The following is a 288,358-nucleotide window of genomic DNA, read 5'->3' as shown; positions in this document are numbered from 1 at the left end:
CAATGAGACACATGGACCAAGGATTCTAACATGTATGCGAGTTGGTGGGTGGCAAGCCCATGGAGGTGCAAGTAACTTGACAGGTGGGATCCCCCTCATCATGAGGTGCACCATCGACGACTGACCATGATCTCTTGTGAAAGGTTTAAGTAGTAGGAGCGTACCTCCTAGGACTTAAAAATGGTGAACTATGCGTGAGCGAGGTGAAGCTAGAGGAAACTTTGGTGGAGGCTCGTAGCGATATTAATCTGCAAGTGTTTGTCAGACTTAGCTATAGGGGTGAAAGACTAATGGAACCATCTAGTAGCTGGTTCCCTCTGAAGTCTCCCTTAGGATAGCTGGAGCTTCTCACAATTGTATTGGGTAAAGTGAATAATTAGAGGCATCAGGGGTGAAACAACCTTGACCTATTCTCAAAATTTAAATAGGTAAGCATCCAAGGTTGCTCTGTTGAACCCTGGTGGTGTGGAATGGGAGCTCCAAGTGGGCCATTTTTGGTAAGCATCACTGGCAATGCGGGATGAATCAAAAGCCGAGTCACGGTGCCAAACTGTGCGCTAACCTAGATTCCACAAAGGGTGTTGATTTATTAAGACAACAAGACGGTGGTCATCATCATGAAAGTCAAAATCCGCTATAAGGAGTGTGTAACAACCCACCTGCCAAATCAACTATCCCAAAAAATGGATGGTTAAAGAACAGGAGAGCAATGGAGGTATGCCCATCTTGTTATCTGTTATGTTGTTTTGTTATGGTTTAATTTTGTGTGAGTTATTATGTTTTCTTTTCTATTTTTACCATCTTATTGTTCTAAATGTGATTAAGTCATGTGTGAAATAGAAGATAATAGTTGAGTTTTCTGAGTTATTTATGTGCTATTTGGATTGTTATTACTGATTTTCTGAGTGCAACAAGTGTATGAAATATAATTGTTGATTAATAGTATTGATTTAGTTTTGGAAACAAGAGAGTAAAAGAATCAAAGAACAAGAGAGCAATGGAGGTATGTCCATCTTGTTATCTTTTATGTTGTTTTGTTATGGTTTAATATTGGCTGAGTTATTTTGTTTTCTTTTCTATTTTGACCATCTTATTGTTCTAAATTTGATTTAGTCATGTGTAAAATAGAAGATAATAGTTGAGTTTAAGGATGCTATTTTTGTGTTATTTAGATTGTTAGTGATTTCTTGAGTGAAACAAGTGTGTGAAACATAATTATTCATTAATAGTTATGATTTAGTTTTAGGATATATTGAAGTCTATATGTTATGTTCAGTAATTTTATTTCAGTGTTATTTGGGTGAAACAAGTATGTTATTTTGATTACAAGTTATGATTTAGTTCTATATTATATTGAAGTTATATCTGGTTAAAGTTGTGTTCAATAATGTTATTTCTGGTTAAATTTTTGAGTTGTACAAATGTATAAAAGCTACTTTTTTGTTAATAGTTGTATTTTGTCCAGAGCTAATTTTTGGTTAATAGTTGTGATTTGTTTAAATGCTAATTTTAGGATGCATGCCAGAAAAAGAAGAGAGAAATTCACTTCCAATTGGAGGCCGAGTAGCACCGCTAGATAAGAGAACGACAACAAGTAAAAAGGAACTAGAGATAATGCAACAAGAAAGAAATGCAGGGAAAAAACATGTCGATCTTTGGATTGAGAGGTGTATTTATCCACCCGATCCAATTACCCAAACACCTCCACAATTTAGTGGGCTTACATCTTTCATTATGTAAGTGAAGGTAATGTAGGGTAATTGTTTTGGGATACACTAGGAGGCTAGCAATGCTTCCTCATAGTGTTTACACATCTGTTCAACGCACCATGATGGGCATGGATGCAAGGATTAAGGAGCTCACAAAGTCACTACGTGAAAAGGAGAGAGAAACTTATCAGAGTCTGCAAGATCTGATGCACGTTATGGAAAATGTGGTGCATGTTGTCGAGGTAGACAATGGAGAACTACATTGCAAAATGATGGGTTTGGAGAAGGACAACAAAAAGATGGCAGCAATGCTTTTAAAGATTGTTGTTGCTGCTGGACCCTCAATGACAAAAAAACAAGCACGTGAGCATGTGAGGCTACTCAAACCACTTCATGAGTTGACTAGAGGGAGTGGGCAATATAATCGGCAGGTCTATGCACAATGTGAAAACATGAAGAATATGTTTTTGAACCCAAGTGAAGAGGTTGATGATGCAATGTCAAAGGTCTTAAGCAAAAGTATGGTGAAGTATATATTGAAAAACCCCAAAAGTATGCTGAAGTATACATTGAAAAACCCCAAATTCAAAACCATTGGTGATGATGTTGCAAGAGTACACTTGAAGGAGGTAAGCAATACCTTCATAGTTACATATGCTAAAGGCATATGTGACAAGGTAGGGATTAGCTCCAAATCCTATGCTATGATTTGTAAGAAATTGGATGTAGGGTTTAAGGCTATTCTTAACAAGAGATGGGTGGTGCCCATCCCTAAACCGTTCCATGTAAAGCAGGTACGAAAAGATCTCAATGCAAAAGTCTTAGACACAAATGGTGAGCTAATACATTTGGAACATACACAGATGCTTAAGTCTGGATATAAAGGAAGTGCCCTTAAAATTACATGTAGATAATAACTTTGTATTGAATGTATGCAAGCTACAAGCAGCAATGGTAAAGTTTTACAACATGTTTATCGAAGAGTGCAGAGGTAATCTTCAATTTGTTTTGAAGCTTGATGAGAGTGAAGTCCTTAAGGGCCAAAAGCTTGAACGTGTTAGCTTGACACTAATGAATACGGCGTTGGATCCCAACATCAATTCAAAACATCTAAAATATTTCAGTGTGCAATCGAAGAATGAAATATGGTGGCTTGCTGCATTTGAGGTACCAAAGGAGGACCATGAAGTACTTAAGATTTTTTTAACTTAACAGAGATACCAAATATTGTACGATGGCAAAACAATGGTGAAGTTTTACTTGTCAATGGATTTGGTGAATACAAGGTAGAATGGCATCTTGCTAGCGATTTGAAAACATTGAAATGTATGTTTGGTGTTTCAAATTCAGCATCAGCTGAGTTCCCTTGCTTATATTGCATGCAATCTAGAAAGAAAGGCAACGATGGGAAGAAACAATGGATTGTAAGGACACGACAACGTGGTGCTCCAACACGTGACCATTGTGTTCAAAGGAATGGAATGTTGATGCCATTAGATCCTAAGTGGGATCCTATTTTAGAAATACCCTTAACAAGGGTCCACTTTTGCACCTTGCATTGCATAGTAAGGATAATAGAGATGTTGGTGTTTAAGTACGTGTGTTTTGCCTACAATCTGTAGCCTGCTTCAAATGCTGATGCAACATGCAAAAAGGTAGAACAAGTCTTATCTGATGTTGGATTGCACTAGGGGCCAAGTAGAAATAAAAGAGGACGAGAAAAGTCAGGAAAGAGTGTAAAATGCAAGAAAAGTGATGAGCTATGGTGGATCAAATGCAAGAACCAACATCATTAAAACAAGTGATTAGATGATGATTAAGATGAGATTAGTGGGTAATTAATTGATAGCTTAATGTATGCATGGATACTAAAAAACCAGCAAAAATCTCATTAGGCCAATGCCTTAATTTATACAAGTTTGTCCATGATCTGCTCCAGTGATTTGTTCCTTGATTTGTGCCACCTCCCCTACATCTAGGGGGACACCTCATCCTTGATTCACTCCACCTCTAAAAGTAACACTTTTGATATAAAAATTTATCCATTATGTATACTTCTATGCATGAAATAAAAATGATAAAAGTAACACTTTTGATATAAAAATTTATCCTTTATGTATACTTCTATGCATGAAAATAAAAATAATAAAAGTAACACTTTTGATATAAAAATTTATCCATTATGCATACTTCTATGCATGAAAATAAAAATAATAAAAGTAACACTTTTAATATAAAAATTTAAGCATTATGCATACTTCTATGCATGAAATAAAAATGGTAAAAATAACACTTTTGATATAAAAACTTATCCTTTATGCATGATAAAAATTCAATTTCTCTATGATTATAATGAAATTCTTTCAATTAATCTAGGATGATAATTCCTAGAATATGGTAGGAAGTCCTCTTTTTATGCTTTGAATGAGATTATTTTATGCATAATTTTTATAAAAATTTTGCCATAGCTCCGCTGCTATGACTGATAAATCTCAAATTTTCTAAGGGATAATGCTTATCATTAAGGAAATAATTAAAATAATCTCTAATTGGATTATTAATCCATAATGGATTGAATCATTAATATACATAAACTAAAAGCATAGAAAAAAGCCATTAATTTGGCCTCAAGCATAGCTTAATCTTGGGTTAAGGAAAAGCTTTATGAAAAGCTTGATTTGGATTGAGAACGGGTCATGAGTATGACCATTTCTTGAGTGAGAGAGAGAATTTACATAAAAATCATTAGAATTTAAACATAAATGAAAATTAACTTCAATAGCATTATGTAACTCTTCACTACTATTCAAACTTCAATAGCATTTAAAAAAAACCATACCAATTAAACTTCTCAAGCTTGAGAGGGGTTGAGAAGAGAGAAACATTGAGAATTTATAGAAAGATCAATATTCACTAATTACCTTACAACTTGCTTGATTCTTTGTTCACGGTAGAGGCCCCCAACCAATCAATTGGTTAAGTATGTTGATGGAGCCACTAATGGAGATTGAAGAAAGAGGGAAGCTCCAAAAACTAGTGAATTATTAAATGAATTCACAGTTCTTGGCTTAGGTGGAGTAGAGTAACGATGCATAAACACTAACTATTTTTCAACAAGGGGGAGGCTTCTATTTATAGGAAAAATTGAGCTCCTAACCAAACAAACTGATTCTAGAATTTTCTAAATCAGTTTGGTCAATATTTGACCATTTTTAGGTCAGTTAAGCTAACTTTTTGGAACTAGACTTGAATGAGGAGAGAGGAGAGATGAAATATCTTAATTTTTATGAGTTTAAAACTCATTCAAGCATGTGAAATATGCACCTCCTTTAAAGAACTCCCCTTCCTTACATATGTGTCATAATGGAATCATTTTAATATTGCTCATAGTTTTTTTTTACTAATAAACCTTGTACATTTTCAACTCTTCATCTTATGTGAAATATGCACCTCCTTTAAAGAATTCCCCTTCCTTACATATGTGTCATAATGGAATCATTTTAATATTGCTCATAGTTTTTTACTAATAAACCTTGTACATTTTCAACTCTTCATCTTATGTGAAATATGCACCTCCTTTAAAGAATTCCCCTTCCTTACATATGTGTCATAATGGCATCATTTTAATATTGCTCATAGTTTTTTACTAATAAACCTTGTACATTTTCAACTCTTCATCTTATGTGAGCATTTAGTCATTTTTGGATACCCAAAATATCTCATATTTTTAATATTGCTCATAGTTTTTTACTAATAAACCTTGTACATTTTTAACTCTTCACCTTATGTGAGCATTTACTCATTTTTGGGTATCTTCTTTTTACAAATATGGATTTATCTCTTCCCTACACATGGATTGATGCTATTGGCCCATAGGAACCTTAATTGGACCATAGTCTAAAGATTTCTGAAAATCTAGACCCTTAGACTAAGGTTCTTTATACCTATTTCCATATAATTCCAATTGCACATTGGAAAATTCTTTTTGAATTTCTGTTTCAGGGGAACTCATCTGAATTATAAGAGATATTTTTCTATCCAAAAATATTCAAAATCTGAATATTCTCTCTCTAGAATAATTTTTCTCTCTCTAGGCTAAAATAGTTAGCAACAGGGTCTTTATATTTCTGAAGAGGGTTGATTACAGGGGAAGATACTAGACATCAAAAAGGGGTTGGGGGAGGAATCTTACATTCTACCCCACTTAAAAAATGCGAGATGTCCTCATCTCGCAACTTGTGATAATTTCGCAAGATTCACGAATATGAGACTTAGAGAAAAATTTTAATCAAGATTAACCACCAAGATAAGTCTTAAAGAGAGCAAGATTCAAAATACGAACAAGATTTAAACTTTATTCATTCTCGGAACTTATACAGTAAAGATAGAGGAACTCTTTACACTTCCATAAGCCCGTCCATCATATGGTCACAAAAGCAGTCCTCACAAGCTGCACAAGTATAAGGTAACTCATCTATGGGAATGATTCTGTGGGTTATTGCTACGCCTATCTCAGTGGTATGAGGTGTTCTAACAAAAGGACCTCTGAGAGGCAAGCCAAAAACGGGGTAAAGGCATATCTTCTCATGAGGAAGAAAACACGCCAGTAAGAAGACCCGCTCAGAAAACCCAGGATGCCTTGATCTCATGACGCAGTAGTATCGGGGACCCAAACCCAAAGCTTCAATAACCATGGCCAAGCGGACATTATTACGAAAATGTTGTTGACCCCAGGGTGTTACCCTAGTTATGTCTTGATAGGTCCGCCATTTGGTCTGCGCTACAGAAGTTCCCAAGTGAGGAAAAAGTGAGCGCTCATACTGTTCTATAAAATCCTTCTTCACAGACTCACTTGCGTCTTGAAGGTGAGGAATCATTATGGATAAAACTAGTTCTTGTTGCCAAGCCATGAAGGAGATTAAGAAAGAAAGGAGATCGATGGAAGTAAGATTACTGTGAGCGACAAGTAAAAGTTACGACTTATATAAAGGAAGGAGCTAGCGTAACTTAGAAGCCAACGGTATCTTGCCACTGAAGCTTTACCGTCTTTCCATGATTTGGATTTGGCACATATTTCTATGAAATACATTAAGAACTTTGAGATGAGGAGGTAAAAGAAGCTTGTAGGCTAAGTCATCTGCTTTCATTGAATTCAGATATAAGGCTCACAATATCTGGGGGATAAGTTCTTATACTCCACAAGAGATAAAGAACTTCTTTTGGGCCGTACTCGAATGAAAACCAAAACCTTGGTATCCAAAACACCAATTTTCACTTCTGAACTCATTGTTCTGAATCCTTAAAACAGCGTGACTCCTGAGAAGTATTCTAGGGAAAGGGTCTTCCTTTTTTTAAACAGAATCTTTCTTTTATTTTTGAGAGGGAATAATTATAAGATCAAAAAGGGAGATTCTTACTCCTGTATACCTCGAAGGCTGGGGAGGAATCTTACATTCTACCCCACTTAAAAAAGTGCGAGATGTCCTCATCTCGCCAAGTAGAGGACAACTCTTTTTCTTAAGATCCAATTTATTCTAGGGTTCCTTATATTCTGGTCAACCCAACAGAATACGGGGATAAATATCCCTTATATAGAACTCATCATTAAATAACAATTCATTTCAGATCATATCATTCATATCTTTAACACGATAATGGTCCATCAGATCGAAAATTTTTCTTTCTGAACATTCCTCCACGGGAATTTCAGTCAAGCAAGTTTTCAATTTGTCATCCCTTAACTTGATATACCGAGTCAAGTGTTAACAGTAGCACTTTGACAGCATAATCCACTAATCTCATAGTGATTTGCTGAAATCATTATCATCATTTATCATTACAGGGACTCGTCCCATTCATCCTCATTGTGGTTTTGCTCAGGTTATTATATTTCAACTAAATTTCAAAAATCATCATTTTTCAATCAGAATCCCAATCAATTCATCAGTTCCCAAACAGAATTAAAAATCATATCAACCACATTTGAATTCATCAACTGGATAGCATTAATGCTTATAATTTCAAGTCTTAGATTTACTCGTATATACTGTCAGTAAAGAGCTGCAGTTATACTCTCGGTATATACGGATAGTCACGGCCCTTGGAATTATAAGGTAAATACCATCATGTCTAGGCCTCAAGCAAGTCAGGGATTCTGTATAATTGCGGTACTTCCATCTGAAGACCCAATTACCAAATTACGAATTTCAGTTTAAATATTAAATTGTATGAATTATATCACACAATTACAACCCTTTTTTGGGCTTCCTGATAAATTTTTGACATATTTGGTTTCTCAGTTGATCTTTATTAGCCAAATGCTCTGATACCAACTGTGAGATCCCTGTTCCCACCGAGCAACGGATTCAGGGTACTAGCAGCGGAAGTAGCACTTCTCGCGCGGGACAGGGGTCCCACACTCGGGGCCTCGCCCACGGATATCCGGACAAGAGACTAATCCGTCGGTTTGTCCAAAACCGAAACCGGAAAAACTTCCTTTACCCGGAAAGCACGGCGATTCCACCAGGATAACTCTTTACTCTAACGTAGTCAAGATCATTACTGATCAAACTGATCTGACTGCACCTTTAACGGTACTTGGTCAAATCAAGGAAGAAGTTGCACTTGGATCATTGGGATCAACGCTTTTTTCCCCATCAAGAGGCACAGCCGTTGATTCCTATTCATAGAACAATTTCTATCCGGGATTTACTTCATCTATCGTAATAATAGAAATTAAATCTCGATTTACGGATCCATCAGTCCAGCCTAACCCCATCCGATCCCATGGGTTAGCCAACCGCCCAACCACTGTAGTGATGGGATCCAATTTGGAATTTGGTTAGGTTTTGTCTCGGGTACCAAGGAAAAGAGTTCCAAGGCCCCCTAGCCGGAAGTTCATGCAAACATAAAACTAGCCACACCACTTACACACCCAATATGAAATTGCCTTTTTCTTAGCATCAGCTAACTTTAAAACAATCCTTTAATGAAACCATAGTACCACTGATCACAATCTTCCAATTTATCCGGTTGATTCATAATTTCCCATCATTCCTTCATCAGAGTATCTATGGCATCATTGGCAACTAGAACGCTCACCACCTGTCCACACAGGGGCCTTTTCAATAGTTCCTAGCCCATAATACTCGGCAATGTAATCACTTATAAAAATCAAGATGGACTCTCGTTGAAGATCAGCAAGATCAACCAACAGATCCATATAAAGAGCCATGGACTCATCCATTGAAGACCAGCAAGGTCAATCAACCAGATCCATGCCCGGTTTCACAAAAACAACTCTTACTCCTTGTTCCAATATCTTCCTCGACGCACGCGTGGGTATCCTAGGCGACCCAGAGCCCGAGCACCGTATGGTCAGCACCCTCTAGGATCCTTCGCAGGTGACCTAGCGCTTCACTCATAGGCCGCTTCCTTGGTCCCTCATCCACCGTACCGGAAGCTCACTATTTTAATCGAACCGAGGCTGGTCAAGACCTCGGCCGACCTTGCTACGCGAGACGTCCTCCATTGACTCTCCGTCAGCAGTTGCAACTTTATCAGATAGGTCTCCACGACCTTAATCACAAGACGGTCAAAATGCTTTCCCAGCATTCTTGACATAAAACAGCCATTTACAAACAGCATTTACAAACAGTTTACAAATACAATTTCTATATTAACTCTCATTTTTCCACATTATCCCTCATACAATCCACATTACTTATTCCACATTTCATTTATATGTGTACTCATCCAATCACATCATTTTCCATCTCTTCACTTCAGATTCCTTCACATCACATATCATATATTCACATCCATATCCACATCCATACATCCACATCCACATCCACATTCACATCCATACATCCACATCTACATGCTTATCTCCATTTTCACATCCTCATTTATACATCCACATCCCATATCCACATTCATACATACACATCCATATCCACATCCATATCCGCATTCATACATACACATCCATATCCACATCCACATGCATACATTCATTATCACGTCCTCATTCATACATCCACATCCACATACATACATACATCCACATCCACATTCCCATTCACATCTATACATCCACATCTACATCCACATTCACATACATCCACATCCACATTCCCATTCACATCTATACATCCACATCTACATCCACATACATACATACATACATCCACATCCACATTCCCATTCACATCTATTCATCCACATCTACATCCACATTCACATCCACATTCCCATTCACATCTATACATCCACATCTACATCCACATTCACATCCATACATCCACATTCACATCCATACATCCATATCCACATTCCCATTCACATCTATACATCCACATTCACATCCACATTCCCATTCACATCTATACATCCACATCTACATCCACATTCACATCTATGCATATACATCTTCATGTATACACATCTATTTTCATATTCATACATCCATACTCCCATCTCCACATCCACACATCCATATACATACATCCATTTCCACATTCCCATTCATATAACCCCATATGCCTTCACATCTAATCTTTTACATCACATCCATTCTTGCCCTATCACAACCCATATACATCTTATCCTATCACATACACTTCTTACCTCATCCCATACACATCTTATCACATCTTAATTCATCTTATCACCTCTTATCACCTCTTATACACCTCTTATCACATCCTATCACATCTAAATTCATCTTATCACCTCTTATACACCTCTTATCACATCCTATCACATCTCATATCTATTTATAGAATACAAGAGAATTCTTATATTTGATATAAGATTTCTTTACACATTTACTTATCCATAAATTCTATTTAAGGAGATTAATACTTCCGAAGTAAAATCAATCTTTTATGCATCTTCCTATGCATAAATTCATTTTAAATGAAAATGACACTTTTGAATTAAAATTCAATCTTTTATGCATCTTCCTATGCATAAATTCAATTTAGATGAGAATGACACTTTTGAATTAAAAATCAATTTTTTTTTATGCATCTTCTTATGCATAAATTCAATTTAGTAGGAATTACACTTTTAGAATAAAAGAATTTCTCTTATGCATCTAAGTTATGCATAAAATCCATTTATGAGGAAAATCACACTTTTAGTATAAAAAGAATATCTTTTATGCATACCTCTATGCATGAAATCCAATATGATAAAAGTAACACCCTTACAATAAAATAATCAACTTTTTATGCATACCTCTATGCATGAAATTCAAATTTGATAAAAGTAACACTTTTGATATAAAAATTTATCCATTATGTATACTTCTATGCATGAAATAAAAATGATAAAAGTAACACTTTTGATATAAAAATTTATCCTTTATGTATACTTCTATGCATGAAAATAAAAATAATAAAAGTAACACTTTTGATATAAAAATTTATCCATTATGCATACTTCTATGCATGAAAATAAAAATAATAAAAGTAACACTTTTAATATAAAAATTTAAGCATTATGCATACTTCTATGCATGAAATAAAAATGGTAAAAATAACACTTTTGATATAAAAACTTATCCTTTATACATGATAAAAATTCAATTTCTCTATGATTATAATGAAATTCTTTCAATTAATCTAGGATGATAATTCCTAGAATATGGTAGGAAGTCCTCTTTTTATGCTTTGAATGAGATTATTTTATGCATAATTTTTATAAAAATTTTACCATAGCTCCGCTGCTATGACTGATAAATCTCAAATTTTCTAAGGGATAATGCTTATCATTAAGGAAATAATTAAAATAATCTCTAATTGGATTATTAATCCATAATGGATTGAATCATTAATATACATAAACTAAAAGCATAGAAAAAAGCCATTAATTTGGCCTCAAGCATAGCTTAATCTTGGGTTAAGGAAAAGCTTTATGAAAAGCTTGATTTGGATTGAGAACGGGTCATGAGTATGACCATTTCTTGAGTGAGAGAGAGAATTTACATAAAAATCATTAGAATTTAAACATAAATGAAAATTAACTTCAATAGCATTATGTAACTCTTCACTACTATTCAAACTTCAATAGCATTTAAAAAAAACCATACCAATTAAACTTCTCAAGCTTGAGAGGGGTTGAGAAGAGAGAAACATTGAGAATTTATAGAAAGATCAATATTCACTAATTACCTTACAACTTGCTTGATTCTTTGTTCACGGTAGAGGCCCCCAACCAATCAATTGGTTAAGTATGTTGATGGAGCCACTAATGGAGATTGAAGAAAGAGGGAAGCTCCAAAAACTAGTGAATTATTAAATGAATTCACAGTTCTTGGCTTAGGTGGAGTAGAGTAACGATGCATAAACACTAACTATTTTTCAACAAGGGGGAGGCTTCTATTTATAGGAAAAATTGAGCTCCTAACCAAACAAACTGATTCTAGAATTTTCTAAATCAGTTTGGTCAATATTTGACCATTTTTAGGTCAGTTAAGCTAACTTTTTGGAACTAGACTTGAATGAGGAGAGAGGAGAGATGAAATATCTTAATTTTTATGAGTTTAAAACTCGTTCAAGTATGTGAAATATGCACCTCCTTTAAAGAACTCCCCTTCCTTACATATGTGTCATAATGGAATCATTTTAATATTGCTCATAGTTTTTTTTTACTAATAAACCTTGTACATTTTCAACTCTTCATCTTATGTGAAATATGCACCTCCTTTAAAGAATTCCCCTTCCTTACATATGTGTCATAATGGAATCATTTTAATATTGTTCATAGTTTTTTACTAATAAACCTTGTACATTTTCAACTCTTCATCTTATGTGAAATATGCACCTCCTTTAAAGAATTCCCCTTCCTTACATATGTGTCATAATGGCATCATTTTAATATTGCTCATAGTTTTTTACTAATAAACCTTGTACATTTTCAACTCTTCATCTTATGTGAGCATTTACTCATTTTTGGATACCCAAAATATCTCATATTTTTAATATTGCTCATAGTTTTTTACTAATAAACCTTGTACATTTTTAACTCTTCACCTTATGTGAGCATTTACTCATTTTTGGGTATCTTCTTTTTACAAATATGGATTTATCTCTTCCCTACACATGGATTGATGCTATTGGCCCATAGGAACCTTAATTGGACCATAGTCTAAAGATTTCTGAAAATCTAGACCCTTAGACTAAGGTTCTTTATACCTATTTCCATATAATTCCAATTGCACATTGGAAAATTCTTTTTGAATTTCTGTTTCAGGGGAACTCATCTGAATTATAAGAGATATTTTTCTATCCAAAAATATTCAAAATCTGAATATTCTCTCTCTAGAATAATTTTTCTCTCTCTAGGCTAAAATAGTTAGCAACAGGGTCTTTATATTTCTGAAGAGGGTTGATTACAGGGGAAGATACTAGACATCAAAAAGGGGTTGGGGGAGGAATCTTACATTGGGTTTGTTGAGCAGTCTCTTGCCATGTCCTGGCTTCCCATAGTTTTTAAACAAGTGAAGGTCCTTCCTCCTTCCCTGCCTCTTCCTCATCCTTGTCCTCATGAGAATCCTCCTTGGGTGTAGAATGCTTTTTCCTCTCTAGTTATTGGGTCCACCCCTTTCTTCTCCTTGACCTTGGTCCTCTTGTTCAAGTAGAGCTCCTTCTATCTTATGTAGCTTTAATTCTGGTACATTCTTTAAGGTTGCCACCACAATGTTTTCATATTCTACTTTGTCCACACTCTTCAGAAGCACTGCAAGTGCCTCATCATCCTCTACGTTCTTACCAATGGCTGCCAGTTAATGTTTTTATATTTGTTCAAGTGTGTGGTTAGAGGTTAACTTTCCTTCATGTCAAGTTTGTAGAATTGTATTAGCAGATTTATCTTTGAATTTTTTGCTTGAGTGCCAAATAATTTATTTTCATCCCATGCATCTTTTTCCCATTGTATCCCTATGATGTGGTGAATGATTTCATCATTTAAAGTGAGTTCAATAAGTCCTAATGCTTTCTCATTCCTTCTCTTCCACTCATTCTCCCTAATCACCTTTAGGCATTCATCTCTTCCCTCAACTACCCCCTATACAGAGTTTTCCTCATGAGAAAATACATGGTCTTTATTTTCCATATATGAAACTGCTCCCCATTAAATTTTCTCCACCACGAGATGAAGATGATACGTGGATAGAAAAGGAAAATGTGTGAATTGTGCTTGATAAATTGGCACCACTTTTACAAAAGATGACATTCAATTCTGAATGATGCCAATGCATTTAAAGAGGCAGTTGTAAACTTTCATAACTCAATGATAGAGGCATGGACTTCAAATTGCATTACACACTATATGGTAAGAGTGGTCTCCATTTCATTTTTAGGATTAAATTGTGAATGTAATATTTTTAGTTTAATTGTGGATCCTGTGTTTTTGAATGCAGCACATACTTGAGGCTCATGGTCCATACTTTGCTAAAAAAGGAAGTTTGATGAGATGGTCCACACAAGGCATGGAGCGATCTCATTGGCAAGCTCGATGATGTGGATTCTCAAAACCAATGGCACATGGAGGTGGAATCAATGATTCCAATTCTATGAGACAATTACTCTAATGGTGGTATAGGAGAATAGAGATAAGATATGAGGACAAATTAATAAAGTCCAAATCCAATGATACAAAAGCTATTCGCAGGCAATATACAAAGTGAGGAAAGAAAGATATGAAAATAGCATGGCTAAAGAACATCATGCAGAATGATTGACAACCCAAGAGAGAGTTGGTAGCAAATGAAAATATTGATAGAATTATAATTATGAATTAACATTTTATGTTTATGAGAGTATTGGAGCAATCCAATGTTTTAAAGAAATAGGTGTTTGCTAAAGTCAACATGGATAACTTTTTCAAAATAAGTGTTACTAAAGTCAACATGGATAACTTTTGGATAGTGTTTACTAAAGTCAACATGGATAACGTTTTTGATAGTGTTGATATTTTTTAAAAGTAAGTGTCAATAGCTGATAGTAAGTTCCATTTATAAGTAAAGGCACTTCTTTCATTTCTCTCCATTCCTTCTAGCTTGTGAGTATGGCGCGTACTAAGCAAAGAGAAAACAAGATTCCTTCCAAGACACTAGCTCATTCATCTGGATCTAGTGAACATACTAATAGCGACAATGATGAAGGTTAAGATCCCCCCGCTGCTCCAACTATAAAAGCTACTTCCGCTCCTCCAGCTAGAAATACTCATCCACCCACACATAAGAAGAGAAGATGGAGACCAGGCACTGCTGCTCTTTGTGAAATTCGGAGGTTCTAGAAGAGTCCTAAGTTGATTATACCGAATGTGCCTTTCTTGAGGTTGGTGCGAGAAATACTGCAAGATCTACAAAGGGAAAATCACCACAAGTACTTTTCAAGAGATTAATCATATAATGTGGAGTGATAGTGTTGCTTGCTCTTCATGGCTGAAAGTGACTTGGTGGATCTCATGCATGATGGTTAGCTATTAGCCATCCATGCCTGGCACATCACACTTAAGCCCTTCAGATCTCACTCTTGTACATAGGATTTGTTAACAATAGTGATGCATTTAACCTTAACCATGACATAGTTTGAAGAGCTGTGTAAATGCTCGTGTATCGTTTTGTGTTTTCACGTTTTCCTTCAGTGCTACACTCAACTAGTTGTACTTTATGTGATGTACCGGATTTGTATATTTTAAGTTTCCTTGTTTCCAATGTGTAGTACTGGACTTGCTCATTGATTTGAATATTTTGAGTTTTCTTCATTTCTAATGTTAGTGTATATTCTTATATTTTCGTGGAATTTTTTTTTCAAGTGCATGTGTATGTGTAGGTGCTTTTTTATTTGTGCATATGTAGGAAACATTGACGCATGGTGTGCATAGATCATAATGGGCTAAAATTTATTCTATGCATAGATCATGTGGCTTACATCATGAACATGCATGTGCATGTGCAAGCAAGTCCCTGTGCATGCGCAAGTGCTGTTTTATACGATGATATTTGTTTTCCTAGAAAAAATTGATGCATGGTGTGTAGTGATCAGAATGGGTTGAAATTTATTATGTGCATAGATCATAAAGTTTACATGCCTTAGATAAAATATCAACCCTATCTAAGGCCTCTAGGGACCTTGTCCAAAGGCTCGCGTGTGTAGATGCCTTCTTTCTTTAATACCAGGTCTATACCACGCGAGCCTTTGGACAAGGGCCCTACAGACCTCTGATGGGGTTGATATTTTATCTAGGAGGTGTTCTGTGATGATACTTATATGTACACATAACATTGGAGCTCATTTTGGTAAGGAAAAATAATTTTAAAATTAAAAATTATCAAATTTATGTATTGAGCTAATTTAGAAAATATATAAATTTTCATCTATAAGTATGGAAGTTACCCTCATTTCACCTCATTTCTCATCTTTAATTTCTCTCTCTCACCTCCAAGAGCATGGCTCGCACCAAGAAAAATTCTAGGAGATTTTGGCCCCCCAAGGTGGGACATGGAGTACCCCTCGTCCAACCACCACAGCAGCAACATCGCAAGCATAGGTGGAAGACTGGATTTGCAAGACCGTCGTGATAGGAGGTTATGGGTTCACACAGCATCAAGCCCACTACCTATACACAGTGGACAGCCAAAGCTTTGGAGGCACTCCAGGAGGCCGCGCGGAGACATACGCAGTGGATATTTTTGGTGACATGGTGTTTCCAATCGTCCATGCGAAGAGGGTGCCCATCAGTGAAAAGACATGCAGTTGGTGTGACGCATGCGACACTGGAGAGATCCTCTGGGGGCTAGGATCTTTGGTTTTATTTTTATATATCTCGCATGATTATAATTCTCAAAAGCTTTGTAAAGCTTGATGTATATTTTAATTATGTTGCAAATAAGTCTCTTTTAATTTGAGTTTATATAATTTGTTGATTTATATGGGTCTTTGAATGGATACAATTTTTATTTGAGTTACATGTGGAATTTGAATTTATTTGCTTGAGTCAACTAATAAAATACAATACAAGACATGTATCAAACAAAAAACTGTGTAACCCAAATTTCCATTCATAGAATAAAAAAATACATGGTCATTAAAACATAGTCATCAAAGTTACATAATCATCATAGCTCTATCCTAGGCTTCTTACTACTAGGCTCTCTAGACTTTGAAGCCGCCTTCACGTGGCTGGAATCAAAACATGGAACCCTTCAAGCTTTGCCCTGATGATGGTGGGATCTTGTACTCCTGCAAACATACCATGGGCCACCACAAAATGTAAAGGCCCTGACCTTTGAGTCGAGTAAAGTAAAGTAACTTTGAGCATTGAAGTAGAACAACTTTTTCCAAACTTGATTTAGTCGGAATAACTTTGAATGCAACACACTTTATACGTACTTTAATCTTCAAAACGTTTGCTGTATACCCTTGAGAGCAAGTCTTGTGTAAGACTATCACATCATTGGCAAGTTTGCCAATGTACTCCTTGAGTCCTGAACCCTTCCTTGGACCCTAGATCTTCCACTTTGCCTCGATGCAAATTGTAAGATTCCTCCCTCCAGCTTTTGAGGTGTGCAGGTGTAAGAACCTCCCCTTCTGATCTTATAACTATTTCCCTCTCTGAAATAAAAGAAAGATCCTGTTTTACCCTATTTTGGCCTGGAGAGAGAAAATATCTAGAGGGAGGTAATTCAAAATTGAGATATTTTAGGATATAAAAATAAATCCTCCTAGTGTCTAAAATGATTTCCTCTGAAACAGAAATTCAAACAAAACTTTCCAATGTGCAATTGGAATGCATTGAAAATCGGTATAAAGGACCTTAGCCTAAGGGTTCAGATTTTCAAAAAAATTTAGATTGTGGTCCAATTAAGGTTCTTATGGACCAATAAGATTAATCCAAGTGTAGGGAGGAGACAAATTGAAGAATAAAAGAAAAACCCCCCAAAAATGAGTAAATGCTCACATATGATGAAGAGTGGACTAAGGACCAAAAAAAGAATTAAAAAACTGAATTTTGACACCTCAGTGTGGGGATCCCCTCTCATGAAGTAGGCACCTTTTTCTCATCATTACCCCCAATTTTTAATCAATAAAATTAGTTATTTTCATCTCTCCTCTCTCCTATTTCAAAACTAGATCCAAAAAGTAGACTGAATTGACCCAAAATGGTCAAAAATTGACCAAACTGATCTGGAAAATTTCAGAATCAGTTTGCTTAGTTAGAGGCTCACTTTTTCCTATAAATAGAAGCCTCCCCCTTTGTAAAAGCTTAATGGTGTTTATGCACTGTTACTCTGCTCCTGTCCTAAGCCATCTACATTGAATTTTTTAATAATTCAATTGTTTTGGGCCTAATCCTCTCCAAAGTGAATTGGTGGCCACTCTTGCTTCAAACAAGAGTAGAACCCTCAATAGGAGAGCTTACAAGCTCCATGCAAGCTAATTTTCTTACTTGTTTAATGAAGAATCTATGGTTTTCTTAATTTTTATGTTTTGCAGATGTTGAATTAAATTCAAATGCTATGTCGTAAAAAGGCCATCCCCTTCTCCTCTTTACATTCCAACCTTTCTCAATCCTAGAAAGATTAGCTAAAGAATTAAATAAACTCTTTTTATTGTTTACTCTCTTGAATTTAGAAAATTATGTAGATTAGAGTTCTATAAATCTAATTTGGGTTAATTTAAGTTAAATAAAGGATGATAAAATGAGAAATGGTCAGTCATATAAAGGAGGTTATGGTAAAATTTTTTAGAACTTTGTGGAAAAGAAAGTTTGTTTTTACGTTATTCTAAAAGGGTAATTCCCACCATTTTTGCATCCAAAAGAAATATTCTAATTACTCAATGTACATATTCACCTATGAATATGAATGGATATCACTCATATTAATTATTAAAATTGATTTTTATGCATAGAAAGTTGCATAAAGAAATTTTTTTAATTACAAAACTGTTATTCTCATTAAATTTGATTTTTATTCATAGAAAGACGCATAAAGAAATTTGTTTTATTACAAAAGTGTTATTCTCATTAAATTTGATTTTTATGCATAGAAAGATACATAAAGAATTTTTTTATTACAAAAGTGTTATTCTCATTAAATTTTATTTTTATGCATAGAAAGATGCATAAAAGAATTTTTTTAATTACAAAAGTGTTATTCTCATTAAATTTGATTTTTATGCATAGAAAGATGCATAAAGGAATTTGTTTTATTACAAAAATGTTATTCTCATTAAATTTGACTTTTATGCTTAGAAAGATGCATAAAAAGAAAAAAATTTTATTACAAAAGTGTTATTCTCATTCAATTTGATTTTTATGCATAGAAAGATGCATAAAGGATTTTTTTTTAAATTACAAGTGTTATTCTCATTAAATTTAATTTTAATGCATAGAAAGATGCATAAAGGATTTTTTTATTACAAAAGTGTTATTCTCATTGAATTTGATTTTTATGCATAGAAACATGCATAAAGGAATTTTTTAATTACAAAAGTGTTATTCTCATTAAATTTGATTTTTATGCATAGAAAGATGCATAAAAGAATTTCTTTTATTACAAAAGTGTTATTCTCATTAAATTTGATTTTTATGCATAGAAAGATGCATAAAAGAATTTCTTTTATTATAAAAGTGTTATTCTCATTAAATTTGATTTTTATGCATAGAAAGATGCATAAAGGAATTTTTTTATTATAAAAGCGTTATTTTTATAAAAATTTATTTTTATGCATAAATAGATGCATAAAGAACATCTTTTTATTTTAAAAGTGTTATTCTTATTAAATTTGATTCTATGCATAAATAGATGCATAAAAGGAATTTTTTCATAAAAGAGTTATTCCCACTGAAGTTGATTTTTATGCATAAATAGATGCATAAAGAATTTTTATATCAAAATTAGAACTCTCTTAAATTCTATGTTTAAATTCTATGAGTATTTGATAAATGAATTATTAAATAGTCTAAGAGAGAAATTTCTATCGTTTTATATTCACACGGATTGTAAAAAGAGAATTCAAAAAATCTATCGAGATCGAAATATTCAGATAAATGATTAATCTATTTCCTCACATTAGAATTCGTAACTAATTTAGTAATGAGTTAAGTGAACATTCAAAGGAAGAAATTCAGTAAAATAGTAATTGAATTATCAAACCTTTTCGAGAAAGATAGATGAGGAAAAATCTTATCCAACTCGAACCTTGAATTAGACTATGACCAAGACCAAACTCTTTCGTCAGTTTTGCGAAAAGAAGGTGTGACCAGTTTTGAAAAATACACTCAAAACTCTCGCCAAATCTAAAACTAAGTTTGAAACCCTTCGAATTGATCTGTAGGTTAAGGTTATAAATTCAAGGAATTTTGGTATGAAATTTAGAACTCCGATCAAGAAGTTTTGGGGATACTGATTCCAGAAATACTCGTATTCAAAACAAAATCAAACTGAAAACTTGCATAGAATAGATGTAATGAGATGCGATGTGAATGAGATAGATGTGAATGAATGGATGGATGTAATGTGTTGTGAATAGATGCGATGAGATGTGATGTGAATAGATGTGATGAGATGTGATGTGAAGCAGATAGATGTGAATGAATGGATGGATGTGGATGTGTATGTGATGAAAATGGATGTGAATGTGTATGTGAAGAATGGATGTGGATGTGTATGTGATGAAAATGGATGTGAATGTGTATGTGAAGAATGGATGTGGATGTGTATGTGAAGAATGGATGTGAATGTGTATATGAAGAATGGATATGGATGTGTATGTGAAGAATGGATGTGAATGTGTATGTGAAGAATGGATTCAAACTCTTCATTTGTGATCTCATATTGAGGAGCTATATCCTCAATCTATTTTTGGATGGCAATGATAGCAGAGATATCATCTACACTACTTTCATCATATCGCCCTACCTTTTCAACATGTGGTAGGGCTTTTTGGTAATCAAAGTGGAGGAAATCATATCACTGGCATCTCGCACAAGTATACTATGTAGTTCCTCCTCCCTCAAGTCTAAGAGCTCCAACACATCCTGCACGAGGAGGTACTCCACCCCTTCGATGGTGATGGCACTCAATGAAGCTAGTTGTGCGTCGTGACTTTGGGTTTCATCACACTAGATGGATGCAAGCGCCATGTGAGAGCTCTCTATGATGGCCTCAATGATAGGGTCTAGAGTGGTCTCCTCTAGCTTTCTAGATCCTGGATTTCATCATCCTCTGGCTCTTGAACATCAAAGTTCAAGATGTAAATAGCAAAAGCAATATCCTGCTCAATGAGATCGAGTGAGATGTGCTCTTCATAGGAGATTGGGATAGCGATAGTGCGAAAATCTTGTCCAACATGAGCTAGAGCTCTATTCACCGCCTTCTTGTGGTTGGATCCACTCTTCATGGTGAAGAGGAACTCCATTGCAAAATGCAGCTACCAAGATGGATTTTGGGTCTAAGGTGAAGATAACAGCCTCGAGGTCTAAACTCTTGTAAAACCTAGGGTAGATGTACTCCCCAAGGTGAGTATAGCGAGTGCTGCTAATCCACGTGGTGAAAGCAGGGGAGGCGGTCATGATGGGCAGTGGGGAGAGCTAGCACACAAAGGGAGGGCTAGAGAATAGATAGTATAAATGAGTTTGATCTATAAAGTCAATATTAGGTAATTTGGGAAAAATCTCACATTTTGGGAATCAATTACTCCATATAGTTTTAAACATATCTTAAACATACTAACTCCAAATTTGTCCGAGATCATAGATTTAGATTCTACTCTTCAAGATCTTTCCGATGATATGTCACATGAGGGGGTTTTGACAAACTTTTGGACAAGTTCACCATGCTCCCATTTTTCAAATGGGAATGGGATTTTTCCCAAATTATCTAATATGGTGTTTATAACTTATACTCATATTTATACTTACACTTAAATTTATAATATTTTTAATAAATTTATACTTGTGTTTATTATATTACTTACAAATATCTATAAACTTATATTTATTTTTATACCTTATGTCTATACTCTAGTAAATAAAGGACACTTCATTAAAGTATAATAAAAAATAAATCATACTTCTATTTCACGCTACATTATATTATTATTATTATTATTATTATATTTAAATAATTACTTATATTATTATTTATACTTAAATATATACTTAAAGTTATATTTATTTTTAAACTTATATCTATAGACTTAAAAATTAATGACACTTCATTAAAATATAACAAATCATAAAATCATATTTATATTTCTAGCATAATTAATTATATTATTATTTTCACTTAAATATATACTTATATTTATATTTATGTTTGTACTTACTTATACTTATCATTATTTTCTTACATATTAAAGGGTTTTAAACACACTAGACTTTAAAAACCACAACACTTTATGAAAATGAAGAAAAATTAATTTTACAACACTTTTAGAGAAACAACATCTTACATTCACCTGTACTACTACGAATAAGAATTACATTGACTCCACAATCTCAAGGATGTGTGGAGAAACACACTGCTTGCATGTTTTGCAATGTTCACTTTGACTCCCAACCTTCCTACCATCCAGCTTAAAATAGAAATTATAAGGGAGATTATTGGATATAGGTTAGATATCTTGCCTCGGAAAACTAAGAGTCTAATGACTCTCTATATTAACGCTAAAAGGTTCATGACCCTCCCAAAGAATAATCACATCAATGAGTGTTGAATGCGTGCCATCTCGCATGTCTTAGTCCAAGCTGAGCCACTCCCCTCGTAGAAGTCACCACCTCCTATACTTGAAGCGAATGCACAAAGTTTGTCTTGCAAATGAAGTACCTATCATAGAAAACAAGCAATAACCAACATAAAAACATAGAATCAACAATCAACATTCAATAATCAATAATCAATAATCAACAATCAGTGTCTTGCAATGAAGTACTTATGAATAAAAACCATCAACAATTAACAGAAGTGCAATCATACCTAAAGGTAACATCTGACACACTAATTCTGCACTCAATGATATCATTCTGGTGAGTTTTCTTGAGATGCCATGACTCACCCAGTAATTGATTCATCCAATCCTTAGATGGGCACTTGCATTGATAAGTAATCTTAGTTTTCTTAACTACTTCACAAGATCCAAACAAATGTGCAAACAAACCAAATGGTACAAACCAACTTAGATGCACATCTCTAGAGCCTGTGGATGGTTTCATGGTAGCATGAACATCAGTTTTTATCTTTACCCTACATGCTTCTGACATGTCTAAGCTAGAATTATACCATTCCTAGAGCTAGACAACCGTGGTAGTAAAATATACTCCAAACTATGTCTCTCCACATCATACACTGAATCATAAAAGTAAACATTATGAGATGTGAATTCTCTTGCACTCTTGTTGTCATAGATCAAGGCACCTATCTCTACATGTAAAACATTTTTTATTTCAAGCAACTATAAAACAAGTTGCACTCTTGTTGTCATAGATCAAGGCACCTATCTCTACATGTAAAACATTTTTTATTTCAAGCAACTATAAAACATTTTTTAATTCAAGCAACTACAAAACAAGAAAATCAAGAAAACCATAGATTTAAAAAATTTAAAAAAGTAAGAAAATTTAGCTTACATGGAGTTGTAAGCTTTCCTTTGGCTTTAGGGATTGAGGGTTCTACTCTTGTTTGAAGCAAGAGTGGCCACCAATTTCTTTGGAGAGGATTAGGCCAAAAACAATTGAATTATAATGAAATTCAATGTTGAATGGCTCAGGAGACAGGAGCAGAGTAACAATGCATAAACACCATTAAGCTTTTACAAAGGGGAGGCTTCTATTTATAGGAAAACGTGCGTCTCTAACCAAGCAAATTGATTCTGGAATTTTTGAGATCAGTTTGGTCAATTTTTGACCAATTTTAGGTCAATTTAGTTTACTTTTTGAATCTAGTTGAAACAGAAGAGAGGAGAGATGAAAATATCTCATTATTTTTTTGTTTAAAACTCCTCCACACATGTGAAATAGTCGCCTCGATTCTTTTTGAAAGTCACATTGGAAAGTTCTTTTTGAGTTTTTGTTTTAGGGGAAACTATTTTAGACACTAGGAGGATTTTTATATCAAAAAAGATCTCAATTTTGAATTACCTCCCTCTAGACATTTTCTCTCTGTAGGCCAAAATAGATAGAAACAAGATCTGTTATTATTCTGAAAAGGGGATTGATTACAGGGGAGAGAAACTGCACATCTTGAGGGGCTGGGGAGGAATCTTACATCCTACCCCACTTCAAAAAATGTGAGATGTCCTCATATTGCACGTGGAGTATGATCTCTTTTATCTTCTTCTTCCTCTTCAATCACTTCTAGCATTACTGCCTTGGAAGTGAACGGTCGATTTGGGAACATCGCTCATTGACTTTCCCTATTCTGAGGCGGAGGTCTTGCATTATTTTGGATTGAAATTGCGGGTTGGTTAGAGGGTCTACCTTTGGGATAATTTCCTTGATTTTGGCGGAAAGAAACCTGGTTACTCTGGAAGGAAGGAGCTGGAGTCTAGAATCTTGATCCCCGATTTCCCTACCTCGAAAACCTTGATCCAAAAGGAGTTGGACAATCCATACTGTGATGTCCAAATCCTTGATAGTTATAGCATTTCACTCTCTTGTTGAAGGGTGGAACTTCTGAAGTTGAATTCCAGGGCATTGAGTTTGGGAAAAGGACATTTCTTCCATTCTGGAACTTCCCATATCCTGGGCTTGACCCTGATATCTTTTACGTGGTGGAAGGTTGGAATCACTGTAAGATTCCTCCCCCAGCCCCTCAAGATGTCGAGTTTCTCCCTCTGTAATAATCAATTCCCTTTTCAGAATAATAACAGATCTTGTTTCTATATGTTTTGGCTTAGAGAGAGAAAATGTTCTAGAGAGAGGTAATTCAGTTTCTAGATATCTTTGGATGGAAAACTATCCCTTCTTATTAAAATTATTTCCCCTGAAACAAAAAATCAAAAAGAAATTTCCACTAGTGTGCAATTGGAATAAATTAAAAATAGGTAAAAAGGACCTTAGCCTGAGGGTCCAAATTTTCTTCAAATTTTGGTTTAAGGTTCCTATGGACCAATAAGATTAATCAAAATGTACATGCATAAATTTAATTTTAAGAAAAATAACACTTTTAATAAAAAATAAATCCTTTATGCATCTTTCTATAAATCAATTTTAATGAAAGTAGCACTTTTGGAATAAAAAAAAAATCCCGTATGCATCTTTCTATGCATAAAATCAAAATTAATGAGAATAATTTTTGAGAGAAAAATAAATTCCCTTACACATATTTCTATGCATAAAATCAAAATTATTGAGAGTAACTCTTTTGAAATAGAAATAAATTTCCTTATGCATCTTTCTATGCATAAAATCAAATTTAATGAGAATAACTCTTTTGAAATAAAAATAAATTCCCTTATGCATCTTTCTATGCATAAAATCAAAATTAATGAGAATAACTCTTTTGAAATAAAAATAAACTCCCTTATGCATCTTTCTATGCATAAAATGAAAATTAATGAGAATAACTCTTTTGAAATAAAAATAAATTCCCTTATGCATCTTTCTATGCATAATAATCAAAATTAATAAGAATAACTCTTTTGAAATTAAAAAAATTAATCTTTTATGCATCTTTCATTTTTAATGGGAATAACACTTTTGAAATAAAAATAAATCTTTTAGAATGCACAAACGGAAGGAATTACTCTTTTAGAATAACCTAATGGATAAACTTTAGTTCCAAGAAATTTAAACTTTAGTTCCACAAACTTTTAGAATAACCTAATGATAAACTTTAGCTCCATAAAATTTAAGAAAATTTTGTTATAACCTCCTTTGTATGACTGACCGTTTCTCAATTTTAACATTCAATTTATGACTTGAATTAATCCAATTTGAATTCTAATATCTCTAATCTACTCCATTTCCCAAAAATCAAGAGAGTAAACAATGAAAAGAGTTTAATCCATCTTTTAATAATTAAACTTTCTAGGATTAAGAAGGGCTAAATTGTAAAGAAGAGAAGGGGGTGGCCTTTCCATCAAGGCATAGCATCAGATTTTAATTCAAACATTTACAAAGTATAAAATTTAAGAAAACCATATATTTAAAATTCACAATAAGTAAGAATTAAGCTTACATAGAACTTGTAAGCTTTCCTCTGGCTTGAGGGATTGAGGTTTCTACTCTTGTTTGCAACAAGAGTGGCCACTAGTTCTTTTGGAGAGGATTTAGTAAAAAACAATTGAATTATCAATTGAATTCAATGTATTTGACTCTAGGGAGGAGTAGAGTAATAGTGCATAAACACTATTAAATTTTTACAAAGGGGGAGGCTTCTATTTATAGGAAAAAATAAGCATCTTACCAAGCAAACTGATTCTAGAATTTTTTAGATCAGTTTGGTCAATTTTTGACCATTTTTGGATCATTTTAGCTCACTTTTTGGATCTAGTTGAAATAGGAGAGAGGAGAGATGAAAATATCTCATTATTTGTGAGTTTAAAACTCATCCACACATGTGAAATATGTGCCTCCTTCATGAGGGGAATTCCCCACACTGAGGTGTCAAAAATGCATCATTTCCTCAAAATCTCTTCTTTTTTTAACTAATAAAACTTGTCTTTAGTATTTACTCATTTTTTAGGAATTTTTCTTTTATTCTTCAATTTATTAAAGTATTTTGTTAAAAAGTGTTATTCTCACTGAAGTTGATTTTATGCATAAATAAATGCGTAAAGCATCTTTATATCAAAAATTAGAAATTCTTTTAAATTCTATGTTTAAACGAATGTGATGAGAATCAGATAGATGTGAATGAATGGATGGATGGATGTAATATGAATAGAAGTGATGAGAATGTGATGTGGATAGATGTGACGAGATGCAATGTGAATTAGATAAATGTGAATGAATGGATGAGATGTGATGTCATGTGAATCCGAATGTAAATGAATGATATGGGATATGAGTGAATGTATGTGATGATAATGGATGTGAATGTGTATGAGAATAATGGATGTGAATGAGTACGTGAAAGAATGGACAAGGATGTGTAAGAGAAGAATGGATGTGAATGTGTATGTGAAGAATGGATGTGAATGAGTATGTGAAAGAATGGATGTGGATGTATATGAAAGAACGGATATAGATGTGTATGTGAAATAATATATGTGGCTTTGAATGTGATGGATATGAATTGAATGTGATGTGATGGATGTGAATGAATGGAGGTGATGTGATGTAAAATGGATAGATGTGAATGGATGTGATGTTATGTGAATCGGGGTGTGAATGAATGATATGGGATGTGAATGAAAGTGATGTCATGTGAATCGGGATGTGAATGAATGATATGAGATGTGAATGGATGTGATGTCATGTGAATCGGGATGTGAATGAATGATATGGGATGTGAATGGATGTGATGTCATGTGAATCGGGATGTGAATGAATGATATGGGATAAGAATGGATGAGATGTCATGTGAATCGGGATGTGAATGAATGATATGGGATGAGAATGGATGTGATGTCATGTGAATCGAGATGTGATGAATGTGATGTGATGTGATGTGAATCGAGTAAATATGAATGGATGAGATGTGAATGAATATGATGTGATGAGATGTGGATCTAGACGGTTTGTCCTACAGTGGTTTCTCCATGCCACTCTATCTGTTTCTACTATCTTCAGCCTTGCAAGAGCCATTTTGCTCTTCTCATTGTACCCTTCCATTGCTTAAATCCACTTCTCCACAGCCTCGCCCAAGTTTTCACCTTCACCCTTGAAAGGTCCAGGCTGCGATCTATGAAGAGTTTTACAAACATCCAAGTCGAGCTCTTCCTCATCGAGTTGGGGGTTATCATTTCTACCACGACAACCTCGATCCATGTTCCTATCAATACGAAAATTCTTGTTAAGTCCCTTTATTTATGATTCAAATCCGATTTTAGATTCAACTGATTCTGGGGTTCTTTAGATTGGTCAGCTCCTCACAGAATCATGGGATAAAGATATTCATATAGAACTCATTATTAGATAACAATTCATTCAGAACATATCATTCATATCTCTAACACAATAATGGTCCATTAGACCAAAATTTCCATCTGAACAATCCTCCATGGAAATTTCACTTATACAGATTTTTAATTTGTCATTCCTTAACTTGATCCACTGGATCAAGTGTTAACACTAGCAATTTGTCAGCACAATCCACTAATCTCATAGTGATTTGCTGAAGTCATTATCGTCATTCCAGTTACGAACGGACTCATCCCATTCATCCTCACATTGTGGTTTTGCTCAGCTTATCGCTTTTCAACCAAAATTTAGGAATCATCATTTTTCAATCGGAATCCAAATCAACTCATCAGTTCTCAACCACAATTTTAAAATCATATCAACCACATTCAAATTCATCATCTGGATAGCATTTTTGCTTATAATTTCAAGATCTTGGATTTACTCGTGTATATAGTGCCAGTAAAGAGTTGTAGTTATACCCTCGGTATATACGGGTAGTCACGGTCCTTGGAACTATAAGGTAAATACCATCATGTCTAGGCCTCAAGCAAGTCACGGATTCCATATAATTGCAGTACTTCCATCTGAAGACCCAATTACCAATTTATGAATTTCAGCCTGAATAACAATTTGTATGAATTTTATCACACAATTACAACCTTTTACTGCTACTTCATACATTTTTGACATTTTTGGCTTCTCGATTGATCCACATTAGCCTATTTGCTCTGCTACCAGCTGAAAGATCCCTATCCCCTCCTCGCAACAACCAATTCAGGGCAGGGTACTAGCGGAAGTAGCACTTCTTGCATGGGGCAGGGTCCCTCACTTGGGGCCTCGCACACAGATATCCAAACAAGAGACTAATCACTTGGTTCTTTCAAAATTGAACCCAAAAAAAACTTCCCTCAATTGGAAAGCACAGGCGATTCCTCCATGATATTTTTACTCTAACATAGTCAAAAGCCTTAACTAATTGAACTGATCTGACCAAACCTGTAAGTCCCATAGTCAGATCAAGGAAAAGATTTCACTTGGATCATAGAGACCAATGCTTTTTTCCTCATTGAGAGGCACAACCGTTGATTCTTTTCCATAGAACTTTTTTTATCTGGGATTTACTTCATCTATTGTACCATAATAGAATTGAGTCTCATTTTAGGGATCCATCAGTTCCAGTCCCGTGGGTTAGCCAACTGCCCAACCACTGTAGTGATGGGATCCAATTAGAAATTTGGTTAGGTTTTATCCCCGGTACCAAGGAAAAGAGTTCCTAGGCCCCCTAGCCGGATATTCATGCAAACTTAAAACTAGTCACACCACTTACACACCGAATATGAAATTTCCTTTTTCACAGATTCAGCTATCTTTAACACAATCATTTAATGAAATCATAGTATCACAGATCATAATCCTCAAAATCTGTGGTTGAATCCTTATTTCCAATCATTCCTTCATCGGTGTACCTATGGCATCATTGGCAACCAGAACGCTCACCACCTGTCTAGTCAGGGGCCTTTTTGATGGTTCCTAGCTCATAGTACTCGGTAATATATTCACATGTCAAAATAGAATCTCTCTTGAAGATCAGCAAGATCAACGAACGGATACATATAAAAGAGCCATGGACTCATCCGCTGAGGACCAACAAGGTCAATCAACCAGATCCATGCCCAAATTCAGAAAACAACTCTTACTCCTTGTTCCAATATCTTCCATGACGCACGTGTGGGTATCTTTGGTGACCCAGAGTCCAAGCATCGTATGGTCAGCACCCTCTAGGATCCTTCGTAGGTCACCTAGTGCTTCACTCATAGTCCATCCTTGTTCCCTCATCCACCATACCGGAAGCTCACCATTTAAATTGAACCGAGGCTGGTCAAGACCTCGGCCAACCTTGCTACGCGAGACGTCCTCCATTGACTCTCCGTCAGCTGTTGCAACTTTATCAGATTAGGTCTCCACGACCTCATTCACAAGACAGTCAAAATGCTTTTGTAGCATGACATAAAACAGTCATTTAAAAACAGGTCATATAAATACAATTTCTATAACGAACTCTCGTCTTTTCACATTGTTCCACATCAATCCACATTATTTAAATCACATCCATTTCATATGTATTCCCATTCTCATCTAATCACATCATTTTCACCTCATCATATCTTTCCCCATTTATCCTCATTAGATCTCATCCACTTGCATATACCCATCTCCACATCTCAATTCACATGACATCACATCTCATTTATTCACATTACATTCATTCATATCCATCACATTCATTTTCCTCACCATCCCATCACATACATTCTATCCACATAACATCTAATCACATCTATCCACATCATATCTCATTCATACACATCTCATCCCATTCATCCACATCCATCCAATCATTCACCTGTACGACTACCCACATCTATTCATACATTCATATCTAGCACTTCACATCCACATATATTCATGTCACATCAAATCTCTTTTGATCACATCACATTCTTTCACATACATATCCACATCACATTCTTTTACATACATCCACATCCATCCCATATCATTCATTTACATCTCATCACATCTATTCGCCTCACATCTCATCACCTCCATTCACATCTATTTCATAGAATTTAAGAGAATTCTAATTTTGATATAAAGATTCTTTACGCATCTATTTATGCATAAAAATCAACTTCAGTGAGAATAACACTTTTATAAAAATCTTTTTATGCATCTATTTATGCATAAAAATCAACTTTAATGAGAATAACACTTTTGAAACAAAAAATAATTCTTTTTTGCATCTTTCTATGCATAAAATCAAATTTAATGAAAATAACACTTCTGAAATAAAAATAAATCCTGTATGCATCTTTCTATGCATAAAATCAATTTTAATGAAAATAACACTTTTGAAATAAAAACATATCTTTTATGCATCTTTCTAATGCATAAAATGAATTTTAATGAGAATAACATTTTTGAAATAAAAATAAATCCTTTATGCATCTTTTTATGCATAAAATGAATTTTAATGAGAATAACACTCTTGAAATAAAAATAAATCCTTTATGCGTCTTTCTATGCATAAAATCAAATTTAATGAGAATAACACTTTTGAAATAAAAATAAATCCTTTATGCGTCTTTCTATGCATAAAATCAAATTTAATGAAAATAACACTTTTGAAATTAAAATAAATCCTTTATGCATCTTTCTATGCATAAAATCAATTTTAATGAGAATAACACTTTTGAAATAAAAATAAATCCTTTATGCGCCTTTCTATGCATAAAATCAAATTTAATGAAAATAACACTTTTATAATAAAAAAATTTTCATTATGCATCTTTCTTTGCATAGAAATTAAATTTAATGAAAATAACACTTTTATAATAAAAAAGTTTCCATTATGCATCTTTCTATGCATAGAAATTAAATTTAATGAAAATAACACTTTTATAATAAAACAATTTCCATTATGCATCTTTCTATGCATAGAAATCAATGCTAATAATTAATATTAGTGATATCCATGCATATTCATAGGTGAATACGTACATGGAGTAATTGGAATATGTCTTTGAGAATGCACAAACGGTGGGAATTACTCTCTTGAACAACATAAAAACAAACTTTCTTTTCCACAAAATTCTAAAAATTTTACCATAACCTCCTTTGTATGGCTAACCATTTCTCATTTTATCATTCTAATTTCAACTTAAACTAACCCAATCTAGCTGTATAGCACTCTAATCTACTCAATTTTCATAATTCAAGAGAGTAAACAACAAGAAAATTTTAATTAATCATTTAACTAATCTTTCTAGGATTAAGAAAGGCTGAATTGTAAAGAAGAGAAGGGGGTGGCCTTTTCCTCAAAAGGCATAGCATTTGAATTTAAATCAAGCAACTATAAAACAAGAAAATCAAGAAAACCATAGATTTAAAATTTAAAAAAGTGAGAAAATTTAGCTTACATGGAGTTGTAAGCTTTCCTATGGCTTGAGGGGTTGAGGGTTCTACTCTTGTTTGAAGCAAGAGTAGCCACCAATTTCTTTGGAGAGGATTAGGCTAAAAACAATTGAATTTATAAGAAATTCAATGTTAAATGGCTCAAGACAGGAGCAGACACACTAATGAAACCCTAAATTTGGAGAAAAGAGAAAGAAAACTTAAAAACCCTAACTAGCCAAGAAAGTAACCCTTATCACTTAAGCTAATGGGAGAGCCTCACCCTATTAATTATGCATGATTAATAGGACTAATAAAAGGTGGATGCAGCCTTGAAAGACCATGTTTTGTTGAAACAGGGGATGACATTGCTTATCCAATTGCCCATGTTAGAGATGTGTCATTGTCTATGTAGGATATGGTAAGGTGGAGTACCTTGTAGATGAACTTCATGTTCTGAACATTACAAAGAATCTGGTTTCTATTGGCCAGATGATTGAGTAGGGTGTGCAGGTCCGATTTAACCCTGATGGATGTTATGTAGAAGACTTTAAAGATAAATGCAGGTTGATTTCAAAAGGCAATAGAGTGGGCAAAATGTTTACATTGAATGTAAATATGCCTGAAGTGAGTGCTGCAATGTTTGTAAATGGTTGAGGCGCTGTTGTTGCAGATATAGACATTTGGCATAAGAGAATTGGTATGTAAATGTGAAAGTCTATGGATACTAAAGAAATTGTTATAGGACTGCCTAAGTTTAAAGTTGAAGGTATGCAGAAAGTTTGACAAGCATGTAAATTTGGAAAGAAAAGAAAACATGTATTTCTACATGACAAAAATGTGAGCACGAATGTACTAGATTTTGTGCATTCAGATGTATGGAGTCTTACAAAGACTGTGTCTATGGGTGGCTGCAAGTACTATGTAACATTCATTGATGACCACATAAGGAAAGTATGGGTGTACTTAATGAAGGAGAAGAGTGAAGTATTCATGTATTTTAAGAATTTCAGAGTGCCTGAAAAACAGACAGGAAAGTGTGTGAAGTGCCTAAGGTCAGATGGAGGAGGCGAATACTTCTCCAATGAGTTCTCTGAATTCTTGCAAAATAATGGCATTCAGAGACAAAGTACATGTAGATACACTATGCATAGCAAAATGGAGTTGTTAAGTGGAAAAACTGGCACATTACAGAGATAGCATGAGCATTGATGGCACAGAAGAATGTTCCATATAGGTGTTGGGTTAAGGCTGTGTCTATAGCAGTTTATATTATGAATAAGACTCCTATTGCAGCCATACATGATGTAACACTCGAGGAGAGGTTTACTAGCAAGAAACCCGATTTGTCTCACTTTAAAGTTTTTGGATGTATTGCATATGTGCATGTGCCATATGAGTTGTGTACCAAGCTGGATCCAAAGGTAGAAAAATGTGTGTTTATTGGGTAAAAGGGATATAGATGTTATAATCCTGCTACACGTGAATTGAGAGCAGGGATTTCATTAACGTCTTCACAATTTCGTGATCATGTTAACAAAACCTGTTATTAACATATTAAAACTTGTGATCACATTGTATATTCACATGACTTGAGCAATGACCTGTCAAAACCTACTAGTCCCATAACCCCGCCGGGGTTCTTTTGTTTTCCTGGCAGGCCCACCGGGAAAACAAAAGAAGCCCGGTGGGGTTCTGTCATGTTTATAAACATTGCCCGACACCCATCATGCAACTTTTGGGGAGATAGTCCTTGTTTTGGGGGCGTGATATCTCTCTTCAAAGTACTTGTAGAGCTCTCGAGTTGCTAGAAGTGTCCTCTTGGGAAGAACGTCCTTATCTTATGGGCTGTCGTCTTTCCTTGTAGGAACTCCTAAGGCTATTGAGCCACTCGTCCTTAGTTCTTTGAATTGGGGGCAGGGTGTGGTTCGTAGCTAATACTTGCGGTTCCTTGTAGGCACTTCTAAGGCTATTGAGCCACTCGTCCTTAGTTCTTTGAATTGGGGCCAGGGTGTGGTTCGTAGCTAATACTTGCGGAGATTTAGGGACAAAGTTGGAGTCATTCAGCTTTGCATTTGAGCTATGTAGGTAATCTACCTCATTCTGCTTTATGAATGGTTTGATGGAGCCAAGAGTCCTGCTTATAGGCTTGTAGTGGTTCTTGATACTTGATATAGTTTAGAGTAGACAAGGGTCTATTGTCCTATACTAGAGTATTGAGCAAGCATAGATCTTTGATTTTCTTTGTGAATGTTAGAGAAGGTCTATTGTCCTATACTAGAGTATTGGGCAAGCATAGATCTTTGATTGTATAAAGTATCCTTAATTGGGTACAAAAGGCATCCTTCATTGGGGGTGCAATGTGCATTGTATGCATGCTATCAATTATATGTATCTTAATCTTAGAACACACATTTATGCATTCGTCTTGTCGTGATGCTAAAGGTTTAGCAAAGATTAATATTTATGGTTATGTAAGTATCCAAATAAAATAATTCATGGTCTAAAAACTTTCAGTCATCCTTTGCATTTAGCATGAATCGTCATGGATACCTTTATTTTCTCAAGTTAAACAATAAACTACGTACATGATGATCATCATTCATTGGGGGTGCAATGTGCATTGTATGCATGCTATCAATTATATATATCTTCATCTTAGAGCACATATTCATGCATTCGTCTTGTCGTGATGCTAAAGGTTTAGCAAGGATTAATATTTATGGTTATGTAAGTATCCAAATAAAATAATTCATGGTTTAAAAACTTTCAGTCATCCTTTGCATTTAGCATGAATCGTCATGGATATCTTTATTTTCTAAAGTTAAAACAATAAACTACGTATATGATGATCATCCTTCATTGGGGGTGCAATGTGCATTGTATGCATGCTATCAATTATATGTATCTTAATCTTAGAACACACATTCATGCATTCGTCTTGTCGTGATGCTAAAGGTTTAGCAAGGATTAATATTTATGGTTATGTAAGTATCCTAATAAAATAATTCATGGTTTAAAAACTTTCAGTCATCCTTTGCATTTAGCATGAAACATCATGGATATCTTTATTTTCTAAAGTTAAAACAATAAACTACGTATATGATGATCTTTTGAGTTTGTGAACACGTTAATGAAATCCTTTCTCATTGTAAAAATTGATTGTACAAATTACCCTACATATTAGAACTGTGGATGAAATTCTCCATATACGAATGCTGACATCGGAAATAACAACAGTTCTGGTAATGTCCGAAACCAGAGTGTATGAAAGATCACGCTCGATGAAGCTGTAGAGACGTCAAATTGGTCTAGACAGTAGAACTGTGGGTGCAATCTCTGAGAAGGTAGACAGAATGAGCATGTCAAATCTTGGTCCTACGGAGCTTAATGGTGTTGGCACATTTTCTCCTTTCACCTCCACTGGTATGTTCTCGTAAGCATCAAAGTGGACGACGTGCATATCTACTGCATCTGCTTTGACCGCAATATCTGGCTCACTAGGATTTAGAATTAACATGCTGATTCTGCCCATTGCCCAACTTGGGCCGTGACCTTCATACAAACTCTAATTGTGGGCATTACCATAGTTGTTATTTTCAATGTTAGCATTCATAGATGGAGAGTTTCGTCCATAGTTATGATTGCAAGCCTCATTGTTTTTGTAGTCAGACCTTGCAAAGTAGTTTTGTGTTATGTGATGATCTTTTGTGTTTGTCAAGATAGTTTCGAAGTAGATTGTCTGCTGATGTACGTTTTGTAATACGTGAGTGGCTTTTTTGTCTTTTCATTTGTGTATTCATTGTTATATGCTTGCTTGAATAGGTTATTTGAGATGGAGGACAATGTTGGATCCAGTGATACCTCCAATAGAGTCCAAATTCCAAATACTAGGAAAAAAAAGGCACCTGGGATAGAGTGGCATTATGCAATTAATATTGGAATATGGATTTGATGTCCAACGTTGAGGTGGATCAAGATTTTTATAAAGTGGTAAACACTTTTTATAATAATGTTGATGATCGTGTAAAGTGCATAAAGGAGATGACCTCATTTCGATTGAAAGAGGGTTTATTTTCCAACTCCCTTGTTCAACAAATGGCTAAAGAGCAGCCTGCATGGAAGTGGTGGATGATGAATGGTGGTGAGCACTATGCTTTATTGCACAACCTTGCGGCGAGGAAGGCTCTAAGTCAGTGCTCTTCAAACTCAGGCTTAGAAAGAAACTAGAGCATGTACAAATATATTCATAGTACTATTCACAATCAACTTCTTGCAGATTGCAGATCGAGTAAATAAACTTGTTTACATGTATTGCAATGAAAAGATCTTGCAAGACATTGAAAGCGAAGAGTATGAAGAAGATATGCCTAGATGGATGTACGATTGTGATGATGTAGTAGACGAGAACTTTGATGTTGGACGTACATCGTGCACTAGCCTTAGATAGAAGACAATTTGAACATTGACTTAGATGAGCTTAATTTAGTAGACGAGAGGGTAAACGGTGAAAGAATTTTGGAGCAAGATACTGACATAGAGGAAGAAGCCATTTCATTAATTTCATAAAAAATACTTGTACAAATGATTGTATTTGGCAAAATTATCAATACAAAAGTAGGATTTATGTCTTTCTTAGCTTTCATCTTGAAATAAATTTTGCGAATTGCACTAGGAGTTGCATCTAAAGGTCCTGGTGGTTTATATTCGCTAGCCATGCCAAACATTGTATAAATACCTTGATTTATTGGGACACTGCACAATGCACATGTGGAAATACTTAGCATGTGCCTCACTAAACATATTAAGTGGTAGTAGTGTCCACAGGGTAGTATATACTGTCCACTCCACCCATCGAATACTTTGTAACATACAGGACATTGGGGGGTGGAGGAACTAGTAGCCTCAGCAGAAACTCCCACAAGATCAGGATGTACCAAAAAATGAGAGGTGGTTCCCTTGGCGCACAGGAGCTAAGAGAGGTTCTGTACATCTTTGGCTGATCTTTGTGAGCTACTCTTGAATCCCTCTATTGGCCAGGGGAGGAGTTGATGCTTGAGATAATCGTACAGCTTCTTTCTCCTTCTCTGCTAACTGTGTCCCTATGCTTTCTTTGACCTTGTTTAACTCCAATCCAGCGCCCTCCACCATGAGAGCAAGTTCCTCCCTTGTGAATGTCATTGTCTCTTCACGTATGTCATGGGTGTTGACAATGGCCTCTCTGGAGGCAAAGTCCACTGGAGTTTCTAGGATAAATTGTGCATATAGCATCTTAGTAAAATAGAGTGGAGCGTCGGCGTTATGGAGAGGACGACCGTACACCTCTAAGAAAATGCGCTCGGCATTAATTTTGATATCATTATGAGTGCAACGCGAAACCTTCCATCTTCCCTTCTTAATCTCGCCATCTGGACATGGCCATATTTCCTTGATCATCTCTTTGGTTACACGTTTATTTATGTCTTTCCATTGGACATAAGTAGGATTTGTCCTTTTCGACAATCTGCATGCTGTTCTCGTAGCTTCACCGGCTCTCAGTATCCACAACTCTTCTGCCAAAAGTTATATAAAATTTGTATTAAATACCCTAAAGCAAAAACATCAGATGCAGGAGTGTATGCATCTGCCAAAAACGGATCAAAAATTTTTGGGGCTATCCACGGCCGTTTATTTCACTCTCTGTCTGCGTAGGAAACCGCCTCTGCCACCTTCTGAGGGTTCTTGTCTACTTCAAATACAAAATTGAGAGACATCCATTTTTTGGGCACTCTCAGTAGTAACCCCCAATCGATAATACCTACGTATCGCTTCAACTCTTTTGTAAAATCCAACACTACATTGAATGGATGTAGGTCGGTATGTACAATTCCTGCCAAATGTGCTGCCGCTAGGCCTTCCACCAGGGCATGCATAATATGTGGCATGGTTATTACTATTTGTTTTATTTTTGAAAGTTCTAGATGACTTAAAGGAATATTATCGGATGGGGGTTTTCTCCATCCTCGATCCAAACGAAAAATTGCTCTGGTGAACTCATTGAATCTGAAGGGGACCTTCAAAAGAGTATCACCAAGCGAGCCGCCATTATAGTATGGGAATATAGTGATCCAAGGAGATTCTTTTGTGAAGGCAATACACCTGACAATTGATGGGTGTAGAACCTGCATGCCCTGCTCTGCCTGGAAGCTCTCAAACTTGGCGCTGCCTTCTCCTTTGTAGTGCTTTCCACAAAAAGTAATGTGCTCTGGCAAAAATGATATACCTCTAACTGTATACTCTTTAACTGTGCCAAAAACACCAGAGCCTATTGTTTGCCCTTCGACCAGAGCCTCGTGCGGGATGCCAGTGAGGTGTGTGCACATAGAATTGTAGATTGTGTGATTAATGGCACCCGTCCCACTTGCATGTGGCTGGTTGGACGTTGCAGTGATGTCTTGGGCAATGCGTACTCTTTTGGGGAGTGACTCTACATCCAGTGCCTTCATGCGCTTGCTCTTGGCTCTTTGCTCGCTCCATATAGCATCCCATAACTGTAGACGTTGCATATTAGCTTCAGGCGGGGTAGCATCTCTAAGATCATTGCATGCTCGCCAAAATAGTTCGTGTTATATGTTGATGGTTGAAGTTTGCTATCTTTTGTCTATCAAGCAACTCGGTGTTGCCTCCGCTTTACATCACGATATGAGTGATTCTTTAGGTTGACCCTTGTGATGACAGAATCATGTCGGAGGTACAAATAATTGTATCCCCAATCCTGAATCATTTGAGATTGTCGCATGAATGGTCTACCCAATATCACTTCATAGTTTGGATGCTTTCCAAAATCCACTACTGCAAATGTGTGCTCATATTCAATCCCACATGTGGTGCCAATATGTTCTCTAGCAGCCCAATGGGATGTTCTAAGCTTCCATCTGCTAGCTGCAAGCGCATCCTTGTACTCCTAATAGCTGGTTTGCCCCACTTTTCCCAAATGGACCTTGTCACAATGCCCACTCCTGCACCACTATCAAGTATTGCAGTTGAAGCTACTTTTCGCACTTCTAATGGGAGGGTAGAATTTCCCTGATCGTCCTCACAAAATTTTCCTACTTTGTTGATAGGAACTGGCATAACATGCTTTGTCTCAGGGTGTATAGTACATTGATGGTGACCCTTTTGTAGCAATACCTGCTCTGACAAACATGTGGCAATATCATTCCACAACTCTGGTCGAAGCTTTATCAAATCAAGCAAAGGTAAGGTACAAGCCACTGGTGCTGACAAAATAGCTTGCACGATACCCATATCCATCTCCTTTGTCAACCTTCTATGCATGGAGGGTATCCTTTAGGTTTGAGAACAGTTCTCATATTCTTCCAAATAAGATGGTAAGGTTTTCATTGTATGCTTACTTCTAGGAGAAACAATTGTTTGAACTTCCTCTTGGATGCTTGGGCATCTAAAGTTGTTTTCTGTGCCCCTGGTAAAATCCACTTCAGAGAATGGAGGTGAAATAATAGAGGACATATTCTCATTAACTTTCTCATGAACTGCTGCCCACATCTCATTTGCCATGTCCTCTTAGCATCAATAACTTCATCATTGCATGGGAAGGCAAGACTAGGTGGTGGAAGAATGCCTTCTTTCAATGGGGTGTCAATTGGTGCAGACTTCTCACTATGAGTTTGTGAGATCAGCTCACTTTTCATTTCCCAACTTGATGACACTTCCGGTATGGTTTCTAATGTTGGCTTAAGAGAGGTTGCGCCCCGAGGGATAGGTGGAGGTGGGCCCTCAAGTATTGATTGAGCTTCCCTAATGAGTTGCTGATGTACAGCTAGATTGATCTTCTCCTCTCACGAGGGTTTGGGTATTCTTGAAGCTTCTTGGGTAGCTCAGATAAAGCTGCAATGCGACTTCTATGAGCATCAATGATGGAATCTAGAGTCTCGTTCACCTTATCCACAAAAATAGAACCCCCAGAACTATCCTCGGTTGTACTAGCCTCATCTTGTTTAGCACTAGGCCCAGGTTGAGGTTGATGCTCCTCATGCACTTCGTGGGATATAAAAGCTTGATCCTTCATGTTTTGTTTAGAAACTTTTTGAGAACTAGTGGATGCACTCTTAGTTTGCTTATTGCGGTTCTTTTTCCTCCTAGTGGTCCTTTTTCTATTGGAATGTAGGGTCTTGTCCACTAATTTTGCCTTTGCATCCCTAGTTCGAGGTGTCTCATCAATCTGCATTTCGGCATTTCGTGTGTCTGTGATCTAGTCATGACTCTAAGTGGCACGTGCGATATCCTCATTCTCTGATGAAGGTGGCGATGGAACTGCCTCTACAAAGTTGAGTGAGACCTTTGGTTGAGAGGTGCCTTCCTCATGTGGTTTCAGCAAACAATCCTTTGGAAAGTGTTCTACACAACACCCTAGACAATATCTTTCAATTGGTGGAAACTGTGGTACTGTTGTATTGGATCGAGCTGCTTGCCTTGGGTGATGTGGACAATCACGAGCCCAATGGGGTTCTCCGCACTCATAACAGGGGCCCATTAGTTTGGCTTCTACTTTCCTTTACTGCCATTGACCTGAGGGGCCTGGAGTTCTAGGTTGGTAGCCGCCTAGCAACATCAAAGAATTTTGTTCACCTGGTTGAAGCCTCTCTCTTTCGCTCACAAATTGAAATTGGCAGGTTTAGTGCCTACCTTCAATCCTTCCCGTGTGTTGAATCCTTGTCCTGACCTCAAGGGAGAAGCGTAGCTAGCCAATCGCACTCAAATTACAAGACAAATAAAGAGAATTTAACAACAGATTAGTCTTAAATAAGTACCAAAATTAGTCCCAAAGCCTGCTCTCCTATTCAACAGTTTGCAACCGATTGGAGCTTAACAAGGAGTGGTAGTGTGTGTATGGTGTTGAACTAATGTAGGCACTCGCTCCCCGACAGCGGCGCCATTGTAGAGCGGTCCTCTCTACCGTGCAATATAGTGCTCATAGAGTACTACCGATCAACAAATGTATTGAGAAACACAATGTCAATCCGAGGACTCGACCCGATTAGTGCATGAAGGCTTATCCCTTGCGGGAGAGCTCACATACACGAACCACCACTTGACGATTCAACCATTCAACACCTCAATCAATCTCTCAATCCCTTAAATCCACTACACGTCTAATCACGAAAACAAGCAATGCATGGCAATCTGTTAATCCCATTCAAACATTGATTAAATCTTAGCTTTCCCTAATGCAAGCAAACCCATAAGCGTGCATCTACTAACCCACAAGCTTAAGCAAGCATAGAATGTAACATTCACAAACCCACAAGCTCATAGAGAGAGTCTATCCATGAATAACTCATTGCCAATGAAGTGGGCAATAGCTTGCATCAATGGAGACTACACACACACACACTACAAGCATGCAGTATACACAAGAGAAAGAAACAAGCATTCAACTAATCATAGATTAATCTACTTCAATGATGCTAAAACAGATTAAGAGAATGAAGTGGAGCTATACTCATTGGAGCTTGATGCTCATTAGAGTACAATAGAGAGAGAGTTAGAGAGTTGCCATAGCTTGAGAGCTCAAGAGCTTCACTCAATAGCTTATGAGAATGGCCAAAAACGTCCCCTTTCTTTAGCTAACATCTCTTTTATAAAGATGTCACTAACCCTAACCCTAGGCCTCTTTCACACATGGGCGGACAACCCCATAAGTGAGCCTTGCTTAATACACTTAGAACTCTCATTTAGAACCCACATTGGCCTAAAACAATTTACATTGCACTTCGGCACAAAAGTATGGAAAAATTATGTGCGTCTTTATGTTCCCGTGGCTACAATCCCGCTCTCTCGCATTAATTGCTTTCGGCCTCCTTCCATAATCCGTGCTCCCCTGAGAGTGTTCCCGTGGAGCAGTACCTCGGGTGTACATATCCTTCTGGCTGTGCCATATAAACTTCCTCTCGTAAATCACCATTTAGAAATGCATTTTTCACATATAAACTTCCTCTCGTAAATCACCATTTAGAAATGCATTTTTCACATCCATTTGGTGCATTTCTTAACCATTTGTTGCTGCTGCCATAGCAATGACTGCTCTCAGTTCTCCCATCTTTGCAACTGGACTAAATGTTTCATTATAGTCCAAGCCTAGGGTTTGTACATAACCCTTAGCTACCACCTGCACTTTATGGCGCTTAATGGAACCATTTGATTCCCATTTCACCTTATAGACCCATTTGCAACCAATGAGATTCTTGCCTTGTGGGGTGAGGCAACCAAATCCCAAGTTTCATTATGGACCAATGCATCCATCTCAACATCCATTGCCTTCTCCCATACATGCTTCCCAATAGCTTCTGCATAGCATGTAGGTTCCACATGCTTCACCAAAGAGGTCATATATGCAAAATGCATAGCAAAGTCACAATATGTCAACCTATCAAGTGGATACCTGACCCTTTGAGATCTCCACAATGCATGCGGATCACTCTGAACCCCTCTCACTCTAGCATGTAGAGGCACATATCTATCCTGCCTTGCACCTGGTGTGTGTAAAACTGGTATGCCAAGTTCCTCATCCAAACTTTCTAAACTTGACGACTCATAACCTACAATGCCAATTCCTTCAACCTTCTTTTTACCTTTATCCATAGTACTACTCCCAGTGCTCACACTCTCATGTCTCAAGAATCCCGACCATTGACGTATAGTGCTACTCTCAAACTCTACTGGCCCAGACATAGAAATAGAACTTGTTTGTTGCAAGTTCACATGCACATAAGTATCAATGGAATCAATGAAACCCTCATCCTTTGCCTTGTACCAACTAGCAAGTTCATCAAATAACACATCTCGTGTGTAAGATTCCTCCCCAGCATCTCAAGATGTCCAGTATCTTCCCTTGTAATCAAATCCCTCTTCAGATATATAAAAGATCTTGTTTCTACCTATTTTGGCCTACAGAGAGAGAATGTTCTAGAGAGAGGTTATTGAGATTTTAGATATTTTTGGATGGAAAAATCTCTTCTTATTAAAATAAATTTCCCCGAAATAGAAGTTCAAAAGGATTTTTAGAAGGTGCATTAGAAATCAATTATAATCTGTTCAAAAGGCCTTGTCCTAGGGGTCCAGATTTTTTAAAAATTTTAAATTAAGGTTTTGAGGGGCCAATCAGATTCATCCAAATGTGTGGAGGAGATAAATAGAAGAAATAAAGAAAACCCCAAAAATGAGTAAATACTCACATAAGATGAAGAGTGGACTGAGGACCAAAGAAAATGCTAAAAAAAAGATTTTTTGGCACCTCAGAGTGGGGATTCCCCCTCATGAAGGAGGCACCTATTTCACATGTGTGGTGGAGTTTTAAACTCCCAAAAATTGAGATATTTCATCTCTCCTCTCTCCTAATTCAATTCTAGTTCCAAAAAGTAAGCTAAACTGACCCAAAAATGGTCAAAATTTAACCAAACTGATCTCGAAAATTCTAGAATTAGTTTGCTTGGTTAGAAGCTCACTTTTTTCTATAAATAGAAGCCTCCCCCTTTGTTGAAGCTTTATAGTGTTTTATTCACTGTTACTCTACTCCTCCCCAGAGCCAAAAACTATGAATTTCTTAATAATTCTTTAGTTTTTGACCATTCCCTCTTTTAAAGAATTGGTGGCCACTCTTGTTGCAAACAAGAGTAGATCCCTCAAACCATCAAGCCAAAGGAAAGCTCCCAGAAATTCATGTAAGTTAGAAATCCTACTTTTTCTTTATTCTTTTAATGGTTTTCTAATTTTTGTTATCTTTAAAGTGATAAATTGATGCTATGCCTTGTTGGAAAGACTTTTTTCCTCTCTCATTCTTAAATTTAGCCTTTCTTTATCCTAAATAAGTAATCTAAATGTTGGAATTAAACTTCTCCTATTGTTTCTCTTTTAAAAGTGGAATTTGATTAGTTTAGAGTGCTTTCAACCATGTGAGGATAATTTTTAAGTAATTTAAGGTTAGGAGAATTTAAAAAATGGTCAGGCATACAAAGGAGGTTATGGCAAAGTTTTCTTAAATTTTATGAAATAAGTTTTATCTTTTATTATTCAAAAAGAGTAATCCCCATCGTTTGTGTATTCTAAAAGTGTTATTTTCATTCTAGGCATAGAAAAATGCATAGTAGAAATATTTTTATTATAAAAGTGTTATTTCCATTAAAATTAAATTCTATGCATAGAAAGATGGTGCCTAGAAAATTGCAAAAATCAGTAGCTCTACATGGTGGTTTGATGATTTGTCTTGATGGGCTGAAGCTTGGGGAGTGTAGCTAGGTGTGGTTAGAAGGTTGAAGCCTATTGTTAAGGCTGGATGGAGAGGGAGCTCATTCAAGTTAATCTCAGGGAGATTATATCGTCAGGGTAATGATGGAGTGTTGCGGCTTATAGCTAACCCTGAGCAATATGAGGACATCTTGGAATGGGCACATGAGTGTATTGATGGAATCCATGCATCTACTACTACTTGTGTGCTACGTATAACTCAGGATGGGCAATGGTGGCCTACCATGCATGCGGATGCTGAGAAATTTGTTCGTAACTGTGCTTCATGTCAAATTCAACAACCAATTCATAATGTCACATTATTCCAAATTTCAACTACACCAAGTTGGAGTAAGTATATTGTGGACTATCTTCAGCATGGTCATACTGATCGAACAATTCCTAAATATCGAAAGCATGCTATTGAAGTTGAAGCGACCAACTATATGCTGATAGAGGGCCAACTCTACAAGAGGGGCAAGGATGGCAACTTGCACATGTGTGTATGTGAAGCTGACTACTTGAAAATCTTGACTCGTGCACATGCAAGTGTTGGGGGTGGACACTTTTCGGGCAATACCACAGCTAAGTTGATAAGGTGGTCTGGGCTTTGGTGGCCAACCTTACAAATGGATGCCGAAGAATATGTGAAACGTTGTGATGATTGTCAAAGGACCAAACCTCCCATCACAAAGGACAATATGCCATTGCGGCCTATGTTAAGCACACGTGCGTTTGCCAAATGGGGTATTGATTTTGTCGGTTCCATTAAACCTCCAGCTCATCACATGCATGCCGAATATATTAGAGTCGCAACTGACTATTTGACCAAATGGGTAGAAGCAAAGGCTACAGTCAAAAATGATGCCAGGACCACAGCCAAGTTCTTGTATGAGTACGTGTTTACACGCTATGGCTTACCTATTGAAATCGTTAGAGTGATCAAGGTGTGCACTTTGTGAATGAGGTAATAGAGTTTTTACTTCAAGAATTTATGGTAATTCACAAGCATTCTGCACCCTATCATCCCCAAACCAATGGTCAAGCTGAGAGTACTAACAAGATTCTCTCCACAGCATCACAAAGATTGTTGAGGGACATAGGACTGATTGGGAGCAAAAGTTGCACTCAGTTCTTTGGGCATATAGAACAGCCTATAAAACATCTGTGGGCACAACCCCATTTGAGCTTGCTTCTGGGCTAGATGCAATTCTTCCCATTGAATTTCTTGTACCTACTCTACGAGTTGCTAAATAATTGGACTGGACTGGTCATGAGCTTTCTCAACGCATTGATGAATATGAAAAGCTTGATGAGACCCGCTTATTGGCGGTAATGGGGATGTATGCTGAGAAGAGGAGACAAAAGAAATGGTATGATCAAAATGTAACAACTAGCCGATTCAAAAAAGGGGACCTTGTGCTCTTGTACACACTTAAGAAGCATAAGCGAAAGCTCAAAACCATCAACTTGTGTACCTAAGACAAATCCAACTTTACATGAGTCTCCTTTGTGCATAGATTCTAGCACTTCACTGCCTAAATCCTCTTATCTTGCTCAAATTCCTCGACAATTGCTATCCTTCCCACCTCTTAAGAAGGACATACCCAAAACCAAAGGTAAGGCATTAACACTATAATTAAAGCTCTTTGGTAGATCAGTGTTTGAATAGTCTCACTTTTACTAATGTGGTTCCTTCTACCATTACAAGATTGTGTTCTTTTTGAGATGATCTTATCTACATTATTTTTTATAGAAATTGTAATGATGGATATGAGTGTATAAAGTTTGAAGTTTCTAAATTTCATTGTTCTATGCCTAGATACCTCCTGATGGATACTTGGCGAGATACATGTCCACCATGCATTGACCCTGATAGTACTCAACCTGAACATTGCGGGGGTTATAGTGCTCCTCCTTTTCAAACTCATTTTAGGTACTTCTATGCTCCCTTAGGTGAAAATTGTTGTGGGCATCACTTTGTCACTTTATTCTATCAACAACATCATCCATTTCCACATTGTCAAGAGTGTACACGACTCGTATTAGGAGAAGCTTCACACATTTACTGGCTATGTCGCTCTTACTTTCGATGATATGGCACGAGCTTAATGAAACAAATTGTAGGAATTACACCCCAATGCCATAACCTTCTTGATGTGAGAGTACCAGATCGAGGACCAAATCAACATAGATTATTTGAGGAGGTTCAAGCACAACAATGGAGGGATACATGCATAAATGACCTGCAACCACCTATCTTGCAAGCCCTTCCTCCCCCAGCCTCAACATGTCAATTTTGGATCACTATGAGCACTTATATTAGGCAATTCCAAAATCGGAATTGTCTGCTTAACCTTCCCATAGAACCAATGCCATATTTTAGCGAGGAAGCACTCCTTCGTCTACCACCTTCTCCAGAGGCCAGCTTTTGTACAGGGTTGTCCTTGCATCCTGAAGTGATTGATACAATCTTTCCAGCAGATGTGGACACGGATCCACCGCCAGTGCAAGGGTAAGCTCATCAACACCACAATAAGATCAACAAGTCAGGGCACTTTTCTCCCACTGGGTTTTTTCCCTCGGCTATATTCGGTGATTGGCACCAATAACAAATTTTATTCTTTTCTTTTCTTGTTTGTTAATAAGACATTTTACAAAGATCTCAGTTAAACAAGAGCATACAAACACACCCCAATAGTCCACCTACCATGCACACAAATTAGGAAGGGGGGAGACATGCAATGCCTACAAAGAGCAAAGAGAAGCAATCTGCACATCAGCAATGCATCAAGACAAATGCACAACATCCACAAGCACTATAACAGGTGTATTCAAATCATAATCTTTTGTTCTTTATGTGCTTTTCACTTTTGCATATATTGTTTGCATGTTCACACACAGTTGGCTGGTTTGAGTTTTAAATTAGTTGTTACTATGTGGGGAGTGATTTCTAGATTCTTAGAGGACTTAGTAGAAGGTATTTCTATTTGAAGACGGTGTAAGACATATACCAACGGAGTATGCCAAGTTCTTATGCTCTAGAAGTATATTAGTTATTCCTAGTGGTAGATACCTCTTAGGTATGGGCTAGGTGCTACGATTAATAAAAAAATTTACGAAACACATGCCCTAAAAAATATATAGCAGTGACTTGAGACATGATGTGTCTACGGCCATGTGGAATGCTTGGTAGGCCCTTGGGTTGTTTTAGCACCTTGGGGTCGATGCCTTGGTTTCCATGGGGTGAACACTGACGTCTAAAAGATTAAGAAGAAGACCTACAAGGACTCTATCGCCTTGATAGATGCTGGTAGGAATCTTGGGTACATTATGGGTCCTTTTACCGATGCCCTCATCTTCATGGGATACTCCTTATGTCAAAAAGAAAGAAAAGGATCTGTCGCCCTTGAGATACTTAGCGGCCTTTAGATTCTCTTGGCGGAGGTCTCTTGGCCATTGCTTGGGTCTTATTGGGATGGAACCTTCCTCTTTATCAAGCTAAAAATTATAATTCTCTTTAATCTTCTGCTCTTTACACACCCAAAAAAAACAACAAACAAAAAAGAGGAAAAAGAAAGAAAGAAAGAAAGAAAGGTCCAATCACCATGGCTTATATTTAGGAGTAGGGTTGCCACTTAGGAATATCTTAAACACTTGTAGGACATTCAAACTACAATCATAATTGTGGTGTACAAACACACTTGCCTTTGCATAGCACTATCTTACCACTTAGTCTCACTCTGACTAGTCTTTACTCGCTTATTTTAGCACTCTTTAAAACTCTAATCAGCCTTTCACTTGCATGCTCACGTGTGAGATTGTCATTTCTGGTTTTTTTTCAGTAAAAGGCTTTACTTGTCTTCCATTGTTTTTGCAGCTTTTGTTTCTACCGTGCGCAAGGACGTTGTGTGGCTAAAAATAGAGGCTGATAATGAGTGCAAACGTGTGCATGGCGTGTGTGAAGGTTTTACTTTTGAGGGTGTTGCCAGGTGTTCAGTGTGGATGGATTTGGTTTTGGGCTGGTTGCAGGCCTGTTTGTTGAGAGGTTTGCTGGGCTGATTAAAGCTGTTCGACCGCTTGATGTGAGTGGGCACGTCCAAGTGAGTGGGCACTCAAGGTTGCATTTGAGGTATGTGGACATGGAGCATGAAAAAAAGGTAATGGAGGGCTTGTCTTGGACATGGTGTGAAAAGAAATAACATCATGGCCATTTTTATAATGAATAAAAGAATGGACGTGGCCTTATTTTGGAAACGGGCGTGGAGGTATGAAGGGGCCGTCAGCTGGGGTGCTTCTGGAAGCCGGTGTGCAGCTGGAAGGCGGGAGAGGATATAGCAGCAGTGGGGGGGTCTCGTTGGAGTGCGAGGACAGAAGAGCCCCATGTGTGCGAAGACAGTGGTAGCTGGGGAGCGCCGCGTGTGAGGGCTGCAGAAAGAGCAGCGAGGTCGGCGCAGCTGGACGAAGAGAGGAGGAGCCCGGTGTTAGCTGTAGCTGCGGGCAACGACTGGAGAGCGCCGATTGTCTGACGTGGAGTGGTGCTGACGTAGAAGGTTGTCGCCTCTGAGGAAAGGTGGTGGCACTGGCGAAGGCAGAATAATGGAATGGCTTTAATTGGTTTGACGCTAGCAGTAGCTGAAGCAAGCGAAGGAGAGTACTAGAGCTGAAAGCGCAAGATGGAAGCTTGAAGCTGGGAGCAGACGGGGAGAAGGGGCCGCTTGTAGAATAGCAGAGAGGTAGGCGGTCTTGTTTGAGGATGCTTTGGGGTGTGGAACCAGGCGCAGAGAAGTGGGTGATTCTGCAGAGGAGCTGGGCGAGAGGTTGAGTTGGTGTGGCTTTTGGAGGTGGGTAGCTACAAGCACAGAAGAGGAGCTACAAACGGTGTGAACAGCTGGGAGTGCAGAGAAGGTTGCTGCGACTGGCGTGAAGGTAAAGGAACCGTGTGGAGGCTAATGGAAGGTGGCCGCCAATGATATGAGAAGGCCTGGCTGGAGATAAAATGATGAGCACAGTTGGTAAGTGGGCTGACGGGCTGCAACAGGGTAAGTGATGAAGTGTAAGAAAGCAATGGGCTGGTGGACAGCGTGAAAGGAGGATCGTCCTTGTGAAGTGAAAGGGTTTGAAGCATGTTCTCTTGCTTGGTCTGGATTATGGGCCGGTTGTCAGGTTGGTGATAAAGAGGGAGGTTGCAGTGGTCTTGCTTTGGGAGACAGACAGAGTGCTGGTAGGAGAGAGAGATCTTCAGCTAAGGTGCAGAGCAGAGAGTGCAGAGGGCTGCTGCAGAGAAGCAAGAGCAAAAGGATTTCGGAGCGACCAGGAGCTGGAGCAGGCAGATTGCGAGCGGGTGCTGGGTGTAGCCGGTGTCTGGGATATCTTGGGATATCCGACTCTGTAAAGGTCAAGGTCTGTTTTGAAATATGAGTCTTGTTCATGCTCTCTGGTCTGGTGTTCTGGTGTGTTTGCATGCGTGTGTGGAAGTGTGGCACGCTATAAGGGCGTAGACAGCTCTACCGCTTCCGTGCCATCACTTTTTGGTGCCTCCACAGAGGAACAGATTTCCTCTGGATTGTGAAAGAAGATAGGGGCTGTGTGAAGCAAGATTTGGAAAAATGGCTCAAGATTTTCCGGAGTATTGGGGATTGCCGCAGGAGAATGCAACCAGGTTTCTGGAGAAGATGGAATTTACAGCTTTGATGAAGGACAGGGCAACCCCGGAGATCCTTTCTCGGATTTTGGCTTATTGCTTGCAGGGTGATGCAAAAGTATGGCTGCAGATGTTCGTGACTGCACACAGGAATGTTCATCGACAGGATCCTGAGTATCGTGTAGTCAAAGCTGCATTTTTGGCAAAGTTTGTTCGTGTGAAGAGTCCAAATGAAGTGTGGAAGGAGTTGTGCAACATTCAGCAGAAGGATGGTCAGGATGTGGATCAGTATCTGTTTGAGTTTGGTAGACTGTGGAGTCTATGGTGTGAGGCTCTGATTCCTGAAGTACCCCCGCAGATGATAAAGAGGGAGAGGTTTGTGGCTGGTTTGGAGCCAACGATGTCGTGCTGTGGCACGTCCATGCAATGAAAGCATGCTTAGAGACTATTTTAAATGGATTGAGATGCGTGGACATGAAAACAGTGAAGTACATGTGTGTATATGCTTTAAAATGCAAGCCTGTGTGGGTAATAGAGGAGGACAGGGAGCCATTTTGGAGGCAAAATATCAGGAGCAGGGAGTGCCTGATGAAGATGCTACGAATTGGAGAAATATAGTCAAACATATTGGGAATAACTTTGTAGAAGGAAGTTTTTGCAAAGGAGCTATGGTTTGAGATATTTTTAGCCTCGAATGTGGGTACTTTTCATCCGGAGCAGTTGTTGCAGATGATAAATGGTCAGCTTGATGCAAGTGCTGAAGCCATCAATCTTATGATGGCTTTGTGTTCATGGGATCCTAGTCAGCGACCAACAGCCATTGAAGCGCTTCAGCATCCTTTTTTTTCCCGGTTGGCTCATATACCCCACCATGCACCTACTATTTTGGCAGAAGGGGAAAGTTTCCCTCTCCCTTTTCAGAAAAAGCGACCTTGGCCAGACGGAATGGAGGGGAACAAAAAAAAATCATATTCAATAAGGACAATACGGGGGGGGGAAATTCTGGATATCCAAGGGGGCGTGCTATTCTGAGAAAACATATTGGAGAGGGGGGGAAGCTCCCGCCCCGGCAAAGGGGGCAGCTCTCTCTCTCTCTCTCTCTCTCTCTCTCTCTCTCTCTCTGTGTGCAGGCGTGTGTGTTTTCAAACACAAAGCTTTTGGATGACTTGGACCAGGATGCAGACACCACGAATACCCGACTAAAGGCTGTGCAGAGGCGGCTAGGCTTCTTAAGCAAAAAGGCAAGCAGTGGCTGCTCGGTTATGCGCCTTATACTCTTGCTGGTTGTGATTGTGATCCTCGTGTTGGTCATATTTGCCCTTGTTAGATATTTGTAAGGCTTTTCTCATTGGTGGCATACGCACGACTCCTCTACATCTCCACTATGCTTTCAGTGGCGTGATCAAGGTTTCTTTCGTGTGACAAATTTGTGTTTCAGTCAAAGTCACTGTTACCCTGTATGTCAGCATTTAGGTTTCAATCAACAATAAGTCATCAATGCTTGAAACCATTGTAAAATGTCTATTTGTAGTACCTCTGGTATGGATTACGTTCACCACATCGTGTTTGCCTTTTGGAAATGATTGAGACTGAGGAATTTGCATAACCAACTTGCAGCAATTGGAGAGACTATGGACCTAAATGTATTGGCTACAATAGTTTTGACTTGAGGGCTTGGTGTTAAGGCTCTCCCTTTGATGTTGAGCTCATGTGGGCATATTGACGGGCTGTTGGTCAGTATAGTGGGCTGCTATGGTCAAGTTTTTGGTTACAAATGGTTTTTATCAAAAGTATATTGATGCCTTTGTGGGTTGTGGACCTTGATGCATTCCATGGCTATGTTGATGATTATGATGTTGATGGAAACGCATAAGAAGTGATAGGCTGATGCAGAGCTACTGGGAGGCTCATAGAGGCTAAAATACCATAGGTGTTGTGTTTTGGTGACTTATGTGCACTACTTGTCTCTGTTCTTCACAAAACTCTTTTCCAAAATAATATACTACATGATTGCATTGATGAGGCTATGTGTTGATGACCTGCTCTCACAGCCAGACACCCAGTGTGTTCCCGGCTAGACCGCACACGTCATGACAACTTTGGTGAACCCGACGTGAACTTGCTGGGGTGAGAGTGTGGTGAAATCCCCGTGAACTATGTATGTGATGATTTCAGCATATGTATGAGGCAGAAAACCTTGATGGCCTATGATCTAGAGGGTATTCCTTAAGGGTACAGGCAGCAGAGCCTGTATGATTTGTTGGTATCATTTGACCCAGGTGGATTAGGGAAGAAGAAGGATTACAAGGGCTTATGACACTTGTTCACCTCGAGAGAAGGGGGTAACAAGGAGCTTGTATAGACTTGTAGTTCTCTCTTAGGACTGTAGAATGGGCAACAAGGGCTTGTGACACTCATCCTTCTCGACAGCTGAGGAAGGAGAGGAGCTTGCAATGACTTGATCCATTCTTGCCACTTCAAGGGCCTATGACACTCATCTATTCCAATAACCAAGGATAGAGAGGAGCTTGTAGTGACTTGAAGCTAACCCTTTGTCTCAAGGGCTTACGACACTCGACCTTTCTGATAGCTGAGGAAGGTGAGGAGCTTGTATTGACTTGAGGTCTTCCCTACAAGTTGCAAAACAGATAGAATGCTCAAGAACTCATGAATGCCGGAAAGGTGGACACTTCTTTGTACTCTGATTGTCAGGATATCTGAAAGAAACTCTTTGAAAAACAGGGCTAAATGTATGCAATGATAATCTGAATGAATGGTTCGACATAGAGAAAGCCCAAAACATCAGAAGGATAAAAGGAATGCCAATGCAGAATGCCGTAGAATTGAGTGTATGAACATGGAGATTAAAGCTCTCTTCGTTGTTCAAAACATGTGTTACTGCTTTAGCTGTCGGTGTTCGACACTTTGAGCTGGGTTGTCTGAGAAGCTTACAGATGATCCCCGCCCGCCGCCAGTTGAGTTGGAGGACCATCAGTTCTGGTGTGAGAAGAAGGTTGGGCGTAACCCGCCACTATCATGTCATGTAGTCACGTTACATCCATATGTAGACCAAAGATGGATGTCAAGCAGGCATGGTTTGCCAATTTAGGTTGATATATTCTGTAGCCTGCAGGGCAACATCATAAAAAACTGCATGGGTTTAGATGTATCATATGGTGGCTTGGAGGGCCGCAGAAGCAAACACGCTGAAACATTTCACACATGAAGAGCGGCATCAACATGCCATAGCTACAAGAGCAAAATCATGCACAAAATGGCAGGGTATTCTTTCTGTGTTAAAAAAAAATGTGTTACCCTTTCCGAGGGCAAACGCCTCCATTCACACATCAGAAGATTGGGGCTAGAGCAAGATACCTTCCTGGCCAACCTTCTTGTCAGTATGTACGGCAAGCTCAGGGCATTAGATGATGCCCGCCATGTCTTCAATGGTCTGAGACATCGTGATGTCGTCTCTTGGAATGCCATCATTACGGCTTATGTACGGCAGGGTTATCACAAGCAAGCTCTCCAACTTTTCATGACTATGCAGCTGGAAAATGTCATACCAAACAGGGTCACGTACTTAAGTGCTCTCAGTGCATGTGGAAACACAGAAGTCCTGAGGAAGGGCAAGGAGATCCATGTAGGCCTAATCAGTAACAGCCTTGAATTAGATGTAGCCGTTGGGACTGCCATTGTCAGCATGTATGGTAAGCTAGGAGATGGGATGCCGCTTCAACCTAATGCCTTTGTATTGATGGGGTTACTCAGTGCATGTAGAATGCACGGTGATATGAAGCGTGGAAAGTCTGTCACCAAATGTGCTATTGATTTGGATCCACAATATACAGCACCTTATGTGATACTTTCAAGCATGTATGCTGCAGAGGGAAGGTGGGATGATGCAGTCAGTATTGGAAATCAAATGATAAGGAGTTTTTCAAGAGAGAAGCTGCCAAATAGCTCGCCTGATGTTGGGAATATGGTGCATCAATCTTCTGGAAAGTTTGAGTCAGGGTGGACTTCAATTGCATTGTATGCAGATATGGAGGAGGTCGTTTAACACAATCAAGTTTTGCTTCATGGGTTTTATGGCAGTGCAGCTTCATGACTCCATTACCACCATCCTTGAAGCATTTGAGAGTGCACAATGGTCTTTCCACCTTAATGGAGCATTGAGAACAAGGCGCTTTGTTGCCTTTGTATGAAGGGGAAATGGGGTCAGGAACACAGTCTACAACTTGAACAACTATCCCTTCTCCTTTTCACACACTACTTCAGACACTCAACAGTTTGTTAGAACTCACGGCTCCACCTGCAGGTGATTCAACATGCTCAGTTGTATGTAAGGCAAACCTTATGAGGAGAATCCATCCAAGAAACCACAATGAAGGAATGACTTTCAGATGCTTATAGCAGCTGGTAGAGAGACTCAATTGTGGCCAGCCAGCTTAGCATACAGGGATTCAGCATGGGAGGGGTGAGGAGACTCTCCATCTTTTTGAGCAAATGCTGCGGGAAGGGATGGAGCCAAAGGATACCATTTTTGTTAGTGCTTTTGAAGAAGATTAGCCTACATAGCAACTTGGTGGCACATACCGGAGGATGTGCAGGTTTAGAGGGGGTCGATGTCGTGCTGTGGCACGTCCATGCAATGAAAGCATGCTTAGAGACTATTTTAAATGGATTGAGATGCGTGGACATGAAAACAGTGAAGTACATGTGTGTATATGCTTTAAAATACAAGCCTGTGTGGGTAATAGAGGAGGACAGGGAGCCATTTTGGAGGCAAAATATCAGGAGCAGGGAGTGCCTGATGAAGATGCTACGAATTGGAGAAATATAGTCAAACATATTGGGAATAACTTTGTAGAAGGAAGTTTTTGCAAAGGAGCTATGGTTTGAGATATTTTTAGCCTCGAATGTGGGTACTTTTCATCCGGAGCAGTTGCAGATGATAAATGGTCAGCTTGATGCAAGTGCTGAAGCCATCAATCTTATGATGGCTTTGTGTTCATGGGATCCTAGTCAGCGACCAACAGCCATTGAAGCGCTTCAGCATCCTTTTTTTTCCCGGTTGGCTCATATACCCCACCATGCACCTACTATTTTGGCAGAAGGGGAAAGTTTCCCTCTCCCTTTTCAGAAAAAGCGACCTTGGCCAGACGGAATGGAGGGGAACAAAAAAAAATCATATTCAATAAGGACAATACGGGGGGGGGGAAATTCTGGATATCCAAGGGGGCGTGCTATTCTGAGAAAACATATTGGAGAGGGGGGGAAGCTCCCGCCCCGGCAAAGGGGGCAGCTCTCTCTCTCTCTCTCTCTCTCTCTCTCTCTCTCTGTGCAGGCGTGTGTGTTTTCAAACACAAAGCTTTTGGATGACTTGGACCAGGATGCAGACACCACGAATACCCGACTAAAGGCTGTGCAGAGGCGGCTAGGCTTCTTAAGCAAAAAGGCAAGCAGTGGCTGCTCGGTTATGCGCCTTATACTCTTGCTGGTTGTGATTGTGATCCTCGTGTTGGTCATATTTGCCCTTGTTAGATATTTGTAAGGCTTTTCTCATTGGTGGCATACGCACGACTCCTCTACATCTCCACTATGCTTTCAGTGGCGTGATCAAGGTTTCTTTCGTGTGACAAATTTGTGTTTCAGTCAAAGTCACTGTTACCCTGTATGTCAGCATTTAGGTTTCAATCAACAATAAGTCATCAATGCTTGAAACCATTGTAAAATGTCTATTTGTAGTACCTCTGGTATGGATTACGTTCACCACATCGTGTTTGCCTTTTGGAAATGATTGAGACTGAGGAATTTGCATAACCAACTTGCAGCAATTGGAGAGACTATGGACCTAAATGTATTGGCTACAATAGTTTTGACTTGAGGGCTTGGTGTTAAGGCTCTCCCTTTGATGTTGAGCTCATGTGGGCATATTGACGGGCTGTTGGTCAGTATAGTGGGCTGCTATGGTCAAGTTTTTGGTTACGAATGGTTTTTATCAAAAGTATATTGATGCCTTTGTGGGTTGTGGACCTTGATGCATTCCATGGCTATGTTGATGATTATGATGTTGATGGAAACGCATAAGAAGTGATAGGCTGATGCAGAGCTACTGGGAGGCTCATAGAGGCTAAAATACCATAGGTGTTGTGTTTTGGTGACTTATGTGCACTACTTGTCTCTGTTCTTCACAAAACTCTTTTCCAAAATAATATACTACATGATTGCATTGATGAGGCTATGTGTTGATGACCTGCTCTCACAGCCAGACACCCAGTGTGTTCCCGGCTAGACCGCACACGTCATGACAACGATTCGTCTGAAGGTGGAGCTGAAGAACCTGGATAGCTTTGAGGGGGCTGTCAGAGTTGCTCGTGAGAAGGAGTGGAAGGTGAAACGTCTCAGGCAGATGGGAATGCGGGAAGAGCCGAAGAGGTTTGTGAAGGTGCCACAGATTGAGAGTATGCATCCTGGAAGAAAAACTGCTGTTGTTCCTAAACAGGTGGATTCTTTGAAGAGGGAGGTTCATGAAGCAGTGGAGCTCATGAAGACTTTAAGCGTGAATTGGATAGAGTCTACAGGAAGAGGACGAAGCATAGGTGATATGGGAAGGAAGCCTGATGCATCATCTGGTTTTGGAGGAAATTCAGCAGATATTGGAAGAGGGAAAGGGTATCTGTGTGATGTGCAATGCCGGAATTGTGGTGAGTGGGGTCATATGAGTCCACAATGTGAGAGACCAGCCAAAGCTAATGGTGGAATATATCAATTGTCTATGGGAATGAGTGATAGGGTGAGTGGCAATAATGTGCAAGTGAAGGAGGCAATTCAGCCCAGTGTTTGTGAGGTCCATGAGGTCACATTTGGAGAGCAGGATATGGGACAGGTTAGCCTGTTGTTGGGAATGCAGAAGGATAAGGTTTCTGGAATCAGCCCTGAAGAGCTTTCAGAAGGCGAGGAGAAGAAGGATGGGAGTATTGATGATGTTGTGGATTGTGAGCAGGTGCCAGTACTTCAGCCAGTCAAGGTGGAGTGTGATGATCAAGGTGTTACTAATGAAGATGCTATGGATGGAGTGCATGTGGATGATCCGGGTGATGAGTTGGATATTGCAGCCTGTGGTGAGAGTGTGGATGGTGAGCTGGACAGTGTACTTGATAGTGCACTGGATGATCTGTTGGAGTTGGCTTCCTTGGAGAAGATTACTTGCATGCCAGTTGTGCAGCAGGAAGAGAGTGATGGTGTGACTGATGGTGAGCTGGATGCTCCTTTGGTTGATGGTGCGATAGATTTCGCAGGTGTGGATGCTGAACATAAGGTGTGTGTTCCTTGTCATGCCCAAGAGGATGAGGTGGTTGTGAGTGGTGAGGATGCATGTGAGGCTATTGTTGTTGGTCAGGGGGACCAAGATGCTTTGCCTGGGAGTTTGGGGAGCTTAGACTTGGTAGGGATGCCTGTGCAAGATGTGGAGAATCTTGCAGGATCGCCAATGGTCTTGAAGCTGGAGAAACTGCAGGAAAGCGACAATGATGAGTCTACAGTGCACGAGGTTACTGTGTGTGATGTTGATGGGCTGAAGGGAAGTGAGTGTATGGTGGACACACCGCATGTGGATGCTCAGCATATGGATGAGCAGTTTGGTTATAGTTTGGGTCTGGCAGGTTGCCCAGAGGAAGGGTTGGAAGCCAGTGATGTGGGCTGCAAGTTGGATTGCGACCATGAGATGGAAGTTGAAGATGAGATGAGTGTTATTTCGGTACATGATTATGGGTGGCAGTCAGATGTGTCAGAGGAGAGTAGAGATGAGGAGTGGTGGTCTCCACCACAAGGTTATGAGAGCTGGTCTGGAGGAGGAAGTGTGACAGTGGATGGTGATGAGGCCATATTTGAAGAACCAAGGGGGTTGCTGAAAATGGAAGGCTATGACAGGGTATATCAATGGTTGTTTGATGGAAGGGAATGCATGAAGGACTGGAGGGAAGATGCACCGAGGTTTTTGTTTGATCCAGGGGGATAAGTGGTTTCTGATTGTGCAGCTGCTGGACATAAATGTCTCAGCAGAAGAAAGGGGGTTGCTAAATATGTGTGGCTAAAAATAGAGGCTGATAATGAGTGCAAACGTGTGCATGGCGTGTGTGAAGGTTTTACTTTTGAGGGTGTTGCCAGGTGTTCAGTGTGGATGGATTTGGTTTTGGGCTGGTTGCAGGCCTGTTCATTGAGAGGTTTGCTGGGCTGATTAAAGCTGTTCGACCGCTTGATGTGAGTGGGCACGTCCAACATCATGGCCATTTTTATAATGAATAAAAGAATGGACGTGGCCTTATTTTGGAAACGGGCGTGGAGGTATGAAGGGGCCGTCAGCTGGGGTGCTTCTGGAAGCCGGTGTGCAGCTGGAAGGCGGGAGAGGATATAGCAGCAGTGGGGGGGTCTCGTTGGAGTGCGAGGACAGAAGAGCCCCATGTGTGCGAAGACAGTGGTAGCTGGGGAGCGCCGCGTGTGAGGGCTGCAGAAAGAGCAGCGAGGTCGGCGCAGCTGGACGAAGAGAGGAGGAGCCCGGTGTTAGCTGTAGCTGCGGGCAACGACTGGAGAGCGCCGATTGTCTGACGTGGAGTGGTGCTGACGTAGAAGGTTGTCGCCTCTGAGGAAAGGTGGTGGCACTGGCGAAGGCAGAATAATGGAATGGCTTTAATTGGTTTGACGCTAGCAGTAGCTGAAGCAAGCGAAGGAGAGTACTAGAGCTGAAAGCGCAAGATGGAAGCTTGAAGCTGGGAGCAGACGGGGAGAAGGGGCCGCTTGTAGAATAGCAGAGAGGTAGGCGGTCTTGTTTGAGGATGCTTTGGGGTGTGGAACCAGGCGCAGAGAAGTGGGTGATTCTGCAGAGGAGCTGGGCGAGAGGTTGAGTTGGTGTGGCTTTTGGAGGTGGGTAGCTACAAGCACAGAAGAGGAGCTACAAACGGTGTGAACAGCTGGGAGTGCAGAGAAGGTTGCTGCGACTGGCGTGAAGGTAAAGGAACCGTGTGGAGGCTAATGGAAGGTGGCCGCCAATGATATGAGAAGGCCTGGCTGGAGATAAAATGATGAGCACAGTTGGTAAGTGGGCTGACGGGCTGCAACAGGGTAAGTGATGAAGTGTAAGAAAGCAATGGGCTGGTGGACAGCGTGAAAGGAGGATCGTCCTTGTGAAGTGAAAGGGTTTGAAGCATGTTCTCTTGCTTGGTCTGGATTATGGGCCGGTTGTCAGGTTGGTGATAAAGAGGGAGGTTGCAGTGGTCTTGCTTTGGGAGACAGACAGAGTGCTGGTAGGAGAGAGAGATCTTCAGCTAAGGTGCAGAGCAGAGAGTGCAGAGGGCTGCTGCAGAGAAGCAAGAGCAAAAGGATTTCGGAGCGACCAGGAGCTGGAGCAGGCAGATTGCGAGCGGGTGCTGGGTGTAGCCGGTGTCTGGGATATCTTGGGATATCCGACTCTGTAAAGGTCAAGGTCTGTTTTGAAATATGAGTCTTGTTCATGCTCTCTGGTCTGGTGTTCTGGTGTGTTTGCATGCGTGTGTGGAAGTGTGGCATGCTATAAGGGCGTAGACAGCTCTACCGCTTCCGTGCCATCAACGTGCGCGATTTAGGAAGGGGGGAATGTTCCACGGGAACACTCACGGGAGCACGGATTATGGAAGGAGGCCAGAAGCAATTAATGCGAGAAAGCGGGATTGTAGCCATAGGAACATAAAGACGCACATAATTTTTCCATATTTTTGTACCGAAGTGCAATGTAAATCGTTTTAGGCCAATGTGGGGTTCTAAATGAGAGTTCTAAGTGCATTAAGCAAGGCTCACTTATGGGGTTTTCCGCCCATGTGTGAAAGAGGCCTAGGGTTAGGGTTAGTGACATCTTTATAAAAGAGATGTTAGCTAAAGAAAGGGGACGTTTTTTGCCATTCTCATAAGCTATTAAGTGAAGCTCTTGAGCTCTCAAGCTATGGCAACTCTCTAACTCTCTCTCTATTGTACTCTAATGAGCATCAAGCTCCCATGAGTATAGCTCCACTTCATTCTCTTAATCTGTTTTAGCATCATTGTAGTAGATTAATCTATGATTAGTTGAATGCTTCTTTCTTTCTCTTGTGTATGTTCCATGCTTGTAGTGTGTGTGTGTGTATAGTCTCCATTGATGCAAGCTCTTGCCCACTTCATTGGCAATGAGTTATTCATGGATAGACTCTCTTTATGAGCTTGTGGGTTTGTGAATATTACATTCTATGCTTGCTTAAGCTTGTGGGTTAGAGATGCACGCTTATGGGTTTGCTGGCATTAGGGAAAGCTAAGATTTAATCAATGTTTGAATGGGATTAAGAGATTTCTATGCATTGCTTGTTCTCTTGATTAGTGTAGTGGATTTAAGGGATTGAGAGATTGATTGAGGTGTTGAATGGTTGAATCGTCACAAGTGGTGGTTCATGTATGTGAGCTCTCCCGCAAGAGATAAGCCTTCATGCACTAATCGGGTCGAGTCCTCGGATTGACATTGTGTTTCTCAATACATTTGTTGATCGGTAGTACTCTATGAGCACTATATTGCATGGTAGAGAGAACCACTCTACAGGTACCCCACTCATGTATGCAGGTTAAAGAAAGCATTATATGGTTTGAAGTAAGCACCTGGTACTTGGAATGATAAAGATAAGCTAATATCTTATCTCCATTGGATTCCAGATTTCTTAGATTCTTCACTCTATGTGAAGAAAATAGATCATGGGATCGTCTTGCTTGTAGTCCATGTGGATGACTTGATTGTCACAGGAGATCATGCTACAAATGTTATGCATGTCAAGAAGGCATTGAGTGGGCAGTTTGATATGAAAGACCTAGGTGAATTGAGATATTTTCTTAGGATTGAAGTGATCAAAGACCATGTAGGAACATGCATCTAGGAACATGGTTAGTGCAACGCCAATATGCATTGGATATGTTGGTAAAATATGGGGGATGATAGGGTGTAAGCCAATGAGTACATCTTTGGAGCAGAATTTGAAGCTATGGACTGATTTTGGTGGAGTTGGATGATCCATCTATGTATAGAAAGATGGTTGGCAGTCTTATTTACATGACTATCACATGACTGGATCTCAGTTATGTTGTGGGGCTCGTAAGCCAATTTATGCAAAGCCCTAGAAAACCTCATTCGGATGCAGTGAGACACATTATGTGCTTTGTAAATACCACTGCACATTATGGTCCTCTTTATGAGCATGGTAAAGGCTTGGATGTACAAGGCTACACAGACGTAGATTAGGCAGGTAGCTCATATGATAGTAGGTCTACTAGTGGTTATGCCTTTACATTTGGAAGTGCAGTGGTGAGTTCAAGCAGTAAAGAAGCAACCTTACATACAACCATAGCTGCATGTGAAGGTGCACGGTATAAGAATCTCTTGGCTGATTTGGGTGAGCCTATTGATGGCAAGGTTGTCATGACAACATGAGCAGCATACAGTTGGCCAGGAATCCAGTCTTTCATGCACGGACCAAACATATAGAGTTTCGCTATCATTTTGTCAGAGAGAAAGTGTTGGATGGTACAGTGGATTTGCAGTATGTGAAGACTAAAGAGCAAGTGGCCGACATCTTTACAAAGCCACTTAGCAGGGAGAAGTTTGAGTACTTCTGTACTATGTTGGGAGTACATGGGATGAGCTTAAGGGGGAGTGTTGAGAGCTTTGATAACCCAAGCTCATCTACATCTTCATCTATGGCAGTACATCATGAGCTTGAAAGCGACTGTTGAGATTCAAGCTCGATGTCAGCTTGTACCAGTTGTACTATGTGCTGGCGTGTTAGGTAGTAACATGTGTGAGACATCATAAATGACTGCGTCCAGCTGGTCATAGTTATGTGGACAGTAGCTAGGGCTAGCTGTGTGTGGACACAACACAAGTAGTGTGTTGTAGCTTGTGCCAGTTGTACTATGTGCTGCGTGTTAGGTAGTAACATGTGTGAGACGTAAATGACTGCGTCCAGCTTCATAGTTATGTGGACAGTAGCTAGGGCTAGCTGTGTGTGGACACAACACAAGTAGTGTGTTGTAGCTTTTGGGATTATGGCTTTATGCATTGTGTGAGATGGGACATGGCTTCCCTCTATGGCTAGGACTTGACTAATACATTAGGGTTTGCTTCTGTGTGTGTGTCTCCTCTCGCTCTACCTATTTTTCATCAAAAACATGTGTGACATAAATGATCGCGTTCAGCTGGTCATAGTTGTGTGGACAGCAGCACAAGTAGTGTGTTGTAGCTTTTGGGATTATGGCTTTATGCATTGTGTGAGATGGGACATGGCTTCCCTCTATGGCTAGGGTTTGACTAATACATTAGGGTTTTCTCATGTGTGTGTGTCTCCTCTCCCTCTACCTATTTTCATCATGGTATCAGAGCCTGGTGCTTTCTATTAGGGTTTATGATGAGTGAGTGAGAGAAGAGAGAGAAGAAGCTATAAAGAAAAGCTGTGGAGCTTGCCATTGGAGCTGTGAAGCTTGGAGCACACTGATTTTCACCAAATCCGAGAGCTTGACCTACTGGGTAAGGAAAATTAAACATCCTTGAGAGGAATGCACGTGCAAAATCACAAACAATATCAGATTTGAGTTGCCCAAAGCAAAGAAAAATTTCTATTTTGCAAGCTCTCCATTGAAGCTTGATAGTGGTGAATGTATGATGTAAATGGTTGCAAATGTAGCAAAGATTCATGTATCTGGCAAGGGGATGTGTTGGCAACTCATGTGCAAGCCCTAGAGTGATTTGGGAGCAAGTGTGATGCATTGAAGTGATTGGAAAAATTCTATTTTGAAGCCCTCACAAAAACATTGAATAGAGGCTCATTTTTTATGCATTTACTAGCGATGATGGTCATGGCAAGAATTAGGCTTTCTATTCATCACAAAGGGGATTTAGAGGCAGGGGGAGATTTGCATCACGAGGTCATGGTGTTGGTCGTGGATGGCACGATAGGTGACTACAATAGAATTTTCAGCCTTCATATGGTGCTAGAGGTGGTCGTGGATATACACCTCAAAGAGGTAGAGGTAATCCTCGTGGAAGAGGACGGCAAGGCCAACAAGCATCTATGCAAAATGTGGAATGCCATTACTGTGGAAAGTTTGGTCATATGGCACGTGACTGTTACCGCAAGCAAAATGATTTAAGAGGGGGTAGAGTACAACATGGTGGAAATTATGCAAATAGTGAAAATTTTGGAGCACAACACGGTGGAAACTATGAAATGGTTGAAATTTTGCATCAAGCAGTCATGATGGTAGTGCAAATCCCTTGTTTGCCATGACACATATCAAGGGATCTATGATGACACATGGTCACAGTGATGACACTTGGTATATGGACTTTGGAGCATCAAACCACCATAAGACTTGTCATGGGCGAATGGTTTGAACATATGAAGCCAATGGATGTGAAAGGCTATGTGGAGACAGGTGATGATTCTTAGCATGCTATCACTCATGTTGGGAGTGTGCCATTGGTGATGCACAATGGTAAAATGAAGTCTATGTCAGACGTCTTATATGTGCCTTCTATCACACAAAGAGTTTGGCCTCGGTTGGTCAAATGATTGAGCAAGGTTTACAGGTTCGTTCTCAACGAGCATGGCCGCTTCATTGAGGATTTCAAAAATGGATGTAGAGTCATATGCATGTGTGTGATGCTTGCCAGTTTTGGAAAGCAAGCAAGGTTGCCATTTCCTAAAGAAGGCAACATGAGTAGCACGCCACTTGAGATTGTTTATAGTGAGGTATCTGGTCCTGCAAAAAACCCATCCATTAAAGGCAGCATGTATTATGTGACATTCATTGACGATTTTAGCAAAATGACTTGGATTTACTTTCTCAAAGAGAAGAGTGAAGTGTTGGGAAAGTTTATGGACTTCAAAGATTTTGCAGAGAAGCAGTATGGCTATTAGATAAAATGTTTGAGGACAGATGGAGGTGGTGAATACACCTCACATGCTTTTGAGAACTTCTTGAGAAGGAATGGCATAAGAAGGTAGCTAACTTGCAGGTACACACCTCAGCAAGATCGTATTGTTGAGAGGAAAAATAGAGTCATTGGTGATGTGGCTAGGGCAATGCTCAATGAAAAGAGCGTGCCAGACTATTATTGGGCAGAAGCGTGTGCCTTAGTGGTGTATGTACTTAATAAGACATCCATAGCTACCATACATTGAAGTACGCCAGAGATGCATCTTACAGGTTTTAGGTCGGACATTGGACACCTCAAACTGCTTCGTAGCATAGCTTATGTGCATGTGCCAAATGAGAGAAGGAAGAAGCTAGATCCTAAGGCAGAAAAGTGCACTTTTGTTGGGTATGCACAGGATCGCAAGGCATATAAATGTTACAATCTACATACTAGGCAAGCTTTTATTTCACCAGATGTGGTGTTTGATGAACTTTCTAGTTGGTTTAAGGCAAAGGATGAGGATTTCATTGATTCCATTGATACTTATTTGCATGTGAACTTGCCACAAACAAGTTATATTTTTATGTCTGGGCAGAGTCTGAGAGTAGCACTATACGTCCATGGTCGAGATGCTTGAGACATGAGAGTGTGAGCACTCGGAATAGTGCTATGGATAAAGGGAAAAAGAAGGTTGAAGGAATTGGCATTACAGGTTATGAGTCGTCAAGTTCAGAAAGTTTGGATGAGAAACTTGGCATACCAGTTTTACGCACACTAGGTGCAAGGCAAGATATATATGTTCCTCCACATGCTAGAGTGACAGGTGTTCAGAGTGATCCGCATCATGAATTGCGGAGATTCCACAGGGTCAGGTATCCAATTTTGACAGTTTGACATATCGTGACTTTGCTATTCATTACGCATATATAACCTCTTTGGTGAAGCATGTGGAACCTACATGCTATGAAAAAGCTATTGGGAAGCATGTATGGGAGAAGGCAATGGATGTTGAGATGGATGCATTGGTCCATAATGAAACTTGGGATTTGGTTGCCTTACCACAAGGCAAGAATCTCATTGGTTGCAAATGGGTTTATAAGGTGAAATGCAAATCAAATGGTTCCATTGAGCACCATAAAGTGCGGCAGGTAGCTAAGGGTTATGCACAAACCCAAGTCTTGGACTATGATGAAACATTTAGTCTAGTTGCAAAGATTGGAACAGTGAGAGCAGTCATTGCTATGGTTACAGCAGCAAATGGTTGGGAAATGCATCAATTGTGTGAGCAGTCATTGCTATGGTTACAACAGCAAATGGTTGGGAAATGCATCAATTGTGTGAGATTCCTCCCTCCAACTTTTGAGGAGTAAAGGTGTAAGGACCTCCCCTTCTATTCTTGTAATTATTCCCCTTTCTCAAATAAAAGAAAGATCTTGTTTTACCCTAGAGAGAGAAAGAAAATGTCTCGAGAGAGAGATAATCCAAAATTGAGATATCTTTGGATATAAAAAACCTCCTAGTGTCTAAAATGGTTTCCTCTGAAACAGAAGTTCAAAACGAATTTTCCAATGTGCATAAGGAATCAATTAAAAATGATATAAGGGTCTAGATTTTTAAAAATTTCTCGATTATTGTCCAATTAAGGTTCCTATGGGCCAATAGGATTAATCCAAGTATTGGGATGAGATAAATCCAAAGAATAAAAGAAAATATCCAAAAATGAGTAAATGCTCACATAAGATGAAGAGTTGACTAAGTACAAGGTTTATTAGTTAAAAACTATGAGATATTACTAAAAAAATGAGATGTTTTAGAATAATGATGCATTTTTACACCTTGGTGTAAGGAGAGGGGGACTCTTGAGGTAGACACCTCATTCACACATGTGGATGAGTTTTTAATTCAAAAAAGTTGTGATATTTTTATCCCTCCTCTCTCTTGGATCAAACTAAATAAAAAAGGAAGCCAAATTGATCCAAATCTTGTCCAAATTGAGTCAAACTAAACCTGGAAATTTCTAAAACCCAATTGGGCTTGGTTAGTGGCCTCCCTCACCTATAAATAGATCCTTAGTCTTTTGTAAAAAAATCTGTGAACTATACCATGCCAGTATTACATTAAAATACTCATATTTTTTATTATCCTTTAAAAATCCTCTACTTTTGGAGAGATTGGAGCTTCTCTCTCTCTTCAACAACTCTTGGAGCTTTCTTCTCAACATACTAAGCTAATTGATTGGTTGGGGGATTCATTCTAAGATAAAGAAGCAAGCCAAATCTAGAAGTAAGAAGTAATTTCATGGTTTTTATTAATATTCTCAAAAGATTTCACTTCTCAACCCCTCTCAAGTTTGAGAAGTTTCAAATTAATTGTTTTCAATGTAAATCAAGCTTTCTATAAGAATTTTAATTTTTAATTACAAAAAAGTTAATCTTTATGCTTAATTAGGATGCTTTTTATGTATATCTCTCTCTCCCCAAAAGAATAGTCATTCCTATGACTAATTCTTAAGCAAATGAATGCTTCTCATTGGATAAATTCTTAATTCAAAATCAATCTCTAAGCTTGTTAAGCTAGAGGTTAAGAAAATAGCTTTTATGTTAATAAAATTATGTAAATTTGTGATTTAACTCCATAAATTGGATTTAACTTCAAAGATAGTTCTTCTATCCTAATTGTATTACAAAGTCTTAATCTTTTTAGAAAAATTGAAAATTATCAGCAGTAATAGCAGCGAAGCTATGGTAAAAATTTTAGAAAATAATACATATCTTATTTTTATGCATAATGCTAAAAGAGGACTTCCTACCATATTCTAGGACTGGACATCCTATGCTAAAAGAATGATTTTCATCAAATTCATGGGGAATTAATTTTTAGTATTTATGCATAAATAATTGATTAAGAAAAGAGAAATTTTTTGTAATTTTATTTTTATGCAAAAAGAGGAATTCCCATGATAATGGAGATCCATGTAATTAAATGGAAAAAGAGCATTGTCGTAGCCACATCACCAAACGACTCTATTTTTCCTCTCAGCAACAGCATTTTGCTGAGGTGTGTACCTACAAGTTAGCTGCCTTCTTATGCCATTCTTTCTCAAGAAGTTCTCAAAAGCATGTGAGATGTATTCACCACCTCCATCTGTCCTCAAACATTTTATCCAACAGCCATATTGCTTCTTTGCAGAAGCTTTGAAGTCCATAAACTTTCCCAACACTTCACTCTTCTCTTTGAGAAAGTGAATCCAAGTCATTCTACTGAAATCATCAATGAATGTCACATAATACATGTTGCCTTTAATGGATAGGTTTTGTGCAGGCCTCATACATCACTATGAACAATCTCAAGTGGCCTGCTACTTATGTTGCCTTCTTTAGGAAATGGCAACCTTGCTTGCTTTCCAAACTGGCAAGCATCACATACATGCATATTCCTATCGTACTTGAATCTAGGCAGTCCACCAACAATGCCTCTTGCCTGCACATGTCCAATCCTTTTATGCCACATTTCAATATCTTGTACCACATTTTGGCTTTTAGAGAGAACATAGCCGATTTCAACTCAGGAATCGCAGCATCCAATTTAAATAACCTGCCTTCTTTTTTGCATTTGGCAATGACTCTACATCCATTTTTTAAATCCTCAACAAAGCAGCCATGCTCGTTGAAATGAACCTATAAACCTTGCTCAACCATTTGACCAACAAACTCTTTGTGATAGAAGGCACATATAAGACGTCTCACATAGAATTCATTTCACCATTATGCATCACCAATGGCACACTCCCAACATGAATGATAGCATGATGAGAATCATCACTTGTCTCCACATAGCCTTTCGCATCCATTGGCTTCATATGTTAAAACCACTTGCCATGACAAGTCATATGGTTTGATGCTCGAGAGTTCATATACCAAGTGTCATCAACTGTCACCATATGTCATCATAGATCCCACAACATGTTTCATGGCAAACAAGTGATTTACACTACCATCATGACTATTTGATGCAAAATTTCCACCATTTGCAAAATTTTCACCATGTTGTGCTCTAAAATTTCTACTAGTTGCATAATTTCCACCATGTTGTGCTCTACCCCCTCTCAAATCATTTTGTTTGCAGTAACAATCACATGCCATACAACCAAACTTTTCACAGTAATGGCATTCCACATTTTGCATAGATTGTTGTTGGCCTTGCCGATGTCCTCTTCCACGAGGATTACCTCTAACTCTTGTGTTGTTTCCACACATAGCTAACCCTAGATACTGTCCAAACAACTATGACTAGCTTGACGCGGTCATGTATGTCTCACACATGCTACTACCAAACACGCCAGCACATAGTGCAACTAGCACAAGCTGACATCGAGCTTGAATCTCAATAAGAGAGATGGATAGCTATACTTTATTGTATTCTCTTCTCATCTCTACCACTATAAACTAAAGAGATAAGAGTAAATACTATAAGGGAAAGTACTCTCCTATTATAACCTACAAAGGATGGTCCATAATGTGAACCCTACTACTACATAAGCTAGCACTATTATAACTATGTCACTCATAACTCTAGTACACCAAAGTGGTTGTCATACAGCCTTTAATTATCTGGCAGCATATTACCCATAATCTCACCAACCCACACATGGCATAAGTATAAAAGCTATCACCCAGGCGGGTCATCAATGTCCATAGAAATATTTGAGCTTGATATCTTAACAGGATTCACATTGCGCTAGCTTGAAAAAGAATAGATTAGATTTTCTTCATTGAGATGTTATTTTTTTCAAATTAGATTCCAAAAAGGAAAAAATTTATGATATTAACTTCTTTTAAGATAGTTTGTTTAATAAACCTTATATAATTATAATAAGTTAAAAGAGTTATAAAAATCCACTTTTATGATAAAAATATACCATACGTAAGTCGACTTTTATGTATGTGGATATTTTAGAAAATGGTCCACATTATGCTATAGAGGAGGACTACTATGCTAATTATAAGTACCAATAAAAGTATGTTTTGTTGCACAACTAAGACTTATGACTCTTGTGAGATTGTGCACCAAACCTGCAACTCGAGCCCAAGATTGAGACATGCATGTTAAAAGAAAGAACTACTTTAAAAGGAAGTACACTCTCTCAACCTAATATTTTCTTGTGCTTGATAGATAAATTATGTTTTGAGATGTGATTATACATGTAATTTCCTTTTTATGATTAGAAACATGATTCTTTTATTCTCATAGCTTTATGAGAAAGATGAATAGAGATTGATATACATATACATATACATACATACATACATATACATACATATATATGTATATATATATGTATATATATAACCTATTTCTCCTTAAGTAAAATGTGTTTGAGATCTAAATCATGTCTCAGATAAAGATTGATTTGCTCATATGATACGAGTGTTAGTGAGACTTAGATAAAGATAAAGAAGGAGATAAAGGTCAAGATCTAGATCGAGACAAATATTATTCTTAGTTATATTATTTTTCTTATGATTATGATTGTACCTTGGCTAGGGAGGGGGATTGATTTAAATCTTTAGGAGGGCTAGAATGTGCTGAATTGTTATGTTTTTCTGTAGAGACGTGAGTGTGAGTAAGATTGCACATGCAAGTAGAGTGTGTAAAACCTCTTTGAACGGTAAGATTGATTATCTATGGAGATTATAATTGTGATAAATCTTCTTTGTAGGTTGCAATATATCTTCAAAGATGTAAGTGTGAGGAGAGTGTGATTAATTCTCTATGGAGGTTGAAAGAGTCTTTGCAAACTGGCCTACTAGGAGTTATAGATCAAGACTCATCTAGTCTTTTATGTACAAACATGAGTATAATTTGTTTCCTAACCTTAGACTTATGACTACTGCAAGACTATGCTCCAAACCTCCAATTGAAACTCAAGACTGAGACACCTTGGAAAAAAGAAAGGACACGTTTGAAAAGAAAGTACACTCTCTCAACTTATTATTTTCTTATATGCATGCTTGATAGATATATTATGTTTTGAGATGTGATTTTACATGTAATTTCTTTTTCATAGTAGAAGTGTGGTCTTTTCTTTTCATATTTTTATGAGAAAGAGAAATAGATGTTAATAAGAGAGTGAGAGAGAGTGATGTATATAACGTGTGTTCCTTATGAGTTTATAGGTGATTGGGATCTAGATTGTGATTGAGATCAAGATTGATTCGCTCATGTGATATGAGTGCGAGTAAGACTTAGAAAATGATGAAGAAGGAGATCGAGATCGAGACTTTTTAAAATGCAAGCAAAGTGATAAGCTATGGTGGATCAAATGCAAGAATCAACATCATTAACAAAGTGATTAGATGATGATTAAGATGAGATTAGTGAGCAATCAACTGATAGTTTAATGTAGGCATGGATACTAAAAAACCAACCAATTCTCATTAGGCCACTACCTCAATTTATAGAGTTTACATCCACAAGATGCCAAGCATCTAATCCCACTGATCTCTCTTCTCAAATGACTAAAGGCACATGCTTCTTGATCGTAAATAATTTCTATTGTTCCCTATTCTTGTATATTTGATTTATGTGATTGTGAATGATATGCTATCTTTTTTATATATTTTTTATTCGTTTATAAACGAGGAGCATTTGAAAAACCATGCCTTTATTTTCCTCATGACAAATAGATACGTGTCAAGATTTATACCGCAAATTAAAGAGTGTAAATATAAACTTCACAAAAACATTTAATATAACATTCACATTTGTTTAACTCTTTTGTATCCTTTTTGTTTACTAATCAAAACAAAAATATACACGTATGGATGCTAATGTATTAATAGAGGGTGTGACATTTTTATTCTTTTTAAAAAGACCGTTGTAAACTTGTGCTCCAATGTGGTTTGTGATACAAATGTAAATGTCTATGATTTTAGGAATAATGGGTTATTTTGGTTACACGCAACTAGTTTGTGGTATTGTTATGATCTTGATATTAGTTTGAGGTTGTAATCATAATTTAAAAACATCAATCAAGGTATTCTAATGTTTGGTTAGTTATTGAAAGCCTTATCAAATTTACAAGTTAAGGAACCATATTCTACCATTGTAGCTACGTTAATACGAACCTATGTACATATGTGTCTCACTTAGGAGCTTGTTCATACTTTTATTTTTTAATTTTGAAAATTTAAGAATGCTTTCATGAATCAATAATCCCTCAAAAGTGAGTTTATGATGACTTGTAGTAGTAGAAGGACAAAGAGTGGGTTGAAAGGCTTTTTAAAATTTTTAAGGGTAAATTTTTTGGTGCCATTATGTGAAGGGTTAAGAGGGAGTTAGTGGAAAGTCTTCAAAACCGAGGGTTACTTAACATTGGACACTTGTTCTAGCGGTTGATGGGCGTGGCTTGTAACCTGAAGGTACTAGGTTCGATCTTTGGGTGGACACTTGATAGTTACCTTACCCTCACTTTGTAGAGAATACTAGCGATCCTCATGAAGTGCTTTGTTCCCTTCTAATAGTGGCCAATATAAAAGAAACTCAGGGCTGCCTAACGTTTCTATGATTGATGATCTTTTGCCTAAGGGAACACATTAAGGTATGTAAGACCAATAATAAAGCAGACACATCAATAGGCATGTACATTGTACGCCTCATAACAATCTTAAAGGCGGAAGAACGGAGTACAAATGGGGTGAACGTCTACCTATAGCCTTACAAACACTTAAGGCCGAAGGCGACAATGAACTTATCTTGGATCTTGATAATGGAGGCACGCGGTGTGGTCCTCTAGCAATGTAAAAAATATTGAAAAAAGGGGGGGGGGGGGGCGTACAAGAGACATGAATGGTGGTACTGGGGGACCGGGGTGGGTAGAACGGGAAAGTGAAGCAAAAGAAAAAAGAAAAGCTTCAGGTTTCGTTTTCAGGCGGTACTGTTCCCATCCATGATCCCATTTTCCATTATTATTTTCAATTTATAAATAATGGAAAATGGGATCATGGATGCAATTTCCAAGTAAAGAAGCGTTCTTTAATTTTGTTATAATAAAAAAAGAAACGGTGCTGCAATAATGCGCGAGGCTTAATTTGTTTTCCCTGTGGAGATGTGTGGAGATCGTTCCTGGCTTGTTAGGTTTCTCCCTGTGGAGATCATCTTCTAAAGTAGATTAGAAGCTTGGCGTTGAATAGGAAACATAGCCTTGATGTGTGGAAATCGTTCCTGGCTTCTTAGGTTTCTTCTCCTCATCTTCTAAGTATAAGTCGATTAGAAGCATAGGAAACATAAGTAGATTAGAAGCCTGTATCTTCTCGGGATATAATTTCTCCCTGTGCACGTTACAGCTAAGAAGAATGGCAGCCGGTCAAGCTCCAGCTGAAGATGCCCACGCAACAGTTTCTCAAGCAGTGCAAGCACAAGAGCGCGATCACGCGGAGACCCAGTACACACACCACGACAACGACGACGGTTGCCTGGACCTGCTGCAGCATAAGATTAATATGCCTGCCCCAGCTCCTGCTGCTGTCGGCCCTCGTGGCAAGATCCAGATCAGACGAATCCAGAACACCACCAGGCGCCAGGTCACCTTCTGCAAGCGTAGGAATGGGCTCCTCAAGAAAGCCTACGAGCTGTCTGTTCTTTGCGATTCCGAAATCGGCCTCATCATCTTCTCCGCCACCGGCAAACTCTTCGAATACGCAAGCTCCAGGTACAATTTCTCCAAATTGAAGCTTCTCATATATTCTTGAAGGCGTCTCACTGCGCTCTTAGGGCGACCCTGAATGTATAGGAGGCTATTTGCTGAAGTTTTCAGCGGTGCGTAATCGTCATATGTGTGTGGAAGCATCCACGCACACCTGCACATCCCATGCGTATACATGTATATATGCTCGATTTTTCATTGATATATGTGTCTGACCTCTTAAAATTTTCCATTTGTGGACGTACAAAAGATGTACGGAGGAAGACAAACCAATCGTTAGCTAGTTCTCGAGATCATCCTTCCTGTCATGATTTGTTTCAAGAAGTACAATATACGCTACCTTATACCTTACCTTCATGTGCTTTGCTAGGGATTGATTTAAAAACTGGCCGTTTTCTCCCACCTTCTTGGTTGTAGTCATCTTTGTTTCAAGAAGTATCTCCACTACAGACATGGCTCTAAAGTTGCCTTTCTCTTTACCTATGTAAGGATCAAAGAGCTACCTTGCCCTTGTGTAAGATTACAAATTTACCTTTTTCAACAAACAAGATTCATATGTTTAGGAGCACTGTAACTTTGATATTTTAAGGAGCTAGAGTAAAAAACACTTTCAAGAGTCTAAGGTATTTTGGATAAAACTTACATTTTAAAAAGAATTTTAGATACTCTTCAAACACTTAATTCTTTTCAATAACTACTTTGGCATGTGTGTAGTGTCCATGCATTCACACACCCACATCTACATGCATACATATACACATGGAGATGCGTTAAAACTCAAGTTTGGTAAGATGTGTGGCTAGCCATGGCTCCTAACACAAAAAGTCATGGTTTAGCTTTGCAGAATGTTTTAAAGAAAATATGAATATGCTATTTAACTAGCCTTTTTTCTTGTGATAATTCTATATGGATCATGAAGAAGCTTGAAGGCTAAGTGATAAGGAAACAAAAGAGCACACTTTGATTGTGAACTTGATATTTGTTGTGGTGTTGTTGCAAATTGTGACCCATGTCGGTGTGCACAGCTCTTGGCGATGGCCATATCGATGATGATCTTATTGATTTCATTGTAACACATATTGATTCCGAAGAAAGACCCTTTGTGAAAGCTTAATCAGTTGTGAATAACACACTTCCTTTTACTCCGCATGTAAACAACCCTTTGCTTAACACCTTTGTAATCGCCTCTTCTAATGGCGATGGCAGAAACTTCTCTCCTACTGAGAATGGCAGCCGCGCTCCCTCTTGTTTGCAGGACTAACTGCTTTCTCCAAGACAACCGTGTTGTGTTTCTATTAGTGATGTAATCTACACTCGAGGAGGCCGCTAGCTTCTGGATGCCGGTTTGTGATGTTTTTTTTTGTTACTGTTCTTGATGTGTTTTTTGTAAAATCTCAAGCTCTCCTTGGTTACTACTGCCCGCCCCACTGATGCTGCCATCAGTGATCTTTTTGGCTACAACTATATTGTTGTTGTGTGGTGCTATTACAGCTCTGCTTGTGCGACATGTTGTGTGCCGGGAGTTTGCCCGCCAGCTGCTCTAGATGTCACGGGCATCTATTACTCTAGCCGTTTGTGCTGCACTAGCGAGACCATATGCTACTCTACCTGCCCAATTGTCTACTGCTCATTGTGCGTCTATTGTGATGCTAGAGGTCCCCGACTGCTCTAGATGTCACGGGCATCTATTACTCTAGCCGTTTGTGCTGCATTAGCGAGACCATATGCTACTCTAGCTGCCCAACTGTCTACTGCTCATTGTGGGTCTATTGTCATGCTAGAGGTGCTGACTGTCTACTGCTCGTTGTGCTTGTTGTGCACACGTAGGGATTTAATATTTACGTGATCACAAAATTTTTTTTGTTAATAACATGTGTTAACATGTTATTAACATGTTCACATGTTAACATGTTCTCAAAAAAGCCGGTGGCAAGCGACCTGGTAACCGGGAAAAATCCCGCCGGGCTTTTACTATACCCGACGGGCCCACCGGGGTAAAGCAAAGCTCGGCGGGTCCCTGCGGGGTCGTCAAATAGCCCGGCGGGGTACAATTTTCTATATATATGGGCCCGGGGGGTCCTTTGGGATTTCATTGCTGACAGCATACACAGGTAATGAAAACTTGTGTGTGTGTGTATATGTGGGTGTGTTCGTGCGGGCAGCCGCCCACTGTCGCAATGCGCGGCAGGATGTGGGTGGTCTGCCACACGAGGGATGTGTGTGTGGGTGAGTTCGTGTGGGCAGCCGCCCATTGTCGCAATGCACGGCAGGATTTGGGTGGCCCGCCACACGACTGGTGTGTGTGTAAGGCCATTCTTCGGAATGGTGCTTACCCTGGGGCACTTAGTCGGTAACGCGGCTAGTTTGTGTCCTATGGTAAGTATGGCACGCCGTAGCAGTACTAGTCAGTAATGCGGCAAGCATAGTATCGTTATGGCGATGTCACCTTCCCTTCCCTTCCCTTTGTCAAATGCGGACATATGGTCGGTAACGCGGCCAGTGTATGTTCGTATCCTATTGGTATTCCCATAGAGTCGGGCGGCATTTTGTAGTTAACGCGGCAAGTTGGTGTCGTCCGCTAGTGCATAAAATGTTTTTTGCATATTGCGGCATTTGATCGTTAATGCGGTCGAAAAAGTGTCGTAAATTTGCTTGCGTATTTCGGCATATAATCGTTAACGCGGTCGAATAAATGTCGTAAATTTGTTTGATTTGACTTGTATTGTTTTTATTGTGTTTGATCCATGCGATACTTGGTTGCTAACGCGGCATGAGTATTTCATGGATCAAAGTTTAAATCATATTGTCTAAACGTTTTATTTTTTAATATCTTGATTCGTAACTCGAAAAATATGAATCTCTCTCTTCTTACCCCCCTCTCTCTCTCATGATACACTTCACAACTCTTTCTCTATCTCTCTCATAATTCACTTCACAACATGATAGATGTGTAGATAATGATTTTTTTTTATTTCTCTTAAAATATACATAATTCTTAATAAATTTTTTTCTCCTTCTATTTACTTAAAAATTAAAACAATACATTATTTTTCTCTTTAAGAACTCACAAAAACATTAAAAATGTCATCTAATGTTTCTTCTCTCTATCTGTCACAACTCTCTCTTCCTCTCCTCTCTCTCTCTCTCTCTCATGATACACTTCACAATTCTCTCTCTCTCTCTCTTTCATGATACACTTCACAATTCTCTCTCTCTCTCTCGTAATGATACACTTCACAACTCTCTCTCTCTCTCTCATGATACACTTCACATCTCTCTCTCTATCACGATAGGTATGTAGATGAGGAGTGCTTTAGGATTACAAAACATTATTTTTCTCTCTTTAGGAACTTACAAAACTATAAAAAATGTCATTTAATTTTTTCTCTCTCTATCTGTCACACCTCTCTCTCAAGGGAGTTGGAAAATAAACCCTCTTTCAACCGAAATGAGGTCATCTCCTTTATGCACTGTACACGATCATCATCATTATTATAGAAAGTGTTTACCACTTTATAAAAATCTTGCACCACCTCAACGTTGGACATCAAATCCATATTTCAATATTCAGGATCTAACATGTAAGCAGCACTGTGCAGTGGTGAATGCGCTCCAATCCATCTAGCATGAAAGTACTTCAACAGAACTTTTCTTTGTCTATTGGAGAATGGTACACGCCATTGCTTTTCCACCACTGAATGCTCTAATTTCTCAGGACACTCCAAACTCCGCTATTTGAAAAAACTCCGCTCTAATCGATCACCAACGTTAATTGCATATTGCCACTCTATTCCAGGTGCCTTTTTTTTCCTGCTATTTGAAATTTGGACTCTATTGGAGGTATCACTGGATCCAACATTGTCCTCCATCTCAACAAATAACCTATTCAACCAAGCATATAACAATGAATACACAAATGAAAAAACAACATATCACTCACGTATAACAAAACATACATCTGCAGACAAAGTACTTCGAAACTATCTTGACAAATACAAAAGATCATCACATAACACAAAACTACTTCAAACTATCTTGCAAGGTCTTACTACAAAACTACTTCGAAACTATCATGCACATTGCACCCCCAATGAAGGATGCCTTTTGTACCCAATTAAGGATACTTTACACAATCAAAGATCTATGCTTGCCCAATACTCTAGTATAGGACAATAGACCTTCTCTAACATTCACAAAAAAAATCAAAGATCTATGCTTGCCCAATACTCTAGTATAGGACAATAGACTCTTGTTTACTCTAAACTATATCAAGTATCAAGAACCAATACAAGCCCCTAAGCAGGACTCTTGGCTCCATCAAACCATTCATAAAGCAGAATGAGGTAGATTACGTACGTGGCTCAAATGCAAAGCTGAATGACTCGAAATTTGTCCCTAAATCTCCGCAAGTATTAGCTACGAACCACACCCTGCCCCCAGTTCAAAGAACTAAGGACGAGTGGCTCAATAGCCTTAGGAGTGCCTACAAGGAAAGACGACAGCCCCTAAAATAAGGACGTTCTTCCCAAGAGGACACTTCTAGCAACTCGAGAGCTCTACAAGTACTTTGAGGAGAGATATCACGCCCCCAAAACAAGGACTATCTTCCCAAAAGTTGTACGATGGGTGTCGGGCAGTGTTTATATACAGAATAATACCCCGCCGGTCTTCCTTATTTTTCCCGGCGGGCCCGTCGGGCTTTTATCTTTCCCGACGGGCCCGTCGGGAAAATTACATATCCCGGCGGGCCCGCCGGGAAAGGTAAAAGCTCGGAGGTGTTACTGGACTAGTGGGTTCCGGCAGGTCATTTCTCAGGTCATGTGAATATACATTGTGATCACAAGTTTTAATATGTTAACACTAGGTTTTGTTAACGTGATCACGAAATTGTGAAGACGTTAATGAAATCCCTGTGCACACGTCACAGCACCACCCACGGCACCTTGACCACCTCTACTATTGTAGTAGATGTGTTGCTTGCTTTCGAACTGCACGTTGCTAAGATGTGCAGCACATCTTCTATTGGCGCTTCCCTTCGATGCCTTGCTTCTCTGGTGTGCACTGCTCCACTGTGTGTTTTTCATTAAATTTCATATCAGCTTCCTCACAAAGAGGTTTTCTTCCCAAGTTTCTCCTTGCTAGAGGAGAGTTGAGCAGGCAGCTTGTGTTGGATTCGAAAAATGCAAAGTTCTCTCTCTATTGAATAGGAAAACACACTCTAAACCTAATTTGAATGGGGGAACACAATGGTAATCACTCCCTAATGATGTGAGAAATCCTTAACCACATACTAAGCCTCCTAAACCTATGCTGCTCAGACGAGCGCTTTGATACCATGTTAAAAATGTGATCTAAGGAGGTTTAAAGCAAGTGATTAAGTCCATGATGAAAGAATAAAAAAATGTTAATACGAGATTAAGATAAGGTTAATCAATGATACAATGATTAAAACACAAATTCCATAATCTCATTAGTACATTCTTACATAGCTTTCATAGAGCTCCCAACTCACAAGATGTGTGTACCCTAGTGCCAAACATGTGTCCATAAATGCTCACACTACATGTGCTCCCTTGCACTTTCCATGTGCTACCTTTTTGACTTTTGACTTTACCTTTTATAAATGACCATACAAATCAAACTTTGCCAATGTACCATTAGTCTATTCCTCTTTCTAATGTGCATGCTCCTTCTCTTGCTCATGTGACTCACTCCCTACCTTGCTTGTAGTCCATGGCACCATATTTCTCCACACTACATGCGCTCCCTTGCACTTTCAATGTGCTACCTTTTTGTCCTTTGACTTCACCTTTTACAAATGACCATGAAGATCAACCTTTGCCAATTTACCCTTAATGTATTCCTCTTTCTAATATATACAATTCTTCTCTTGCTCATGTGACTCACTCTTTTCCTTGTACTCCATGGTACCACATTTCTCAACAATCATGCTACTAGCTGGATTGTCAATATCTACAGATCATATTTTTGAATGATTTTCTCCACATCCACCCTCAAACAGTGATAATAGATCTAAATTTTTCTTCAAGATCTGCTCCTCTTTATCATCATGTACTTCTTTTAAGGAGTTTAATCCTTTAGCATGGAGTGGTCTAATTTCCAAGTTCAACTTGACACTTCAATAGTTTTTTTATCACTCAACCGATATCTTCCAATTGTGCTATTTGTCTATGCACAATGCAATAAATTAGTTTCTAGCACCACACTAGTCTATAGGACCCTACACCATAGTAAGAGTGCATGAACAAACCAATGTCAAGGTGGGGCTTTGCCCAACCACACTCAGGAGCACAAAACAACTCAATCGAGAAACCAATATGCCATGGTCTAGCTCACAGTTGCATGGGCAAGGTGTTTCACTCACCTCATAAATACTTATCCTCAGATTCTCGTAGAAGACGATATTGTCGCCTAGCCACACTCCAAGCTTCACTTTGCCATCGCACTCTAAAGGAAGCGCGGCCCTCCTCTCACTCAATCTCCCTCTCACACATACACAATGAGTATATAAAAGCTCAAATTGAATTAGGAAAGGAAGACGCAAGAGAGAAAGAGAGTAGAGAATAAGAGCACTCTATTAGTTGCATTTAAGAGAATGAATCATGAGAGTTACATTTTAGGTTTTGTAGGTGACCTCTAGGGTCTACACTCTTGGATGGCCAAAGTTAAAAGTCACGTCCGCGGGCTCGTTTGGCCACTCTAGCAAGTGTAAACACCTATTATAAAGCTAGTGTTTCTCGCTATTTTCCTTGATCGTGGAAAGACAAGATAGCACTATGTGGTATCAGACCCGTCATGCAATGCCATGGGAGACATACAGTCACCTCTCAGAGTTTTCGGGTACGAACACTAACTCACATATGGTCATGGGGCCACGCTGAACAACTCCATAGAGCTACCCTTCACTCTCACTCTCTACATACTCCACTAAACATCTCACACACTTTCTCATGAACACACAACATAATTAGCACAATAGTGATACAGTAGACTTAGACATAGAAGACACTCAGAATAACAATGAGATGTCAAGCTTGCTCTTAGTTCCATTCCAAAGATATGACAAATCATTATAGATAAACTGCCCAAAAGTTCTAGCATTCCCTGAGTAAAATTACACTCTCTAGTTCCATAACACAACTCTCAACTACAGTTGAGAGAGCGGACAACAATAGCACTGTTTATCTATATCAGTATCTACTCTATTCCTTCTTATCAGTGCACTATCCTCTTGTCATCGTACATAGTGACTCGTTTTCCTTTTACACTACATCTTCTTGATCTTGGCAATAGATCCTGGGTGGTTATAGTTTGCCACCTTCACACGTGATACTAAGGTGTTGCTCACAACATGCGAAGTGGGTTATCCGTGCTTTTTGCCACCTCTAAGTTGTAGGGCGTAACACCTGGCATGCCTGGTGCTTTAACTTCTACTTTTGAAGCACTCTCCTTGACAAATTTCTCTTTGAACCTTATGAATGTTTTTGGTGGAGTATGGTCTGGGATGTATATGTTATCTGAGTAGGTTGCATGCTTTTGCATCCTCCTTAGTTTTTATGCCTGCTCTTTTGTGCATCCTAGACCTATGCTATCGGTCTGTGGTGTCTTCTGATAAAAAGTTCTTATCACTGGTCTTAATGGGGTTTTTCCTAAAATTTTCTTTTCTACCATTGGTATGTTGAGATGTCAAGCTCAACATGATTTGACACTCATGAGGCACCTACATAACCATTTAGCATTTCTATCACTGGCGGGTTTGGTAGCTAGCACCGACATATCTTCACTAGAGATTCTACAACTGGACTACACCGACTAGTCCACACTTACCCACTCCTCTTAGCATGTTCACATTATGGACTGCTTGTATATACTCTATTATGTGTGTTAGTCACTTTATCTTCTTTGTAGACCTCTTTTGTTGTGTGACAAAGGAGAAGAATTTTTAGCCTCACCTTGTGTGTTCTCTTCTAGGGTTTGTGTGTGAGTGTGTGTGTGCTTGCAAGAGCTCAAGTTCTCTTCTCCCCTGCATCTTTTCATGGTATTAGAGCCTGGTTGATGCTAACGGCTGAGCGGCAAGAAAGAGAAGCATAGGAAGCGACACAAGGGTAAGAGCTTGATCTACTCTTTCCCCTTTGTATTGGATACTACACTCTTGTCGGGAGCTCTTCAAGAAGCACCGGCAAATGAACTTCGATTGAAGAGCTTTCTTCACGGGAGAAAAGCTACATGGTGTCGGAAATTCCAGACACGGAATCACCTGCCTCTATAAATAGCTATCCATCCAACAGCCTTGGAAATACTAACATAAACGGGGGCACCACCAGCACACTGGGGTGGAACAACTTCTCACACAATTCACCACACCACCCACACCAAAAAGACAGCACAAAACGAGTAATCACCCAGCAACACATACACTTCCATTGTGTGCATGACGAGGTAATCGAAGGCTGGCACAAAGTGCACTGTGAGAGTGTAAACCCGTGGACTACACCACCAAACACGTCAATCACGTCTTCTCCTGCTAATCAACACACACAAGATACCCACACACAACTATAGCCAGATACATCACCTGTATCATCCATCCTTAAATTCCCAATCAACACTTCATACAAGCTTCTTCCGACATAGAAGCTTTACTCACACAACCATCTCACATACACGACCCTCACATACACCACCAAACACGTCAATCACGTCTTCTGCTGCTAATCAACACACACAAGATACCCAGACACAACTATAGCCAGATACATCACCTGTATCATCCATCCTTAAATTCCCAATCAACACTTCATACAAGCTTCTTCCGACATAGAAGCTTTACTCACACAACCATCTCACATACACGACCCTCACATCAACACAAGGATGTATACTCACAAGGCTATCCCCATTGATCTTGGCTAATCCCTCTCTCACCTTTCCTTAGAACTTCATCACCTCAACCCTCCAGCTGGCCAGTTGCAGCAGTCCTATTACCATCACCATCACCAGCGCCACAAGCAATAAAACCGGTCGTCGGCAGCTATACTCCCTTTTTCTTGCCACCAGCTACTATCTTGATTAAAGCAAACCCAAGAAACCCTCTAAACTTCCTGCTACCAGCCATGGCAGTCCATCCAACAAGCCCCAGCCACACCTCTAAACCTCCCTTCCTCTCAGACACGGCAACCACCCAGAAAAACAGCTCTCTGACATCGTCTTCCACTAAGAACTGGTGGCTCTATCCTTCTCTCTGTTCACACTAGCCACCGCAGCAGCCCACACGTTCTCTGCACTGCACCTCAGCTGAAGGCCACTCTCTCCTACGCCACCAGCATACTGCCAGTTCTCAAAGCAAAAGTACCAAGGCACCCCTCTATCATTGCCTCTCTCTCTCTTCAGAGGCGGCCACCTGTACAACGAACTCCTCCTGCTTTTGCTATCAAAGGCGGCTCCCTCACCTCGTCACCCACCAGTGCACCAGCTAGCCCAGGCTGACCACAGTTGGTCCAGCCTCCGTAGCAGCCCCGCCAGCCCAAAACAGAGAGAAAAATCCAAAACTCTCCCCCTTCGCTTACCTTCTCACCCTCTCTGCTAGTCAGTCGGTGCCCTTTTTGTTGATGTACCCAGCCACAGCTCTTCGCCAGCCGTCGTGACCATCATTCTGGAACAACCCACCAACCTGCCCAATTTAGTATCCTTCCTTTTCATCAAATTTCCTTTGTACCACCTTTCTCCTTACCATGCACACGTCCGTCATCACCTTCCATATTGCTTCCCCTTCCAGAACCATCTCATGCACCATTCAATTAGCATCCCAACATTAAACACCCACATGTTCATGCACACTTTCGAATTCAACCTACCAGTGCCCATTTATTTTGGGGACGCGCACACATACAAAGCGACCGAATGGCTGATACCACCTCCAGCAGACCACGCTCCGGACAAACCTGTACAAGCTTACTACAAAGCCATCCACCCTGTACATCTACCAAGGCATTCAAGGGCAAAGCTTTATACATGCCATGCATCCCATATGTACACAAGCCCAAAACATCTTACAAAATTTTGCCTGACATACTTTGCCAACCCCCCGGCCTGCTAGAGCATTTATGCTGAGCAGAAAAAAGCATAAAGTCCAATAGTTATCCACCAAGATCAAAAGGAAACTGCTGTAACTCACCATCCCATTTCCCAACATTCACAGACTCTGACCATGTAGCATCACTCTCAAGCCTTCGCTCTTCAAATAAACCATGAAAGAACACTTCACCCATAACAAACCTCCCTGTCTTCAAAACCTATGGCATTGCAACATTTAGCATCCAATTCATCAATACTAGTGAAGGCCAGGTTCCAACATTTTGACCTTTATGCACACTAAAATCCACATCTTTTCCAACAGTAGTGTCCACAAGCACTTTCAACTCTTGTGATTCAGAATCCTTGTCATCCACCATGGACTTATAGCATTTCAGTAATACGCAAAGAAGCCTTGGTTACACTCTCAACCATATTTGCATCCATGTCCATCTCTGGCTTCTGTTCATCAAGGCTAGCAACTGCCCACATATCATCCTCAAGCATGATACTCACATCACAACGCTCTTCATCAGCCCAATCTACATGCATATCTTCTTGAGTGTTGCCAACCCCCCTAGTATCATCGTCCAAAGACTCCCAGCACATAATGCATCAAATGGAAAAACATCCATACCATTCATTGCAGGTACCATACCACCATCACGCTGTCCAAGAAAATCCATAACAATAGGATCTTCCTCCATACTCTCCACATCCGCATTGCAAACCATCTTCACTTCATCACAAGTCTCTACCCCATCCTCCTCCTTTGTAGAATCTGGTAAAGAATCATCCTTAAAGCATTTTGTATCCAGCTCCTCTTCCTTCTTATCATCAGCCAATCCTAAGGCATCATTTTCTTTGCTTCCATGTGCATGCATGTCATCCAGATCTGAATGCAAATGATCTTCAATAGAGCATTCCAAATCACTGTCATGTACAGCCATGACATCCCAATCCAAAGAAGAATCCATTGACAACTCCTCATCTGCAAAAGTCTCAAACCTTGACCTAGATTCCTCATCCTGCTTTTCATCTATCTTCACATGCTTTAAAGACTTTGGAAAAAAATCAGAAGGCACATAGAACATCCCCCTTTGCACTTGTATAGGCCTTTGAGGCTCCTGTCTAATCAAACTTTGCATAGGAATCTTATCCACCTCAACCAAATTTACATGCATATCCCTTGCAAACACAACACCTTCATGCGAATAAATACCCATCTCCATTTGCTTCAAAATCTTGCCTTTCTTTTCCCTAGCAACCCTAACTGCATCATCAAATGACTTGGGATTCTTCAAGTCAACTCTGACCTTTAAATGAGGTAGCAAATCATCAATAAACAAACTCTTCAGAAACATAGGAGGAACTTCTTGCTTCAATGTCATACACCACTTACCCCACAAACATGTAAATACCTTCACAAAATCATCTAGTGATTGCCCATAGACCTGCTTCAAGATGCTCAACTGCTGCCAAAGCACACTAGAATCCTCCGCTTGCTGCTGAAAATGCTCTAAAAGGCCTTCTTTCAACCTGTCTAAGGTCAAAACACCATATAGCTCATATGCCGCATCCTGTGCTTCAAAATCTTTAAACCAGCTTCGGGCATCTCTCTTCAAGAAAATCTTTACTAACCTCAAAACCTACTCTTCATCTGTAACATGATTGCTAATACATGCCAACTCCATTTGCTCCAAAAAGTCAAACACATCTTCACCCTTCCTGCCATGAAATTCTGGATAAGACCACATTATGAAAATCGACAACAATCCCCGCCCCAAAAGAAGCGGTACAAGCCTCTCTCCTATGGGACATACACCCTTCTAGGTGAAGAAAAATATTGAGCTCTCCTCAGTGGGGGCACCAAAAAGCTGTCGAAAATTTCAGACATGGAATCACCTGCCTCTATAGCTATCCATCCAACAGCCTTGGAAATACTAACACAAACGGGGGCACCACCAGCACATTGGCTGGAACAACTTCTCACACAATTCACCACACCACCCACACCAGAAAGACAGCACAAAATAGGGGCACCTTAGATGAGTAATCACCCAGCAACACATACACTTTCACTATGTGCATGACGAGGTAATCGAAGGCTGGCAAAGTGCGCTATGAGAGTGTAAACCCGTGGACTACACCACCAAACACGTCAATCATGCCTTCTCCTGCTAATCAACACACAAAGGATACCCACACACAACCATAGCCAGATACATCACCTGTATCATCCATCCTTAAATTCCCAATCAACACTTCATACAAGCTTCTTCCGACCACAGAAGCTTTACTCACATAACCATCTCACATACATGACCCTCACATCAACACAAGGATGTATACTCACAAGGCTGTCCCCATTGATCTTGGCTAATCCCTCTCTCACCTTTCCTTAGAACTTCATCACCTCAACCCTCCAGCTGGCCAGTTGCAGTAGCCTTATTACAATCACCATCACCAGCGCCACAAGCAATAAAACCGGTCGCCGGCAGTTATACTCCCTTTTTCTTGCCACCAGCCGCCGCCGTTGTCTAGATTAAAGCAAACCCAAGCAACCCTCTGAACTCCCCGCTACGAGCCATGGCAGTCCATCCAACAAGCCCCAGCCACACCTCTGAACCTCCCTGCCTCTCAGAGATGGCAACCACCCAGAAAAACAGCTCTCTGACGTCACCTTCCACTAAAAACTGGTGGCTCTGTCCTTCTCTTTGTTCGCACCAGCCAGTGCAGCAGCCCACACGTTCTCTGCACTGCACCTCAGCTGAAGGTCACTCTCTCCTACGCCACCAGCATACTGCCAGTTCTCAAAGCAAAAGTACCAAGGCACCCCTCTATTATCACCTCTCTCTCTCTTCAGAGGCGGCCACCTATACAACGAACTCCTCTTGCTTTTGCTATCAAAGGTGGCTTCCTCACCTCGTCGCCCACCAGTGCGCCAGCTAGCCCAGGCTGACCAACGTAACACCAAAAGCCACACTCCAGTGCAGTCGGTCCAGCCTCCGTAGCAGCCCCGCAAGCCCAAAACAGAGAGAAAACTCCAAAACTCTCCCCCTTCGCTAACCTTCTCACTCCCTCTCTGCCAGTCAGTCTCGGTGTCCTTTTTGTTGACGTACCCAGCCACAGCTCTTCGCCAGCTGTCGTGACCATCATTCTGGAAGAACCCACCAACCTGCCCAATTTAGTATCCTTCCTTTTCATCAAATTTCCTTTGCACCACCTTTCTCCTTACCATGCACACGTCCCTCATCACCTTCCATATTGCTTCCCCTTCCAGAATCATTTCATGCACCATTCAATTAGCATCCCAACAATTAAACGCCCACATGTTCATGCACACTTTCGAATTCAACCTCCAGTGCCCATTTATTTTGGGGACGTGCACACATACAAAGCAACCGAATGGCTGATACCACCTCCAGCAGACCATGCTCTGGACAAACTTGTACAAGCTTACTACAAAGCCATCCACCCTGTACATTTGCCAAGGCATTCCAGGGCAAAGCTTTATACATGCCATGTATCCCATATGTACATAAGCCCAAAACATCTTACAAAATTTTGCCTGACACATGGCAACTATACTTTTCATTAGAGAGTGTCTGTTGGATAGAATGTTTCGGGCTGAAAATCCCTTTCAGGTGTGTCTGGACCTTTGTTTTTCAATTTGCAGGCACTGTGGGCAAGTTTTGATTCTCTACAAAACTCTATTTTTGGAACCGCAGGAAGGGCGATTGGTTGTGCAAACACTGTGTGTGCTGCAAAGAGTTCTTAAAGTATCCATTGGGTGTATGTATGTAAATTGAGGTCACTGGTTGTGATAGTTTGGGTGCAGTATAGTACCCCTTTGCAGAGAATATAACAGTTTGTGCAGGTCAAACAAGAGTGCTAGTTGTGATAAATTTGTGTTGTAGAAAAGATGTCAAATGATGGAATAAACTAGATTGTTGCAGAGAAGCTTGACAAGAATAACTTCCATTCTTGGAGGTCTAGATTTATCAATTTCCTACTGGGAAAAGGTTACTGGGACTGAAGATGAACATGAGGAGGCACCAGAGATACTAGAGATTAATTGAACTGTTTGCAGATGTAAAAGAATTCAAGGATTGGAATCAAGGAGCAATGAAAGTCATATATTGGCTTTCTATCAGTATATAGGACACTATTATTGGGCATATACAAGATGCCAAGTCACCTAAGGAAGCATGGAACACCTTAGTGAAGCTATATGAAACCAACACCAAAGGCACAAAAGATTCAGTTGAAGAATGAGCTTCATACTCTATGGAGAAGAAAAATATGTCTATGAATGATTATGCCTTGAAGATCAAGGGCATTGTGGAATCCCTTGTATCAATTGGTGTTTCTGTTGATGATGATGATAAGATGGACGTGTGTCTACGTAGTCTCGGGATATAATACAAGGTGTTCAAGACGTTTATTCAGACTCGAGAGAACATTCCTAACTTCACAGTAGTGTCAATGTTGATAATTGAAGAGAAGAATTTGGGTGAAGATCAACATTCTTCACAAAACAAAAACAATTCGGAGCAGTAGTCCTACACAAGTTCAGGTAGAGGAAGAGATAGAGGTCGTGGATGTGGCTAAGCTGGTGGCCGAATAGGTAATCAGAATTATGATCAGCAGAGCAGCACAACAAGAGTCCCAAGGTTGTCAACAACACACATGGAAGAGGCCAGTTTAGAGGAAGGGGGGGTCAACGAGGTCCTGGTAATTGGCAAAGGTAGCATAATGATACACGAGGGTGTTTTTATTATGGTAAGCCTGGACATGTGTAGGCAGATTGCTATAAGAAGCAAAGTGACATACAAAATGAAAAAGTATAGCAAAACAACTATGAAACTTCTAGTAGACATAATAAGGATAATGAGAGGTTATTTGTTATGCAACATGTGGCTAATATTGTGTCTGGAAATGATGTAGCAGCATGTAAGAATAATGTATGGTATGTTGATTCAGGTGCACAAGTCATGGTGAGTAGTTCAAAGAAATGAAGAGTCTTGAAAGATCGGGTTTTGTTGAAACAGGGGATGACATTGCTCATCCAATTGTCCATGTTGGAGATGTGCCGTTGTCTATGCAGGATGGTAAGGTGAAGTACCTTGTAGATGTACTTCATGTTTCGAACATTACAAAGAATTTGGTTTTTTATTGGCCAGATGATTGAGCAGGGTTTGCACGTCCAGTTTAACCCTGCTCAATGTTATGTAGAAGACTTTAAAGATAAGTGCAGGTTGGTTTCAAAAGGCAACAGACTAGGCAAAATGTTTACATTGAATGTAAATATGTCTGAAAGTGCTGTAATGTTTGCAATGGTTCAGGAGTTGTTGCAGATACAGACATTTGGCATAAGAGAATTAGGCATGTAAATGTAAAAATAATGAAGTCTATGCAGACTAAAGAAATTGTTATAGGGTTGCCTAAGTTTAAAGTTGAAGGTATGCAGAAAGTTTGTGAAGCATGCAAATTTGGAAAGAGAAGAAAACATGTATTTTCACATGACAAAAATGTGAGCAGGAATGTACTAGATTTTGTGTATTCAGATGTATGGGGTCCTACAAAGACTATGTTTATGGGTGGCTGCAAGTACTACTATGTAACATTCATTGATGATGACCACATAAGGAAAGTGTGGGTGTACTTAATGAAGGAGAAGAGTGAAGTGTTCACTTATTTTCAGAATTTCAGAGTGATGGCTGGAAAACAAATAAGAAAGTGTGTGAAGTGCCTAAGGTCAGACAACGAGTTCTTTGAATTCTTGTGAAAGAATGGCATTTAGAGGTAATTTACATATAGATACACTCTGCACAGAAAAACGGAGTTGCTGAGCGAGAAAACAGGCACATTGTAGACATAGGACAAGCATTGATGGCAGAGAAGAATATGCAGTATAGCTATTGGGTTGAGGCTGTATCTATAATAGTTTATATCATGAACAGGACTTCTACTACAGCCATACATGATGTAACACTAGAGGAGAGGTTTACTGGAAAGAAACTTGATTCGTCTCACTTGAAAGTTTTTGGATGTATTGCATATGTGCATGTGCCAGATGAGTTGCATACCGAGCTAGATCCAAAGGTAGAAAAATGTGTGTTTATTGGGTATTTCCTTGAGCAAAAGGGATATAGATGTTATAATCTTGCTAAACGTGAATTGAGAGTAAGCAGGGATGTTGTATTTAATGAGATGAGTAGCTGTTATGCTATTGAAAAAGATGCTGTTGGGAACGATGTACGTGGAAATGTAGTTGCACAGAATGAAAGTCAGCAATCACAGTCATTGAGTAGACCAGGAGAGTCCTCATCTAGCGGTTCTCTTGATACACCATGGAGTGATACTTTTTGACACCAACAAACATTGTTGGCTTCCTGTTCTTCTTCTTCAATAGGCTCTCCTTCTTCACTAGGCTCTCTATCTTTAGCAGGCTCATTATGCTAGCTTACCCTTCCAAGCTAAGGTTTTGCTTAACAAAATAATAGGTAACCAGACTTCTCTTTATCTCTCATTTTATTCTCAAGTCTTTAGCAGACAAGTAGCCCCCAAATGCCATAAGCATGTTTCAAGACACCATTGACATGTCCTTTTTGCTTTAGATGGCTATCATAAGATTTAAGGTTTTGTTTGGAGTAAGTAGCCTTGAGATACAATTTTAGCACCTTCCTAATCTTGCCATCCCTAGAAATCTCTTTTGAGGGCTATTAGGTTGTAGAGTCATTTTTCTCTCTAGTTCTTTTTGGAGTTTGGTCATGGAAAGAACAAAGTCAACTGCTAGTATGAGTGGAGAGGTTCCTCCTATTGTAAAAGTCGCTATAGCTAGAGCTTCACATCTGAGGAAGAAAATGTTAATGAATATATTGAACCAAGAAAAGAAAAGAACATTGACTCAAAATGAAAGTGTTCTAAGGAAAATAAGATAAGCTCAAAAGGCCATAGGGTTTATAATCCCTAAGGCACCATTTCATAGAGATTTGTGATCAATGGTCACTTGGATTGACCTGGCAGAGAAGTGCAATATACACCCTCCACAGGAAGCAATAGAGGATTTGCTTGTAGAATTCTTTCAAGACACTATGTTAACAGTAGCACATGCACATAGTTTGACAATCATGCACAAGGACACCGAGACATTGAAGAGGAAACGTCGGAGACATAACAAGCTTCTTCGTCCTATGGAATGGGTGAACATCAAGATAAGAGATATTCTCCATCAAGAAAGTCAAAGAAAGTCAAAGAAAGGTGAAGAAGGTAGAAGTGACTCATGATAAAAACTCAAGGGAAAAGCACTTTATAAAGAATTTATCAAGGAAAAAAGAGAAGTGATACTTTGACTCAAGAGATTGCCCTTTAAGGTATTAGAAATTGTCAAAGATTAGCAGATCTTGGGGATAGTGTGAATATTGTTATACATGAGATTGATGTTGAAAGGATGATTTCACTTAACAAAGATTGTTTGAAGATCTTGATAAAAAGTGCAGCGAAACTATGTGACACAATAACTCTTGTGCGTTTAAGGTAATTTCTTAATATCTCATTTTGTAGTTCCATATTATAGGCTATCTTTGGGAGAACTCTCAAATTAAATTTTTTATTACAATATTTTTAGGTCTCAATTACCTCTAGATGTACAATCAATGACATTCATCTTGGATTCACACTTTTCATTAAAGAATCAAACAAAAAGCTAGCAAAGTGGTTCACACATTGTAATTTTGAATATGTTAGCTTAATCTTCTATCTCTACAATGTAGAGTAAGTAAGATAATATAGTTTGTCTTCAATATTTTTGGGAACTATGAAGGAAGACTGATTATCCTTTTCTTATGTTGTAGTAGCTCCCATTGGAGTCTTGTGGTAATTGATGTTGTTGACCAATAATGTTAGCTTTACAATTCTATCAGTGGAACTCAAAACAAACTTGGATTGTATGTACTATTAGTTCCTCTATGTTCAATTAATTTGTTTTAATTTCAAGTCACTAAAATGTCAATATGTGTTGTAGATGTTTGAAGAAGCTTTTCTCTATGCTAGACCATTTTTCGCCAAACATTGATCTTTTTGGATCTGTAACTTCAATTATGATTTCTCTAAGTACCTCTTCGTGTTCTCTAAGTACCTCTTCCTATTTTCTATGTTTTAAAACTTTTTCTCTTGAATGAAGATAGCCTAAGGTTTATATTTTTTGGTATATAGGCTTGGGGGGTTCACCAAAAAATATGTAAGTATACCACATGAGTTCAAATGCAGGGGTTTTTTAATTCAAGATTTCAAGGTAAATTTATAGAAATACATTTATAGAAGGTTTTTTTTAATAGATTTTGGAAAAAGATCCGTAAGTCCATAAAGGAAAAAGGGTCATTTTATTCATGAAAAATTCATAGGTAAGGGGTTTTTTAAAATACTCCTTGAACGCACATGATACACAGTCCCTAAGTATATATGTTCTAAGTCAACATGATGGTTCTTCATGTGGGTGGAGGACTCTAATCGATGCAAAGTATACGTTTGATGTGCAGCTCAAAATAGAAAGACTAAACTAAATACAAAATCCTCAAAACCAATAATGTGATGCAAAAGCGAAGGATATAACAAAATGTAATCATTATTATTATTTTGATTATAGATGACCTCAGAGAGTTTAAATGTTGTATATATGGACAGCTTTAGAGTTAGAATGACAAGTATTATACTTAATCATGCCAAAAGGGCCCCCCTCTTGTATAATAAACACTCTAAAAAATAGGAGATGGAATGCCTCAGCCAATAGAAGATACAGGGGAGGCCTCCAAATCTGCCACTACAAAGGAGGATATCAAAATTGAAGTTCCAAGTACAGATACTTCTGGTGAAACCAAAACTACAGAAGATAAGCCCATAGACAAAACATAAGATCATGTTGAAGTAAAGGCTACAGAAGAATCCCCATCTGTTGAAGTCAAACCTACATATGAATTCCCATTTGTTATTGAAGTAAAAGATACAAGGCCTCCAAATCTGCCAGTAAAAAGGAGGATATCAAAATTGAAGTTCCAACTATATATACTTTTGGTGAAGCTCAAATCACAGAAAAGAAGCCCATGGACAAAATAGAAGAGCATGTTGAAGTCAAATATACTTAGTAGTACAATGCAATTATATATTTTAATGATGACAAAATGTCATCCTTACTTTTGTGCATAAAAAATGAAATTTAACACCTTAATTGTATTTAGTTAATCCATGAAAGTCATTAAAGAATGCCATTTAGTTCTCTCTCTGTGTTGTAATACCTGTTGTCATGTGATGTCATTGATATGAATTAAAAAGACTGATTCAACGTAAAGTGAAATAAGAAAGCATTACATTGAAATTTAGGCCTTTTTCTTCATCATTAACTCTATATGTGAGCATTGTCTTGTTACCCTTTATTGGGTACTTTGCTGAAAAAGTCTATAAACACTGGAATGGGCATGCATATGTTCATTTTAGCAATTCTTGTTATAATACTTGGCCGTAATGAATGTGGAACTTCTGCAAAGAGTTTGACTCTATAGGATTCACTAATATTCCATGATGGTAATTATTGTTGTCTTTCTAGAATACCATATGTGTGTCGTAGTATCCATTAGCTTATAGTAATGGTCATTAAAAAAAATACCAAATTGTGCCAATTGTGTTGTAGATCTACCTCTGCATTGCATTTCTTCTATTGTCCCTTGCAAAACATCAAATAACCCCCATATGCATTGTATAGGCTGCCATTCTTCACTCACAAGATGATGGATAAACATATGAGTTAGTAGAAACAAAAATAAACTTGTAGTTTGATAATTTTCAAGATTAAAACAGTAAAGATAACATGTTTCTCTATCATTTTTTAGGCACTTATAGTTTGGTCTATGTTATGGAAGATAGTCTGGATAGTCATGAACAATAAGCTCTTTGTGCATATAAATATGCTGGATCATTATTTCCTTAACATTATTCTTCCCATCAACAAACTTTAAGTCAAGTTCACTCTGCTTTTCATGCTGCTAAGAACACATTATTAGATCTTTCTCTCCTTCTCCTATTTGGTTGCATAAGTATCCAATTTCCTTTTGACACGACAAGTTGCTCTCATTAACTCATTTAAAGAAATTGTATTTGCCACCACTATTGAACAAATAGAAGAAACAAGTCTCAGTTGTTTATAAGTTACCTCTTTACATATTGTTTGATACTCCATGTTTTGTTCTGCATGATGTTCTACACATGCACGCTGATGGCACGGAAGCGGTAAAGCTGTTTACGCCTTTATAGAATGCCACACTTCCACACACGCGTGCAAACACACCAGAACACCAGACCAAAGAGCATGAACAAGACTTATATTTCAAAAAGAACCTTCATCTTTACAAAATTGGATATCCAAGATATCCCAGACACCAGGTTCATCAAGCACCCGCTCGTAATCAGCCCTCTCCAGCTCCTGGTCGCTCCAAATCCCTTCGCTCTTTTGCTTCTCTACAGACGACCTTTTTGTTCTCTGCTCTGCACCTTAGCTGAAGGCCACTCTCTCCTACACCACCAGCACACTGCCAGTCCTCAAGCAAAGACCCGGTCATCATCTAACTTTGTCACCAACCCAACAACCAGCCCACTCCACAGCACCAAGGCAAACAAAACCCAGCCACACCTCTGAACTTCCCTGCCTCTCAAAGACGACAACCATGTAATCAAGAAAACACCCTAGGCGGTTCTCCTGCGAGTCGCTCGGAACCACCTGTCACCACAGCAGCCCCCAACTCTCTTTTTCTCTGTCTCTGCAGAATTACCTGCCAGCACTTCGTCTCGCACAAGCCTGCAGCAGCTGCTTCCATTGCAGCTATCACCAGCCCGTCTCAAACCACAAGGCGGCAACTTGCAAGAGCACCTCACCCGTGTTTCCTCTGCTTCGTCGCTTACCAGTCAGCAGCTGCAGCAACGCCCAACACAATACCCCCCGTGCGCATCACAAGAGGATTGCCAGTAATCCACCCTTCACTACAGTTGGCGTGCTAAGAGGGCTCTCCCCACTTTGGTGCCGTTCACGCTTGTTAATGAAAGCGGCTCCTTCTCTAGCCGGCACCGCACTCCTCGCCACGTACCCTCCTTCTGGAAGAACCCGCCAACTAGCCTGATTTGGCATCCTTTCGTTGAATACTCTTGCGCCACCTTTTTCTGCCATGCACACGTCCCTCATCACCTTCCATTTATACTCCTTTCAGATCTGGCTCATGCACACATGTAATGGGCATCCCAACAATTAATCTCCTCCATGCTTCCATACTTTCAAATACAATCTGGTGCCCATTTACTTTTGAGGACACGCACACATACAAAGCAATCAAATGGCTGACACCATCTCCAGCATAACACGCTCTGGACAAGCTTGTTCTTCCAGGATTTCATCATTTCTCTTGCGTATACACTTCCATTAAAACCAAAAGCCTGACTGCTGCATCCACAACGCCCACACTGAGTCAATGGGTGCTCCCATGATTTTATCACAACACGAACAACACTCATGTACACATGTACAAGTTGAGTTTGAGGTTCCCAAAAAACTTCACACAACGCTGATATTTTCTGTCAACATTATTTATGAATAGAGAAGCGATAGATGATAGAGAGTAGAAACAATGGAGCAATACCTGTCAAAGAGTTGGAAAAAATGATGGAAAACAAAAGAACTCAACAATAATAAGTGAGAAAAGTTATCTAGGAGGGACGTTTTTTTGCTCCTCTTTGATTTCCTCCCAAGTGCATTAAACCTTTTGACAACCTAAAAATCCGGTGGAAAACAAAAAATACATCTACATTGAATGCATGATGTTAACATTTAGAATAAAGAATAGTTTTAATCTTTCATTTTTATAAATTAGAATTTTTCTAATGTTACATTAGTCTTTCTCTCATTGGAGGAGAGGGATTTTTCATTCTAGCCAATAGTGTTAAGAAATGTGGTGCCATTGAGCACAAGGAAGAGGTAGGGAGTGAGAATGAGTAGCCAAGCCAAAGCAAAGTCTAGCATGAGGTAACATGAGCAAAGGGAATTTTCCCACATTGATGTACAAGCCCAAGGGTGTACCTCCACATATAAAAGCGGGCCATTTCAAGCAATGAATCATATCACTTGTAGTTATCTCAATTCTGTTTATATATCCAAGCTAATTCATCTTGGTGTCTAATTGTACTTGAGTTCATCTTAATTAGCACACACTCATGATGAGTCTTCTTCATTTCTATCCACCTTAGATTAGTGTAGGATTAGTGTTCTAATTAGCTTTTTATTATTATTAGGAGAACTTGATCGATGATTGTTAATCCATATGGTATTAGAGCAGTAAGAAGAAGCAACAACTTGAGCAAGAGAGCTACACCATAGCCAAGAGAAACAAGAGCAGTGCTAAAGGAGCTGGTCCACCACCACAACGGATGTGCTCAGAGTGACAAAGACGAGTGAAGGATGATTTTTTAAAAGCAAATTGGACCCTTGGTATGCATCAACCTTGTAACAAAATTCAGAATGCACGAGTGAAGTCACCTCATATAAGCATTGTAGTCCCTATGCAATCTGACCCAACACTCCAACTCAAAGACATTTCACATCAACCAGGTGAAAATCAATTAGCAAACAGAAGCTCCTTGGTCCTTAGCAACAAGCAAGAAAGCGACCACCATCATTTAGCGGCCTCCATTCAAGCATAGCAACAAAGGCGATAGCCACATATTTTATGAACATAATGATTATAAAAAGTATTCGTGCATTGAAAAATAAACCCTTCAGGATTGAAGATAAGGTTACAAAGTATAGATATAAATGTACCTCTTATAAAGGTTGTTCACAGGGGAGATAGCATTCTAAGTGTTCATTTGGGACTAAATGGAGATTTCAAGCTAAAAAGGTCTGTGGCATATGCATGCCCTTCGGCATGGACATCACCAAGACCGACATCAATGATACATTCAAGAAAATTTTCACCACACCAAAAATATGTGACCATGAGTAAAAAGTGTTCGTAAAATGCGGCCAAATGAGCATGCTAGTGTGTGTGAAAAAGAAGTGTACAACCCTTGTAAAAACACCGCAACAAATGAGTATGTGAGCATATGTTAGCAAAGCATAAGTGGCAACAAACATGAGTGACAAGCAAGGACAAGCAGTCAAATAGCCAAGAGTCAAGCCAAATAGAAAAAACCAAGAGACCAGAAACATTCAACAATGCAAAGAGACTACCACAACATTGACAACAGTATTTGGCAACAAAGAATCTACGAACAACTATCTTAACCAAAATCATATGTTGTAAAAGCCACCAAATGAGTAGGCAAATTGCTATGCAAATGTAAAACACTTGACAAGCACCAAAGAGTAGCCAAATTAGCACCCTAGGGGAGTGAAAATGAACCTGACCATCTCTAAAAGTAGCCTTTGAGTTAGAGAGTAACTAAGACAAAGAGCCTCTCAGTTACCCAGCCAAGTTAGAAATGAGGAGGTGTGAAAATTTGTTGTAAAGCTCGCATCTCACCACCTTGCAGTAGCTTAAGAAAATGGCACCAAAGGGAGGGGGGGTGTTGAGAAGTGTAAGATTCTTCCCCAGCCTTCGAGGTATACAGGAGTAAGAATCTCCCTTTCTGATCTTATAATTATTCCCTCTCTAAAATAAAAGAAAGTTTCTGTTTAAAAAAGGAATACCCTTTTCCTAAAATACTTCTCAGGAGTCACGCCTATTTTAAGGATTTAGAACAATGAGTTTAGAAGTGAGAATCGGTGTTTTGGATACCAAGGTTTTGGTTTTCATTCGAGTATGGCCCAAAAGAAGTTCTTTATCTCTTGGGGAGTATAAGAAGTTATCCCCCAGATATTGTGATCCTTATATCTGAATTCAATGAAAGTAGGTGACTTAGCCTACAAGTTTCTTTTATCTCCTCATCTCAAAATTCTTAATGCCTTCTATAGAAAAATGTGTCAAACACAAATCATGGAAAGACGGTAAAACTTCAGTGACAAGTTACCGTTGGCTTCTAGGTTACGCTAGCTCCTTCCTTTATATAAGTCGTAACTTTTACTTGTCGCTCACAGTAATCTTACTCCCATCAATCTCCTTTCTTTCTTAATCTCCTTCATGGCTTGGCAACAAGAACTAGTTTTATCCATGATGATTTCTCACCTTCAAGACGCAAGAGAGTCTGTGAAGAAAGACTTTATAGAACAATATGAGCGCTCACTTTTTCCTCACCTAGGAACTTCTGTAGCGCAGACCAAATGGCGGACCTATCAAAACATAACTAGGGTAACACCCTGGGGTCAGCAGCACTTTCGTAACAATGTCCGCTTGGCCATGGTTATTGAAGCTTTGGGTTTGGGTCCCCGATACTACTGCGTCATGAGATCAAGGCATCTTGGGTTTATGAGCGGGTCTTCTTACTGGCGTGTTTTCTTCCTCATGAGAAGATATGCCTTTATCCCGTTTTTGGCTTGCCTCTCAGAGGTCCTTTTGTTAGATCACCTCATACCACTGAGATAGGTGCGGCAATAACCAGCAGAATCATTCCCATAGATGAGTTACCCTATACTTGTGCAGCTTGTGAGGACTGCTTTTGTGACCATATGATGGACGGGCTTATGGAAGTGTAAAGAGTTTCTCTATCTTTACTGTATAAGTTCCGAGAATGAATAAAGTTTAAATCTTGTTCTTATTTTGAATCTTGCTCTCTTTAAGATTTTCTTGGTGGTTAATCGTGATTAAAATTTTTCTCTAAGTCTCATATTCGTGCATCTTGCGAAATTATTCCAAGTTGCGAGATGAGGACATCTCGCGTTTTTTAAGTGGGGTAGAATGTAAGATTCCTCCCCCAACCCCTTTTTGATGTCTAGTATCTTCCCCTGTAATCAATCCCTCTTCAGAAATATAAAGACCTTGTTTCTAATTGTTTTAGCCTAGAGAGAGAAAATTATTCTAGAGAGAGAATATTCAGATTATGAATATTTTTGGATAGAAAAATAACTCATCTTATTAAAATAAGTTCCCCTGAAACAGAAATTCAAAAAGAATTTTCCAATGTGCAATTGGAGTTAATTGGAAATAGGTATAAAGAACCTTAGTCTAAAGGGTTTAGATTTTCAGAAATTTTTTGATTATGGTCCAATTAAGGTTCCTATGGGCCAATAGCATCAATCCATGTGTAGGGAGGAGATAAATCCAAATTGTAAAAGAAGATACCCAAAATTGAGTAAATGTTCACATAAGATGAAGAGTTGAAAATGTACAAGGTTTATTAGTAAATAAACACATATGTAAGGAAGGGGAGTTCTTTAAAGGAGGTGCATATTTCACATAAGATGAAGAGTTGAAAATGTACAAGGTTTATTAGTAAATAAACACATATGTAAGGAAGGGAAGTTCTTTAAAGGAGGTGCATATTTCACATAAGATGAAGAGTTGAAAATGTACAAGGTTTATTAGTAAATAAACACATATGTAAGGAAGGGGAGTTCTTTAAAGGAGGTGCATATTTCACATGCTTGAATGAGTTTAAAACTCATAAAAATTGAGATATTTTATCTCTCCTCTCTCCTAATTCAAGTCTAGTTCCAAAAAGTTAGCTTAAGTGACCTAAAAATGGTCAAAAAGTGACCAAACTGACTTGGAAAATTCTAGAATCAGTTTGTTTGGTTAGGAGCTCAAATTTTCCTATAAATAGAAGCCTCCCCTTGTTGAAAAAAAAACATAGTCTCTTATGCTTTGTTACTCTACTCCACCTAAGCCAAAATATATAGTCTCTTATGCTTTGTTACTCTACTCCACCTAAGCCAAAATATATAGTCTCTTATGCTTTGTTACTCTACTCCACCTAAGCCAAAATATATAGTCTCTTATGCTTTGTTACTCTACTCCACCTAAGCCAAAATATATAGTCTCTTATGCTTGTTACTCTACTCCACCTAAGCCAAATTAGATAGTGTCTTATGCTTTGTTACTCTACTCCTCCTAAGCCAAAATATATAGTGTCTTATGCTTTATTACTCTACTCCACCTAAGCCAAAATATAGAGTGTCTTAGGCATTGTTACTCTACTCTACCTAAGCCAAGAAATGTGAATTCTTTAATAATTCACTAGTTTTTGATACTTCTCTCTTTCTTCAATCCCCATTGGTGGCTCCATCAACACACTAAACCAATTGATTGGTTGGGGGCCTCTACCGTGAATAAAGAATCAAGCTAATTATAAGGTAAGTATATTGAATTTTGATCTTTTCTATAATTACTCAATGATTCTCTCTTCTCAACCCCTCTCAAGCTTGAGAAGTTTAATTGGTATGGTTTTTTTTAAATGCTATTGAAGTTAATTGGTGAATAGTAGTGAAGAGTTACATAATTTAATAAATGCTATAGAAGTTAATTTCCACTTATATTTAAATTCTAATGGTCAAGAAATGGTCATACTCATGACCCATTCTCAATCCAAATGAAGCTTTTCATAAAGCTTTTCCTTAATCCAAGATTAAGCTATGCTTGAGGCCAAATTAATGGCTTTTTGCTATGCTTTTAGTTTATGCACATTGATGATTCAATCCATTATGGATTGATGACCCAATTAGAGACCATTCTAATTGTTTTCTTAATGATCCAATTAGAGACCATTATGGATTGATGATCCAATTAGAGACCATTCTAATTATTTCTTTAATAATGAGCTTTATCCCTTAGAAAAAAAATTGAGATTTATCAGTCATAGTAGCGGAGCTATGGCAAAATTTTTATAGAAATCACGCATAAAATAAATTCATTCAAAGCATAAAAAGAGGACTTCCTACCATATCCTAGGAACTATCATCCTAGATTAATTAAAAGAATATTATTATGCATGGAGATATGGATGTTTGCATGTAGATGTAGAGGTATGGATGTGAGTGTGAATGTGGAGGTGGATGTATGCATGTAGATGTAGATGTATAGATGTAGATGTAGATGTGGAGGTGGGTGGATGCATGTAGATGTAGATGTATAGGTGTAGGTGAGAATGGAGATGCGGATGTATACATGTAGATGTAGATGTATAGATGTAGATGTGAATAGAGATGTGGATGTATACATGTAGATGTAGATGTATAGATGTAGATGTGGATGTGGAGGTGCGTGGATGCATGAAGATGTAGATGTATAGATGTAGATGAGAATGGAGATGTGGATGTATATATGTAGATGTAGATGTATAGATGTAGATGTGAATAGAGATGTGGATGTATACATGTAGATGTAGATGTATAGATGTAGATGGGAATGGAGATGTGGATGTATACGTAGATGTAGATGTATAGATGTAGATGTGAATGGAGATGTGGATGTATGCATGTAGATGTAGGTGTATAGACGTAGATGTGGATGTAGAGGTGGATGTATGCATGTAGATGTAGATGTATAGATGTGGATGTGAATGTGGAGTGGATGTATACATGTAGATGTAGATGTATGGAGGTGAATGTGAATGTGGATGTGGGTGTATGCATAGGGATGTAGATGTATGCATGTAGATGTGAATGTACGCATATAGTTGTGGATGTATAGATGTGAATATACGATTGTGATGTGAGGGAATCTGAAGTGATGAGATGGAAATGATGTGATGGGATGAGTATACATATAAATGGAATATGGAATAAGTAATGTAGATTGAGGAGGGATAATGTGGAAAAATGAAAGTTAAAATAGAAATTGTATTGTAAACTGTTTGTAAATGCTGTTTGTAAATGATTATTTTATGTCAAGAATGCTGGGGGGAGCATTTTGACCGTCTTGTGATTAAGGTCGTGATGAGAAAGTTGCAACTGCTGACGGGGAGTCAATGAAGGACGTCTCGCGTAGCAAGGTCGGCCGAGGTCTTGACCAGCCTCGGTGCGATTAAAATGGTGAGCTTCCGGTACGGTGGATGAGGGGCCAAGGAAGCGGCCTATGCGTGAAGCGCTAGGTTACCTGCGAAGGATCCTAGAGGGTGCTGACCATACGGTGCTCGGGCTCTGGGTCGCCTAGGATACCCACGCGTGCGTCGAGGAAGATATTGGAACAGAGTTGGAGTTGTTTTCTGAAATCGAGCATGGATCTGGTTGATTGACCTTGCTGGTCTTCAATGGATGAGTCCATGGCTCCTTATATGGATCTGTTGGTTGATCTTGCTGATCTTCAATGAGAGTCCATCTTGTTAAGTGATTATATTGCCAAGTATTATGGGCTAGGAACTATCGAAACGGCTCCTGAGCGTTCTAGTTGCCAATGATGCCATAGATACTCTGATGAAGGAATGATGGGAAATTAAGAATCAATTGGATAAATTGGAAGATGGTGATCAATGATACTATGGTTTTATTAAAGGATTGTTTTAAACTGGTTGAATCTGGTTGAAAAAGGCAATTTCATATTGGGTGTGTGAGTGGTGTGACTAGTTTTATTTTGCATGAACATCCGGCTAGGGGGCCTTGGAACTCTTTTCCTTGGTACCCGGGACAAAACCTAACCAAATTTTTAATTGGATCCCATCACTACAGTGGTTGGGCGGTTGGCTAACCCATGGGATTGGATGGGGTTAGGCTGGACTGATGGATCCGTAAATCGAGACTCAAACTTTTGTTTTTACGATAGAAAAAAAAAATTAAATCCCGGACAGAAACTGTTCTATGAATAGGAATCAACGGCTGTGCCTCTTGAATGGGGAAAAAAGCGTTGATCCCAATGATCCAAGTGCAAGTTTCTTCCTTGAACTGACTAAGTATCTTATAGATGTAATCGGATCATCTCGATCAGAAATGATCTTGACTACGTTAGAGTAAAAAGTTATCCTGGTGGAATCGCCCGTGCTTTCCGGTAAAGGAAGTTTTTCCGAGTTCGGTTTTGGAACAACCGACGGATTAGTCTCTTATCCGGATATCCGTGGGCGAGGCCCGAGTGTGGGATCCCTGTCCCGCGCGAGAAGCGCTACTTCCGCTGCCAGTACCCCGAATCCGTTGCTCGGTGGGAACAGGGATCTTACAGTTGGTATCAGAGCCTTTGGTTAATAAAGATCAACTGAGAAGATAAATATGTCAAAAATTTATCAAGAAACACAAAAAGGTTATAATTGTGTGATATAACTCATACAATTTGATATTCAAACTGAAATTTATAATTTGGTAATTGGTTCTTCAGATGGAAGTACCGCAATTATATAGAAACCCTGACTTGCTTGAGGCCTAGACATGATAGTATTTACCTTATAATTCCAAGGGCCGTGATTACCCGTATATACCGAGAGTATACTGCAGCTCTTTACTGACAGTATATACGAGTAAATCTAAGACTTGAAATTATAAGCGTTAATGCTATCTAGATGATGATTTCGAATGTGATTGATATGATTTTTAATTCTGTTTGAGAATGAATGAATTGATTTGGATTCTGATTGAAAATGCTGATTGAAAAATGTTGATTTTTAAAAATTAGTTGAAATATAATGAAACCACAATGAGGGGGAATGGGACGAGTCCCTGTGATGATATTCATAACTAGAATGATGATAATGAATTCAGCAAATCACTATGAGATTAGTGGGTTGTGCTGTCAGATTGCTGCTATTAATACTTGACCGGTAGATCAAGTTAAGGGATATCAAATTGAGAACTTGCTTGACTGAAGTTTCAGTGGAGGAATGTTCCGAAGGAAATTTTTCGGTCTAATGGACCATTATCATGTTAAATGAATTGTTATTTAATGATGAGTTCTATATAAGGGATAATTATCCCAGTGTTCTGTTGGGTTGACCAGAATATAAGGAACCCCAGAATAAAATTTGGATCTTAAGAAAAAGAGCTGTCCTCTACCTTGCGAGATGAGGACATCTCGCACTTTTTAAGTGGGGTAGAATGTAAGATTCTTCCCCAGCCTTCGAGGTATACAGGAGTAAGAATCTCCCTTTCTGATCTTATAATTATTCCCTCTCTAAAATAAAAGAAAGTTTCTGTTTAAAAAAGGAATACCCTTTTCCTAAAATACTTCTCAGGAGTCACGCCTATTTTAAGGATTTAGAACAATGAGTTTAGAAGTGAGAATCGGTGTTTTGGATACCAAGGTTTTGGTTTTCATTCGAGTATGGCCCAAAAGAAGTTCTTTATCTCTTGGGGAGTATAAGAAGTTATCCCCCAGATATTGTGATCCTTATATCTGAATTCAATGAAAGTAGGTGACTTAGCCTACAAGTTTCTTTTATCTCCTCATCTCAAAATTCTTAATGCCTTCTATAGAAAAATGTGTCAAACACAAATCATGGAAAGACGGTAAAACTTCAGTGACAAGTTACCGTTGGCTTCTAGGTTACGCTAGCTCCTTCCTTTATATAAGTCGTAACTTTTACTTGTCGCTCACAGTAATCTTACTCCCATCAATCTCCTTTCTTTCTTAATCTCCTTCATGGCTTGGCAACAAGAACTAGTTTTATCCATGATGATTTCTCACCTTCAAGACGCAAGAGAGTCTGTGAAGAAAGACTTTATAGAACAATATGAGCGCTCACTTTTTCCTCACCTAGGAACTTCTGTAGCGCAGACCAAATGGCGGACCTATCAAAACATAACTAGGGTAACACCCTGGGGTCAGCAGCACTTTCGTAACAATGTCCGCTTGGCCATGGTTATTGAAGCTTTGGGTTTGGGTCCCCGATACTACTGCGTCATGAGATCAAGGCATCTTGGGTTTATGAGCGGGTCTTCTTACTGGCGTGTTTTCTTCCTCATGAGAAGATATGCCTTTATCCCGTTTTTGGCTTGCCTCTCAGAGGTCCTTTTGTTAGATCACCTCATACCACTGAGATAGGTGCGGCAATAACCAGCAGAATCATTCCCATAGATGAGTTACCCTATACTTGTGCAGCTTGTGAGGACTGCTTTTGTGACCATATGATGGACGGGCTTATGGAAGTGTAAAGAGTTTCTCTATCTTTACTGTATAAGTTCCGAGAATGAATAAAGTTTAAATCTTGTTCTTATTTTGAATCTTGCTCTCTTTAAGATTTTCTTGGTGGTTAATCGTGATTAAAATTTTTCTCTAAGTCTCATATTCGTGCATCTTGCGAAATTATTCCAAGTTGCGAGATGAGGACATCTCGCGTTTTTTAAGTGGGGTAGAATGTAAGATTCCTCCCCCAACCCCTTTTTGATGTCTAGTATCTTCCCCTGTAATCAATCCCTCTTCAGAAATATAAAGACCTTGTTTCTAATTGTTTTAGCCTAGAGAGAGAAAATTATTCTAGAGAGAGAATATTCAGATTATGAATATTTTTGGATAGAAAAATAACTCATCTTATTAAAATAAGTTCCCCTGAAACAGAAATTCAAAAAGAATTTTCCAATGTGCAATTGGAGTTAATTGGAAATAGGTATAAAGAACCTTAGTCTAAAGGGTTTAGATTTTCAGAAATTTTTTGATTATGGTCCAATTAAGGTTCCTATGGGCCAATAGCATCAATCCATGTGTAGGGAGGAGATAAATCCAAATTGTAAAAGAAGATACCCAAAATTGAGTAAATGTTCACATAAGATGAAGAGTTGAAAATGTACAAGGTTTATTAGTAAATAAACACATATGTAAGGAAGGGGAGTTCTTTAAAGGAGGTGCATATTTCACATAAGATGAAGAGTTGAAAATGTACAAGGTTTATTAGTAAATAAACACATATGTAAGGAAGGGAAGTTCTTTAAAGGAGGTGCATATTTCACATAAGATGAAGAGTTGAAAATGTACAAGGTTTATTAGTAAATAAACACATATGTAAGGAAGGGGAGTTCTTTAAAGGAGGTGCATATTTCACATGCTTGAATGAGTTCAAAACTCATAAAAATTGAGATATTTTATCTCTCCTCTCTCCTAATTCAAGTCTAGTTCCAAAAAGTTAGCTTAAGTGACCTAAAAATGGTCAAAAAGTGACCAAACTGACTTGGAAAATTCTAGAATCAGTTTGTTTGGTTAGGAGCTCAAATTTTCCTATAAATAGAAGCCTCCCCTTGTTGAAAAAAAAACATAGTCTCTTATGCTTTGTTACTCTACTCCACCTAAGCCAAAATATATAGTCTCTTATGCTTTGTTACTCTACTCCACCTAAGCCAAAATATATAGTCTCTTATGCTTTGTTACTCTACTCCACCTAAGCCAAAATATATAGTCTCTTATGCTTTGTTACTCTACTCCACCTAAGCCAAAATATATAGTCTCTTATGCTTTGTTACTCTACTCCACCTAAGCCAAAATATATAGTCTCTTATGCTTGTTACTCTACTCCACCTAAGCCAAATTAGATAGTGTCTTATGCTTTGTTACTCTACTCCTCCTAAGCCAAAATATATAGTGTCTTATGCTTTATTACTCTACTCCACCTAAGCCAAAATATAGAGTGTCTTAGGCATTGTTACTCTACTCTACCTAAGCCAAGAAATGTGAATTCTTTAATAATTCACTAGTTTTTGATACTTCTCTCTTTCTTCAATCCCCATTGGTGGCTCCATCAACACACTAAACCAATTGATTGGTTGGGGGCCTCTACCGTGAATAAAGAATCAAGCTAATTATAAGGTAAGTATATTGAATTTTGATCTTTTCTATAATTACTCAATGATTCTCTCTTCTCAACCCCTCTCAAGCTTGAGAAGTTTAATTGGTATGGTTTTTTTTAAATGCTATTGAAGTTAATTGGTGAATAGTAGTGAAGAGTTACATAATTTAATAAATGCTATAGAAGTTAATTTCCACTTATATTTAAATTCTAATGGTCAAGAAATGGTCATACTCATGACCCATTCTCAATCCAAATGAAGCTTTTCATAAAGCTTTTCCTTAATCCAAGATTAAGCTATGCTTGAGGCCAAATTAATGGCTTTTTGCTATGCTTTTAGTTTATGCACATTGATGATTCAATCCATTATGGATTGATGACCCAATTAGAGACCATTCTAATTGTTTTCTTAATGATCCAATTAGAGACCATTATGGATTGATGATCCAATTAGAGACCATTCTAATTATTTCTTTAATAATGAGCTTTATCCCTTAGAAAAAAAATTGAGATTTATCAGTCATAGTAGCGGAGCTATGGCAAAATTTTTATAGAAATCACGCATAAAATAAATTCATTCAAAGCATAAAAAGAGGACTTCCTACCATATCCTAGGAACTATCATCCTAGATTAATTAAAAGAATATTATTATGCATGGAGATATGGATGTTTGCATGTAGATGTAGAGGTATGGATGTGAGTGTGAATGTGGAGGTGGATGTATGCATGTAGATGTAGATGTATAGATGTAGATGTAGATGTGGAGGTGGGTGGATGCATGTAGATGTAGATGTATAGGTGTAGGTGAGAATGGAGATGCGGATGTATACATGTAGATGTAGATGTATAGATGTAGATGTGAATAGAGATGTGGATGTATACATGTAGATGTAGATGTATAGATGTAGATGTGGATGTGGAGGTGCGTGGATGCATGAAGATGTAGATGTATAGATGTAGATGAGAATGGAGATGTGGATGTATATATGTAGATGTAGATGTATAGATGTAGATGTGAATAGAGATGTGGATGTATACATGTAGATGTAGATGTATAGATGTAGATGGGAATGGAGATGTGGATGTATACGTAGATGTAGATGTATAGATGTAGATGTGAATGGAGATGTGGATGTATGCATGTAGATGTAGGTGTATAGACGTAGATGTGGATGTAGAGGTGGATGTATGCATGTAGATGTAGATGTATAGATGTGGATGTGAATGTGGAGTGGATGTATACATGTAGATGTAGATGTATGGAGGTGAATGTGAATGTGGATGTGGGTGTATGCATAGGGATGTAGATGTATGCATGTAGATGTGAATGTACGCATATAGTTGTGGATGTATAGATGTGAATATACGATTGTGATGTGAGGGAATCTGAAGTGATGAGATGGAAATGATGTGATGGGATGAGTATACATATAAATGGAATATGGAATAAGTAATGTAGATTGAGGAGGGATAATGTGGAAAAATGAAAGTTAAAATAGAAATTGTATTGTAAACTGTTTGTAAATGCTGTTTGTAAATGATTGTTTTATGTCAAGAATGCTGGGGGGAGCATTTTGACCGTCTTGTGATTAAGGTCGTGATGAGAAAGTTGCAACTGCTGACGGGGAGTCAATGAAGGACGTCTCGCGTAGCAAGGTCGGCCGAGGTCTTGACCAGCCTCGGTGCGATTAAAATGGTGAGCTTCCGGTACGGTGGATGAGGGGCCAAGGAAGCGGCCTATGCGTGAAGCGCTAGGTTACCTGCGAAGGATCCTAGAGGGTGCTGACCATACGGTGCTCGGGCTCTGGGTCGCCTAGGATACCCACGCGTGCGTCGAGGAAGATATTGGAACAGAGTTGGAGTTGTTTTCTGAAATCGAGCATGGATCTGGTTGATTGACCTTGCTGGTCTTCAATGGATGAGTCCATGGCTCCTTATATGGATCTGTTGGTTGATCTTGCTGATCTTCAATGAGAGTCCATCTTGTTAAGTGATTATATTGCCAAGTATTATGGGCTAGGAACTATCGAAACGGCTCCTGAGCGTTCTAGTTGCCAATGATGCCATAGATACTCTGATGAAGGAATGATGGGAAATTAAGAATCAATTGGATAAATTGGAAGATGGTGATCAATGATACTATGGTTTTATTAAAGGATTGTTTTAAACTGGTTGAATCTGGTTGAAAAAGGCAATTTCATATTGGGTGTGTGAGTGGTGTGACTAGTTTTATTTTGCATGAACATCCGGCTAGGGGGCCTTGGAACTCTTTTCCTTGGTACCCGGGACAAAACCTAACCAAATTTTTAATTGGATCCCATCACTACAGTGGTTGGGCGGTTGGCTAACCCATGGGATTGGATGGGGTTAGGCTGGACTGATGGATCCGTAAATCGAGACTCAAACTTTTGTTTTTACGATAGAAAAAAAAAATTAAATCCCGGACAGAAACTGTTCTATGAATAGGAATCAACGGCTGTGCCTCTTGAATGGGGAAAAAAGCGTTGATCCCAATGATCCAAGTGCAAGTTTCTTCCTTGAACTGACTAAGTATCTTATAGATGTAATCGGATCATCTCGATCAGAAATGATCTTGACTACGTTAGAGTAAAAAGTTATCCTGGTGGAATCGCCCGTGCTTTCCGATAAAGGAAGTTTTTCCGAGTTCGGTTTTGGAACAACCGACGGATTAGTCTCTTATCCGGATATCCGTGGGCGAGGCCCGAGTGTGGGATCCCTGTCCCGCGCGAGAAGCGCTACTTCCGCTGCCAGTACCCCGAATCCGTTGCTCGGTGGGAACAGGGATCTTACAAGAAGTGTGGTGCCGTTGAGCACAAGGGAAAGGTAGGGAGTGAGAATGAGTAGCCAAGCAAGAGAAAAGTCTAGCATGAAGCCAGATGAGAAAAGGGAATTATCCTACATTGATGTACAAGCCCAAGGGTGCACCTCCTCATATAGAAGGGGGGAATTTCAAGCAATGAATCATATCACTTGCACTTATCTCAAGTTTGTTTATATATCTAAGCTAATTCATCTTGGTGTCTAATTGTACTTTAGTGCATCTTAACTAGCACACACTCATGATGAGTCTTCTTCATTTCTATCCACCTTAGATTAGTGTGGTCACTAGTGTAAGATTAGTTTTTCTAATTAGGTAGATGTCTTTTCATTAGGAGATATTGATCCATGATTCTTAACAAATCGGTCCCAAAACGAGATTCTATTTTTCCTAATGCAATGTTAACATTGAAATGCACTATCATTATGTCAGGGAGAGGATCATTACAAGAGAGATTAGTATGGCTTATGTCTCTACCCACACATAAAGGCTCTCTCACAAGATAAGTTTGAGTCTTTTTGCAAAACTTTGGGCTTATTTCCATTTGGGGATTGATTGCTATACATGTCCACATCATCACTTTAGTGGGCATTTGCCATTTATATTGTAGGGATGTGTGGACTTAGTGTGATAATTGGTCTGGCTACTTTTTCCCTCAAGCATATGTACACACTCTTATAGCATGTGTAAGTTGACACTTCGCTTGTACTTCCCTCTTTCTCATTAATCTAGTTTGAGTATTGTGCTTCTCTCTATCTCTTCTTGCTTATTGCAGTTATGTGTTTGTTACTACACTTTATCTCCACTCCAATAATATGTATAATATGATCTAACCAGAAATATTTAATCCAAGTTTCCATTATAGATTCCTCATGTTTGTAAAATTAACACTATGCATGCTCTTATGTTGTGTTTCAATTGGACCTAAATGATAAGAATGGTGCTTCTCGCTATCTCTTCTTGCTTATTGCATAGTTATGTGTTTGTTACTACACTTTATCTCCACTCCAATAATATGTATAATATAATCTAGCCAGAAATATTTAATCCAAGTTTCCATTATAGATTCCTCATGTATGTATAATTAACACTATGCATGTTCTTATGTTGTGTTGCAATCGGACTTAAATGATAAGAAATGGTGGTATGTCACACAAATTTCTCCTAGTTGAAAGGTTTTTGATGAGCTCATAAATGAGGTGGGAGAGTCGAAGATGAATGTAGGGAGCTAGGATTTGAAGATGAGTAAGATGCCAAGTGCAAGATACAGGCAACCAATCAAGGTTAAGGTGTCCCTGTCTACCAAGAAGAAGACGATATAATCAAATCCAACCATGTTAATGATGATGATGATGATATAGAGTCCGTTGGTAGTGGGATATATCTTTTCTTGAACTTGTAAGGGGTGGGAATATTGATCTTGAGATAGACAAATTAGTATGTATGGATGTAACTCAAACTATTGCCAATGTTGTGCTAAGCTCACCCTAGGTACTCGCTGCCTACTTCAAGGTAATGGGTGCCAACTTCAAAGGTCTCCTAGGGTTTGCACTTAAGGGTTAATCGTGCCTTAATCTCGTGTACTCAAACCTATATAAGAGGCTCACAACTAAGAAAACAACACTCACATTATCACTCTCATCATTGTGTTGTCATTATGTTACCTTTTACCCTAATCCCATGTGATTAGTCTTAACTCTTCTTTTCTTAGCTTAATGTATAAGAGGCTCATATCTAATGATAGAGTATAACATTCACATTCTCTTTCTCATCATTATTTTGTCATTGTGTTGCCTTTAACCCTAACCCCATTGTTTAGAATGATGGATTGAGCTATCCTAATGAGAAAATAACTTTTTAATTAGATACTAATTTAAATTAATTAAGCATGATTAATATGACTAATCTAAGGTGGATGGAGCCTAAGAGTGCTCATGATGAGTGAGTAGTGATAATGAACTTAAGTACAATTAGGTTACAATATTGAAAGTTGTACCCATAAAGAGACTTGAGATTATGCAAGTGATATAATTCATTGCTTGAAATGGCCCCCTTTTATATGAGGAGGTACACTCTTGCACTTGTACATCAATTTGGGACTTGTATATCAAATCTCAACACCCCCCCTTAATGGTGACTTGACCTATCTTTGAGGCCTAGATGCCATTTCTAAGTGTGAGGTCCCCCCCTTGACAGAGAGTTGACCTATATTTGAGGTCTAGAGGTCTCTTTGAGACTAAGCTTTGATGTGGGCAAATAAATCATGCTATCAATTGACTCACCATTATCTATATGCATATTCACACTTTATAACATTTAGGAATTGAAGTAAGAACCGTATTATCTATCCAACTTAATGAAACTGTGGGACTCCTTAATATCTTTGATGACCTAGCTCATATAAGCTCGAGGGGGTCACTCATCAATATGTAAGTGTAGCATGTGGCTTCAACATAAGGGATTTTTAAAATGTCTTTTTTACACATTTTTTAACATACATAAGGGTACCATTTAAAGGGGACATTCACATGTTGAATAGAAAAACGGTATGTTTTATTCATAAAAAATTCAAAGACAAGGGATTTTGAAAATAGGCTTTGAACGCATGTGATACAGAAGGTTTACTTACAATGAATCCCCCGAGCATATAAGTTGATTTTGATTACATTAATGATGCATATGTTTCCCACAACTAATCTTTTGATAATGGTATCAAGAAAAAAATGTAATATCATGAAGAGCCTCAATTATTACTTTTAAAAAATTTAAAAGAAATTTGAATTTTGGTTTGTATTAAAAAGTTAAACTTTGAAAGGACTCATAAAAAGCTCTATACTTAAGTAAGGATGAAAAATAAGGTAAGACTTAAAGTTTTAGAGTGCCAGTTCCTAGTAGCCCCTAGTGATCATACATCCTCGATTTAAAATATTTATCAAAATAAGGTAAGACTTGAAGTTTTAGAGTGAAAGCTCCTATTAGCCCCTAGCATTTATGATATATAGTATTTTTTAATGTTAACAAGTCTATCTCTTCCTCCTTCTAGGTTTGTGAAGTATTATTAACATCCGTCAAAAGAGCAAATACATGTCTCTAAAATAACATTTCTTATCTAATCTTTATCTAGGAATCTCTTGGTCGAGTTACTTTTTCACAGTCCAAACAAATCCTTTATGATACTTATGCATTATTCCTCTATTTGATGTATAAAATTTATATATCCAAGGTAAACTTGCATTTGTGGATGGACAAAATGTTGTTTACTTGATGAAGCCATTTCCATGTGTTGGTGGATGACCTTTATAGAAATGGCTTCATCAAGCCATGTGTTGGTGTATCTATGATCTCTTTAGAGTCATGCTAAATTGCTTTGTATCTAAGTGTTGCCACCATCTTCGTATCTATGATCTCTTTAGAGTCATGCTAGCAGCTAAGACTACTTTGTATCTAAGTACGACTACCAACTTTGTATATCTATGATCTCTTTAGAGTCATGCTAGTAGCTAAGACTGCTTTCTATCTAAGTATTACTATTGACTTTGTATCTAGGATCTCTTTAGAGTCATGATAGTAGTTAAGACTTCTTCGTATCTAAGTACTACTACTAGCTTTTGGTATCTATGATCTCTTTAGATTCATGTTAGTAGCTAAGGCTTCTATGTCCCTATAATCATTTGACTAGACTATAATGGCACAAAAAGCATGGGGGGAGTTTGAGAATAAACTAATGTTGATGTGGGAAAACCCCATGTAGTAGAGAACATGCATTTGGCTCTCTGATAGTTGTTGGAGACAATGGCCTAGTTGTAACAGGAATCACATTAGCCTATAAGTATAGAAGGTATAGAGAATATGGTCAATAAAAGGCCAATTCGATAGATAGGGTAGGTTGTGATCTACCAAGGTTTCAACACATGGATATATAAATGTACAACATGTCTGCTTATGATTTCCAAGCTTCTCTTGTCCTTGTTTATAAGTTTCACCTATTTTGTAGGTTAGCAATCTATTGTTTAGATAAATACAAATCTTCTTCATTGTGTGTGTGTCCGTTCTCACCATGGTGGCCTCATATCCATCTAGCTTTGTACCCACCATGTGTAATTCCTTACTTGATTTTCTTTTGGTCCTTACTATAGGCCTCCTTTAATTTCTTAATCCTCTTTCTATCCACTTATTTTATTCACATGTTTGTTGTTACCCTTGTACCTTGGCATCATTCTCCTTGATATTTTAGTTAGCTAACTTTCTCTCTCAAGTCCTTAGCCTTTTGTGCATAGACTATCTGCCTACTCTTCGAGAATAGACACTAATATTTGGAAAAGTATACAAGCCACGAATAGAGCTGGTACCTTTGAGTATTTTTTTTCCTATGTTTATGGAAGTGCAGGATGGATTAGGAACCACAATACATGGAGGCACAATACATAGAGGAGTGATGATTAGTTTGGTAGCTGAGTTTGGATTACCAAACCCATCACCTTGTTCTCTTGGTCCACCGTTAGATTAGTCTTCTCTGTCCTTGTCCAAAATTTTGCATTCTTCAAGAGGTAATTGAAAAGGTTTTTAAAATTCCTCTACCTGTCCCTTGTAAATATACATATGCTCTAGGCTAGAGCTCTTATAAGCATCCATTTCCACCGCTAAGAGCGCATAGGAATTCTCATCCAAGAGGTATTCTCCCCAACCGCTAGGTATGCTTTGAGTAAGTGAAGTTTAGCTTGATCACTCTATGTTGTGGATTTGAGTTGGTTGGTAACAAAGATATGTTATTAGAGTGTGTATTCAGCATGGAGGTTTGCATATGTACATTAAGGATATATCTTCTTAAGGACGTACTACAGTATGCTACAATTTGTATTGGCACAACTAAGATCATCCTCAAGTATATTGATCGTTTAATCCATACATTTTTTATCAACTTTTAAAATTTACAGTTGCTATCAAAGAAGCAGGATATCTACCAAAGTTGCAGGTGCTAACCCCCCTCTTTGCGTACATTATTTGATGGTAAAAACAAAACATTAGATTGTATGTACTATGAGGTTTACTTCTTTGACCTTAATGGGGCATCATAAGAGGTATTACGCTCTTCAATGTGAGATTCTTTAGGCCCTCTTTCTATGTACTACTATGTCCCCAATTTCATGGACCTTAATGGGGCATCATAAGAGGTATTAGGCTCTCTAGTTGAGATTATTTAGGCCCTCTTTCTATGTACTACTATGTCCCCATTGTTGTGGAACTTAAAAGTATTTAGGAACATGCCTTATATCTTCCTCTGGAGGCTTTGAGATTTATTTGAGATTAGTTACCTCTATCTTAATCATGTTGAGTTTGCATCTACTGGTGTGGTAGAGCTTGGCTTGATTGGAGTTACTAAGTCCCTTGGCGCCTTTTGTGGCAGTACCTTAACCAAAAGAGTGATCTTATTGAGGTTATCTTAGTGTACCTGTCTCATGTAAATCAACAACCTAGACATAACAAAGACAATGAAGATCAATTGGTATGCTGCTACAAAAGACTTGATTGGGGCTGATACACAAGAGTAGGTGATTGTGTAGAATACACGCCAACAATCACAGTCATTGAGTGGATCGAGAGAGGCTTCATCACCTAGATTATGTATCCAAGCCAAGTAAAGCCTTGTATGGCTTGAAGCAGGCATCGAGAGCATGTCATGATAATATTGCATAATATCTTATCACCATTAGCTTTTATATGGCAAAGGATAATCATTTACTCTATGTGAAAAAGAGTTATAAGAGCATTGTGGTTATCACACTATATCTACGTGGCTAACGTGGTTGTTGGGGATGAAAACAATGAAGAGAAAGTTGAGAATATAAAAGGTTTGCTGAAGAAGAAGTTTGATATGAAGGATTTGAGTGAGCCAAAATACTTTCTTGGCATTGAGATGATCGAGAGGTCTGAGGCCACAAAGATAGTATGCATCGTACATGTTGTCCAAACATGGTATGGCTAACTATAAGCCCATTTTTGTACCGTTGGTTTAAAATGGTAAGCTAAGTGCAAATGTAGGTGAATAACAAGTTATGTATAAGAAGATAGTGGGCATCTTGATCTATATGATGATCCAGACCATACATGAACTACATAGTTAGGTTAGTGTGTGGATTTTAAACCCTTGAATGTTGTGACTAAAAGAGATCATTATCCAGGATGAGATAATAGATAGGGTTTTGCTGGTCATGCTAGTTTATGTAACTTCCCCTCAGAATCCGCATTTGTATTGTGTGAGGTTCACACTACGTTATGTGACATCCACAATGGATTATGGCCTCTTATATTAAAAGAATAAGGTCATGTAAAAGGGTAACAGAAGGGTGTGTGTGTGAATGGACTTATGGTCCACTAGCTCACCTATTTAAAGGTGAAGCTAGAAGGCATTATGGAGAGTGCAAAGGCCAAGTTGTATTCATAAGCAACTTAATAAACAAGATGTGTTCTTGTATTTTGTGGGTCTCTCTCCTCCACTCATCTTGATCTAGCATAAGCACCACATTCTCTCAACATGGTATCTAGAGCTTGGGTAGATTAGGTCATATTTTTTGTGGTGTAGACTAGGTTATCCACATCTCACCTCTTGTGGAGATGAACCTATAGCCAGTGGAGGCCTTCTAGCAATCGTATCTTGGCGTGCTCTCAACTAGGAAGTTCAAGAACATCACCGGGCACTCAAATTCATACAGCTAATTATTGGATTACTCCTCTCTCAGCCGTGCCATCGCACTCTGAGAAAGCCGGTGTATGATTTCTGCACGCTGTTTTTCGTACAGCAATTCGCAGCCTATGGGTAAGCTCAAGCCACACAAGCTTAGGGATTTGGAAGCCCTAAGCCTCAAGGCTCTACAGTTAAGAGATGAGTCTCAATGGCTGCTCGATGCGGGCGCAAGATGTAGAAAACCAGGCTAGCCCTGTGAGAAAGCCATGGAAGCTTCAATAAAAGCTTCAAAATAGTGTTTTTTTACACTAATCTTAGCTTAAGTAACCTTAATCACTTAAGTGGTTCTTGAAAGTGCTTTTGCTCTAGATCTTCTAATGTTGTTGGCATACATCATGAGGTGTTCATAAGTCTCATTCATCAAACACTTCATCAAGCTTCATCAAGTGTTCAACATTCCCAAGTGTGCTTATTAGCACTAAAAGTATCGCTAAACACTATTGGTGGGTGTAGCCATCAGCAAAGGGGAGCATTTAGACATTACGGAGTGTTTCTAAGCACTAAGAGTGTTCTTAAACACTAATGGTGCATCTAATCACCAATACAAGTGTCACTAGATACTAAAATGTGCTCTTAAGCACTAATAGTATTGCTAAACACTAATGGTGATCTTAATCACCAAAGAAAGTTTTCTTTGACACTAATGAAGCTCATATCCATCGGAATTAGTGGTTGGGCACAAATCGTAAGTGCTAAACCATAAGCTTCATCAACTTAATCTCTTTTTATGCAACATCCTTGGCTTGATTAAGGGTTGTTGCACTCTCATAAGCCATTCTCTTTCTACTTAAGCCAAAACATCACAAATTTTCTGGTTTTCTTCTTCATAAATCAGCTCATTACACTTGTAATCTCTCTTCAATATCCAATGTCAAAGGAAAACACCCAAATTAAGAAGTTCTCAAGAGAGGGCTTCCACACTTGGCAAGTTCTTCTCAAGTATAAGATGATGTCCAAAGGTTTTTGGCCCATCATCTCTGGCACTAAGGTTATTGATCGAACTAAGGTTGAAGATATTGAAGATGATGAGAGGGCACAAGCCATCATCATGCTCCATCGTGATGAGGATCTTATTCACCATGTGGACCAGCTTCCAGCTCTGCAAAGAAGAAATGGGATGAGGCTCCAGCTGCAAAGGAGAAATGGGATGAGCTTGACAAGCTCTATAGAGCTCGTGGTAAGAATTCTAAGATCTCACTTAAAATTGAATTTTTCACCTTGGAGCTCAAAGAGGGAGACGGCATTGGAGCCTTTATCTCTCATTTGACGGTCCTTATGGCTCAGCTTGCATCAGTGAATGCGAGAATGGATAAAGATGATGTAGTGGCTATTTTGTTAAATGCAATCAAGAGGGTGTACCCCACCTTAGTCACCACCCTGAAGAACATACCTAATCCCACCCTTGAAGGAGTCATTCAATCTTGTCTTAATGAAGAAAAGAGGCAAAAGGGAGGAGTTGAATCTTCAAATGCATCCACTCCATTGAATATGGAACAAACTTTGTCACATCAAGTGAGCAAAGTAAGGTGTACCCACAGCAAAAAGGTAGGTCATTTTGCAAATAATTGTTGGATGAAATATCCCAATAAGATGAAATGTAACAAGTGTAAAGAAACATCACATATCACTTCTAAATGTCCTAACAAAGAGTCAGAGGCTAACTTTGTATCAACCTCTAGCTCCTCTGAGCACTTGTTTTAAATCTCAATGTAACAACACCTATATTCCTAACCTTGTACGCCTAATGTTATAAAGGCAATCTATGTCCAATACCACCTATTTCAATTCTTTCATAGTTGGTACTGAGGGAGGGTATTAAAAGACTAAGGTCATGTAAAAGGGTAGGAGAAGGGTGTGTGCACGTGTGTGAATGGACTTATGATGGTCCACTAGCTCACCTATTTAAAGGTGAAGCTAGAAGGCATTATGTAGAGTGCAAAGGCCAAGTTGTATTCATAAGCAACTTAATAAACAAGATGTGTTCTTGTATTTTGTGGGTCTCTCTCCTCCACTCATCTTGATCTAGGATAAGCACCATGTTCTCTCAACATGGTATGTAGAGCTTGGGTAGATTAGGTCACATTTTTTGTGGTGTAGACTAGGTTATCCACATCTCACCTCTTGTGGAGATGAACCTACAGCCAGTGGAGGCCTTCTAGCAACCGTATCTTGGCGTTCTCTCAACTACTAGGAAGTTCAAGAACACCGCCAGGTTCTCCAGCTAATATTGGATTACTCCTCTCTCAGCCGTGCCATTGCACTCTGAGCAGACCGGCGCACGATTTTTGCAGCGCTGATTTTCGTACATCAATTCGTAGCCTGTGGGTAAGCTCAAGCCACACAAGCTTAGGGCTTTTGAGGCCCTAAGCCTTAAGGCTCTACAATCAACAAATGAGCCTCAATGGCTGCTCGACGTGGATGCAAGATGCAGAAAACCAGGCCAGCCCTGTGAGGAAGCCATGGAAGCTTTAAGAAAAGCTTCAAAATAGTGTTTTTAACACTAATCTTGGCTTAATTAACCTTAATCACTTAAGTGGTTCTTGAAAGTGCTTTTGCTCCAGATCTAATGTTGTTGGCATACACCATGAGGTGTTTATAAGTCTCATTCATCAAACACTTCATCAAGCTTCATCAAGTGTTCAACATTCCCAAGTGTGCTTATTAGCACTAAAAGTGTCGCTAAACACTATTGGTGGGTGTAGCCATCAGCAAAGGGGAGCATTTCGACATTACGAAGTGTTTCTAAGCACTAAGAGTGTTCTTAAACACTAATGGTGCATCTAATCACCAATACAAGTGTCACTAGACACTAAAATGTGCTCTGAAGCACTAAAGACCGTATTAGGTAAAGTGGGAAAAATCCCATTCTCACGTTGAAAAATTTATTGCATTTAATCTAGAATCTACCTTTTTCAATCTAAAAAAATAATGGTTTTCTTTATCAAAAAGTGATGCTAGATCGAACCTAGCTTGATCTTAGAAATAGAAAGGTTTCAAGATTTTTTAGATCCACCACTTGTATATTTTACAATTGAAGAGGATTTCTAGATCCACCACTTGGCCATTCTACTGTCCATAAGAATCCAAGATCAGATTCTACCACTTGGTCAATCTAGACCCCCAATTAAAAACAATGGTACAAGAGATTGTATATTGAGAGCGGGGATTTCACTGACGTAAACGAGAACATGTGAACATGTTAATAACACAAAAAATCTTGTGATCACATGTTATATTCACAAAGCTTTCACAAGGGCCTAAAAAAATTATCTTTGTCGGGCATAAAAAATCTTCTTAGGTGGCCACTAACCTACTTTTATGTGAAGATGGTAACATGAGAACATGTGAATAGCTTATTCCCATGTGTAGCCAAGCTTTTAAGGGGTTCTCAAATGGCAAGTGACCTATTATTTTGTGAACGGTAACATGAGAACATGTGAATAACTTGTTCACATGTATTATTATCACAAAAAATCTTGTGATCATGTGAATATTAAATCCCTGATTGAGAGTCCCCTTAGAGTAGGATGCACTCTTCAATTTAAGACTTCATTGTAATGAACAAGACTAAATGAACAAGAATTTTAAAAATTGACATGGTGAAGGTATCCTTATATACACAACCACTACAAATTAACATAATTAAGGATAGAAAGAGTCTCCTTGGAGTAGGATGCACTTTGTTAAAATTACGATTATAAGATTTCATTTTGATGAAGCTTATTCTACTAAAGAAATAATAAAACTTTTGCATTAACAACCAAAAGATAAAAGGATAAAAGGAGTCCCCTTAAAGTAGGATGCACTTTGTGGATGCATAAGAGGATTCTCCTTAGACTAGGATGCACTCCATCTATGAATTTATTTATTATGTTAAAAATTGTTCGATGCATTGCAAAGATACACAATTGAACAGTCTGCTCCCAAAGTTGGCCAAATTACAAAGACCCTCTATATTTTGTTATAATAGAGACCATTTACAAAGACCATTTACATTCATTTATAAAAGGGAGCAACAAAATGTGCTAGTATCATGGGGGTGTAATTTTGATTTTAAGGGGTTCTAGCTCCACCACATGGTAGAGCTAGAATTTTGAGCTAGCTCTACCATGTGGAGTTACAACACATTGAGGAGGATTTAAAGATTTTTAGATCCACCACTTGGCCATTCTACAGTCCATAAGAAACCAAGATATACCATTTGATTGATCTAGACCCCCAATTACAAACATTGATAAAAGAGATTGTATATTGAGAGTCCCCTTAGAGTAGGATGCACTCTCCAATTTTAAAGCTTCATTGTAATGAACAAGACAAAATGAACAAGATTTTATAAATTGAGGTGGTGAAGGTATACTTATATATACAATCGCTACAGATCAACATTATTAAAGATAGAAAGAGTCTCCTGGAGTAGGATGCACTTTGAAAAAATTACGGTTAAAAGATTTCATTTTGATGAAAGCTTATTCTACGAAAGAGTCCCCTTAAAGTATGATGCACTTTGTCAATAGATAAAAGGAGTCTCCTTAGAGTAGGATGCACTCCATCTACGACTCCATTATAATAAAACATTGTAAATGAAAATGAATTTATTTTTTGTGTTAAAATATGTTCAATGCCTAGCAAAAGGCACACAATTGAACAGCACGCTCCCAAAGATGGCCAGATTACAGAGATCCTTTATATTTTATTATAATAGAGACCATTTACAAAGACCATTTACATTCAATTACAAAAGGGAGTAACAAAATGTGCTAGTGTCATGGGGGTGTATTGGTTCAATGAGGTATTGAGCTTCTTTTTAAGCATGTTCATTTTGTGTACTCACAAGATCACACACTTTGATTATTCTCTCAATTATTATCTTGATTATCATCTTGATTGTTGAACACATTGTAGTAGCTATCATCGAGTTTCAATGTATTCTTGTTGTTGTACAAAACATGGAGATCCCAAAAGAAATGAACTTTTTTGAAGAAAACTCGTGTAGCTATTTGTCTAAAATGGACAATGTAGCGAGATATTTGACTTGTTGCTCATATTGAGGTGTCTAGCATGGCTAGTAGTCTAACGTCAATCACTTTATCTCTTCACTTTAGATCTAGCACTTGTCTATTATAGAGCTGAAAAGGATTTCTTGATCCATGACATCCATTCTAGATCCTGTTCCACCACTTGAACATTATAGAGCTAGACTTCAGTGGATGCAAGCTCCACCAAACGGTAGCTAGACTCAAAATTCTAGTCGTATTGTATGACTTCCAAAGGTTTAGGTCTACCACACATGGATACTAGCTCCACCATGTGGTAAGGCCAAAATTCCATAAAGAGACCATGGCTGCTACCTCCACCACATGGTGGAGCTAGAGCTCAATAAGATACCACATGGTGGAGCTAGCTAGCTCCATGAAATTATACAGCTAGACTTCAATGGATGGTAGCTCCACCACATGATGGTAGATATAGACATAGAAGTCTAGCTCTACCATCCCATATGGTGGAGCTTGATTTTAAGGGATTCTAGCTCTACCACATGGTAGAGCTAGAATTCTGAGCTAGCTCTACCACGTGGAGCAAGAATGCATTGAAAGAACCAAGATCTACCATTTGTTCAATCTAGACTCCGAAGTAAAAACATCGATATAAGAGATTGTATATTGAGAGTCCCCTTAGAGTAGGATGCACTCTCCAATTTTAAGACTGCATTGTAATGAACAAAGACTAAAAAATTTGACATGGTGAAAGTTTCCTTATATACACAACTACTACAAATTAACATTATTAAAAATAGAAAGAGTCTCCTTGTAGTAGGATGCCCTTTGTCAAAATGATAGTTAAAAGTCTTCACCTACTCTACTAAAAAAATAATAATTTGCAAAGTTTGACCAAAAGATAAAAGGATAAAAGGAGTCCCCTTAGAGAAGGATGCACTCTATTTATGACTCAATTATAATAAGACATTGTAAATGAACATGAATTTATTGTAGTAGGATGTCCTTTGTCAAAATGATAGTTAAAAGTCTTCACCTACTCTACTAAAAAAATAATAATTTGCAAAGTTTGACCAAAAGATAAAAGGATAAAAGGAGTCCCCTTAGAGAAGGATGCACTCCATTTATGACTCAATTATAATAAGACATTGTAAATGAACATGAATTTATTACTTGTGCTAGAATTTGTTCAATGCTTTGCAAAGGCAAACATTTGAACAGTATGCTCCATAAGAGGCCTGATTACAATATCATATTTCAATATATGGACTTTTATTACAATAGTATGCTCCATAAGAGGCTTGATTACAATATCATATTTCAATATATGGACTTTTATTACCTTAAAAAAAGGCCAAATTCCTTACATCCTCTACATTTGATTATATTAGGGACAAACAAAATGAGCTTCATGGTGGTGTATTACTTTCATGGCCTGTTTTAATCAGCTCATTCCCAGCTCAATTAGGCATAATTGACCAAACAAATCACATGGCCCTCTTCTCCAAAGTATAAAGCAACCAATTGCTAAAGCAAACTTGAAATGTATCAATCAACCAATGAGAATCGGATCTCCTCGTAGGCAAAATGATCAAAAACTGCTCTGTTTCCTCTGTTCTGGCTGCGCCGCCTGCAAATGAGGGGTTTAGGAGAGTTTGTGTTGACAATTGATGATGGTAATAAGTCCTCAAGACACCTAGGTACATGTGCAATCCACCAATGGTTGGATTTTAGCCAAAATCACACTCCAAATGCTTCAATTTTGGGCTTCCTCTTCTCTGTTTTGTGAGAGCTCAAAAACCAGAGATTTTCACTCAATCAAATGCATGTAAATTGCTCCAAAATTTGTTCAAGGCTTGCATATGGGTTGCCAATACATTTCTCTTTGTCAAATACATATGTCTTTTGCCAGATTTACATGTATTTCCACCATACATCAATGTTGCCAAGCTTTAATGGAAAGCTTCCAAAAACTAGAATTTTTCTTTGCTTTGATTTGCTTTATTTTGCTTTGCTTTTGCCTGTATCACCTGCAATCCGCTCAAGGATGTTTAGAAGACCTTACCCGGTAGGCCAAGCTCTCAGATCTGATAGTAGTTGGTGTGCTCCAAGCTTCACAGCTCCAATGGCAAGCTTCACAGCTTCTCTTCACAGCTTCTCCCTCTTCTCTTCACTCACTCATAAACCCTAATAAACAGCACAAGGCTCTGATACCATGTTGAAAGAACGGTAGAGGGGGAGGAGACACACACACAGGAGCAAACCCTAACCATATAGGGAAGCCATGTCCACTCTCACACAAAGCATAATGCACTAATCCATAATCCACAATACACACAATGAGTTGTGTCCACACTCTACTAACCCTAACTAATGTCCACACTCTATGACCAGCTGGACACGCGGTCATTTATGTCTCACACATGTTCTTACCTAATCTGCCAGCACATAGCATAGCTGGCTCACACTGACATCGAGCTTGAATCTCAACACTACAGTCAACAAATGAGCCTCAATGGCTGCTCGACGTGGGCGTAAGATGTAGAAAACCAGACCAGCCCTATGAGGAAGCCATGGAAGCTTCGATAAAAGCTTCAAAATAGTGTTTTTCTACACTAATCTTGGCTTAGTTAACCTTAATCACTTAAGTGGTTCTTGAAAGTGCTTTTGCTCTAGATCTAATGTTGTTGGCATACACCATGAGGTGTTTATAAGTCTCATTCATCAAACACTTCATCAAGCTTCATCAAGTGTTCAACATTCCCAAGTGTGCTTATTAGCACTAAAAGTGTCGCTAAACACTATTAGTGGGTGTAGCCATCAGCAAAGGGGAGCATTTTGACATTACGGAGTGTTTCTAAGCACTAAGAGTGTTATTAAACACTAATGGTGCATCTAATCACCAATACAAGTGTCACTAGATACTAAAATGTGCTCTGAAGCACTAATAATGTTGCTAAACACTAATGGTGATCTTAATCACCAAAGAAAGTTTTCTTTGACACTAATGAAGCTCATATCCATCAAAATTAGTAGTTGGGCACAAATCATAAGTGCTAAACCATAAGCTTATGGGGTTCCTAACAAAGAGTCAGAGGCTAACTTTGTATCAACCTCTAGCTCCTCTGAGCACTTGTTTTAAATCCCAATGTAATAACACCTATATTCCTAACCTTGTACGCCTAATGTTATAAAGGCAACCTATGTCCAATACCACCTATTCCAATTCTTTATAGTTGGTATTGAGGGAGGGTATTAAAAGATTAAGGTCATGTAAAAGGGTAGGAGAAGGGTGTGTGTGTGAATGGACTTATGGTCCACTAGCTCACCTATTTAAAGGTGAAGCTAGAAGGTAGTATGTAGAGTGCAAAGGCCAAGTTATATTCATAAGCAACTTAATAAACAAGATGTGTTCTTGTATTTTGTGGGTCTCTCTCCTCCACTCATCTTGATCTAGGATAAGCACCACGTTCTCTCAACATGGTATCTAGAGCTTGGGCAGATTAGGTCACATTTTTTGTGGTGTAGACTAGGTTATCCACATCTCACCTCTTGTGGAGATGAACTTACAGCCAGTGGAGGCCTTCTAGCAACCGTATCTTGGCGTGCTCTCAACTAGGAAGTTCAAGAACATCGTCGGGCGCTCAGATTCATACAGCTAATTATTCGATTACTCCTCTCAGCCACCCCATTGCACTCTAAGAAGGGTGATGCACGATTTCTGCACGTTGTTTTTCGTACATCAATTCGCAGCCTATGGGTATAAGCTCAAGCCACACAAGCTTAGGGATTTTGAAGCCCTAAGTCTCAAGGCTCTACAGTCAAGAGATGAGTGTGAGATCCCTGTTCCCCACCGATCAACGGATTCGGGGTACTAGCAGCAGAAGTAGCACATCATGCGTGGGTAGGGGTCTCACACTCGGGGCCTCGCCCACGGATATCCGGACAAGAGACTAATCCGTCGGTTTGTCCAAAACCGAAACTGGAAAAACTTCCTTTACTCGGAAAGCATGGGCGATTCCACCAGGATAACTCTTTACTCTAACGTAGTCAAGATCATTACGGATCAACTGATCTGACTGCACCTTTAACGGTACTTGGTCAATTCAAGGTAGAAACTTGCACTTGGATCATTGGGATCAACGCTTTTTTCCCCATCAAGAGGCACAGCCGTTGATTCCTATCCATAGAACAATTTCTATCCGGGATTTACTTTATCTATCGTAAAAACAAAGTTGAGTCTCGATTTATGGATCCATCAGTCCAGCCTAACCCCATCCGATCCCATGGGTTAGCCAACCGCCCAACCACTGTAGTGATGGGATCCAATTTGGAATTTGGTTAGGTTTTGTCCCGGGTACCAAGGAAAAGAGTTCCAAGGCCCCCTAGCCGGAATTTCATGCAAACATAAAACTAGCCACACCACTTACACACCCAATATGAAAATTGCCTTTTTCTTAGCATCAGCTAACTTTAAAACAATCCTTTAATGAAACCATAGTACCACTGATCACAATCTCCCAATTTATCCAGTTGATTCATAATTTCCCATCATTCCTTCATCAGAGTATCTATGGCATCATTGGCAACTAGAACGCTCACCACCTGTCCACACAGAGGCCGTTTCCATAGTTCCTAGCCCATAATACTCGGCAATATAATCACTTATCAAGATGGACTCTCGTTGAAGATCAGCAAGATCAACCAACAGATCCATATAAAAGAGCCATGGACTCATCCGTTGAGGACCAGCAAGGTCAGTCAACCAGATCCATGCCCGGTTTCACAAAACAACTCTTACTCCTTGTTCCAATATCTTCCTCGACGCACGCGTGGGTATCCTAGGCGACCCAGAGCCCGAGCACCGTATGGTCAGCACCCTCTAGGATCCTTCGCAGGTGACCTAGCGCTTCACTCATAGGCCGCTTCCTTGGTCCCTCATCCACCGTACCGGAAGCTCACCATTTTAATCGAACCGAGGCTGGTCAAGACCTCGGTCGACCTTGCTACGCGAGACGTCCTCCATTGACTCTCCGTCAGCAGTTGCAACTTTATCAGTTAGGTCTCCACGACCTTAATCACGAGACGGTCAAAATGCTTCCCCAGCATTCTTGACATAAAACAGCCATTTACAAACAGCATTTACAAACAGTTTACAAATACAGTTTCTATATTAACTCTCATTTTTTCACATTATCCCTCATTAATCCACATTACTTATTCCACATTCCATGTATATGTGTACTCATCCAATCACCTCCTTTTCCATCTCTTCACTTCAGATTCCTTCACATCACATATCATATATTCACATCCATATCCACATCCATACATCCACATCCACATCCACATTCACATCCATACATCCACATCTACATGCTTATCTCCATTTTCACATCCTCATTTATACATCCACATCCCATATCCACATTCATACATACACATCCATATCCACATCCACATCCACATCCACATTCACATCCATGCATCCACATCTACATGCTTACCTCCATTTTCACATCCTCATTTATACATCCACATCCCATATCCACATTCATACATACACATCCATACATCCACATCTACATCCACATACATACATACATTCACATCCACATTCCACATTCACATCTATACATCCACATCTACATTCACATTCACATACATCCACATCCACATTCCCATACATCCACATCTATACATCCACATTCCACATTCACATCTACATTCACATTCACATACATCCACATCTACATTCACATTCACATACATCCACATCCCCATTCCCATTCACATCTATACATCCACATCTACATCCACATACATACATACATCCACATCCACATTCCACATTCACATCTATACATCCACATCTACATCCACATTCACATACATCCACATCCACATTTCCATTCACATCTATACATCCACATCCATTCACATTCACATACATCCACATCCCCATTCCCATTCACATCTATACATCCACATCTACATCCACATACATACATACATCCACACTCCCATCTCCATATCCACACATCCACATACATACATCCATTTTCACATTCCCATTTATATAACCCCATATACCTTCACATCTAATCTTTTACATCACATCCATTCTCGCCCTATCTCAACCCATATACATCTTATCCTATCACATACACTTCTTACCTCATCCCCCCATACACATCTTAATTCATCTTATCACATCCTAACTTATTTCATAAGCATCTTATCACCTCTTATCACACCTCTTATCACATCCTATCACTTTCCATATGCATCTTATCAATTCTTATCATATCTCATACACCTCTTATCACATCTTATCACATTTCATATCTTTTTTTTTTTAAAAAGAGAATTCTTTTATTTGATATAAGATTTCTCTACACATTTATTTATACATAAATTCCATTTAAGGAGACTAACACTTTCGAAATTAAAATCAATCTTTTATGCATCTTCTTATGCATGATTTCAATTTGGTAGGGAAATTATACTTTTAGAATAAAAGAATTTCTCTTATGCATCTAAGTTAAGCATAAAATCCATTTATGAGGAAAATCATACTTTTAGTATAAAAAGAATATCTTTTATGCATACCTATATGCATGAAATCCAATATGATAAAAGTAACACTTTTGATATAAAAATTTTTCCTTTATGCATACTTCTATGCATGAAAATTAAAAATGATAAAAGTAACACTTTTGATATAAAAATTTATCCATTATGCATACTTCTATGCATGAAAATAAAAATGGTAAAAATAACACTTTTGATATAAAAATTTATCCTTTATGCATACTTCTATGCATGAAAGTAAAAATGATAAAAGTAACACTTTTGATATAAAAATTTATCCATTATGCATACTTCTATGCATGAAAATAAAAATGGTAAAAATAACACTTTTGATATAAAAATTTATCCTTTATGCATGATATTAAAATTCAATTTCTCCATGATTATAATGAAATTCTTTCAATTAATCTAGGATGATGATTCCTAGAATATGGTAGGAAGTCCTCTTTTTATGCTTTGAATGAAAATTTTTTATGCATAATTTTTATAAAAATTTTGCCATAGCTCCGCTGCTATGACTGATAAATCTCAATTTTTCTAAGGGATAAAGCTTATCATTAAGGAAATAATTAAAATGATTCTCTAATTGGATCCTTAATCCATAATGGATTGAATCATCAATATACATTAACTAAAAGCATAAGAAAAAGCCATTAATTTGGCCTCAAGCATAGCTTAATCTTGGGTTAAGGAAAAGCTTTATGAAAAGCTTGATTTGGATTGAGAATGGGTCATGAGTATGACCATTTCTTGAGTGAGAGAGAGAATTTACATAAGAATCATTAGAATTTAAACATAAATGAAAATTAACTTCGATAGCATTTATTAAATTATGTAACTCTTCACTACTATTCAAACTTCAATATCATTTAAAAAAAACCATACCAATTAAACTTCTCAAGCTTGAGAGGGGTTGAGAAGAGAGAAACATTGAGAAATTATAGAAAAGAGCAATATTCACTAATTACCTTACAAATTGCTTGATTCTTTGTTCACGGTAGAGGCCCCCAACCAATCAATTGGTTAAGTATGTTGATGGAGCCACTAATGGGGATTGAAGAAAGAGGGAAGCTCCAAAAACTAGTGAATTATTAAATGAATTCACAGTTCTTGGTTTAGGTGGAGTAGAGTAACGATGCATAAACACTATATATTTTTCAACAAGGGGGAGGCTTCTATTTATAGGAAAATTTGAGCTCCTAACCAAACAAACTGATTCTAGAATTTTCCAAATCAGTTTGGTCAATTTTTGACCATTTTTAGGTCAGTTAAGCTAATTTTTTTGGAACTAGACTTGAATGAGGAGAGAGGAGAGATGAAATATCTAAATTTTTATGAGTTTAAAACTCATTCAAGCATGTGAAATATGCACCTCCTTTAAAGATTCTCCCCTTCCTTACATATGTCATACTTTTAATATTGCTCATAATTTTTTACTAATAAGCCTTGTACATTTTCAACTCTTCATCTTATGTGAAATATGCACCTCCTTTAAAGAACTCCCCTTCCTTACATATGTCATACTTTTAATATTGCTCATAATTTTTTACTAATAAACCTTGTACATTTTCAACTCTTCATCTTATGTGAGCATTTAAGGGACTCCCCTTCCTTACATATGTGTCATAATAAAATTATTATACCCAAAATATCTCATATTTTTAATATTGCACATAGTTTTTTACTAATAAACCTTGTACATTTTCAACTCTTCACCTCATGTGAGCATTTACTCATTTTTGGGTATTTTCTTTTTACAAGTTGGATTTATCTCCTCCCTACACATGGATTGATGCTATTGGTCCATAGGAACCTTAATTGGACCATAGTCTAAAGATTTCTGAAAATCTAGACCCTTAGGCTAGGTTCTTTATACCTATTTTCAATTAATTCCAATTGCACATTGGAAAATTCTTTTTGAATTTCTGTTTCAGGGGAACTCATCTGAATTAGAAGAGATATTTTTCTATCCAAAAATATTCAAAATCTGAATATTCTCTCTCTAGAATATTTCTCTCTCTCTAGACTAAAACAGATAGAAACAAGGTCTTTATATTTCTGAAGAGGGATTGATTACAGGGAAAGATACTAGACATCAAAAAGGGGGTGGGGGAGGAATCTTACATTCTACCCCACTTAAAAAATGCGAGATGTCCTCATCTCGCAAACTGGGATAATTTCGCAAGATGCACGAATATGAGACTTAGAGAAAAATTTTAATCAAGATTAACCACCAAGAAACGTCTTCAAGAGAGCAAGATTCAAAATAAGAACAAGATTTAAACTTTATTCATTCTCGAAACTTATACAGTAAAGATAGAAGAACTCTTTACACTTCCATAAGCCCGTCCATCATATGATCACAAAAGCAGTCCTCACAAGCTGCACAAGTATAGGGTAACTCATCTATGGGAATGATTCTGTGGGTTATTGCTACGCCTAACTCAGTGGTATGAGGTGTTCTAACAAAAGGACCTCTGAGAGGCAAGCCAAAAATGGGGTAAAGGCATATCTTCTCATGAGGAAGAAAACACGCCAGTAAGAAGACCCGCTCAGAAAACCCAGGATGTCTTGATCTCATGACGCAGTAGTATCGGGGACCCAAACCCAAAGCTTCAATAACCATGGCCAAGCGGACATTGTTACGGAAGTGCTGTTGACCCCAGGGTGTTACCCTAGTTATGTCTTGATAGGTCCGCCATTTGGTCTGCGCTACAGAAGTTCCCAAGTGAGGGAAAAGTGAGCGCTCATACTGTTCTATAAAATCCTTCTTCACAGACTCACTTGCGTCTTGAAGGTGAGGAATCATTATGGATAAAACTAATTCTTGTTGCCAAGCCATGAAGGAGATTAGGAAGAAAGGAGATCGATGGGAGTAAGATTACTGTGAGCGACAAGTAAAAGTTACGACTTATATAAAGGAAGGAGCTAGCGTAACTTAGAAGCCAACGGTAGCTTGCCACTGAAGTTTTACCGTCTTTCCATGATTTGGGTTTGGCACAATTTTCTATAGAAGGCATTAAGAACTTTGAGATGAGGAGATAAAAGAAGCTCGTAAGCTAAGTCACTTACTTTCTTTGAAGTCAGATAAGGCTCACAATATCTGGGGGATAACTTCTTAAACTCCCCAATAGATAAAGAACTTCTTTTGTGCCGTACTCGAATGAAGACCAAAACCTTGGTATCCAAAACACCGATTTTCACTTCTGAACTCATTGTTCTGAATCCTTAAAACAGCGTGACTCCTGAGAAGTATTCTAGGGAAAGGGTCTTCCTTTTTTTAAATAGAATCTTTCTTTTATTTTTGAGAGGGAATAATTTTAACATCAAAAAGGGAGATTCTTACTCCTGTATGCCTCGAAGGCTGGGGAGGAATCTTACATTCTACCCCACTTAAAAAAGTGTGAGATGTCCTCATCTCGCCAAGTAGAGGACAACTCTTTTTCTTAAGATCCAATTTATTCTAGGGTTCCTTATATTCTGGTCAACCCAACAGAATACGGGGATAAATATCCCTTATATAGAACTCATCATTAATTCATTTCAGATCATATCATTCATATCTTTAACACGATAATGGTCCATCAGATCGAAATTTTTTCTTTTTGAACATTCCTCCACGGGAATTTCAGTCAAGCAAGTTTTTAATTTGTCATCCCTTAACTTGATATACCGAGTCAAGTGTTAACAGTAGTACTTTGACAGCACAATCCACTAATCTCATAGTGATTTGTTGAAATCATTATCATCATTTATCATTACAGGGACTCGTCCCATTCATCCTCATTGCGGTTTTGCTCAAGTTATTATATTTCAACTAAATTTCAAAAATCATCATTTTTCAATCAGAATCCCAATCAATTCATCAGTTCCCAAACAGAATTAAAAATCATATCAACCACATTCAAATTCATCATCTGGATAGCATTAACGCTTATAATTTCAAGTCTTAGATTTACTCGTATATACTGTCAGTAAAGAGCTGCAGTTATACTCTCGGTATATACGGATAGTCACGGCCCTTGGAATTATAAGGTAAATACCATCATGTCTAGGCCTCAAGCAAGCCAAGGATTTTATATAATTGCGGTACTTCCATCTGAAGACCCGATTACCAAATTACGAATTTCAACTTGAATATCAAATTGTATGAATTATATCACACAATTACAACCTTTTTGTGTTTCTTGATAAATTTCTGACCTATTTGTCTTCTCAATTGATCTTTATTAACCAAATGCTCTGATACCAACTGTGAGATCCCTGTTCCCCACCGATCAACGGATTCGGGGTACTAGCAGCAGAAGTAGCACATCATGCGTGGGTAGGGGTCTCACACTCGGGGCCTCGCCCACGGATATCCGGACAAGAGACTAATCCGTCGGTTTGTCCAAAACCGAAACTGGAAAAACTTCCTTTACTCGGAAAGCATGGGCGATTCCACCAGGATAACTCTTTACTCTAACGTAGTCAAGATCATTACGGATCAACTGATCTGACTGCACCTTTAACGGTACTTGGTCAATTCAAGGTAGAAACTTGCACTTGGATCATTGGGATCAACGCTTTTTTCCCCATCAAGAGGCACAGCCGTTGATTCCTATCCATAGAACAATTTCTATCCGGGATTTACTTTATCTATCGTAAAAACAAAGTTGAGTCTCGATTTATGGATCCATCAGTCCAGCCTAACCCCATCCGATCCCATGGGTTAGCCAACCGCCCAACCACTGTAGTGATGGGATCCAATTTGGAATTTGGTTAGGTTTTGTCCCGGGTACCAAGGAAAAGAGTTCCAAGGCCCCCTAGCCGGAATTTCATGCAAACATAAAACTAGCCACACCACTTACACACCCAATATGAAAATTGCCTTTTTCTTAGCATCAGCTAACTTTAAAACAATCCTTTAATGAAACCATAGTACCACTGATCACAATCTCCCAATTTATCCAGTTGATTCATAATTTCCCATCATTCCTTCATCAGAGTATCTATGGCATCATTGGCAACTAGAACGCTCACCACCTGTCCACACAGAGGCCGTTTCCATAGTTCCTAGCCCATAATACTCGGCAATATAATCACTTATCAAGATGGACTCTCGTTGAAGATCAGCAAGATCAACCAACAGATCCATATAAAAGAGCCATGGACTCATCCGTTGAGGACCAGCAAGGTCAGTCAACCAGATCCATGCCCGGTTTCACAAAACAACTCTTACTCCTTGTTCCAATATCTTCCTCGACGCACGCGTGGGTATCCTAGGCGACCCAGAGCCCGAGCACCGTATGGTCAGCACCCTCTAGGATCCTTCGCAGGTGACCTAGCGCTTCACTCATAGGCCGCTTCCTTGGTCCCTCATCCACCGTACCGGAAGCTCACCATTTTAATCGAACCGAGGCTGGTCAAGACCTCGGTCGACCTTGCTACGCGAGACGTCCTCCATTGACTCTCCGTCAGCAGTTGCAACTTTATCAGTTAGGTCTCCACGACCTTAATCACGAGACGGTCAAAATGCTTCCCCAGCATTCTTGACATAAAACAGCCATTTACAAACAGCATTTACAAACAGTTTACAAATACAGTTTCTATATTAACTCTCATTTTTTCACATTATCCCTCATTAATCCACATTACTTATTCCACATTCCATGTATATGTGTACTCATCCAATCACCTCCTTTTCCATCTCTTCACTTCAGATTCCTTCACATCACATATCATATATTCACATCCATATCCACATCCATACATCCACATCCACATCCACATTCACATCCATACATCCACATCTACATGCTTATCTCCATTTTCACATCCTCATTTATACATCCACATCCCATATCCACATTCATACATACACATCCATATCCACATCCACATCCACATCCACATTCACATCCATGCATCCACATCTACATGCTTACCTCCATTTTCACATCCTCATTTATACATCCACATCCCATATCCACATTCATACATACACATCCATACATCCACATCTACATCCACATACATACATACATTCACATCCACATTCCACATTCACATCTATACATCCACATCTACATTCACATTCACATACATCCACATCCACATTCCCATACATCCACATCTATACATCCACATTCCACATTCACATCTACATTCACATTCACATACATCCACATCTACATTCACATTCACATACATCCACATCCCCATTCCCATTCACATCTATACATCCACATCTACATCCACATACATACATACATCCACATCCACATTCCACATTCACATCTATACATCCACATCTACATCCACATTCACATACATCCACATCCACATTTTCATTCACATCTATACATCCACATCCATTCACATTCACATACATCCACATCCCCATTCCCATTCACATCTATACATCCACATCTACATCCACATACATACATACATCCACACTCCCATCTCCATATCCACACATCCACATACATACATCCATTTTCACATTCCCATTTATATAACCCCATATACCTTCACATCTAATCTTTTACATCACATCCATTCTCGCCCTATCTCAACCCATATACATCTTATCCTATCACATACACTTCTTACCTCATCCCCCCATACACATCTTAATTCATCTTATCACATCCTAACTTATTTCATAAGCATCTTATCACCTCTTATCACACCTCTTATCACATCCTATCACTTTCCATATGCATCTTATCAATTCTTATCATATCTCATACACCTCTTATCACATCTTATCACATTTCATATCTTTTTTTTTTTAAAAAGAGAATTCTTTTATTTGATATAAGATTTCTCTACACATTTATTTATACATAAATTCCATTTAAGGAGACTAACACTTTCGAAATTAAAATCAATCTTTTATGCATCTTCTTATGCATGATTTCAATTTGGTAGGGAAATTATACTTTTAGAATAAAAGAATTTCTCTTATGCATCTAAGTTAAGCATAAAATCCATTTATGAGGAAAATCATACTTTTAGTATAAAAAGAATATCTTTTATGCATACCTATATGCATGAAATCCAATATGATAAAAGTAACACTTTTGATATAAAAATTTTTCCTTTATGCATACTTCTATGCATGAAAATTAAAAATGATAAAAGTAACACTTTTGATATAAAAATTTATCCATTATGCATACTTCTATGCATGAAAATAAAAATGGTAAAAATAACACTTTTGATATAAAAATTTATCCTTTATGCATACTTCTATGCATGAAAGTAAAAATGATAAAAGTAACACTTTTGATATAAAAATTTATCCATTATGCATACTTCTATGCATGAAAATAAAAATGGTAAAAATAACACTTTTGATATAAAAATTTATCCTTTATGCATGATATTAAAATTCAATTTCTCCATGATTATAATGAAATTCTTTCAATTAATCTAGGATGATGATTCCTAGAATATGGTAGGAAGTCCTCTTTTTATGCTTTGAATGAAAATTTTTTATGCATAATTTTTATAAAAATTTTGCCATAGCTCCGCTGCTATGACTGATAAATCTCAATTTTTCTAAGGGATAAAGCTTATCATTAAGAAAATAATTAAAATGATTCTCTAATTGGATCCTTAATCCATAATGGATTGAATCATCAATATACATTAACTAAAAGCATAAGAAAAAGCCATTAATTTGGCCTCAAGCATAGCTTAATCTTGGGTTAAGGAAAAGCTTTATGAAAAGCTTGATTTGGATTGAGAATGGGTCATGAGTATGACCATTTCTTGAGTGAGAGAGAGAATTTACATAAGAATCATTAGAATTTAAACATAAATGAAAATTAACTTCAATAGCATTTATTAAATTATGTAACTCTTCACTACTATTCAAACTTCAATATCATTTAAAAAAAACCATACCAATTAAACTTCTCAAGCTTGAGAGGGGTTGAGAAGAGAGAAACATTGAGAAATTATAGAAAAGAGCAATATTCACTAATTACCTTACAAATTGCTTGATTCTTTGTTCACGGTAGAGGCCCCCAACCAATCAATTGGTTAAGTATGTTGATGGAGCCACTAATGGGGATTGAAGAAAGAGGGAAGCTCCAAAAACTAGTGAATTATTAAATGAATTCACAGTTCTTGGTTTAGGTGGAGTAGAGTAACGATGCATAAACACTATATATTTTTCAACAAGGGGGAGGCTTCTATTTATAGGAAAATTTGAGCTCCTAACCAAACAAACTGATTCTAGAATTTTCCAAATCAGTTTGGTCAATTTTTGACCATTTTTAGGTCAGTTAAGCTAATTTTTTTGGAACTAGACTTGAATGAGGAGAGAGGAGAGATGAAATATCTCAATTTTTATGAGTTTAAAACTCATTCAAGCATGTGAAATATGCACCTCCTTTAAAGATTCTCCCCTTCCTTACATATGTCATACTTTTAATATTGCTCATAATTTTTTACTAATAAGCCTTGTACATTTTCAACTCTTCATCTTATGTGAAATATGCACCTCCTTTAAAGAACTCCCCTTCCTTACATATGTCATACTTTTAATATTGCTCATAATTTTTTTACTAATAAACCTTGTACATTTTCAACTCTTCATCTTATGTGAGCATTTAAGGGACTCCCCTTCCTTACATATGTGTCATAATAAAATTATTATACCCAAAATATCTCATATTTTTAATATTGCACATAGTTTTTTACTAATAAACCTTGTACATTTTCAACTCTTCACCTCATGTGAGCATTTACTCATTTTTGGGTATTTTCTTTTTACAAGTTGGATTTATCTCCTCCCTACACATGGATTGATGCTATTGGTCCATAGGAACCTTAATTGGACCATAGTCTAAAGATTTCTGAAAATCTAGACCCTTAGGCTAAGGTTCTTTATACCTATTTTCAATTAATTCCAATTGCACATTGGAAAATTCTTTTTGAATTTCTGTTTCAGGGGAACTCATCTGAATTAGAAGAGATATTTTTCTATCCAAAAATATTCAAAATCTGAATATTCTCTCTCTAGAATATTTCTCTCTCTCTAGACTAAAACAGATAGAAACAAGGTCTTTATATTTCTGAAGAGGGATTGATTACAGGGAAAGATACTAGACATCAAAAAGGGGGTGGGGGAGGAATCTTACAATGAGCCTCAATGGCTGCTCGACGCGGGCGCGAGATGCAGAAAACCAGGCCAGCCCTGTGAGGAAGCCATGGAAGCTTCAATAAAACTTCAAAATAGTGCTTTTCTACACTAATCTTAGCTTTATTAACCTTAATCACTTAAGAGGTTCTTGAAAGTGCTTTTACTCCAGATCTTCTAATGTTTTTGGCATACACTATGAGGTGTTCATAAGTCTCATTCATCAAACACTTCATCAAGCTTCATCAAGTGTTCAACACTCCCAAGTGTGCTTATTAGCACTAAAAGTGTCGCTAAACACTATTGGTGGGTGTAGCCATCAGCAAAGGGGAGCATTTCGACCTTAGGGAGTGTTTCTAAGCACTAAGAGTGTTCTTAAACACTAATGGTACATCTAATCACCAATACAAGTGTCACTAGACACTAAAATGTACTCTTAAGCACTAATAGTGTTGCTAAACACTAATGGTGATCTTAATCACCAAAGAAAGTTTTCTTTGACACTAAAAATGAAGCTCATATCCATCAAAATTAGTGGTTGGGCACAAATCGTAAGTGCTAAACCATAAGCTTCATCAACTTAATCTCTTTTTATGCAACATCCTTGGCTTGATTAAGGGTTGTTGCACTCTCGTAAGCCATTCTCTTTCTACTTAAGCCAAAACATCACAAATTTTATGGTTTTCTTCTTCATAAATCAGCTCATTACACTCTTGTAATCTCCCTTCAATACCCAATGTCAAAGGAAAACACCCAAATTAAGAAGTTCTGAGGAGAGGGCTTCCACACTTGGCAAGTTCTTCTCAAGTATAAGATGATGTCCAAAGCTTTCTGGCCATTCATCTCTGGCACTAAGGTTATTGATCGAACTAAGGTTGAAGAAATTGAAGATGATGAGAGGGCAAAAGCCATCATCATGCTCTATCTTGATGAGGCTCTTATTCACCATGTGGACCAGCTTCTAGGAAATGGGATGAGCTTCCAGCTGCAAAGGAGAAATGGGATGAGCTTGACAAGCTCTATGGAGCTCGTGGTAAGAATTCTAAGATCTCACTTAAAATTGATTTTTTTAGCTTGGAGCTCAAAGAGGGAGACGGCATTGGAGCCTTTATCTCTCATTTGAAGGGCCTTATGGCTCAACTTGCATTAGTGAATGCGAGAATGGATGAAGATGATGTAGTGGCTATTCTGTTAAAAGCAATCAAGAAGGTGAACCCCACCTTAGTCACGACCCTGAAGAACATACCTAATCCCACCCTGAAGAACATACCTAATCCCACCCTTGAAGTAGTCATTTAATCTTGTCTTGATGAAGAAAAGAGGCCAAAGGGAGGAGCTAAATCTTTAAATGCATCCACTCCATTGAATATCGAACAAACTTTGTCACATCAAGTGAGCAAAGTAAGGTGTACCCATTGCAAAAAGGTAGGTCATTTTGCAAATAATTGTTGGATCAAATATCCCAACAAGATGAAATGTAACAAGTGTAAACAAACAGCACATATCATTTCTAAATGTCTTAACAAAGAGTGAGAGGCTAACTTTGTATCAACCTCTAGCTCCTCTGAGCACTTGTTTTAAATCTCAATGTAACAACATCTATATTCCTAACCTTGTACGCCTAATGTTATAAAGGCAACCTATGTCCAATACCACCTATTCCAATTCTTTCATAGTTGGTATTGAGGGAGGGTATTAAAAGACTAAGGTCATGTAAAAGGGTAGGAGAGGTCATTTTGCAAATAATTGTTGGATGAAATATCCCAACAAGATGAAATGTAACAAGTGTAAACAAACGGGACATATCACTTATAAATGTTAACAAAGAGTCAAAGGCTAACTTTGTATCAACCTCTAACTCCTTTGAGCACTTATTTTAAATCTCAATGTAATAACACCTATATTCCTAACCTTGTACGCCCAATGTTATAAAGGAAACCTATGTCCAATACCACCTATTCTAATTTTTTCATAGTTGGTATTGAGGGTATTAAAAGACTAATGTCATGTAAAAGGGTAGGAGAAGGGTGTGTGTGTGAATGGACTTATGGTCCACTAGCTCACCTATTTAAAGGTGAAGCTAGAAGGCATTATGTAGAGTGCAAAGGCCAAGTTGTATTCATAAGCAACTTAATAAACAAGATGTGTTCTCGTATTTTGTGGGTCTCTCTCCTCCACTCATCTTGATCTAGCATAAGCAGCACGTTCTCTCAACATCTTCTATGAGGTTGGTATATAAATTTGTTGCATGTATATGGATATGCTTATGCAGATTGGTGGTAGCATCTTGGATAGAAGATCTACCTGCAAACAAGCAAGTTAATATTTTCCTTTGGGAGTGGTGGTATTACATGAAGCATCAAGAAGCATCCAAAAGTAGTAGAGAGGAAGAGCATAGGGGTACTACTGTGGCAAGCAAGTCAATATTTTTCTTTGGGAGTGGTGGTGTTACATGAAGCAACAAGAAGCATCTGACAGTAGTAGAGAGGAAGAGTATAGGGGGTGCTATGATGGCAACATTTGAGGTATGTTGGTTACTTGAGCTACTTGGAGACATGGTGGTTGCGTACTTTAGTACGGTGTGGTACGGTACAATATGCCTACAAGTACATAAAGTATGCATAGAGATAAGTACTTTAAGTACGTTCACTGTTTTAAATTAATGTATATATAATAAAAAACATATATAATAAACCATTCATAATTTGGCAACATTGGTATAGAAAATTGTGCAAAAAAGAATTGAATTCAAACATATATGCTCTATAAATGTCAAATGAGCTACGAACATACAACATGAAGTCCTATTGAATCTGAAATCCTAGTACAAATACCAATAGTCATATGGCTGTCTCACAAAATAATAACATCATACATGTTTGACCATAAATCATGAATGTACAAGGCTAGCTGCTGCTAGTATCTACAAGTTGAATATGTGTCTAGTCAATGGTCACTACTAAAATAAATATTGATATGCTAACAACAAACTAGTAAGAGTGACCAATCACCACAAGGATATTGGCTAATAAATGAAGTCTCATAAGTCACCACTCACTCATCATCATCCAAAACTAAAGATGAGGATGATGAGTAGTCTTCATCTGTGAGGAGATTCCCATCAAAATCATATAGCATCTCCTGTCACTTCACCACATCACCTGGTGCATCAGTACTATGTATCTCCTCAACAATGAGGGTCTTGGTCTCTCCTATGAAAGAGTCAGCATCTAGTGCACGAATCACCTCTAGAGGTTGCTCTAGTGGCTCTCCCTCTTGAATGTGCACCAAGAGTGTCATGTGCAAGACATGCACTGGCTAATCCCAAAGCTAATCTTGAAAAGGCAATAGATAAAATAACCAGACTTGAATCTGATTTTGTAGAAATTGTTGTTGAGATGGGGAGGTGACTTTTGGAGGACAATGAGATGTTGGCCAGCGCATGAAAGCTTTGAAGACCTATCGGCCTCAATATTGAGGAAATACTTTGTTTGGGACCTGGCTAACTAACAGTTGGCTAGACTACTAGGACTTACTAAGGCCTATAAAAGGCATCAGTTGCTCATCGTTTAGACCATTCAGTCCAGCATTGGGCTGAGTCTTAGAGATAGGCCTAGATTAGGGTTTACACCTTTTCATGAAGGAATCCAAGGGCTACAAAATTGTATGTATCTTTTTGTAATATAGAATATACTGAATACTCAGCTATCTCTCTCTCCTCTCTCTCTTTTGTATGTGTTTTGCATCATCATGTTCCAAGATGGTGTTTAGGGCTGAAAGACGACTCCCATATCTTTCGCATGTGACACTACACCTTGGTGCCTTTAGAGGTGGAAGGTCTACTCTGCTAAGGTAAAGACGTGAGGGAAGTGGTCATGAGAGCGCGAGATTGAACTTGAGTGACTCATCTATCAACGTCCTCGAGCTCTCTGTGAAACTATCTATATATCCCCTCTAGCTCATCACGTACTATGTCACTCTCCTCGTCGGCATACTGCTGAGCTAAAGACGTGAGGGAAGTAATCATGAGAGCTCGAGATTGAGCTTGAGTGACTCATCTATCAATGTCCTCGATCTCTCTCTGAAGCTGTCTAGATATCTCCTCTAGCTCATCACGTACTATGTTACTCTCATTGGCATGCTGCTGAGCTAAAGATATGAGAGAAGTGGTCATGAGAGCTTGATATTGAGCTTGATTTACTCGTTTATCAATGTCCTTGAGCTCTTTGTGAAGCTATCTATATATCTCCTCTAGATCATCACGTACTATGTCACTCTCCTTGGTATGCTGCTGTTTGTGCGATGCTCAAGCTCCTCAACATCAACCTACATACTATATATTCACTAGTAGTTATTAGTGAGACTAGTCACTTTAAACTTTTTAAAAAAAGTACATGTAAAAAAATCATGGTACCAGTACGATACGTATTGAAAGGATTGAACGGATGAGTACAAGTATAAAATGCAACTATGCTTGGAGATTTGGAGTTGCATGTGGATAGATAGGTTTTCATCTATTGCAACAACCTTAGTAGAATACAGTTGGCTAGGAACCCAGTGTTTCAAGCATGGATAGAGGTCAATTATCACTTTACCAGAGAGAAGGAGATGTTTATCTCATGTACATTAGCATAGAGGAGCATGTAGGTGGCATTTTCAAAAAACCCTTGGGAGTAAAGAAGGTTCATAGATTTTGCACATGCTTTGAGTCTTGGAGATGGAGTCAAGCTTGAGGGAGAGTTTGAGATGTCAACATGAGCTCATATTCATGGCATGCTTGGGTGACCGTGCCACCTTTACAACATTGGTACATTTGGTAGTTGACATGACAGATCTTCGCTAGTGATTCTACAATTGAACTACACTTACCTAGTCTAATTGAGTTATAGGATACTTGTCATGCCAAATCACCTACTTAGCATGTTTACATTATAGACCGATTGTACATAGTACTCTAGTAATTACGTTGGTTTTCATCACTTATCTTCTGTAGACCTCTTTTGAGAGCAACAAGTAGAAAAAGGTTTCAGCCTCTTTTGAGACCTCTTCTGAGAGAAACAAGTAGAAAAGGTTTTAACCTTCCATCTCTCTCTATGTGTCATGCATTGTAACACCATATTAGTGAATTTGGGAATTTCCCAATTCCCATTTTTGAATACTTAAAAAAGGGGACATGGATAACATGTTTGTAAGTTTCTCAAAACCCTATCATATGACCTATCATTGGAAAGCGCTTGAAAAATGGAATCTAAAGAGCTATAAAGCGCTCATTTTGGATTAGTGGTGTTCAAGTTATGGTTAATCCAAACTTTTGACCACGTGTCCCAAACTTGTGGGAAATTGCCATATTCCCCAATATGGTGTTTTGTTGTGATGTGTATAAAAGGTTTCAGTCTCTTTTGAGACCTCTTCTGAGAGAAACAAGTAGAAAAGGTTTTAACCTTCCATCTCTCTCTATGTGTCATGCATTGTTGTGATGTGTATATGTGCTTGCAAGAGCTTAAGTCTCTCTTCTCCTAATATTTTCATTTACAGTGTATACAAGGAGTATATTTATAGGTTTCCTTTGTATAGGGGTTATAAAAAATATGCAAGGATAAATGTACACATACATTAGATCCTTTTATAAAAAGGAGTTTGTATATAATAGAGGGTCCTTTAAAATAAGTGAAAAATATAAAAAGGGGATGTAAATAAGTGCTTTAAGGCACGTGATATGGACATCTCTTGAGAGTGATTGTACCCTAAGTGATGAAGCATTCTCCTCTACCTAATGAGGGTGTTTTTCAAACACCACATCATGACAATGCCTCTAGGTTGTATAATTGGTAACTCTTTAACTCCAAACTACATCCCAAAGAGTTATTGTTTCTACTTTTCGAATCCACTTGGTCCTGGATGAGTCTAGAGCATGCAAGAAATAATTGGTAACCCTTTAACTCCATATTGTATCCCAAGAAGATACACTTCCTACTCTTTGAGTCCCACTTGCTTTTAGATGAGTCAAGAACATGCACAAAATAATATTCATATCCAAATATCTTGAAATATGTAAATTAAAGTTTCTTACTAGAATACGCTTCTTAAGGTATCATGCCTTTACGTAACTCTTGTTTTATTAAGGATATGCACTATTAACTGCCTCGGTCCAAAAAGAAACATGTATTCATTTTTCATTGAGCATAATCTTTACAGCTATAAAATATTGATGTTACCTCTCCTCCCTACTCTATTTAAAACTTCTTTTACCTCTTTTTTGTAGTATTTTTTGTATTATTCTCTCTACCAAGTTATGCCTCTCTCTACCAAGTTATACCATATTTTGACTTTTTTAAAATCTTTAGCCTTATTCTAAAGAAAATAGATCCACAAATTCCTATTAGAGTCATTGATCACATAGCAATAATAAAGCCACCCAATTTGGTGGTTGACATTTTACCACACAAATACCTACATGTATAAGCTCTACATGAGCCTTTGCATAATTCTTCCTTTTTTGTGGAAATACTAATGTTTCTCTCCCATCTTATAAGCTTCACATATATCTGACATCCCTAAAAAAGTTGGTAGATGTGCCATAATCCTAGACCTTTGAATCTCCTTTAAGACTAAAAAGCTCATGTGTCCAAATCTTTCATGTCGTAGCTTGCTTGTCTTGACATCAACTTGAGCTCTACATGAGCCTTTGCATAATTCTTCCTTTTTTGTGGAAATACTAATGTTTCTCTCCCATCTTATAAGCTTCACATATATCTGCATCTCTAAAAAAGTTGGTAGATGTGCCATAATCCTAGACCTTTGAATCTTCTTTAAGACTAAAAAGTTCATGTGTCCAAATCTTTCATGTCATAGCTTGCTTGTCTTGACATCAAATTGAGCTATGAAAATTGAAAGCTCGTACACATTAGGGAAAATTGATAGCTCATACACATTAGAGAAAATTTGAGCTCATTTTTGGGCTGGAATGCCACATCATAAAAAATGGGGCCATGGTAAAGTGTTCGTAAATAAACTTTGAATTTTTCGGAGGTTGCATATATAGAATCTACTCTTCAAGATCTTTCCATTGATATATAACATGATGGGGTTTGGACATGACCCATGAAAGATGTACAAAAAGTAGGTTCAAAAGTGATGATGTGGATCGTTACGGTAGCCTTTAAACTTGATTTTGAGAAAAATGGTATATCTTGATCTTAGCAACTCCAAATGTTTCGGAGTTTGAAATTCTAAGATCTAATTTTCATGATCTTTCTAATGATATGTCATATGATGGGGTTTTAACATAAGGTAAGAAATGTTCACCGCGGTTCCCATTTTCAAGGCAAAGATGGCAAAAAATCCCTTAAGAAGCCCAAAAATGAGCCCAAATTTCCCCTAATGAGTCATTGTGTCAGATTCCTCTCCCTATAAGATTTCTCTCCCTATGACATTGTGCTTGTGTTTATGCTCAGAAGTTTCAAGTCAAGGTAAACTATGGACATAAAAATAGGCATTAGTTTTATGTTGATGTCTACCACATAAAGGACATCGAACAACTTCTTAAAATTGCCATTTCTAGAAACAAAAGAAATTGTACACGATTCTCCATGCCTTGGAATCTGGCATCATTCTTGGTCGCTACTAGGATGGAATCTCCCTACATTATCATATGTTGGGATGCTCCAATATTGATGATCTATGAACCATCGACAGATACTGAGGAATACTCTACCTTTGCATAGACTTCTTCAATTATCATAAATAGCTCTAGTTTTGCTTCAACACTATTTTTGAACTCCTTCAAGGGCTTTAAAGTGGCTTCAAAGAGCTAGTGTACCTGATTTCATCACATGACTAGGCTTCACATTAGAAACACTTTGCATTTGATTTCTTCTTCTCAAAAGCATTAGGGTTATTGGAGCCCTTTCCCTTTCTTTTCTTTGTGTTTATAGAGAATGCACTATTACTACCATCTCTATATTTAAAACACATCTTCTCCTCCATAAGCATTGCACCAAACTCCTTGAAATTAAGAAGCAGGTAGCCTAGTTACATGTTCAATGAAGTCACCAAATTGTCATATTTCAGGGGCAGCACTTAGATACACTTGCACATTATTTGTCTATGATATGAATTTGTATACTACTGCTCCTTTAGAATGCCTTTCTACTCTATAAGTTGATTCTCACGGTTTTGAATCCTTGTTTCATACTGGTTCTAAGAACTTGAGCACTATGCTTCAAAAGCTATGGTAATATGATGAATCATGATCATCATCAAATCAATGACTCTATCGATGATGACAGATAGCATTTTTGTGTTCCTTTGCCTCCATGCCAAAGTGAGATAGGGATTTGACACTATGGTTTGTAGTGGATCTGCCAATGTGGCATGATTTGAACTAGATCTACTAGATCTTGAGTAGACTTTTCTTTGCATAAACCCATCTTATGGTTTTCTACAACTTATAGGAATCAATAATAAAAATAATCTTGAACTTCTAGAGAGTTTAGTTTGTCTCATTCAATTATCCATCATCATCACATTATGGAGGTATGAACAATTATGATATTTGAAAGTTGGGACATTTCTCCAGATATGCCTTCAAAACTTCTAGAAAAAGCTTTTTCTAGAGCTTACACCAAGTAAGAAAAAACAAATAGCAATAGAAATGAGAGCTTTACCATACAAAGCATTGAATTGCAAGATGAAGTACAAAATAATGCTTAGTGTCACCTATCTCATGCTCCTCCTCTTTAGGCTCAGATTTGTGGGCTCTTAGGTTCCCGGTCATCCAGTCAGATAAGTCTCTCCAAACTTGATAAATTCATGTAAAAGAGAACCTATTGTTGAGACTTGGACTTCTAAAGGATAAGAAGGTTGTGAGGCATGCTATGTCCTTCGTGTAATATTTGTGCGCTCACTTAGCTCATACTTGTTGAGATATTGAGATCAACTAGTGCTTTGGATATTGATGAGCCACCTAGGTGATAATTTATGCACTTCTACCATTCTCATGGTTGGTGAGATTATGCTTGATATGATACCAATGGAAAACATACTATTTGATAGCCATATTTAGATTACTAGAGTATGACATAGTTATAGTGCCAACTAATATAGCCGGGTTCACACCATGGACTGATCATTATATGTTATAGTAGGAGAGTAATTTCCCTTATAGTATATACTCTTATCTCTTTATGTTAAATGGTTGTAGAGAAGAGAAGAAGATAGAAGAAAATTCAGCTTATCCATTTCTCTTGTATCTTGCTCTCTATTGTGTGTCCATGTTTGGTTGCAACAAGGAACTGAAGCTCTCCCTCTCCCCACATTCTCTTTATGGTATCAAAGCTTCGATTTGTGTAAGAGCTACAGACGCAAGAATAAGGCAAGCAAGGAAGAGGTACATGGGTAAAGGTATGTCAATATCTCTCCAATGTTCATCATTGATTTTGAAGCCACACCTTTGGTTTCTTGTGAGAGCTATAGGAAGATAGGAAAGTCATTATATCAGATTCAAGCATTCTCCTGGATGAAGGAAGAAGACCATATTATGTGTGAGAAACTTTGTTAACTTAATTTTTATGCATTTTGGCATGATTAAGGTATGCTTCACGTCCTATTTTAACTTTGCAAGTTTCCCAGATACTCTCTTTAAATGTCGATATAGACTGTATATGCCTGATTTTTGGTTTACTACAAAGTTACAGCAAACATTTCATTGGAGGTTTACTACAATGTTAGTGGGGATGTCATAGTATCTAGTCCATACTATGCATAATGGAGTTGATAGTTATATAGTCTTGTGGCTTGACTACCATGAGTATATAACATGCAAGTTCCTAAAAGGTGAATTTGGGCATGTTCCTGGATTCATCTAGGTATATAATTAAGTCGTATTAGCAGACATGTAGATTTCACATTGCGAAGTTTTTGTTCGAGTTGCGGCCAGTTACTATTGTGCTAATTCTTTCTATCCTTAGCGGTGCATTTACCCTATCAACTACTTATTTGCTGTACTAATTCTTTTTATTTGCTACTTCCCTTAGTGCTAGGCTTGATTGTGGCTAAGTCTGCCTTGCATCTCCAGAGGTTTGACAGAATCTTAGTACGAAGGGCTTTGTGTGAATATATGCTCTTGTGTGTGTGTGTGTGTGTGTGTGTGTGTGTTTGTGTGTAGAGTGCATGTGAGAGCATATCTTGATACAGAGTTCTACACCCACCACTATTGGGGCACTGATGACGTTAGTGGGGATGTCGTAGTATCTAGTCCATACTATGCATAATGAAGTTGATAGTTATATAGTCTTGTGGGTTGATTACCATGAGTATATAACATGCACGTTCCTAAAAGGTGAATTTGGGCATGTTCTTGGATTCATCTAGGTATATAATTCATCCGTATTAGCGGACATACACATTTCACATTTTTTCATCTGAGTTGTAGCCAATTGATATTGTGCTAATTCTTTCTATCCTTAACGGTGTATTTAGCTTATCAACTACTTATTTGCTATACTAATTCTTTCTATTTGCTACTTCCCTTAGTGCTAGGCTTCATTGTGGCTGAGTTTGCCTTGCATCTTTGGAGGTTTGACAGAATCTCAGTACAAAGGGATTTTTGTGAATATATGCTCTTGTGTGTGGGTGTGTGTATGGAGTGTGCATGTGAGAGCATATCTTAATACAGAGTTCTACACCCACTATTGGGCACTAATGACGTTAGTTGGGATGTCATAGTATCTAGTCCATACTATGCATAATGGAGTTGATAGTTATATAGTCTTGTGGGCTACCATAAGTATATAACATGCACGTTCCTAAAAGGTGAATTTGGGCATGTTACTGGATTCATCTAGGTATATAATTCAGTCGTATTAGCGGACATGCAGATTTCACATTGTGAAGTTTTTGTCCAAGTTGTGGCTTGTTGATATTGTACTATTTTTTTTCTATCCTTAGCGGTGCATTTGCCCTATTAACTACTTATTTGTTGTACTAATTCTTTCTATTTGTCGCTTCCCTTAGTGCTAGGCTTCATTGTGGTTGAGTCTGCCTTGCATCTTTGGAGGTTTGATAGAATCTCAATACGAAGGGCTTTGTGTTAATATATGTTCTTGTGTGTGTGTGTGTGTGTGTGTGTGTTTGTGTGTATGTGTGTGTGCGTGTTTGTGTGTGGAGTGCGTGTAAGAGCATATCTTGATACAGAGTTCTACACCCTCTATTGGGCACTGATGATGTTAGTGGGGATGTCGTAGTATCTAGTTCATACTATGCATAATGGAGTTGATAGTTATATAGTCTTGTGGGTTGACTACCATGAGTATATAACATGCACGTTCCTAAAAGGTGAATTTGGACATGTTCTTGGATTCATCTAGGTATATAGATAGTTCGTGTAGAGAATCTAAGTTTTACCGTATTGGTGAATGTATGTGATTCATTCACATCTCACCCGGGGGAGGAGGGTTCACTAAAAATATGTAAGATAGCATGGGAGCTCAACAAAAGGGGTTTTTTTCTCTTGTGGAGTTACAAAAAATATTTACGTACATAAGGGAATTTTTAATTTAAATGGTGAAAATTTTGATACATAAGGGGAAGTTTTACAAAAGGGTTGCTTTTAAAATTCAAAAATCCGTAAGTAGGGGGTTTTTCAAATACCCCTCTAATGCACGTGCTACATAGGGGGTTAGTATAGTGGACTCCCCTCCCCCCCTTGAGGTTAACATATAGTGACATTATAGCAAGTTTACATATAGTGGTTCACATATAGTGGCAATATAACAAGTTTATATATAGGTATTAGTGAATGTATGTATATCTCACTGGCTCATATATAGTGGCAGAGAATCTAAGTGTTTAGAAGTGTTGTTGAATGTATGTGCATATGAACTGATTCACATGTAGTGCCATTATACCAAGTTTCTAGTACCACAATGTTAGAGATTGCAAGTTTTCTCTATAAGTGCAAAAGTTTTTTCAAACACTATTTAATAAGTAGGCAATCATGTTTGATAATCCATCCCATATTGTGAGTGAGAAGCTAGATACCAATAGCTTTCAAGCATGGAAGTTCAGGATAACTAATTTCCTTATGGGAAAAAGATATTGGGAGTTCATCATAGATGATAAAAAGGGAGCCAGAGATAAGTGCGAAAGTTTTTTCAAACACTCACTACAAGGGATCGGGCTCATACCCGCGCTCCTAGCCGCTAAAAATGACTTGTGAAAAAAGTAGTGGGCCCGTGTATCAGCGCGTGTATCATCGCGGCCACAGACATGCGTGTAAAAGCGCGTGTATAGCACCTCTCAGACGCGCTTATACACGGGTGTGTAGCCGCGTTCTTTTCACGGACGCGTTGATACATGCGGCTATACATGCTTTTTTTTAATTTAGACGCGCTTATACACGGGTGTATAGCCGCGTTCAGTTCAGTTCAGATGTCTCAGACGCGTTGATACCTGCGTCTATACACGCGTTTCTTTAATTTAGATGCGCTTATACACGCGTAATTGTCAGTTTTGACGCATTAATACACGCGTATTTTACAGAGTATCCGCGTAGATACACGCGAGTTTTAGCAGTTCTGACGCGTTTATACACGCGAACAGAGAGCAAAAAAAAAAATCCAGAGAGTGCTATTTGGTGCCTGAATACTATTCCAGCATTCCAGCACCCAATAGCACTCTCTGGATTTTTTTTTTTGTGCATTAGACCATCCACGAAGAACATATGCACGAGGGAGATTAAGACAAGAACGACATGAATGCATACATTGTCAATACACGATTCAAGATAGACATGAATGTAATACTATCGATCAATCAATTCAATATTACTATCAAAATTTCATACATGTATACAAGGGAGTCCATATCTCGAAGTAGCCCATGGCTTCAGTTTACAAAAAAATATATACAATCACATCCTCAATATGGAATGTGATACTATAAGTCTGAGTACTACTCAGACCCAGATGATGACTCGGTGCTCCCTCCATGCTCAGATGAGCTCACATCGGTCGGAATGTCCGATGAGTAGTACTCACGTCCACCCTCTGCAGTGGCGGCCGGTGGATCATCAGCAGCTTGTGCCTGTTCAAGTAATATATAGTATATAAGTATATATAATATATACTATATATTATATATACTTATATAATATATAGTATATAAGTATATATATATGTAATTCAATAAACCAAAATCATTCGTTTAGAATTTTCAAGTACCTGTCGACCGTATGGTCTCATGGCCATCTCAAACTGCGCGTCCGTAATACGTCCCTCGGCTCTGAAGATGGCCCACGTGTCACGTCTGCTATGCCGGCGAGCATACGCAGTATCGTGGGTTGTGGGCTTCCTCCCCGTAACCCGTCGCTGTATCATAATCAACACAATTTGTAAGATTAAAACAATCATAGAATCAATGAATTAAGTAAACAATCAAATAAAGTGGCAAGATACTTACGAACTCTGCCTCCCATGACTTGACGCCGCTAGATCCGAAATGCAAAGGTCCAATGGTCTCCATCTGGATCCGTCGTGCCTCCACATGCTGCCTGCTCTTCACGCCACCCTCTGCTCGTTTCTTTGCCTCCTTCCACTCGCGTTGTCGTGACGTGGGCGGTGTCGCTGGGAAAGCACGAGGCTTCTGGCTGTGAGAGTAAGTGGTTGGACTTCAAGGGACATTACTAGCAAAAGCTAGAACCATCATTAATTTAAGACTCAACCATACATGGGTAGTCAAAGCAAACGAAAGCCTCATGATCCAAGCCAAAAACTGGCATTAACATAGCTTGTTTCATAAAACTCATCACATCAAACCCCAGAAAAACATCTCATAGGTATATACATCCAAGATTCACGGCCAGCATTGGCACCATAGTTCATATCAAAGACAAGGCTGACATCATCATAACATGTCATAAACATAGGAGCTCAACTTTACGAACCATCACATCATATTCACAATACTGAGCCTTCAAGGCTTATGCATTCACTTTGCATTCCCTCAGCACTTCCACATCAACCCGGAACAGCCCTGTATGCCTTAAGAAGAAATTGATCAGCTTAGTAGAGCCTGTATGCAAGTCAGCCAGTCCACTGTGACTACTCCAGCTCTTCCTCTGCGTATGGCTACCTGCAGCCTCTCTGTCACTGGTTGGAGGGTCACCTGCGCCTGTTGTCACCCTTCAGCTCCTCCAGCTGCTCTCTGTCTTTCACACTAGGCCTTTGACTCCAGCCCCTGTGGCTGCAGCAAGCCACCCAAAACACACGCAGGCCTGCTGTCCTTCGCTCCAACGAGACCCGAATCCTTTTGCTTTACCTTGCAGCTGCGCCTGACCTTGCCAGCTGTGCTCATCAGCCCATAGGCGGCCACTGCACCTATGGCTGTAGCTACGCCCGCCTGAGAACCCACACTGCCAGTTACCTTGTACAAGGCGGCTGCTTTACTTCTGCAGCAGCTGCAGCGCCCTCCGTTCCCAAAGAAGCTCCTTCGTGTCTCTCGTGCTGTGGCTGACCTTGACCACCACCTAGAAGGCCCATCTGTCTGCTGTCTGCAGCACCCCAGTAACCTTCGCACACCAGCGGGCGGCCGTCCTCCACTCTGCAACACGGCCTCCTGTCGAGCACACACACACAGAGGTGACCTCCTGCCCCCTCGTGGCTGTAATCCTCTCTGTCCACTTCTCCCCCCGCTGCTCTTCTCTACTGCCCTCACACCAGAACACACGGGGCTCTCCTCGTTGGCTCCCAGCTATATCCACACAGGCGGTGCTCTCCTGCGCTTGTGGCTGCAGCTAGCCACAGCAACACCCACTGGCTTCTCTCGCCTGCGCCTCAGGCTGCCACGCCCAGAGCTTCTCCCTGGCTTTTTCTTGTAGCTGCTCAGAGAGTCCCCTCGCTCTCTACACGTCCCTTCTGCAGCAACCTCCTCTCGTCTTTTCCCTGCCGCTTCTTCACACCAGACGGCTGCCGCTACGTCCCCCCCCACTAGAACCTCTACCAGGCCGGTCCCTTTTCCCCCAGTCAGACGATCCTCTTCCGATCATCAGGCCGCCAGCTCGCCAACTTCCAGACCTCCTTCACGTGCTTACAAATTGTGCTGGCCGCTGCTCCAACCTCCACGTAGACCACCAGCTGGCTACGTTTTTTTTTCTTATTTTATTTATTTATTTTGAAGATGGTCACCATGTTCTCTTTTTCACACCAAATGCCCGTGGCACATCACCCCCTTATCTTTTTTTTTTTTTTCCTTACTTCCACATACCTTCAATGCGACCTTGAGTGCCCATTATATTTTTGACGCGCCCACACATTCGATGCCAAGTAGCTAATACCGCCTTCAGCAAACTACGCTCTGGACAAGCTGTAACAAGCTCAACACCAAACCATTTCACCTGTACACCTGGCAACGCCCTCAAAAGCAAAACTCTCCACACGCCATACATCCCATATGTACACAGGCACTTAATCCCATGCATCTGGATTTGCATTTAATAGCCTCACATGCATGGTTTCACACCATAGACGTGCTGTGGCACGACATCCACCCCCTCTAAACCTGCACATCCTCTGGTATGTGCCACACAGGTCCTGTATCTTAGCAATCACATCTGAATGGTTCTGCTTTCCCACCTGGATCAAATACCAATTGCTTTTGGCATATGTGCCATATCCTTTGCTCATATGAAGCCCTATCCTCACTTAGATTCCCTGCATATGCATAATTACCCTCATCATTCAAAGTGGGATGCTCTTCAAAATGATTTGCTTCAAAATTTTCCTCAGGCCATGTTTGAAGCCTTTGTACCACATATTGTATGGCCACACCAAGTAACAACTGCATTAACAGCATAGAATACACACTTGGTAACATCTCATCCAAATCTACCTTGCCCGGATCCAGCTCACCCACTGACAAACATTCATTCTTCTCATCCAAAGACGGAAAAGCATCAACACATACAAAGTTCAACAAGGCATCATCGAGAATAGCCTCCAGCTCTGGATCAATCTCATCACAATCATTTGGCTTACATAACACCTGCACATCCTCACTTGCAACCAACAGTTGACTAGCATCAAGCATAGAAGAGCCCAAAGCTGATGGGGATCTATTATATACCATGAAATCATCCAATGCATCATCTAAGATAGCATCCAATCCAGGATCAATCGCATTGAAGCCATTATCATCTTGCAATCCCACATGTTGATTATCATGAACATTCATACCCCCATAACTATATCCATTTGGTTGCTCATATGCAGCCTCATGACACTCTGTGACCACACTTTGCATATCCTGCATGTTATCTCCCAGTATTTCTTGATACCTGTCTGCAGATGGGCTTAGAATTATGGGTCCCTCACCCGAGTACCCTTGAATCTGTATGTCATTGAACCCTGTATGATCCAAAAAGACAGATTCAATTTCCCTCTCCAAATCATCATCATAAACAGGCTTCCAAGCTCGAGATTGTTGCTCACAAATGTGGTTGCAAGGTAACCCTGACACTGATGACATAGCATCACCCTGTTTATTGTTGGAACACCCTGTTAGCATTCCAGAATAACCCAAATCCAAAGAACCTTGGCAACCAGCTTCAGAAGCAACATCACTGTTGGAATCACCCATATCACTCACCCCTTCTAAATCAATCACACATACTTGTGGCCCGTCTGCATATTCATGTACATCATCCTGCTTATAAGCATCATAACCAGATAAGAATGCAGTAATGATAGCATCTTCTTCTTGTCTTAGATCTTCAAACTCTGCAATCATGCTTTCAGCAAGAAGCATTGGTTCCTGCTGTTCTTCACACATATGATACGACCCCTGAGGAATACCCTTCAAATGTGTCTCCTCAAGCATAGGCATACATACATCATGTGGTATGATCATAGGACCCTGTATGTCTGCACCTTCAAACAAAGAAGACAGATTATACTTGCACAGTTCACCCATTGCATCTTTATGAGCCTGTAGCAAAGCATCACTTTTGGCACTGTGAAGGCCTTGTTGCTCACTAATGGCTTTTTGCAGTCCCAATTTAGCATAAACAGCCTCCACAATCTCTGTATCAGCCTTGAATAGCAATTGATTATCCTCCATAAGACATGCATCTACAACCGCTTCTAAATTGGCTCGGATTGTTGCTGGAACACTATCACAGCTCACATTATACCTGGAACTCGCATAAATAAGTGCATCTGCAAAATCACTCCATCGTTTGGAGTGATACTCTGCTAGTTCCAGCACTTCATCTTTTAAATCAGGACTTATAAGGTATGCAAAAGATGCAATCATCATATTTTCTGGAACCCCTTGATTCTTCATCTCTGTCTCGTAACACCTTAGATAGCTTTCTGGATCATAACCATCAAATATATTGACCCTGTCATATACCAATTGCACCGCAATTTCCACCGCTACCTGATTTCGCTTTTCTTCTTCAATCTTCCTGAACCGCTCTTCAAGCTCTTTCATCTCTGCATATAAATGCTCCATTTTGCTAGCCATCTCTACGTACTCTCACCCCAGCGGGTTCACGTCGGGTTCACCAAAGCTGTCGTGACGTGGGCGGTGTCGCTGGGAAAGCACGAGGCTTCTGGCTGTGAGAGTAAGTGGTTGGACTTCAAGGGACATTACTAGCAAAAGCTAGAACCATCATTAATTTAAGACTCAGCCATACATGGGTAGTCAAAGCAAACGAAAGCCTCATGATCCAAGCCAAAAACTGGCATTAACATAGCTTGTTTCATAAAACTCATCACATCAAACCCCAGAAAAACATCTCATAGGTATATACATCCAAGATTCACGGCCAGCATTGGCACCATAGTTCATATCAAAGACAAGGCTGACATCATCATAACATGTCATAAACATAGGAGCTCAACTTTACGAACCATCACATCATATTCACAATACTGAGCCTTCAAGGCTTATGCATTCACTTTGCGTTCCCTCAGCACTTCCACATCAACCCGGAACAGCCCTGTATGCCTTAAGAAGAAATTGATCAGCTTAGTAGAGCCTGTATGCAAGTCAGCCAGTCCACTGTGACTACTCCAGCTCTTCCTCTGCGTATGGCTACCTGCAGCCTCTCTGTCACTGGTTGGAGGGTCACCTGCGCCTGTTGTCACCCTTCAGCTCCTCCAGCTGCTCTCTGTCTTTCACACTAGGCCTTTGACTCCAGCCCCTGTGGCTGCAGCAAGCCACCCAAAACACACGCAGGCCTGCTGTCCTTCGCTCCAACGAGACCCGAATCCTTTTGCTTTACCTTGCAGCTGCGCCTGACCTTGCCAACTGTGCTCATCAGCCCATAGGCGGCCACTGCACCTATGGCTACAGCTACGCCCGCCTGAGAACCCACACTGCCAGTTACCTTGTACAAGGCGGCTGCTTTACTTCTGCAGCAGCTGCAGCGCCCTCCGTTCCCAGAGAAGCTCCTTCGTGTCTCTCGTGCTGTGGCTGACCTTGACCACCACCTAGAAGGCCCATCTGTCTGCTGTCTGCAGCACCCCAGTAACCTTCGCACACCAGCGGGCGGCCGTCCTCCACTCTGCAACACGGCCTCCTGTCGAGCACACACACACAGAGGTGACCTCCTGCCCCCCCGTGGCTGTAATCCTCTCTGTCCACTTCTCTCCCCGCTGCTCTTCTCTGCTGCCCTCACACAAGAACACACGGGGCTCTCCTCGTTGGCTCCCAGCTATATCCACACAGGCGGTGCTCTCCTGCGCTTGTGGCTGCAGCTAGCCACAGCAACACCCACTGGCTTCTCTCGCCTGCGCCTCAGGCTGCCACGCCCAGAGCTTCTCCCTGGCTTTTTCTTGTAGCTGCTCAGAGAGTCCCCTCGCTCTCTACACGTCCCTTCTGCAGCAACCTCCTCTCGTCTTTTCCCTGCCGCTTCTTCACACCAGACGGCTGCCGCTACGTCCCCCCCCACTAGAACCTCTACCAGGCCGGTCCCTTTTCCCCCAGTCAGACGATCCTCTTCCGATCATCAGGCCGCCAGCTCGCCAACTTCCAGACCTCCTTCACGTGCTTACAAATTGTGCTGGCCGCCGCTCCAACCTCCACGTAGACCACCAGCTGGCTACGTTTTTTTTTTCTTATTTTATTTATTTATTTTGAAGATGGTCACTATGTTCTCTTTTTCACACCAAATGCCCGTGGCACATCACCCCCTTATCTTTTTTTTTTTCCCTTACTTCCACATACCTTCAATGCGACCTTGAGTGCCCATTATATTTTTGACGCGCCCACACATTCGATGCCAAGTAGCTGATACCGCCTTCAGCAAACTACGCTCCGGACAAGCTGAAACAAGCTCAACACCAAACCATTTCACCTGTACACCTGGCGACGCCCTCAAAAGCAAAACTCTCCACACGCCATACATCCCATATGTACACAGGCACTTAATCCCATGCATCTGGATTTGCATTTAATAGCCTCACATGCATGGTTTCACACCATAGACGTGCTGTGGCACGACAGCGTTTGTGCGCAGTGGCAGGTTTCTCGGCAGGATAACCACCCGCAGCTACATTTAGCCGGTCATCGTACGCGAGTTTTTTAAGGTGAGATCTTTTATTACTTAAGATCTCCCTTATTCGCGTCCTTCCCCATACATCCGAGAATGTAGCATGTGGGGGATTGGGGTACCGACTATGTACAGCCTCTATCACCTCCCCAACTAATCGGCTTGATCTTTAAATTTAATAAAACAATTTCTATATGAGTTTGATACTACCCCACGCATGTACTCCATTACCTCCCTCCCTCTCGCATCCATCACTATCCCGCCCCTATCCGTCACATCATAGCAGACCACTCTCTCCATCTCTCTCATCTTCTCCTCTTCCGAACTGTCTCCTCTAACTCTTCTCCCTCTATCTCCTCTCTCACCGCGTGCCCTACTACCTCCCCCACCTCCCCCACCTCCCCCACCAAAGCACCCGCCGCATCCTCCACTCCCACTCTTCCTACTGCTGTGCGGGTGGAGTCACGACTGGGGGATTGTCTACGTGACGGTGGCTGTGAGCCCTGACGTGACGGTGGCTCTGAGGGAGCACGTGATGGTGGCTGTGAGGGTGTACGTGAGTGTGTCTGGGACGAGGTATGTCTCCTCGGTGGACGTGGAAGAGGAGAAGCTGCATGCCGTCTCGTCGGACTCGGAGGAATAGACGGCACTGGAGTGCCCTGGATACTCGCGGTAGGGGTATAGACACCAGGCAGGGAAGGAGGGGGATGGGCATACATATACTCTGTAAGCTCAACCGCACCAGGATGGCACCCAAAATGATTCAGCATCTCCATCAGCCAATTGCTGTACACCCTCACAGCCACCATCACGTGCTCCCTCACAGCCACCGTCTTCATGTACATCATGGGCTCTGAGGGACCGACCCCGACAAAGACAAAGTGTCCTTATAAAAGGACCATTGTCGCCCTTGTTAGAATCATTCACCCAATCGTGTGCACAGAAGCAAAAGGACGGAGACAAACCCAAAAAGCAAAGAGCAAATAGCATAAACAAATCTGAGGAAAGAGACAAGGCACAGGACAAACTGACTCACCTCTGAAAAAGTGAGTCTTCTCTGCTCCTTCTCTGCTCCCTCCTTCTCCCGTGTGTGCTCCTTTCTCTGCTCCCTCCTTGCTGTTGGAAGAGGCGAAAACAGGCAAAAATGCAAGCAGTGTTGATATGTTAGTTCAAAATCTATATTTGGGGAAGGCGGGCTATTTTTAGTTTAAACATACCGTCGCGTTTATAAACGCGTGTATATTCGCGTGTATGATATTTTAGCTGCGTTTATACACGCGTTTTGCAGAAATTACCCGCGTTAATACACGCGATTTTTAGGAAGTAGCCGCGTTAATACACACAATTTTTAGGAAATAGCCACGTCAATACACGCGATTTTTATACTTTCATTAAAAACATATTATGATTTTGTGTTTTCTGGTTTGTAAACAGGATGTCATCAACCTCTTCAAGCAGTTCTGGGGAAGATGAGACAATGCGTCATCGTAATCGCGATGTGTGGTTGGGACAACGGATCAAATGTATTTGTAATCGATGTCAAGGATGCATTGTACGAGCACGTCGAATTACCTTGAATCACATCTCCATGTATGGAGAATGGAATCAAACCGGTTTAGAGGTGAGTAGATGTAAATTGATGGTATTCAAATGACTCATGGTATCCAAATTAAATTAATAGAGTTGTAATATATAAACTCTAATTGAAGCAGGATGCAGTACCACACCCTAACATGGTACCCTACGCGCGACGAGAGCACGTAAAGCGTCGACGAGATGATGCTGGAGCTTCGGGATCTATTGTCAGAGATGAGTGGGAAAGGGATGACAATAGCCCTGCACCCCACGAAGTTGTGGAAGAGGAGGTGCTTGATGATATGGTGCGGAATCTTTTTAAGGATGATCCCAAAGGTATGGACGACGATGATATGGAACAAGAGCATCTTTATAAGGCTTCATCGACACCGGTGTTTGAAGGGTGCACATTCTCTGTTTTACGTGCTTCACTTGAACTACTTAATATACAAACAGTTTATGGATGGAGCAATGCAAGTCTTGACGCATTGTTGAAGTAAGCATTCTAACTTACAAATTTGAATTAGTGGTTTAAGGTTTAGGATTTAAGACTAATTATAATTGATGATATTGGATGCAGGCTATTATCAAACATGCTTCCAAAGTAGCTTTGAGGGAGCTAATGGAAAAATGGATGATTATTGTGGCATAATCCAAGACATATTTAGGCTTGACTTTCGTCGCTTCTTTGTGTATGTTTTGGATGTCAAATGGCAAATGAACGTGGTGGAAAAAGGGCCTGATGCAACGATAAAATGCCATGCAAGTGGATATGTAACTATTGACTCTACAAAGTTCTGGCAAACAAAGAAAGATAGGCTCGTATTGCCACAACAATGTAAGCAGGTATGCATTTTTTTACTAATGTGTTTCATGTACATATATATCTAAGCTCGCGTACCCCTTGACTTTTGATATGCTAATTAATTACTGTACTATGTGTATTTGAGTAGGTTATCTATCTACCAATGGTGCATGACATCAAATGGTGGTACGTCATCCCTATTGCACCACGTTCCAAAGTGATGTATAATACATTCACTGATATGGAGCATATGGAGGATGTAACAAGCCACAATGAAGATGATGTCGAACATGCCATTGAAGATGTTGTGATCGATGATCAAGAAATAAGAGATGATCATGATAATGAGGATGAGCATGCCATTTCTCATGATCATGAGAATGACCCTATCATTGAGGATGATGGTGATGTTGATGAGGATGATCAGGACATCGATACCATTATCAATGGAGTACAGAATATCGATAGTGGAATAAATTTAATCGTAGCCTTACAAATTGATCAAATGGATATTGATGTTGATCGTTTGGCAAGGATGGATCTTATTGAAGATGAGATCGAACCCTAACCAATCCGTCACTGTACGTTCTAAATTGATGACATTTCTATCATCTCATATGCATGATTTATTTTTGAATATATTTCATTGTTGTAAATGCATGTAGTGGGATTGTGTAATGATGTATACTGTAATGTACTATGAGATGGTTTAAAGAAAATAGTTTTTAATTTTGTAAAGGAATTCAGTTTTTCTTCAGTTTTTCTCTGCCACGCGTGTATTAATCCGTGTATAGTGGCGTGTATTAATCCGTGTATAATAGCGTGTATTAATCCTTGAATATTACCGTGTATAGATGCGTGTATTACTGCGTGTATATAAACGCGTTTATACACGCGTTGATAAATGCAAACATACACGCGAACTTAAATGCTAAAATACACGCGCCCGATTCTATTCAAATACAGGCGCGATCATACACGCGTTCGTAATTTATCACGTGTACGAAACGCGTGTATGGCAGCATTGTCTTGTAGTGACTATTTAATAAGTAGGCAATCATGTTTGATAATCCATTCCATATTGTGAGTGAGAAGCTAGATACGAATAGCTTTCAAGCATGGAAGTTGAGGATAACTAATTTCCTTATGGGAAAAAGATATTGGGAGTTCATCATAGATGATAAAAAGGGAGCCAGAGATTGGGGAAGAAAATCTCACCCCTCGACAAATGCAAGCATATAAAGCATGGCTTGAAAGTGCTATAAAGGTGTTATACTAGTTATTTGTGAGTGTGACAAACTCTATGGGTGGGTATATACAAGATACACAAACACCTAAGGAGACGGGTCATCTTATTGAGGATGTACAACACAAGCACCCAAGCTCAAAAGATGCATAATGTGACCAGAGCCTTCAATGGTCTTGGTAAAGAATACAACCAGTTTTAGACCTCCATCAAGAGAACTTTCTTGATTTTCACCTTGTACCTACTAATGCTTCCATTTGAGTTCTACTTTACTTTGTAGACCCACTTACATCCAATAAAATTTTTTACCCTCAAGAAAAGGCACCAATTCCAATGTCTTATTTGCATCCAATGCAACCATTTCTTTGTCTATGGCTTCCTCCCAATGTACACGCCCAATAATATCTTCAGAACATATGGGTTCAACCTCTTACACAACCTTTGCTATATATGCATAATGGTGATAAGCTACATAACAATCATACGTCAATCTTTGAACAAGGGTTTTGACCCTACCTAGCTTGCATGGTCCTCGATCTATCCTTATTTTCCTTATGGTAGGCTTAGCCTTCCTTGCACTAGGTGTTCTAAATAACTGGAATCCAAAACCCCTCATCAAGGCTCTACTCTGAGCCACTAAACTCTTCATCAATATATGAATGCTCTGATGAAATTCCAAGAATACCAAGAGACTCATCGACCTTCTCTTTACCTTTATGTGATGCACTTTATGAACCTTCAAGACTAATTTTATGAACCTTCAAGACTAATTTTATGCACTTTATGAACCTTCAAGACTAATTTTATGATGTAGCTTGCCAATCCATGGTCTTTCAACATGACTCACTACTAGAGGAATCTCCTAGTCCACTTAATGACTTTGATTGTCGACGTGTATTTTGTGCAACCACTTGCTCTTGTGTATGAGTCTCAATCAATTCTTTATAGTAGCATACTAGCTACTCGTCTCATCAAAGATAACATCCTTACTAACCCTCATCTCATGTGTAATAGGATTATAAGATCTGTATCCCTTTTCCTCAAGGAAATAACCAATGAACACACATGTTTTAGCTTTGGTATCCAACTTACTGTTTATCTCATCAGGAATGTTTACATGTATAATGCATCCAAATACTTTCAAGTGTGACAAATCTAGTTTTCTATCAGCATACACTTCTGGAGTCACACCATGTACTGTCACACTGTGCGAGTCCTGTTCATTATGTAAAGTACACTCGCCAACTGCTTCAGTTTAATAATGTTGAGGCATGCTCTTCTCAGCTATCAATGCATGATAAACCTCTGCAATGTGCCTATTTTTCATCTCAATGACACCCTTTTTTGGCATCTTTAAGCCACTCGCCATGATAGGTCTTGTAGAGTTAGAGGCTCCTAAATTCACTTACCATACATCATCACTCTTTGTGGATACATACGCATTGAATTCAAAATTTTCTACATAATAAACAAATACTCACATCTATCTTCAACATTATTACTTGAAGATGAATAATTATTTTGCTTGATTGTTTTGTTATAACTTGCCACTTTTTATGTCACTATGCTTTTTGCAACATTCCACCTACAAAGTAACATGGTTTGCCATGATAAAAGCAATCCTTTGAACCTAATCCTAAATGTTGTCTTTGCCATTTACCTCCACCTCTTTGGCTCCCCCTCGTCTCTTCGACTTGTGTGTGTTTGTTGCTGCTACTGCTATGAGTCATTAGACTACCTACTGACCATAATTCTAATTTTCAAAAGGAATATCACCTTGGCCTCTAGACCTTGACCTCTACCTCTACTTCTACCTAAATTTGAGTAAAAGGCTCGTTATCTTTAAAGAATTCTTACTTTTGGAGGAACAATCTTCACCCAAAGACTTCTTTTCTATAATTAACATAGATGCCAAATCTCAAAAGTTGCGAACATTCTCTCTTGGAAAAATAGAGGTCTTGAATGGATTTTGTTCTTTTCCAAGCCTATTCAAACACATGCTCACCAAGTTATCATCATCCATAGACATTAATAGATCCAAGAGATTCAACAATACCCTTGACTTTAATGCATACCCATTGAATGTTCTTCTTCTCCACTATATGCAGCTGCTATTTTAGCTACAACTTCCTTACCTTTGTGTTTGTCTTCTTAGAAATTTTCACCAGGTTTTGCGATGTAACTATTAGAGTATTGGCATGTTGTATATGCTCTATCATATTATATGTCAAAGTGATGGAAAGCCAATACATGACTTTCCTTGTACCTTGGTTTAAGTCTCATTAGAAAATTCCTCATTTTCTCTTTCAACATACTCCCAAAATCCATTTCTCATCAAGAAATTGGTCATCATGAAAAGTTGTTCTTGTTAAACTTTCCACTGACAATTTGGCTGATGATGTTAGACATTTTTTCTTGCACTAACTAGAAATCTTTAAACATGCAATTTTTGTATGTAACTTGCAACATAGAAGCATCTGTTGTAACTCCTATAGTGGTACGTATGCACAATCTATATGTTATAATACATGACCAGAGTATAGGTACATACATCCACAATCTATATGCCAAAATACATGACCAAAGTATAGGTACATACATCCATAATCAGAAATACAAGAAATAATCACTGTTTGCACATCAAAATTGCACTACTGTACTCTATACCAAAGTTTGAACAAAGGTAGTTTCAAACTAGAACTTCCGAGAAGTGGCCAAAAACACCTGATAGCCAAGGAGAGGTTGAAACATGCCCAAAATGCAAATCTATCCATAAACGTTTAGTACAAAATACTATGGACAATATAGGTACCTTCACACCCACCAAGATAGATCCTCATTCAAAGATGTATAGCTCCTAGAACTACTTAGGGGGTGGGTGTCTTACCAAAACAAGAAGGGAAAGAGATGATGATTTCTTTTACCCATATACTGCTTTCTTTGTCTTTGTAGCTTCCTTTGTTTGTCACTTATCTCCTTAGCATGAACAAGGCTCTAATACAATTAGGGAGAGGAGAAAGAGCTTGAGCTCTTATAGGCACACATACTCTCATAACAATGGAGAAGACATACATAGATGGAAGGATGAAGTCTTCTTCTACTGGCATCTCTTAAAAGAGTTATACAAAAATAAGTAGAACCAACATAAGTATTAGAGTACTATGTACAAGCGGTCCATAATTTGAATACACTAAGTAGGTAAGCAAAGATCCATTATGTCAACTACCAAACATAGCAATGGTGTAATGGTGGAGCAGTAAGCCAGGTATGTCATGAGTGTCAACTCACGTTGAGCTTAACATCTTAACAAAGGTAACCTACTACTGCGTAAAAAGAGATGTATTGTCTCTTTTCTTTCTTTGCTTATTCTGATTAAAACAACCACTATAACACTTCTTATCGGTGACCTACTATTGTGTAAAAAGAGATGTATTGTCTCCATTCTTTATTTGCTTATTCTGATTAAAACAACCACCATAACACTTCTTATCTTTTCTTTCTATTCCTTACTATCCCTGAGAGGTGCCAAGAAAGAAGTAGGTCATCCACTCTAGGACACATTCGTGGATTTTTGCATTGAGCTCCAGCGAGTTTTGGCAATGATAGGTGGCATAGGAGGAACTATAATACGTAGCTAGTTCCAACCAAGTTGACATCCAAGGGGATGGCAAGAGAGAGTCATGAATGAATGGTATGCCACAGTGACCCCCCTCTGAGCTAGTGAGGTATCCGATTGGGTAAAGGTTTAGACCTCAAGAGATTTACATAGAGGGTAGCTTAGCATGTGCTTACTTCTATATCTAGTAACTTCTTTTATGGCTTCTCAATCTTCCTCCCCTTAATGTAGTCATGTCTCCACATTTATCGCTGTATAGTTCACGTGTTTTGAAGTTTTTTGATCATCCACCCTTTTTGAGCCCATACTTACGTATTTACACTAAACGTCTCCCATAAGGGCACACTCACATGCTATTTGCTTTTCTCACATCACACATGATAAACCTTGTAAGGTAGGCATCACCAAACCTCATCCACACGAATGCTACAAACTCCTTCCTATATACATTACAAGAAATTTGTAAGCATAAAGAGAAAATCCACATAACAATAACATGAGGAAAAACTAAGAAATTATCTTTCCACACAGGTGACTCATTGTGGTGGCTCTAGCAGCTAGAGATCACCTTGCATTTTCTATTACACATCCAATGACATTGTGCACATGGGGACATAGAGTGATAAAGTTTTCTCTTAAAAGAGAAGAGTCCACCATTGCACATTATCTCATCATCAATGATGATTGTGTAATTCACTTTTACATCACCATAATTTTTTGCCTTCCCCATGTACAATTAAGCAAGCTAACATCTTTTACAATGAAATAGGCTACCACCTTTTACATTAAAAATGTAATTTTATTTATAATTATGATTGGTAATTCAATGATTCCTCTATTTATACATTTGGAGCCCAGTCCAAGCTGGTGAACAAGGTCCAAAAAACACTACCAAGTGTTTTAATAAAGTTGAATCATTTTGTCCCCTTATTACATTACGTAAAAGTCCAATCCTAAAATTCTACTTCTTAATGAAGGGAAACACATAAATTGGGCAATTAGCCATGGGTGCCTGGACATGTAAATGAATAATCGACCCCAAGGCCATGTGAACACAACGTGGGCCATATAAGTGAGATAGGAGAGATGGACACTTATCTTTTACAATCTTTAATATAAATCTTGCGCCCAATACCTTGGCTATGGTGGTACTCCCTTGAGTGCATATGTGTGGTACTCCACTTGAGGGCATCTGTAACCCTAATCCTAATTTCTATCTTTCTTGCATCAAGCTATTGGCTATGGTGGTACTCCACTTGAGTGTATATCTAACCCTAAACCTAATTTCTCTCTTTCTTGTAGTCATATCAGAGCCTAGCTTGTGATCCATCTTCATCTTCATCTTGATTCACTATTTGTAAAAAAAATAAATTCTAAAAAAAAGTGATTCTTGAAGTTCTTGATCTTCTTCATGTTTTTGATTTTCTTGCTTTTTCTTAGAATTTTCTCCAAGATTTTCTTGCAAATCTTGATTCTTACAAGGAAATGCTTCACGCTTGGAGACTATGGCCAATGGAGATGTTGCATTTAGGTGATATGGTTGGCTTTGGAGGCAAACCAGGCATCTAATAATTGAGAATTGGATATTTTTTATAAGGTTTTGGCTAATTTTTATCCCATGGGCACCGTAGACATGGTGGATGGAGTTTGAAGTCATTTGGGGAAAAGGGATATGAAATCATGTTTTTGCTTAGCAAACCATGATCAAAATCCTAAAACATAAGCGACTAAGTGAGTTCTCCCACATATCTTTGCTTCAAATGCAAGATTATTAAGCTTTGTATATCTCCATTGAGCTTCATTACACATTTGAAAACATCAATCTCACATCTTCATGCATAACGTTGGGCATTTTCATGGAATTTGCGCTTTTTGGCTTTGTCTTTTATCATATCTACATGCCTTTGCGGGCTCCATTGCATGAGGGTTGAGCATTGGAGACCACTACATGATTATGGAATGAATATTGATGCAATTCATCATTCTTGATTAAAATAACATAAGGCATGTCATATGCTTATGTGAAGAGGCACATGTATAAGGTAAGTGATTTGTGAAGTTGTATTTTGGCCAACAATCATTTGGAGATTCCCATTGAAAGCCTCACCATCGGCATTCAAATCTTGTATTAATATGGATTATGTTATCATGCAATTATAAATGTCTATGCTATAAGTGTACTGTCACACACTTGATTGCAAGCTCCTAGTTGTATACAAATTTCAATTCAAAAGGCCTTATAGAATTTGATATTTAAAGGGTACCTTTGGCATAGGTGAAGAGGCCAAAGGGGTTCATGGCTTGAATTTGTCTATCCGTGAGTGCCTTGGAAAAGTGAATAGATGGAGGGAGGATTAGGTATATCAGTGTGAAGACTTTTTCTCAACCCTTGCCACATTGGATTTCAGACTTTGGTAAAATGGGTGAGAAGGCTTGGCCAAGATATTAGAAAGAATAAAGCTCTTCTCCAACATCATCTTCTTTGACACTATATTCAATTGGCTATTATTAAGGTTATGTGCATGAAAATGGATATGGCAATTTATTGAGATTGTGATAAAATTCATGGCAATGGCTAAGACAGTATAGTTAGTTGTATTTTGAGCTAATTTGAGATTAAGATTTGGTTGCAAATGCCTTAAGTTTATGGCAAAAAATTTACAAATTTATGACAAACTCTAAGTTGAATTAGGTAAAAGTGGTGCATTATGCTGCTTTGGGGAATGAGGTTTGGTGGTTTGGATGCCAAGTTTATTACAAATTTTCACCAAATCTCTCTGATTGTTTTTTTAGAAAACCATAATTATTGATTTGAAACCAAGCTTAGAATCTTGTTCCTTACACTTGGGGCTACTCATCAAGCTATCAAAGCATTCAAATTGGAGTTTAGGTACTTGGTCAAACCTTAGCAATTAATTTTTTTGAGAAGTCAACTATGGTCAATAGGGGGTTAACTTTTTAAAAACTATTTTGAATATCTGTAATCTACTCGTCAAGGCCTATGTGGCAACATAAAGATGGCATAAATTGGAGTTCGTTTGGATAGTATACCGAAAAGTGGACGTGGCATGGAACCCAAAACAAAGAGAGATACAGATTTTCAAAACTGAGATCTAGGGTGGTACAAGTGTTTGTGTGAACATTATGGACATGTCAAGCTATAGCATGTTGAATTTTGATGCCGTTTGAGCCATTTACACCCAAAGTAGTGTTTTTCAACCTTTCCAAAGCTTCAAATGAACATGGAGAATAGAGAAAGTTTGGGAAAAACATCTCAAGATCCAAGGGAAATGGAAGATCATTTTAATACAAGTGAAAATTAAGTTGCAGTTGCCCAAGTGATCAATAAGGATGGTCAAGTGCAAGGTGAAGCATTACATGAGGATCTTTGTTAAATTCTACTTTTGAAGGCATGTTGGATTGATTTGATAGGATGCAAGAGTATATTGAACAAGAAATTAAAGGTTGGTTTTGTTCGTAAGAAATTCCATAAGGTTGAAGTACCTTCTCCAATTTGTGCCTCCAATTGTGCATGGCAAAGGCAAAGGAGTGATGAGTTGAAGAATTTATTACCAATGGTACTTGGGATAGAACACTAACTAACGCCTATGTGAACTAGGGTACCCAAAGGGACACTAACCCAATGTATAAGATGAATTAAAAGGAGTAAAAGACAAAGGTAATTTTACCAAATGAGCATTTCAAAGAATGGGCCAACAAATAAGACATGTATTTTGAGATTAGTCTAAGAAATGAGAAGGCCAAAGTCTACTTTGGACACCTTACATTTGGAATGCCATGCCCATACTTGGTGAGAATTGCAAAGTGATTGTGAGATCCCTGTTCCCACCGCGCAACGGATTCGGGGTACTAGCAGCGGAAGTAGCACTTCTTGCGCGAGGCAGGGTCCCACACTCGGGGCCTCGTCCATGGATATCCGGACAAAAGACTAATCCGTCAGTTTTTCCAAAACCAGACCCGGAAAAACTTCCCTTATCCGGAAAGCACGGGCGATTCCACCAGGATAATTTTTACTCTAACGTAGTCAAAACTCTTACTGATCAAACAGATCCGACTGCATCTATAAAGATACTTGGTCAGATCAAGGAAGAAACTTGCACTTGGATCATTGGGATCAACGCTTTTTTCCCCACCAAGGAGGCACAGCCGTTGATTCCTATCCATAGAACAATTACTATCCGGGATTTACTTTATCTATCGTAATAACAGAAATTGAGTCTCGATTTACGGATCCATCAGTCCAGCCTAACCCCATCCGATCCCATGGGTTAGCCAACCGCCCAACCACTGTAGTGATGGGATCCAATTTGGAATTTGGTTAGGTTTTGTCCCGGGTACCAAGGAAAAGAGTTCCAAGGCCCCCTAGCCGGAATTTCATGCAAACATAAAACTAGCCACACCACTTACACACCCAATATGAAAATTGCCTTTTTCTTAGCATCAGCTAACTTTAAAACAATCCTTTAATGAAACCATAGTACCACTGATCACAATCTCCCAAATTATCCAGTTGATTCATAATTTCCCATCATTCCTTCATCAGAGTATCTATGGCATCATTGGCAACTAGAACGCTCACCACCTGTCCACACAGAGGCCGTTTCCATAGTTCCTAGCCCATAATACTCGGCAATATAATCACTTATCAAGATGGACTCTCGTTGAAGATCAGCAAGATCAATCAACAGATCCATATAAAAGAGCCATGGACTCATCCGTTGAGGACCAGCAAGGTCAGTCAACCAGATCCATGCCCGGTTCCAGAAAACAACTCTTACTCCTTGTTCCAATATCTTCCTCGACGCACGCGTGGGTATCCTAGGCGACCCAGAGCCCGAGCACCGTATGGTCAGCACCCTCTAGGATCCTTCGCAGGTGACCTAGCGCTTCACTCATAGGCCGCTTCCTTGGTCCCTCATCCACCGTACCGGAAGCTCACCATTTTAATCGAACCGAGGCTGGTCAAGACCTCGGTCGACCTTGCTACGCGAGACGTCCTCCATTGACTCTCCGTCAGCAGTTGCAACTTTATCAGTTAGGTCTCCACGACCTTAATCACAAGACGGTCAAAATGCTTCCCCAGCATTCTTGACATAAAACAGCCATTTACAAACAGCATTTACAAACAGTTTACAAATACAGTTTCTATATTAACTCTCATTTTTCCACATTATCCCTCATTAATCCACATTACTTATTCCAAATTCCATGTATATGTGTACTCATCCAATCACCTCCTTTTCCATCTCTTCACTTCAGATTCCTTCACATCACATATCATATATTCACATCCATATCCACATCCATACATCCACATCCACATCCACATTCACATCCATACATCCACATCTACATGCTTATCTCCATTTTCACATCCTCATTTATACATCCACATCCCATATCCACATTCATACATACACATCCATATATCCACATCTACATCCACATACATACATACATCCACATCCACATTCCACATTCACATCTATACATCCACATCTACATTCACATTCACATACATCCACATCCACATTCCCATACATCCACATCTATACATCCACATTCCACATTCACATCTACATTCACATACATGCATCCACATCTACATGCTTACCTCCATTTTCACATCCTCATTTATACATCCACATCCCATATCCACATTCATACATACACATCCATACATCCACATCTACATCCACATACATACATACATCCACATCCACATTCCACATTCACATCTATACATCCACATCTACATTCACATTCACATACATCCACATCCACATTCTCATACATCCACATCTATACATCCACATTCCACATTCACATCTACATTCACATTCACATACATCCACATCTACATTCACATTCACATACATCCACATCCACATTTCCATTCACATCTATACATCCACATCCATTCACATCTATACATCCACATCTACATCCACATTTACATCTATGCATATACATCTTCATGCATATATCCATTTTCATGTTCATACATCCACACTCCCATCTTCATATCCACACATCCACATACATACATCCATTTTCACATTCCCATTTATATAACCCCATATACTTTCACATCTAATCTTTTACATCACATCCATTCTCGCCCTATCACAACCCATATACATCTTATCCTATCACATACACTTCTTACCTCATCCCCCCATACACATCTTAATTCATCTTATCACATCCTAACTTATTTCATAAGCATCTTATCACCTCTTATCACACCTCTTATCACATCCTATCACTTTCCATACGCATCTTATCAATTCTTATCACATCTCATACACCTCTTATCACATCTTATCACATTTCATATCTTTTTTTTTTTTAAAAGAGAATTCTTTTATTTGATATAAGATTTCTCTACACATTTATTTATACATAAATTCCATTTAAGGAGACTAACACTTTCGAAATTAAAATCAATCTTTTATGCATCTTCTTATGCATGATTTCAATTTGGTAGGGAATTATACTTTTAGAATAAAAGAATTTCTCTTATGCATCTAAGTTAAGCATAAAATCCATTTATGAGAAAAATCATACTTTTAGTATAAAAAGAATATCTTTTATGCATACCTATATGCATGAAATCCAATATGATAAAAGTAACACTTTTGATATAAAATTTTTTCCTTTATGCATACTTCTATGCATGAAAATTAAAAATGATAAAAGTAACACTTTTGATATAAAAATTTTCCTTTATGCATACTTCTATTCATGAAAATTAAAAATGATAAAAGTAACACTTTTGATATAAAAATTTATCCATTATGCATACTTCTATGCATGAAAATAAAAATAGTAAAAATAACACTTTTGATATAAAAATTTATCCTTTATGCATAATATTAAAATTCAATTTCTCCATGATTATAATGAAATTCTTTCAATTAATCTAGGATGATGATTCCTAGAATATGGCAGGAAGTCCTCTTTTTATGCTTTGAATGAAAATTTTTTATGCATAATTTTTATAAAAATTTTGCCATAGCTCCGCTGCTATGACTGATAAATCTCAATTTTTTTAAGGGATAAAGCTTATCATTAAGGAAATAATTAAAATGATTCTCTAATTGGATCCTTAATCCATAATGGATCATCAATATACATAAACTAATAAAAGCATAAGAAAAAGCCATTAATTTGGCCTCAAGCATAGCTTTATCTTGGGTTAAGGAAAAGCTTTATGAAAAGCTTGATTTGGATTGAGAATGGGTCATGAGTATGACCATTTCTTGAGTGAGAGAGATAATTTACATAAGAATCATTAGAATTTAAACATAAATGAAAATTAACTTCAATAGCATTTATTAAATTATGTAACTCTTCACTACTATTCAAACTTCAATAGCATTTAAAAAAAACCATACCAATTAAACTTCTCAAGCTTGAGAGGGGTTGAGAAGAGAGAAACATTGAGAAATTATAGAAAGATGAATATTCACTAATTACCTTACAACTTGTTTGATTCTTTGTTCACGGTAGAGGCCCCCAACCAATCAATTGGTTAAGTATGTTGATGGAGCCACTAATGGGAATTGAAGAAAGAGGGAAGCTCCAAAAACTAGTGAATTATTAAATGAATTCACAGTTTCTGGCTTAGGTGGAGTAGAGTAACGATGCATAAACACTATATATTTTTCAACAAGGGGGAGGCTTCTATTTATAGGAAAAATTGAGCTCCTAACCAAACAAACTGATTCTAGAATTTTCTAAATCAGTTTGGTCAATATTTGACCATTTTTAGGTCAGTTAAGCTAACTTTTTGGAACTAGACTTGAATGAGGAGAGAGGAGAGATGAAATATCTCAATTTTTATGAGTTTAAAACTCATTCAAGCATGTGAAATATGCACCTCCTTTAAAGAACTCCCCTTCCTTACATATGTGTCATAATGGAATCATTTTAATATTGCTCATAGTTTTTTTTTACTAATAAACCTTGTACATTTTCAACTCTTCATCTTATGTGAAATATGCACCTCCTTTAAAGAATTCCCCTTCCTTACATATGTGTCATAATGGAATCATTTTAATATTGCTCATAGTTTTTTACTAATAAACCTTGTACATTTTCAACTCTTCATCTTATGTGAAATATGCACCTCCTTTAAAGAATTCCCCTTCCTTACATATGTGTCATAATGGCATCATTTTAATATTGCTCATAGTTTTTTACTAATAAACCTTGTACATTTTCAACTCTTCATCTTATGTGAGCATTTACTCATTTTTGGATACCCAAAATATCTCATATTTTTAATATTGCTCATAGTTTTTTACTAATAAACCTTGTACATTTTCAACTCTTCACCTTATGTGAGCATTTACTCATTTTTGGGTATCTTCTTTTTTACAAATTTGGATTTATCTCTTCCCTACACATGGATTGATGCTATTGGCCCATAGGAACCTTAATTGGACCATAGTCTAAAGATTTCTGAAAATCTAGACCCTTAGACTAAGGTTCTTTATACCTATTTCCAATTAATTCCAATTGCACATTGGAAAATTCTTTTTGAATTTTTATTTCAGGGGAACTCATCTGAATTATAAGAGATATTTTTCTATCCAAAAATATTCAAAATCTGAATATTCTCTCTCTAGAATATTTTTCTCTCTCTAGGCTAAAACAGATAGAAACAAGATCTTTATATTTCTGAAGAGGGTTGATTACAGGGGAAGATACTAGACATCAAAAAGGGGGTGGGGGAGGAATCTTACATTCTACCCCACTTAAAAAATGCGAGATGTCCTCATCTCGCAAATTGGGATAATTTCGCAAGATGCACGAATATGAGACTTAGAGAAAAATTTGAATCAAGATTAACCACCAAGAAACGTCTTAAAGAGAGCAAGATTCAAAATAAGAACAAGATTTAAACTTTATTCATTCTCGGAACTTATACAGTAAAGATAGAAGAACTCTTTACACTTCCATAAGCCCGTCCATCATATGATCACAAAAGCAGTCCTCACAAGCTGCACAAGTATAAGGTAACTCATCTATGGGAATAATTCTGTTGGTTATTGCCACACCTATCTCAGTGGTATGAGGTGATCTAACAAAAGAACCTCTGAGAGGCAAGCCAAAAACGGGATAAAGGCATATCTTCTCATGAGGAAGAAAACATGCCAGTAAGAAGACCCGCTCAGAAAACCCAAGATGCCTTGATCTCATGACACAGTAGTATCGGGGACCCAAACCCAAAGCTTCAATAACCATGGCCAAGCGGACATTGTTACGAAAGTGCTACTGACCCCAGGGTGTTACCCTAGTTATGTTTTGATAGGTCCGCCATTTGGTTTGCGCTACAGAAGTTCCCAAGTGAGGGAAAAGTGAGCGCTCATACTGCTCTATAAAATCCTTCTTCACAGATTCACTTGCGTCTTGAAGGTGAGGAATCATTATGGATAAAACTAGTTCTTGTTGCCAAGCCATGAAGGAGATTAAGAAAGAAAGGAGATCGATGGAAGTAAGATTACTGTGAGCGACAAGTAAAAGTTACGACTTATATAAAGGAAGGAGCTAGCGTAACTTAGAAGCCAACGGTAACTTGCCACTGAAGTTTTACCGTCTTTCCATGATTTGGGTTTGACACATTTTTCTATAGAAGGCATTAAGAATTTTGAGATGAAGAGATAAAAGAAGCTTGTAGGCTAAGTCACCTACTTTCATTGAATTCAGATATAAGGCTCACAATATCTGGGGGATAACTTCATATACTCCCCAAGAGATAAAGAACTTCTTTTGGGCCGTACTCGAATGAAGACCAAAACCTTGATATCCAAAACATCGATTCTCACTTCTGAACTCATTGTTCTGAATCCTTAAAACAGGTGGGACTCTTGAGAAGTATTCTAGGAAAAGGGTCTTCCTTTGTTAAACAGAACTTTCTTTTATTTTAGGGAGGGAATAATTATAATATCAGAAAGGAAAATTCTTACTCCTGTATACCTCGAAGGCTGGGGAGGAATCTTACATTCTACCCCACTTAAAAAGTGCGAGATGTCCTCATCTCGCAAGGTAGAGGACAACTCTTTTTCTTAACATCCAATTTTATTTTGGGGTTCCTTATATTCTGGTCAACCCAGCAGAACACTGGGATAAATATCCCTTATATAGAACTCATCATTAATATTCAGATCATATCATTCATATCTTTAACATGATAATGGTCCATTAGACCGAAAAATTTCCTTCTGAACATTCCTCCACGGGAATTTCAGTCAAGCAAGTTCTCAATTTGTCATCCCTTAACTTGATCTACTGATCAAGTGTTAACAGTAACAATTTGACAGCACAACCCACTAATCTCATAGTGATTTGCTGAATTCATTATCATCATTCCAGTTATGAATATCATCACTGGGACTCGTCCCATTCATCCTCATTGTGGTTTTGTTCAGATTTTTATATTTCAACTAATTTCAAAAATCATCATTTTTCAATCAGAATTTTCAATCAGAATCCAATTCAATTCATCAATTCTCAAACAGAATTAAAAATCATATCAACCACATTCGAATTCATCATCTGGATAGCATTAACGCTTATAATTTCAAGTCTTAGATTTACTCGTATATACTGTCAGTAAAGAGCTGCAGTATACTCTCGGTATATACGGGTAGTTGTGGCTCTTGGAATTATAAGGTAAATACCATCATGTCTAGGCCTCAAGCAAGTCAGGGATTCTATATAATTGCGGTACTTCTATCTGAAGACCCAATTACCAAATTACGAATTTCAGTTTGAATATCAAATTGTATGAATTATATCATACAATTACAACCTTTTTGTGCTTCTTGATAAATTTTTGACATATTTGTCTTCTCGGTTGATCTTTATTAACCAAATGCTCTGATACCAACTGTGAGATCCCTGTTCCCACCGCGCAACGGATTCGGGGTACTAGCAGCGGAAGTAGCACTTCTTGCGCGAGGCAGGGTCCCACACTCGGGGCCTCGTCCATGGATATCCGGACAAAAGACTAATCCGTCGGTTTTTCCAAAACCAGACCCGGAAAAACTTCCCTTATCCGGAAAGCACGGGCGATTCCACCAGGATAATTTTTACTCTAACGTAGTCAAAACTCTTACTGATCAAACAGATCCGACTGCATCTATAAAGATACTTGGTCAGATCAAGGAAGAAACTTGCACTTGGATCATTGGGATCAACGCTTTTTTCCCCACCAAGGAGGCACAGCCGTTGATTCCTATCCATAGAACAATTACTATCCGGGATTTACTTTATCTATCGTAATAACAGAAATTGAGTCTCGATTTACGGATCCATCAGTCCAGCCTAACCCCATCCGATCCCATGGGTTAGCCAACCGCCCAACCACTGTAGTGATGGGATCCAATTTGGAATTTGGTTAGGTTTTGTCCCGGGTACCAAGGAAAAGAGTTCCAAGGCCCCCTAGTCGGAATTTCATGCAAACATAAAACTAGCCACACCACTTACACACCCAATATGAAAATTGCCTTTTTCTTAGCATCAGCTAACTTTAAAACAATCCTTTAATGAAACCATAGTACCACTGATCACAATCTCCCAAATTATCCAGTTGATTCATAATTTCCCATCATTCCTTCATCAGAGTATCTATGGCATCATTGGCAACTAGAACGCTCACCACCTGTCCACACAGAGGCCGTTTCCATAGTTCCTAGCCCATAATACTCGGCAATATAATCACTTATCAAGATGGACTCTCGTTGAAGATCAGCAAGATCAATCAACAGATCCATATAAAAGAGCCATGGACTCATCCGTTGAGGACCAGCAAGGTCAGTCAACCAGATCCATGCCCGGTTCCAGAAAACAACTCTTACTCCTTGTTCCAATATCTTCCTCGACGCACGCGTGGGTATCCTAGGCGACCCAGAGCCCGAGCACCGTATGGTCAGCACCCTCTAGGATCCTTCGCAGGTGACCTAGCGCTTCACTCATAGGCCGCTTCCTTGGTCCCTCATCCACCGTACCGGAAGCTCACCATTTTAATCGAACCGAGGCTGGTCAAGACCTCGGTCGACCTTGCTACGCGAGACGTCCTCCATTGACTCTCCGTCAGCAGTTGCAACTTTATCAGTTAGGTCTCCACGACCTTAATCACAAGACGGTCAAAATGCTTCCCCAGCATTCTTGACATAAAACAGCCATTTACAAACAGCATTTACAAACAGTTTACAAATACAGTTTCTATATTAACTCTCATTTTTCCACATTATCCCTCATTAATCCACATTACTTATTCCAAATTCCATGTATATGTGTACTCATCCAATCACCTCCTTTTCCATCTCTTCACTTCAGATTCCTTCACATCACATATCATATATTCACATCCATATCCACATCCATACATCCACATCCACATCCACATTCACATCCATACATCCACATCTACATGCTTATCTCCATTTTCACATCCTCATTTATACATCCACATCCCATATCCACATTCATACATACACATCCATATATCCACATCTACATCCACATACATACATACATCCACATCCACATTCCACATTCACATCTATACATCCACATCTACATTCACATTCACATACATCCACATCCACATTCCCATACATCCACATCTATACATCCACATTCCACATTCACATCTACATTCACATACATGCATCCACATCTACATGCTTACCTCCATTTTCACATCCTCATTTATACATCCACATCCCATATCCACATTCATACATACACATCCATACATCCACATCTACATCCACATACATACATACATCCACATCCACATTCCACATTCACATCTATACATCCACATCTACATTCACATTCACATACATCCACATCCACATTCTCATACATCCACATCTATACATCCACATTCCACATTCACATCTACATTCACATTCACATACATCCACATCTACATTCACATTCACATACATCCACATCCACATTTCCATTCACATCTATACATCCACATCCATTCACATCTATACATCCACATCTACATCCACATTTACATCTATGCATATACATCTTCATGCATATATCCATTTTCATGTTCATACATCCACACTCCCATCTTCATATCCACACATCCACATACATACATCCATTTTCACATTCCCATTTATATAACCCCATATACTTTCACATCTAATCTTTTACATCACATCCATTCTCGCCCTATCACAACCCATATACATCTTATCCTATCACATACACTTCTTACCTCATCCCCCCATACACATCTTAATTCATCTTATCACATCCTAACTTATTTCATAAGCATCTTATCACCTCTTATCACACCTCTTATCACATCCTATCACTTTCCATACGCATCTTATCAATTCTTATCACATCTCATACACCTCTTATCACATCTTATCACATTTCATATCTTTTTTTTTTTTTAAAGAGAATTCTTTTATTTGATATAAGATTTCTCTACACATTTATTTATACATAAATTCCATTTAAGGAGACTAACACTTTCGAAATTAAAATCAATCTTTTATGCATCTTCTTATGCATGATTTCAATTTGGTAGGGAATTATACTTTTAGAATAAAAGAATTTCTCTTATGCATCTAAGTTAAGCATAAAATCCATTTATGAGAAAAATCATACTTTTAGTATAAAAAGAATATCTTTTATGCATACCTATATGCATGAAATCCAATATGATAAAAGTAACACTTTTGATATAAAAATTTTTCCTTTATGCATACTTCTATGCATGAAAATTAAAAATGATAAAAGTAACACTTTTGATATAAAAATTTTCCTTTATGCATACTTCTATTCATGAAAATTAAAAATGATAAAAGTAACACTTTTGATATAAAAATTTATCCATTATGCATACTTCTATGCATGAAAATAAAAATAGTAAAAATAACACTTTTGATATAAAAATTTATCCTTTATGCATAATATTAAAATTCAATTTCTCCATGATTATAATGAAATTCTTTCAATTAATCTAGGATGATGATTCCTAGAATATGGCAGGAAGTCCTCTTTTTATGCTTTGAATGAAAATTTTTTATGCATAATTTTTATAAAAATTTTGCCATAGCTCCGCTGCTATGACTGATAAATCTCAATTTTTTTAAGGGATAAAGCTTATCATTAAGGAAATAATTAAAATGATTCTCTAATTGGATCCTTAATCCATAATGGATCATCAATATACATAAACTAATAAAAGCATAAGAAAAAGCCATTAATTTGGCCTCAAGCATAGCTTTATCTTGGGTTAAGGAAAAGCTTTATGAAAAGCTTGATTTGGATTGAGAATGGGTCATGAGTATGACCATTTCTTGAGTGAGAGAGATAATTTACATAAGAATCATTAGAATTTAAACATAAATGAAAATTAACTTCAATAGCATTTATTAAATTATGTAACTCTTCACTACTATTCAAACTTCAATAGCATTTAAAAAAAACCATACCAATTAAACTTCTCAAGCTTGAGAGGGGTTGAGAAGAGAGAAACATTGAGAAATTATAGAAAGATGAATATTCACTAATTACCTTACAACTTGTTTGATTCTTTGTTCACGGTAGAGGCCCCCAACCAATCAATTGGTTAAGTATGTTGATGGAGCCACTAATGGGAATTGAAGAAAGAGGGAAGCTCCAAAAACTAGTGAATTATTAAATGAATTCACAGTTTCTGGCTTAGGTGGAGTAGAGTAACGATGCATAAACACTATATATTTTTCAACAAGGGGGAGGCTTCTATTTATAGGAAAAATTGAGCTCCTAACCAAACAAACTGATTCTAGAATTTTCTAAATCAGTTTGGTCAATATTTGACCATTTTTAGGTCAGTTAAGCTAACTTTTTGGAACTAGACTTGAATGAGGAGAGAGGAGAGATGAAATATCTCAATTTTTATGAGTTTAAAACTCATTCAAGCATGTGAAATATGCACCTCCTTTAAAGAACTCCCCTTCCTTACATATGTGTCATAATGGAATCATTTTAATATTGCTCATAGTTTTTTTTACTAATAAACCTTGTACATTTTCAACTCTTCATCTTATGTGAAATATGCACCTCCTTTAAAGAATTCCCCTTCCTTACATATGTGTCATAATGGAATCATTTTAATATTGCTCATAGTTTTTTACTAATAAACCTTGTACATTTTCAACTCTTCATCTTATGTGAAATATGCACCTCCTTTAAAGAATTCCCCTTCCTTACATATGTGTCATAATGGCATCATTTTAATATTGCTCATAGTTTTTTACTAATAAACCTTGTACATTTTCAACTCTTCATCTTATGTGAGCATTTACTCATTTTTGGATACCCAAAATATCTCATATTTTTAATATTGCTCATAGTTTTTTACTAATAAACCTTGTACATTTTCAACTCTTCACCTTATGTGAGCATTTACTCATTTTTGGGTATCTTCTTTTTTACAAATTTGGATTTATCTCTTCCCTACACATGGATTGATGCTATTGGCCCATAGGAACCTTAATTGGACCATAGTCTAAAGATTTCTGAAAATCTAGACCCTTAGACTAAGGTTCTTTATACCTATTTCCAATTAATTCCAATTGCACATTGGAAAATTCTTTTTGAATTTTTATTTCAGGGGAACTCATCTGAATTATAAGAGATATTTTTCTATCCAAAAATATTCAAAATCTGAATATTCTCTCTCTAGAATATTTTTCTCTCTCTAGGCTAAAACAGATAGAAACAAGATCTTTATATTTCTGAAGAGGGTTGATTACAGGGGAAGATACTAGACATCAAAAAGGGGGTGGGGGAGGAATCTTACATTCTACCCCACTTAAAAAATGCGAGATGTCCTCATCTCGCAAATTGGGATAATTTCGCAAGATGCACGAATATGAGACTTAGAGAAAAATTTGAATCAAGATTAACCACCAAGAAACGTCTTAAAGAGAGCAAGATTCAAAATAAGAACAAGATTTAAACTTTATTCATTCTCGGAACTTATACAGTAAAGATAGAAGAACTCTTTACACTTCCATAAGCCCGTCCATCATATGATCACAAAAGCAGTCCTCACAAGCTGCACAAGTATAAGGTAACTCATCTATGGGAATAATTCTGTTGGTTATTGCCACACCTATCTCAGTGGTATGAGGTGATCTAACAAAAGAACCTCTGAGAGGCAAGCCAAAAACGGGATAAAGGCATATCTTCTCATGAGGAAGAAAACATGCCAGTAAGAAGACCCGCTCAGAAAACCCAAGATGCCTTGATCTCATGACACAGTAGTATCGGGGACCCAAACCCAAAGCTTCAATAACCATGGCCAAGCGGACATTGTTACGAAAGTGCTACTGACCCCAGGGTGTTACCCTAGTTATGTTTTGATAGGTCCGCCATTTGGTTTGCGCTACAGAAGTTCCCAAGTGAGGGAAAAGTGAGCGCTCATACTGCTCTATAAAATCCTTCTTCACAGATTCACTTGCGTCTTGAAGGTGAGGAATCATTATGGATAAAACTAGTTCTTGTTGCCAAGCCATGAAGGAGATTAAGAAAGAAAGGAGATCGATGGAAGTAAGATTACTGTGAGCGACAAGTAAAAGTTACGACTTATATAAAGGAAGGAGCTAGCGTAACTTAGAAGCCAACGGTAACTTGCCACTGAAGTTTTACCGTCTTTCCATGATTTGGGTTTGACACATTTTTCTATAGAAGGCATTAAGAATTTTGAGATGAAGAGATAAAAGAAGCTTGTAGGCTAAGTCACCTACTTTCATTGAATTCAGATATAAGGCTCACAATATCTGGGGGATAACTTCATATACTCCCCAAGAGATAAAGAACTTCTTTTGGGCCGTACTCGAATGAAGACCAAAACCTTGATATCCAAAACATCGATTCTCACTTCTGAACTCATTGTTCTGAATCCTTAAAACAGGTGGGACTCTTGAGAAGTATTCTAGGAAAAGGGTCTTCCTTTGTTAAACAGAACTTTCTTTTATTTTAGGGAGGGAATAATTATAATATCAGAAAGGAAAATTCTTACTCCTGTATACCTCGAAGGCTGGGGAGGAATCTTACAGTGATGGTTGCGTGGTCACGTCTTGGGAGGCTTTCAAGGAAGCGATGAGAGAGACCTTCTCCTCTACACTTCAAAAGGACAAGCTCATTTGTAAATGGGATGCTTTAGAACAAATTGGGAGTGTAAGGGCATACACTCACAAGTTTGCCAAGCTCATATTGTGTATGAAGGACTTTGGTGTGAGTAATTCAAGATTGTCAAGTACATCAAGCGTTTGAAACCAAACATTAGGGCTAATGTGAAGGCTCAAAAGCCTATCATTTTCAAGCAAGAAATGGTATTGTGGCCAAGAACTATGAAGAAAAGTATAGTAGCCAAGGTTTTCACAAGGGCACTTATAAGGTTGATGTATCCTCTTCACCATCATGGAAGTCGTCTAAGGAACCTTCTCCAACCACTACCATTATTCCAAGGTATCCTACAATGTATGGTAGAGGTGAAAATACCAATTTAAGATTTGGTGGGGCACCATCAAATGGGCCCATTAGTGATAAGAAAGCTTCTAATGGGGTTAAAAAAAGCAAATTTGTTAAATAGGATTGCATCAACGATTTGAGAAGTAAGGGCTTGTGCTATAAATGTGGAGAAAAGTATAGCAAAGAGTACTCAAAGTCATGCAAAGTAAGGAATATGACACATAAGATGGTGCTCTCCGAAGTTATAGAGGATGTGCACGAGGATGAAGTGGAGATATTTGATGAGTGCATTGACTCTTTGGGTGATGATGAGGATCATGAGCCCGATGTGGCGAGTTTCCTTTTGATTTGAGGGGATCAAATGAAGAGATCTATGATGATGGATATCCTATAGCCATGTGTTTTATAGGATAAACAAGGCATGATGCAAAGTTGTGCACTCTTTCTTATGATGCTTATGTGGGATGCAAGGGTTCCAAGACTTTGAGGATTAAGGCTATGATTAATGGAAGAGTTTCTCATGTGCTTCCGGATAGTGGTAGCACACATAGCTTTGTGAACAAGAGTTCATTGGGCAATCTAAAATTTCATCCCAAAGCCTTGTGTCCAATGGTGCAAGTGGCTAATGGATTAATGATGGATTGTATAAAGACTTACAAGGATGTAAAATTCATGCTTTCTAAGGAATACACGTGCTATGTGGATTTGCTTGCATTCAACATGGGTCCAATTGACATTGTGCTTGGATTTGATTTTCTATCCACACTTGGGACCTTCTCAATGAAGTTAGAGCATGGATTCATGAGCTTTGTGTGTGGGAAACAAGAGGTTGTATTGCATGCTTGGGGGGTGCACTACAAAGAAACCCTATGTATTATGTGTGTTCAAGGGGTATTTAAAAGACCCCTTGTAAATTTTTCATGAAGAAATGACCCCTTTTTCTTTATGGACTTATGGGTTTTTTTCAAAATGGATTAAAAAAACCCTTTGGTAAATGTATTTCTATAAATTTACCTTAAACTTTTGAATTAAAAAACTCCTTCTTCATTTAAACTCACGTGCTATACTTACATATTTTTGGGTGAGCCCCTTGAGATTGCATGGTTCTTATTTGTCAAAGGTCTCCTTGATCAATGACACCAAGCCTAAGAGGAATCTCAAGCAAATGGGGTGTGTGTACATATTACGTCTTTGTCAAGAGAAGGAAATTGTGGAAGAGAAAGTTGTTTCAAATGAAGGCATGACAAGACTCTTGGAAGAGTTCAAGGATGTGTTGCAAATGCGTGAGATTCTACCAACAAGGAGAAAGTGGATAATCTTATAGGGCTTGAATCAAATTCTAAACTCGTCAAAAAGCCACCATATGGGCTCTCAAAGGTGGAAAGAGATGAAGTAGCCATATGGGCTCTCAAAGGTGGAAAGAGATGAAGTAGCCAAGCAAGTGAAGGAACTTATGGACATGGGATGGATTGATCCAAGTCAATCACCATTTGCATCTTCCGTACTCTTGGTGAAAAAGAAAGATTACCGTGAAGAAGGGGAATTGGTACTATTCTTTATCAAGATCATGATGTCATTGCATTTGAAAGCTAGAAACTTGATGAGAAGGAAATGTTGATGAAGGTATATAAACAATAAATGATTGCCATATTGCATGCAATCAATAAATGACGTCATTATCTCTATCGGTAGCTGATTCTATGTAAGGGGAGTGATCATAGGTTATTGAAGTATTTTATGTCTCAAGCCACGCTCACACCCCAAGCAAAGAAGCTACACTTCAAGGGTATGATTTTGAGATCACATACACCAAGGGGAAATAAAATTTGGTAGCAGTCACACTCTCAAGAATGTGGACATGCTCGGTTTCAAGCATTAGTGAGGTGAAAAATGATTGGATTGAAGACATACAAGAGGAGTACTTATTGGATAAGGATACATCTCAGATTTTTCAAAAATTACCAAAAGATAGTCATGATGAGTTGCCACATTTTTAACTTCACAATGGTCACATATACTACAAGGAAAAGGTCTACTTGTTGGTACGTCATTCATCATATAAATGTAAAAAGTTTTGGAAGAAATTCGTGCAACATGTATGGCGGTCACTTGGGAATTTTAAAAACTTATAACAAGGTTAGAAAGAGCTTATTTTGGAAGGAAATGTGGAAGGAAATACATGCATTTATGTCAAAATGTATGCCTTGTCAGCTTAACAAAGATCCTACTCAATTGCAAATGGTTTATTGCAACATTTTCCTATTTGCAAAGGTAAATGGGCTCACATTTCTATGGACTTTGTTACAGTATTACCTTCTACAAAGAGGGGTTAGGATAGGTTGTATGTGGGTGTAGATTGTTCCCCAAAGGTTGTTCATTTCAACTCTACCAAGATCAAGTATACAACATCTATGGTTACCAAGAAATTTGTGGAGCATGTATTCAAGCTTCATGGTATGCCTATGGCGATTGTGAGTGACCGGGATGTCAAATTCATGAGCCTATTTTGGGCACATTGTTGTTATTCATGGGTATTAAGTTGACGCCTAGCACCACTTATCATCCAGAGATTAATGGTCAAACAGAAAGGGTGAATAAGTGGATGGAGACCTATTTGAGGCACTGAGTTGACTCGTAGCATTGCTTATCATTTGAAGATTGATAGTCAAACAAAAAGGGTGAATAAGTGGGTGGAGATATATTTGAGGCACTTTTCCTATGAGAACTAAAAGTGCATCGGATGAGTGGTTACCTCTTGCTAAATTTGCATACAATAGCACCCATCATGAGATCATTGGCATATCTCCTTTTGAAGCATTATATGGGTACAAAGTGAATGTGCCAGTGATGTCATCAAGAAAGATTTGGTGAATCAAAATGCAAAGGAAGAGGTCAAGAAAATGTAAGCTTTGCTTTAGCAATGCCGAATGCATATGAAGCAAGCCATCATAGTATGAAGTATTATGCGGACAAGCAAAGAAGACACTTGGAGTTGAAGGAGGGTGACTATGTATTCTTGAGGTTTCCAAAATCAAGATATGTATTGCTCAAAGGAACACATTAATTGAGAAATTAGCCATGGGTGACCAAACATGCAAATAAATAATGGACTCGAAGTTCATGTGAACACAACATGGACCATATAAGTGAGTTAGGGGAGATGGGAACTTATTTTTTACAATCATTAATGTAAACCTTGAGTCCAAGCTCTTGGCTATGATGGTAATCCACTTCAGTTTGTCTCGAAACCTAGCCCTAATTTTTATCTTTCTTGCATGGATAGTAAAAGTGAAGGAGATAAATACTGAGTTAAAACTAAGTTGAATTATCTTTTCATCGTATTATATTAAAGCAATTCATCAAAAATTCCAAGCTAAAAATGCCACTTCTTTTAAAGTTTGGATAGTAAAAGTGAGGGAGATAAAGACTAAGTAGGATTATTCACTATTTAACTCATGTATTATCCTTAATACAAGGAGCTCCACTAGCATTATCTTTTAACTAAGTACTCTTGAAATGTTGGTAAGTGATTTTACTAATATATGTTTTAAACAATGAATTGGGTGATTGGAAGATCAGGGTGTCTAGTTTTGTCCAGTTTATGCTCGACTATGACAATGGTTGGAGAGAAACTTTAGGGGGCAAGGTACTTCAAATGAGATCAAGCAACTAAAAGAAAATACACATGCACTCAAATTAACCCAAAATAACTTAAATTAATATAAATTAGTTTAATTAATCAAAAGTAATCCAAAATATGATAAAATGATAAAAATTTGATCTTTTCATATTTAGAGTGATCCATTTTTTTCCATAGATGCTCCATTATAAGTACAATAATACCTATAGGTTTTAGATGATTTACATCAAAAATGTAATTTTACTAATTAGACCATTAATATTTACAGGCCTTTTAACAACCTCGGAGAAGTTTTAGAAAAGAGATCATTAAAAATCCAACCATTGGATTTGCAATTTTGACTGACCACCACATTCTACTAATGTCTCACTATCTACCACTCTTTTGATCCACAAGATTGAGCATTTTAAGTGGTAGTTAGTGTGGGTGCAAAAAGTGGCATATATTATAACACTTTAAAGACCTTGAAATATTTAAAGAAAATAGACAAATAGCTTAAAACTTTCTCAAAAAATCAAGTTAAGCTCTAAATTATGTGAAGATCTAAGGTCCAAAGTGGGAATCTCATTTGAGTTTATATGTAAACAATATTAGCATTTTATAGAATCAATCCAAATTTGGGACAAGGTGTATGCATTGACTTTGTACGTAAGGAAATGAGGACTTTTAACTATCTAATGCTTAATCAGATTATGTAACTATATTCCCAACTTTTCCTGTGATGTTCAAACAAAAGAACTTGAAAGAAAATTCCTTCATTAGCTAGGAGAGATTGGCCACTAAAGGTAAACAAATGCTTGTTCTTTTACTGTTTACAGGGTGCCTAAGCGGACAAAACTAGGCACCTTGATCCTGCAACCACTCAATATTATGCTGGATTCTTTAGTTTCAACTCATGTGTCTTTTCCTTAATTACAAGGAGATCCACAAGCATGAAGTCATGTATCTTCTTCAATAAGAACTCATGTGTATTTTTTTCAATTACAAGGAGCTCCATAAGTATTCTTGAAAAATTGGTAAGTTATTTTACTAATCTATATGTTTTAAAAAAATAGATTCTCAAAAACCTTGTTCTTAATAAGGGAGATTGTTTTTTGAGAATATTTAATGTTTCATGAGTTGATAAACTCATATTCTTAAAATAAACCATGTTTATAGCTCAAATTGCCTCAAGAGATACCTCAAGGGATAATCTTACATCTATTAAATAAGGAAGAGGAATTGGATGTTGAGATCTTAGTATGTGGACATGAATTGACTCTCATTGAGTCAAATATAGGCAATTACGTCTATCGACATAAGTCTTAAGATGTGGAAGATTTTAATTATAGTATGAGGATGCAAGTATATGAGGATGCAATGCAAGAAATGACATATTCATGATGGGAACTACAACAAAGGGTTGCATATGGGCTAAGGTATTAAGAAGTTTGCACACTTATGGCATGATAAAATCCCTTGGAATTTGAATCAATATTCTTTCTAACAATTTAGTTAAGAGGCAGAAGATGGATGAGAATAGAAAGATGGCATAGAGTCATGGAAGAATCTTGAAGATATTAAACAAAGCACTAGTGAATCATTCTTTTAATTCCAAGAATATTTTGAGCTTCCGTAACTATTAAACTATGATGTATGGTAAGATATGGAATTTTTTCATGAAATTAAAAATCATATACACATTGGGAATACCTTGACACAAAAATTATGAAAGAGAGTTCTTAAACAAGTACATGAGTTAGCATGTTTTGACGATGCACTATCATGTTATATGAGGAAGGAAAGAAAACGTTTTACGAAGGAAAGAATATCATAGCTATGTTAGTCAAAGTAAACATTTGGATAATGAGGACCTTAATAATAGTAAAACATATGCGATCAAGAACACTTACATAAGTGTACTCATTGATGTGGGTCAATATGTTGATGAGTTTACTTTGTTTCTTAAAGAAAAAAAAAGCAATGAGTGAAGAGGTGGCTCTTATGGATGTTGTGTCTACTAGTCTTGTTTTCATATTTAAGGAAGAAGAAAGTGTTAGAAAATATTATGTCACAAATTTATGTGCTTGAGAGGGTGTTGAGAGAAACATTTGCACACATGACGTAATGCTAAATTATCTTGGTGAAAGACTTCATGTTAAAGTTAACTGTGAGACAAGATATTTGGAAAAGTGGAGTGTGTGTGTGGTGTGAACACATGGTGTAAAGGTGGTAAGGATAAGAGTGCCAAATGTCAAAGATATTGGGCTTGAGGCTATCTATATCAGAAGCCTCTCACTTTGTATGGTTAACACAAGCTATTGTAATACATTATTGTTGAGTGTGCTTATTGGTGTCCACATCTCTTAATCATGGATTATCTTGATTATTTTGAGCCTCCCTAATCTAATATCTCTAATTATGTACAACACTCTATCAAGCCTATCCCTAACACCTTAGGTTCGCCAACATGGTATCAAAGCTTCAAGCCAAGGAGCTAAATGGCAAGTAGGAGCCATCTTAGGCAAAGCTTTGAAGAAGTTTTGTCTCATTGAATTCAGCCTTTGTAAGAAAATAGCATAGCTGCTAATCTTTCCAAGGATGTCTAAGTTATAGTGAAAGAGTTACAAAAAGCACAACAATGAGTGGAAAACAAATTATGCACCTTTTGTCGTGAAAGTTTTTTTGCCTTCTACTTCTTACACTACCATGCGTTGAACATGAGTAGCTAAAGAATGCAACAACAAGCAGGTATGAAAAAAAACAGAGGCAGTCTCCAAAAATAATTTGAGATAAGATCATTTTTTTGTGGCTAAAACATATCAAAAGGGATAAACCGTTAGATCCTCAAAACTGCTAACTGTTTTGACTTCTAATTCCTACATTGCCATGAGTTGAAGTTTGAGTAGCTAAAGAATGTAGCAGCAAGAAGGTACACAAAAAAAGAGAGGCAGTCTCCACCAATAAGAATTTGAGATAAGATCATTTTTGTGTGTGCCTCAAAGCATATTTAAAGCGATAAATCCTTAGAGCCTCAAAACTCTACCGAGTGAAACAAATTATACACCTTTTGTTGTGCAAGATGTTTTGACTTCTACTTTTCACACTTCCATAAGTTGAACTTGAGGAACTAAAGAATGTAGCAGCAAGCATGTACACAAAAAAGAGAGAGGCACTCTCCACCAACAATAATTTGAGATAAGATCATTTTTTTGTGTCTCAAAGCATATAGAAAGGGATAAACCTTTAGAGCCTCAAAGATATGGTGTAAAAAGGACCTCTCTAAGGGCTATTCACATTGATCCTACAAGCATCTCATTCTTGGTCTAATTGTGGCTAGTTTTCATGATGTATTCTATGAAAATATACATGCAAAGTCACATTTGTGTGAAGGTGCCCAAGGGTAGGAATACTTAATTTTTTGGTGGTCATGCAAAACCACAGTGGCGCCGTGTATCTCATCATAACGTGTATAAGAGACACACGAAGTGTTGTCATAGTCATGTTGAGATATGATGGTGATCTTAATTGTCACATGATTTGCTTTGTATATGTATGAGGGCACCCTACGTAGGATATGAAGAGCCTTAAACTCAAATTTTTCCCAAAAGAGGCATGTATGTGTGTGTTGAGTTGCATCCATGAGAGAAGCATGGTAAGTTCATGTGAACATAGTAGGGGAGTATGCAAATATAACACAAAGAGTGGTGTTCAAAATTTAGTGAGAGCAAGAAAGTGCTCTTAGATTTGTGGAGTGTGACACCATGGGGGAGCGGTACAAAATATGGTGTCACAAATTAATGTGATTCAAGGGGAGTGTTTAGAGACACACTTGCACACATGATATGCTAAATTATGTGGTTGAAAGGCTTTTTGTTAAAGTTGAGTGTGACAAGATATTTGGAAAAGTGGAGAGTGTGTGGTGTGAATGCATGGTGTAAAGATGGCAAGGATAAGAGCTCCACATTTCAAAGATATTTGGCTTGAGGTTATCTATATTAGAAACCTCTCACTTTCTATGGTTGACACAAGCTATTGCAATACATTATTATTGAATGCTCTTATTGGTGTGTACACATCTCTTAATCATGGATTATCTTTATTATTTTAAGCCTTCCTAATCTGATCTCTCTCTAATCTCTATCATTATGTGCAACACTCTACTAAGGCTATCCCTAGCACCTTCGATTATCAATAGAAAATAGCAAACATAATCAAGGCTTGGATTCCATAATGATTCCATGTGAAACAAAGAAAAACCATGGAGATTTCTCTAAGAATGTATGATCATGAGATGTAAGTATTGTTTCTTCTAGTAAGGTTCTTATAATGTCATAGAGAATAATTTTTTAGATTCATATAATCATCAAGATGAAACATGTAAGGTATAAGATTTCAATACATTTAGATGTATCTGTAATCAACTAATTAAATTAAAGGTTGGGTTTATGTTGTCTACACCAAATGTAAGCTTGACTGCTAAAAGCTGTCCACTTATAATGAAACAACATCTATGTGTCGTGGTGTAAGAGAACAAATTCCAGTAGTACAAATGTCCCATGGGTTCCCTCTTAACTCCTTGAGTCATCTGATATAGGGTCTAGTGAGAACTAAATCTCCTTTACATAATCTAGAAATGGGTATCAAAAGCAATAAAGTTTGAGGCCTTCTAGATATTTACAAAATAGCAATGTACCTTTTTCTTCCATGCCCTTTCCCCCTCAATGAGATAGGGGAAAGGAGTAGAGTAGTTTCTCCTAAAGTATGCTATAGCTATGAGAGAGAGAGAGAGAGAGAGAGAGAGAGAGAGAGAGAGATTAAATTTAAAAATTTTATTTTGACAGGATGCAAAAGATATTTGAAAGATATGAAATGTGCTCAAGGATAAAGAGGGGAAATGTTATAGCGTCAAATACTGAGGTACACAAAATGTTACTTATACAAAGTGATTATGTTTTATGAGTTTTCAACCATAACATAAAGTATATTAAATTAGAAAATATATTTTTCCCCGTTGATGTGAACTTGTTATATCTCCTTCTTACCCTTTCTAGAACTCTACACATTGATAGTTTAAGGAATAATATTGTGGGGTCCCTGCCCCCTCCGCAGTCCCCATTGACGGCAACGGAAGCGGCATCGGTCTCCCGTGTGCAGGGCGGGGATCCACACTCGGGGCCTCGCCCGCGGATGTCTGAGAGGACGAGAGGCTAGCCCGGGCGGTCCCTCCGAGACCGATGTCGTGAAGTGTGCGGTACAGCCAGGAAAGTACGAAACTTCTAGCTGTGAGAGTGAATGTCAATTCCAACAAGGTATTTCACGTACAAGACTTCCCAAGGAGTATTGAACATCATTATTTCCATTGATAAATACATGTGTCCTCTTCCCTCAATACATCCTTGATTTCATCCAGATAATTGCACAGATTTGCATGAAATCCTTTGAATCATTTTCATGTGGGCATAATAAAGCTTTCTAATTTTTCCAGTATGCATGTGTTACATCCAGTGCCCTCAAAACCATTATTTCGAGATATCCTTTATCACCTGAAAACCTGCCTTAATATCCTAACATCTCACAAGCAAAATTTTGCATTTGGCATAGCTTTGTCATACTCATAATTTTCAAATCCATATGAGAAGAAAGTAAGGCAAATTTCCCTCAGCTTCAATGCATTTTTCACCAATCATCGAGCTCCAAATTCTTTAGCCTTTTCCCCATGGTCTCGCTATTCATTTCCATTTTCTTTTTGATTTATCAAACATTCGATTTTCTCCATTCACATAGAGCAAGTTAAGAGAATAAATAACAAAAAGAAAACTCCACTTACGATTCGCACACGTGGATCTTCTAATTTGTTTTCCCAAATATATTCAGCTCGCCGATTATGCGAGGGATAATGAAGTGGAGAAGCATCGCTGCAGACTGGTTTGAAAATGATTTTCCCAATAAATACATCATTAAGTAGCTCTAGAATTACTCTATAATTCTAGCACCTACAAGGCATAATCAGATAATATATTCAAAGAGTTAAATTTTCTGGTAGATTTGGACGCTGAACTTCAACGCTGCAGAAAAATCTCCACACACTGGTTTTCGCCGTGAAGCTCCGGCGCGTTTTCTCTTTCCCACGGCGATTTCGGCGGCCCCCCCCTCCACATTCTGCCAGCTGTCCATGCCATAAGGAAAGGCTGCGCCTTTTCTAGAAATCTCCCAACATTTTGTTAACCTTAGCACTAAGGTTATAAAACATAACCTTAGCATTAAGGTAGCAAACCTTAACCACAAGACTACCAAGGCATTAGCACCTCTATGAAAACATACTTACTAGCTCCATGTTCCCTATCTCCACTCTCCGCATTAGATATACGTAAAATACATATGCTTCTACATGATGATCCATGAAATCCAAGTGCAGTTTTCTATCCGAACATTTCCCCAACATTCAATGAACTCTAGAATCTCCAATTGCCCATTCAAGTATTTCTTCATGCCTTTATAAATGCATTCCTTTGAGCATTGGTATACCCTCATGCCATCATATATTTCTGGATGCTTCTAACTTGCCCATGAACTCTGAGTAACAGCAAAAACATCATCCTCCATACTCATATACAAAAAACTCCTAAATCTGACTCAGCCTCAGCTTGTCTTATTGAACCTCATATACAATATGAACATATGTACATGGCATCATATAATGACTCGTCATGGCACATAACCTCATGCACCTGGATGTGTATTTGATGAACTCACATGCACGGTTTCACATCATAGACGTGCCATGGCACGACATCCACCCCCTCTAAACCTGCACATCCTCTGGTATGTGCCAAATCATCATCAAGATCTACATATAGCTGGATGTCGTCTTCATCTTCTGCAGCTCCAGGAAGATCATCCTCTTCCTCTTCAAGCATATCCATACCTTCACTGTCAAGCTTCTCATCCTGAATCTCTTGTGAATCAAAAGGATCACCATCATGCCTTCTTTTAAATATCTTGATTCTTTTGCCAGCCACAAGATTCTTTACTTCTGTTCCATCAAGCTCACACAGAGTATATGTGGCATTTCCATGCACATGCCTGACAATGTAAGGGCCAAACCATCTTTTTGCAAATTTTCTTTGAACAGTGAATTGGTTGTCAAGGCTACTATCATACATTAGAACCCAATCACCTTCTTCAATAGGTTTTGGCCGGAGTCTGTGTCTACTATCAAATCTTTCTTTATTTTTCAGCCTTGCATCTTTCAGGCGAGCTTTAGCAAGCTCTACATCTTCAGGCCTCCTCTCCAACTGTCTTATTCTCAATGCAAGGAGGTCATCTCTGCTTAATCCTTCCATCCAGGGCAATACATTCCAAGTTAGAATTACTTCTTCAACTGGCATCACTGGCTTCTGACCATACATTAATTCAGCAGGCATGTATCCTGTCACTGAGCTATGAGTTGTACGGTCAGCCCACAAGGCATATGGTAGCAGCTTTGGCCACACTCTCATCCTTTCTCTGCATGCCTTAGCCAAAGCTTTAATGATTGGAGGATGTCCTCGTTCACTTTTCCCATTGCCCTCAGGATTGTAAGCACATGTTAGAGACAGTTTGATACCAATTCTAGAGAAGAATTCCCTTGCTTCTTCAACATCTAGCTCTCCCCTATCAGCTGTTATTTTCCCAACACAACCATATCGGCAGATCACATCTTCCAAGAGAAATTTGCATACTGTTTCCGTACTCTTTGTTCTAAGGGCACGCCCTTCTACCTGATTTGTCAAATCTTCTCTTGCAAGTGCTATATACCGCATCTGCCAAATTCCCAAAGGCATTGTAACTAGATCCACTACCCATTTGTAGTGCATGGCAGGTGGGTAGGTTGGTTGCAAGCCATCACGATGCCTCACATTTGAGTACATTTGGCATACCATGCATGTTTCCACATATTGGGAAATATCCTTGTACATTCCTCTCCACCAATATTTTTCCTTTATTTTGGTATAAGTGGCCCACACACTTCTATGCCCAGCCCAGAGACTCTCATGGAACTCTTTCACAAGCTTCCCTTGAGTCTCTTTATCACATACGACTCTCTGTGGCATAGCATTCCTCTGTTTAGGATGTTTCCAGAGATACCCATCCTTTAGAAAGTAACCATATGCTTTTCTGCGGATCCTCTTAAATTCTGAGTCAGACCAATCCTCTTGCTTTGTCAGAGTGCTCAAATATTGACCAATAAGCAACCAATCCCCTTCATATATTTCCTCAATAAAAGACTCAAGTGCATTTGATAGGCAAATATGATCCCCCTTTGCATATGCTGTAGTATAGAACTTTGTACCCACATCATCAATGTCACTAACCATCTCTTCCTCATCTTCATACCTGGCTCTTGATAGCATATCTGCAACTGGATTATCTTTTCCCGCAATATGCTCAAACTCAGGATTTAGTGACTTGATATAAGCAATCCACCTAAGCATAGCAATATCTGGAGTGGTACAACTTGCTATCATCCCAAGAAGTGGCAAGCAATCAGTCTCCACAAGTACAGATGCCCCAATAAGATATTCTTTTTCACATTTTAGAGCAGTGACTATCCCCCATAATTCTCTCTTGATCTGTGGATACTTTCGCTGCCGAAAGCTTAATACCTTTGCTCCAAATCTAATTACATACCTATGATCATCCTCATCATCTTGCCCTACTGCCCATCCAATCCCAATAGGACTAGTATCAACTGTAACAATCACAGGCCTGCCACACTCATAATCTGCCTTTCTCAAAATGGGTGATGATTGGAGCAAATATTTCAGCTTCCGCATAGCTTTAATATGTACTGCACTCCACAAAAATTTTTGATTTTTCCTCAAAAGCTGATAAAGAGGATCTGCTACATGTGCATAGTGTGGGATCCAAATAACATAAAAGACGCATGCTCCAAGAAATCTTCTCAGCTCTGTAACATTAATGCATATTTCCTTCATTCTTTGTATTGCGTCTATCTTGGCTGGACAAGGACGGCGTCCACTAGTACTACAAAGATGTCCCACTATTAGCACTTCACCAACCCCAAACACTGATTTCTGCCCAGATAAAGTAAGATTCACTTCTTCAAGCCTGGATAGAATCATGTCACAATCCTTTATATGATCTGCCACAAACTTGCGGCACCCTTTTGAATCTAAATTCCCATCTTTGTCTTTCTCCTCACAGCCCTTTATTGGCACATCATCCAAAAATGGCATAGTTTTTTGTGGTATGAAGTCCCGTAAGACTTTATTCATTCCATTCATCATATGTGCCACTGAGTTAGTGGCTCCCTGTGGTAAGGTACACATCCTTACTAATCCCAAAGGAGTTCTCATTGTGGTCAAGTCCCTGCTTTGCATATCCAGCTGGAACTGATCATATCCCGAATACAAATCACCCATAGAGTATATAGCTTTCCCTGCAAATGCTTCTGCAAACTCATCCACAATTGGACCTGCTCCCACATTCCTGATTGTGACTTTGTTTACAGGTTGCATGTCTTGAATAAAGCGCAATGTCCCATTTTTCTTTGGTACAGTAAACCATCTGTTGGAATATGGGGCACATGAAGGCTCCAAGATTCCCATTCTGATCTTTTCCTTTAGTAATTCCATCAACTTTGGCAAGAGAGCCTTTGGTACTGGAATTGGCCGCAGGTTCCAGGGCACATGTGGAACAGTAAAGATCACCATTGGTGCTGTTACACTTGGATCAACACAACCAATCTCATGCGGCTGAAAGGCAAAAGCTTTCCCATGTTTTACAAGCATCTCCTCAAAGCATTCCCTTTCAACTGGCAACAGAAAATCCCTCTCACCAATCTTCAGCTCTTTCAGAGTTTCTTGAGTAAATTTATGCCCAATTTTCTTCGGATCTCTAAGATTTGGCTGCATAGAAGCTTCATCTATCTTCTCCTTGCTTCCTGGTGGCAAGGGCAAGGCAACTGGTTTCACCTTCTTTGCAACCGTTTTGTATTTTGTATCCACATGAGCATCCATCTCACAATTCATGTTTTTACATTCCACCCCCTCAAATTCCTGGATTATATCATACATCTCCACAGATGACACCTTTATCACTTCATTTCCACCCTGTAAGCATGCTCTTCTCATATCAAAAAGTACATCCATAGTATCTATAAATGACACCTCATCAAGCACCCCTGAAATAAACTCATTCTTCTCCAAAAGACCACACTGCTCAAAACTTTTTTGTTCATTTTGTATATGTTTTTGCATGCCACGCTTTAAATCCTTGCTTTTTACAAAAACCAGTGACCCATAGCTGGAGAATCCCTGAAAATTTGCTGAAAAACTATTTACATTGATTGAGTCCTGCGAGAACTCATTTCCCCTTGTACCATTGGAATCCCGCTTTACAATGGCACCTGGCCAAAATCCCTCATCTCCCTGTAATTCATAAACTCTCTGTTTATCTTTGGGAGTGACTGTGCCCTAAGAAATTCACGATTCCTTTCATGATTAATGCAAACTGTCAAAAACTGAACAGCCTTTTTGCCATCTTTACTCCTTATTCTTGCATAAGCTGAACCATCATCCAAAACCTTTGTTTCCATCCTTACAGCTGTAATGTAGGGTTGCCCAAGAATGAGGGGATACGATGACATCTCCTGAACAAAGAAATTCTGATCATCCTTCACATCCCCTATAGTTACCCTTACATTTGGACATGCTGCATAAAGCTCTCCAGATGAATTATTAGCTGCTTTAATCATCCACCCATGATCCACATCCATTGGCCACTTACATTTGTTGTAGAGATTTTTAGCCATAAGATTTATTTCAGACCCATGATCAATTAGAGCGACATATGGCTCTTCCAAATCACCTATCTTGACAAGGGTTTCAGTGGTGGCTCTTGCCCAATGGCTCCTGGAGTAATGACTTTTTGTAAGAACTTCTTTTTCGTCATCCTCTTCCACAAAACGCACTTGTCGTGCCCCATCAGCAGAGTGATTACATTCCACCACATTTTCTCTCTCTTCCTTTTTCTGTACCTGTACACCATGAGTCTTAGAAGTGCTTGCTTCCCCTTGTGATGGAATAGATTCAATTATGGACTGCCTTTTTCTTCGTATAATATCAATTATCTCATCATGAAATTCTTTCTTTGCAATCCCCAAGACTTCCCCTAGTGTGAATTCCACCCTGCTGTTTAGAATTCTCTCTTCAAGCACCTTTTTGAGATCTGTTGCAACTTCAATATCAGATTGAAGCTTGTAGAGTGGACTTTTTCCTTTACCCTTCTCCTTCATTTTAACTGGCACTTCTTCCATTGAAACATCATGTGGAGGTCTGCTTTGCTGTGGAGGCATATGTGATGGCCCAGGATCCTTCTTTTCACTTCCACGTGTAACTCTTTTTGATGGCCCTCCTTCCTCATTTTCCCTTTTACGTTTCTCCTCTACCTGTGCCTCATTATTTTGGCATTTGGCAATATAGGCATGAATGGATAAAGAATCCACAGGCTCCTCCCAGCCAGTCTCAAGGCGTATACAATCACCTGCCTCATGCAAAGCTTGCTTTGACACTTTCCTTGATGCAATTAATTCCATTGTTGACGGCCAAAAATTCTCATTCTCATAATCCTCATCATTCTCAAATCCCTGCTTTTGTTGACCAACCTTTAATCCATAGGTTGCTGCCTCGATCATAGAAATGGCATGACTAGCAACCATATCCTCTACCAGCTTTTTCATCCCTCCTTTCCCAAAGTTTGTACTCAGCGGAAGACCAGTCTCTGTAAGATGGATTTTCCCATCTTTGAAGAACACAAGTTGATTCTTAAGAGCTTCTTTATAGCTGGTACAATCCTTCTTTGCATGCTCTGGGTCATCACACCATATGCATCTATATGTAAACCCTTCTTTGATTTGAGGCCTTTGCATAGAAGCCTGCCCCAATGGTAGACCTTTTTCTTCGATCCTGGACATCTTTAATTTTAAATCACGCATACCCTTGATAAGCTCATCCATCGGCCCATCTATCTTAGGAATTGTGGCAGCTGGCTTGGATAAACTCTCAGGGGTAACAGCAGCTATGGGGGTTGCAGATCCCATCACCATTTTATCCCTCCTCCGCTGCCGCTTTGCTAACATAGTGACTGCATCCTCAACATCATTCCAATCACTCTTTAATCCTTGCTCTGTATTTTTATCCTCAAGGAGGATTTCCAATGTCTCCTGGAGATCTTTCCCAGCTGCCTGCAAGAAGAGCTCTGTCTTTTCTCTGTCTAAAGTTGCACGCTCTATTCTTGACAACTGGGCATAACGCTTCTCAAACTCCCTTAGCAATTCTGTGGCAGAAATTCCCATTTTAGGTTTTGTGACCCATTCCAAAAAAGTTCGTTTAGTCACTCTCTCAGAATCCTCCATGAAGTATTCATCCTTTAAAGCAAGTTTGAATTCTTCCCAATTTCTGCCACCCTGTGCTGTCTGCAATCCCTTTATGCGCTCTCTTATTTCAGGAACGCATACCAACTCGAAACTCCGAACCATATCCTCCTCAGTTACCCTGTTTAGCTCCATCTCCTTTATATAATTGCGCAGATACTTTGTAATGTCCTTTCCATCAAATTGATCTACCTTTTTCACAATTGATTGTAAGGCTTTGGTCATGGAAATCTGTCCCCTCTCAGCAGCTTGTTGCTGTTGCATGTACATGGAAAACATTTGGAACATCTGCATAACTCCAGGGTCAAAATGAACCCCCTGGTCCTCAGAATTCTCAGCCATAGCTTCCCTGTATGTTTCACTACACTCTCACCCTAGCAGTTTCACGTCGGGTTCACCAAAAACTGTCGTGAAGTGTGCGGTACAGCCAGGAAAGTACGAAACTTCTAGCTGTGAGAGTGAATGTCAATTCCAACAAGGTATTTCACGTACAAGACTTCCCAAGGAGTATTGAACATCATTATTTCCATTGATAAATACATGTGTCCTCTTCCCTCAATACATCCTTGATTTCATCCAGATAATTGCACAGATTTGCATGAAATCCTTTGAATCATTTTCATGTGGGCATAATAAAGCTTTCTAATTTTTCCAGTATGCATGTGTTACATCCAGTGCCCTCAAAACCATTATTTCGAGATATCCTTTATCACCTGAAAACCTGCCTTAATATCCTAACATCTCACAAGCAAAATTTTGCATTTGGCATAGCTTTGTCATACTCATAATTTTCAAATCCATATGAGAAGAAAGTAAGGCAAATTTCCCTCAGCTTCAATGCATTTTTCACCAATCATCGAGCTCCAAATTCTTTAGCCTTTTCCCCATGGTCTCGCTATTCATTTCCATTTTCTTTTTGATTTATCAAACATTCGATTTTCTCCATTCACATAGAGCAAGTTAAGAGAATAAATAACAAAAAGAAAACTCCACTTACGATTCGCACACGTGGATCTTCTAATTTGTTTTCCCAAATATATTCAGCTCGCCGATTATGCGAGGGATAATGAAGTGGAGAAGCATCGCTGCAGACTGGTTTGAAAATGATTTTCCCAATAAATACATCATTAAGTAGCTCTAGAATTACTCTATAATTCTAGCACCTACAAGGCATAATCAGATAATATATTCAAAGAGTTAAATTTTCTGGTAGATTTGGACGCTGAACTTCAACGCTGCAGAAAAATCTCCACACACTGGTTTTCGCCGTGAAGCTCCGGCGCGTTTTCTCTTTCCCACGGCGATTTCGGCGGCCCCCCCCTCCACATTCTGCCAGCTGTCCATGCCATAAGGAAAGGCTGCGCCTTTTCTAGAAATCTCCCAACATTTTGTTAACCTTAGCACTAAGGTTATAAAACATAACCTTAGCATTAAGGTAGCAAACCTTAACCACAAGACTACCAAGGCATTAGCACCTCTATGAAAACATACTTACTAGCTCCATGTTCCCTATCTCCACTCTCCGCATTAGATATACGTAAAATACATATGCTTCTACATGATGATCCATGAAATCCAAGTGCAGTTTTCTATCCGAACATTTCCCCAACATTCAATGAACTCTAGAATCTCCAATTGCCCATTCAAGTATTTCTTCATGCCTTTATAAATGCATTCCTTTGAGCATTGGTATACCCTCATGCCATCATATATTTCTGGATGCTTCTAACTTGCCCATGAACTCTGAGTAACAGCAAAAACATCATCCTCCATACTCATATACAAAAAACTCCTAAATCTGACTCAGCCTCAGCTTGTCTTATTGAACCTCATATACAATATGAACATATGTACATGGCATCATATAATGACTCGTCATGGCACATAACCTCATGCACCTGGATGTGTATTTGATGAACTCACATGCACGGTTTCACATCATAGACGTGCCATGGCACGACACCGGGCCTAGAAGACTCCCCTCGCTCAGAAGGCACGGGCGATTCCACCATGGGAAAAAATATTCTAATGGGGGAATTACTCTAATGAGTCAAAGTCTTAACTAGTTAAACTAATCTGACCGAACCTAAAGTCACATAGTCAGATCAAGAAGAGACTTGCACCTGGTCCATGGAATCGCTGCTTTTTTTCTCATTTACGAGGCACAACCGCTGATCCCCTCCCATATAGAACAAGGTTTTCTTAGGATTTAAACTAATTAACGTAACTAATCGTATCTAGTTGTGGTTCTCAAGAATCCTCAGATCCATCTTAACACTATCCGGCCCATGGGTTAGCCAACCACCTGACCACTGTATTGGTGAGATTCTTTTATAGGTCCCCTAGCCAGCGATTCATGCAAAAATTAAGGTAGGCATACCACGTACACACCCAATATGAAATTACCATTTATAACAGATTTGACTCGCTTTAAAGCAATCCTTCAATAGAAATCATAATATTTTTTATCATCGTTTTTTAAAATTTCGAGTCCTTTGTATTACAATAATATCCTCTGGACTCTCCGTTGAAGACCAGCTGGCCAACCAATGAGATCCAGTATCAAAATTTGGTTCCCAAAAATCTTTCCTTTTAGTCCATCCAAAATCTTCCTCGGAGGTACGCATGGGTGTCCTAGCAACCGCGAGCCCGTGCATCGCCTGGTCAGAACCCTCTAGGATCCTCCTTAGGTGTCCTAGTACTTCACTCAAGGACCGCCTCGTCGGTCCTCGCCTATCGTACCGGAAGCGCACCATTTTAACCGTACTACCAAGGCTGGTCAAGACCTCGGCAAGCTTTGCCGTGAGCGACGTCCCTTCAAGACTCCACGCCAGCTACTCCAACAAACCTCCTCTTAGAAAAACATAAGCCAAATGCTTCCTCCAGCATTCTGGTGTAAAACCCTTGAATAAAAAAAATAGAGGTTCCAATGCAAGTAAAATTTCAATTTGAGATTGGTTCCAAAAACCCTTTTTTCATGATTCCCAGTTTCATAATGAGGATCCTTGATCTCTCATCAGGGTAATCTACCCATCATTCAATCTGATTGTCCAACTAGATTCTTGGTGAGTTCAGTTAGGAAAAACTAGTTTAGTACCGATAGTCTATTCTTAGGATTAGTACCTGGAATTGGTCACAAATTTTTTACTTGATTCACATTGAGAGATGGACAAGTAGGTTTACTATCCGTTCCTCTCATAGTCTAACTAAATTCATTCAATTTAATTCTACAAGGATTCTCTTCAGATAAATATCTAGTTTTGGGTAAATATCCATTTAGTGATTGTACAAATTAAAATATCCAAAGATATTCCTTCTATCACATAATTTCTCAACCTTAATTCATTAGGTAGAATTATGGTGGAAATTTATCTTTTGACACTAAAATTTAATTCAAATCCATCTTTTCTTAATTATCCTAAAAATTCTTCTTTTTAACTAAATATCATACCTATTTTTTTGAATAAACTTGAATTCTTTCTTTTTCTCATTTTAATGAGTGCAATCCAATTATCATGGGAATTCCTCTTTTACCATAAATTAAATCTATTTAAAATTCTTCTCAAAAATTACATAAAAATATCCATTAATTCCATTAAGCTCAAAATTTCACTTTTCTCATTTAAATATTTGAATTCCAATATGGTGGAAATTCCTCTTTCATCATTTAAACTTATCTATGCAAAAACTAAAATTTCTCTTAAACTTTAAATACAAATCTTCATTAATTCCTTTACACTAGTAATTACACTTTCCTCATTTAAATATTTAAATTCCAATATAGTGGGAATTCTTCTTTCATCATTTAAACTTATCTATGCAAAAAGATAATTTAAACTAAATTTTCTCTTAACATTTAAATAAAAATCTCTATTAATTCCTTTACACTAGGAATTATACTTTCCTCATTTAAATATTTGAATTCCAATATGGTGGGAATTCATCTTTCATCATTTAAACTTATCTATACAAAAAGAGAATTTTAACTATTTTTTCTCTTAAAATTTAAATAAAAATCTCTATTAATTCCTTTACACTAGGAATTACACTTTCCTCATTTAAATATTTGAATTCCAATATGGTGGGAATTCCTCTTTCATCATTTAAACTTATCTATACAAAAAGATAAATTTAACTAGAATCTTTTTTTTAAATTTTTAATAAAATATACATTATTTTAGCATCATAATTTTTCTCTTACTTCATTAGAATACATGGATTTCCATTGTCATGGGGATTACTCTTTTAACATAAAAATGGATTACTAATTTTTTTTTTCTAATTAACTTTTTATGCATAAACATAAAAATTAATATGAATCCCAAGTATTCCACCTGGTCAACAAAGAAAGAACTGTATTTGATCTTCTTTGTAAAGAGTTGGTGTTTCCTTAGGATTTCCAGGACCTTGTGCACATGATCTTCATGGTCTACAGCATTCTTTGAGTATACCAAGATATCCTCAAAGAAGACAAGAACAAAATCATCCAAGTATTCTCTGAGAATATCTTGCATAAGACGATTGAATGTCACCGGGGCATTAGTCAATCCAAATGGCATGACTGTGAACTCAAAATGTCCATAGCAAGTATTGAATGCTATCTTTGGGATGTCCTGTTCCTTGTTTCTGATCTGGTAGTACCCAGATTTGAGATCTATATTTGTGAATATTGGGGTCCCACTTAGCCAATCTAGAAGTTCATCAATCCTAGGAATAAGATACTTATTCTTAATTGTTAATTGATTCAGTCCTTTGTAGTCAATACAGAGTCTTAACATTCTATCTTTCTTCTTTTGAAAGAGAACGGGCGCACCCCAAGGTGAGACGCTGGGTCTAACGAATCCCTATTCTAACAGTTATCTTAACTGTTCCTTAAGTTCTATGGCTTCAGGGACTGGCATTTTGTATGCACACTGGGCTACTGGCTCAACTCTAGGGGTTGATTCGATCTCATGATCTACTTCACGAGATGGAGGCATCTCAGTCAGCTCTTCAGGAAACACATCTACACACTCACTTAACCACTCTGGTCCTTTAGCCTTGCATTTTATGTCTACTGGATTCATTTTAACGACATACACAGCTTGCCTCTTTTTGAGCCCTTTTAATAATTTGGAAGCCTTGACTAATTGTAGCACTGGAGATCTGAAAATTTCAATTCCTTGAACTTTACTCTCGTGAAGGTCAAGGAAAGAGATGGTTTCTTTGTGACAATGAATGTCAGCCTCATTCTTTTAGAGCCAATCCATTCCAAGGATTATATCATATATTCCGAGGGGTAGGACTCTGAACTGGCACTATGTTACGTTCCCATCTAGGCTAAATTGAATAAGGTCAGTCTCAAGGTGAGTGAAAAGAATCTTCCCACTCGCTAATTCCACTTGCATAGGTTTTGTTAAACCGATCTGACCAAACCTAAAGTCACATAGTCAGATCAAGAAGAGACTTGCACTTGGTCCATGGAATCATCGCTTTTTTTCTCATTTACGAGGCACAGCCGTTGATCCCCTCCCACATAACAAGGTCTTCTCAGGATTTAAACTAATTAACGTAACTAATCGTATCTAGTTGTTTCTCAAGAATCCTCCGATCCAGCCTAACCCCATCCGGCCCGGGTTAGCCAACCACCTGACCACTGTATTGGTGGGATTCCTTTATATAAAGATATGGTTGTGTTTTTGCCTGGGTACCGAGGAAAAGAGTTTCCAAGCCCCCTAGCCGGCGATTCATGCAAAAATAAAGGTAGGCACACGTACACACCCAATATGAAGTTAACATTTATAACAGATTCGACTGGCTTTAAAACAATCCTTCAATAAAAATCATAATATTTATGATCGTCATTTTTTAAAATTCCGAGTCCATTACATTAAAATAATATTCTCTGGACTCTCCGTTGAAGACCAGGTAGCCAACAAACGAGATCCAGTATCAAAATTTGGTTTCCAAAAATCTTTCTTTTTAGTTCATCCGAAATCTTCCTCGACGTACGCATGGGTGTCCTAGCAACCGCGAGCCCGTGCATCGCCTCGTCAAAACCCTCTAGGATCCTCCTTATGTGTCCTAGAACTTCACTCAGGGACTGCTTCGTCGATCCTCACCCATCGTACCAAAAGCGCACCATTTTAACTCTACCGAGACTGGTCAAGACCTCGGCAAGCTTTCCCGCGAGTGATGTCCCTTGACGACTCCCCGCCAACTGTTCTAATGAGCCTCCTCTTAGAAAAACATAAGCCAAATGCTTCCTCTAGCATTCTATAATAAAACGGTCCTTTGAATAAAAAAACAGAGATTACAATGCAAATAAAATTTCAATTTGAGATTGGTTCCAAAAACCCTCTTTCCATAATTCCTAGTTTCATAATGAGGATCCTTGATCTCTCATCAGGGTAATCTACCCATCATTCAGTCTGGTTCTCTAACTAGATTCTTGGGGTGAGTTCGATCAGGAAAAACTAGTTTAGTTTCGGTAGTCTATTCTTTGTGATTAGTAACTGGAATTGGTCCCTCATGAAGTTTTAACTTGATTCAGATCGAGAGATAGACAAGTAGGTTTACTGTCCGTCCCTCTCGTAGTCTAACCAAACTCATTCGGTTTAGTTCTACAAGGATTCCCTTCAGATAAGCATCTAGTTTTGGGTAAATATCCATTTAGTGATTTTACCAATTAAAATATCCAAAGATATTCCTTCTATCACATAATTTCTCGACCTTAATTCATTAGGTAGAATTATGGTGGAAATTTATTTTTTGATACTAAAACTTAATTCAAATCCATCTTTCCTTAATTATCATAAAAATTCTTCTTTTTAACTAAATATCATAACTTTTTTTTAATAAACTTGAATTTCCTCTTTTTCTCATTTTAATGAGTGCAATCTAATTATCATGGGAATTCGTCTTTTACCATAAAGTAAATATATTTAAAATTCTTCTTTAAAATTACATAAAAGTATCCATTAATCTCATTAAGCTAAAAATCTCACTATTTTTATTTAAATATTTGAATTCCAATATGGTGGGAATTCCTCTTTCATCATTTAAACTTATCTATGAAAATAAAATTAACTAAATTTTCTCTTAAAATTTAAATAAAAATCTCCATTAATTACTTTACACTAGGAATTACACTTTCTTTATTTTAATGTTTGAATTCCAATAATATGGTGGGAATTCCTCTTTCATCCTTTAAACTTATCTATGCAAAAAGATAATTTTAACTAAATTTTGTCTTAAAATTTAACTAAAAATCTCTATTAGTTCCTTTACACTAGGAATTACACTTTTCTTATTTAAATATTTGAATTCCAATATGGTGGGAAATCTTCTTTCATCATTTAAACTTGTCTATACAAAAAGTTAATTTTAACTAAATTTTCTCTTAAAATTTAAATAAAAATCTTTTTTAATTTCTTTACAATAAGAATTACACTTTTCTTATTTAAATATTTGAATTCAAATATGGTATGAATTCCTCTTTTATCATTTAAACTTATCTATACAAAAAGATAAATTTACCTAGAATCTTTCTTTAATTTTTAAATAAAATATACATTATTTTAACATCATAATTTTTCTCTTACTTCATTGGAATACATGGATTCTCATTGTCATGGGGATTACTCTTTTAACATAAAAATGGATTATTAGAAATTTCTCTTTTTTTTAATTAACTGTTTATGCATATATATAAAAATCTAATTTTTCATGATTATAATGAGAATCATTCAATTAATCTGGGATGATTAGTCCTAGAATATGGTAGGAATTCCTCTTTTCATATTATGAATGAAATGATTTATATGTTAATTTTTTTAAAATTTTACCATAGCTCTGCTACTATTATTGATAATTCTCAATAATTTGAAAGCATGAAGTTTATAATATCCCTATGATTAGAATAACCATTAATTGAATCAATATCCTATTATGGACTTGATTCTTAATATTTTCATAAATGAAATAGCATAAAAGCATTAACAAGCTACTTATTTAGCCTCTAATTTGACAAGCATAGAAATTACTTTTAGATTAGAGAATTGCTTCATGAGAAGCTTCATTTGAATATAGAATAGGTCATAGGAATGACCATTCTTTGGGGGAGAGAGAGAAATACGTAAAAAATATTATAATTTAAGCATAAATGGAAATTCATGTGTTTTATCAATACAATTCACTAAAGAACTTCAATTGTATTCAAAAGCCATTCAATTGATTGCTTCTCAAGCTGGAGAGGGGTCGAGAAGAGAGAAACATTTGGAGATTAAAGGAAAAAGACCATAAATCACATTTTACCTTCTAGATTGCTTGATTCTTTGATCAAAGTAGAGGCCCCCAACCAATCAATTGGTTTGGTATGTTGATGAAGTTTCCAAGGAAGATTGACGAGCGAGAGAATCTTCAATCTCTTCAATTTGTAGAGGATAATAGAAAATAAGCTTATCTTAGAGTAATACCAGCATACTTTAGTTCACAGATGAGAATACAAAAGAATGAGGGTTTATTTATAGGTGGGGGAGGCCACTAATTGAGTCCAACTGAGTTCTAGAATTTTTCAGCTTCAGTTTGGTTGAATTTGGGACAAGTTTTGGATCAGTTTGGCTCCCTTTTTGATTTGGTTTGATTTAGGAAAGACAACAGATAAAAATATCCTATTATTTTTTAGTTTAAAACTCATCCACACATGTGAAATAGGTGTCTCCTTAAAGGGCCCCCTTCTCTTTACCAATGTGTCAAAAATGAATGATTACTCTAAAATATCTCATTTTTTTATTAATACCTCATAATTTTTAACTAATAAATCTAATACTTAGTCAACTCTTCATCTTATATGGGCATTTACTCATTTTTGGGTATTTTCTTTTATTCTTTGGATTTATCTTATCCCAACACTTGTATTAATCTTATTGGTCCATAGGAACCTTAATCCAAAATTTTCAGAAAATCTTGACCCTTAGGCTAAGGTCTTCTAAATCATTTTTAATTAATTCCAACTGCACCTTGGAAAATCTATTTTGATTTTCTATTTTAGGAAAATATTTTTTTGATATTTGTAGAGTTTATTTATCCAAAAATATTCCAATATTGATTTACCACTCTCTAGAAATTTTTATCTCACTAGGTCAAACAAGGAAAAATAATATTTTCTTGCATTCAAAAACATAGAATGATTACAAGGGATTGAAGTAGAGGCTTAATTGTTATTCATGCTGAGAAGAAATCTTACAAGTATAATGTAACTTATCATAGGGGAACTTACCTTTCTCTCTAGTTTAAGCCTCTTGAACTTTGTAAGCTTAATTAGGTCTTGAATCTCTACTCTCCTACAATTTATCTTCTAAGGAGGAAATTTACTCCTCTGAACATGGACCAAGAATAGCTACATAGTAAGTAGATAGCATAAAATCATAATTAAAACTCATAACACAAAGGGGATTTGTGTCTTGCATTATGATAAAATCACTTGTATACAACTGGTCCTTATTTGTGTTTGGGTACCCCCACACCTGCACCTTGTTCATACTTGGGTATCCAAAACTCAAAAGTCAACTAAATAGACCTTGGACATGGCTAGCCTTTTACAAAGATTACATTTGTTGATACTGCCATTACATGGATAGCTTGGACATGGCTAGATTCTTACAAATGATAAATTTGTCTATACTACCATTACATATAGCACTTATCACTTTCTCTCATGTGTAGCAGAGTGTAACTATGAACCCTTTGGATGAGGTTAACATCCCCCTGAATACATACAATGTTGTCCTTAGGAGTTTACCTATTGTTTGAAAGGCAAATCATCAAGAGTGTGTGAGTAGTAGTTCATGTAATTTTGCCACATGGAAGGAGTTTATTTAAAATATGGAAGTATTATCCAAAATCCTATGTTAATCATATCTTCAAAAGTTTGTGCATGTATGGAAGTGTGAGGAGTGTAGTGGATGTTAGTAATACCTGATCATTCTTAGTTCTAGACCTTTGTTCTTATCAAACTATAAGTTATTCAGGAAAAATGACTCAAACTTTTATTTAGATTGGTGGTCGATACACCACGGATATCTTTAGAAACCTCCAAGTTGCAACAATAACTTGATTGATTATACTCTTCCATGCCTTAATGAGAAAAAGGATACATTGTCATAAGAATTGGATGCTCTTGAAAGGTGCAAGTTGGAAAATGGAAAGTTGTAACAAAAGCATGAATTCTTCTCCTTCTCTCACCACAAAACTCCAATATCGGTTTATACCTATGTTATATTAGCATGTAGCATGGATCTAATTCCCTTGGAAAATGCATCTAAGACTTATATTGGCTTCATTGTTTAGGAAATACTTATGTCATTCTATATTTATCTTGGCTATATTTCATAGTTTTTAATGAGATGAGGATTCTCTTTATCTTGTTCATATCTATGTACCATCATCTCTATGTCATCCCCTTATGTGTGTGTTGCACATAAGGGGATGAGGATTTTAATGAGATTAGGATTCTCTTTATCTTGTTCATATCTATGTACCATCATCTCTATGTCATCCCCTTATGTGTGTGTTGGATTCTTTTGCCTCCACATGTGGTAGTTGCACATAATTATCTAGCTTGATTTCTAAAATATACTTCTAATTATGTGTTGGCTAAATTTTATTGCTTTTCCACACTCCCTTAAGGTTCCTTTTCCACTCATAAGTGGTAGCTCAATCATATCTAGCATTGTATGACATTCAAGGTTTTTACTAGGCTAAAAGTGTACACCTAACTTGTGGCATCATGAAAGGATGTTACTCTAAACAAGGAATTGAGCCTTAACTTAGAATTTAGTATAATTTATTATACCAATATGGACCATGCTCTCGTCCTCATCCAAAGGTGTAGCTATCATAACTTCTCTTTGACTTTGTTTGTTGTTGGAGATCTTCAACTGTTATTGCTAATGCCCCAATGTCTCTAGCTTGACCTTTAAAAATCATTATTTTTGGTTATGCTTCCACTAAGTTCTCATGATCTAAAGGATCAGTAGGAGGGACAAGTGATAATAGTGAGGAGGAGAGAGAGAGTTATTAGGCCTGATGGGGCTCACTGAAAAATATGTAAGTATGCTACATGCGATCATTAGGAGGGGTTTTAAACCAATATTCTGAGAAACATTTACAAAAATGTACTTACATAAAGGGGTTTAAAATGGTATTTTGAAAAGAACTTGTAAGTTTATAAAGAAAAAGAGATCATTATATTAAGTCAAAGTTCACAAAAGGGTATTTTTTAATACCGTTTGAATGCATGTTGTATGTAGGTCTTCCTACAAGTACACCCCCCCATTGAGTCAATGGTGGGGAAGCTTCAAGATGGTTCTGACCATATGGAGAAGTGTTGAGAATACTTCTTGAGACTCTAGAAACTTGGTCCTTCTCTCCCAGAAAGGGGTGGGGTGAGCCCACTTTGCACTATAGACCACTTGTGTAGTTATTTCCTCTACCATCCCTTGTATGAGATAGCCTTACATCCTTCATCCTTTTTCTTCGAGTAGTGGGAATATAGAGGGTTAGTAGGTGAATAGTGATGAGGAGGAAAGAAATAATAGTTACTAATATTTTCACTTACATGACCATTACAGGCCTCACCTTCCTTCGGAAGGTGAGATGAAGAAGTCTTAAAGTTAGAGGACAATTTCACGAGATAGGTAAGTTCTCTCTCTCTTTCTATTATTATGTTTCATCTTTCTGGTCACGGGGGAAGTGTTGGTAGAATCAAATAATATATGTACTTCTTGCTCATGGTGAACATTAAGTATAATCAAGTGTAGGGGATATATATATAGAGCTTGACCCTTCCTTAGCTCGAGAACCCCCATAAATATATCCATTATGACTATGGGATGAACATATCTTGTGGTATTTTGTTAAATTAATGCCAAATCTCCTTGGGTTAGCTCCTGACTTAGATTTATGTTATACTGATAATAGAGAGTGTTAGTGAAATAAATAACAAGGTAAAGGTCTATGTGTAAGGGCCCCAGGAACCATTGTGGAAGGTCAACCAGGGGGGCTTCTCTTTCCACACTAACTTATGGAAAAAATTATCATTGGCTTTGATTAGCTCCCTGGGGTAGCTTAGTTGTTGTTGGAGAGCTATTGCACCTGGGCTTCTTGGTCAGCTAATACACTGGCTACGTCTATTTCTCTTTGTTTGGCGGGCTTTAGTGAGCTATAGGTTCTGAGTGGCGAGGCCATATGTCTTCTTTGTGAGAATTTCCACCTCTATTTCTCTTTGTTGGTGGGATTCACTGAGTTGTAGGTTCTAAGTGGTGAGGCCATCTCTCTCCTTTGTGAGGATCACCATGTCGTCCTATAGACCTTCTCTGATTGTGTGTGCATCAAAATTTTGTTTATTTAGATGTGAGATTTGATGGCTTTATATCATGTTTACCTTTTTAGGCTGCAAGCCCTACAAGGATTCTTTGAGATCTCTGGCCTGTACTTCATAAATCTCACAACTTTTTTCATATATTTCCTTTGCTTGCACTAATTAACCTTCTAAAGTTACCATTTACACCTTTAAGCTTGTTTTAGTAGCCTACAACTCCTCCTTTTCTTCTAGTGTTTTTTCAAGGGCATAACAACTATTTTTGCGAGGCTGCGATTGTGTATGGTGGTCCTTTTTTGTGAGGCTCTCCACCTAGATTTGCAACTGTGTATGGTGGTCTTTTTCATGTATAACCTCCTACCTATGCTACTCCAGTTGTGCAAGGAATTCTTATACTTTTGTGTTAAGAGCCTGGTGTCTCCTTATGCTTAATCTAGATGTCCTTGTGCCATTACTTGGGCATTTACCTTTGCTAGGGTACTATCTTGTCTTTTTAACATGCAATTGGTAGAGGCTTACATGTGGAAATTTATCTCCATCATTTGGGTTGATAAGATATTAAGGTCCAAGACATAGGCCTCCATCTCATAATGTTCTCTTTCACCCTGTTTCAAGTACTCTTTTACCCTGTTGTACTTGTTTGAAGGTAGTGAAGGAGATCCTTCTTGATCTCATGTATAAAGCCCTCCTTGATGTTGTGTCTTTATCCTGTAGCCAGAGGGGAGGAGTGATTTAAATTATTCCTCTTATTTTTTCTCTTCTTCCCACTTGTGCTTTGCTACCAATTCCTCCTCATTGCTAGAGCTGCTTTGAATGCCTTCCATCTATTCATTTCATGACTCGGGTGTAGACACTTGGGCAATTAGTTCCTCCAACTAGAATGTCTCATCTAAATCCCAAGGAGGTGCCACTTTTTGTGTTTTTGTGGGGCCAAGGTAGGCTTCCCTTTTGGTTTTGTATGATACTCAACACCTCAAGCTCCAGAATGGGCATGCTAGGGAGAGTGGCCTCTTCATGTATTTTTCATGGTTGTGGGTCCTTGCAAAGATGGAGAAGGCAGTGGTGGTGGGTTTCTTGGAACCTTGCCTACCATACTTTCCTTCTCCTTTTCATGAGTTGGGGCCGAGGATGTTGGGAGAATAGAGATCGGTCATTAGGGGTTTGTATTGACCCTCTTATTCTTTGCATGTTCTATTGGCGGGGAGCCCAAGTCAAGCATTCCCATCAAATCCTTTTACTCTGCTAGCACTACCGAATGCTCTTGTAATCACTTCTGGAATGCTTCTTTATCCAGGGATATCTCTTTGATTCTTGGGAGTGGCTCTCTAGGATCCGGGCAGCGTGTTAAGCACATATGTGAGGATATACTGGTTGACCACTTTACTTCCATGCTTGGCCAAGTAATGGGTGAATTCCCTATGTAGAATGCTAGCCCAATCATCTTTGTCACCTTTGTGCAACCTGTAAACCTAGTGCACTATTGTATATGTCTGGCTTGACTTTAATAATCATTGATGCCACACTCATCATGCTTTATTTAGCTTTGGATCCTTGAGGGTAGAGATTTCAACACCGTTGTTGACTTTGATGGCTTGGAAAATATCCAAGAAATCCAGCTTCTTAGAGAAGGGCGTGGGATTAGAAAAAAACTTTCCATGCATGGCTTCCTGGATGAGTTTTCCTATAATCTATATTACCTTATTTGACCGGTCTATGTCGGTGGGGTTGTTCCTCTTTTGGATCCTTGCTAGTAAGAGGCTAGGAATTTGGCATGACCTTGGTGTACACCTTGCATTGTACTTCTTCTACCCAACTTATGAGCCCTATTTAGTTAAGCTTCTCTTTTACCTCTGTGTTATTCTCACACTAGTTGCATACACCTAGGAGAGTGGTACTAAAAACACACATTTTTGTTCTCCACCATTGTCTTGGTATGGTTGAGTATGGTGGTGCTGTTGCATTGATCCACAAGGGGCATGAGGAGGTAGCTAGTCTTCTAATGGAAAGGTCTAGCTACTTTTTCTTTGGCCTTCTTATTTGGGATTCTACCATCTCCCTTTGAGGATATTGGTGACTGTGGGTCCTTATAACAGGGGTCAGGATTCACATCCTTACCTTCCATGCTACTAAAACAAAGAGAGTTTTATCAGTTCATCACTGATTGGCAGGAGTACCATTTCTCTTGTTAGAGTTTTTTTTCTTAAACTAAGTTTTGAATGTTAGCACATAACTATTTGAGGGTACTAGAGGATGAATTATAGCTCTTTAGAATGACTTAATCAGACTATAAAATCATGGTTTGATATACCTCATGGCCTTCACCCATTGGGAAGTGAAACATTGGTATTAAGGATTAAGAATTGGGACTATGCATGATGGAAATTTATTCGTGATTTTGTGCATGATTGTTGGTGATGGTAATGAATGTATGTGAAGTAGCAGGTGTGTAGGCAGAAAGTTGAAGGAGGAAGCTTGAAAACTCGAGAATGGAAAAGATAATGAAAACAATGAAGAATACTTCACCTACTTATTGCCTGTGGGATCACAGTTAATGCATGTGACATGTGGTAGCATCTTGATTCTTACTAGCATAGAAGTGCAGAGGCTGTGACCACGCCTACTACCATTGCTGTGATCACATCAACAGTGGCTATAATCATGGCAAACAATAGTAGGTGCGTTATCACGGTTCCAATCATGTCAAGTGATGCATCAAAATAAAACTTAATTCAAGCACAAGCTATCACAACACATCCTGAGGGCTCAATATATTTTAGTTTTGGTTCATTTTCTATGGCATGATTCTATAGGGTTCAAATTCACGGCCGTGATTTATGCGAAATCACGGTGATAGAAATGTGAGTGTATAAACATGTGAGGTTTGAGAGTGGAAGATGATGCATTGTAGGAGTAATTTATGGCTTCCAAGATGGGAGCCAAAAATCATCGCCGCGATTCTATAAAATCACGAGTGGTGAATTTGATTGAATTGTGAGTGAAGTGATTTCTACAGGGTTGTTAGTTTCCTTTTGTAGTGTTAGCTCCATGGCAATGAAGATTGATTTGGAATCTTCATTAGGCTCTATGATATCAACCTCGTCCACCTCTACATGTTCATCACATAAGAATCCTATTTGTTTACCCTTTGAGCACTACTCTCTTAAGTGAACGGCCACCTTCCTTTCATCAACATTAAAGTTTTTGAAATGGTTGTAAGTTAGGCTCTTCATTCTCTTCCTTTCTTTCCAATGCTTTTTTTCATTTCCTTCTCTCCGATCTTGTGATCTTAGGGGTTTCTTAGCTCATGTTTTTCTCTTGAGGTGTTTGTAGCATTATTTGGCTTAACTTTTCTCCCCAACTCTTAGACAATTCCTCATGAATTTTAGTGGTTTAGACGTATCTAGCATCCACGGGACCTCTTCTAAGAATATTACTATGATTAGCGCATGATAATGGTTCTTCTTCATCCATCTTCGAAACTTCAACCTTATGTTTGAATATGAAGCTTCTTTCCCGTTCAGGATCTTAGTCTTTCAAAGAGCTTTCCCATGACTTGTCCTCTTGGAAATAGCAAGATTTTAAATCTAATTGCGACAAAGAAGCTTCGTATCTCACAGGTTCACCTAAAAATATGTAAGCATATCACGTGAGTTCAAATGAAGGGGTTTTTAAATTCAAAATTTTAAGGTAAATTTATAAAAATACATTTTTAGAATGGGTTTTTTAAATTGCCTAAAAAAAACCTGTAAGTTTATAAAGAAAAAAGGGGTCATTTTATTCATGAAAAATTCACAGGTAAGGGATTTTTAAAAACCCCTCGGGCCTTGAATGCACGTGATACATAGGGTTTCTTTGTAGTGCACCCCTCGAGCTTCGTATTCAGCCGTGCAAGGTTGAAGTTTTAAAGATGGATAAAGAAGAAGCATTAATGTGTGATGGCCTCATCATATGCACCATGATGATTAACATTTCATCCTTCCACAAACTTTGTTTCATACTTCTCTATGACATCTATTGTGTCCAATAAATCCGTCTAGTTTTTTGCGAAAATCATCATTCGGTAGAGAAGCATATAAGATGTTCTCTTCTTGTTACACTTTGTAGTTGTTCGTAGGTTGCACATAACTATACTAAGGTTGCATACTAATTATACTAAGTTTTGTTTTGGAATCATTTCCAAACAACCCTCCATCCATGGAATGTGTCTTCCATGTATGTACGTCCACTATTAGGATTTGTGAGTCCTTTAGGTAAATGTGATCCGTGGCCTAGCCTTGATGAAGAACTAGCTTAGTACTCTTCATAAAAGGTTTACCAAGAATCATCTCGTACAAATCTACATGCCGAATAAAATTCATGACCACAAACGTATGGAAATAGCAGAATGAGTAGAGTTTCAATTTTTAGATTCTATAAAACTTGCATAGGCTATGACATGGTATCGTAACCATTTTTACAATGGGTTCATTGGTTTTTTCCATTTTTTCAACATTTCTTTGTGACAATACTTATCTAGTTCCACCATCAAGAATAGTAAGAGCTTGATAACTGCACCACTCGAAGTGTTACATTTATGTTATCACTCTCATAATACTTTCCCATTTGGTTGATCAGTATTTGAACTAGTTCTTGTAGATCATCCATTCCTTCAAACAATTCTAAATCTTCCTCGATAGGCAAGGGTAGTTCTTCATTATTTTAGTGGATTGGTTTGCATTTTTCCTTCCACCCAATCTTTTAAATCAATCCAAATTTGGGGGTTTCCTCTCAGCCAGGTTCCACTTGGCATTTTTATCTGTGCATGGAGAGAAACATTGTTAGCCCTACCACATCTTTGGGCATTGAAACTCAACCAACATCATTATTTTATAATTCTAAAACATGATTTATTGAGTCTTACAGAGGATAGTTTCCTCCTTCTTCAAACATTCTTTAGGACAAATCGTTCTTCCCTCTTTCTTAGAAGTTGGTCTTACTCTTGCTATGTTTTGACACAGGTTCTTGCACATTCAACTATTTTGTCTTCCTTGTGGTGTTTCATCTAGGATATATTGTTTCAGTAGCCCGGCTGGCTTGTTACTATTCTTCTCAAACCTTCTTTGGCTTTCCTAGAGTAGGGTTGATGATGCCCTCTTGTTTCTTTATTTACTTCTTGGCATTTGGATACTCGCCCACCACCCCTCTTGGTGTCTTGGGTCCATCAGCCAGTTCCGCTTCTTTCTTTGTCACCACTCATTTTTTTCTTGTCAACACATTATTGTGGCTTGACTCAATGGTTACAATATTCACAACTGCTCACTTGTCCAATCCATCCTAAATTGCTATTACAGAGTCTCTTCATCCCACCTTCTTAGCCCTTTCTTCTTGACGTATGGATAGAAGATTTAGCTAAAATTCTCCATTATTTTTTGGGGTCTTTAGTACTTACACACGAGTCATGACATTAAATGGTGTTGCCACCATCCTTGATCACACCCCAATCATTCAAAGTCTCATGGCTAGATTAGTGGTCATTAAATAAGGACAATCTTTGATTAAATGGTCAATTTTGCATTTTACACAACTCAAACCTGGGTGTGTACTTACTTGACTATTCTACAGGTTCATTGCATTAACTCAGCCACACGGTGAGATCCTTGGTTGTGATAGCATTGCGTTGGGGCTCTTCTTATTATGGCATTAATCTCCTTGCCCTTCCGTTATAATGTAGCCTAGAACACTAGTGCTCATGTGTTCCCTTGCATCAAAAAATACTATGGGATTACCTCCCAAATGTCATCTAACTCCTCCATGGTTAGTTTAGATTCCCATACATATTATCCTTCTTCTCTCATCTCTTCAATGATCATTTAATTAATTGACATTATTCGAGGTGGTGGTTGTGGTGGCAAGACAGATGGTGGTATAAGCACTTTAAGTACTCTATACATTTTCCTCATTTGGTTTTGCATATTTGATAAATTTTCCCCTGGAGCATGCCCGTTTCCAAGTGAAGGAGGTAAAGCTAATAATTACTATGCAGAAGGTAGCTGAGGTACTATGAAGAAGGTAGCTGAGGTACTATGCAGAAGGTAGCTGAGGTACTTGAGATACATGTAGTTGTTGTAATTGTGACGTGGGTACCTATACATGCTCATATCATGGTTCTCAAGTTTCATACAATGAGCGCAATACATCAATAGGAAAGACCTGCTGTGGATACTCATTAGTGCTTGTGTGATTTTGTTGTGACCTACCATTTTCCGAGCTAAAACCCATGAGCTCCCGAATTAAGGTATCACAAAAGAGGAACAATTACTAGCTTTTTGAGAAAAATCACATGATCACACCACAATTTTTATCCAAGAAATATGGATATATTATTAAATTATGCAAAGCGCTAGGTCACCTGCTAAAGAACCTAGAGGGTGCTGATCATACGGTGCTCAAGCACTGGGTCTCTGAAGATACCCACGTGTGCGTCGGAAAAGAAAATGAGTTGGAGCTATTTTCTGAACATGGGCATGGATCTGGTTGATTGACCTTGCTAGTGTTCAAGGGATAAGTTCATGGCTCTTTTACATGGATCTTGTTGGTTAATCTTGTTGATCCCCGAGAGTCCATATGGTTTTTATGTGATTAAACTCCTAGGTACTATGGGCTAGGAACTATTGAAAAGGCCCTTGAGTGAGCAAGTGGAGCATTGTGGATGTGGATGATGTCATAGGTACGCTGAGGAAGGAATGACTGAAATTGCATTTTATAGTTGGAAAGTGGGAAAGTTGAAAATTGGATCTAGATATTTTGGAGGATTATGATCAGTAATACTATGGTTTCATTTCAAGTTTGCTTTAAAGATAGCTAAATCTGTAAAACGTATTTTCATATTAGGTGCATAAGTGGTGTGTCTAAACTGTATTTTGCATGAGTGCCGGCTAGGGGGCCTGGGAGCTCTTTTCCTTTGGTACTCGGGACAAAACATAACCAAATTTTCATAATGGATCCTATCGATACAGTGGTTGGGCGGTTGGCTAACCCATGGGACTGGATGGGGTTAGTAGGCTGGACTGATGGATCCCTTTAATTAAAATGCTCAAGTTACGATAGTTGAAGAAAATCACGGATAATCTTTGTTCTATGGAAAAAAATCAACAGCTATGCCTCTTTGACGAGGAAAAAAGCGTTGATCTCTATGATCCAAGTGCAAGTTCCTCCCTTGATCTAGCCATGTGATCCGAGGGTTTGGTTGGAATGAAAAAGGGAAGTTAAGGCCTTGACTACGTTAGAATATTTCTCCTGGAGGAATCGCCTATGCTTTATGGACGAGGGAAGTTTTTTTCCAGGTTCGGTTTTTTAAGAACCGAGGGATTAGTCTCTTGTCCGGACATCCGTGGGCGAGGCCTCAAGTGAGAGGCTCTGCCCTATGCAAGAAGTGCTACTTTGGCTGATAGCACCCTTGAGCTCGATGCACACGAGGAGGGGGCAGGGGTCTCACATTTCCAAACGGCTTAGTGATTTCAAGTTTCGTAGGGGTGTGGTCCTTTGTGTCTTCCACATTCTCTCTTTCTCCTTTTGCTTCAGCTCTTCCTTTGAGAACATGGGCCTTGAGAAACGGCCCGATCTTGGTTTTGGTGCTAGGCCTCGTGAGCTTGCCAATTTTCTCTTTGAGGTTATGGAACAAAACCTCCACCCATGCCACTTGTGTGCTAGCCTCTGTAGCTTTGACCATCCCAAAATTCTTTCTAGACATTTTATAGGGTTTGTGTGTAAGGTTGATCACCTCCACTATAAACCTTATCTACTTTTGTCTGTCCTCATCAACATTTCCTGTTATCTTGTATTCCTTTGCCTTTCCTTCTAGTGGGTCAAACTCTGTGATGAGATCTCCATCTTTTGCTAGCTTGATTTCAATCTCCCTCTATATTGGAAAGTAGAATACTTTTAATACATACACGGTCGTGAACTTCTTCTTCTCCCCTGAGGATAGCATGATGACGTTGGAGCATTGAAGCTGCTCCAATTGTTTACTTGCCCTAAAATTGTGTTGCAAATCTTCTCAAGGCAGGTTTTCAAACTCCTTTAGGCCCATCTTCTCCAGCCATTCTACATGCATGTTTGCTTCTTTGTTCAACGTGGATGGGAAGTCCTTGTACCATGGAAAGAGTGTAAGAACAAATCAATGTCATGGGGCTTTACCCAACCACACTCGGGAGCATAAAACATCTCAATCAAGAAGCCAATATGACATGACCTAGCTCACAATTTCATTGGAAAGGTGTGTCACTCACCTCATGAATTCTTATGCTCATATTCTCGTAGGAGACGATGTTGCTGCACAACCACATTCCAAATCTCCACTCCGCCCGCACTCCAAAGGAAGCTTGACCTCCTCTCACTAAGAGAGAAAGAGAGTAGAGAAGAAAGACACTCTATTAGCTCCATAAGAGAATGATTGGTGAGAATACAAATTGAATCTTGTCTTGGCTCCTAGCCTTCACACCTTGGTCGACCGGTTTTCTTCTTCTTCTTAGATTTTGCTACCGAGGCCACTAATAGTTGCTTAAAAACATGTTGGTTTTGGGTCTGTATTCAGGTGATAGCATGAAAAGGTTTGTGATCCGGAGTTTTTAGAATCTGCCTTTGAGTTTGATTACTTATCCCAATCATGTTTAGGAATGTGATGATGGGTCCTATCTTTGGGCTTGTCACTACAATATTTTTGGGGCACTCGTTAATCCATCGACAGTGGTAACATATTGAAGAGGCAGTCTTCTAGCTGTGATGTTAATGTCTCAGTCCCTTCCCATCATAGCAAGTTTGTAAATTGGCTTGACTCCCCCTCTCCCATCCACTACAGGATGAAGCTTTGTGGGGTCTTCAAAGAGGTGGGGGTGGGTTTGATATCTACCTCATATTCTTGGTAATCAATAGGTTCCTCAAAGCTTACTTGATTAAGAGGTGTCACCCTGGGTGGAGGAGGTTGTGGTCCCAAGACGGGTGGAGGAAATGGCATAATGGGTGCATGGTGCATGCCCTTTCATAAGAGTTGTTGCATGGGATGTTCAACCATTTCTTGATTTGTTACAAGACTGAGGGGGGCTGTCATTTGTTGCGGTGCCAGAAATGCTAGCTATGGTCTTGTTCAAAAATCTCGGGCTTTGTGACTATAGCGCCCACAAAAGCTATAGTTACTATTGTAACGAGCTCTTAAAATTGGACATTTGCTAGTGGTATGTCCCTAACAACAACTGGAACACCAATGTAGCTCTCTCCTTGGATACATGTGTGCATTGCTCAAAGCTTTGGTAGCCTTCATTTCCTCTTGGAGGTCTTTTGAGAAGTGAGTCCAAGTCATTTCTACTAAAGTATTACCTTTAGCTATAGGTTTTGTAGTGGTAGTGCTACAACCGCTACCTGACACAACAAACTTAGAATTTGAAGCTTTTACTCCCTTTATCATCAAGTTATCCTCAAGTTGTTGGTGATACCTCTAATGACCAAACCATTATGGATATGTTCATGTTTAAGCCTGTGCATAAATGGATCGAGCACTTGATTGTTGGAAAAGTGCTCATGTAGAGCACAACAAGAGTTGAAATGCGGTAATAAAATCTCTCACTAACTCATCTTCTTCTCTCTCAGCTCTGTGCAACTATGAAGCCATACTCCACAAAGCTCCCTCACACACAAACTGCTTTAGCAATAACCTTCAAAGCCCAGTAAAGTTTAGACGCTCTTCAACTCTCAGAGTCTGATACCAATCATCAACCTTGCCATCAGTAGTAAGACTAAATGTGCTGGTCTTTGCAAGATCATCCCTCTCACCACATAAGGCCTCATAAACTTGATCAAAGACCTCGAGTTCTAGGATCGCTGACATCTCCATTGAACTTGTGTGTAAGCTTCATGATTTGTGTAACCTTCCCAGAGCTACTCTGTCCATTATCTCTGATGACGTGTCCTATACTTTTAGCTATAGCTCTCCCCAATGCTTGACTTCAAAGAGGACTTTTACAACATGTGTTGACTTTGGCAAATTTGGTCTTCACACTTACAATTGGTAAGACCACTAATAACCAATAATGTTGTGTTGTTAGTATTGGAGGCATGAGGCTGTGCGAATGAAGAACCAACTACAAGTCCTAGAAGAAATGCACAGGTAAGAACACTTTTCCAGCATTGAATATATGTTTTTGCCATATTTGTCACCTCAAATGGTTGTAAGCATTTCATGGTAGCTTGTGTCGTATCCCATGACTTGAAGTAGGTATACAGCGTATATACTATCGAAGCAGTATACTAAATTTTCTCTGTTTTTTTCTCGATTTTTAAAGAATTTCAAATATGTCAAGTGAGAATCTAGACAAATTGCAGATTAGGAGCTTGCAAAAACTTGAAAACAAACTTCAAAATGGCCTATCTCGTGTGAGAGAAAGAAAGGTAATTGTCGATACTTTGTTAAATTGATACGACATTTCTATCCTAAACCGAATACATTTTTTTTTTTCCTGAACAGACACAACTGCTCGTGCAACAAGTTGAAGATTTGCGTACCGAGGTGCGTGTTTCATGCATTTTGTTTTTTCTATAGGATAGATATTTTACAAACTAATTTTGTAATACGATAAAAACACACATAACAAAGAGTTTAAATGGGTTTTTGATTGGTAATTACATTCAGGAGAACTTGCTTCGAGCGGAGAATGAGTCCCTAAGATCCAAGGTAATCAAACCCCAAGGCTCAATATAGCTTTTGTCGCACTAACTTTGTTGATTAATGAATTGCACGCCCAAACCGCGCCTTAATTCGGGTGATTACTATTGACTCATTGGTTTGTTCTCAACTTTCTGGCATAATCGTCATTTAGTTGGCTGAGATTCATGCATGGCAACCGCCTGCTGGTGTGTCTACAACAACAGGCCCCATAGACAGGGTGAGTGCAGCTAAGGCGTCCTCAAAGGAAGAAGAATCATGCATGAGTGTTGCTGAAACCACCCTTCAGCTGGGTTACTCCTCCTAGATAATAAGGATGATTATTGCGGATGAAACCACCCTTCATGAAACCAAATGTGCGTATATATATATCTTGCTCCGGCAAGAAATTACCTTCATAGCACTTCCAAACTTTCATAAAATCTCTGTATCAAAAACTCTCTTCTGTACAAATTGGTTTATGTAAAAAACGTGTGAGACCAGGCACGATGGACCGCACAATGAACATGACCTAATTTCCTAAAAACTTCTACACAAAAACAGGTCTTAAAAGGATATCGTGTTGTGGTCGTGTGTAAGGCTCGTTGTTATCAACAAGGGTTCTAAGGTGCCATATAAGGTGCCCACCATAACTATTCCGAGAGCCTAGCCCAACCTCACTTGTTTAAAAATCTATAAAATATTTTGTATGCCACTCTTGGTTACGCACAACCGTTGCTTTGCTAATCCTGAACCTCTATGTACACAATCTTCAAAAGGCCCAATAGCGACAATATCCATGAGCAAGGAAAGTTACGCATTGTTGCCCCAGTTTTTTGAAATGGTAATACATCAACAATAAGAGCAGCATTAAGTGCCATTGATTGGCTAGGTGTGAGCAACATGGAGATGTTGGACTTAAATGAGAACTACCCATTGGCCCTCCAACTTGGTTCTTATAAGAGAAAGATCACAGCATCTTTGTTGGTCACGGGGGCTATAAGCGAAATTGTATGAGCAATACGAGCAGTGGGAAAAAAAGGTCCCTCTCTTGAAAAAAGATAGTGAACCTAAATGACAAAGTATGACATATTTCACAAGGAAACTGTGGCATTAGTTTCTCCATCTTGCAAAGCAATAAGATAGATCATTTGAAGTGCCAAAAAGACGTGAGCAGACATACTCTACCAAGACACGGTTGTTAAAAGACACATGCTTCATGGCCAAAACAAGGTGTGTGTAGACAATATTTGGATAATACAATTATCAAAACCTATGTGATATGTTCTCCATCACACATGGCATAAGACCATTGCTTTCTCCATCTTGCATGTCGATACACCAACCATCTCATTATTTACAACATCAAACACAACCATCGTCTTTCCATGTCATTGCAAGAAGGCTACCCAATTATCAAAAGATAGACGATTCACAGTTTTAACATGTGTGGTCAAACTTAATGTATAATGCACGATTCTCAAAAGATAGTTGATCCCCATAGTTCTGACATGTATGCCAATATCTAGTATAATTATCAAAAGATAGATCATTTGAAGTGCCAACAAGATGTGAGAAGACAAAATGTAGCTACTGCAGTTGTTAAAAGACATATGCTTCGTGGCAAAAACAAGGTGTGTGTAGACAAACTACGGCTAGTAAAACTATCATTTGAAACATATGTGATATGTAGTCTCTGGTTTGTTCGAGCTTGTGTACTTAACAGAAGACAACTAACCTATAATCCCAAAACGTTTGAACGTCACACAACGCAAAAGTCCATTGCTTTCTCCATCGTGCATCTCAATTCACCCGCTGTAATGCTTGAAGAAGCTCTCTCTTGGTTAAATCTACTTGATGGACAAACTTTTACTGATGTGCATCCAGTTCAAGATGTTTTATAAAGACAAAGTAAAGATGCTTGCAAGGCATGTACCTCTTTCCACCACGAACCCACATCTAAAAGTCCTCACAAGTGCAGGAAGGAATTTTGGAGATAAGCACACGATATGTTTTTCCTTGCACTTGACTTCCTACAATTGACAAGGTAAAATCAATATGCTCATTTGCAACCAACACTTTGCAGTCATTGATTGTGCAAGTCATCTCGTTTGCCTTTTTGATCCTTGCCTCCATCTCCTTAGTTACAACCCTAAACACAACCACCATCTTTCCATCTCGTTGTAATGGACAAACATCCATTCCATTATTGTGATTGCCTGACCCATGCATGGGATCCTTATCTCCTCTTTCTCTTGATTCATGTGCAATTTCACACTCCAGTAGATCAAAGCCTATAGCCCACAAAGCATCCATCTCATTTGAGTGTAAGCATGTTCCCCTTGCAATTGGCCAAACTGTAGGACAGCTTGTTGGTCTTTCCAATACAATGTTTTCTGGTTCTCGAGTATGATTAATGTCATTCCCATAGAACCACACATATTGGATCTTCTCGACACCTAATGCAACTTGAACAAGGCCTTGAAAACAAGGAGCTAGGACACCCAATAATCCAACTCTTCCTTTTTTATTAATCAAATCATTACACTTTTTTCCCTTGTTGCATGGTATCCTTGACATCTAACCTCACTTCCCGGATTGGTCCTTTGAATAGCCCACCTTGTTGGGTGAATGTTAATTTCAGTCCTCCTTGATCTCTTTTGTTTCTCTCTTTGGGATGGCTTAGGCCATCTTACCCTTCGAGTCACATACTCATACTCTAGATGATGTGAGTCTCCATCCTTGATGGGAGTATAGACACTTTGACTGTTGCAAAAGGGTTGTCATAAGATCACCTTGACAAGCATTATACAAAGAGATTTACTTTACTCCATCATTTGATGCCTAGCAGCTACCATGCACAGACTTTGCCAAGTTTGTTCTTGGCACCAAAAACTTCTCATTGGTCTCTCGATTGCCTATTGACAAGAGAACCACACACAATATCTTTATCAACAAGCATAACAAGTCCACATTTTTTAATCTACAAGTGTACAAATTCTAGAAATTACTATTACCAAGCCACTGTTCATACCTTGATCATGTATTCACCCTCATGTGCCACTCTGGCATGCCACCATACTAGCCATGTCTCTAACATGGAAAGTTTTGTCTTGTCAGCATGTCCTTGTCTCAACCAAGCCCGTAAAGAAGCTAATTCTATCTCAACAGCTTCTTGTGATGGTGCAGACTTCCATTGTCGACATCTTGATTTAAACTCTTCCTGACTGTGTGGCGAAATGCATTTTTTGTAGTGTTGTAAGATTTTTTCCCAATTAAACAAGAAAGATCTTTCCTCATCGTTCATCCTATTGTTGGGGCCACCATTGTAGACCATCCTCACTACATGCCAGTTTGCCTGGGCCTTATCAGCCATGAATCCTCTAAATTTTGGCTTCTCATATCCCTCCTTCTCCAACACACTATTAAGAAGGTTCCAAAATAGGGTCTAAGCTTCTGTATCCTCGACCTTAAGATCACCAATAGCTAATGGTTTGCATTTCTTGAACATATGGATTGTAGACATTGCAAGCCATTGTAGTCCAGTCATGCATCCTCTTCACAAAAGTTAAAAAAAAACCAGTAGCTACCTAGCTCACCTCCTGGTCTCATTTTTTTAACAAGCTCTGCACCATTTCCCAGGGCTTGAGTGGACATCTTAAACACATGGCACCTATCAAACCCTGAGAATTACAATTGTCCTAGAAACACCATGCTTTGGAAATAATCAAATATTAAATTCTTCTTGAGCTTGAAAATAGCATCATAATCTCCCACTGATTGACCTTCCTCAACTTGGGCTTCCTTTATCCACCTTGATAGTTGTCACTTGTCTAATATAGGTGCTAACTTTACTAGTAAGTCATTGATTTCCTTGTCTCAAGGTTTGGCATCATTCTCATGCTTCCCAAATAGTGTTGACTGCATCGCAATCTCCTTAGCTAACGTTTTCTGCATTGATCTTGGTCTACCACTAAAATCTTTTGACACCATCTCTTTCACTCTACTCTGAACCTAAACCAAATCTCGTCTAGTCACTGCTTCAGCAACAGGGTGCATGTGATAGCCCAAATGTATTATCTCCCTATCAACTCCTTTACAAGTAATCTCATTTAGAGAACAAAAGATAAGCTTGCATGAGCACTCAACAATACAAGTGGGTGGACAAGAGAAGTAAAAGCTTTTCAGAGACCCAAATTTATCAGTTTTGCTACCAAAGGGACATACTTTGGCCAAACAACCCACACAATGCATCTCATTTCTTTGTTTTGATCTTAACAATTCAATGCATAATTCATTCATGCATTGTAGATGACCACCACACTTTCTGTATTATACAATTCTTGGAAACCCTGCCACATTACTTATGATAGCATCAGTCCACACATGTCCCATCAAATTTGCTATTAGTGTTACCAATTGTTTTTTTGGGTGAAGACAGGGGAACTCAAATAGAATATTTCCATCATACCTGGCCGGAAGCTCTTCTACTTGCCTCTTACCAAAGAGAAACTTGTTTTTGGAGAGTTTTTTTCTGGAAGGTTTCTCAATATGTTTATAATGGTCATACTAGAAGACTCCTCACCAAAATTTCTTGTGATGTTTGTGGACTTCTTCAAATCTAGGTGAGTGGATGACTCCTTAATAGTGACGGTGGTTATCTGGCTACTTGGTATTTCTCCATGCACCACAAAGTATCTTCCAAACTATATATCTAGGTGAAACATTAATTTATCTCCCCTCTTTATTATTGGCATCTCAAATGATAGGCCATCTAATTCTACACCAACAAGTTGATGTAATTGAATAGTATCTTCTGTAAGTTTAAATAGTGCTGCCAACTCCTCTCTAGAAACCTCGAGAATTCCCTCTGTAGTTGCAAGCTCTATTTGATTAGTGCCTCTTTGAGGTCTTATCACCGGAGTATTCATCTTGTTCACTCTAAAGTTGAAATCTAACAAATCGTTCCAAGCATGAAGCAATGCAAGCTATGACCAAAACAAATTATAAAAAAAAGCTATACTTAGCTCACCCACAATATCCCTTTCACTTCTATGAGTGCTTTGGCTAAAATATGAAAAGTTTTACATTTTGAGATCAGTGTTTGGAAAACTTCATTTGAAATTTGGGAAATAATTCAATAAAGTATATCTCAAAATTTGTTCTACAACTTCTCAAAATTTGGAGAAAATTCAATTTGGAGATCTTTATATCATTCGATTCGGATATCCTGATAGAATTCAGTTAGAGATCCTTGAATAATTTAGTTCGGAGATAATTTTGGATTTTAAAAGTTATCGCAATCCTATTAGTATTAAACTCACCTCCTCAATCCTTGAAAAATGCATTTGTAATGATCCTCAATTAATGAGCCATGCATGGACATGAGTACTTAGAGAGCCATTCAACTAGATCAACTAATCCAAAAAATTAGTCAAAAATCAGACAAAGGTTATTTTAAATTTTGGAAAAATGTGGGTTGGTGTTTGGCATGTGCTGTGTCCATTTGGCCACCCGTGACCATTCAAATTCCTTTAAAATATATTTTTTGACCCAAAAAATTAAAAAAATTTATTAGATTTGAGAATTATCGGGCGGAATTAGAAATTTCGTGAACGAAGGAATTCTCAAGAAAAATTAGGAATATTCTCAAAATTATTTTTAGAAATCCTAAAATTTGCATCGGTATAGATACTGGTATAGACCCCGGTATACGTGCCGGTATAGCGGCCGGTATAGACGCCGATATGCTTGTCGGTATAGGTGCCGGTGTAACATCGGTATAGACATCAGTATAGGCGCCGGTATTTTTCCCCGACGCTTATACCGACGTCGTCGTTCCGGCACAGATACTGGCGTTTATACCGATGAGACGGGGCTTTTTTAGACCCCGTTCAATGACGTTGGTATAAGCGCCGGTATTAGGCTATCATGTGGTAGTGTTGGTATTTATAAAATATCAATGGTATTTTGGCAAAATTATTTGCTAAGAGTTTTCTAGAAAAATATAGGTTTGGAATGCCATAAGATAGGTTTGCTGGAGTTCAAAATTATAATATTTTTAGGCCCTATAAAATTAGGAAAAATTAGAAAAAAATCATGATAATTATTTTTCTCGAGAATTTAATATTTTTGAGGGTTATTTAATGTTGAAGTGCATTTTCTCATGGCTAACATTAGATAGATGCGGGTTATTTGCATATTATTAATACGATTGTACCTCGTATTAGTAGTTATATCTGTTTGGATTAATTCTAAACGATGTTTTCATGATTTTTTACCATTGTTTAGCCATTATTTTTGAACATGTTCCTTAATTTCTTCAATGATGGCTAGAATCTTGTTCAAAGTGTGTTTCACCTTTGACACTTTTCCATGATGATTTATTTTTTACTTTTTTAAGTGTGGTTTGTGCACTTAATTTCTTAAGCCTAAGACAAATTCTATCATGGGTCAGTTGGTCGGTTTGTTTTGGTGGATTTTATTGGATGTTTTCCAAGATTTATATGGACTCATCAGGTTCTGCCTAGATCACTTGTGTCTAGGGGGTTTTTATTGAGTGCTACACACATGTGTTTCACTTGCTTAATTTGGAGTGTTGGTTGAACGACACCACGTTCATATACTCCAGATTGATGAGTTGGCCACCCACCAATTTTAATACTTCTTTTGGCATGATTAATGACCATTAGATGGTATGCATTGATTTTTATGAGATCAACTATAGTTTTTATGGATTCGAGGAGTTTCTATGCTTTTATCCATGGTTTTATATAAGGATCTTTTGGTATTTTTGATAATATCATGTGCTTTGAAGGTAGCATGAGTCTTTGTTTTCTGCACATAATTTTAGAGTATATTTCTTGTACTCTTGTACATATTCCAACTCGGATACCTAGTTGTTTATGTATCTAGGTGAGTTATTTTTCTACCCTAACTTTATTGAGTTTATTGGATAGTTATCATTAGAAAGGTTGTTCCACGTGAACACTCACAGGAACACGGATTATGGAAGGAGGGTGAAAGCAATTAATGCAAGAGAGCGGGATTACAGCCATGGGAACATGAAGACGCACATAATTTTTCTATATTTCTATGCCGAAGTGCAATGTAAATCATTTTAGGCCAATGTGGGTTCTAAGTATATTAAGCAAGGCTCACTTATGGGGAAATGAGAGTTCTAAGTATATTAAGCAAGGCTCACTTATGGGGTTGTCCGCCCATGTGTGAAAGAGGCCTAGGGTTAGGGTTAGTGGCATCTCTACAAAAGAGATGTTAGCTAAAGAAAGTGGACATTTTTGCCATTCCTATAAGCTATTGAGTGAAGCTCTTGAGCTCTCAAGCTATGGCAGCTCTCTAACTCTCTCTCTATTGTACTCTAATGAGCATCAAGCTCCAATGAGTATAGCTCCACTTCTTTCTCTTAATCTGTTTTAGCATCATTGAAGTAGATTAATCTATGATTAGTTGAATGCTTCTTTCTTTCTCTTGTGTATGCTGCATGCTTGTAGTGTGTGTGTAGTCTCCATTGATGCAAGCTCTTGCCCACTTCTTTGGCAATTCATGGATAGACTCTCTCTATGAGCTTGTGGGTTTGTGAATGTTACATTCTCTGCTTGCTTAAGCTTGTGGGTTAGTAGATGCACGCTTATGGATTTGCAAGCATTAGGAAAAGCTAAGATTTAATCAATGTTTGAATGGGATTAAGAGATTGCTATGCATTGCTTGTTGTCTTGATTAGTGTAGTGGATTTAAGGGATTGAGAGATTGATTGAGGTGTTGAATGGTTGAATCGTCAAGTGGTGGTTTGTGTATGTGAACTCTCCCTCATGGGATAAGCCTTCATGCACTAATCGGGTCGAGTCCTCGGATTGACATTGTGTTTCTTAACACATTTGTTGATCGGTAGTACTCTATGAGCACTATATTGCACAGTAGAGAGAACCGCTCTACAATGGCGCCGCTGCTGGGGAACGAGTGCCTACATTAGTTGAGCACCGTACACACACTACCACTCCTTATTAAGCTCTAATCGGTTGCAAAATTGTTGGATAGGAGAGCAGGCTTTGGGACTAATTTTGATACTTATTTAAGACTAATCTGCTGTTAAATTCTCTTTATTTGTCTTGCAATTTGAGTGCGATTGGCTGGCTACACTTCTCCCTCGAGGTCAGGACAAGGATTCAACACACGGGAAGGATTGGAGGTAGGCACTAAACCTACAAATTTCAATTTGTGTGAAAAAGAGAGGCCTGTTTTTGCATTTTTGTCATTCTGTTTAAGGAAATTTTTTACAGTTTCAGTTTTTTGTGCATGTTCATTTTATTTTCTGTTCTTAGCTTAGTTCAGTTTTCTGCATCATTAATTTTGTGCATTTTAGTTCTCTGTTAAACCTGCACCTATAGAGAAACTGAAATCTGCACACACACATGAAGATTGAACATTTCGAATTTGCTGCACATGCATTTAGTTCACTGCACACTCATTGAATTCGTTGCAAATCTCACAGCTGTACACGCATTTAGTTCACTGCACACGCACTTCAAAAAAATAATAATAATAAAAGAAGGCAGTTGTGTGTGAACAGCACACCGCGCGGAGAGACCCACACACCGCACCATAAAGACCGCCACCGCATTGGATAAGGGGATGCAAAAAAAAAAGAGTCTGGAAAATTTTTCATTTTCTACCGCAAAAATTTGGGAGGTTATCTAACTTTTCGAGAGGAGTTAGACGACACCCATCGTCAAAATTTCGGTCCCGGAACCATTTTCCCATAGTGAGTCAGTATGGGAAACTCGTAAATTTTAGGCGATTTTCGATCCGAAAAAATATGCTATTTTTTTGGCCTAATGTGTTCGAGGGGGTTTGAAATGGGTTCTGGCAAAGTTTGAGCCAACTTGAAAATTTTTGGATTTTTTTGAAAAAAAAAATTATTAAAAAAAACCCTTAAAATTTGACCTTATACACTTGCGGTTAGGACGTCATATAGACACTGCCATAGGGCCTAAGGCACCTTCTAGAGTACCTACGCAGGAAAGTGGGACCCAATCGGTAGGAAATTTGGCAGATATTGCTGAAACCTTTTCCGAATCCCAATCTGATACCCTTTCCAGGACAACTAGCTCATTGTCTATGGACAATCTAGGGCCGTCAAATAGTCATCCCTTAGCCCCAAATAGGACACCCACAAGATCTTTTAATCCATTTGAAGCCGACACCATGGGGTTACTGTTGAAATTTGAGCATAATGATGAGCTATGGTGGATCATACACTAGAATCAACATGATTAACAAAGTGATTAGCAAATAATTAAGACGTAATTAGTGAATAATTAGCAAATAGATTAATGTAAGCATGGATACTCAAAAACCAGCAAATTCTTATTAGGGCTATGCCTCAATTTATAGAGTTTACATCAAGCATCAAATCCCATTGATTTCTCCATGATTCACTCCCAGAATATCTCCACCTCTTGCCTGATTCTCTCCACCTCTTCTCTTTTCCCTGAATATCTCCCAGAATATCTCCACACTCCTAAATTCCCTCATGCTACCCATTATTCTCTCCCAGTAGATTCTTCTAACCTTTTCACAGGTTCTTTCACAATTACATCTCCTCTTTTACAGCCTCTATTCAAGAGCTTGTTCCCACACACACCCTATTCACTTGTATATTTCAACACCTCCCCTCAAGTGAATAATCCTAGTACACCTAGACCCTATACCAAGTTTGCCTCCCCTTACTTGGAAGTCCGCGACCAGTGTCTACTCCTCCCCTCAAGTTATCTCAGCACATCTGGACCCTGTATCAAGTTTCTTTCTTACTTGACAGTCCGCGACCAGTGCCTCAAGTCCCTAAACTCCATAGTCCTTGACACTCTCTCTCTCTATGTGTCCAAGGCTACTATAAGTGCCCGCGACCTTGACTAAAGTGCTCACACATACATCTACCACGTGGCCTACATCATCGGTGGCTCAGAGGTGGTTTTACTTTATTGGGGCAGGTTACATTGGGTTGTGGGGTCTCTCTCTCTCTCTCTCTCTCTCTCTCTCTCTCTCAGATTTTCACATGGCTCCTCACTCTTTGGAGCCTCACATCTTCTCTTGTCTTCAGTCTTCTTGTCGTGGCAGCATCTCTCCACGCGTCCGTCTCTTCTTTCAGTCTTCTTGGGGAAGCTTCTCTTCTTGTGGCAGCTTCTCTTCTCGTGTCCATGTCTTCCTTCAGATCTTCTTGGTGTGGATCCTCTTCTTGGGAAGAGATATTCTTCTTCTTTCATGGCTGGGGCCATGAGCTCGTCCGTCATCAGGTCATTTTGCTCCATGTGAGCAACATGTTTCAATGTTTTGCTGACAGTTCCTTTGGGCTTTTTATGTTTATCTTTTGTCATTATGCAATGCAAACCCAAATTTATGCGGGAGGTCTTACCTCTTGCCTTATTCTGGACAAGGGCAGTGTCTGTTCCCATTTTTACATTGATGCAATGTGCCCAATACATAATGCGTATAGCATTCATTCTCATGCACATTCCTAATGCAACTCTGGCTGTGAATAATCTTGAATTTGAGTGAGATTTACAGGCATTAACCAAGGGTTAAATGCAAAATGATGATTATCACAAATTTATCAGCACAATTTTCCCAGAAATTACATTAAATCAAGGGTAACCAATTTGTACGGGATGGTTGGAGTATCAAACCAACTCCGATTTGAAATCTAAAGTTATAGGGATCTGTATCAGATACCTAATGGTTAATTTGAACCCTCAATTGCACCAAAATACAGTGATTAGCACTGATTAATCATTGATTAACAAATTAATGCTCTGTTTTGTGTGCAAAAAACAGAGTATGCGGGGAGTCCAGATCTGGTGCCTTCCACTTCAAATGAGCTCAAATGCTTTCAAAGGCATCAATAGCAATGAGTCTAGTAGAGGATTAAGCCAAGAAACACAAGATTTGACCAAATAATGAAAGCTTAATCTCTGTTTTACCAAAGTCACCTGCAGATTTGATGAAGAGCTTTGATCTCAAAGTAGACTTGATGAAATTGAATTCTGTCTTCACCAGCTTGTAGAGCATGCTTGATTACACCTTGGGCTAAGAGGAATTAGAGACCTTTGATCTGTGGAAGTAGAAATCACCAAATCATCTCAGAAAAACGTAGCTTTTTAATCAGCGAAAATCGGGAGCTTCCGTGGGCGGTTTGCACTTCTGATTCGATGGGCTGGAGCTCCTATGGGTTAGCTAGCTTGTGTTAGAAGCTTATGCCCTAATTCCTCCACTGGCTGGGGGTGAAGGGGAGAAGTGAAAACTTACTAAAAAATTGATTTTTTGCTAATTATCTACTAATCCTAATTAATTAACTAATGGGCTCATAAATCTAATTGATTCTAGGCATGGCTCTGATACCATGTTGAAATTTGAGCATAATGATGAGCTATGGTGGATCATACACTAGAATCAACATGATTAACAAAGTGATTAGCAAATGATTAAGACGTAATTAGTGAATAATTAGCAAATAGATTAATGTAGGCATGGATACTCAAAAACCAGCAAATTCTTATTAGGGCTATGCCTCAATTTATAGAGTTTACATCAAGCATCAAATCCCATTGATTTCTCCATGATTCACTCCCAGAATATCTCCACCTCTTGCTTGATTCTCTCCACCTCTTCTCTTTTCCCTGAATATCTCCCAGAATATCTCCACACTCCTAAATTCCCTCATGCTACCCATTATTCTCTCCCAGTAGATTCTTCTAACCTTTTCACAGGTTCTTTCACAATTACATCTCCTCTTTTACAGCCTCTATTCAAGAGCTTGTTCCCACACACACCCTATTCACTTGTATATTTCAACAGTTACCACTCAATGTGAGACTTCAATATGTCTACACAAATGCTCAAGGAGCTGAGATCTTTAGGGATCCACAACAACGGTATCTCGTTAAGATCGCAGACTTTTTCTCAGAGCTTGATAGAGCACCTCTAGTCAATGACCAGGGTAACATGTACATGGGTGGAGATGGTGTTCGCTACGAAGTCACCTATCATCCAAAGAATGTGCACAAATTAGGGGAGCTCTCTAAAAGTGAGTTCTTAGACTTATCAAAGCCTTCCAGAGCAAGGGAGTCTAGAGATGATTGGCTCATTGAGCCGGACATGCCTGGACCATCCAATGCCCAGTCCTCAAAGCCATCCATAGATGATTTACTTTGTGTAGATCTAAATTTGGAAAGGGACAGGAAAGGCAAGAGAAAAATGGATCAGGGGGCTGAGAACCAATGGGAGTTTGTACGACAAATTCCAGTGACAAAGGTCTTTCAGGATGACCCAATTCAAGAGGTCTATAAGGACTCTTTAGAAGGATATTATGCCACAACTAGATCGCCAGAGCTAGATCTTCCTCTAGCACTTGTGGTGGTAGTAGAGAAGCTTGCAGGACACAAGAACCGAATCGTTGATAAATGGGCCAATGAATACCGAACCTTAGATTGGAAGGAGATTCGGGAGCTCACGTGGAAAGGACAACCATTATTCATGGAAGTGTTCTCAACAAATACAGCTAAACCAGGAGAGACAGCCTTTCTTAGAGAAACTGTTGCTCCTCCCCTACGAGAGTTCACTAGAGAGGGACCCTCAACATCAAAGTGGACCACTGCAAGTAGCCCAACTCTAGCACCAAGATATTATCCTACACCAAAAGTGCGACTACAGATCACACCACAACAACATTTCTCTCACTATGACAATCGGAGGATAGGGGAGCCAACTCGGCCTCCCATAAATGCACCTCCTGAAATGCGGGTAACAAGATCTTTGGAGGGGGTTGGTGAGGCAGGTAATAGGGGACCCACACCAATTTGGGATGCATGTGGACCATGCATCTTACCAAAGAGAGGAACAGTTCCCACTGAGAGTGAGAGGCCGTAGGCCCTATGATGGGTATTCAAGACAAGTAAGGCCATCAACTCTTCAGAAACTGGTAAAGAAGTACGAAGGGTCGGAGATCCATATGACCATGTAGCAGCATTTAGGCAAGCAGTTCGAGCTGAGCAAGTGACTGACAAGCATACGCAAATTGAAGGATTTGGGCTCACTCTTGAGGGAAAGGCCCTTGCTTGGTTTCAGGCACTAGAGGCCTCAGACAAATCTTCTTTACGAGTTTTGGAGGAGAGATTCATTGCTCCTTTTTCCTTGATGGGGATTCAACATGACACGGTAGCAAACATCTACTCTTTCAAGCAAGGCGAGACTGAGAGTGTTAGAGACTATGTAAATAGGATGAAGCAGTACATTAATCGTTGCCCAGAAGATGAGAAGCCCACCCAAAGTCGATTAATTTCTCTCTTCTTAAAAGGACTCAAAAATTCAACACTACACACACATCTCTATGCAAAGAAGCATACAAATTTCAATGAGTGTTGCCATGATGCTATGGATTTCACAGATAACTTCAAATTCCAAGAGGGTACTGGCCCTGAGGTGAAACCTAGAGATCAGTGGGGTGATGACCAAAGTTCAGGGTCTAGGGCGCTAGTAAATCCAGACCACATAGCTAACCTAGTACTAAGGAGATTGGGACAAACCTATCGCCCACCCATGCAGCCACAACAACAGCAGCAGCAACGAATGAGGGGTGTACTACCTACATCCTCTAGTAACAAACCAACCCACAAAGAAGTGGTGCCAGGCCTGTGCTTGGAACTTTACCCACACCACACAGGAATGTACTCGCATTGCAAGAATGAGACAGGAGCGTGAGCAGCAAAGGGGTGGAGTGGCTCCGCAAATGCATCAACAGTATACTAATTTTGAATGTAAGCCACCGATGGCACAAGAGCAAGCACGACCTATACTTGGAGCTCAACCTCCTGCTCCTGGGACTGCTCCTGTGAGGTTTGTTGACTACGACAATTCAAATATGTGTAGAGACTTGGTAAACCCAAGCTATGTGGAGGAGGAATATGCATCATATTCATCCAAGGAAAATCTCCTTGAAAATCCCGCATATCCAAGCCAAGCACTGGAACCTCAACCAGGGGAACAAAATTCTTTGATGTTGCTAGGCGGCTACCAACCTAGGACTCCAGGCCCCTCAGGTCAATGGCAGCAAAGGAAAGTAGAAGCCAAACTAATGGGCCCCTGTTATGAGTGTGGAGAACCTCATTGGGCTCGTGATTGTCCACATCGCCCAAGGCAAGCAGCTCGATCCAATACAACAGTACCACAATTTCCACCAATTGAAAGATATTGTCTAGGGTATTGTGTAGAACACTTTCCAAAGGATTGTTTGCTGAAACCACATGAGGAAACTATCTCTCAACCAAAGGTCTCACTCAACTTTGTAGAGGCAGTTCCATCGCCACCTTCATCAGAGAATGAGGATGTCATGCCACTTAGAGTCATGACTAGATCACAGACACGAAATGCCGAAATGCAGACTGATGAGACACCTCGAACTAGGGATGCAAAGGAAAATCTAGTGGACAAGACCCTACATTCCAATGGAAAAAGGACCACTAGGAGGAAAAGAACCGCAACAAGCAAACTAAGAGTGCATCCACTAGTTCTCAAGAAGTCTCTAAACAAAACATGAAGGATCAAGCTTTTACATCCCAAGAAGTGCATGAGGAGCATCAACCTCAACCTGGGCCTAGTGCTAAACAAGATGAGGCTAGTACAACCGAGGATAGTTCAGGGGGTTCTGTTTTTGTGGATAAGGTGAACGAGACTCTAGATGCTATCATTGATGCTCATAAAAGTCACATTGCACCTTTATCTGAGCTACCCAAGAAGCTTCAAGAATACCCAGTGGGCAGCAGTTCATGAGAAAGTTAATGAGAATGTGTCCTCTATTATTTCACCTCCATTCTCTGAGGTGGATTTTACCAGGGACACAGAAAACAACTTTAGACGCCCAAGCATCCAGGAGGAAGTTCAAACAATTGTTTCTCCTAGAAGTAAGCATACAATGAAAACCTTACCATCTTATTTGGGAGAATATGAGAACTGTTTTCAAACCTTACGGATACCCTCCATGCATACAAGGTTGACAAAGGAGATGGATATGGGTATCGTGCAAGCTATTTTGTCAGCACCAGTGGCTTGTACCATACCTTTGCTTGATTTGATAAAGCTTCGTCCAGAGTTGTGGAATGATATTGCCACATGTTTGTCAGAGCAGGTATTGCTACCAAAGGGTCACCATCATTGTACTATACACACTGAGACAAAGCATATTATTCCAGTTCCTATCAATAAAGTAGGAAAATTTTGTGAGGATGATCAGGGAAATGCTACCCTCCCATTAGAAGTGTGAAAAGTAGCTTCAACTGCAATACTTGATAGTGGTGCAGGAGTGGGCATTGTGACAAGGTCCATTTGGGAAAAGTGGGGCAAACCAGCTATTAAGAGTACAAGGATGCGCTTGTAGCTAGCAGATGGAAGCTTAGAACATCCCATTGGGCTGCTAGAGAACATATTGGTCACCACATGTGGGATTGAATATGAGCACACATTTGCAGTAGTGGATTTTGAAAAGCATCTAAACTATGAAGTGATATTGGGTAGACCATTCATGCGACAATTTCAAATGATTCAAGATTGGGGATATAATTATTTGTACCTCTGACATGATTCTGTCATCACAAGGATCAACCTAAAGAATCACTCATATCGTGATGTAACAAGGTCTCCAATAGATGAGTTTGATTCTGTTTCATCTGAGGGCTCAAGAGTTACATTGTCAGATGGGTGAGAAGATTTGGGGATGTGTGGAGCCTCATGTAGGGATTTCAACACTGAGAGACTCAAGGGTAATCAAAGTGTATCAGATGAGGCATACATTCCACAACCCTTCCCTGAGCACTTAATTGATCCACTAGAATGGAGTCATGTCCTTGCACCATTATCGACATGTGCTTTACCTAAACCAATTCAATTTTGTGACTTAGATGGATATGACATTATTCCTATACGAATGGTACAACCACGTGACTTTTTAGATGATTTGTACTATGGGGATGCATCCACAATAGCACTGCATGTAGAGGAAGTCTCAGTGGAGGATTTAACACTCGAATCTGCTAATGATGCTGATAAGGAAGATGGATGGGACTCTGATTTTGAAGATGATGTGATAATCCCCAAGGAAGAGTTAGGAAAGGCCCGCCTACTCTTGAGAGGAAGGGAGGTTCAAATAGAGATCCCTCGAAGCCGACCTAAACGTAAATGCTGTAAGAGCCATAAGAGAATAAGTAAACAAGATGAGAGGGAACGATGTGAGAGAAAACAAAAAGAAGACGAGGAGTTTAAGAATGAACACTCTCGACCACCACCTCACTTCTCAAGAAAGAATGGATATCTATACTATGTCCAAGCACAAGATAGTATCAAAGACCAAGTAAAATGATCAGATGGATTCCAACCAGGAGAAAAGCTAAAAATTGTTAGCAAAAATCGTAAAAAAAACAAAGAGACCAAAACAAAAACTCAAGTCTCAAACAGATTCAAAAGAGAGTGTCGAAAGTGCAAAGATAACGGTTGAACAAAAAACTCTGATGCGAGATTGCAAAAGGGAGCTCAAAACCGCATGGTCTTCAATGAGTGACGACTCAAGTGGACAAGAACAAGGTCTCAATGTTCCCCCCAACTTCACACAGTACACTCTTCAAGATCAGAAGATTATTCTTCAACAGCCCATGCGACAAAAGCCAAGCATGCCAGGGGTTTCACATGATGGTCTAGAAGATGCAAAAAAAATTGATATCGCCAAGCCAGGAGAAGAGCCTCGCTATGTGTGGATTGCCACACAGACTTGTCCTTAGATGAGGAGAAGTTATTAATTCAAACAATAAAGGAGTATCGTGATGTTTTTGCTTGGAGTTATAAAGACCTCAAAGGAGTTGATCCAAGCATATGTCAGCATACAATTCCATTGCGAGAGGATGCAAAGCGTTCCAAGCAACGTCCTTATACTTACAATGAGAATTTTGCACGAAAGATAAAAGAAGAAATAGACAAGCTCTTAGAGGCAGAATTTATCTATGAGATTGAACACACTAAATGGGTCTCCCCTATTGTAGTGGTGCCTAAGAAAAATGGAAAACTTCGAGTATGTGTAAACCTCAAGAAGGTAAATGCAGCTACTGTACGTGATCATTACCCACTTCTAATCACGGATCATGTTTTGGAACGAGTTGCAGGAAAAAAGGCTTATAGTTTCTTGGATGGATTCTCTGATTACAATCAAGTGTCAATTGATCCAAAGGATCAACACAAGACAGCCTTTGCTACTGAAGATGGCATCTTTGCCTATCGTGTTATGCCATTTGGTCTAACAAATGCACCAGCAACCTTTTAACCGTTAATGAGTCATGTATTCAAGGAGTACCTTAGGCAATTTCTTGAGATCTTCATGGATGATTTATGTGTTCACTCACAAGAGCGTGATGATCATATAGAACACCTCAGACTTGTGTTTCAAAAGTGTCAAGTTTATCGTATATGCTTGAATCCTGACAAGTGCAAATTCATGGTAAGACAAGGGAAAATTTTGGGCCATATTGTTTCTCGCAATGGGATTTCAACAGATATGGATAAAATTGATATTGTCTCATTACCTCGGCCTATCAACCCTAAAGGGGTACAAATATTCATGGGACATTGTGGCTATTATCGTGGATTCATCTACATGTATGCTGTCCTAGTCAGACCATTATATGCTGTTCTTGTAAAGTTTAATTGTACTGATGAGTGTGAGGAATCCTTTGAAAAGTTGAAGCAAGCATTAGTGACTGCACCCATCTTACGGGCACCAGATTGGAACCAAATCTTTCATGTCTATATTGATGCTTCAAACTTTGCAATTGGATGTATTTTGGCTCAATCGAGAGAACATAATAAGGATTTCCCAATCTCATATGCTAGTCGACAGTTGAACAATGCTGAGAAGAATTATACCACAATAGAAAGAGAAGGTTTGTCGATGATATATGCAGTGAAAATGTTTCGCCATTACCTTTTGGCAAACAAATTTATATTTTTTGTGGACCATCAAGCACTGCTATATTTGGTGAATAAGCCTTGTGCAACTGGAAGGATTGTGAGGTGGTTTGTCATCCTTCTTGAGTTTGATTTTGAAGTGGCAGTCCAAAAAGGAACAACTCATCTAAGGGCAGATCATTTGTCTCGCATCACCTCTGGAGAAGCTCCTGTGGGTGTGGATGATGATATGTTAGATTCAACACTTTTCCTTGTAGAGACAGCTCCTAAATGGTCTGAACCCATCTTAGAAATTTTGACAAGTGGGTAGATACAACTAGCGAGTCTGTGCGCTTTTGCCGCACAGGTCGTAGCTGGGGACTTGCCGAGCACCGTATGCGAGCCACGAATGGCTGCAAGCATACAACCAGAGAAGGAAGCTCAAAACAGAATGCAAAAGGTGTGTCACTCACCGCTTAACTGCCGCCTTGAAGGATTCCCGCGTCGCAGCCGTGAAGGAGGAGCCACCGTCGCCGCTCTACCGCCTCTCCGCTGTCGTGCCGCTACACAGTGCTCGATCGCTCTCTCACTCTCTCTCTCTCTCTCACACACGCAGGAGAAGGAAACCAAAGAGATAAGGCAAGAGCACTCTTGTATTCACAACACATGAGAATGAGGATTTTAGGGTTACATTTGACTCTTATAGGTGACTTGGCCGTTCACACTTGGGCGCCCATACATGGCCGGCCGATCCTAACCCTTATCCTACTGATATTCAAGGTGCGCCTCTCATCGGCGATCACCCAATCCCTTTATCCTTAACATATGGTGCCGACAAGCCCGGCCCATGACTCAGAATATTTAAATTAATGACGTAAAACATAATACATCTCAATGTCCGCCATGGGTTAACATGCCCCCCTTCCTGATGTAGATTCCGTCCTCGGAAGCTATGGTATGGTAAGCTCGATAGAGTTGTTGCGGTGGACCGTCTGCAAAACAGGGAAGTAGAGTGAAAGTATGCTGGAATTCAAAAGATATAAGGTGTATAAATTCAAGCATATTAGACCACAATGGATGCGGCAATGAGAACTTAGTTTAAGGGTCACATGAATGAGCTAGTGTAGCAAATTAAGAGGAGTTTAAAATTATTGAAAGTAAATCAAGAGTAAGCAAGGTGTCAAAGGTTAATCAAGGTTTATAATTGACCTAAGTCAAGGAAAATAACCAAGCTTAATAAATAAACAGATGACCACACTGTGTCTACTCTAAGAACAAGTTAATACCACAAGCCTAGGGACACAAGAAACATCAGAGTTACATGAGCTTTTTGTCCTTTTTTTTTTAATAATGCACGTGACAATTTTTACACACAATGGCGACCTTCCTAAGGCAAAACTAACATCGATCCTGGTACCATGTTTAACACAAGGCATTATCCAGGAATCTATTAGCTCACTTTAGGCAAGGCTACCCCCTACCAACCAAGGCATCGGTCTGGAGTAGAATACTCCTCGCCTACCAAGTATCAATAAGGCGATAGGCCAACATTAAAGCACATCATAGACTTGATTGCCATTTATTGTAGGCTTTTTTTTTTAATAATCTATTTCTTTTGATCTTCGCTCTTGAACTATAATTTGTCTTGCATCCTTTCGACAAAGGGGTAATAGCTATATCCTAGAGGTCAACACACACATGGCCAGGTGTCAAACATTAAGATGGTTTGACCCTAGACCTAAGACAATCGTATTCCAAGGTTAACTAAAGACGTCATGCTGCCTAGGAATATTTCCAATAAAGTTAAGCTCATTAATGATTTACACTAGCATGCAAGCAACTTCAAAAACTAAGTAGTACATTGACAATTTCCATGTGGTCATGCATTATAGTTTATGCAATTGATTGAACAGTAAAAACGAAAGAGAGTGGGTATGGAAGAATTACACCTGTAATTGGAGATCTCCTTGATTTGACGAGACAGCTTGCAATTTGATGTAGATATATTTTGATGAACGTTGCAGCAGTCTCAGGACTTGAAAGCGAACCCACCTCAAACTTTTCAACCTGTACAATCAACTAACAAGCACTATACCTTGAGAGGCACATCAGTGTGAAAATTTTAAGACTTGTTTAAGGAATCTAAACTAGAAAAAATTGAAAACACTAACCTACCTACCAGTCACCACACTACTACTGAGGATACGGTAAGAGGATGTTGTAGAGTCCTGGCTCTAGCCCTAAGGCTAAGCCTCTATCCGCATCATCCAAACAAATAAAGTCAACCTCAGTAGTGCCATGAGTTTCATCCGTCCATTCATCATTGTCAGATATTTCCTTTTTATTTTCCCATCCACATAAACTCATAAAAAATGTAACCATGCGAGGATAGTCATCTTGTGGAAAAGGAAAGCATTGGGCTATCGGGGATATGTCCTCTACGGAGTAGGGGTCAGTCATGGTCAATAGGCGAATTAGCCATTCTAATTCCTCAATATTTTCCTCTCTGGCTAGTACATCTATATGATCCCATTCAATTTTAATTACAGGATAGCACATGTGGAATATCTGAGAAAGGTACAGATGATACCTCTCACCAAAGGTAGGAGTGGATGAAGTGTATGATGATTGGGCATCTGCCATATCTGCAAACACAGATATAGCATCAGTAGGTTTATGACAGGACAATCTAGTTCTTGATTGTATACGGATATTTCTCTTGTTTTTGTGCTCTTGCTCTTTTTACTATTTTTTGTTTTCTTTTCTTTGTTTGTTTTTAAAATGTATGAAGCTATATATATACATCCCCTTGAATTTGGCAATTACATGGTCAGGGGAGAAGGTATAAGGAGGAAGCATTAGAATGTTGAGCGTGAGTACATGCTCCCTCTTTCCTTGGGTAGATCATATTATTTGCAATGATGTTGCAGCCTCTTGGAACCAATTTGTCCAGCGGGTCATAGGTTGTGATGTGGGCAGATAGCTTTTTATGACCCTTGTGGCCACATCCACCAATTGCAGAGATGGTAGTGTACGCTCCCATTGACGAATGGAGGAAATGGTTTCCGACGATACTATTACAAGGGGAGACGTAGACTTATCAGTTTTTTGTTGGGTGTTGACAAGAGTAGGTGTAGAGCATGTAGAAACTTCTATATGAGTGTGTGCCTGGCATGAGAAGCTAGAAGCTTCATGTGGCTCCCCCCTTCCTGAGCTAGGTGGTAATGATCGATATCGTTTGGGAATCCAAACTAACTCTGGAAGTGGTGCGGAGCACTCTATTACCTTTCCCTTACCACGATCTTGAATTATCGTTGGGGTGGCAACAATTGGTTTGCAAGGTTTTACAGGTGATGTAGAGGGATTCAGCTTATGTTTAGGGACCCAAATCTGGTCATTTCCCTCGTAGTACCCTTGGGCTACTAATAATTTTTTAGGGATCCATCGCGATGTTACATTGCCCTTTCTCGGGTGGGTAGCTACTTTTCTTTTACGAGGCTTCTTGGTGGCTGAACGAGATTGAGCAGGGGAAGTAGCTGTTAACGAAGCTTTGGGGACCCATTTGTATGTACTCTTTGGCATAGTAAGCGAAGCTTTAGGGACCACCTTGCCTGTTTCCACTCTTGGCGTTGAAGCGTTAGAGGGGTGGCAAACAATCAAAGATGGTTTTGCCACTAGACTTGGTGATTTTTCGTTATCCATCATTTTGTCCAGAGTGGATGGCTTAGGAGCGAGATTTTGAGCGGTCAGACCTAGTGTTGGTTCTTGCGTCGTGACTCGTCTGGTTGCCCAATCGATATTGCATTTGGTGGCCATCATCCATTTGCACCCTAAGATTACAGTCCCTTCCATGGTACCAGCAGGCATAACCAAAAAGCTTTGAATTATGGTTCCCTTGTCATAAGCAACCGGAGTGTGCAGAATTCCTGAGACAGGGGTTTTCTTCTTGTTGATTCCTTGAACTTGGATAGGACTCTTGTATAAAGGTGGTTTTCCCAGTTGACACCACACGCCATATGATAGCATAGTGTGTTGAGCTCCTGTATCCAATAATGCATTATACAGTACCTCCCCGTAAGGACTCTATAACTCAATTGGGTATCTTAGAGGTGGGTCAGATTCCAGTGCATCCTCCTCTGCTTCCTCGAAAAATACTTGCGTAATTCCCAAGTTGTCTTCTCGTTGTCTTCTAGCACGCTATTTACGTTCTTTGGCTTCGACTCTTGCTTGTATCTTTTTAAGCTCAGCCTGTTCTTTAGCTGCCTTCTTTTGATGGATTGCGTGTAACTCCTCCTGGCTCAGGGGGTCATAGTATCTTTTGAATTTACTCCCATTAAGGAATCCAATGGTTTCAACTCCGTCGAGAGTCTCCACTCTGATGGTACCTTGCGGTGTAATTTCACATACTCTATACGGTCCCTTACCAGCATATTTGAGCTTCTTCTTTTCGTTTCGCACTCTATACATCAGGACTTTATCCCCAACCTTGATGTCCTTGTCCTTTAGATGGCGATCAAACCATTTTTTCCTTCTATCCTTCTCCACAAGGGCATTGTATACAGCCAATTGTCTTTCTTCGTTTAGCCGCTCAAGGATATATAGACGCTCTACTACGGGATTACCATCCCAACCCTCTTGAGTAGCAACACGAAGACTAGGAATGACAAATTCCCACGGCATGACTGCTTCTTGGCCATATACCATTTTGAATGGTGTGCAATTAATAGCCACTTTGTACGCAGTACGATAGGCCCATAAAGCTGTCGTGAGCTTTAGATCCCAATCCGTGCGATGAGCTTCAACTGTCTTTGTCAAAACAGAGATTAATGTCTTGTTTGTACTCTCGGCTTGGCCATTCGCTTGCGGATAATAAGGAGTAGATTTATGATGGGATATCATGAAATTTGTTGTGAGCTCCTTAATCACTTCGTTTATAAAATGCGTACCATTGTCGCTCACAAGTTCCAAAGGACAACCGAATCGTGTGATTATATTTTCAAAGAGGAACTTGGCTGTTGTCCTCGCATCTGCCTTACGTGTCGCTTTCGCTTCAGCCCATTTGGTCATATAGTCAGTGGCCACAATAATATAGCGAGATTGTGTGTTTCGGGCCGCTGGACTAATTGGACCTACAAAGTCTAAACCCCACTTTTCAAATGGTTGGTTTACTTTGATTGGATGTAGGGGCATCTGATCTTTCCTCTGGGGTTTCTTGTATCGTTGGCATTCATCGCAACCCTTCACAAAGAGTGATGCATCTTGGAACATAGTGGGCCACCAATACCCTGATTGTAAGATCTTTCGCGCAGTTAAGTCTCCTGAGAAGTGACCACCGGCTACGCCCATATGTGCCTCTTGCAAAATGTATAGATACTCATCCTCTCGGGCACAACGCCTAAGAACGTCATCCTTTCCTCTTTTATAAAGAGTCCCAGCTATCAGGCAATAGGGTTCGCATTCTTTGATTAGCTTTCGAGCTAGATCTTTACGAAGCTCCTTGGGTGGAAAGCCATTAACCAAAAAGTTAACAATCTTCTCACTCCATTCAGGCATTGTCTCCACCATGAACAGGGAAGTGTCCGGTAAGTCATCATCAACCCCCGTAGGAGCTTCACCATTAGGTATGCGAGACAAATGATCAGCCATAATATGTTTTTTGCCAGGTCTCACAACAACAGTGAAATCAAACTCAAGAAGAATCAATAGCCATCGTGTGATTCTTCCTGTGGAGCATGGTTTGTTTACCAGATACAACAATGCTTGATGATCCACATAGAAAACAAACTTGGTTGCAAGGAGGTAATAACGAAATTTCCTTACTGCATATATCATTGCCAACCCTTCTCGCTCCGTAGTGGTGTAGTTCATCTCAGCATCGTTCAACTGGCGACTGGCAAAGCTAATGGGGTAGTCTAGCTTGTGTTCTCCAGGTTGAGTCAACACACACCCAATAGCAAAGTTTGATGCATCAATATGCACATGGAAGAGTAAATCCCAGTTAGGCATTCTCAAGATTGGGGCACTCGCCAAGGCCTTCTTTAATAGCTCATAGGCACGGTCACATTCTTCGGTCCAAATAAACTCGATGAGAAGCTTATACAATGGTCGAGCTATCTCGGCGAAGAAGAGAATAAACCTTCGATAATAACCAACGTGGCCCATAAAGCGTTGGACTCCCTTGTAGTTGGTGGGTGGGGGTAATTCCAGAATGACCTTGATTTTACTCTCGTCAGTGGAAATCCCATTTTTGGACACTATATGTCCTAAGATAACTCCGTGTTTAACCCAGAATTGGCATTTGAAAGGATTCAAGGAGATGCGATATAATCTACACCTTTCAAATATTTTTCGTAAACACATCAAGTGCTCATCCCAAGAGGAATGAACACAAAGATCATCTAAGAAAGCTTCACAAAAGTCCCTTAGATATTCCTTAAAGGCCGTGTTTATCAATCGTTGGAATGTTGCAGGTGCATTGGTCAAGCCAAAGGCCATGACGCGAAAGGCAAACACTCCAAACTCCGTGATAAATGCTGTTTTAGCTTGGTCCTCGACTGCAATTGTGATCTGATTGTAACCCGAGTACCCATCTAAAAAGCTATATGCCTCCTTGCCTGCCACTCTTTCAAGCACATGTTCAGAATATGGCAAGGGGTAATGATCCCTTCTGGTGGCTGCATTAACCTTTTTGAGATCAACACACACTCTGAGTTTCCCATTCTTTTACAATATTTGCTTAGGATTCATTGGGTAGGGACGTTGCTGGACTGGTTTAGTAGTGCTAATCATTGGAATCGTGTGTTGCACCACCGAGGGTGGAACACCCTTCATATCATGATATGTCCAGGCAAATATGTCCTTGAATTCTTTAAGAAGCTTCGTAAGTGCAGCTTCTTCCACCTTGGTGAGGTCTTGAGCAATAAAAACTGGTTTAGACTCCTCACCCGGATCTGCTAAGTCTATCTCCTTAACTACCGCAGGGCCATCGTAGACACCGCTACTGCCATTGGTAGGTGTTCGTTGGGCTTTTGTGTAGACCACTTTACGTTCCCCTGTAGTGAATGATTTGAAATGCTCGGGTGCGGGGTGTAAGTCTACTGGTTCTTGTTGTGCCAGGCTTTTTTCTTTCAATTCCGCTTCCTTTTGTTGCTGAGCCAACTCTTGGTTTTGTCGCCTTCTTGCAGTACGACTTAGTTTTGGCTTCTCTTCGATTTCTAATTGGGCGACGTCTTGAGGTTGAGGAATACACCACATGACACTTTGGAGATATTGTCCCCAATTATTAGCTATCTTTCGATGAGCATCAATGGCTCCTACATAACTGAGCCATTCTGCAGTAGTTTTTGATTTTTGTTTATATCAGATTCAGACTCACTTGGTCGATCTTCACTTGTGTCCACCTCACTTTCGGATGAACTGCAGGAGGTCACTGTCCTAGGCCTTGAGCACATTGCTTCCACATTTGGGTGAATATTTGATTCGTTTTCTCCATGAGTCTCAGGGTCAGTTTCTTCTTGAGATTCATACTCAGAGTTGCATTGGTCAGAGTCTTCGCTACTTTCAGTGTCGGTGGAGTTTGCCACGTTCTCGCCATCAGGAGTCAAGTGCATAACACCTATCATGTTTATTGGCACTAACGGTGGCATATCTTGCCCCTCAGGTGTTACCCAACTTGTGCCTCTATTTCCCCATGTGTCTATGGTTGCCGCTAGGTGTACCCAATCCACGTTATCCGACTCAGTCATACCCGGTAGGACATCCATATAAGGAGAATCTTTCCCATCATCAGTCTCTTTTTTGCATGTATAGCAATACCTTAATGGGGCGGAGTGAATAGTGGTATCCGATCGATTATCAATGATAACCTTGCTTCCTAAAGAATGTGCACGACCATTCTCAAGATCAACTCGAATGACAGAGTCCTGGAATTGTAGGTAGACATGGTTTTTCGACCAGTCATGTACCATTTGTGCTTCCCTCATGAAAGGACGTCCTAAGATCATTTGATATGACATAGGATGCTTGGAGAAATCCATTACAATGAAGGTATGTCTTACCTTGTATCCCAAAACCTTGATCTTAAGGTCCCTTAACATTCCAATAGGTTTAGCTATGGTTCCGTTTGCCATCTTAACCACTATGTTTGTGACTTCAAGGTGAGGTCTTCCCATGGATTCCCAACAGTTTTTAGTCACAATGCTCACTCTAGCACCACCATCAAGGATTCCCTTTAGAGTTAATCCCTTGGTAGTAATGGGGAGGGTGGCATTAGATTCGTCCCCTTCAAAGTACTGACCCAACTTATTCACAGGTATTTCAACGACCGAATCTTCATCCAGGTTGGGTTGTAGATCCCAATGTACCCCTTCATCTTGAAGCGTGTCGGGTCTATCCATATTTGCAAATTGTGGTAGCCCCGCCTTTAGTTCTCCATTGAGAAATGCTCGAAGAGCTAAGAATAGCTCAGGATCTCCGTATAATTTGGATATGATCGTGGTTCTGATCTCGGAGGACATGAAATCCATTAGCTTAGACACATTCAACGGTACTTTTCGAGACATCGCCCCTTGACTAGGGACTGGTGAAGATGGAATCACTTCCTCTTCAATGGGGTCAGGCATTCCCTCACTAAACATTCTTTCCAGCAAGAACGGTGTTTGCCCACTTCCGGATGTCCTATCCTCACTTTCTTCCCGAATGATACTAGGTATAGCTAACGGTTTATGGTTCCTGTGAGGCTGAACTTGCGTAGGAAACACTGTATCTGGAATTTTGACTTTTCTCGAGTTTGGTTCCAGTTCTCTTTGTGTTTCTTCCACCAAACCCCTTAAGTGTTGCACTTGTTCAATCTCCTCAACTGGGTTTGGGTAAGTACCAATCTTTTTCTTGAGGGTTTTTGGCCCACGTGGCTTGTCTTGGGGAGTCTCAGTCAGTTTGGGAGGTCGAGAGGGCATTAACTGACTTGGTTGTGGGGCTGAGGAAGTTTCCTTTTGTTTTCCCTTATTTATGTACTCGCTTGATTCTCCTTCGTTGAGCTCCCGAGTGGGTTCCTCCCTTAAGGTAGTGGCTTTGGTCCCCATGGTTTCTATTGAATCGGAATCATCTTCAGGATCATTCATATACACGGGGTCGTCTCCTGTCCCTATGTTAGTCTTTGAACTGGGCTTGGAGCTCGTGGCATTAAGCGATCTCTTTCGTCGTGTTTTCTTTTTCTTTGCCTGAGCGATTGATGCAGTATCCCTCTCTTCAAGAATGTAGTTTTGATTTTGAAGCATTGACCGTGTAACTATATTCGCGGGTACAACAGGTGTGGTTCCTCGTGCTTGGTTGGTGACCTCAACCAAATTCAATGGCGTAATCTTAGGTGCATTAGGATTATGTGGACATTGAGCGATCAAATGATCTATGCCACAACGATTACATGTAAGTACCGGCATTCCCGATGTGCTCCCTTGATTTGGTTGCATCTGAGTAGCCATCTTCTGTAGCCTATTAGGGCACTCTGCTACACGATGCGGTCCACCACAATCGTAGCATTGAAGAGGTGGTCTCCTCGCCAAGGTATTAAGGTTTTGCCCTCTTGTGGCGAGAGCAGCCGCTTGATATACAGGCTTGACTTGCCCAAAATGATCCTCCATGTAGTACTGGGGAATCATTTCAAACGTATCAATCCCGTATGGAGCAGTGGGGTCTATCTCCTCTTCATAATCCCCACACGCACTATGTGACTCACAACCCATCTGGTTTATTGGGGTAATCCTTGGATGTGGAGGTTGTGGTCCTAGCACTGGCGGTGGTAATGGCACAGACTGGACTACATTCGGATTCCTTGGAACTATGTGCTGTGACGGTTGCTCGATAGGTTGTGCAGGCATTAGCGCGGGTACTTGAGGTGTGTTTGACCAAGCTAGTGGTGCCTGGTTTGCCAACATTCGCTTAAGTACTAGGCAATCTTTAGATTGATGGCCATACTTACCACATGCATTGCAATTCCCATTGAATTTGACTCTGAATGTGGGACATTCACTCGTGCTATGTGGTCCTAAGCACACCGAACACCATTGTTGCTCTCTCCTTGGGTACATATGGCTATTCTGAGGAGCTCGATTACCCCTAAAGTGTTCTTGGAGAGCCTTAGTAAGATCGGTCACAGACATTTCAGATATCTTGGGCTCCTTGGCAATAGGTTTTACCGTCATTGGCTCGTGCCCAGATACTTGCGAACTAACGGATTTTGTTTCCGAAGACATCTTTTTACCTGCAATCATCAAGTTGTCTTCTAGCTGGATTGCATTGGCAGTGACTGCTTCCCACGTTGTAAGACCTCTAATGACTAGGCCATTGTAAATGTCCTCGTGGCGCAATCCTCGGATGAATCTATCGAGGAGTTGGTTGTTATTGAAGCGTTCATCGGGAGTGCAGCGAAAATTAAGATGCTTCAATCGACTTATAAAGTCTCTCACTGACTCCCCTTCCTCGCGTTTAGCTTTTTGGAGTTGAGATGCTACTCCCTAAAGCACACCCTCACGTATGTATTCTTTCAAGAACAATCTCTTGAGAGTGGGGTAGTGAGTGCGCTCTTCAACCCTTAACGTTCGATACCAATCTCCGGCCTTCCCACTCAAGGTTAAGCCTAAGGCTTTACACTTATGCAACTCATTGTGCTCTTCCAAGGAATCACACACGTGTTCAAAGACTTCAATGTGCTTCCTAACATCCTCGTTACCACTGAAGTTTTGAGTGAGCTTAGCCACTTGTACTGCCTTGCTTCTAGGTTCTCTCTCAGGCATGCCCCGCATGTTTTCCGCAATGGATCGTCCGATCGTCTGAGCAAACGCTGCGAGATCACCTAGGTGAGCAGGCATAACTGGTGGAGGCACTTCTGGGATAGCATGGCTGATAGGAGTTGGCATTGGTCTGAGTATGTTGGCAAATGACGTAGGATATGATATGTGGCTAGGCCTAGCTCCTCTTGGATAAGGGTGGTGATAAGGCAGTCGTGGAGCATACGCCATTGGCATACTAAGAGACGTAGGAGCTACCTGAGCATGAGTAGCGATAGGTACATAGGGTCGATAGGCACTGGCACGCACTGTTGTAGGTACTGTTCCACTAGGTAGCTGTGTCGTACTAACTATAGCGGTAACAGGTGCACTTTCAGCTATGCTCATCATTGGGGTAGGCATTGCGGATTCCCTAATGGAAAGTTGAGCCAAGGTTGGAAAGCTAAAGTTACTACTCGTGGGCTCAACCTGCATTGAGACTCCAGGCGAAACAACATATGAAGGGTCTATGGGACTCACCAAGGGAGTCTCCAATTGTGATAGGGTTGGTTGTTTGGCCTTGTCCGTATCCAAAAACCTCATAGGGCCAGTGGAAACTAGGTCCACTCCCCTATTTTGCCTCTCAATTTGGATAATTCTATGAATAACATCACATATCATTTGCTGTTGCTCTTCTAGATTAGTGGCGCTAGATGTAGATCGTAGGACTTCTAACCAACCTACATGGTATGTGTAACCCGTGTATAGGTCCGTTAGAGTCTCTGTGTGTAGATCATATTCCCAATTTTCATTGAGAAATATCCCATCTAGACTTGGTGTGCCAAACGGTTCTCTTGAAGTGGACGCAATGTCACTTCTTATGGATTGGCTTCTAGGGACCTCTACTTTAGGAAGAGTATCGGAAGGTGGTAGCTCAGTAGGGCCCTCATTAAACGAAGTGGGTAGAATATCCACATGGACACTCTTTGGGAGGGTAGGGTCTACATAAGATGTGAATGGCGAATCCACTACCCCTCCTTCTTCATTTACTTCGCTTGTCGCATGTTCAGAGCGTGTAGCTCTACTAAAGGTCTCTATTAGACGACTAAACATGCTAGATCCGGGTTGTGGGGCCCACACTGGCATGTTTTGGCTTGTCTCCTCAGGGTTCTTGGTAGGGTGTCCTTCCATGGCTTCTGAGTCAGAAGATGAGTCACTATCCACTATTCGTGGATCTTGGGTCGCACTCCCTTGGGTTCCGAAGGCCAAGATGCCAACGTGGAGGGATGGTGTGAGCCTGCGTAAACTGAAACACTTTCTAGTGGTTCAGGCTCTAGCACCCGACCAGAACGTAGATGCATGTGACGTGGGTACCCTACGTGCATTGGTAACTACCCTTGAAACTCACACAAGTGGTTTCTTAGGTGTTTCGCACCTCGTTTTTACTTGTTTTTAGACTGTTTTTATATTGTTTTTAACTCGTTTTTGACCCCCTTACTTACGTTCGAACTTGGACTAGGGCGTGTGATAGCTCGAAACGAGCGTATCGTTCAAAGGGTCCTAGTGTGCTTTACAGCACTGTGTTCGCCTATCTAGAGCTCCTGTAGTCCTCAAAACAGTCCGTTTCCTTTGGGGGGAAGGGGCAAAAGCCTATTTGCTTGTGGAGGAAAGGGTGAGGGCTTTATCCCACATGCTCACTTTACTCCTTGGGGAGTGGGCTACATATAGGGCACAACTTCCCATAAGCTCTCACTTGAAAGAAAGCTATGGAGGCTCACTCTCCTATATATATATATCAAAAGATCGAGCCGGGGCCGTGGGTCGTGGGTCAATTGGGGTTCTTTCTTTTCAAAAATTTTTTCTCCAATTAGAAAATCTTTCCTCTCCACATGTTTGGTTCTTTCTTTAAAAATAAAATTTAATTTTTTATTTTTTTTATTTTTTATTTTCTGTTTTATTTTTTTTTTGTTTGGGATAAGTTTTCTGGAGTTTCTATCTAGAGTTCAGCCTTAACCGCGGCGCAGTTCGCACACAGCACAGGTGGGGATTCAGAAATCCCCCCTCACACGCAGAAAACCAGATAGCAGATCACACGCCCACACGCGGAGCGAAAAAATAACAGAAATGCAGAAGACAAATTACAGAAACAGATTGCAAAAAACGGAAATAACTCAACAACAAACACACAGTCGCTTTCCTACAGTGTAGATTAAACTTCACGCAGCAGCCGAGCTGCAAACTGGAGCTTGGTGCAGGGCAACTCCCCGGCAGCGGCGCCAAAAATGTGCGCTTTTGCCGCACAAGTCGTAGCTGGGGACTTGCCGGGCACCGTATGCGAGCCACGAATGGCTGCAAGCATACAACCAGGGAAGGAAGCTCAAAACAGAATGCAAAAGGTGTGTCACTCACCGCTTAACTGCCGCCTTGAAGGATTCCCGCGTCGCAGCCGTGAAGGAGGAGCCGCCGTCGCCGCTCTACCGCCTCTCCGCCGTCGTGCCGCTACACAGTGCTCGATCGCTCTCTCACTCTCTCTCTCTCTCTCACACACGCAGGAGAAGGAAACCAAAGAGATAAGGCAAGAGCACTCTTGTATTCACAACACATGAGAATGAGGATTTTAGGGTTACATTTGACTCTTATAGGTGACTTGGCCGTTCACACTTGGGCGCCCATACACATGGCCGGCCGATCCTAACCCTTATCCTACTGATATTCAAGGTGCGCCTCTCATCGGCGATCACCCAATCCCTTTATCCTTAACATATGGTGCCGACAAGCCCGGCCCATGACTCAGAATATTTAAATTAATGACGTAAAACATAATACGTCTCAATGTCCAACATGGGTTAACAGAGTCCTAATGTGGACCTATGGCAACCATTCAAGTTAATCTCAGGGAGATTATATCGTCAGGGTAATGATGGAGTATTGCGGCTTATACCTAACCCTGACCAATATGAAGAGATCTTGGAATGGGAACATGAGGGTATTGGTGGAATCCATGCATCAGCTACTACTTGTGTGCGACGTATAACTCAGGATGGGCAATGGTGGAGTATTGCAGCTTATACCTAACCCTAACCAATATGAGGAGATCTTGGAATGGGCACATGAGGGTATTGGTGGAATCCATGCATCAGCTACTACTTGTGTGCGACGTATAACTCGGGATGGGCAATGGTGGCCTACCATACATGCAGATGCTGAAAAATTTGTTCATAACTGTGCTTCTTGTCATATTCAACAACCAATTCATAATGTCACATTATTCCAAATTTCAACTACACCAAGTTGGAGTAAGTATATTTTGGACTATCTTAAGCATGGTCATACTGATCGAACAATTCCTAAACATCAAAAGCGTGCTATTGAAGTTGAAGCGGCCAACTATATGCTGATAGAGGGCCAACTCTACAAGAGGGGCAAGGATGGCAACTTGCGCATGTGTGTATGTGAAGCTGATTACTTGAAAATCTTAACTCATGCACATGCAAGTGTTGGGGGTGGACACTTTTCGGGCAATACCACAGCTAAGTTGATTAGGTGGTCTGGGCTTTGGTGGCCAACCTTACAAATGGATGCTGAAGAATATGTAAAACGTTGTGACGATTGTCAAAGGACCAAACCTCCCATCACAAAGGACAATATGCCATTGCGGCCTATGTTGAGCACACGTGCTTTTGCCAAATGGGGTATTGATTTTGTCGGTCCCATTAAACCTCTAGCTCGTCACACGCATGCCGAATATATTATTCACAAAACTGACTATTTGACCAAATGGGTAGAGGCAAAGGCTACAGTCAAAAATGATGCCAGAACCACAGCCAAGTTCTTGTATGAGTATGTGTTTACATGCTATGGCTTACCTATTGAAATCGTTAGTGATCAAGGTGTGCACTTTGTGAATGAGGTCATAGAGTTTTTGCTTCAAGAATTTATGGTAATTCACAAGCGTTCTTCGCCCTATCATCCCCAGACCAATGGACAAGCTGAGAGTACTAACAAGATTCTCTACACAGCACTCACAAAGATTGTTGAGGGACATAGGACTGATTGGGAGCAAAAGTTGCACTCAGTTCTTTGGGCATATAGAATAGCCTATAAAACATCTGTGGGGGCACAACCCCATTTGAGCTTGCTTTTGAGCTAGATGCAATTCTTCCCATTGAATTTCTTGTACCTACTCTACGAGTTGCTAAACAATTGGACTGGACTGGTCATGAGCTTTCTCAACGCGTTGATGAATTGGAAAAGCTTGATGAGACCCGCTTATTGGCAGTAATGGGGATGTATGCCGAGAAGAGGAGACAAAAGCAATGGTATGATCGAAATGTAACAACTGGCCGATTCAAAAAAGGGGACCTTGTGCTCTTGTACACACTTAAGAAGCATAAGCGAAAGCTCAAGAAACGTGGCCTAGGACCGTTTGTGATTAATGAGCTTACTCCAAGTGGTGCAGTGTGTTTAGAGACACTAGAAGGTGAGCAAATGCCTAACTTCATTAATGGAAGTCGTCTCAAGAAATACAATGAACCATTAACTGAAGCCATGCTTCAACAAATGCATGCTGCCCACACACGGAAAGAAGCACATGACCTACTTAAATGTCAGGCTCAAGAAGAGGCTAAAGCTAGAGTTGCAAAAGCCAAGGAGCGTCGCAAGGCTTCTGTATTGGCCTTACAGTTGGCTATATGTCGATCCTTTCAATATTCACGTGTGTCTTCATCTTTATGCGACTACCTACTTTGTCTCTACCTTAATTGACTCTCGTGCAGATTATAATGTTCTCTCATTTGACACATGGGTAGCTTTGGGACAACCAACACTTGTGCACATTCCTGTTGACTTACGAAGCTTCTCAGGTGAAGATAACCCTATAGAGGGAAAATGTGTCATTATGATGTCCATTCAGGATCACCAAATGTCAGTTCCCTTTTATGTGGCTAAGGCAGTGGTAGAGGCTGTTCTCGGTCGATCATGGTTAAGTGCTACCAATTGTTCATTAGATTGGAAGAATAGACAACACAAATTGAAAATTGATTCTGATTGCATCTTGGGATCTGCTACTCCACGAGCTTTATCATGTCAAAAGGGTGGTATTTCTACCTTACACAACCCACTTTCAAAATCTGCTCTTGAAGCTCCAACACAAATGATGTGGATAATCGATGAGTCCTCAAGTGAGGTCCATGGCTGGCATGTTCCAACAACTCTAGTCACTGCTCAAAGAAGGCCAGGAAAGAAGGAATTATCAATTTGGCTACCCAAAGATGCGTACAAACTTATACCATCTAGCCTAGTTGCTAAACCTCCTAAAAAGCACATCTTTTCCAAGCCTAAACCTCAAATTGTTACTTATTGGGTCCCAAAGCATGTTCTTAAAGCACAAGGCTATTATGAGGGCGCAACAGCACTTTGGCTTCCCAAATGTCATGGTTTGCTAGAGGTAAAAGAGTGTATCAATAAGATTCCAAAAGCCACCCTTGGTTTTCTATATCAGTGGGTGCAAAGGAAATCAACACAACCTCTTCAAGATAGGATAGGTGGTTGTGATAGCATCTACAAATCTCCTTGTGTTGACCTTCCCAAAACATGTATTGAATCACCAGTTGTCCCAATTTCTCCTTGTTACACAATTCCACCATCAACTTGTGTACCTAAGACAAATCCAACTTTACATGAGTCTCCTTTGAGCATAGATTCTACCACTTCACTGCCTAAATCCTCTTATCTTGCTCAAATTCCTCGACAATTGCTAACCTTCCCACCTCTTAAGAAGGACATACCCAAAACCAAAGGTAAGGCATTGACACTACAATTGAAGCTCTTTGGTAGATCAGTGTTTGAATAGTCTCACATTTACTAATGTGGTTCCTTATGCCTTTAGAGGATTGTGTTCTTTTTGAGATGATCTTATCTACAACGTTTTTGATAGGGATTGTAATGATGGATATGAGTTTATAAAGTTTGAAGTTTCTAAATTTCATTGTTCTACACCCAGATACCTCCTGATGGATACTTGGCGAGATACATGTCCACCATGCATTGACCCTGATAGTACTCAACCTGAACATCGCGGGGGTTATAGTGCTCCTCCTTTTCAAACTCATTCTAGGTACTTTTATGCTCCCTTAGGTGAAAATTGCTGTGGGCATCACTTTGTTACTTTATTCTATCAACAGCATCACCCATTTCCACATTGTCAAGAGTGTGCATGACTCGTATTAGGAGAAGCTTCACACATTTGTTGGCTATGCTGCTCGTACTTTTGACGATATGTCATGGGCTTAATGAAACAAATTGTGGGAATTACACCCCAACGCCATAACCTTCTTGATGTGAGAGTACCAAACCTAGGACACAATCAACGTAGATTACCTGAGGAGGTTCAAGCACAACAATGGAGGGATACATGCATAAATGACTTGCAACCACCTATCTTGCAAGCCCTCCTTCCCCCAGCCTCAACATGTCAATTTTGGATCACTATGAGTACCTATATTGAGCAGTTCCAAAATCGAAATTGTCTGCTTAACCTTCCCATAGAACAAATGCCATATTTTAGCGAGGAAGCACTCCTTCCTCTACCACCTTCTCCAGAGGCCGGTTTTTGTATAGAGTTGTCCTTGCATCCTGAAGTGATTGATACCATCTTTCCAACAGAAGTGGACACGGATCCACCACCAGTGCAAGGGTAAGGTTATCAACTTCATAATAAGATCAACAAGCCAGGGCACTTTTCTCCCACTGGGTTTTTCCTCTCGGCTATATTCGGTGATTGGCACCAATAACAAATTTTAATCTTTTCTTTTCTTTTCTTGTTTGTTAATAAACATTTTGTAGAGATCTCAGCTAAACAAGAGCATACAAACATGCCCCAATAGTCCACCTACCGTGCACACAAATTAGGAAGGGGGGAGACATGCAATGCCTACAAAGAGCAAAGAGAAGCAATCTGCACAACATCAACGAGCACTACAACAGGTGTATTCATATCATAATCTTTTGTTCTTTATGTGTTTTTAACTTTTGGATACACACAGTTGGCTGGTTTAAGTTTTAAATTAGTTGTTAAAATGTGGTGAGTAATTTCTAGATTCTTAGAGGACTTAGTAGAAGGTATTTCTATTTGAAGATGGTGTAGGATATATACCAATGGAGTATAGCAAGTTCTTATGCTCTCGAAGTATATTAGTTATCCCTAGTGGTAGCTACCTCTTAGGTATGGGCTAGGTGCTAGGATTAATAAAAAATTTATGAAAATCATGCCCTAAAAAATATATACAAGTGAAACGAGACATGACGTGTCTACAGCCATGTGGAATGCTTGGTAGGACCTTGGGTTGTCTTAGCACCTTGGGGCCGATGCCTTGGTTTCCATAGGGTGAACACTGACGTCTAAAAGATTCAGAAAAAGGCCTTCAAGGACTCTATCGCCTTGATAGATGTTGGTAGGACTCTGGGGTACATTATGGGCCCTCGAGACCGATGCCCTCATCTTCATGGGGTTCTCCTAATGTCAAAAAGAAAGAAAAGGGTCAGTCACCCTTGAGGTACTTAGCGGCCTTTAGATTCTCTTGGCGGAGGTCTCTTGGCCATTGCTTGGGTCTCATTGGGATGGAACCTTCCTCTTTATTCATCTTTTACACACACGCCAAAAAATAAAGGAGAAAAAAAAGGGAGAAAAAAGAAAAAAAAGGTCCAATCACCATTGCTCATATTTAGGAGTAGGGTTGCCACTTAGGAATAACTTCAACACTTGTAGGACATTGAGACTGCGGTCATAACCTGCGGTGTACAAGAACACTTGCCTTTGCATAGCACTATCTACCACTTAGTCTCACTTTGACTAGTCTTTACTCCACTTCTTTTAGCACTCTTTAAAACTATAATCGGCCTTTCACTTGCATGCTTACGTGTGAGATTGTTGTGAGGTGAAAAAAAGAAAGAAAAGCCTGCCTCTATAGCCCTTCCACCTCGCAAACTTGGAATAACACACACGAACGGGGGCACCACCAGCCACCGGCTGGAACTCTTCTCACACTTCACCACCCAACCCACGCCAGACAGACAGCAAAAAACAGGGGCACCGTAGACCAATCAAACACCCAGCAATATATTCCCAGATCAAAACATTTTACAAGCTTCTCCCGACACAGAAGCCTTACTCACACAGCCACAAACACAACACTCAAGCCTGTCAGCCGAGGATACACCACATCCCCAATCACCACATAATCCACTCGCCTGCCTGCTGTACCAATCGCACCAGAATGAACCCGGCCATTCTCACTCCAGAAGGCGCCCACACCAGCTAACCCTCGAGTCCTCTGCAGCCCATCACCTCTGCATGTGTTGTCAGCAGCAGCTTCACTCCACGCTCTCTCTCTCTGTCTCTGTGCTGATCCTCTGTCAGCTCGCAACAAACCCAGGCAGCTTATCTGCCTTGCTACCGGCCCATCACCAAGCAGCAACACCCGTCTCTATCTCTTCTTCACTCGGCACCCTGCTCTCTGTCTTCAGCCCTGTCTCCTAGGCGGCCCACACCAGCCACCGATCACCTACTACACGCTGGCCCAAGACGGCCTTTCTTGCTCTGTCTTCCGGCTGCGCCCTCTCTACTCCTTGTGCCTTCTAGCTGCACTTCAGAACCTACCAGAGCCGCCTCAGCACTTCTACTGCAAGGCGGGAACACTCTTAATCTCTATCTGCAGCTCACCTTCAACTTAGTCAGCCGTCGCCTCTGCTGTGCCTCTCTCCACGTTGCCCAGCTCCAAAGGCGGCCACTCCAACACCTACAGCCCCTTTCCCACAAGGCGTAACCCCTCTACTTGACTACCAACTACACCTTTCAACTTCTCTATCACCAGCATCCATCGCCAGCAGTTCGGCTTCCTTGGCGTCCACTTGCAGCGCCTCTAATTTTCCACGTAGGGCCCCCTCACGCCTTGTAGTTGCCCTCTCCCCTCTGGACCGCGATCACCAGTCGGCTGCCTCTGTCGACCAAGGCGGCTTTCACACCTCTCTTTCCCACTTCTCAACCTCTGAGCAGGGCGACGAGTCTACTAGCCACCGGCTCCCAGGCTTGCGTAGTCTCACTGCAGGCCACCCTCGCCAGCCTCGTTCACCTCCTTCAAGTCGCCTGTAGCGTCTCACGCATCCGAGCCTACGCCGGCCTACACACCACAAGGCAGCAGCTCGCCTTCACTTCAGGCGTCCCTGCTTCAGCAAGCGACGATCCCCGCTGGCTCTCTTCTTCCTCTGGCGTCCCTTTTTCTCTGCAGCGCCCGTCTCCTTTTTTCACGCCCTCCAGCTCTCCACCACCTTCTAGATGTCGAGGTGGCCATCCACAACGAACTCCACTTGGCTCTCCTCAAAGTGGCCACATAATATAAATTTTTTATTTTTTAAAAGCCTCCAAAACCACAAAATGATGACCACCATCTAAACCTTAATAACTTGCTTCTCAAGTTCATGTGCAACACCATGACTTTCCAATATTATGCAACATCTGCCCACAATCTCGAATCATCAGCATCCACTTACCAAACCCGACAATTTCCAGTCGGTACCCTCTCTTAGTAACCACCCGTACACCACATAGTTGCCATAAAACTCCAGATCTCCAGCGTCTGCTCCGGAAAATAAACACGTGCATATTCCAGCTCACAACAAAATCACTCGGCTTGTACACTTGCTAGGGCATTCAGGGCAAATTTTATTCACAAACCACACGCACCATATGTACACTGACCAAAAAACCCTCTCAGATTTTAGCCTGACATACTTTGCCCAACCCCTAGCCTGCTGAATCATTCATGATCAGCAGAAAGCATATGACCACGTTTCCCTCCATCAATTCTCTGAGCATCATACAGTGTAACCAGCACATCTCTGTTCCAGGTGATCCAAGAAACACCGTCATCTTCCACGGGCATAATTTTCCATCTCGCATCCCACAACACAATACCAGAGCTTCTTGAGACAAAGCTTCTGACATACACACCATCCCGTCTCATCTCAATCCCAAAATCCCTGATACGATTAGCACCAATATCGGAGAACCAGTGCAGCAACTCCTGCTGAGGGTAAAAATTGATGAAAGCCTCATAAAAAAAAACCGGTTGTACCATAACATTTTCCTGTCCATCAGCATAAGAAACCTCACCATCAAAACCAGCTACCACAGGCAAAACAAACTCCCCTTCAACAGGCACCATTGCCAAAGCATCCACCTCAGTTCCTGTATGCTCATCTTCATCAAAACCACCAAGAAATTCATCCATTACAGCATCCATAGACTCATCTATAACAGCAGCATCATTCAAAGTCTTCTGGTGTTTCTCTTCCTTCATAGCCTCAATTCTGATCATGGCTTTTTTAACATTTATGCACATCTCATCATCCAGCTCCAACTCAGGCTCATCATCCTATAGACTGTCTATTTCCCACTCATCCCACACAGGTTCATTATCCAAAGACTCAAAAACAGACTCTTTCACATCACAAGCATACCTTTGTTCAGAATCCACTTGTACCTCCTCGCATTCCTTATGTATGGCTTCTTCTTGTTCAGCAACTTCATCACCAAGCACATCCTCATCAATAACCAGGGCATCCATCTCTGCATCCTCTTCACTCGATGAAGTATCCTCTGTTCCTTCACTAGTAGTGGTGCTGCTCGTATCATCACTTGAATCAGCTTCACTCTCCTCTTCATCATTGACAGGCTTCTGGTTATCCATATTAAATTGCTTCTTATCACCTCTCCTGTCATACAGAGTAATAACTCCTTTCCTCCAATCCTGCATAGCCTTCACTGCTCTCAGCCATGGTCTCCCTAAAATAATGGGGAATGCACCCATTCCTGCAGGCATAACATGACAATCCACAAGCACCTTCACATCAAAAGCTTCCAATTCTAATTCCTTAACCATACCTAAGCATTTGACTTTCTGATGATTTGCTAGCCGAATACGAAATCCAGACGCTTCAGTGAAATCAAGACCAAGCCTCTCCACAGCTGCTAATGTGATCACACAAATCTGTGCTCCACCATCTATGTATGCCTCTCCCAGATTCTTCCCTTTATACCACACATTCACCACAGGACATATATCAGGTAACTCCTGAACAGATAGAACAGTCACTATCCCTTTGGCAGGCTCCTTCTCTCTCGGGTTCACAAGTCTTTTCCACTGACGCTTCAAATTGGGAGCTAACTCTATCAATTGCCCAAAAGTAATGTTAGCCTTCCTTCCAGCCATGTCCTCCTGCAAACTGTAACTATCCTGCCCACCCCCTAGTGGAAAATCAGTTACCTGAAACTTCCTACGAGGCTTCCGCTTCTGCTTGACCTTCACATCTTCTCCTTCTTTCACTTTACCTTTCTTCTTGCTGGGCCCTGCAGCATCCTTGCTTTCCCTTTCCTGTGGCATCCGTTTCCCCAAAGGCATCACATCAGCTTCTGCTTCCTTCGTCTTCTCAAGGGTGACCACATCTATCACCTTAGTTTTACCTTTCTCCTCAGCTGTGATTCCACTCGGACCTGCTTGATCCCTGATATCAATACCATAATCATTTGACCTGTCAGGTAGCTGTGAAGGTAGTGGGTACATATCACCACCCATACGCTGAGGCTTATCACAATCTGTACTCAGATGACCTAGCTCACCACAATTCCAGCATGTAGGAATGAAATGACGGCCCCTACCGCGACCACGTCCATACCCTGCTTGTCCATCTCCCCCTTCAGGATTATTACCTCGGCCTCTACCACGTCCACCACCTGTATTTCCCATTAAATTTAAGCTCAAATTCTTCATAAGATCCACCATCTGTTTCATATCCTGTCGCAATCCCTCATCAGAACCTACAGAAACCATAGGTACTCCTTGACTAGCTTGAGGCATCATCTGCATAGCTTGGGCTTCAGTGGGCTTCATCCTCTCAATCACTGCATTCATAGGTGTAGCCTCCACTCTCCGAATCTCCGGCTGTGCTACAACTGGAATCATCCCCAGCTAATTCATCCGCTGCAGTTTCCAATCTTTTGACTTAGCAATCTCCACTGCATCCTCATAAGACCTGGGCTTCTTCAATTCCACTTTCCAGCGAATACTCCTCTTAAGTCCAGCTACAAACTTATTTTTCTTCATCATATCAGGCGGCACCTGATTTTCTCCCAAAGCCCTGCATAGAGTCTCCCATAGCAAAGAAAATTTCTTCATATAATCATCTATTGATTCAAACTCACCTTGTGTCAGAGCTTGCACCTCATGCCAAACCTTGTCGGGATCTTCCACCTTCTTGAACCTGTTGCTGAGTGCTGTCTTTAATCCATCCTCAGTCATCTCAATGCGTGGAACAGCATCCCTCAACGACTCCTCATAAGCCCTGTACCAGGTCCTTGCATCTCCCTTCAAACAGATGCTCAGCAGCCGCAACACCTGTATCTGCTCACTGATATGGTTGCTTATACATGCAACCTCCATCCTCTCCAAGAAGTCTGCCACATCCTCATTCGGACCACCATAAAACTCTGGGTAAGACATCATCTTAACCCCCAAACTTCACTTTCAAACCCAAAAAAACCAGAAACACCTTCCTTCAATCTCTCACTCTGGGGCATACACCCTCGTAAGAGAAATCCCTGAGCTATCCTCAGTCAAACACACGCCCTTCTAGGCAAAGGACAAGGCCACAGCCACTCCTCAGTGGGGGCACCAGAAGGATGTGAGGTGAAAAAAAGAAAGAAAAGCCTGCCTCTATAGCCCTTCCACCTCGCAAACTTGGAATAACACACACGAACGGGGGCACCACCAGCCACCGGCTGGAACTCTTCTCACACTTCACCACCCACGCCAGACAGACAGAAAAAAACAGGGGCACTGTAGACCAATCAAACACCCAGCAATATATTCCCAGATCAAAACATTTTACAAGCTTCTCCCGACACAGAAGCCTTACTCACACAGCCACAAACACAACACTCAAGCCTGTCAGCCGAGGATACACCACATCCCCAATCACCACATAATCCACTCGCCTGCCTGCTGTACCAATCGCACCAAAATGAACCCGGCCATTCTCACTCCAGAAGGCGCCCACACCAGCTAACCCTCGAGTCCTCTGCAGCCCATCACCTCTGCATGTGTTGTCAGCAGCAGCTTCACTCCACGCTCTCTCTCTCTGTCTCTGTGCTGATCCTCTGTCAGCTCGCAACAAACCCAGGCAGCTTATCTGCCTTGCTACCGGCCCATCACCAAGCAGCAACACCCGTCTCTATCTCTTCTTCACTCGGCACCCTGCTCTCTGTCTTCAGCCCTGTCTCCTAGGCGGCCCACACCAGCCACCGATCACCTACTACACGCTGGCCCAAGACGGCCTTTCTTGCTCTGTCTTCCGGCTGCGCCCTCTCTACTCCTTGTGCCTTCCAGCTGCACTTCAGAACCTACCAGAGCCGCCTCAGCACTTCTACTGCAAGGCGGGAACACTCTTAATCTCTATCTGCAGCTCACCTTCAACTCAGTCAGCCGTCGCCTCTGCTGTGCCTCTCTCCACGTTGCCCAGCTCCAAAGGCGGCCACTCCAACACCTACAGCCCCTTTCCCACAAGGCGTAACCCCTCTACTTGACTACCAATTACACCTTTCAACTTCTCTATCACCAGCATCCATCGCCAGCAGTTCGGCTTCCTTGGCGTCCACTTGCAGCGCCTCTAATTTTCCACATAGGGCCCCCTCACGCCTTGTAGTTGCCCTCTCCCCTCTGGACCGCGATCACCAGTCGGCTGCCTCTGTCGACCAAGGCGGCTTTCACACCTCTCTTTCCCACTTCTCAACCTCTGAGCAGGGCGACGAGTCTACTAGCCACCGGCTCCCAGGCTTGCGTAGTCTAACTGCAGGCCACCCTCGCCAGCCTCGTTCACGTCCTTCAAGTCGCCTGTAGCGTCTCACGCATCCGAGCCTACGCCGGCCTACACACCACAAGGCAGCAGCTCACCTTCACTTCAGGCGTCCCTGCTTCAGCAAGCGACGATCCCCGCTGGCTCTCTTCTTCCTCTGGCGTCCCTTTTTCTCTGCAGCGCCCGTCTCCTTTTTTCACGCCCTCCAGCTCTCCACCACCTTCTAGATGTCGAGGTGGCCATCCACAACGAACTCCACTTGGCTCTCCTTCAAAGTGGCCACATAATATAAATTTTTTATTTTTTAAAAGCCTCCAAAACCACAAAATGATGACCACCATCTAAACCTTAATAACTTGCTTCTCAAGTTCATGTGCAACACCATGACTTTCCAATATTATGCAACATCTGCCCACAATCTCGAATCATCAGCATCCACTTACCAAACCCGACAATTTCCAGTCGGTACCCTCTCTTAGTAACCACCCGTACACCACATAGTTGCCATAAAACTCCAGATCTCCAGCGTCTGCTCCGGAAAATAAACACGTGCATATTCCAGCTCACAACAAAATCACTCGGCCTGTACACTTGCCAGGGCATTCAGGGCAAATTTTATTCACAAACCACACGCACCATATGTACACTGACCAAAAAACCCTCTCAGATTTTAGCCTGACAATTGTCATTGCTGGTTTTTTTTCAATAAAAGGCTTTACTTGTCTTCCATTGTTTTTTGCAGTTTTTGTTTCTACCGCACGCGAGGACGTGTGCGATTTAGGAAGGGGGAAATGTTCCACGAGAACACTCACACGGGAACACGGATTATGGAAGGAGGGCGAAAGCAATTAATGCGAGAGAGCGGGATTACAGCCATGGGAACATGAAGACGCACATAATTTTTTTATATTTTTATGCCGAAGTGCAACGTAAATCGTTTTAGGCCAATGTGGGTTCTAAATGAGAGTTCTAAGTATATTAAGCAAGGCTCACTTATGGGGTTATCCGCCCATGTGTGAAAGAGGCCAAGGGTTAGGGTTAGTGGCATCTCTACAAAAGAGATGCTAGCTAAAGAAAGTGGATGTTTTTGCCATTCCCATAAGCTATTGAGTGAAGCTCTTGAGCTCTCAAGCTATGGCAGCTCTCTAACTCTCTCTCTATTGTACTCTATTTAGCATCAAGCTCCAATGAGTATAGCTCCACTTCTTTCTCTTAATCTATTTTAGCATCATTGAAGTAGATTAATCTATGATTAGTTGAATGCTTCTTTCTTTCTCTTGTGTATGCTGCATGCTTGTAGTGTGTGTGTGTAGTCTCCATTGATGCAAGCTCTTGCCCACTTCTTTGGCAATGAGTTATTCATGGATAGACTCTCTCTATGAGCTTGTGGGTTTGTGAATGTTACATTCTCTGCTTGCTTAAGCTGGTGGGTTAGTAGATGCACGCTTATGGATTTGCAGGCATTAGGGAAAGCTAAGATTTAATCAATGTTTGAATGGGATTAAGAGATTGCTATGCATTGCTTGTTGTCTTGATTAGTGTAGTGGATTTAAGGGATTGAGAGATTGATTGAGGTGTTGAATGGTTGAATCGTCAAGTGGTGGTTTGTGTATGTGAACTCTCCCTCATGGGATAAGCCTTCATGCACTAATCGGGTCGAGTCCTCGGATTGACATTGTGTTTCTTAACACATTTGTTGATCGGTAGTACTCTATGAGCACTATATTGCATGGTAGAGAGAACCGCTCTACAAAGGCACCGATAATTCAATTTCTTTTCTCATGATACACTTGAAAAGAGTTATTCCTTGATGTAGTCTCCTAGATGGCATACTAGGGAGTTTTCAAATTATTAAGGTATGTATGGGTGGTATCATGGTGGTATGGGACGCTAGTAATCCCTCACATATATTATCTTATGGGATAATTTGGGCTCAAGATTGTTGCTTTGCTTACATCACTTAGCATGTTGACCTCAACATTCAAAGACAAACTCATTTTCTAAATTCACTAGAAGTTATATTGTGGGCATTCTCTAGAAAAACTTCTTTTATCTATAGCCTACATGTTTTGAGATGAGGGTAATCACATCGGCATTTTCACTTGTTGAAATCTCTTTCTTTAGAGTTCAAACAAGTTTATCTTGTTGTGTTCGGATTAAGGAAATTTGGATTCTTCCTTTGTTGGCATTTCTTTCTCTAGTTCCGTAATTTAGGTGATTTATATAGTCAATCTGATTGTTTACGGATGGGCATATGTGACTCAACGAGATACTGATGGCTCCCTATGTTGATATGGGTAACTCGGGATGTCGATTATTCCATATGCAAATGTGGGTATGTCGGGGCACCGATGAATCCTTGGTTTCTACTGTTATAAAGCCATGTTTTTCTACTTTATTCCAAATGGTTTACAACGAGGAAATTACTTTGAGTATGAATTCCTCTGATCATCCGTAGTCTGATGGGCAAACAGAGCATATGAATCAGATTATTGTAGAGGATATGAATTCCTCTGATCATCCGCAGTGATGGGCAAACAGAGCATATGAATCAGATTATTGTAGAGGATATGCTTCATGTATATGTCTCTACAAAAGCATCAAATTAGGAAAAATATCTTCCAATGATGGAATTTCCCTATAGCAGTTTTAAACATATGGCTATTGGTTTTAGTCCGTTCATGCTTATGTATGGGTATCAACCTAGGGCACCTATTGATGTCGGTCTTAAGGACATCGAGCTTGATGCATCGAGGGATTCCTTGCGTGATATGCAAGAAATGCTGATCGAAGCTCAGGATTCTATCAGGAGTGCTCAAGATATGGCATGGTTCTATGCTGATAATAGAGGATGCTCAATTTGTTCTTTTGAACCAGGAGCGTTGGTTTATTTAAAAGTTCCTAAAGATTTTCAGACTTTGTCGTCAAAAGGAAAATGCTCGAATTTATCCCTAGATATTGTAGTCTAGTTTGATTTATACATCGGATTGTCACGGTTGCATATGAACTTAAACTACCTCCAATTATTAGAGTTCATCCAGTCTTTCATATCAATAGATTGAAAGGGAAACTGGTGGGAGGTGAGGATAACACAGTTACTCCCTTCAAGAACTCGTTGAAGCCGAAGATTTATCCTATGTTACACATCAACCTGATAAGGTACTTGAATTTAGGGAAAGGAAACTTTCTAGTTGACTAATCTTTGAGGTTAAAATTAAGTGAAAAGATAGGGAAATTGAGGATTCGACTTGGGAGTCGGCTGAGATTGATCAGCACAGTTCTCCTTCTTTTCATTACAAGAGTGTAATGTTTTGAGAGAGGGGGAGTATGTTATATGTACATTATGTGTGCTATGTTATATGCACATTATGTGTGCATATACTAGGAGGCTAACCCACATTAGGCTTGTGAGCATGGGAACAAGCTCTAGTGGAGCATGGGTTAGGACTAACCTTAAGGGTTAAGGTTAGGGTCAGGCATCCAAGGGTCACACTTGGGAATTGGAGAGTCAAGAGTCACTTGAGGGCCCTCCTACATAATAGAGGCATGGGGCACACTCAAGGGGGGCTTGGAGGCTTGGGCTTGTGAGGCCAAGGCTATGTTATGCTCTCTTGTGTAGAGGATCATATCTACTCACTTACCATTTCACACTATAGCTACATGCTATTGGATTGGAGTTATACCTCTTGATGGTATGGGACATCAAGATAGAGGTATGATGTATTTCATTCATAATTCATGTGTGCATTGCTTGGGCTCGATGCTGGTTGGGTGGTTGAGTTTATGCCTGATTTATGCATGTTTATGCATAACAATTATCTAGAGAAATCTTAGGGTTTTAATAGCTATGTACTATATTATTTAGGTATACATTCTTTTCTTGTCATGTATTATTTTTTAAAATTTCCTGTAGATGACTATATTCTTTGCCAGCATGTGTCCCCCTTATGGGCATGAGAAGGCAAAAAAGGTACATTAATATTCATTATTTGCATGGGTTTTTGGTTATAAGAAACCAATAGTTATTGGAACTGTGTATAGGTGGGACAATTACTTCAACAAAATCTTGATGCAGAGATACTTACCCATTACATGCCTTCATCCATGAGGACACGTTGTAATGGTAAGCTTGGAGGATAGCTAGGTCCCCTTGAGAGGAGTGCCTCTCTTATGTTATTGTTTTTAGAAGCATTTTGTCCCCAAGAACACGTACTGTTTTGGAGATTGGAGGTGGTATGGGGCCCATGTTAAAAGCCTCTATACACTAAGGGCATGGTTGTATGCTCATTGACAATGACACAGAGATATGTGAGGGCTATCTTACTCCTTTTGTAGAGAATTATTGCGGTACTATGTAAGTGGCTAGCATGGAGGTGACTTTTGCCAGCAATGATGAAGATCAATTTGTTGTGGATGATGCACCTCTTGACTAGTGAGTAGACTAGTGCGTTTACTTATGCCTTACCCAATTATAGTGAGTTGCCTTGCTATGTAGAGGAAATGAAAAGGCATACGATCTTGGATCCTTCATATGATCGTATGCTAGTGGAGCGATAGGATGGAAAAAGATACATGTTTATTGATGAGGAGGTGGATGTTATTTAGATACGTGGCACACATAGACCTTGAGAGACATTTTAGATTTCCCTATTTGCATCAGGTTTTCTAGATCTTTTGAAACATATGCTACATCATTTTATGGCATGGTTTTGTGTGACTTACTGGAGTTAATTGACGTATTTCATACCATGTTATGACAAGATTCTATATTTGAGTAAATGATATTTTCCTTCTTTCATTTCAATGCTTGCAATAAAATAAATACAAGGAAACATTTGTGGAATCTCATCATTGTGATTTAGAATTGTTAGAATGTATGTCTCTTGCTAGCTAGATGGATTCACCATTTTAGCTGAAAAGATATGATACAATATAGGAGAAAATGATTGGATTGGAATGCATGTCTCTTGCGAGCTTGGTAAATAAATGCTCATTGTATGGATAATGTATGATTTATAAAGGTGTGATACAATATTGAATTAAGTGTCTCTATATTTTGTTTCGATGACTACTCATAGAATTAGTCGCATGGATTTTCATCATTATGATTGGGGATAGTTAGATAATGCTCATTGTCTTTGTTTTTCTTTATTCTGCACACAAAGAATTAACTAAAGAAAAATATATGTGAGTTTTAATTATTATGTCGGAGATGGTTGGAATGCATGTCTCTTGCTAGCTTGGTAAATGAATGCTCATTGTATGGATAATGTATGATTTTGTCTTGAAGATCAAAATGTTCTCAAATAATATCTTTATTTAGGAGGTAAACCTAATAAACATTTAATATTATGTCAATATTCAAAATCCTCCGCTCGCAATGCTCGTACTATTGACACACTCGTCGGGTGCTGAGCTGGCAAACCATTAGACTATACTTGGAGCTATATGGCCCTTGGATTTTGCTAAGGTGGCTATATCTCATCCCTTGTCTCTCTTCTGCCTTTTGAAAATCCACCTTGACAACTTTAGTTCTAGGGTATCGGGGCTTTTGGCTTTGCATGCATGATGTCCAAAGCCATTGGTGCAACAAAGGCATGGGTTGCTAATAGTTCCACGGTGATAGCATCGTCAATGTAAACATGCATTAGTCCATCAAACCTTTGTCTTCTATATCCCTTGCTCTAGCTCTAACCTCCATTGAGATTCCATCCTAGGTAGCCTTTAGGGGTTAGGTAGGAATGACCATTGGTGAGGGGATCTAATCAAGCTTTTCTCTACATGTGCTTCCTCCACCTCACCCAGGCCTAACCGTAGGAGGCAGCGTTGCTTCCCTGGATTGTTTTAGAGCTCGTGGCATGTTCTCTCTTCATGTGGATCCTCCAGATGGCCCCATCACTACCCTAGTATTTGCAATTTGTTTTTTTGCATGTTCCTCTAGGTACTCCCTAATTTCCTTCTAGTCCTTCAGAGTCTCCATTCTAGCTCTCATGGTATTCCATGCTTGGCTAGATTTTTGACATGTTGGCATGTTGTTCAAATGGTTTCCTCTACTTTGTCCTTTTTTTAAATCATGTTTGTAACCAACAATCGATTCTTTTCTTCACTTAGAATTGTTCTCATCTCCTTTACCTTTGTGTACCATTCCTGAATTTGTTTTAGTTTTTCCTTCAGCTCTAGTTTTGCCTTGTGCTTGTCCTTGAGCTGCTAGATTTCTACTTCCCTTTTGGCCAACTCGGCCAGACATGCATAAGTTTTGCATTTGTCTCCTTGGTTGCTTCCTTTTCTTTAAAACTTATCCGTGAGTGATGATCTTGGTGAATTGTCCTTTAGCTTATTTTTCAGCTCCTTGATGGTATCTTTATCCTTATCCTACTTCTCCTTGTGGATCTTTGACCAATTAGTCTAGCTTTTCTATGTGTGCCCAGAGTGCATGTTCTTTATTTTATTTTTCTTTAAATTACTTGGGAGTGGCCATGACATGTTCTCGAAGCTCATTCTCAGGTATTGTGTCCATTTGCATGCTTTCCTTAAGCACTAGCTCCTTTTTAAAGGGCTTCTCTTACTATGTGCAACAACTACCTTTTTGTCTAAGTCTGTAAATGTAGCTGGCATGAAGATTGGGAAGTTATAACAAACATGCGAATCTCGCTGCTTGGCCTCTTGAAATTCTAGAGGTGTGTCCATCTCCTCTTTAGTGGCATGTCCAAGGGATCAAGTCATTGAGTTGGTGGTGCACACATATATTCATGGGCTATATTCTGGAATTGTGAGGAGCTCCTTTCTCCATTTTGGCTATATGCCAAAATCTTCTAGCTTGGGGTGTGGATCATTTGTGATAATTATTGCATATCCCCCTCTTGTGTGAACTGGGTGAGCCTTCCTCATTCTACAGAAGCAATAATTGATCATAATGTTACAATTCTGATCTCCAATAGGTCAGCCAATTGTGGATTGGCTAACTTGGTGTGCCATGCCACGTAAGCACAAGGTGCCCTCGCCGATCGAAGGTAGCAATTCTTCTAATTCTGGGTGAGGAGCTCAGAGAGGGTATGGTACATCATGTTGCTTTGTTCGTGTGACATCTTAGTAGGCTTCTGGTAGAATCTGCCTAGTTGGTTCAAATGGTGTTATTTGCATTAACACCTTGAACATCAGTTTTGCTTTAGTAGTGGATTCGTATGAAGCCATCATACTCTGTACCAGACAAGGACTCCAAAATAGTATCATCAATAAAAGCTTCAATGTTGTCTTGGTGGGGGAGATTATGATGTACCTCCAAAGTTTGGCGTGGGGAAGATGGGTTAGGTGCCGGCACTTCCTCGGGGGGGCAAGAGGGTTAGTGCATTAGGAACTCAATGGAGTCTTTTTGGGCCCTTTAATTTGCCATGAGGTTATGGAAACGTTTAACTTTTTGACAAATAGGAGCCCGCCATGTAAGCAAAAACCATGGGTGATTAAGAGAGGTGTAAGAGTGGTCAAAGGGTGCACTTTTTCCCCCAAAAAGGGGGGATAATTTTACAATTTTTGGACCTCCATAACTTCTACATACAAGCTCCGATTTGAGCGGAGATTACAGATCCGTGATCTACACATCAAGAGCTTTCCATAGATATGTTACATGATATGGTTTTATCCGCTAGATTTTAAATTCCATTTTTCTCCCAAAATTCAAATTCGAATAAAGTAGCCGTTTTGAAGCTTCAAATTAGAAAACGTTTCTTCTTAAGAGAAAAGGTTTGACTCCCTTAAACTGCCAAATAAAAGGGCCCAAGAAGACTCCATTGAGGTCCTGATTCGACAAGCCAGGGCACTTTTATCCCATTGGGTTTTCCCCTCGGCTATATTCGGTGTTTGGCACCAATGGCAAATTTTATTCTTTTCTTTTCTTTTCTTGTTTGTTAATAAAAATTTTGCAGAGATCTCCGTAAAAAAACAAGAGCATCAAACACGCCCCAATAGTCCACCTATCGTGCACACAAATTAGGAAGGGGGGAGACATGCTATGCCTACAAAGATCAAGGAGGAGCAATCTGCACAAAATCAGCAATGCATCAATGCAAACGAACAACATCAACAGGGCACTACAACAGGTGTATTCAAATCTTAATCTTTATTTCTTTATGTGCTCTTATCTTTCGAATATATGGTTTGCATGTTCACAACACCATATTGGGGAATATGGGAATTTCTCACAAGTTTGGGACACGTGGTCAAATGTTTGGATTAACCATAACTTGAACACCACTAATCCAAAATGAGCGCTTTATAGCTCTTTAGATTCCATTTTTCAAGCGCTTTCCAACGATAGGTCATATGATAGGGTTTTGAGAAACTTACAAACATGTTATCCATGTCCCCTTTTTTAAGTATTCAAAAATGGGAATTGGAAAATTCCCAAATTCACTAATATGGTGTTTCACACAATGTTGGCTGGTTTAAGTTTTTGATTAGTTGTTAAAATATGGTGAGTGAATTCTAGACTCTTAGAAGACTTAGTAAAAGATATTTCTATCTAAAGATAGTGTAGGATATATACCAAGGGAATATGCCAAGTTCTTATGCTTTCAAGGTATATTAGTTATCCCTAGTGGTAGCTACCTCTTAGATATGAGCTAGGTGCTAGGAGTAATAATAATTTATAAAAAATTATACCCTTAAAAAAAAATATGTACAAAGTAAATTGAGACATGACGTGTCTACAGCCATGAGAAATGCTTGGTAGGACCTGGGGTTGTCTTAGCACCTTGGGGCCGATGCCTTGGTTTCTATGGGGTGAACACTGATGTCTAAAAGCTTCAGAAAAAGACCTTTGAGGAATCTATCGCCTTGATGGATGTTGGTAGGACTCTGGGGTACACTATGGGCCCTCGAGACCGATGCCCTCATCTTCATGGGGTACTCCTTAAGTCATAAAAGAAAGAAAAAGGGTCTGTCGCCCTTGAGATACTTAGCGGTCTTTAGATTCTCTTGGCGGAGGTCTCTTGGCCATTGCTTGGGTCTCTTTGGGATGGAACCTTAATCTTTATCACCTTCTACACACACATCAAAAAGAAAAAAAAAGAGAAAAAAAAAGGAAAAAAAAAAAGTTCCAATCACCTTTGCTCATAGTTAGGAGTAGGTTTGCCACTTAGGAATAACTTACATACTTGTAGGACATTGAGACTGCGGTTATAACCGGCGGTGTACAAAGCACACTTGCCTTTGCATAGCACTATCTACCACTTAAGTCTCACTTTGACTAGTCTTTACTCACCTATTTTAGTACTCATTAAAACTTTAATCAGCCTTGCACTTGTATGCTCACGTGTGAAATTATCATTGCTGGCTTTTCTTTTCTTTTCTTTTCTTTTTCTCAATAAAAGACTTTACTTGTATCCATTGTTTTTTTTGTTGCAGCTCTTGCTACTACCGCGCTCGAGGACGTGCGCAAAATAGGAAGGGGGGAGTGTTGCATGACGAATGAAGATCAATACAAGGATGCAACAAAAAAGACACTTAGGGCTCTTGAAAAGAGTTCCAAGTTGTAGATGAATGTGGGAGAGGACTTGACAATAATCCCACATGGGAACTTTTGGGAGTTCTAGAATTTTTGTATAAAAGGTGGCCCATTTGAGAGCTAGAGAGCACTCTTTGGTCATTTGGTTGAGAGGCTCATAGAGAGAGCTTGCTCCATAGCTCCTTCTCAAGTGCTCTCCCAAGGCTCTCCATCTCCATTCTTGCTTCAATCTTGTACTCTCTATTCTTTACATTTTCAATGATATGAGGTTTTGGTCTACACACTTGCTAATCTAGATTTCTTAATGATGTTTTGATTTGTGAGTTGTAGAGTGCATGTGATGAAGCTTGTGCATGAAATGATGTGTAGTTGAGGCTTGTGTGATAGCTCTTTGCATGTTAGGTTCTTTGCATAAGTTGCATTTTTGTGCTTAAGTGTAGCCTAATCTTGATGCTTTGATTATGTTAGATTGGTTGCTTGAGTGTTGAAGAAGGATTGAGTAGGACTAGAAGTCATTAGTGTGTGGTTAACTCATCTTCTCCCATTCGGGATAGCCTCTATGCGCTAACCGGGTTGCATTCACGGATTGACAAAGTGTGTGGGTTGGAGTGTAGCCTCCGCTATGCTATGATGTCCCAAACAATGGCGCCGCTGTCGGGGAAAAAAATAATAATAAATATAAAAAAATAAAAAAAATAATAATAATATTTTTTTAAAAAAAAGAGAAAAAGAGATGTTTTGATTTTTTTTTTTAAGAAAGAAAAAAGAGAAAAAGAGATAGAATTAAAAAAAGAATTAAAAAAAAAAAAGAAAGAAAAAAGAGAAAAAGAGATAGAATTAAAAAAAAGAATAAAAAAAAGAATAAAAAAAGAAATAAAAAATAAGAAAAAGAAAAAAATAAGAAAAAAAAAGAGAAAAAAACAATTAATTTTTTTAAAAAAAAAAGAAAAAAAACAATTTTTATTTTTTTGAATCCATTGTTCATTATTTAAATTTTTGCATAAGTAAAGTAGCGTGCATTTTTTATTTTTGTAATTGAGTGCATAATTAGTAGATTCATATTTTTTGTAATTGGCACGAAATTTATTATTTTTTTTTAAAAAAAACAACAAAAGGAGAAGAAAACAAAAGAAAATAAAATTTTTTTTTGATAAATTAAGTGTTTTTGAGGAGTCTACTTTTTTGCATAATTTGTAATTCTTTATTTTTTTAATTTTTTGCATAATTAGTGTAACCTGCATTTTTTTAATTTTTGTAACTTTGTGCATAATTAGTATCTTTTTTAGTGTGATTCATAATTTTTGTAATTAAGTTTTTTTTTAAAAAAAGTAAAAATCATAAAATCATTTAAAAAAATCATTTAAAAAAATAAAAAAAAATATAGGATAGATAGTTACACCACACATACTCATTTTAGTTGCATTTAGTGATTAGGTAGGTTAAATATATATATATATATATATATATAATTATATATTTATTAAAAAAACAAAAACAAAAACAAAAAAACAAAAACAAAACAAAACAAAAACACATAAAAAACCAAAAAAATTTTGACCTTATGCACTTGCGGTTGGGACGTCTTGTAGATTCTGCCATAGGGCCTAGGGCACCTTCTAGAGTACCTACGCAGGAAAGTGGGACCCAATCGATAGGAAATTTGGCAGATATTGCTGAAACCCTTTCTGAATCCCAATCCGATACCCTTTCCTCTAGAACAACTAGTTCATTGTCCATGGACAATCTAGGGCCGACAAATAGTCATCCCGTAGCCCCAAATAGGACACCCTCAAGATCCTTTAATCCATTTGAAGCCGACACCATGGGGTTAACACTCAATGTGAGACTCCAATATGTCTACACAAATGCTCAAGGAGCTGAGATCTTTAGGGATCCACAACAACGGTATCTTGTTAAGATCGCAGACATTTTCTCAGAACTTGATAGAGCACCTCTAGTCAATGACCAGGGTAACATGTACATGGGTGGAGATGGTGTTCGCTACGAAGTCACCTACCATCCAGAAAAGGTAGACAAATTAGGGGAGCTCTCTAAAAGCGAGTTCTTAGACTTATCAGAACTTTCCAGAGCAAGGGAGTCTAGAGATGACTGGCTCATTGAGCCGGACATGCCTGGACCATCCAAATGCCCAGTCCTCAAAGCCATCCATAGATGATTTACTTCTTGTAGATCTAAATTTGGAAAGGGATAGGAAAGGCAAGAGTAAAAAGGATCAGGGGGCTGAAAGCCAATGGGAGTTTGTACGACAAATTCCAGTGACAAGGTCTTACAGGATGACCCACTTCAAGAGGTCTATAAGGACTCGTTAGAGGGATATTATGCCACAACTAGATTGCCACAGCTGGATCTTCCTCTAGCTCATGTGGTGGTAGTTGAGAAGCTTGCAGGACACATGAACAGAATAATTGATAAATGGGCCAATGAATACCGAACCTTAGATTGGAAAGAGATTCGGGAACTCACGTGGAAAGGACAACCATTATTCATGGAAGTGTTCTCAACAAATACAGCCAAACCGGGAGAGACAGCCTTTCTTGGAGAAACTGTTGCTCCTCCCCTAGGAGAGTTCACTAGAGAGGGACCCTCAACATCCAAGTGGGCCACAGCTAGTAGCCCAACTCTTGCACCAAGATATCGTCCTACACCAAATGTGCGACCACAGGTCACACAACAACATCTTTCTCATTATAACAATCGGAGGATAGGGGAGCCAACTCGGCCTCCCATTAATGCACCTCCTGAAATGCGGGTGATAAGATCTTTGGAGGGGTTTGGTGAGGCTGGTAATAGGGTACCCACACCAATTTTTGATGCATGTGGACCATCTTTCCAAAGAGAGGAACAATTCCCACTGAGAGTGAGAGGCCGTAGGCCCTATGATGAGTATTCAAGACAAGTAAGGCCATCAACTCTTCAAAAACTGGTAAAGAAGTATGAAGGGTCGGGAGATCCATACGACCATGTAGCAGCATTTAGGCAAGCAGTTCGAGCTGAGCAAGTGGCTGATAAGCATACTCAAATTGAAGGATTTGGACTCACTCTTGAGGGAAAAGCCCTGGCTTGGTTTCAGGCATTAGAGGCTTCAGACAAATCTTCTTTACGAGTTTTGGAAGAGAGATTCATTGCTGCTTTTTCCTTGATGGGAATTCAACATGACACGGTGGCACACATCTACTCTTTCAAGCAAGGCGAGAATGAGAGTGTTAGAGACTGTGTAAATAGAATGAAGCAGTACATTAATCGTTGCCCAGAAGATGAGAAGCCCGCCCAAAGTCGATTAATTTCTCTCTTCTTAAAAGGACTCAAAAATTCGACTCTGCATACACATCTCTATGCGAAGAAGCATACAAATTTCAATGAGTGTTGCCATGATGCTATGGATTTCACCGATAACTTCAATTTCCAAGATGGTTCTGGCCCAGGGGTGAAACCGAGAGATCAGTGGGGTGATGACCAAAGTTCAGGGTCTAGCACGCTAGTAAATCCAGACCAGATAGCTAACCTAGTACTACGGAGATTGGGACAGACCTATCGTCCACCCATACAGCCACAACAACAGCAGAGCAGAGAATGAGGAGTGTACTTCCTACAGGTCCTCATCTTTGTGGAGCATGTGGCGGTAACCATAAAACAGAGGAATGTAATACCTTTTCTCCTCTGGTCACAAACCAACCCACAAAAAAGTGGTGCCAAGCCTGTGCTTGGAACTTTACCCATACCACACAGGAATGCACTCGCATTGCGAGAATGAGACAGGAACGTGAGCAGCCAAGGGGTGGAGTGGCTCCACAAATGTATCAACAGTATACTAATTTTGAACGTAAGCCACCGATGGCACAAGAGCAAGCACGACCTGTTCTTGGTGCTCAACCTCCTGCTCCAGGGACTGCTCCTGTGAGGGTTGTTGACTATGACAATTCAAATATATGTAGAGACTTGGTAAACCCAGGCTATGTGGAGGAGGAATATGTATCATATTCATCCAAGGAAAATCTCTTTGAAAGTCCCGCATACCCAAGCCCAACACTGGATGCTCAACCAGGGGAACAAAACTCTTTAATGCTGTTAGGCGGCTACCAACCTAGGACTCCAGGCCCCTCAGGTCAATGGCAGCCAAGGAAAGTAGAGGCCAAACCAATGGGCCCCTGTTATGAGTGCGGAGAACCCCATTGGGCTCGTGATTGTCCACATCGCTCAAGGCAAGCATCTCGGTCCAATACAACAGTACAACAGTTTCCACCAATTGAAAGATATTGTCTGGGGTGTTGTGTAGAACACTTCCCAAAAGACTGTCTGCTGAAACCACATGAGAAAGGCACCTCTCAACCAAAGGTCTCACTCAACCTTGTAGGCACAGTTCCATCACCACCTTCATCTGAGAATGAGGATGTCGTGCCACTTAGAGTCATGACTAGATCACAGACACGAAATGCCGAAATACAGACTGATGAGACACCTCGAACTAGGGATGCAAAGACAAATCTAGTGGACAAGACCCTACAGTCCAATAGAAAAAAAACCACTCGGAGGAAGAAGAACCGAAACAAGCAAACTAAAAGTACATCCACTGGTTCTCAAGAAGCCTCAAAACAAAACATGAGGGATAAAACTTTTACATCCCAAGAAGTGCATGAGGAACATCAACCTCAAACTGTGAGCCTAGTGCTAAACAAAATGAGGCTAGTACGACTGAGGATAGTTTTGGGGGTTATGTTTTTGTGGATAAAGTGAATGAGACTCTAGAGGCCATCATTGATGCTCATAGAAGTCGCATTGCAGCTTTATCTGAGCTACCCAAGAAGCTTCAAGAATACCCAAACCCTCGTGAGGAGAAGATCAATCTAGCTGTACATCAGCAACTCATTAGGGAAGCTCAGTCAATACTTGAGGGACCACCACCACCTATTCCTCGGGGCCCAACATCTCTTAAGCCAACATTAGAAACCATACCAGAAGTGTCATCAAGTCGGGAAATGAAAAGTGAGCTCATTTCACAAGCTCATAGCGAAAGGTCTGCACCAATTGACACCCAATTGAAAGGGGGTAATCTGCCACCACCTAGCCTTGTCTTCCCATGCAATGATGAAGTTATTGATGCTAATGAGGACATGGCAAATGAGATGTGGGCCACAGTTCATGAGAAAGTTCATGAGAACATGTCTTCTATTAGTTCGCCTCCATTCTCTGAGGTGGATTTTACCAGGGGCACGGAAAATAAATTTAGACGCCCAAGCATCCAGGAGGAAGTTCAAACAATTGTTTCTCCTAGAAGTAAGCATACAATGAAAACCTTACCATCATATCTGGGAGAATATGAGAACTGTTCTCAAACCTTGAGGATACCCTCCATGCATAAAAGGTTGACAAAGGAGAAAGATATGAGTATGGTGCAAGCTATTTTGTCAGCACCAGTGGCTTGTACCTTACCTTTGCTTGATTTGATAAAAATTTGACCTGAGTTGTGGAATGATATTGCCACATGTTTGTCAGAGCAGGTATTGCTACAAAAGGGTCACCATGAGTGTACTATACACCCCGAGACAAAGCATGTAATGCCAGTCCCTATCAACAAAGTAGGAAAATTTTGTGAGGACGATCAGGGAAATGCTACCCTCCCATTAGAAGTGCGAAAAGTAGCTTCAACTGCAATACTTGATAGTGGCGCAGGAGTGGGCATTGTGACAAGGTCCATTTGGGAAAAGTGGGACAAACCAGCTATTAGGAGTACCAGGATGCGCTTGCAGCTAGCAGATGGAAGCTTAGAACATCCCCTTGGGCTGCTTGAGAACATATTGGTCACCACATGTGGGATTGAATATGAGCACACCTTTGTAGTAGTGAATTTTGGAAAACATCCAAACTATGAAGTGATATTGGGTAGACCATTCATGCGACAATTTCAAATGATTCAAGATTGGGGATACAATTATTTGTACCTCCGACATGATTCTGTCATCACAAGGGTCAACCTAAGGAATCACTCATATCGTGATGTAACAAGGTCTCCAATAGATGAGTTTGATTCTGCTTCATCTGAGGGCTCAAGAGTTACATTGTCAGAAGGGCAAGAAGATCTATGGATGTGTGGAGCCTCATGTAGGGATTTCAACACTGAGAGACTTAAGGGTAATCGAAGTGTATCAGACGAGGCATACATTCCACAACCCTTCCCCGAGCATTTAATTGATCCACTAGAATGGAGTCATGTCCTTGCAACATTATCGACATGTGCTTTACCGAAGCCAATTCAATTTTGTGACTCAGATGGATATGATATTATTCCTATACGAATGGTACAACCACATGACCTTCTAGAGGATTTGTACTATAGGAATGCATCCACAACAGCATTGCATGTAGAGGAAGTCTCTGCTACTCCACGAGCTTTATCGTGTCAAAGGGGTAATGTTTCTACCTTACCCAACCCACAATCAAAATCTGCTCTTGAAGCTCCAAAACAAATGATGTGGATAATTGATGAGTACTCAAGTGAGGGCCACGGCTGGCATGTTCCAACTACTCTAGTTGCTGCTCAAAGAAGGCCAGGCAAGAAGGAATTATCAATGTGGCTACCCAAAGATGCGTACAAACTTGTACCATCTAGTCCAGTTGCTAAGCCTCTTAAGAAGCACATCATTTTCAAGCCTAAACCTCGGATTGTTACTCGATGGGTCCCAAAACATGTTCTTAAAGCACAAGGCTATTATGAGGGTGCAACAGCAATTTGGATTCCAAAATGCCTTGGTTTGCTAGGGATAAAAGAGTGTTTCCGAAAGATGCCAAAAGCCACCCTTGATTTTCCATATCAGTGGGTGCAAAAGAAATCAACACAAACTCTTCAAGATAGGATAGGTGGCTGTGATAGCACCTACAAATCTACTTGTGTTGATCTTCCTAAAACATGTAATGAGTCATCAGTTGTCCCAATTTCTCCTTATTACCCAATTCCACCCTCAAATGGTGTACCTAAGACACATCCAAATTCAAAGGAGTCTCATTTGAGCATAGATTCTGGCATTTCAATGCCTAAATCCTCTTATCTTGCTCAAATTCCGAGACAATTGCTCAAATTCCCACCTCTTAAAAAGGACATACCTAAAACCAAAGATAAGGCATTAACACTACAATTGAAGCTCTTTGGTAGATCAATGTTTGCATAGAGTGGTTCCTTATGCCTTTAGAGGATTATGTTCTTTTTGAGATGATCTCCACTACCAGGGCAAGGGTAAGCTCAGTGACTCCACAATAAGATCGACAAGCCAGGGCACTTTTATCCCATTGGGTTTTTCCCCTCGGCTATATTCGGTGTTTGGCACCAATGGCAAATTTTATTCTTTTCTTTTCTTTTCTTGTTTGTTAATAAAAATTTTGCAGAGATCTCCGCTAAAAAAAGAGCATCAAACACGCCCCAATAGTCCACCTACCGTGCAAACAAATTAGGAAGGGGGGAGACATGCTACGCCTACAAAAATCAAGGAGGAGCAATCTGCACAAAATCAGCAATTCATCAATGCAAACAAACAACAACAACAGGGCACTACCACAGGTGTATTCAAATCTTAATCTTTATTTCTTTAAGTGATTTTATCTTTTGGATATATGGTTTGCATGTTCACACAATGTTGGCTGGTTTAAGTTTTTGATTAGTTGTTAAAATATGGTGAGTGAATTCTAGACTCTTAGAAGACTTAGTAAAAGATATTTCTATCTAAAGACAGTGTAGGATATATACCAATGGAATATGCCAAGTTCTTATGCTTTCAAGGTATATTAGTTATCCCTAGTGGTAGCTACCTCTTAGATATGGGCTAGGTGCTAGGAGTAATAAAAATTTATGAAAATATACCCTAAAAATATATATATATATATATACAAAGTGAATTGAGACATGAAGTGTCTACCGCCAAGTGAAATGCTTGGTAGGACCTGGGGTTGTCTTAGCACCTTGGGGTCGATGCCTTGGTTTCCATGGGGTGAACACTGATGTCTAAAAGCTTTAGAAAAAGACCTTTGAGGAATCTATCGCCTTGATAGATGTTGTTAGGACTTGGGGGTACACTATGGGCCCTCGAGACCAATGCCCTCATCTTCAAGGGGTACTCCTTATGTCATAAAAGAAAGAAAAAGGGTCTGTCGCCCTTGAGATACTTAGCGGTCTTTAGATTCTCTTGGCGGAGGTCTCTTGGCCATTGCTTGGGTCTCTTTGGGATGGAACCTTAATCTTTATCACCTTCTACACACACATCAAAGAGAGAGAGAGAGAGAAAAAAAAAGAGTTCCAATCACCTTTGCTCATATTTAGGAGTAGGTTTGCCACTTAGGAATAACTTACATACTTGTAGGACATTGAGACTGCGGTCATAACCGGCGGTGTACAAAGCACACTTGCCTTTGCATAGCACTATCTACCACTTAAGTCTCACTTTGACTAGTCTTTACTCACCTATTTTAGTACTCATTAAACTTTAATCAGCCTTGCACTTGTATGCTCACGTGTGAAATTATCATTGCTGGTTTTTCTTTTCTTTTCTTTTTTCAATAAGAGACTTTACTTGTATCCATTGTTTTTTGTTGCAGCTCTTGCTACTACCGCGCTCGAGGACGTGCGCAAAATAGGAAGGGGGGAGTGTTGCATGACGAATGAAGATCAATACAAGGATGCAACAAAAAAGACACTTAGGGCTCTTGAAAAGAGTTCCAAGTTGTAGATGAATGTGGGAGAGGGCTTGACAATAATCCCACATGGGAACTTTTGGGAGTTCTAGAATTTTTGTATAAAAGGTGGCCCATTTGAGAGCTAGAGAGCACTCTTTGGTCATTTGGTTGAGAGGCTCATAGAGAGAGCTTGCTCCATAGCTCCTTCTCAAGTGCTCTCCCAAGGCTCTCCATCTCCATTCTTGCTTCAATCTTGTACTCTCTATTCTTCTACATTTTCAATGATATGAGGTTTTGGTCTACACACTTGCTAATCTAGATTTCTTAATGATGTTTTGATTTGTGAGTTGTAGAGTGCATGTGATGAAGCTTGTGCATGAAATGATGTGTAGTTGAGGCTTGTGTGATAGCTCTTTGCATGTTAGATTCTTTGCATAAGTTGCATTTTTATGCTTAAGTGTAGCTTAATCTTGATGCTTTGATTATGTAAGATTGATTGCTTGAGTGTTGAAGAAGGATTGAGTAGGACTAGAAGTCATTAGTGTGTGGTTAACTCTTCTTCTCCCATTCGGGATAGCCTCTATGCGCTAACCGGGTTGCATTCACGGATTGACAAGTGTGTGGGTTGGAGTGTAGCCTCCGCTATGCTATGATGTCCCAAACAGATAGGCCACAACCCATGAACCTGGGGGTAAGAGAATGCTCCGAAGAAAACTATGCATCTAACTTCCAAGGAGTATTTGCCACCAAAAATCCATGGAATCTCAAGAAATAAAACAAGCAATTGTAAAGAGAAGTAGAAAAGTGGAAAAAGAAATTCCACAGCTTCAATACAGTAAATAAGGGAATAAAGAAAACCAATGCTGAACTGGATACAAGCATGGCACCGTATCCCGAACCCAGCAATCATGGCGAGTGTTAGATTCTTAAAATTACTCGTGGTCCTGATCGATCAACCCAAGGAACAATATGATGGGTATGATGCTGAGCAGTTGCAATTTGACATGAATCAAGGTCTCTTTGACAGAGGCAAGATGATTTACTATCATCGCTTAAGGTGTCTTCTTGCCTATATGCATGTCACATTCCAGGACATGGTCAACACCGGGTTTTGGAGATCATACTCAGCATTCAAAAGAACCCTTAAAAAACTTTAATCACATCGTAACTTCCACCGTCATGAGTTTGACGACCAGGTCTTTCAACCTCGGTAAGGATAGAACCTACATCAGGTAGGGGGGGATGTTAATGACATTTTGGATTAACAAGTATGCTCCTCCATTTGAGGACATTAATAAGTGTCATGCAAAGGCACTATAGAAGTTGTACATTATGAGATATTGGCCACCCAAGGCCTTAGTTAATTAAGTTTTGGGCACCCAAGTGTGAATAAGGGCCAAATGTATATAAGGAATTTTCTCATAATGAATGGACACAATCCCCCTTTGTGCTATTGAGAGATCTTCTTTGTGTCTTGAGAGAGAGCATCATTCTAGCACTTGTGCCTCTTCCGTGCTTGTATGTTGCATGCTTGTGTTGGAAAGTGAGAGAGAGTGATTTCCTTATGTGATGGTGCGAGTGACTCTAAATTACAGTAATGTGATGAGCTATGGTGGATCAAATACTAGAATCAACATCGTTAACAAAGTGATTTAAGACTTAATTAGTGAGTAATTAACAAATAGCTTAATGTAGGCATGGATAATCAAAAACCAGCAAATTCTTATTAGGCCAATCCCTCAATTTATAGGTTTACATCCAAGCATCTAATTCCACTAATTTCTCCTTGATTCACTCCACCTCTTTTGCTTGATTCTCTCCACCTCTTCTCTTTTCCCACGATATCTCCCAGAATATCTCCACACTTCGTAAATCTTCTCATGCTACCCTTTATTCTCTCCCAGTAGATTCTTCTCACCTTTTCATAGGTTCTTTCACATTTACATATTCTCTCCTCATGCTACCCTTTATTCTCTCCCAGTAGATTCTTCTCACCTTTTCATAGGTTCTTTCACATTTACATATTCTCTTTTACAGCCTCTACCAAGGACTTATTCCCGCACACACCCTATTCACTTGTATATTTCAACAACATCCGCGTACTTCCCATCTCACCCTTTCACACATCCTCTCATCTCTTTCTCATCTCATTATTCACATTTACATTTATTTCCATTACATCACATCTTATCATATCCTATTTTCATCTTATCACATTCATTCACATCCTATCGCATCCCATACACACATTTATTCTCATCCTATCATAGCCCATACACATCTTATCACATCCTATCATATCTCATACTCATCTTATCACATCTTGTTTTCTTATCACATCCATTCACATGCTATTACCATTTAATAGCTTTTTTCTAGATTGATACCGATAATAGGACTTTTTCTAAATTTTTGCCAATTGCTTGGCCTAATTAAAGATTTTTTTTCTGACAACTATTTTCGTATTCCATCTTAATTCCTCAATTGAATTATATTCAATATTCTTCCTTTGAATAAAAGAATTATGGGATTTATAGAAATCAGTTCTACCCATATTTCTACTTTTAGTAAATAATCATAAATCGATTAAAACTAAAAATAATCATAAATCGATTAAAAGAATGATGGGATTTGTAGAAATCAGTTCTACCCATATTTATACTTTTAGTAAATAATCATAAATCATAAATTGATTAAAACTAGAAATTCCTCTTCTTCTCATTTAAATTTCTTGGATCCCAATTACCATGGGAATTCCTCTTTTTGCATTTAATTAATTGCATTCCAATGTCATGGGAATTCCTCTTTTTCCATCAAATAATTTTCATAAAATAAATTCATTAAAATATCCATTATTTCAATATGCTAGAAATTTCTCTTTGCCCATCTAAATGATGGAATTCCAAATGCAATAGGAATTTCTCTTTTAATATTTAATTATTTCTCATAGATAAATAAATTTTTCTAAAATTTCCTCCTTGAACTTAAATGAATTATCCTATAATTCCAATATGATAAGAATCTCTCTTTTGCCATCCAATGATGGAGTTCCAAATGCAATAAGAATTCCTCTTTTAACATTTAAACTTATCTATGCAAAAGATAAATTTAACTAAATTTTTCTCTTAAATTTTAAATAAAAATCTCCATTAATTCTTTTGCACTAGGAATTACACTTTCCTTATTTAAATATTTGAGTTCCAATATGGTGGGAGTTTCTCTTTCATCATATAAATTTATCTATGCAAAAAGATAAATTTAACTAAAATCTTTCTTTAATTTTTAAATAAAATACACATATTTCTAGTATTCTAACTTTTTTCTCTTCATTCATTGGAATACATGGATTTCCATTGTCATGGTGGGGATTACTCTTTTAACATAAAATTAAACTATTAGAAATTTCTCCTTTTCTAATTCACTAATTATGCATAAACATCAGATTAAAATTTTTCATGATTACAATGAGAATAATTCAATTAATCTAGGATGATAATTCCTAGAATATTATAGGAAGTCCTCTTTTCATATTTTGAATGAAAATGATTTGTGTAAATTTTTCTAAAAATTTTGCCATAGCTCCGTTGGTATTACTGATAATTCTCAGTTTATGTAAAAGAATAAAGTTTAATATTATGGACATGATTAGAATGACCACTAATTGAATCATTATCCAATTATGGATTGTTTCATAATTTCTCTATGAAAAAAATAGCATAAAAGCATTAAAAAGCCATTATTTTGGCCTCCAATTAGACAAGCATAGAAAATACTTTTGGATTAGAGAAATGCTTCATGAGAAGCTTCATTTGGATTGAGAATAGGTCATAGGAATGACTTTTCTTTGGGGGAGAGAGAGAAATGCTTAAAAACCATTAAAATTAAGCTTCTCAAGCTTGAGAGGGATTGAGAAGAGAGAAACATTTAGAAATTATGGAAAAAAGATCATAATCCACTCTTTACCTTCCAAATTGTTTGATTCTTTGATCACAGTAGAGGATCCCAACCAATATATTAGTTTGGTATGATGATGGAGTCACCAAGGAAGATTGAAGAGAGAGGGAAGCTCCAATTTCTTCAATTTGGAGAGGATTTTTAGAGGATAGTAAAAATTATCATTATTTCAGCATAATACTAGCATAGTATAGTTCTCATATTTTTTTACAAAGGGCTAAGGATATATTTATAGGTGAGGGAGGCCTCTAACCAAGTCCAACTAATTTTTAGAATTTTCTAGGTTCAGTTTGGTTGAATTTGGACAAGATTTAGACCTAGTTAGGTTCCCTTTTGATTCGATTTGATCCAAGAGAGAGGAGAGATAAAAATATCACAATATTTTGAAGTTTAAAACTCCACCACACATGTGAAATAGGCACCTCCTTGAAGGGACCCCTCTTCTTTACACGTGTCAAAAATGAATCATTATACCCAAAATATCTCATTTTTTAGTAATACTCATAGTTTTTTACTAATAAACCTTGTACATAGTCAACTCTTCATCTTATGTGGGCATTTACTCATTTTTGGGTATTTTTCTTTTACAAATTGGATTTATTTCCTCCCCACACATGGATTGATCCTATTGGCCCATAGGAACCTTAATTGGACCATAATCCAAAAATTTCTGAAAATCTAGACCCTTAGGCTAAGGTCCTTTATACCCATTTCCACTTAATTCCAATTGCACATTAGAAAGTTCTTTTTGAATTTCTATTTCAGAGGAAGTCATTGTAGACACTAGGAGGGTTTTTATATCCAAAAATATCTCATTTTCTCTCTCTAGGTCAAAGGGGGTAAAACAGAATATTTCTTTTATTTTAGAGAGGGGATTAATTATAAGATTAGAAGGGGAGGTTCTTACACCTGCACACCTCAAAAAGCTGCGGGGAGGAATCTTACATTCTACCCCACTTAAAAAACACGAGATGTCCTCATCTTGCAAACTAGAGGACAACTCTTTCCCTTAAGATCCAATTGATTTTGGGGTTCCTTATATTCAGGTCAACCCAACAAAATTTTGGGATAAAAATTCCTTATATAGAACTCATCATTAGATAACAATTCATTCAGAACATATCATTCATATCTTTAACACAATAATGGTCCATTAGACTGAAAAAAATTTCTAAACATTCCTCCACGGGAATTTAAGTCAAGCAAGTCCTCAATTTGTCATCCAATTAACTTGATCCATCGGGTCAAGCGTTAACAGTAGCAATCTAACAGTACAATCCACTAATCTCATAGTGATTTCCTGAAGTCATTATCATCATTCCAGTTATGAACATTATCACAGGGACTTGTTCTATTCATCCTCATTGTGGTTTTTGCTCAGCTTAATGCTTTTTAACCAAAATTCAGGAATCATCTTTTTCCAATTAGAATCCAAATCAACTCATCAATTCTCAATTGAAATTTTTTGGATTAGAGAAATGCTTCATGACAAGCTTCATTTGGATTAAGAATAGGTCATAGGAATGACCTTTCTTTGGGGGAGAGAGAGAAATGCTTAAAAACCATTAAAATTAAGCATAAATAAAAATTTATGTGTTTCTTTATTACAATACATCAAAGAACTTCAATAGTATTCAAAAGCCATTCAAATTAAGCTTCTCAAGCTTGAGAGGGGTTGAGAAGAGAGAAACATTTAGAAATTATGGAAAAAAGATCATAATCCACTTTTTACCTTCCAAATTGTTTGATTCTTTGATCACAGTAGAGACCCCCAACCAATCAATTGGTTTGGTATGATGATTGAGTCACCAAGGAAGATTGAAGAGAGAGGGAAGCTCCAATTTCTTCAATTTGGAGAGGATTCTTAGAGGATAGTAAAAATTATCATTATTTCAGCATAATATTGGCATAGTATAGTTCTCATATTTTTTTAGAAAGGGCTAAGGATCTACTTATAGGTGAGGGAGGCCTCTGACCAAGTTGAACTAATTTCTAAAATTTTCCAGGTTTAGTTTGGTTGAATTTAGACAAGATTTGGACCTAGTTTGGTTCCCTTTTGATTCGGTTTGATCCAAGAGAGAGGAGAGATAAAAATATCACAATATTTTTGAGTTTAAAACTCCACCACACATGTGAAATAGGCATCTCCTTGAAGGGACCCCTTTTCCTTACACATGTGTCAAAAATGAATCATTATAACCAAAATATCTCATTTTTTTAGTAATACTCATAGTTTTTTAGTAATATACCTTGTACATAGTCAAATCTTCATCTTATGTGGGCATTTACTCATTTTTGGGTATTTTTCTTTTACAAATTGGATTTATCTCCTCCCAACACATGGATTGATTCTATTGGCCTATAGGAACCTTAATTGGACCATAATCCAAAAAGTTCTGAAAATCTAGACCCTTAGGCTAAGGTCCTTTATACCCATTTCTAATCAATTGCAATTGCACATTGGAAAGTTCTTTTTGAATTTTTGTTTCAGGGGAAATCATTTTAGACACTAGGAGGATTTTTATATCAAAAAATATCTCATTTTTGGACTACCTTCCTCTCTAGATATTTTCTCTCTCTAGGTCAAACGGGGTAAAACAGAATCTTTCTTTTATTTCAGAGAGGGGAATAATTATAAGATCAGAAGGGGAGGTTCTTACACCTGCACACCTCAAAAATCCGGGGGGGGGAGGGGGGGAGGAATCTTACAATCATCATTAATAAAAACACCAATAGATGCAAGGGATTCCGCAATGCGCTTGATCTTCAAGGCATATTCATTCATAGACATATTTTTCTTCATAGTATGGAGCTCATTCTTCAACTGAATCTTTCTTGCCTTGGTGTTAGTTTCATACAACTTCACTAAGGTGTCCCATGCCTCCTTGGGTGACTTGGCATCTTGTATATGCCTAATCATAGTGTCTTGTATGCTAATAGAAATCCAAAACACGACTTTCCTTGCTCCTTGATTCCAATTCCTGAACTCTTTTACATCTGAGAAGTTGGATCAATCTCCGATATCTCTGGTGCCTCCTCATGTTCACCTTCAATGTAGTCCCAGTAACCTTTTTCCATCAAGAAATTTGTAAATCTAAACCTCCAAATATGAAAGTTGTTCTTGTCAAGCTTCTTTGCAACAATCTTGTTTATTCAATTATTCGACATCTTGTCTGCAACACAAATTTACCAAAAACAACACCCTTGTTTGACCTACACAAACTTTTGTATTCTCTGCAGTGGTACTATACTGCACCCAAACTGTCACAACCAGTGACCTCAATTTGCATACATACACCCAATGGAAACTTTAAGACCTCTTTGTAGTACACAAAGTCTTTTCACCATCAAGATGTTCCAAAACAAAGTTCTACTGAGAATTGGAACTTACCTGCACTACCCGCCGTGAACGCCTCTGAATTGAAAAAATGGAGGTCGAGACGTGCCCGAAACATGTTTTCGGCCCCAAAAATTTTATCCAAGGAACCTCGTAGCTTGGGGGGTTCACTATATGTAAACTCTCTATATCATGTGCGCTCAAGGCCTAATTTAAAAACCCCTTATTTGTAAAATTTTCATGAATAAAAAACACCCTTTCTTTATTCAATCTGTAAATACCCCTTTAAATGGTACCCTTATGTATGTAAAAAATGTGTAAAAAAGGGATTTAAAAAACCCCTTTAGTTGAACCCACGTGCTACGCTTACATATTCATGAGTGACCCTCCCTGCCCCCCGCCCCCGGAGCCTCATAGTTACCCTCTAGCTCTGCCCCCATGAAGAAAGCTCCCCAATCAAAGTTCGTTTGCCACTGCCTCCCCAAGAGCTCCCGACAAGGGTGTAGTAGCCAACAAAAAGGGGGAATAGTAGATGAAGCTCTGACCATCTTACCGCTTCTTATGCTTCTTTTTCTTGCCGCTCAACCCTTAGCATCGTAAACCAGGCTCTGATACCATGAAAAGATGTAGGGGAGAAGAGAGCTTGAGCTCTTGCAAGCACACACACACTCACACAAACCCTAGCAGAGAACATACAAGGTGAGAGGCTGAAAATTCTTCTTCTTCTTCACACAACAAAAAAGGCCAACAAAGAAGATGAGGTTACTAGCACACATAATAGAGTATATACAAGCGGTCCATAATGTGAACACGCTAAGTGAAGTGGGTAGGTGTGGACTAGTTGGTGTAGTCCAGTTGTAGAATCTCTGGCAAAGATATGTCAGTGCGCCAGCTGCCAAACCCACCAGTGATGTAAATATCAAACAATCATATAAGCGCCTCGTTGAGTGTCAGCTCATGTTGAGCTTGACATCTTAACATGATGGTCCCCATGGATGGTGACGTAATGTGATTCATGTCTAGTGCTCTAAATGTCAAAGCGAAGAAATTCAACCAAGCGCGGGTAAATGACGAGAGTAACTATGACTCTCTTAAGGTAGCCAAATGCCTCTTCATCTAATTAGTGACACGCTTGAGTGGATTAATGACATTCCCACTGTCCCTATCTACTATCTAGTGAAACCACAGCCAAGGGAACGGGCTTAGAAAAATCAACGGTGGGGAAAGAAGACCCTACTGAGATTGCCGACTTTGTGAAATGACTTGAGAGGTGTAGAATAACTGGGTTGCGAGTGCTTTTTGCCACCTCTAAGCTGCAGGGTGCAACAAGCATCTTCTTAATATTTGATCTATGCCCATTTTGTATAGTTTCCTTGCTATTATCATGAATGACTTGCTTCTCAACACTAGCTTTTTCCTATAATATCTATCTATATTTTTTTAGAAAGAGATATCTATCA

At 39.1% G+C, this 288,358-nt stretch overlaps 1 protein-coding gene across 1 annotated transcript; it reads left to right on the top strand.

The window, feature by feature from the left end:
* Positions 1-71,693: 71,693 nt before the first annotated feature.
* On the top strand, positions 71,694-219,320 carry LOC147633171 (agamous-like MADS-box protein AGL11). The gene is made up of 8 exons (XM_086805814.1): positions 71,694-71,875; positions 71,986-72,350; positions 188,146-188,221; positions 218,178-218,239; positions 218,415-218,520; positions 218,597-218,638; positions 218,762-218,803; positions 218,949-219,320. The coding sequence occupies exons 2-8, from the start codon at positions 71,995-71,997 to the stop codon at positions 219,099-219,101; spliced, it is 837 nt and encodes a 278-aa protein (XP_086661940.1). The 5' UTR covers positions 71,694-71,875; positions 71,986-71,994; the 3' UTR covers positions 219,102-219,320.
* The last annotated feature ends 69,038 nt before the right edge of the window (positions 219,321-288,358 follow it).

This window comes from Cibotium barometz, chromosome 12 (genome assembly GCF_041138505.1).
Source record: "Cibotium barometz isolate CiBa-2024 chromosome 12, ASM4113850v1, whole genome shotgun sequence".
Classification (NCBI taxonomy): Eukaryota; Viridiplantae; Streptophyta; class Polypodiopsida; order Cyatheales; family Cibotiaceae; genus Cibotium; species Cibotium barometz.
This window is presented reverse-complemented; position numbering and strand designations above follow the sequence as displayed.

Excerpts from the sequence above, each read along its gene's own strand:
- LOC147633171 (XM_086805814.1), top strand. The coding sequence starts at position 71,995 with ATGGCAGCCGGTCAAGCTCCAGCTGAAGATGCCCACGCAACAGTTTCT. Across the intron at positions 218,240-218,414 it reads GTCCTAGAAGAAATGCACAG|AATTTCAAATATGTCAAGTG; the intron begins GTAAGAACACTT and ends CGATTTTTAAAG. Across the intron at positions 218,521-218,596 it reads CTCGTGTGAGAGAAAGAAAG|ACACAACTGCTCGTGCAACA; the intron begins GTAATTGTCGAT and ends TTTCCTGAACAG.